General features: G+C 41.4%; 1 protein-coding gene and 1 non-coding gene across 5 annotated transcripts; both read left to right on the top strand.

Annotated features, from left to right (window-relative positions):
- Positions 1 to 19,246: 19,246 nt before the first annotated feature.
- SEMA6A (semaphorin 6A) lies at positions 19,247 to 200,884 on the top strand. Of its 4 annotated transcripts, none has more exons than XM_063129502.1 (20): positions 19,247 to 19,811; positions 109,971 to 110,106; positions 114,787 to 114,904; positions 125,401 to 125,461; positions 127,875 to 127,937; positions 128,652 to 128,753; positions 133,433 to 133,523; positions 136,571 to 136,690; positions 138,053 to 138,141; positions 138,983 to 139,200; positions 145,606 to 145,737; positions 148,778 to 148,933; positions 150,901 to 151,077; positions 152,939 to 153,079; positions 153,217 to 153,297; positions 154,995 to 155,053; positions 158,960 to 158,980; positions 159,123 to 159,173; positions 168,196 to 168,360; positions 196,657 to 200,884. In XM_063129502.1, the coding sequence occupies exons 2-20, from the start codon at positions 110,007 to 110,009 to the stop codon at positions 197,844 to 197,846; spliced, it is 3,135 nt and encodes a 1,044-aa protein (XP_062985572.1). In that variant the 5' UTR covers positions 19,247 to 19,811; positions 109,971 to 110,006; the 3' UTR covers positions 197,847 to 200,884. The 4 variants fall into 4 exon arrangements, with proteins under 4 accessions (XP_062985572.1, XP_062985574.1, XP_062985575.1 ...); XM_063129503.1 differs by lacking the exon at positions 19,247 to 19,811 and adding an exon at positions 21,198 to 21,415; XM_063129504.1 differs by lacking the exon at positions 159,123 to 159,173.
- On the top strand, positions 117,111 to 117,229 carry LOC134400986 (5S ribosomal RNA). Its single transcript, XR_010025618.1, has one exon. It is a non-coding gene; the product is annotated as a 5S ribosomal RNA (ribosomal RNA).
- Positions 200,885 to 257,973: the final 57,089 nt, after the last annotated feature.

Genomic DNA, 257,973 nt, shown 5'->3' on the forward strand with positions numbered 1-257,973 from the left:
AGAGCATTTCCTTCTTAAAACATTGCCGTAGGTGTGATCATTATCTTTCGTTTTCTTACTGTAAAAGGCTGCAGCATCAAATATAAACTACTCAGTGAAAAGCATCAAAATACAAATATTTCTAATGGGTTGTTTCCGATACGGTCCTTCCATCAGCAGAACAGACACCACTCACAGATTGAATTTCCATTCCCCCCTGCAGCTCTCTGTGTGCTAATATCTGCTTCAAAGGTTTGGTCAGCCCTCCAGATCAGTTTTGGGGGGCCTGCAGAGAGAAGAGGGGGAGGGGAATTCCCACTGTGCAAATGGAAGACTGCTCATGTAACATTGGATTTAACCCAATGAAATAGTTTGGCAATAACAAGCCACTTACTCAACAGCAGTCCCATGGGGAAATTCTAGCGGTTCCAGTTAAATGGCTATTTGGATTTACTGGATGGTGGTGATGATGATGATGATGATGATGATGATGCTTCAAACTTCCACTGTTTTATTATTCCATCTTATTCTCTCCCAATGCATTACTGTTCTCTGATCAGATTTTAGATTTTTGGTGCAGCAATGTCTCATTATACGTGGTTAATGCATGATGGGATCCTAGGACATCCACAAACTTCCAAAAACCAGTGTAGCTGCCATATCACTATTTCTAATTCCGAGACCTAGAAGATATATAAACCAGGAACTAAAATGTCTAGTTTAAACCAAAGTGTGAGAAAAATGATCTTTTATGATTATACAAGCACATTTTAATAAGCATTGCAAAGGTGTGTTGTTTCATATCAGTGAACTATTGTTACAAAATCTGATAAGTTTTGAAGAGAGCATTTAACCCCAGAGGATTAAAAAGAAATGCAAGAGAACAGTCCATCTCGAATGCAGAATGTGTCTGTTTCTTCAGCATGAATGCAGAATGCTGCAAAATGCACATGTTGCACTGAATGTGTATTTGCATGGCCTAAATAAAATCCAGAAATGCAGTACAGTTGATTACATTTCTAGGATTTTTCCAGTTGGGCTTGGCCGTGGAAGACACACATGTTCCTTACCAGAATCTAGTTGTTTGCACACTTATGCAGTCTTCACAGCCAACCTGGATAGAAAGAGGTTGTGAACCCAGGAGTTTAGCTCCATACTAGGACATATGGCTCTTCCCACCAATACAGGAGCAGAACCATAATTTCTGCAGTGGGGAGACTTTTCTATCTGTGAAGGCTCAACACATGATATAGAACAATGGGAGACAAGAGACATTGAATAAATTCATTAAGACTCTATTACACCCTGCCATTCTCCTGATCTTTACGAAAATCAGACATGACCTGAAATAGGACTTCAATATTCTACTTTCTTCCAAAGCAGACTTTACTTTCTTCCCAAGCAATAATACTAGAAATAGGGTGAAAAGCCTAATAAACTCCTATAATGAAAAACAATATCTCCCTAGGTTAGATCCTCAACAAAGTGACTTCTCAGCATCTATGAAGGAGAAAGAGATAGAAGAGGTTATTAATGCCATGAAGAACAGTAAGAACGTAAGAAGAGCCATGCAGGATCAGACCAAGGGTCCATCTAGTCCAGCACTCTGTTCACACAGCAGCCAACCAGCCATCGGCCAGGGACCAACAAGCAAGACATGGTGCCACAGCACCCTCCCACCCATGTTCCCCAGCAACTGGTGCACACAGGTTTACTGCCTCAGATACTGGAGAAAGCACATAATCATCAGCGCTAGTAGCCATTGATAGCCTTCTCCTCCAGGAATTTATCCAACCCCCTTTTAAAGCCATCCAAATTGATGGCCATCACTACATCTTGTGGTAGTGAATTCCATTATTTAAGTATGCACTGTGTGAAGAAGTACTTCCTTTTGTTTGTCCTGAATCTCAGCTGACAAACCAAAACCCTGAGCCTTCCATTTTTATTTTATTAGACATTTTTAAAAGTGTTCGGTAAAGTTCTTTGGTTTTGTTACCCTTACACATTTTGGATTCCCCTAAAGGGTTTTTAAGCTGGGTTAAACATACTTTATCTCCACATGGCACAAGGGTGGGTTTAACCCTTAAAAACAGCCCCAAAAGAATTTTAAATAAAATAAAATTAAAAAGTCAAATAAGATTCCCTCCTCCCCTTTTATGGCAGGAGGTGGTGCCAGGCAGGGATGCCAACTTTCCCCTCTGATCTCTGCTTAGAATAATTCACCTCTGTAATTCAACAAAATTGTTATATTCAGGGACTGAATGCAAAATTGGGAGAACTGAATACAAAAACGTTATTCTATGAAGATGACATGTTATGATTTCTTACCAAACGTGAAACATCCATCCTGAAGCTGATCTAGGATCCCCTTAATCTAAATTAAGGCTAATGCAGCAAAAATTGTTGTTTCATACTTATTGGATTCCCTTATCCCTCCTTTAAGCAAAGCATATCTCCTACGCCAAGATGTTGGAGGTATGGCACTGACTTTGCATCTCTGGCCTACATAATGTTGTTCTGGATTGTGGGAGCCCCTTTTTGAGCAGAGGTCATGGTATGTATCAGTCTTGCCCTGGAAATTAGCTTGAACTGTGCTAAATTACATTCTTAAATTTGGAATTTGCCCAAACACCGACGCAAGTGGATTATGTGAACACTTATGGTTGCTCCCATTTGTGCTGCAACACTGAAAGGACATGGTCACACTATCTGTTATACAATGGACTGAAGACTTTACTTCCCTCTCTGTATGTGACATGCAGGTGGATAGAGACCTATCTGGACTTCCCACACAGGTGTGTTTGCTTGATTTCTTAACTATACATATTGTCTACGGTAATATTTTACAGGAGCTTCCTTCCATATTTGATCTGCCTTCAAATCTCAAACCTTTTACTTCTTTCCTTCCTTCCTTTTCGCTGCCCCTTTTTCTTTATGGTTGCACTATATGTTGTTCAATTATAACTGAAAAAAATCCCCAATTAAAAACAATAAATAATAATTTAAAACCTTTTATTAGAACTTGTAGGGTTGTCTCCAGTGGTGGCTTTCTGCAATCCTTTTTCCCTTCTCCACCCAGCCGCCTGTGTGTCCTCAACATTGGCTCTGGATTGCTGGGAAAGGTTTTCGTGTTTCATGGAAAAGAGAGGGGAAAAGAGGGGAGGGAAAAAGAGAGGGTCAAAGTCCCATGATTGTACTAGGAGACTTCTGGTAGCACAATGTTGGATTTTACCCCTAGAGATTATATACTTGTTTATATTTGTATTCCGTCCTTCTTCTTGCTCAGTGCAACATTTTAATCTCACAGGAACCCTGAGAGGTAGACTAGGTAGAGAGATCATGACTTCCCATGGTATCCTGTGAACTTCCCAACTGAGTCAGACTTTTAAGTTGAGTTTCCCGTCTACATTCCAGCCCAGCACTCTATCCAGAGAACCATATTAGGTCTAAGTGATTTGGGAATTATGGCCTGAGTGACCTACAATATTTTTCCTTTGAAAGGGATACAATATTATTTATGTTAATGTTCTGACTATACGTACTGGGGTTTTCAGCCTGCTTTGCAAATGACATTTCCCCCCTACTGGTAATAATCTAATTGTAAGGTAGGAAACCGCTAACTTCTTTTTTCTCCTACAGAGCGATTGAAATGTAAAGTGCTAAAAAAAAAAGCTCCTAGAGAAGCGCAACGTTCAGCCCCAAAAAACTTCGTTCAGTTCTCTTAATAAGGTGTTTCTTTTTTGTAGGGTTTTTTAAAATACTGTCCTTTAGAATTCTATCCGTGGAAGATTCTTTCAGCTAGGTCAAAGAGTCTTGAAGAACACTTCCCATTGGGAAATCGCTAGCTGCTGTAAATTGATGTTATCTACACTTATATCAACAGAACTCCATGACTTATTCCAGATGAAGAACTGAGGAGGATTACTTCTAACAACTTAGCCTCTACATGAAACTACTGGGTGAGGTCATCCAGGTGCTTGGAGTGAGAAGTCATCAGTATGCTGATGACACTCAGCTATGCTTTTCCTTTGCTTCTAATCCAGGTGAGGCAATGAATACTTGAACAGTGGCCTGATTCAGTAATGATATGCATGAGGGCTAAGAATCCAAACCTCAGTCCAGATAAGAGGTTTTGCTGTTGTTTGGTGACACAGTTCAGGCCTTGGAAATATGGCATGGCCTGTTATTATCCCTACTATCTACACTATGACCCTAATCCAAATCTCCCCACCCCCGCATTGCTATTATTATAGAGAAGAAAGCATATGGCCAAAATTCCTGTATGTTTTCACCTCTTCAGCTAATAGGAGCTTTAGGGGGAAGGTTAGAGCAGGATTTTGGCATAGGGGGGGAATTAGACCCCTTATTCCCCATGCTACAAGCCCTCCTTTTAGAAGAAGTAAATAATATCAGTATATCCAATTATGGATCACCCATGTAGGGGTACCATGTGTCCAAGTTTATAGAAAGCAATTTTCTATTGGAAGAGCTGTCCAGTCCAAGTTCGGTCTAAAGATTAAAAAAAACAAACACACACATAAGAAGGGTGAGCAAGAGGAGCCTTAAAGTTGCTCATCCACTGGTAGCACCTGAACAGCAGACTGAGCAGGCCCACAGGACACCTGGCCACACTCTTTCCACTGTGGTGAGATCTCTTGAACTCCTACTTAATTTACAATAATCATATTGTAAATTGCATCTATACATACAAATTAGCATATGCGGATTTCATAGAAACACGTGCCTACTTTCTCCCTCTTTCTGCAGGATGCATTTCCTCTTTTTTGGTGATGCATTGGCTGGCTGCTTCAATCCAATGTAACATCTAATGACGTCCTTAATATGTGCTATTACTGTGTGTTGTTTTAGTAATATTGTTTTCGGTATTGATGGTTTATTGGAGTGTTCTATTTGATTTGAATTTGCAATCCCCCTTGGGAACCTTGTGCAGAAAGGTGTGGTGAAATTCCAAGGATCACAGTGATCATATAACACCAATGTCTTTCAGTCACAATTCTCTGTCTCTTGGGGTGCTTCCAGACACAGCTCTTTTGTGGAGTCCCCCTGCCTCATTCATGGAATTCTATGGTTGGGGATCTGAAAGTTAGCATCTTCTAACCCTCCCATGTGACCCCATCATTCCTTCCCTCTTTTTTTCTTTCCAAAAAATAATCCACTTTTGTGGAAAGGAAAAGCTGGAATGCCTGCACAATATCTTTTGATTAGTAGCACCAGGACCCTTCAGTCTGAAAGTTCCCTCTCTCCCTTTCTCTCTCCCTTCTTTTCCCTCCTTCTCTGGTAATAAGCTGTTGCTCAACTAGGAGTTAAAGCTTTCACAAGAGATCAGATGATGGGATCATAATGGTATGTGATGGACACCTAAAAACGTTTGAACCTCCAGAGAAACCTTATCAGCTTCAACCCTTTGTGCTGTGAATGTTTCTCCACTGATTTCTTCCATTAAATTGCACTTTTAAAATTAGACATTGAGCTCCATCATGTGCTTCAGGCTTTCTTATAAGCACGTCTGACAAGCTTGTGTGCTAGTAAACACTCATGAACATCTGTTAATTTTTCTCTGGCAAACATGCCTCCTGGTAGGCAGCAGTGCGTTCTGCGTGAAGCGTTCGGCTTTGGCCCCTCTCCCTTCCCATTACTTGCTTCAGCCAAAGTAAACAGAGCTGGCACAACAAAGCCATGCTGTGGAACCAGTTCAGTCTGGTGTGGATTTTGTATATCTTCTTAGCTTTTCTGAATAACTCGCTGTACCCTCATCCATGAGCCTGCATGTTCTCAAGATTTTTAGTTCACGACATATCCAAAAGATATAATAAATAATATAATAATTCTTTTATTATCTGTAATAATAAAAGAAACTGTGTTGTTTATTTATTTGTTTTGATATATATCTCCCTTTATTAACAAATAACGGGAAGGGGTGTATACGGATGTATTAAAACAGCAATTAAAGGAACCATGATCAGTTCTCTGCATTTACAAGTCCTCTTAGGCTAGCTGAATCTTAGAAATGAATATGCAGGCTAGATGTAAGACCTCCTCTCACCTTGAACTGCTGGATGTTTTGAGAAAAAGTGAAGGAATGGGATACTGCCTTGGTGCTCTATGCTTTTATACACAGTGATAATTATTAGTTATCTATTACCAGCCAGTTTAGTTTCTACTTTTTTCTGCCAGAGCTCCTGCACTTCAAACCACTGCATGATAGGCAGAAATCTTAAGAAGTGAAGCATCACCTCTGCTATTGCCCGTCTGTGTCAGGGGCACGCAACGTCACCTGTTGAATTTCTACCCATCATGCAATTGTCAAAGAAACAGCAGGAGCATTGCTGGGGGGGGGGGAGTTGGCAAACACAGGCCATGGGTCTGACTTTTTTTGTGCAGACATTGCTTGCTATGACAGCACCCATCCGCATGATTTGGCACGATCTTTTGTGCATGTTGAGGCATCGTAGGCTTGGTTTATGTTCCATCCATCCTGCCTCACAGCCAAGAATGGACAAATATGTCCATTTTAGTTTCTCTTAGTTTCACTAGTCTTAAATTTATCTCAATTTTGACAATTTCTCCAGTCTTAAGTTCAGTTCATCCCAAATGTTGAGATGAAAATTTGCATGAAAACTTGTAAGCATTTTTGGGCATACTTCTCCTAATGCATGCATTTTGCCTAATATGTGCATTTTTGCAAGCAATCTCCCTAATATAATACATTTTAACATTACTTCCCCAAATATCTGCTTTTTTAAAAAAAAAATTGAAGAACTCCTGTGCAAAATTTGGAAAAGTGCTAATTTTGAAGGATAATTAAGTTTTGATGTGACATTAGGCAAGTTCACATTAAAATGCTAACGGAAAAATTGTCTTCCCCATCCAGCCTCTCAGTCCAGTTCCAGGACTTGTTGGCTTCAGAGAGCAGATCTCAAGTTCACCCTAACTGTGCCCCCGCTGCCAGTGTGAATCCCCTGGAACATGCAATGGAAAGGTCTATCCGTGTGATTGCCTTTGAGGCTCTTGGCAATGCTGCCGCCCAGAGCAGCTGCTCATGTTAACCAGGTGCTGGATAAAGCCCAGCTAGTACCCAGAAGCCAGGCAGCGTCGGACATAACCTGCATGAGCCATGTAAATATCAGCAATAGGGCCATGTTCTTGAGTCTGGGGATGGAAATGGTCTGGGGACTATAAATATCTTGGCAGGAGGCAATCTATCCAGAAGCAAATCATCCCCAAATAATGAACTTGCACATGCATTTTTATTCTGTCACATCTCTCGCTGCCGTCTTAGTCAAGCAAGAATCTTTGTATTGACTTGCAATGTTAAATGTTTGCCCAGTTATTTCTGCTAGAAATGGTAATTATCAGGACTCATTATCTGTTGATCGAATAGTGAGCTGCTGTCTTATCATGCATTCTAAAAGAATGGCTGATTTCTGAAAATTCCTCTGGAAGGTTCTTATCTTTGAAAGAGCATGATTATTTCCTGGACATTAAAAATGACTCCTTGAGGAAGATCATCAAATTCTATTTGATGAGCTTTACTTATTATAAACTTCAAATCCCAGAACAAATATTTATATGAAGACCATTTTATCGCCTCCATCTATTCCCCTTTTTTTAAAAAAACCATGCATACATCTCAAAATTTGAAACCACTTTTGATCTGGCTTCTAAATGGATAGAAAGAGAAGATGCACCTTCTGCACTGATTTTATTTTTCTAGCTTCTTGACTTACAACAGAAAACGTTATCCTGTAATCCAACTTTCCCAATCTGGTGCCCTCCATATGGGTGGCTGGAATGATGGGCATTGTAGCCCAACACATCAATAGGGCATCAGGTCGAAGAAGACTGTTCTAAACTAATTAAAATGCCCCTAACAACTGGTAATAATATGTCTGTCATACAGAAATTGAAAGGATTTTTAGCCATGCCTTGCTTCTGTCTCATGTGGCGTTGGTTTGTATTTCCCCCCTTTACAGCATATTTCCATTGGTCTGGTCTTTACACTGCTTGCCAATTGTGGCCTCCTGTGAACCGGTGCAAAGTGCTGGGTGAGAAGGAAATTTGCATGGTACAATTTTCAGGCATGAGACTGCGCTAAATTCACAAATGGGAAACCTCTAGCCTGTGGCCACATCCGGCTGAAAGACATACTCTATGAAGACTGTCAGCTTCTGAAGGATCAACACTACAGAAAGATAGTCTTTCTCTAGTGCTAAGCAGGGAAGGCCTGCCCCTTTCTTTGTGCACAGAGAGATGTGGTGCAACCACTCCGTGCTTTTCTGTGCATGGAGGAAGCAGTCAGATGGCATCAGAGGGCAGGGCTTTGAGTGGAAGGAGGCCCTAGGACTTAGTTCTGTGTAGACATGCATAGAATTGCACTTTGAAGCCCGTTAAAATCAGGGAGCATAACCATGCTACATTGGGATTGTAGATTCTTGTTCCTTCTTCTTTATATCCCAGGTTCTATACTCCTCTATTCTTCTTCTGAACTCCCACTCATCCTTTGCAATTCACCATCCCACACCCTCTGGGCTCTATATCTGCTCCAATCATAGGCATGCATAAAGGTGTGCTGGGTGTGCCCAGGCACATCCTAATGTCTCAAGCAATAAACACTGAACTGAGGGGGTCACTGAGTAGGGAACCAGAGGAGGATCCAGATGCAGCAGAAACGGTCCTCCGGCTGCCCTCCAGCTCCTTCAGTGTCACTACCACTAGGGTGACCATATTTGGGAAACCAAAAAAGAGGACACCTAGTGTGTGGGGGGGGAAGCAGCTTTCTGAGTCCTGCAGAAAGTACGTTATTCCCCCGCCACCTTAAAGAACCCGATTGGAGTGGAGGAGGGGAAAGGATTTCATTCTGCACCACCACCATCCACTCCAATTGGGGCCTTTTCTATAATGTCCACGAATGACCCACTTTCCCCTTTAAGACCTCAATTGGAGCTCGGGGTGGGGGAATGATGTGCCTCAAGAAAGCATGTCATTCCCTCCTGCCATGCTAATGGCAGCCTTAAAGAGGAAGGTGTGTCATTCCAGGACATTATTGAAAATTATAGAAAATCCCCCCTGACACCATGGAAAGAACAAAAACCAGGACAAATCCAGGGAAATCCTGACAGTTGGTCACCCTAACTACCACCAGCAGTGCGCCATTGCTCCCAGCAGCAGGAGTGAAAAGGAATCCCTCTGCCGGAAACTTCTCTGCCAGAAGCCACGCTTCAAAGAGGCGAGAAGGAGGCCCCTGGAAGCTAATATCACATCATAAGCCCCTCCTCCAGCCAGTGTCGCCACAAAGCCCCACCTGCAATGGCCCTCCCACGGTCAGGCAAGCTGAACATGGAGTAAGCCTCATTGTCTACAGTACTTAATAAATAAATGAATACAAATAATGTCATTTTAGATTAAGTATGCAATAAATGTTCACTTTTTAAAAAAATATCCCAGGGTGCACACCCTAATATAATGTGCTGTACACGCCTATGCCTCCAATTGTACAAACTTGTTACAGTATAAACTTTTTGGTAAACCCATGCCCAGTCAATGTACGTGCTTTAAGACTCATAGCTGCAGCTTCCCAACCTAAGGGAAGCTCTGCCTCTGTAAACGCAACACAGTCTTTTTCTGTCACACACCGCTCACACAAATTACCACCACTACATTTAGCAGCACATGCAGACTTGTGGACAGGTTGAGAAAGGAAAACCAAAAAAGCGGGAGGTGGATTTAAAAAGATGAGAAAAGAGCTGAAATGTAAAGGAAAAGAAATGCCAAAAACATAAGACTGTAGATTGGATCTCAGGAGCTGAAAATGCGAGGGCGTTATGACTGGAGATCAGGAAGGTGAGCAGAGTTTAGTTTCAATTCTAGGTCGGAGCAGAATGGGAGGTTTTAATGGGAAAGTTGGAGAGGGAAAATGACTCAGTACAAGTTTGGAGAGACAGAGATAAAATGAAAGGCTAGAAAATAGATGGGAGGCGGATTATAAAGAGCTTTAACAATATAGCCTCACGACTAATAATGTTTTTCAGGAAATAATGAAACATTTCAAGGGAGTTTTGTGTGTTTACTCCACACACACAAAAACCTGGTCTTTCACAAACAAAGCAAGTGCTCTACCACTAGATGTCCAAGAAATCCACAGTGGTTTCAAATGACTTTGGATTTCTATGACTTCAACCTGTGGATTCTGCAGCATATTGACTTTTTCCAAATCGCGCAGATTCCGTAGACTTGCAGGCCGGTTTGGGTGGGTGGGGGTACACAAATTTGCACATGCATTAATTTGCACACTTGCACTAATATCCATTTGTAATAATTCATACTTGCACTAATGGACATTGGTACAAGTGGAACAAACTTCTTATATATCTCTAACAATAATAATAATCTGATTCTGTCCATGAGAGGCCTGCCTGATGATCTGCCAAACACAGATAGAACAAATTTAATAAAATCCATACATTTACTACCACTGAGCTACAACCTTTCCCCAAGTCACTTCCTCAACACTGGCACCAAACAAATTAAAAAAACAAAACAAAAACACTAACCTACCATCTATTAGATTGTCTATCTGCCTGAACTGGTCACTGGTCCATCTAATCCAGGGGTGCAGAATCTCTTTCAGCCAAATTCCAATTTGGATGGGTGACCATATGAAAAGGAGGACAGGACTCCTGTATCTTTAACAGTTGCAGGTGTCATTTTTATGCATGCAGCACCTCCTGAAATTCCCTCTTCATTACAACAGCTAAAGCTGCAGAAGCCCTACCCTCTTTTGTATCTGGTCATTCTAGTATAGCTCCTGCAGCTTTAACTGTTGTGATGAAGAGGGAATTTCACCAGGTGCTGCATGGATACAAATGACACCGGCTGAAATTCCCTTTTCTATTTGATTGTGAAAGATACAGAAGCCCTGCCCTCCTTTCCATATGGTCACTCTACATTTTGGAGAAGTTCTCGGGGGCCATATTCCAGTAGTCGGCAGGCCACAGGCAAAAGAGGCAGAGCCCCGAAACAAAAGTACCCAGGTATTGTAGCTTAAAGCTCTTACTGCCAGTAATTAAGTCTTCAGAGAGGCATTTCAGTCTTTTAGACTGGGGAACAAACTGTACAAAAGCTGGGAAGCCACCCAACAATCACTGGTTGGAGTAAGGGGAGGAGCCAGGGAAAAGGGGGTGTGGCCTTCTGGGGAAACCTGGAGGGCTGGATTGAGACTCCTAGACAGCCAGATTGGGCTACGAAGCCTGAGGTTCTACACCCCTGAATAATCCAACATTGTCTGCTTGACTGGCACAAGCTGTCTCTAAGAATTCAGACAGTCGTCTTTCCAGCCCGGCCACAAGAAACCCTTTCTGGGTAGAGAGACAGGAATTGAACCAGCAGCCTTCAGCTATGGTCTACCTGTCTGTTGCACCTGCTGACTGGTCGGTAGACAGTGTCACATGCCCATGTCCCTCTCTTCCCCCACCAGCAATTTTCAGAGGTTGAGTGCCCTTTGCTGTGTTTGGCTACATATACATAGCTGATGAGGAGCTGCACCAGTGGTCCTCCGACTGTTGCATTGCCCTTACTAAGGGCAGGTGCACATGTTGCATTTTGGACACGTTACATTAACTTTGTGTTTGCCACCCAAATCACATGACCCATAATGCTTTGAACTGCTTATTACATGTTGAGTGTCTTCATGGCTCTTAAAGGAGCTGCCAAGAAAGTCCAGCTGAAGCTTGGAGACTCTCAATGTAATGGCGGCAATCCACCTGGCAAGTAATTACAAAGGTCATGTTGGGGTAGGGATCACTGCCCGTGGAATTCAGAGTATTTATTTGGGCTACTGATGAGGCTGATAAGGGAACAAAAAGACCAACCTTTTGGAGGGGGACAAAAAAAGCAAGACCTCGGGCACCCACCCACCCCATAGAAACTAGAAGGTAGGAGACAAGTGATTAGAGGACATGACAGGTGACAGAATATACTCAAACTCACTACAGTTAAATTCAATATCTTGTACTGTCATTTATGCTGTCTTTATGATGATGCTTTGCTCCTTGTTCCCACAAAACCCCTGCAGCATCACAGCTGTGGGGTGAGGACGATAAATCCCAACAGCAGCAGGCTATCCAGCCAGAAAAACTGCAGCACCAGCAGCCATTCGGCTCATCTAACCCTCCCTCTGTGCTGCCTTCCCGCACTTCCTGCACCCTACCCTGGACTACCTTGGGCTTCGATCCACCCCCAGGCCACGACCCAAAGCAAGGTCACCACCAAAAGATGGAGGAAAGAAGGTGGTGACCTTGGAGCAAAGGAAACGGTCGTGGCAAGTCAGCAACTTTTAAAGCGTGCAGTTTTGGGGGTAAAGTCCATGGTGGCTGCAACTTGGCAGCTGAGTAATATAAACAATGCAGCACCAAATCACAGCCAGAACAGGCTAAACAGGGCATATAGACCAGCCCGTTGTTGACGCAACTAAAGAGAAAATGGATATAAAATTAGAACACACCAAATTTTTGGTATTGAGTCCTTCCAAAAACTGGAATATGAAAAACTGCACAAACTAAAACTATTCCATTCCCCTACATGTTTTTCTTCTTTTTTCAAGTAAGTATTCCTGCTAACAAAATCCTCAATAATTATCCCTTTTTGGTAACTTCTGTTTAAAATTTTCAATCAAAAGTAATATAAACAGTGTATGAATTCTCAGTTCCTTTGGTTGGAAAATTACACTGTGTACATATTGAGTTTAAAGTGTCTGGAGTAAAAAAAAAATTGCTTGATCCAAGAAGAAAGCTTTCCCTTGTAATCTAACATAGTAGGAAGTGAATGAATTCATGTGTAGTTTAGATTGGGAAATCAAAGCAGCTCCAAATTCTAGCAGTCCTTTCATTATCTAAAAGTAAAAGGCAGACAAACAGCACCATGTAATTATTTTAATTTTAATGCCATGCTTCCCGTAGCCACACAGCAAATCGCCTGAATGTGTTCAATCTGTTCACTTATCTGGATCTGAAAATATAAATCATTTTAAGGCAATTGCACTTGTGAATGAATCCACTGGAAAATAGGTACCTTCTAAGATGAAATGAGTTATGCTTGCCATTCTAACATAGGTCAGCTGAGAATGGCAAGATGAAAAATACTGTTTAAGACATAGGGGGATCCTTTGCCCATAATACATGTCTGAAGGTTTCAAGAAAATGAAGAACATTTTTCTTTTTTTACAAGTCACAAATCTTTAAAACAAAACAAAACACCACTACTCGGATTTATATCATCTCATTCTATTCCGGTATCATTTTGAATTCCCCTAATGATAATTTCATATCAAATGTGAATAGAGCCAGAAGGAATAAGGCTAAGGATTTAAGCAAGTACAGTAGAAGGATTGTTGAATATAAAGGATAACACAGTGCTGAGTTGCTATTCATGGGACAGTGATACAGTGAGTGCACTGTTTGGAAACACTTGCACGTTAGTGCAAGCAAAACAGGAGGGAGATGCTCCTCCTTTGTCCCACATGAATTCAGGTTATAGTTGAGCTCCTTCCCAGGACTTTAGAGGTTATGTTTTCTATCCCAATTTAAAATCACTGAGAAGTCTCCATGAGTTGCTCTGAAATGAGGTCCTTTCACTCTGGCTTGAATTGCTCCATCATTGCCAGCAATACTTTTGTTTCAAGCTGGAGAAGCAAAGTGTCAAAGGGAATTCAACACAGCCTCACGCCTCAGTTTCTGCTCCCAAATCCCTGCAGCTTAAAAGTCTTGGACTCCAAACCTATTCAGGTTTATTCAAAAGTAAGCCCCACGATGTGCAGTGAGGCTGACTCCCAGGTAAGCCTGGGTACGATTAGATTCAAAAGGGCTGATTGTGTCCATAGAGGCATTTAAAGATTTGGAGCTACTTTTAGCAATGGGAAAAGCTGGGAAACCACCCAATGAACTGGAGGTGGGAGAAAGGAAGTGAGGGAAACCCAGAACCATCTGGTGATGTGGGGAAGTGGGTTTGGCCATCTGGGAAACCCTAGTGGGCCAGACTGAGACCCTGCAGGGCAGGAGTTCCTGATCCCTGGATTAGAGGGTAAGGCTCTACAGAAAGACACACTGAACTTAGTAGGAATTATTTCTTACTGCACAGTTGCAATCCTCTCAGACTTATTGCCTCATTGCAGAAAGTGGGAGTTACCTCCAAGTAAACAGACTAAAACATTGCTTGCTCCCTTGCTTTTAATCAACAGCTGAATAACTATTAAAAACAGGGTATGTTTTGATACAGCTTAATGCAGCAGAACTGGGAAAGTTATCAAACACACCCCTCCCATGGTAAACATTGAAGTGAGTGACACTAAAATAACATGTTTGCCACACCATCTTTCCTATGTTCTGAAACAGGGAGTATGTTGTGATGTTTTGCCATCCTTTTTTAAAAAACACGGTACTTGTGACGTCTTTGACATGGCCCATCCTAACCATTAACATTGGTGATGCAAGTGAGCTATAACATACGTAGATTTAGTGAAGTTGGAGAACGACAAGTTAAACCCACAGTTAGGATCCAGAGAAAAATTGATTAGCCTCAGAAATCAGAGAAGCAGACCCAAATCAGAAAAAGAGAGTGAGGAAAACAACATATAATTCTCTCTTGATTGCTTCAGCAACTCGCACAAATGCCCAGCAAAGAGCTGGCCAATTGCAGACATGCAAGGCCTCGGATTTCCCTGTGACCTCTAATACAATTTCATGTAATTATTAGACGCAACTCAGAACAGCTCAAAAGGATAACTGCTTGAATGGGGGTGCAGCGGCATTTGGGAAATCCCAAGCATGTTACTTAACAAGGAGGAGCAGAGAGGGAAGATGAGGGGAAATGTGGGGGAGGGGGAGACTTGTATTTGCAACTTTAAAAATCACATATACATGGTGCAGCAAAAGGTTGCACTGTGGAGTGGTCCTGTCCAGGGTACCAGACAGCCATGCTCTCTTCCAGGATTACTCTACTCCATCCCTCTCCCCCAGTTTTCTGGGTTCCCCCCTCCCCCGCCTTCCAACAGTCAGTCAGCATTGTGGGCAGTATCTAACAGTGTCATTCCACAATCGCAAATTAGAAGTGCTCCACAGAATCTTTGTTGTACAAGCGGTTTCACAAGCGTGTTTGTGCAAACGTAATTTTAGGCCTTAGCTAGACCTAAGGTATATCCTAGGATTGTCCCTGCCTGCTCCCGGGATATCCTGTGTGTCATTTACATGAACAGGGATGACCCCAGGACAATCCTGGGATAAACCTTAGGTCTAGCTAAGGCCTTAGTTGGATTTTCCTCTTGTGTATAGTTTGGAACCTAATTATCGCTAGTGCAATGTTATTTGCACTAGCAAAATGGCACAGTTGGATGCTACTCTATATGCCCGTGGGGGCATGCTCAGTTCCCATTAGGTTTTTTGGGGGGGTTCCCCCTCCCTTAGTGGTTCCCCCCCTAGTGGTTCCCCCCTTAGACATTTTGTACTTCTGCAAACCTTGAGTTACGCCAACTCTGCTGGTACCTCCTTCTTGTGCGTGGAAGGAGCCATTTTGGGTGCAGAAGAATACACACATGGAGAATGCTATTGGTATATCTGGCTTATTTATAGAAGGGTCTCTTAAAGGAAGGGCACAGTCATCAGCTTCTCCTCGGCTGCCTTACAGAGCTCAGTGTGTGATGAAGTAGTCCTGTGATTGCCTCATCTCACGCTCAGCTCTCAGCTCTCACATTGATTACAGCAAGGCACAGCTGCCAAAATGGGATTGGCCAATTGTACTGCTACAGTGCCTTGGATATTGTTTGAAAATCAAAATGGCAGCCTCACTGCTCTTGCTCCCTCATTAAAAAAAGAAAAAGAAATGACACACAGAGATGGAGATTGGAGAGGCAGGACAATGGCATCTCCCTGGAATTGTGTTGCTCAGCAGGACGGTTTCATGCTGCTTCGTGTTGAAGCTTGCAAATGTGCATTGGGCTGTAGTCTGGGGATATGACAAAGCAATCATACTAATGCTTCAACATGAAGCCAGTGCACTGCAGTAGTGCCAGATTCTGATCAGGGAGGCTCGGGTTCAAATCCTCGCTCAGCCCTGAAGCTCACTGGATGATCTTGAGCCTGTCACTCTCTTTCAGCCTAACCTACCTCATAGGGATGTTGCAAGAAGAAATGGAGGGTGGGAGGGAAGCCATGTGTGCCACCTTGAGCTCCTTGCAGGAATGGTGGGAAATAACTGAAAATAAATAAATGTGCTGCTCAATAGTGCTCTGGTTGTGTGAATGGGTACTTGTTCAGATGTCTTGGAATCCTTCCTAGAAACTCTGATGTTAATACTGCATCTAAACATCCTTCTTAGGGTTTGGTGAATAAAACTGCTAAAAACGATTGCTGGCGTTGTGCTGATGATAGGTGGGTGTGTTTAAATTAAAACCTGTTGCAAAGCTCCTCTCTTCAACTCCAGGCCTCTTGGGAAACAACGGGGTGGAGTGGGGTAGTAGGATTCAAATTAAAACAAGAAGAAGGAAGGGGAGGAAGAATGCCGTCTAACTTTTTAAAAAGTCAATGTGTCTTAACAATCAAATATAGCCGTAGAGAGAGCAAACAAGACAGCTTAATTGTTTGTTTCTCTAAGGGAAGGAGCTAAACCCGGAATTAATTTGGCTCAGCTCGTGAAGCAATCCGTTTGCTCTGCTTAATTCTGGCAATTAAAGAAGTTTTCTCAGACACAATTAACATGTAAATCAGCCGCGGAGTTTAGGGGCGCGCGCTTGGAGGATGCAAGTGGGGAAGGACGGAAGGAAGACGGGCAAGGTGGGTCTCTCATCTTGTGCCGCGTCGCCTTGGCCGCTGGGGGCGCTGGCGATCCTCGCTGCCGAAGTTAGCGGCATTATTAAGATTAGCGGCAGCCAGTAAGGTTTCCCAAGCGGGAGAGGGCTGGGAAGCAGGAGGATTAATTTATTAGCGCTGCTGCTGCTACTACTGTTCACCGGGCTGATTGGCTCCCAGACAGGAACGGATTAACCCAGCCAGCTCTCAGACTGGGATTTGGGGGAAAGGGTGGGGAAAGAAAGCGGATGGATGTGCCAAAGATGCCCAAAGAAACATTGCAACGTGATGTCCATTCCGGAGGAGGGGGGGTAGATTAGCATTCTCCATGCACGTAGCAGCTAGAACAATTTATTCTTTCATTTTTATTTGCATTAGAAGCTCTGGAAAATCGACCCAAGCGGCTGGCTCTACCTTGCCTGCGAGTGAACGCGTCCAGTCTCCACAACGCTGCTCTCCGCACACTAAATCGATGCGCCTCGCAGGAGGCTTGTCAGAGGCGGAGAACTCTGCCAAAGGACAGCCTTGCTCCGGCAGTTGTCCTAGCGGTGTGTGTCCGCAGGCTGTCGCAGCCGGAGCTGCCTTACCGAATGGGCCCGATTCGGCTGTTAAACAAACACGGCCTGGTAGCATGTTGTTCTTTTTGCAGTCGCCAAGAGCTGGACCGCAGTGGGGCATGAAACTTTTGCAAGTATTTTTCTTTTCTTTTCAAAGCATCACTAGCGTAGCGTCCCCTTCTGGCAAAAGTGGGGAACAGCAGTGGGCCGATCCCCCCAAAACGACGCCTCCGTCTCTCCCTTGGTGACGGAGCCTTCGTCGGTGCGTAGAATAAACATACTGCGCACGCCCTTTCCGGTAGCCGCTCAGTGGCGCGTGAGCGCCAGAGGTTCGCCGCACGGCTCGGTTACCTTGCGCCAGAAGCAAGCTGGCATCGACTTTTCGCCTTCTGTTATTATTAGGGAAGCCTGAACGACTCGGTTGTGTTTCTGTCGCCTGGCGGCGGTCGGTCAGCCAGCCCCGCTTGCCTTTCACGCGCAGGCACATGGCCCTCTCCGTTTGGCTCCTCCTGTTTGATTAAGGTCTTCTCCGCCTTTCTTCAGCGCTACAAAAGCGTGCGCCCTATACCTTCCCTCTTCGTTTGCCTCAGCCAACTCTTGTACAGGTACTCATCCCGCCTCGCCACCCCAAATTCTGTTTTGCTGCTGCCATAATTTCAGATGGAAATCCCGAAATACAAACTTGAGAAACTACGGCGCAGTTTGAGAAGGAGAGAGAGATTGGGGCAAGCGAGGTTTTAGTGACTTTGGACATGTTTTCCCACGGGTTTTTTTTGACACAGGCAATGCTGTTTCCTTGCCAACAAAGTTTGTGGAGGGGCCATGGGTCCCAAACACACCCACTTTTCATGTATTAATATAGTGCCCTATCAAAAAATTAAAAAACAAAAACATGCATTTGCACTCCGTTGGGGTTCTACGATAATGCCCTTATTGTGGGTAAGTCCAAAATGCAGTCAAAATATCCCGACAATCATGCAGGGGTGAGGTCCCGTTTAGCGCGAAGTCTTGCACACCCTTCTTGCAGTGGAGGCTGGTGGCTCCAATTTCGGTGGGGTTGTAAATTCATTCTGGGTTTCAGTCCAAACCAGCCAGAACTCTAAAGAGCTATCTAAGGTGCTGAATCCATTTTGAAGATAGGGTCCAGCATTGCAGTCAATGGAATACAGTCCAGTATGTGTGTCTAGGATTCTTGAAGTATTTTTCAATGGGTTACATTAAAAAACCTAAGTTGTGAGCTGTTCTTTTGCATATATCCCTTTCCACTTGTTCTTTCGTTCATATGTTGTTGCAGTGAAAATTTCAGTCTCGTTATCGTTGTTTGAATAGAAACGACTTAGTGCACTTCGTTAAACTTCTCCATTTTAAAAATAAATAAATAAATCGATAAACAAACCTTTTCTTGCAGTTCATCTGGTCCGAGTATCCCCCACCCCACCCCGTAGCCTTCTTTCTTTTTTCAAGCAAATCTTTCTCTTTAATTAGGCAGAAACTTATTGCATGCCCCTGCGTTTCACCCCCATAATCCACCTCAGTAACATCCACTGTAGTGTGTATACAGAGTGAAGAATAAGGAAAGGTTACCAATTTATCACTCTCTTATTTATGTATCTGTGTGTGCTGGTGGTGTGCCAGTCCCGTTGGAGATTTGCCAGCGCCCACACCTTACACATACCCTTCCAACCCACCCTCAGTATCCCTCCGCCCCACTCTTTCATGCGCAGAAGTGGGTATAGGTGGAAATAATTATCGGGCCAGTCCGTTTCCCCGGAATCCAGCCCAGGATTTGACTCCACCTCCAAGCCAAGCTGCTTCCAGTGACAGAAGAGTTGGGACGGAGGCTAGCAGTGGGAAGAGAGGCAGGGCACGGGGGAGATCGAGAGAGAGGCTGCTCCGAAGTCCTCCCCAAACACACTTCAATGACCAGGAGAGCTCGGACGAAGCGCGCTTTTCTGTCGGGGCACCAGCCGCGCCGCTTGCCTTGGAGTTTTCCTGGAGCAACCACGCCAGCCAAGAGCACTTTTTTTGGAGGGGCAGAACAAGACCCTGAAAGGACTTCTTATCTCCAAAGATCCGTCGAAAGGGGAGTTACTGGAGTGGAAATCCGAGTGGCATTTGGAAGAGGAGTAATCGAAGCGTTTTATTTCCCCCTCCCCACACCCACCCTTTCCCCTTCCCCCCCTTCCGTGGAGATGAACACATTGTGCTTGTGTTTCCGAAAGAAGTCGAAATATTAAATCGCTCTGCTTCCCCCCCCCCCCCATCGTACTCTAGAAGCACACATGTAATAATGACAAAGGATTGCAAAGGCGAGAGTGGATCGAGTTTCGCTGAGCGATCCCCTTAACTGGATTACTAAATGGGACACTCCATCAGCTAGTGCTGTGTCCTCTTCAGCTTGCCAGATACATGCACCGACGAGGTACGTGAACTCTCTTTTCTGCGCTGCGCTTCGGGATCCGCGCGGGGCATTGTTTGGGGGCGGCGTTCGGGAGCGGGGAACGGTGGTTGCGACGACGCGAGCTTTGCAAGGTCCTGCAAGACAGCAGGACGGGGCGTGTGGTGGCGATGATGAAGAGGCGGCGGCGCACGGAGGAAGAAGAGGGCTTGTGCACGCTTTATGTCGGCGCCACTTTCTCCCCGGGTGCCGTGCGGAGGAGGGGGAAGAGAATCGATTTCTTGCCATGCTCTTTTATTTGCACAAACTGACACCGAGGCGAGCATCAGATGCGTTTGTTTTGTTGGAAGCGCGCCGGGATCTTTCTCGCTCCGACTCGTTCTTGCTTTAATTTCCCCCCACCCCCCTGCTCGGGGCGACTTTGCCCCGCTGCCCTCCAGGACGCTGCGGGAGGGGCGGTTGCTTAGCTGAATCTGCTGCCACCACACACACGCGCGCGCGCACACACACACACACACACACAAAGCGCCGCGGTGGGGAGCGCAGCCACCCCGCTCCTCACCCGGCTTTTCCAGTCCCTCAACACGAGGCTTCCTTGGGGGGCGAGGATGGGCGTGGAGCCTTTGTTTCAGAGACAATGTGATGGCAGAGGAGGAGAAGCGGGGAGATTAGGGCAGGTTGGCGGGGTCCCTGACCGAAGAGGGACGGCGACCGCTTTTCTTTGAAGGAGGGGGAACTTGGGGCTGAGGGCGAGACGCCCCCGTACGCCCTCCTCCCCTACTCGGGCCAACGCCTCTCCGCCGCCTTCAGCGCTCTGCCTGGTTCCCACCCTGGTCCCTGGGGGGCGGGGGATAGTAATGAATGTATTGGCGCTACCGCCGCCGCCCGTCTCTGGCTTTGTTTGCAAGATTGGGGACGGGGGTTGACGTGAGCTCGGGGGTGCTCGTCCCCGTTGTACCCCCTACGGAAGAGAGGGCGTGTGTGGTGGCGGCGGCAGGGGGCTGTCAATCTGCTTCTCCCAGGAGAGCTGACGGGCTAAGCTGAAGGAAAGGGGGATTTGGTTTTCGTTGCATGTAAGATGGGAAAGGGAGTGACTGGTTCTTCTGAGCTTCCTCAGAGCCTGTCAGCTCGCGCTCAGGGCAAGGCTCTTACTGCTGCTTTTCTTGCCTGCCGCTGAGGGGGGAATGGAGCAGGAGGGGCGCGCACGGACTACTTACTCTCTCCTTCCCCTTTAAGTCCCTCCTGCAGCCTCCGCTGAAAGGAGGAGTTAATTGGGTTGTTGTCCCCTTGCTTCCTCCCCCCCCCCGCTTCTTTGGTTTCTTCTCTTTCTTATGGAGTGTTTGTGGTGGGGAAGGGATCTCAGTTAGCATCTCTACACCCTTACTGGTAACTTCGATTGACCAAAAGCCTGGCGCTCTGCAGGCAGTGGAGATAAGTGGGCGGGGGAAGGGGAAATAACGTGGTTCAAGGGGCTAAATAACCCCCTTTGAATGGTGGTAAGGGCAACTTAGGAGGAGGAGGGTGGGGGAGGATAACACTGAAAGGAGGTGTGGTTGAAGGTTATTAGCTGTTTCCATTGGACAAAGCATGGAAACACAGGCACAGGAGAGGCAACACTCGATGTTCAGGTAATACTGTATGGAGGGGAAAGAACACTGGAAAAAAAGAGAGAGAAATGCTAGAGAAATGGGCAATTGTAAAGTGGTCTTTTGAAGAAGAAAACTCCTTATTCTCTTCACTTAGTTATATTATGATATAATATGTGATTGGTAACCCAGTCATTTGCAAAGACACTGGAATAGCACATTAAACATGGGGGTGGGGGAGAAAATATGCATGTGTATATGGGTGTGTGGAATGCCCTGATCCCATCCTAGGTGTGGTAACTTAAAACTTGGCTACCAGGAGTTAGGGCTCTCCAGGGATAAGGTAATGGACCCCTTTCCAATGCTAGGACTAATCTCTGGAATACTATGTGAAGCAAATAATAAAGGATGTGTCTTTGAGCATGTGCAGAGTAACATTTCCCCTCAGCTAGTAGAGTAATCACAGCCAGCTCTCATGTTTCATATTTGGGTTTAGGGAACAGGATCCCAAAGCAGAAAGCATGGTTTCTGAACCCCTGCTGAAATATTCAGACACATCCAATTGCTCTCCCATAAAATCATCTTTGAGTCCCATGGGGAGAACAGCCAACAGTAGGAAAATAGGGTCAGATTGCACGACTGAACTTCTGTTCCGCCAAGCTGCCTTAGAACTGCTGACTGGATGCAGGAAATGCTCAAAGTCTGATGAAGAAATGGGTTAATGGAAGTTCCCCATTCACTTGAAAAGATGGAGCAATTCCTGGGACGTTCCTCCCAGTACTACCCAGACTCCTTTAGAATAAAAAAGAGGTCAGAGTCATGTCATACCTGTCAGTCATACCACCATCTTAAGCTGGCCCAGCTAAGGGAGGCAGAGGCCATAGATGCTGGTGGCGGAAGATGATGTTGTGGGGGAGGATTTTGACTGTGTGTGTGCTGGGTGGTACATGGGCATGAAAAGCTCTCAGTTGAGAGTAATGTGTATTAAGTGCTCTGACTGAATTTGCATGAGTAAAAGTGGGAGCCTGTAAATCCCCATGCATTGCTTTCTCTGCTTGCTGGTCTATTGGAGAAGTGGAGCAGAACTGAGGCAGCTCACGAGTGGAGTGGGGGGTGGGGGTGGGGGTGGGGGAGAGCCTGAGAACTGGTGACTGACAGATGGCTTTCTTGGAGCATCCACATCAAAACTAACAGCTATGACATAAATGCAATCTAAGCAGAGGGGTTTGGCTTCGGACTTAGGGAATCCAGTTGGGGGTATTGCAAAGGTTCCATAAGGGTTTTCTGAAAAGTGTAGGGGGGTTTGCACCAGGAAAAAGTATCAGTAGAGATCATTGGTTCACACCAGTGATTTGTTTTGCAAAAGTTTACGGAAAGTGAAGTGAAAATCTTACTTGGTCATGGTGACAGAAACCAAGGTAAAGACTGAATGTAAAAAAATCACAGCCTCTTTTGGCTTTCAGGCATTTTTAACAAAGAGGAAAGTGGAGTGTTTGTGCTTTATTGATATAGTTGTCTGGGACCAAAGAATTTCTATCCCTGGGTTTATTATGCAGTGTCTATTGTATCTTAGCAATTGTGCTTTGTTTTTTTTTCACTCTGTATGCCTGTTTTTGTAAATCTGTAACTATTTTTTTTCTGGAGAAAATTAGTCTTTTTCTTTCCTAAGAAGTGAGTGGGTGCTTGTAAATATGCTTGAAAGCCTACAGATTTATGCTTATTTAAGCACACTAACTGCTAAAAAGGCAAATAGCCAAAGTTTAGTTTGTTTGCGAGGGGGCAATATTTGGTCATCCACACAGGAAAAGAACATAATGGAATTTAGATCATTATAAACACATATTAAAGCTAATATGCAGGCACCAAGCAGCCGTCTCTATACCGAAGTTACAAGCACAAATCATATTTCAGAATCAATGTTAATTATTAACCTAACATTAAATAAAAGTGGCAGAATCCTGTCTCCAGCTATTATCCTTTTGTGTTCTGTTATTATTTGTCTTTGTAAAATACAATGTTGTCTTTGTATGGTGACCTTTAAAAAAGATTAAATCACTGGTTATTAGAATGTGTTTGGATTTTTTTTTGTCTTGATCCTGCCATACATGCTCCTGGGGTAACTGGAATTTCTCAGGAATAAGAATTCTATAGTGATAGTTCAGTGGAGATGTTTAAGGGAAACTTGCAGGATAACTTTAAAAATCCCAGAGTTTGAAGTTTTCAGAACACCAAAAAAAACCCTGTTGTTTTAGCTAACTGTTTAAAACTGCAATCCTATACACACTTACCATGGAGTAAGTCCCACTGAACTCAGTCAGCCAGGGGAAATCTAGCCTCTTTAAACTTTTAAAAAGGATGTTAAAGTATTAACCACATGCTGTCTAGTGCATGAGATGACAAGAGTACAGTCCTCTTTAAGAGCTTCATCCCATGTACCTGCTTCCCTCGGATTATCTCCGTAGCGCTATGCTTTCGCAGTTGTTGTTGTTTTTGCTACTGGGCGACACCGATCCTTTGCATACCAGGAAGTGAGTTTAAGGGGGGAAATGTAAAAAAAATCATAAAAAATCAATGGATGACCCAATTCAATTCAAATTTGGTATGCTTAGAGCTCTCCATAATATCTATTACTGTGCCAATTTTGGTGTCTTTATCTTTAAAGCTTATGCAGATGTAAGCATTTCTTTAAAATCCTGCTCCTGCGCCCCAACGGAGGCTCAGAAGATACGCTCAAAAAGTAGGGGCTAAATACGGCGAATCTTTTGGCTTTATAGCACAATTAAGGCAGAATGCATGGGAGTACTTCAGAATCAAAGCAGATTATAAGGTGGAAAACTTCTGAGTCCTTTGCATGCAATTCGCAGTGATTGCACAGTATAACACTGGTGTGATAAAGCTCTAAGTGAAAGTACATTGCCAGGATATTTCTCTACATGGGATCATTTCCCTTGGATTGGAATGATCCCATTTAAGAATTTGGAAGCTACTTATAAAGCTTAAAGGCAAAAATGACCAAGCCATTAAAAAAAAGCTATATAAAGGACATCCATCCCTGATTCCTTCTTACTTAGGAAAATCTACTGATGTTAATAATGATTTAACATATGGAGGAACTCAAGGAGTAAATATTAAAACATGGTGGGGGCAGGTAGGCGGGGCAGGGAATACAATAGAACATGATTGGTTCACATGCTTTATACAAAAATTCAAAGAAAATCTGAACCATAAGTAAAAAGAATCCAATGTCTACATATGTTCTCCATACTTTCCATTAGTTAGCATCCTACTGCTTATTTTTTCCTGATGATTAAAAATATCTACTTCATGTGCTGAACCAATGTTCTTGAAAGGTAAAGTATCTGGGCACTCAAACGGATAAAGAACATGTGTACTTAACATCCCCAGCTACTCAATGGTAACAAAAGTAGATGCTAGTTATAGTCCCTTTTCACAGGTTGTAATTTGAGCAGTGGAGCTATTGCTGCTGAAGTCTGGAGAAAGGGGGAAGGCCAGGAGCCGCCTTCCTTGATAAAGAGAGACAGCAAATTAATGACCTGTGATAATTCAAAATAGAACTGTGCTCATTAAAAGGAAGCAGGCAGTTATAAACTTGTTTGTTTGCTTGTTTGGTTAAGGAAAAGGGGAAACTGTCATCTCAACAAGAGTAGGAAGAATAATACAAAAATACATATGAAAGGAGTTCACATGGTTTACAGCAACAGAGGACATAAAGGGATTAAATTGACTTCCCCTAACACATGCATTGTGTCCTGCCTATTTGCAGGAATACGTTGCTGTGCTATCTGGATGAATTGTACTGTGGAGGTCTATCTCTCATTATCCTGAAAGGTTAAAGACCGACCTTAGTAGTACATTGAAATTTTGAGTGGCTTATAACATTTTAAATTCTTGAGGCAAATTATATGTGGGCAGGGGCAGGAGCAAAAGATGTAATAGGAACAAAAGTGAAGCCTTTACTATTGCTTTTCTGCATGGCATAATTAGAGATGACCTGATCTTTCAAAACCCAAGACAGATGGAATTATTCAGATGAGTAGTTTCATTGAAGTCAGTGGGACCATTTCAATCAAATAAACAAGACTTGCAGAAAAGGGGGGCTTAGAACAAAGCATTAATGTTTACTGAAATGTGAGTCAGGGCCTTTTATCTTTAAGGGATCATATTATGGAGAAAATACTTGACAAGTCATTGTGGATTCTGAGTATGTCAACCCTGATGTAATGTTGGAAAAAAAGTAACATCACAATCAATTGAAACCAATAAGGGATGGATTAAACATTATGTTGAGTAAGCTACAGAATATGTCTCAGCCAAATAAAGGCTTTTAATGTAATAGTCTAGGAGTTTGCCAGTGTGCAAAGTGCACCTATACTCTGTGGAGTGGACTAGTTTAGCTCTGTACGCAATGGCTGTGGTCTCATTACCAGGCTAGTGAAAAGAAGACATGGTTAATGTAATTAAGGATATTGATAGCCTTTTAAGAATATGGAGCATAGTACTCACTACAGTTGCAAAACATCCCAAGGAATAAGAATGGATAGGGGATCACAATGGCTCTGTTTGTGGATTACAAGTGTATTTATGTAGGCCAGGCCAGTCTCTGAGTAAAAATGGTTTTACTCAGAAAACATGATTTATTGGTAATCTGGTTCTTTTTCCAAACTCTGCATCTTTCCCAATTCCTTCCTAACATTTCCTCCACAACAGCAAAACAAGACAGAAGCTAGTATTTCTTCTGTAATGTATTTAATTGGTGGGTCATGAAGTACTTCCAGTAATTAACTAATTACATTTCAAAGCTCCACGGTAAGATAGGTAAGAGATATACAGTGATCAGGTCACCTGACAAAGAGATGCCGCTGCCTGTGGGTTGGCAGCTGCTGTTTCAGCCCACAGCCCCAATAGGACAGTAACAGGAATCAAGTTTGTAAGGCTAGAACTAGTAGCCATCTAGATTCGAGCCCTAATAAAAAAAAAATTTCACTGCCCTAACAACACTTTGCTTTTAGCAAGTATCATTTTTCACACTCAGCCCAGAAACCTCAATTCAGAAAGTCCTTGGCTAATGATCCGTGTGACTTGCCATATTTTTTTGCCGCTAACCTTTACTCAGAAGGTGCATGTGATGTTTCAAGTTTGAGCCTTTTCCCTAAGCCACTGGGGTTGCACATGAGCACATTTGCAAATGAGCACATTTGTTAGCCCTAAGTTCTAATGAGTTCAGTGAGATTTCTGAGCAGACAATACCGATGGTTGACGTGTTACGTGACAATGTTATTAGCTTCCTTCCCTTTCTTCCTCTATGCAGTTTGGGGCTAGAGAGTTGCAATAGCTGGATCACCCATTTTGGCATTGACTAACCTCAAAAGTGTGGCATTTGTGGACTTGCAATTGCTTACATTGCCTGGTAAGCCCCTGGCTGTGCTGCACTTGTCACTGCCAGCTATGTAGATGACGTATGGTACTAAAAATGGACATAGTTAGTAGTTAAGGAAGATCATGTGTTGTGGGGGGCTTCCAGACTGGGATGGTGGTGGTGGTGTCTTCTAGTGCTAACACTCAAAAGGCATTGTGCAGCTATTTTGGATGGTTTTTTTTTTCCTTAATGAAATTTTGTGATAAGAAAAAAGATGGAAGAAGCTGTGGGAAAACATGAGAGGGCCAGAAATGCAAGTTCCAGGCATTGGAGAGGATTCTAGCCAAGTGGCTTGTACTTTGGAATAGATTTGGGCCAATATTTCAAGGCCTGATTATTTGATGTCAGTGATACTGTTCATCTAACAAAATTTACTCAGCTTACTCTCTATAAAGTAAGCTAAAATAACTGGATTTAAGCTGAATTAGTACAGTCAATTTCAGTGAGACTAACTTGGCTTAAATCCAAGAACTTTGGCGGATTGTGCTGAAATATAGGTCAGCAGTACTTAATTATCTTATCAGGAATTTGGCCTGGAACCATGAATTAACATCCCTGCTTTTATTATGGTTTTCTAAGACACTACTAGTCGTATTTTTGATCTAAAAAATATAGACAGATTGATGGAATCCTGAATTGAAATTGCCAGTAGAATTATCTGTATCTGTTTCTGTAAAGACATGTGTAGTTTTCCAGTGGGATAGTGACCTACTTCTGTAAGTTATTAGTCCCTTTAGCTACTTAGAGACCAAGGTTCCCCCTTCTGAATTACCTATAGTGTACTAGAAAAGTCATAGTGTGCTCTTTGTTGATTATATTTACCTTTGTTCCAAAAACTAGCTTCTAGCAATTACAACCTTTCACAAAGTTATAGCATAGGCCTAAATCTTACTAAAGTGTCTGGGCTGTACTGCTAAACTGCATGGATGCAACCTTACATGTCTGCTTGTTTTGCATGGAGAAGCATTCAGGTGCTCCCATGACAGAAGTAGTAACAGCCCAGATACAACTAAGCCAGTAGATGTTGTCGTCCTGAGGTTCGGAAACTTGTTGTAGAAATGAAAATAATATTGGAAAGATGAAACATTTGAAATATTCAGACTGCCAGAGAACTGTAAAAGCTAAATATATTTATATGAAAGCTGACTACTCCGGCTATTGGGCGGTATAGAAATGTAATAAATCAATAAATAAATACCAATCTTGACAGTTGGCTGCTAATGTTAAATAAAGGATAACAGGAACTGGAGGAAAATGGTACAGTAAATATGTATATATACTCCCATCAAATCATCCAATGCATGTAACAGATAACCAAAACAGAAGTCTCTGAGTGATCTGTTTTCATATATAAAATTTGATTCAAGATAAGGCTTAATCAACAGTTACTTTCTATTGACAGCCCTGCCATAGAGAAGCATGCTACGCTAATTTGTTGGGAAACAGCATGAACAGTTTAATTTTCCTAAAATCATGAACATGTGTGTTTTTTTTTACATGGAATGTTACCAGCCCAAAAGAATTTTTCTTCTTCTTTTAGGTGTATGAAAGATTAGGATTTCTCTTTTGTTTAAATGGGCTGCTTAAAACAAAAACCCACAGTGTATTGGTACAGATTGAAGCGGGGATGGAAAATGATAAGCCAGCTATTAACAGGACTGCCAGTTGCTGCATCTCAAGAGGGAAGACATATGGTAACTCACAGCATTCAGTACTGACCTTTCCTTTTAAAAGTATTTTTTAATAATAGCTATTGCTATATACAGTATTTCAGTGCAGAGACTTGGAATCCGTATTAAATATATTGGCCCTCTCACCAAGAAAGGAATTGGGCTTACCATGCTGAAATCTGTGGTATTTTTATTTTTGCCTGCATGCCAGACTGTGTAGGATGAGTCTGTTAGCACAATGTTTTTTTGTTTTTTTAATATACTCTTTTTCTCCTGTGGATTCTATATCCAGTTGGGAATGGATGTCTTCATTACAGAGATTTAGCCATAGTCTGGATGCAGTGTATTCTGGCTAGATATTTTCCTAGTGTTGTATTGTGATTGTCATATTGATTATGCACTTTAAAAAAGTATTTATGCCATGTGCCTTCCATCAATATTGCCTGGCTACAGCATCCTCATAAAAACCTTCCAGCAATTAAAACAAGAGTATTCTTATGCAGCAACTGAAAGAAGAAGGTCTTGCTTCCGAAACTCCAGTAAAATAGTGAAAGCTACCGCCTAATTCCAGAGAGCATCAACCCCACCTTGTGCTCCGAGACTAGAAGCTTCTAAAATGCCAGATAATCTTTTTGCTAGCCAACAGTGCTCTATTCTAGAGAATGACTTTCTAGCCACTTGCATGGGAGACATCTTTTTCAGGAAGTGAGAAATTAGGAAGCAGATAATTTGCTGCAATTTTGATGAGTTTCCCCCCGCCCAAAGGGAAATGATTTTTTTTTATTGATACCTACTGTTTATTGCCAGCTTGACATAGATCTGTGCTAATTCCTCTTCCATCCTTGAGTTATGGCCTAGTTTGACACTGTCCTTGGCCTCTTCATCTATTAATCATGGAAGCTGCTTTCTTATTCGGTTGCCATAGTTTCAGTGCCTCAGTATAGTGTTGGGGTGCCTTGGGAAAGGCTTGAGATATACTAGGACTTGCAAGCCTTGCAGTTATTCTGGCAGTTGCAAAGCTCTGAAAGAACAGAAAACAACTTCCAACATCATTCAGGGTTGGATTAAAAGAGGCAACTTCTGGATGTGTCTCTCTGGATCTTGTTATGTGCACACCCAGGTGATATTTACTCCAGGATTTGCTTCTTGTTGGTTAAAAAATAAATAAATAATCTTACAGTTCAGAGACTAACGGCTGCTTTTATCTATTGCCTAGAAATGAAGGCTTTTCATTAGGGGTGTTGATGAATGGTTGAGTAAATTATGGCAGTTAGGTCTTACTAAACAATCCAGGTAATTTGTTGTAAAATGTCTTTGACAGCTGCACATGATCTGACGTGTGTGTGGCAAAGTAAACATTTCTTTGCCGTTTTGCTTGATTTTCACCTTAGTTTAACTATTCTCTGAGACTAAAGAACTTTTGGCTCAAATTCTAGTCCAGGGATGGAAGGGGGCCCTCCAGATGTTGTTGGAGTGCAACTCTCCTCACCTTTGGCTATGTGGGCTAATGCTGGTGGAAGTTTCAGTCCAGCGATGTCTGGAGGGCCACCACTTTCCCTACTGTGAGCCATTCCATGAGTTTAGCTTGAAATAAACCCAGTGGCGGCAGCTTTGGTGTCAGTGGGGCAGTGAATCTGCTCTGGATTTCAGTCAGACCCAGTCAGAACTCTAAAGGAGCTATCCAAGGTGCAAAACACCAATAATGCAGAAGGGAAGTATGAAGGGTGGTGATGGTTCTGACTGAAAACTGGAGCGGATTCACTGCTCCACTGGATGTTGGGATCCCATTTTGGCAGCCAAGGGATTGCATGGGTGGAGAGTACCATCCCCTCATCCATGGCCTACTTCTCCACAGATTCTACCTCTGGGTGTTTTTCTCCTCAACCAGCTCCAGAAGTGGAAGTGATCTTGGGTGTTTGAAAAATTCTTGGGGAGGCACAGGAAGGGTTCATTCACATGCCTCTTTTTCTGTTAATAGTTTGACACCCACCCCAATACCATCCTTCTACACAATTGGGACAGTTTTGTGTTTAAATACATGGACCTGCTCCATCATCTCCGGTTTGGCGTGGCTTTTATAGGCATGCCTAACTTTGTCTGGATTGCATCATAATGCATGTAAACAGTGCAATCCTATATATGCCTAGTCTGAAGTAAGCTGCATCAGTGGAAGCTGGTGGCTCTGATGTCTGTGGGATGGTGAATACACTCCAGGTTTCCATCACCTGGATTGCTCCTTTAGAGTTTTGATTGGTTCTAATACAAACCTGAAGCAGATTCACCATCCCACTGACATCAGAGCCACCAACTGAGTTGCACTGAGTTTATATTACTCCCAGGTAAGTCTGTATAGGATTGCAGCCTAAATCATAAAACTATCTGAATTGAATATATACTGCATTCTTCTGCATGTGACGATTGTTATAATATTGGGTTGTTTCCAATCTTAGCCCTACTTACCATTGGGTTAAATCCAACAGTGGACATTCACTAGTGTGTCTGGACATTTTCGCTCTCTCCACCCCATCTGCAGCCCTCCGTATCACTCAGAAATCTGCTCCAGAGGTTTCCCAGTCTTATGGAGGAGCAAATTTTGAGTCCCATTAGAGGGCTGCAAGGGCGATCACACATTTTCTGGTTCTGGCTTCTATCAGAGGAATGATAGTCTTTGAATCAACCCATTGTATAGCTTTATCACTAGATAAATTATGGATCTGCACCATAAAATGTTGAAGACAAAATTTCCAGCATGAACAGGTTTAGCTTTCATGTTTGGCTTCACAAAATACCCTAACCCATGATGGTCTATTTTCTGGAACAACCATGATGGATTAGTGTGTTGTCTGTGGGATGTCCCCCCTCCCCTACAGTGGGTTATTTCCTCCATATAAGCCACCCTGAGAACCCACGGTCTGCAGTAAGGGTTATTTTACCTATGGTGAGTTAGCATGTTGTCTGTTGTGTGGCATGAGTTATGGAGATCACCTACAAAGTGGCTTAGCAAGAGCAGGCAAAAATGCTGCTACAGCTCTGCTCAAGCAATCTCTATTCCCACCACAGATGAAGCTGGGATACCGGCCTGGCTGGGTGGGAGGACTACAGGAGAAAGAGTGAAATAAACTATCCTAGCTTGTTTGTCAGATTGTCTGATGTTTGCATAACCACCTACCCAGTATAGCTTGCCACCCACCATGGATTAGCGTTCTGTGTGAGCCCAGCCAATCTGTAATATCCAAGAGACAAATGTAATCATTTGTTTATTAAAACCATTTGCTTACCCACCTTGTTAGCTGTTTTGTAACAACAAAACAAATCCAACAAATCAGAAAAAAACTAGCATCATTAAAAAACAAACCAGGCAATTGAATCACATGCTAAATGGAATAGCTACTTTTGAGACAGGGAGTTTATTTTACAGGCTTGAGGCAATTGATGTAAAAATTTGCGTTCACCAGTTGACATGGCGTATTGAAAATTGAAGCAAGGTCTAAGAAGCTTGCATAGGGGACAATATAAGAGAGACGCTCTCCCTGAAATATGTGTACTTAGACCGTGAAAATTCCCACCAGCTTCAATAAGGCACTTCCATAAATTTGAGTATTTTCAGTTCAAGAAAAAACACCTGAAAAAAATTCAGATTGAGCAAGCTGTGACAGCAAAAGCTATGCAGGAGGACTGTGGACAATTTGAGTTCTTAAGATGTGGAACCAATCTGAAGAAATTACGACTTTTAAAATAGTAAATTGGCTACTTCAGAGCTTCACTTTGGCTTTTCAGCAGCCGAAGTAACACAATTTTGCAGACCAACTCTCATTTTAAGGATATCTGTCTTCTTTCACAAGTAATACTTTCCGGTAGGACTGCACACCAATCACCAGATTTGGTTCTGACTTTATTTTGGTGGTTCAGAAAACAGTCGGATTCAGCTAAGTCCCAGTTGGAAGCCTCCCAATTTGACCCTGATCTGAATCTTGATTCAGAAATCCAAATAGTCATCCCAATAGCTTCCACTTGACTGCTGTTGGAAAGCAAACAAACAATGATATCTGTTTTCTGATTGTCAGAGTTGTTTGCAGGCATAGTAGTCCCTTATGAGGAAATTACATCTGCCAAATTTAGTCAAATAGATGCAGGGGTGGTAAGTGTGTGAGCTAATGCTTTTGAAGTTTGATTTAAAAAAAAAAACACCACTCAATAACATTTTTTATTTTTTGGCAGAATTGGATGAAATTTGCAGGGATAGTTGCCGTTTCTGAGGGGATCAAGCCTGCCAAGTTTCAGATGGGGTTCAGGTAGCTTTGTGCAAGAGCTGCCATTAGTGTTTGAGAGTTTTTTAAAAAGATGGTTTTTTGTGGGCAATTGTTGTGAAATTACATACAGTATGCCCTAGTTAAGAAACCTGCAAAGTCTCAGAAGGATAGGTACAGTACTTTTTCTGGAAGGGGAAGGGGAAACTGATTCACTTCCCCGTATCCCACCCATTTTTTCCATTTCATTGGGGGGGGGGGCAATTTGTATGAAATCAGCATATGTTATAGGTCCTCCCAGGAGATAGAACTAGCAAAATGCTTTGAACACTGGATCAGTACTGTGGTATATTACTTCAACATCCCTCCTCCAAAGCACTGGGATTGGAAAGCCCTTGTGAAACCATTCACTGTGATGAGTCCCTAATGCTGCAGTCACAAAACTAAACTCTCCTCCTTCTCCCCTTCCCCATCCTGGTATATTTCATATGTGGGTAGCTTGGGGAGGAATTATCAATTTTTAGAAATACATTTTCTGAGTCTCTTGTGTCCTTCTGGATCCTAAATCATCGCAAGCATTCAGATTCAGTCCAGTTTGGAAGAGCCCCACTTTGATTCAGACATTTCCTGAATCTGTTCAAATCAGCCTGATTTGGTTTGGAATTCATCTGACTCTGGAGCACCCCTACCTTTTGATTGATATCTTATAAAGTAGACGAAAAAGATAATAAAGATATTTTTGTTGCTAGTTGCAACAAACTTTTGGGGATCAATAACTCTTAAGACTTCTACTATCAAGATGGCACAATGCATCTAGAGACGGCTCAGTTGTTCAGCAGTGAAAAGTAAATGTCTTCATAATACTTACATGGGTGTAAGCTGACTTGCTTCAAAGGAAAAGTGATCTTAAAGGAAACATACCTTAGATCAAACGCTATAAACGTAGTTTACTAATCCATTTGTGTTCTCAGAAATTGTTATTCTGGACTAGTCAGAGATTAGATATGGATGGTCTTATGCTCTTTTAAAGAAGGCAAGCATCTCTTGTGTGGAAGCTAGTAATACCCTCCCTTGGGCCTTATCCATTAATGAACCATTTCTAACTTGGTGTTTTCCTTCTTGCAGTTATGACATTTCTGCAAAAAGAAAAGACAAAATTGCTGTGATATATTGGGCAATGTGTAGTCTGTGATCCGTTTCCAATAATCTAAGATGCCATTTAACCTAGCCCTCCATGCCTGCAAAGCAGTCAGAGCTTATCCAAAACTTGGTTCAGTATGAAATTATTGTCTCTAGTCACAACTCATTTGCATATTTTAATTTATTTAGATTTGCACAGTCTAGATTGCCCACGGACTAGATTTTAGGCTAGCCTAAGACTAAATTATTCAGAAGGCTCAAACTTGATTGAATCAGGCCTTAGCTAGACCTAAGGTTTATCCCGGGATCATCCCGGGGTCATCCCTGTTCATGTAAATGACACACAGGATATCCCAGGAACAGGCAGGGACAACCCCGGGATAAACCTTAGGTCTAGCTAAGGCAGCGGTTCTCAACCTGTGGGTCGGGACCCCTTTGGGGGTCGAATGACCCTTTCAAAGGGGTCGCCTAAGACCATCGGAAAACACATATTTCCGATGGTCTTAGGAAACTGTATTGACTGAACTATGTCATGTATCATCTTTTGTATTATTAAAACTATTGTTATGTATTATTTTCATTAGCAAACCATCCCATGACAATGGATCGTGTAGAGAAGAACGAAAATAATTTTATGGTTGGGGGTCACCACAACATGAGGAACTGTATTAAAGGGTCGCGGCATTAGGAAGGTTGAGAACCACTGAGCTAAGGCCTCAGTGGGAAATCATCCAGTTAAAATATTTTTGAGGGTTCTAAACTGAGGGGAGACACTCACCACTGCAGAAATTATGAACACTTGCCAGCCCAGGAGGAGTTGTTCAACATTGGGGACAGACTAAACACACACCGCTGCAGGCCCTATGCATCAGTGTTGCTCTTCAGGCATGGGCTATGTTCAGATATGGAACTATTCTACAAGTTGAATTGAAGGACTTAAAATTGTTTTTTTGTTTTTTGTTTTCTGCTGTTCCCATGGTAAGCAGAATTGAGGAAGTAACTAATTTCAGGATGTTCATTTTCTACAATGCTTGTCACTATTCCTCTTTGTCTGTTAATGTTGTTCCTCTGTGCCTCTTTTGAGATTGTGTTGACTGACTCATGACCTGATTTCATTCATATTTAAATTGGTCCTGTACCTCTTGTAAATGTGAACAGAACTGAATGACTCCGACATCTAAAATTTAAGTAATTTTGCATTAATATAGACCTATCCTTGTTTAGTCAGCAAACCTATCCATGTTTACTCAATAGCAAGTTCCATTGGGCAGTAATTCCACAAACTCAGATAGTACTGAGGCTCGTGTGGCGCAGAGTGGTAAGCGGCAGTTACTGCAGCCGAAACTCTCCCCACGGCCTGAGTTCGATCCCAGCGGAAGCTGGTTCTCAGGCAGCCGACTCAGGTCGACTCAGCCTTCCATCCTTCCGAGGTCGGTAAAATGAGTACCCAGCTAACTGGGGGAAAGGTAACTGCGACTGGGGAAGGCAATGGCAAACCACCCCACTACAAAGTCTGCCAAGAAAACGTCAGCGGAAGCAGGCGTCCCTCTAGGAGTCAGCAATGACGTAAGTGCTTGCACGAGAGGTTCCTTTCCTTTCCTTTCCTTCCAGATAGTACTAGCGGAGCTCTGCCAAATCTCTCCATTGTGCAACCACTTGCACACATGTGCTTGTGCAAACGTAACTTAGGTGGATTCTCGTCTTGCGCATAGTTTGGAGCCTACTTTCATTTCATATATTATATTTCTACACTGCCCCATAGCCAAAGCTCTCAGGGCAGTTCACAAAACGTTTCCACTAGTGCATATCATTGCATTAGTGGAATGACATAATTGGGTACAGCCCATGTTGTTCGCTAGCGCATAGGGTGCTCTGATATATCGAGCGCAATACTTGATTCAGTATGCTTTCCACATCATGTCCTTCATGACAGAACTTTATTTGTTGGATGGAAGTCTTGAAGCCCATTCCTATCATTTGAAGAACAGCTTTCCTAGAAAGTGATGTATCATTTTAAAACCATTTTTATATTAGGATTTTTTAAATAGATGATAGTGTATCTTAAAGAACTAGTTGTATTCAGTCCACTAGTAGTAGCGCAGAATAATTTGTACTTATTAATTATAAATGGTGAGCTTTTGCAATTCAGACTTATTGATCTTTAACCATCTTAAAGAGAAATTACCTAAATTAAATTGATTTAATATTCCTTGTAATGAGTTCTAGGAAAGTGATTATGTAACGCAACTCCAGAATTATATCCCATCCAGCAAGAGATGGCTATTAATAGAAATATATTCATTTTTCTTCAGGCAGAGATTTGAATGAAGCAGAGGTGGGTGGAAATGATTTTACTTTTTAACACAGCAATAATAAAAGTTACAACATTTTTAGTGTCTCTCTTTGGGGCTGCTTATAGAGGGCACATGTGGCCACCATTTTGAATATGCAATCCCCACTTGGGGTTGTTATGTCAAAGGTGAGTTATGCCAGGGTTAAGAACATCATAAGTGCCATGCTGGATCAGGATGAGGGTCCATGTAGTCCAGCATTCTGTTCACACGGTGGCCAACCAGCTTGCATAACCCATTGTCTGTTCAACCCTTGCATAATCCACAGTTGCCAGGTTCACATGTCAAACCCCAGGTGGGGGTTGGGTATGCAACCTGGTGCCTGCGGCCACAACTCATCTAGTACTGCAGGTGTTAATGGGAGACTAATATGTTTCCAAGCCCAAATTTGCCAGGGTAATATGTGTTCAGGGGTATTTCTAGAATATAATTGTGGAGGGGGAGGGGGAATGCCTAACCTTTCCTATACCTTGCAAATGCTCTCCCATTCAGGCTAATTTATGGTCTCATAGCCTGGATGGGGGAAAAGAACTTGGGGACCCATAACAGAAAATTAGGATACGGGGATATGCAGCCCTCTCTGTCCACCAAATCTTTCCTGCAAATGTATTACTTTTGCCTCTACATTCATGTTACCAGGTAAACTCAAAGCTGAGAATGCCTTTTCCCCCCTCATCTTTTTTCCAAATCTAGCATTAAAATTCTATCTTTTTTTTTTTTCCAGAGCAGGACTGCACCATGTGTCCTTTAAAAGCCATTCTGGCAACGAGAAAAGTGGTTGCATAAGCTTTTGCTATTATTTTATTATCTTCAAGGTGTTTCCTTTTTATTTTGATGAAGGGAAGTCCAGCACGTTTGAGTGTACTGTGATACGGGGTGTTGTCTTCTTGGCCTTTCACCTTGCTCCGAACATAAAATCTAGAATATTGGCAGAACATTTCCTTTCCCAAAGAGAAAAAGCTCAGGTTTTTTTTTGTTTAATAACAAGTTTGCAGTTCCAAAATCCATCATTGGAAGCTGTTCTGAAGGATGGATGAGAGTTGTTACGAAATGTCACTGATGCTTTGGAGAGCTGTTTTGGGTGTGACAGTGTTTTGGAAGAAACAAGAAGTGCAAGTATCATGCACTTCCCGTACTCTATAATTTTAATTTCTCCCCTACACAGGAGATGTATAAACTCCCAATGTAAGAGATGTTTGTACACCTCCTAGGACCTGGGAGCTGTAAAAAAAAAAAAAAACCCAACTTGAAAACTCAGAAATGCAGAGGAGCAGAAAGCAACATAATCATACCTGAAACTAATGTTGCAGGAGTTTTCTTTTTTACTGGCCCTGTATATATTTTAACAGCACTAGATACCAAAACTTCAACAAGTAGAGTTTTTCCCCCCTTCCCCTGTCAATTTATGTCCATGCCCAGAAAAGCTTTATTACTAAATATCTGTGTGCCAATGTTATTAAAAGCACAGGAGCAATGAGGCAGTAAAACATTGGCAGTCCTACTAAAACCACCTTGCTACGTTTTGTCTAGAGAAGTGGATGGATCTGTTTAGATTAAAACTTCAACCATACAGTAGAGACAAGTTTCAAGTACAGTTTTTTCTTCTTTAATAACAAGACAACATTCTCAGACTCAAACAGTATTACTTCATCTTTAGCAAGTGCTTTAAATTTGTAGCTGCCATATATTTTTACAAAATATATTTTTAACCATTCTTGTGTGAGTGAAGTGCTGAAGGTGACATCATTTGCGAAAATATAAATAGCACCTAACTCGAGTGTTGTTATTGCTAGAGAAATAGCATTACCTCAAGCTTGCTCCTTTTTTTCTGTGATATGGTGCTGAGAATTATTGTGGCTTTTATACTTAGAGCAGCAGACAGTGTAGAACTTGAAATGAGTCTTGATGTAAGTTATATGGAATTAGGACATATTACGTAAGGGATATGAAGCTTACTTGGTCTGTGACTTGCAGAACGCCGACGTCTTACGAGCTGCCATACCGGCTCAGCAAAACATGGCACTGGTCACAATCACCCCTCCAGTGGTGCAAGCTTAGCCTTGTGCTTGTGTCTGGAATCAGATGTTCTAAACAGGGCTTTTGGGAATCCTGACCCTCAAATTTGACTTTGTCAGCATTTTGCCTTTTTGAGTATTATTCTATTACCAGACTCAAATGCCTTATGAATAAAGAATAGTCATCCACCACTTTAGATAATAGTAAGAAAAGGGGTGGAGGAAAAATCTATAGGCAGAGTGAGGTGTGTGCCTCAGGCAGCAGATATTTTGTTTCATGGAAGGGCAGCAAATAATTATCTATTTCATTTATTGTTGTATTTTTGCACTCAGGGAAAGGCATCTGATGGATTTTCTGACTGAGGTGCCAGAATAGTTTGGCTAGTCTTGATTCCTATTCACCTTGACTTGGGATGGGGGGGGTACCAAAATGTCTTGGGCTGGCATAGACAACCGATGTGAACATTGTGGTACAAATGACTACTTGTGTTGTGCACCACAGCAACACTGATCTATAGATTTATGTTGTAAAAACTGCCCTATAAAGAACACAGTATCCCTTCTTCTTTTCTCACTTTCAGAAGTGAAGGAATCTCATTAACTCCATGGGAACTCGACTGTAGTCCAAAACCTTTGAGATTTCGTAATGTGATGGGGAAATTCTTTGGCATGCACACATGCATGTTGCAAATTGATCTACATAATATAAAAACATTTCCTAAAACCTGAGATACTAACATTAACACCTCCATGCCTCTGAAATCTTCTAATGATAAGGCTGAGGCTGAGAGAGACCGGCTTGTCTAAAGCCATCAAATGAGTTCATGGCAGAAGCAAGATCCAAGCTGGATACTTCCTCATGTGTTGCTTAGTTTCTTTAGCTACTAGTCTATTAAGTCCTAAGAAAAGGGCATTAATAAAATTAAAGATGACATACCTGTGATATATGAAAAGTGTGTCTTCCTCCTCTTAACAGAAGGCAAGGGACTGAATGGTATCTATATAAGCAGATGCCTTGAGGTAGCAATCAGAGACAGGGTCTTTGCTTCATTCTGAAAGAATAGTTTTCACCTTCACTTCCATGAATGTGCGGAAACAAAATGTGGGTCATCCTATGCTCACTTGTTTGGGAGTAAGCCCCACTGAATTCAGTAGGACTCGCTTCTGTGTAAACATGCATAGGTTTACACTGTCAATCAAGTTATTTCCTCAGAAGTTGTGCTTCTGAGTGTGAATTGAAGTAGTACCAAAAATAACCTTTTTGTTTAGCATGTATGAACGTGAGTGGCTACTGCTGTATCTTTGATCTTAAGTTTAAACAGGGGGAGTTCTCGTTATTGTTGTTGTTATTTCTGGAATTAAATAGCATCAAATTGCTCGATACAGTAAGAATTTAGAATATACTCTTGGATCTCTGCTTTGCCTTACAATCCTAGATCCACCTGCCTGGGGATAAGCCCCATTGAACTTAGTAGGTCTTACTTCTAAGTAGATGTGTATAGGACTGCACTGTTAGATTATGAAATATATTTGTCCAATTTAATTGCAGACTTTTTTCTGCTATAATTTTATATAGAGAACTTTTGTTGTAATTTAATTAATTGGTGCCATATAAAATGTCATGGAAATAAGCAGTGTGTTAATATATTTGCATAAATCCCTCAGATCCTAATTGTTTAAGATTCAGTCTGCTATAAAACTTACTTTTTTCCTGCATTTTTTCCTTTCTTTCTCTAGTCTGCCCTCTTGTGATAATCAATCTCATTGCAGCAAGATGTTTAGCAAAGCAGTCAAAATAAGTAAAATGTGCTTTTAAATTCTCAGTATTTTTATAATTTGTAGTTTTGATGTTTATATGTCATGTCGGAAGCATTTTACAGCTTTTTGAGTAGAATGTTGGGTATACATATGTTCTGTAATGCAAAATAATAGTATTTCTCATCTGTTAACTTTCACAATATTGCTTTTGTAATAACACTAATTTTTAATAAAGAATGTTTTAAAATTCTATTTCTTGTTCTTTGAGTCTCATGAAAGGCTGAAAATTAAATTCAATCAAACTCAAAAGGCTTTTAAGAATGACAGCAAAAGAAAGCATGCACAGCCTTTAAATAACAATACTTTTCTTGGCAGACTTGAGGGTAAAAGTTACTCTAAGATATTAAACAGTTCCTGGAAAAATTCCCAACTCTCCCTCTCCCTCAAATGAATTATAGCTTTTGTGGCTTGAAAAAAAGCATGTGTTCCCTTTTTCCATGTTTGAAAGGGGTAGAAACATTTTTCTGTGTAGAAAGATTTTCAGTCCAATACTCTAGCTGCCTATCACCTAGCAGAGCACAGAAAGAAATTTTAGATCATTTGTTAGATTACAATAGTGTGAGTGTGATGTTTTCAGAAATGGCCAATGAATAGAACAACCATTGTATTATTCAAGGGAAGGCCCACCACCACTGGTAACTGCTGAGAGGTGGCAATGAATCATAGAGTCAGGGCATAATAGAATAGTTGAGTTGGAAGGGGTCTATAAGGCCATCAAGTCCAACCCCATGTTTAATGCAGGAGCACCTGTGTAATTGCTGACCGGTTAGCAGTCTCCAGTACAGTCACAGGCACTACAGTCACAAGAGTTACCAAGCAATCAACAACCACATGCATTCACCGATACCCCCTGTCTACTCTATTTCCTCCCAACAGTTACCAATAAGAACATATTGGATAATGTTTCTGAGCACCAATTCTTTGAGAAATTTCAGCTGTATGCTTGTCAAATGAAGTGCAAAACCCGTCAATCCTCATTTACTTGATTCAATCGAAACAGTTGCACATTCTAATAGAATTTTAATTTGTACCGGGACCTACTTGTTGGGCTCATCTCCAGCTAGAAGTAATCTCTGCATGTTAAGTCATATTGTTCCCAGTACGTAATGCTGGTAGATAATGAGCCATCATTTGGCAACTGCTAACTTAAATATTAGATCAGGAAAAGCTGACTTCAGCCAGTGTGGATCAGTACATAGAGCTGGGTTTGAAGTTGGACAAGAAAGACATCCCTAGTCGGCCTTGAAGCTCACTGAGTGGCCTTGGGCTAGTCAATCTTTCAGCTGTCTCATAGGGTTTGTTGTGAAAATCAATGAGAGGAAATTGTAAAACATTTTGTACATTGAAATATCAATGGAAATTAAAAGAATAAAACAGCATTTTAATAATTTGAAATTAACGTTCTTATTCTTACGAGAGGGGAACCTTACTAATATAAAAGACTGTTTGTAGGTTTTTCTTTAAGCTATTCTCCTTGGCTTTGGTGCTAGCTTTGCATTAACTGAATAAAGGGTGGTTGTCAAAGTTATGTCGACCTCACTAACTCACTTATAATACCCCATAACAAGTATATACATTTTGATCTATTTCTGAGAATCAGGATCATTTCTTTATTCAGTCCTTCTACCTGCTTGGAAACCAGCCTTTCCAGTCAAGCAGTTCATTTGTTTACAGTTGAAAGATGTGTTAATTAATAATCTCGGCACATGAGAAAGCTTAAGAACAGTAATTATACAGTCTGCAACATGTCCCAGTGCCAACAAAAGCCTTTCTAACCATCGACTCTGTAGCCCTAGGCAACACCACTGTGTCCTGTTGGAACAGTCTGGTAACGTCACTAGACCTAGAAATAGGATGTGAACAGATCTAGATACAGGTTGGGATCCATGAAATAGAAGGTCCAAACATGCCCACTGTGAACGACTATCTCTCTTATCATAAGCCAGGGGTCTCTCTCTTAGCCCTTGTGATTCTTTGGACCTGCTGTAACAAATGGGATAGAATATCATGGCCCAGTAGTAGTACATGTGCTTTGCATGCAGAAATTCCCAGGTTCAATCTATGGCATCTCCCATTAAAAGGATCAGGTAGCAGGTAATTGGAGCTACTTCTACCTGAGACACTACTTTTCCAAGGAGGGCTACTTCTCTATTAATGACCTTCCAGAAACTGATAAGGACCTTCCTTTTTATGGTTGAAACTCACTGGGGGAGCCTCAGAGCATTCCCAGGAAATGAACAGCGTGGGGTTGGGCTGGCAGGAATGCAGTAGCCTGATACAACCAGTGTGTGTGCCCAGCCCTGCTGGTTACAGGGAGAGGAAAACGTTGGAATAGGACTTAAGAGTTCTAGATTCATCACCAAATTATTATCTTTTCAATTCACTTCATTTGGATTTCTGTTTTTTAGATAGGTCCTGAAAGTATCATGTCTGAACTAGGGCCACAAGCCAGCCATTTTGGTTTGAATAGCTGGACTAAGTCTGATGGACTGAAAACATTTCTACCCTACCCTTCAAGTCAGCTTATAAGCATCATGTCTAGTACAGTCAACCCTCTAATGCAAAATGGATATTTTTTTCAGTTTTGATGTGGAGAAGGGACATATTCTATATATTGGTCAAAAATTGGAAAGTAATAGATAATTCACAGATTTCCTAATTTGCATAAGCCTATAAACCAACAGCTGGTGAAAGTTTCACTTAATGTGCAAGACCTTTGGTTATGTAACAGTGTGTGAAACTTGAATCCACTTTTAAAATATCTTCACTGATGGAGTAAGGAATCACAGGAATTGATGTACTGAATCCTTCTTATCTGATTTTTCACTTCTCTCTTGCCACTGCTACCACCATATTTTAAGATTATGAGGCTTTTAGGGAGACCTAGTTTTCTAAAAGACTAGGCCCGGATGGCTCTGAGTATCTTAACAGTCTGAGTACTTCACAAAACAAACATCAAGCCATGCCTACTTGTGAAGAGATATTAACAGAGTCCTTTGATACGACTTGCAGAGTGTAGTTTAGAATAGATGTCATGCCTGGAAGCTGAACTCAGAAACAGTGTCGTATACTAGTTAAAGTGTTGGATTAGGACTGGAGAGACTTAGTTCAGATCTCCACTTAGCCGTGAAGATCACTGATGGCCTTGGGCCAACCTCACAGGCTTCTTGTGGGGATAAAATGGGTGGAGGAAACCATAGACACTGCCTTCAGTTCCTTAGAGGAGAACATGGGATATAAATGCAATTAAACGGATAAAGTAATACAATACAACGAAATATACATAACTAGAAGAACGCAGAATCTTAAACCAATGAGGACACAGACTCTGTAAAGAATGTTTAGAAATATTGACGACTGAGACCCAACCTAAATGTTAACCACTGACCCACTGGGGTAACATCTAGTAAAAGGATAATAGTGAGATGACTTCATTGCATACAGTTTCCTTGGCCCCTCTCCACTGTAGAATTGCTGCTTGTTGGAGAGGGACACTATAAGACTCTATGACCTTGTTCAGATGACACGTTAAGCCATGGTGGTTAAACATTTGCTCTCTTAATTGCCAGGACAATGGTGTGGCACATTCAAAGTGAATATTACCAGAGAGGCTGATGGAAAGCTAGATTTCCACAAAGAATCTGATTTTAGATAGTACTAATTGTGTACAAAAAAGCCAGACTTGCTTGAATCCATATCTTTAACTGGTCTGTGGGAAGCAGATGTAGAATTGTACACGATTTCAAAATAATTTCTTTCCAGGAACAGAAAAAGAAGAAATAAATTTTGATCTCTGCTTTGTTGTTTATTGCAGTGAATATATTGCTACTGCCAGTCTAGACAAGTTAGCATTTTATGCTGACCATGCTGTTTGCATTCTGAGATGAACAGAGAACTATAAATCTAGCATGTTTCATGAGATTTAAAAAAAAATTAAAGGGAAATATTGCATTCACTACAAGATTTAATGACGGTTTCCAGAACAAAACTACAATGGAATTATGATCTTCCATATTTAGCTTCTGTACTGAGCTTTCCAAGTGAATGGTTTGTAGAAAATTAATCTCTGCCTTGATTATTAGCCTGCAAAAGAATAACTCATTCATGTTATTCCTGTGAATGTAATTGACTGGTAAAAGGTTGTGGATTTGTTTTTTCAGGTTTTTTTTTTTATAAATAAAGACATATTTTCTGTTTATAAATATATATCCACTGTATTTTTAAATGCTGAATGTCTTTTGATGGTATCCCAATAATAAATGGATGGATTTGCTCCTACTTGGAAAAGCTGCAATTAACTCCCTTTGGTTCAAACAAACTCGCTTTTCATTTCCTGGAGTTCTTTGTGAATGTTTTTTAGGATTGGTCAACTGTGCCTGTTGAGTGCAAGTGCTAAAACCTGGTTTGGCTATGAAATGTCCTCTGAGTGCCAGGCTTTGATCTGATTGCACGCTGTTTTTGCTGCACTGGAAATTACAAATGCATATCAGCTATATGCATACATAAGAGTCCATACATATTTTCTAAAGGGATGTGGGGTGTTTGTGACCTATGTCTGAATTGGTGCATTCATGCTGCGGTGCTCCATGGGACGTGATGGCATTCAGAATGTGAGGACCCTGGCTTTCCCCTCTCTGGACCATCCCCCCCCTCCATCTCTCTCCCTACCCTGCAGAAAGCTGCCCTAATTAAAGGAGCCAGGGCAGACTCAATCGCTGGCATTGTGTGCTATTAAATCCATTGTTTTTTTCGCTCACTAAGAAGCCAAATCTCGCTTTATAGCACAATGTGTGTATGAATTTTCAATTGATTTGGGTAACAGATTTCCTCGCTTACCCATTTATTGCTACTGCTGCCATTACTGTATAGTTTGCCTGTTTGAAGATTTTAATGTTTTTAAAAATATTTTAATGGTTAGCACAAGCTACAGGCAATCATATATATCAATACAAAATGTACTCTAACACACAACTGCATATGCTTAAGTTTTATTGAAATAAGTAGAAATTAAATGTGTTCAAGCAAAACCAGGATTGGCACCATACACTGACAGAATCTCTCTCTCTCTCTCCTCTCTCTCGCTCTCTCTTCCATTCCTAGAATGGCTTTCTGGACTTGTTTGGAGTTCCAGGGTGGTCTTCTTTGAAGACTGCTGACAAGTCATTGTTGTATGTGTGTGGCAGCGGGGAAGAGAGGCGTTATTAATTTGTTAAAGCAACAATAAACCTCTTTGTAAGCATCGTTATAGGTGCAACAATACATTAAGATCTCGGCTGTGATGCAGCCAAAACATATGTCACCCAGAAGCAATTGCATGCAGTTGGGAATGTGGTAATTTTTAACCACAGCACAAACCTTGCAAAGATGTTTGCGTGATAAATAGTGGTTATTACGCACTTTTGCTCAACTTACCTGCACTTTGCCCGCTAATCCATCTCCCTGGGATTACTTCCACAATTCTAACCATCTTCACAGATGTAAATAGCAACCTAAAAAAATTGAAAAATCTGAGCAATCTGGGTAATGTATTATTACTCTCCCTCTCAAATTAGCTAAACCAGAAATTTTAATCCTACCCAGCAACAAGCATAATAACTCTTGATAGGTTATGTCCCAGTGGGAGCTGGAATGGTGTTAGTTTATCTCCATTTCTTTAAAAACTTACACTGGTGTGTGTGTGGGGGGGGGTCAGTATCTCATTTTGCTGATGGGTTATTTAGAGAGAATAGGGAGCGGGGAGGGAGTTGTCTCCTTTATGCTGCCTACAACACAGTGGAGTGGGGCACAGGAGAGAGGGATGCGGAAGTGAGAGGACTAGTGGATTCATACCCATACAAAACCCATCTCTGTTTTTCTAGTACCCCTCCCCTCAAGGATTCAGGGAAAGGCACACCTAGGTGGATGAAGGTTTCCCTACCTTTTCAGTGTACACCATCTGATTTCTTCCAGTAGCTCCCAGGCGCGGGCAAAGAGCTATTGCAGGGAGATTACGGAGGTGGATGGAGAGGCAGAGGCTTGGCAATGGGAGTTTATATGTGGGCCAGGCAGTGAGCCAGATCTGGCTTGGGGAATGTCAGTTGGCAACTTTCATAAACAGGTAGCTACTTGTGTGGAGCACATAGAGATCTTGCTTTTTTCACAGGCCACAATAGAAAATGGCACACTTCCTCTTCTTAGGGTCACAATATCTTAATCCCCCTCACTTGGAAGTAAAAGAGCAGGTTTAAACATTGTGGCAAGCACGTGCAGGCCACCAAAATGAATTACTGGTACAGGCACATAATGTGTCCAGTGTAACTTTACAATGCCTTTAATCCACATGCAGTATCATATGCAGGTAGTGTTTGCATAGCAGTGTCGCATGACCCTGGTGTTGGCCACACTAGCATATGTGCTGCACATGTATGGGCCAGAACATGGGCTAGGGTCCTTTTACATGTTATACATGCAGTGTGGAACAGCGACACTAGTATGTATCTTTTGGTGGCTTTCATGCTTTTCAGCAATTGCCATCACTTTTATATTGACCCTAAGATTGCATTAGCTATAGTGACAAACCATGGTTTGCAGTTATAAGGACAAGGAGCTTCAAACCTCAAGTGTGTGCCTTGTTCTTTTCCTCCTTTCTTTGTGCACAAGTTAAGGATATTAGGAGCTTTTGATGCTTGTTTGAGGCTGTTTCATTTGAACCTGGAAAACTGTGGTTTGTTTAAATAATAGCGTGCCGGCAATACAGGACCCCAAACACTGTTTTGATCTGGCTGTGGATAAAGTATGGTTTGTGCAAACCATAGTTTGCTGGAGTTGATAAAAGAGGAAATCATGGTTTGCTGCAAAGTCGCATCAGAACCTTTTAATCTCCACTCCTTGTAGAGGAAGGAGGAAGGAGAGGACAGAGCTGGCCATGGGCTTATCTACACTTAGGGGGGTAGAGGGAGGGAGGGGAGAGGATCGCGGACTTACATGCTTCTTCAATCCTCTCCCCATCATCTTGATGGCCACCCAACATCCCAGAAGGAAAGAGGGATATTGCGGTCACCATTTTTTCCCCCTTCAATGGAGAGTAAAAAAATTTTTTTAAAAAAAACCAAACCCGCTCCCCCCACCCCCATGGGCATGGAGCCTGCCCATACAGCTCCATGCCCATTTTCAGAGCCCCGCTATTCGCGGGGAGCAAAGGAAGAAGTGGGAGCAGTGGCCACACCACCTACAGTCCGCAGGATGTTCCAGGGACTGCAAGAAGCGTTGGGTTTTCCGCAGTTCCTGGAAAGCCCGTGGCCCTCCTCATATGACGCACAGGGACCCACACGAGACCAGCCTGAAACTATAAGTTTCATTGATTGTAATGAAATATCAAAATGTGTATGCTTGTAATTACATCCTTATAATTGTAATTTAGCTATATTCAAGTGAATTTCCATTGAAATCAGTAGGTGCTGGAATGTACTCTTGATATAACTGGAAATACTCCTGATATAGTGTTTTGTTTTCTTTGACTATATTGCAAAACGGATGCTTTTTAAAATAAACAACAAACAACTGGCAAACTGATTGAATGAAAAAGCACAGGAAAAACAGGACCTACAAATCCCAGTATGCCCCAGCCAGCCAGCCAGCATGACTGTCTGGCAAATGCTAGTAACTGTAGAACTTTTTTTCTGTCTAAACATGCATAGGATTGCGCCCTTAGGCTCTCTGTAGGTTGACAAATCTGATAGGGAGAAGATTGAGAGAACTCAGGAGCCACATGGGTAACAAAATCCTGCCAGTCCTGCTTTCCTGTATACAGTAAAATACTCTTAGCAAAAGCAATTTTGCTCGACTATTTTAGCCGAGTGCTGATTTTAGTTCCCAGCACAGGAACAATAGTGCTCTAATAGTATCAAGTAACATTTCAAATGAAAATTATTTCTGTGACCTTTCTGCAATCCATATGAAGATTACTGACATTGTAAAAATTTATAGCCATTTCTATACTAGCTCATTTCTGTTTAACTTGTCATGTGATGCTGATTGTAGCAACAGCCATATATGAAATGGGCATTTGAGCTCCACTGTGGGGAGCGGATATGAAAATATATCCAGCAAAGGTGTTAAACAAAAGATGGATGTGTGTTACCCCGTAGCATCTGATTACTTTTTCGCATCTCATTAACATTCAGTGAGTGTCAAAACTGATATAGACCTTGTGAAACAAAATGGTAATGTGGATAATCTCTCTTTGTATGGATTAGATAGAAGTATGTGACTTAATTATATGCAAGCAATTTATATGCAGTGTGTGACATAAGAAAGAGATGGACTTGTATGTAAAGCTATAGTGTTGTAGTTAAAATATTCACTTGAAACCCCACCAATAATACAAAATTGTACAACCTTCTGAAGGTCTCTGACTGCTTTGTTTTTTCTTAGCTACCTATCTGATGAAAGAAGCAATTTAGAATAGGTAGAATTATACCTTTTATTACACTAAGTAGTTATTTAAAACATTGCAAGCTTTCAGACCTCATGTTCATCACTGGGCATAAATGTTTAAGGTGATAGAAAACATAAACAACATTCTTCAGAGAAAAGTAAGAAGAATATTGAAGGTCATTGTTATTTCCAGCCAAAGTAATGGGTTTGAATGGTGAACTTCTGTATATCCATACCTCCTGTATTTCTAGATATTACTGTGAAACTGATTTTGTAGATTAAATTTACTGAATTGTGGTCATTAGGTGAAATAGCATGATTTCAAATGTAGGACAGATATACCTTCAAGTATAATAGAACTGACTCAATCACACATTCTATGCCCTAGTGAAAGCAAATGCTTCAAAACAGGGCCAGCACCAGACTTCAGGAGGACCTCAGCCATGGTGCTGCAGATGCCCTCACTGTCTCTTCCATCTGTTGGCCAACACTACCACTTTCTTCTTTTCACCTGCAGAAACCACCTCTTCCATTCTTCTCACCCGCCACTGCCTCCACCATTTCACTTGCTCATCCACTACCGATTCATTCTCTCCACCTCTGCCTCCTCTCCATTCTCCAGAACATTTCCTGGTGGGCACCAGTGCTCACCATTTTACGATTATCCGAAATGCGTGGCAGTGGCAAGGAGGCAAGGCAAAGCATGCAAAATGTTGGAGATGACAGGGCGGACAGCACGGTGGAGAGAGGTAAAGGGGTGAGGGCCAGGAACCAAGTGGAGCCAATTGTCTCAGCTCCCATTCAGGAGTGCCACTGTCTACTTCTCTGGGAAACATTTCATGGGGGTGAGGGGTAAGTGACTGCTGCTTTGTGCCCTACCATCTTAGGAGTTGGTATGGTGAGGGATTTGTCCCTCTAAGCCCATGGGCTCTTGGCAGCTGCCTCACCATGACGAAACTGCGTATTGAAATAATTTCCAATTTAGAATGTCTCAAGAGTCCCTTTCAGACCATCTATATTAAACGCGTGGAAAGGTCTGTGGGGAGAGGAACCTTCTGCTGGCCCAGGACAGACTTCCATGTACAACTGTCAGTCTACATAGACAGTTATGCATGGGCAGTATGTGTTTAGGTGCTACATTTGAATGGGAACCCTGCATGGTCAGAGTTCCTCTTGATGTGGAATACCTGTGCATATTCCTCTGTATGCATGTAGTGCTCACGTGCAGCCACACGGCCTCACTCTTCATTCCAACCCCTCCACACATTTTGTATTCACGTGGAGAAAGTCCGAAAAGGTCTATAAAAGATGCTATCACCTTACCTGTGTTACAGCAGCATTATGGACGTTTTTAAGGGACTCAGAACTTTTTGCTGGGATGAATAAAGAGGCAGCTGATTCTCAGCTCCATATAGGTAAAGCCTTACATTAAAAGTTTATCATGGACTTGCCAAAGCCTGCATGATTTAAGTCCCATCAAACTCAACTCACCAAATGTACCTTGTGGGCTGTCAGGGGCTTGACAACTACTCATGCATAGCTAGGCTGCGTTTGAACTGGTAGATGATAAATTATACAGGTCTGGTTTTACTGTTTACTGCTCCTCTCACTCTGTCCCTTCTCCTTTAACTTTGTTTCTCATCCCCTTCTTTTAATCATAGATATCCCATTTTGGAAGTGCATTTGCTGATTCATTTTTCTCTTTGCAGCACCTCCATCTGGAAACCCTCCCAGAACACATTTGTAGTAGTGTGCTTCTGTTTTTGCTTTTAAGTCTTGACTCCAAACATATCTAGCTTTCTCCAGCTCGTTCACATTTTTTAAATTGTTACCTAGTAGTACCTGTCCTTCAAGAAACCCCACTAGAACTCTCCATATAACTATGGTGATTGAGCAATTTTAAAATATATATTCCTTTGTTCTCTCTCTAATTTCTCTATTTGTTTTAAAATATTGGGAACCTTTAGGAACAGGGAGAACTCATCTTTGTGTTCACTTGCTTTTCTAATACATCAATACAAAATTCAACAACATCCCTGTTCCAAAGGGTTTAGAAGTGCCAAATGATGATGATCAGCGGTGATAGTAGTTGTAGTACAAGTAGAAGCTTAGATCATATCACAGCTTTACCTGCTGCCTCTTAAATCTGTTTTAACATGTCAGCAGTATTCAAATACTACTTAATTATGTCAGTAGAGCAGGCTCAATTAGGGTGTTGGATAAAAAGAAAGGGCAAGGATTGAAATTCTATCAAAATGATGTTGCTTGCCAGTAGTTCCAATAAACATTGCGTTGCAGCTCCTTTTGTAAAAGGTTTGCTAACATTTATCTAGAAAAAACATTTTTTTTGTTTGCCTGCTGTTAAGCATGACTTGAGTAATCAATGTTTGCCAGGAGATTACACCTTTGTTTCATCACTCATTGGTTGTCAGATACCATAACAAGATCAGAGGCTGTAGTGAATAACTCCTTTATAAATTTAAGAAATCTTTTCTCAGGTTAATGTTTGTGGGTTGGTTGGTTGATATGCAATAGGGAAAAGACTAATCTGTTTTAAAAAACAAATAGGTATTTCATTCACAGCAAACAAAACTGAAAACGAACGTAAATCTTAACACCAAACAAAACTGAAAATGATCCTAAACTGGATTATATATTTTGTCTCTCTTTGTATTGTGCACTAAATTATTACAGCTTGGATCCAGACTAACAATGCAGTCCTATACGTGTCTACTTAAAATTTAATGGAGCTTACTTCTAAGTAGACAAGTATAGAATTTTACTGTTAGTTAGCCTAAATTCCTGTTGAAAAAAATGAGACATATGTCTGGATCTAACCCTATGACTACAGCTACTGCTTCTTAAACTATCATTTCTACAAGCTTATTTAGTGCTAATAATACACTACATATTGTACAGAAAATGTAAATAACTTCCTTTCTGGAAGGTACAATTCATGTACGTTTACTTGGGAGTACTATGCATTCTAACTCTTGTGTAAATTCTACTGAGTTCAGTGGGGCTTAATCCCTCATAAAGCTGTAATCTCTAAATTCAATTTCTAGGGAATGAACCCAATTGAAATCAGTGGGATTTACTCCTCAGTAAATATACATAGGATTGTGGTCTCAGTTTAGTAAACTAGAGATAACACATTGAGAATAAGGATAGGATTGATGACTTGCTTTATGAACAGGCTACTAACTCTAACAGCTAAATGATAGACAGGAGTTCAACTGCTGAATAGGGTGTCTATGAGATGGTTCATACATCACACTAAGCCACCGTGGGTTGATTAACCTGTGGGCTTTGCAATGTATGCAGTTGGCATTTTGAATATACAAGCCATAATGGGTGCTCATCATAGCTTGTTGTGTCATGCGAACCTGGGTGGTGTAGGTTATGCAAGTATATTCAAAATGGTGGACAGCATGCACCGCATCCCACTGTGCCATAAATAAGCCATGGTGGGCTGATTTGATCATGTGAACCGTGATCTATGTGTTCTATTTTAAAGAGGGCAGTCCTTTACTTGAAGATCCAGTTTAAGTTTGGTTTAAAGGTAAGGAAGAGCAAGGGTCTTGAAGTTGTTCATCAGCAGTTAGCAACTGGACAGCAGACTGAATACTCACTGAGGTCCACAGGTCCCTAATCTTTTCCACTATGGGGAGATGTGCTGTATTTCTTCTTAAATTATAACCATTACTTCTAAATCTTTATAATTTAGCAGTTCATATTTTAGGCAAATCTGTGTCCACTTTTGTCCTCTTTTGGTGATGTGTAAATGGTCACCCTACTGTTGAACCGTTTCCTCACATGTAGATGCAGTGATGTGAAAATTTGCCTGCTCAAATACTGCCATCATGGAGGTGTTAAAGGCACAGAAACAAAAGAAAAGTTGGCAATTCTAGAATGATAATTCTATTTCTAATGCTATTGCTAATGAAGTAGCAAGAAAGGAATGTTAACTCTCAGAATGTTCAGAAAAGCTGTGATCATCTTGGTTCATGAAAAGCACCATAGAAGTGGGGTTTCAGGTGCAGTTTGAAGGAAAAGGTTACGGCTGCAGTCTTGTGTTTGCTTACTCGGAAGTGAGTATAATATAATAAAACATATTTCCAACTAATCATCTGGAATTGGATTGGGCTGCATGGTAGCTGCAGGGATAGAAAGGTGAGGCTGCATCCTAGAACAGCACGTGGTACAAAACATGAACATGAGTTTTTAAACTACCCTTATTATATGGACACAGAAAGCAGAAGTATGTTACATTATTTCATGAGTCAGACAGATCAGATATTTTGTAGGTTCCACACGAGCGAATGTGGAAATCATAGCTGCTTCCCGAATAGATCCCAGCAACTGGAGAAGTGCTAGTCCATACAACCAGGGCCTATACACAGTCCCAGCTCTGTCACATACACCAGCTGTCTAGGGGGCATAGGATTGCTCCCCTTGCTGAATAGAAGTTCATTTTTTAAAAAAAGTAAAATTAAGGCAAATACAGTGCTGAATAGTAAGAACGGTGATGGGCTGGACTGAAGCTCATTGCAGACAGAATGGATATGTTACTGAATATGAGCAGTGTTTGAGATTGCCAAGATTCTCAGTGCACATTTTGGTATGCATTTTTTTGAAAGTTTGCACCAATATATGCACTTCCCACCCCAGCTAAAGCATGAACATTTATACTTCAAAATGTTTTAAAGTGCACTTTTAAAAAACAGTAATGTAGGTTCAGGAATGTGCAAGTTTTTCTTGAAAAATGTGTGCATGTTAGGAGATACAAACAGGGCAAATTGAAGTCAAAAATAAAACAAAATGAAACTTTCATACGTCCCTTCTGATAGATGGTCAAATTGATTTGGGAATTTGTGTTTCCGCTGTTCTGGATAGGGTCACACTCCCCCTGAAGGAGCAGCAGTGTAGCTGTCATGGAAAGCTTAGGAGGGTACTCCTGGAATTGGAGTTCAACATGGTGGCCATGGCTCAGAGTGCTTTTTATCAGCTTAAGTTGGTTCACCATCTGCAGCCACTCCTTGAGAGTGGAGACCTGGCTACTGTGTTACACGCCTTGGTTACCTCCAGGCCAGACTGCTGCAACATGCTCTATGTGCGTCTCCCTTTGAAAATAGACTGGAAACTGCAGTTAGTTGAAGGGTGTGAGCAAACAGGAACAAATCAACTTGTGTTGATTTAATTTCAGTGATTCCCATTTTTTTTCTGGTCATTATTCGAAGTGCTGGTTTTGGATGTTAAAACCTTAAACGGTCTGGGGACAGATTAGTGGGCAGAGCAAACCTGCTATGTGGATAGATAGATGTAGACCCCAATGGCAGAAGTTTGTCAGTTCAACTTTGTTGCAGCTTTTAAGAAAATTATACAGACTTTAAAAAAATAAATAAATCAGCAAGTGTTTGGAGACTAGTGACAAGGTCTTAAAACTGCTGTACTGGCTGCTGCTCAGTTGTTTTATGGTGGTTTTTTGTGTTTAAGATTGTGTTTGCTTGTGTTTTTGGATGATGTATTTTAATGTGTTTTATTGATTGTTGTTTTTATTATGCCATAAGCCACACTGAAGCCTCCTTGGAGGCATATGATAGGGTACAAATCCTAAAATAAATAAGCTGGAAACAGGTGCCATAAATTTGTTGGAAAATGTATTCTGTGTTAGTGTAGATAAAGGGCGGGGGAGGAATAAACGAATTATAGTTCTAACACCTATGGCTGTTCAAAAGACAGAGAAGAAACTGAGTGATGATTTACTTTGGCAGTGGTAGCTTTCAGAACTATACGTGTTTCTTGAACTGTTTCTTTTGCAGGGAGAAATAATCTTTCCAACATTCACTTAAAATTCACTGATCATGCTGAACACACAAGTCAGTGAACTGATTTATGAGAATATTCAGAAGGAAAGCCAAAAAAGAAAAAGAAAAGAAAGGAAAGAATATGATGATAGTCAATTGGAATTTGTGCAGTATCTCAAAAGAATGAAAACTGATGCAAGGAAAAGGCTGAAAAGATGAAGATGACTCAGTAGACCAGAAAACACATCTGGGGGAAAAGCCTGTATTAAAATTATTGGACACCTGCTCTTGTCTGGAAAACTAGGGGAATATTTAGCAAAAATATAATGGTAAAAATCCGTCCATATTTAGTTTACATATTAATCAACTGTAAAAAAACAAAAACAAAACGCGACCCTGAAACTTCACAATCGGCTGTTAATGAGGAAGGAAGTGTGGGGTAGACTTATGATCTGGTTCTCCCTTCCAAATAGATGATTAGTGGAATTTCATCCTTGTTTAAAGTGTTGCGTGTTTTGGAGCCTCACCAGATGAGTAGTGGTGAAGAATCACACATTCAGCACATGTCCATGTATGTGATTCCCAACCATCCTGGGATAGTTTTGTAGAGCCTGTTCCTGCACACATATAACCCCAACTGTGCAGGGACAAAAATGTTTAATAAACTAACATTACTATGCAAAGATAAAACTGTGTGATAGACATAGGTCAAACTCACAATTACCTAGCTGTGTCCAGGGGCACTCTCAATCAACCAAGCTAGAGTAGAGTAAGTAGCCAGGCCAATCAAGTTTCAATGTTATGCATTTCTGGAGTAAACAGATACAGAGTGTTCTAAAATAAAATTGCTAGAATACTAGATGTAGCTTGAAACCAAAGGTTTCTTGCTAAAACCAAAAGCATTTCTGCATTCACAAAATAGGATCCCCACATTTTGCCAAACCCCCCTACTCATTGCAGTTTTGTATGCTACTCTACAAGAGCCTTCCCCAATCTCCCACCTTCCAGTTGTGTTGGACTATAACTTCCATCATCCTCTAACCAGCACGACCAACCCATGCTGTCTGGAGGAAGATGAGAATTGTAGTTCAAGACATTTGTAGGATGCCTGGTTGAAGAAGCCTGTCCTAGAATACTGGTCTTCAACTGGTGGATTGTGACCCAAAAATTTGTCGCAAGGTCAGTACAGATGGGTCGCAGCAAAGCTGTTGCCACCATATTGGGTAATTGTGAAAGTGGGTCCCATGTTGCAGGTTGGGAGTCCAAGGTGAGTCTTGGGTCTGGACCAGTTGAAGACTACTGTTCTAGAAGATTTCCCACCTTAAGGAGCAGCTTTTTAGGGGATTAGGTGGATTTGTTGGAAATTGGTGCCCATGCCTTGCATTAACGGAAGTGGTTTCCTCTTACATAGCAACACCTTTAGATCAAAGCCCAAAAATAAATAAATGAAGCCAGACCACGGGTTAGTTATTACAACCATATCTTGGACTCAGATGTTCTTCCTTCCCCTTCGTCCTCTCATCATATTTTCTGACTCCCGTCCTCATTTCTTTATTTACAAGTACAGATAGGGCAAGCTATAATTTGTCTATGAACCAGAACTGGAAACCTAGTTCAAGCTGAGATTAGGCCAGCAAGCACCACAAGCAGAGGCTCCTGGTTGTAACATCTCTCAGAGGTGCAGCCTAGTCACTTTGCCTCTCAGAAATCACTTGGAACCTTGCAGGGCGGTTTTAAAAATGGTGCTTCATGTTTCAATTGGTGGGGGTTTTGTTTTGTTTTCTAATGTTGTATTGTTTTACAGTTTGATTTGCGTTTTGTTTTTTTACTAGAGTTTTATAAGGACTCGCAGGAGGGCCCTTATGAGAGAAAGGCAGGTTAAAATTGGAATGAATAAATATAAGACTTAAAAATAAAAGGGGGGAATAGGGGTATATATCATCTAAAGAACATCATCAACCAATCACCAAGAATACCTGTGGAAAAAAGCACAGTAGCAACATTCTTTTAACAAGGAGAGCCTGCAAAGTGTTCCCCTCACCACCATTTAGCTTTTTACTTCCTTTAATTTGTTTTTCAGAATCTTATTTTCGTTGTTATGCTTCAAATATTTAATGCTGTTACTCCTTGGCTAGGAAGGTGATTGAGCTATAATTCAACCGTTGGCATGCCTTATGAAACATCACCGGCACAATAGAGAGCAGAACTCTGAGATGATATGACTGGGGCCATAGTCAAAAAGATAAAACAGAGATTGTAGACTCTACTGACTGGATGTGATAAGAGGAATTACCTTAGATTAAACTGCTGTTTGGATTAATTTTTCTTTATCACAGTGTTCAACAGCAGGTACTCTGGAAAAGGATCTTGATTTTGTTTATCAGTAAGTGCATTCATGCAATGTTGAAAACAAGTTCAGAATGAAAAGAACAAAGGGAACAAAATAGCTTTCAGGAGCCGACCTGTCATTCAGCTGAATGATAGTAAAAACGCTTAAAAACAGTGCTATAAATCACTACAAGTGGCTAGGAGATGAACAGAAACAGCAAGTGCAAGCGGCTACTTAATGACAAGAGTTTGCCATCCTATTTGCTATCAAGTTCATCATACATTGGTGGCCTTTGCAATCGAGTGTATACCCTTGATGGAACATGTGTAGCTTTTGTCAGTATTTTCTTCAGAGGGTAGCCAGATGGAAAGAGGACAGAGTAATTTAAGCCACGCCTGTTGAAATTCCCTCTTCTACACAACTATTAATGGTGCAGGAGCTAAAAAAAGGAGCACTTTTTAATTTAGCTACGCTATTTCTGCAGCAGTATCTTCTGAAACAACAGTTAGTAAAATAACTGCAGCCCTGTGCACATCTACTCAGAAGTAAGTCACAGTGAGATCAATGTGAGTTACTCCCAGGAAAGTGTGTATTGGATTGCAGCCTAAGTATTTCCCATCAGTGATTTAATTTTTATAAGGTTGGTGTATGTGTGTCTCCTTTTCTCAGCTTTCTATTGATGCTAATGAAGAGGGGTTTTTTTAAAAAAAAAAATCCCCCACATGGAGGAAGGAATGAGGGGGATGGGAGAAGGTTCACTTCTCCCCTGCCTGTATGCTGTGATCCTTATCCAAATTGGGGCAATGCACACTTACTCTAGAGTTAAAAATAAATAAATCCTCATCTACACACTATGCAATTAATGTAACGTGTAGTTTGACTCTCAGACCATCCAAGGCAAGAATGAGGAACCTCTTTCAGGTTCCCCCAAGAACAAAATTCTATTTGGAGAACCTTTTGGGTCCTTCTTCCAGTGGTGGGTGGGGCCAAAGGCAAAAGAGGAGGGGCAAGAATACCCCACATGCCAACATATGTTAGCTTAAAGCTATTACTACCAGTAACTAAGCCTTAGATGATTCATGTCAACCTTTTAAAATGGGGGAAAACATGCTGAAGATGGAATACCACCAAATATTGGTGATCAGGTGAAAAGGGCTATGGTCATCAGGAAAACCCTGGAGGGAGGGATTTGCTCCATGGACCAGAAGTTCCCCACCACGACCTAGGGACTTTATAGTAAAGATGAGCTTTGAACTGGGGACTTCCTGATTTGTAGCTCAGTCTCTTTGCCAGTATATTACACTAGCTTTTAGCAAGACCCCGTGCAACCATCTTTCTGTAACACACCTGTAACACCTACACTGCTTTTAAATGCCAGATCGGTGCATAACAAGACCTCCCTCATCCATGACCTAATTGTGGATGAGGCAGCTGATTTGGCATGTATAACCGAGACCTGGGTGGGTGAGCAGGGAGGAGTTAGTCTCTCCCAGCTATGCCCACCGGGGTACTTGGTTCAGCATCAGGGTAAACCTGAGGACTGGGGAGGGGGGATTGCTGTGGTCTATAGGAACTCCATCTCCCTCTGCAGGTTCCCTGTCCATGTAACTACTGGTCTGGAGTGTTTGCACCTTGTGTTGGGCCAACGGAACAGATTAGGGATCCTGTTGGTGTACCGCCCACCCTGCTGCTCAACAGGCTCCCTGGCTGAGCTGACGGAGATGGTCTCAGATGTGCTGTTGAGAACCCCCAGACTGTTGGTTCTGGGGGATGTCAACATTCACGCCGAGGGCACCTTATCCGGGGCGGCTCAAGAGTTCATGGTCTCCATGACAACCATGGGACTGTCCCAATATTCCATCGGACCAACTCATGTAGCAGGGCATACTCTAGACTTGGTTTTTGCAACTGGACAGGGAGATGATGATCTGAAAGTGGGGGACTTCATATCAGTCCCCGTGTCATGGTCAGATCACTGCTTGCTGAGGTTTAGACTTACAGCGGCTTTTCCCCTCTGCAAGGGTGGGGGACCAATTAAGATGGTCCGCCCCTGGAAGCTAATGGATCCGATTGGTTTCCAGAGGGCTCTGGGGAGTTTTCCGGCTGATAGGGCTGGCTCTCCTGTTGAAACCCTGGTTGACCTGTGGAATGCAGAAATGACCCGGGCGGTTGACATGATTGCTCCCGAGCGCCCTCTCCTGAGTAGAGCTCGTACGGCTCCATGGTATACCCCAGAGCTGGGAGCGATGAAACAAAATAGGAGATGGCTTGAGGACAGATGGAGGCGAGCTCCGAATGGATGTAATCAACTCCTGGTAAATGCATATAATACAGCATATTCAAAGGCAGCAAGTGCAGCAAAAAAACAATATATTGCGGCCACTATAACATCAATCTGCCGCCCAGCGGAACTTTTCAGAGTTGTTCAGGGGCTATTAGATGCTGGCCCCAAGGACATTGTAGAACTCTCTGAAGACCGCTGTAATGAACTCACTGTAATGAATTTGCCAGGCACTTCCAGGGCAAAATCTTTGACATCCGTCAGGACTTAGACTCCAGTGTTATAGCAGTTGAATTTAGTGAGGTATCCAGAGCGCAGGCTTGTCCTGTTTTCTTGGATGAGTTTCAGTTGGTACAGCTCGAGGATGTTGACAAGTTGCTTGGACAGGTCCACACAACCACATCTGTATTGGATCCTTGCCCCACTTGGCTAATAAAAGCTAGTAGGGATGGAACAGCTGGCTGGGCCAAGGAAGTGATTAATGCCTCTCTGCGAGAGGGAGTGGTCCCAGAACGTCTGAAAGAGGTGGTAGTGAGACCACTCCTGAAGAAAACTTCCTTGGACCTGTTAAATCTTAGTAGTTACAGCAAATGTTAGTAGTTACAGCAAATGTTCCATTCCAGGGCAAGGTCCTTGAGTGGGTGGATGCGGGCCAGCTCCAGACACTCTTGGATGAGACTGATTATCTGGATCCATTTCAGTCGGGCTTCAGGCCTGGTTTTGGCATGGAAACAGCCTTGGTCGCCCTGTATGATGACCTATGTTGGGAGAAAGACAGGAGAGGGAGTGTGACTCTGTTGATTCTCCTCGACCTCTCAGCGGCTTTCGATACCATTGACCATGGTATCCTTCTGGGATGACTCGCTGAGCTGGGAGTGGGAGGTACTGCTTTGCAGTGGTTCCGCTCCTTTTTGGCTGGTTGGATACAGAAGATGGTGCTTGGGGAACATTACTCGGCCCTGTGGACTCTCAAGTATGGGGTCCTGCAGGGGTCGGTTTTGTCCCCCATGTTGTTTAACATTTACATGAAGCCACTGGGTGTGGTCATCCAGAGCTTTGGAGTATGCTGATGACACGCAGCTCTATTTCTCCTTTTCATCTTCAACAGGAGAGGCTGTGGATGTGTTGAACCAGTGCCTGGCTGTGACAATGGATTGGATGAGGGCTAATAAACTGAAACTCAATCCAGACAAGACTGAGATGCTGTTAGTAGGTGATTCCACTGACTGAATGGGGGGGGTGTTCTACTGGTTCTGGATGGAATTGCACTCACCCTGAAAGAGCAGGTTCATAGCTTGGGGGTTCTTTTAGATCCATCATTGTCACTTGAGGCTCAGGTGACCTCAGTGGCACGGAGTGCCTTTTACAAACTCCGGTTGGTGGCCCAGCTACGCCCCTATCTGGACAGGGATAACCTGGCTTCTGTTTTCCATGCTCTGGTAACCTCCAAGTTAGATTACTGCAATGCACTCTACGTAGGGCTGCCTTTGAAGACAGTTCGGAAGCTGCAGCTCGTGCAAAATACAGCAGCCAGATTGATTTCGGGAACCAGAAGGTTCGACCATATAACACCTGCTCTGGTCCGCTTGCACTGGCTGTCTGTATGTTTCCAAGTCCAATTCAAGGTGCTGATTTTGACCTATAAAACCTTACATGGCTTGGGACCACAATACCTGACGGAACGCCTCTCCTGACGTGAATATACCCAGTCACTACATTCAACATCTAAGGTCCTCCTCTGGGTGCCTACTCCAAGAGAGGCTCGGAGTGTGGCAACGAGGGACAGGGCCTTTTCGGTGGTGGCCCCCAGACAACACTGCTATCTTTCTGGCACCAGGTTAAGACTTTTCTCTTTGCCCAGGCATATAGCGGCTCATCTTAATTGCCCACATGTTTCATTTTTAACAGCTTTTAATGCTTTATGTGTGTATGTTCTGTGTTTTGGAATTTTAAATTTTGTATACTCGTTTTTATCTTAATTTTTTAGAATTTCTGTAAACCGCCCAGAGAGCCCTGGCTATGGGGACGGTCTATAAGTGTAATAAATAAATTAAATAAATAAATAATACACCTGAGATGAAAGTTAGTTTATGATGTTTCTGACAGGTTTTTGGTATAAGTTATCTATACATTAGGATGAGACCTCTCAAGCTCTATTCTCTGCTCATACTATGTGACGAGCCCATGCTACTGACTCTGTGAATTTTCCCTGAGAGTAAACCACACTGAATAAAGTGGGACTTATTTCCGAGTAAGCATGCATGAGGTTGTAAATCATACATCCTGAAAGGTGACATTGGCCCTTTGGGGAAAAAAACAGGTATACATATCTTTTACCTAGTGATCTTACTAGCAACTTTGGTGGGCAGTTGGTAAAATGTCATGGGAGAAAAGTTGAACCCTCTTCATCTAGCGCCACTACTCTGATCCAATTTGGAGCCCGCCCGCCCTCGCCGTGGCTTTTTCTAAGTAAAAAAAACAAAAAAACATGAGGTGATTTGCACACAGACTTCCCACCTAGGCTATAGTTTGTTCCTGAGACATGGCTTTTGCAGTTATGTATGGAGCTATAAAGATAACTCGAGAAGTGAGAAAATTGCAAGCTAGCTAGAGGAGCATACAAGGAAAGAGTATTTGGTGGCTGAGATATTATCCTAAAATTTGGTCAGCTAGCTGTATAAACTTGGGTGGATCGCCTTGGCTACAGTCCAACCAGTGCTTAACACAAGGTGTTATCTGGGTGCCTTATTTGACTCTCTCCTGTTCTTCTATGCCCAGCAGTAAAGTTATATACTTTTTTGAGTGAATACACAAATACTCCTTTATTCACAAGCTATACAAAAGAGATATGCAGTATTTACAAACAGCAAGCAGTGAACATAATACTTAAAAAATGAGGTGTGGAAACAAATGCTAACCAATAATGACCATATAACAAGATAGATATATGAATGCATTTATGTGATAGTGTCATACATACACACACGTACACACACACACAAATTGTAGATGATCTGGAAGCATCTTCAGAATGAGGGACCAATGGGACTCCCATAGAAGCTGCTCTGTACTTTCTGAACGAGGACAAAAGTAAAAAAAATCATCTATTTATTAGAATGTATTTTTGTAGTGGCATCACATAGAGCAATCTGTTTATAAAAGATTTTGCCCATGCAGTAGTGGAAAATAAAAGCGTTGGAAACTATGTCACATTATCCTCATTGCATGCAGGTTAAATAAAAATACCTGTTTTTTACTAGCAAAGGATTTCAGCAGTGCTGTTCTGAATCTTCAGAAGGATTAAGCAAACCTGGTATATCAAATATTAACCTTGGTTGTTTACTGCAGTGAAGGTGGATATATTTAGTAAAAAAAACTATACATGAGATACGACCTTGCCCAATTTGTGATACCATCTAAACTTATCAGGCCTGTATGTCTCTTCCTTCCACACCCCAACCACAATTTTTCCTGATGTATTCCCTTTTCCCATAGTCCACAAACGTTCCTTTCTTTTGGATGTCATTAGTTTTAATATTCCTCCAACGCCATACCTTCATTCTAATGGTTCCGGTGACTCCCTATTGCCTAACAATTTGTAAGCCTAGGGGCCCATCCAAAGAAAGAAAGAAATCATATACTCAACCAATAGAAGAATGTAGTTCTGGAGTAGTCTCTACAGAGCACTTCATTGGTTTCTATTTCTAACATGGTCTGGATAAATTTATGAAAGTTGTTGTAGGAAGATGCTGCGTCTGTTCACAAGGGAGTGAGGATGTCTCACCTCTGATGCAGCCAAAGGATATCCAGATGCTAAATTCAGACCTTTAATTCTAGCATTCCAATTAACATGAAACCCCACCTCTGCCAAAGGATACAGTTCTCAAGAATCCTTGTGGGCACATTGGGAAATTTAAGGAATTGCTGTGGTCACCACTGCAAAATGGTCCCACAGTGTTAAGTATATGAAAGAAATACTTGCTTAGTCATTAAAATTGTGTGTGTATGGCTATCTCAGGGTTAAACAGAGAAAGTCTATCTGTGGGCAATTACCTTGAGATAGAGGCTGTTCTGGGAACCTTGCCAAGATTCTAAGTTAGCCTCATCACAGCTGTATGTAATGTAGATAAGAATTGTGTAAGATGTGTATATAGTTTCTCACTTGTGTAAAATGGAACTGATCACTGATCACTGATCACTGCTCTATGATCACTGCTCTCTGTGCATGCCTCAGTGTGCTGATCTGAACTGATCTGATTTGAACTGCACAGAAGCCTGAAGGAAATAAACCAGCTCTGCTGTGTAAGACCTGTGTGATGTGTGTTTGTTTCTGAGCACAAACAGAGTTCCAGAGAGAGAAAAGTTCTGGCACAATAACCCAACAAAGGTTATGGGCCCAGTCCAGTCCAGGCAAGTCTACGCCAGCCTAACCCAGGCAGAAGAACCAGAACTTGATGGGAACGGTGCAGTATCAGAACCAGGAGTCTGCTAAAACAGAAAACTGTTGATGAAGGAAGACATCAAGCTAAAGCCAGTGCTGCAAAGTGAGGAAAAATCTCAGTCGGCTGACTCTGAGGAGGACTCTGAGCAGGAGGACGGTGAGATACCAATTCCTAAAGCAGAGGAAATGGCAGGAGCTAATATGTCTGGTTTGCATCAATTGTTAGAAAAGCTGAATGACTCTAACTATGCATTATGGTCTTACAAAATGCAAATGTATCTGATTCAGGCTGAACTGTGGTATGTAGTCACAGAGGATCCACCAAATAGAGCAGATCCACAGAATGCTAAATGGTTTAAGGACGATGCAAAAGCAATGGCAGTTATTGCATTAGCTGTGGAAGACTCTCAAATTTCCTTCATTCAGTTTTTGAATACATCAAAAGAGTGCTGGAATGCGCTACAAGCTGTATATCAAAGAGAAACAGCGGGCAGTAAAATAATTCTGACCCGGAAACTGTATGGAATGAAGCTGAAACCAGGGGAGTCTATGTCAAACCATTTGAAAAGCATGAGAGAAATCTTCAATCAACTCAGGGCACGAGGGATGGAGTTTACAACTATACACCAAGTCTATGTGATTTTGTCAAGTCTTGATTCATCGTACGACGCGGTTGTCACCATGATGGAAAGTCAAGAGGAGAAAAATTTAACCCTCGAGTATGTAGCGGGAAAACTACTGGAAACCTATGAAAGAAGACAAGCTTCAAAACAACAGAGCTTTAAACATCCTGTGGCTGAATTTCAACAAAGCCATAAATCTTCTGACGTGGTGGCTGCATTAAAGGCAAGGAAATGCTTTAACTGTGGTTCCACAGGACACTTAAGGCGGGATTGCAACAAGAAGAAGAAAAAGCAGTCAACAGCAAAGTGGAGAGAAGAGAACAACATGAATGAAGCTGAATCAACAAAGAAGTGTCTTCTAGCAAGAGTCAAAGAGACAATGAATCCTTGGTTTTTGGACTCTGGGGCTTCAATAAGTATGGCAAAAGACAAACTTTCATTTGTAACCTTGGAAACTTCTACTTCAGAGCAAAAGTGTGTTACCCTTGCAAATGGAACAAAAATCCAGATTTGTGGTGTGGGTAATGTATATTTTGATAGTCTGGGAGTTGAACTACAAAGTGTTTTATATGTACCAGAATTAGAAACAAACCTTCTAAGTGTGTTTCAGTTAACAGAAATGGGGTATGAGGTTTGTTTTACTGAAGAAAATTGTACTATAAAACAGGGAAACAAGGTGTGTGTGCAGGGAATAATGAAAGAATCTTTGTATGTGATTAATACTTGTACAGAAAATGAAGTTGTAGCCAGCAAAGTCACAACAAAAACAATAGCCAATTGCAAACCACACCAAGAGTGTATCCATTTAACTCATAAAAGGTTTGGTCATGCTAACTATAAAATAATTTCTAAGATTCCAGAATTGTGTGAAGGGGTGAAAATCAAACCATGTTCTAACTATGTAGAATGCAATGTATGCAGTGAAACCAAGTGTCATAAGTCAAACATTCCAAAACATAGTGAGAGAACAACAAAAAGAATTTTTGAATTAATTCATGCAGATCTTGCAGGTCCTTTTGAGACAAGTCAAGGAGGAAACAGATTTTTCTTGTCTATTGTTGATGATTACAGTAGATTTGGATTTGTGTATGTGTTAAAACAGAAGAGTGAAACTTTTGGAAAGTTTAAAGCCTTTGTTAAGTGGAGTAAAAATAGATTTAAAGAACCTATAGCTAATCTAAGAACGGACCGGGGAGGTGAATTTCTTAGCAACCAATTTAAAAAATTCCTCAGTGATGAGGGTATACAACATAACCTTACTGCTCCATATTCACCATTTCAAAATGGAGTTGCAGAAAGGAAAAACAGAACCTTGCAGAACATGTTAAGAGCTCTATTGAAAGAGTCAGGATTGTCTAATCTGTTCTGGGCAGAAGCTTTGTCCACCTCAAATTATTTGTTAAACAGGCTTTACCACTCTGTACATGAAAAAACCCCATATGAAATGTTTTACAAAAGAAAACCTAGAGTGTCACATATAAGGGTTTTTGGGAGTAAATGTTTTGCTCATATTCAGAAAGAAAACAGACCAGGAAAACTAGCTCAGAGAGGTTTGGAATGTAAACTGTTGGGATATGATACACAAACAAAAGGCTATCGTTTGTGGTCTCCATATCACAAAAGTGTAATTGTGAGCAGAGATGTAGTTTTTCATGAACAAATGCAGGAAACAAAACAGTATGTAAGTTTGCCTATAGAACAGAAAGCTGTAGAAACAGAAGAAATTCCTGAACAATCTCAGCAAGAGAGGGAGGGGGAAGAAACTGTAAAGGAGGAAACTATGCCTGTAACTATGCCAAGACGACCAGAAAGGGAACGCAAAGCTCCAATTCGTTATTCAGATGAATACCAAAGCAAACAGGTTTCTCATAGAGCTTTACTAATAGCCTATGAACCTACTTCATTTGAGGAAATTCAGGAAATGGAACCTACAGAAGCTCAGGGCTGGCATGAAGCAATGTCAGAGGAAATCAGAGCAATGGAAAAAAATGAAACGTGGGAGCTAGTACCTTTACCTGAAGGTCGTAAAGCCATTACCTGTAAATGGGTATTCAAAGTAAAACAAAATGAGAAAGGACAGGTGGAACGTTCAATGGTAAAACACAAAGAGATGTTTTAAAGCTGGGTCTCAGATTGTAACACAATTTAAACAACATGCGCAAGAGGAGGACTGTTAAGTATATGAAAGAAATACTTGCTTAGTCATTAAAATTGTGTGTGTATGGCTATCTCAGGGTTAAACAGAGAAAGTCTATCTGTGGGCAATTACCTTGAGATAGAGGCTGTTCTGGGAACCTTGCCAAGATTCTAAGTTAGCCTCATCACAGCTGTATGTAATGTAGATAAGAATTGTGTAAGATGTGTATATAGTTTCTCACTTGTGTAAAATGGAACTGATCACTGATCACTGATCACTGCTCTATGATCACTGCTCTCTGTGCATGCCTCAGTGTGCTGATCTGAACTGATCTGATTTGAACTGCACAGAAGCCTGAAGGAAATAAACCAGCTCTGCTGTGTAAGACCTGTGTGATGTGTGTTTGTTTCTGAGCACAAACAGAGTTCCAGAGAGAGAAAAGTTCTGGCACAATAACCCAACTAGAAGATTGTCTAGTCACATAATAAGCTGTCCTGGGGGCCTGGCTAATCAAAAGACAAATAATTCACCCATGAAACTGAGTACAAGCAGAGGAAGGGTCTGAACTCCAAAGCCAATCCACATATTTGACACCACCACCCACCCCAGAAATACAACAAAATATCCATTTAACGTTGCCATCTTATGCATGATTACATTAAACTCAATGGAAATTGCTTCTGAGTTGACCAACATGGGATGCTGTGCTCATCCTGTCTGCATACATACAGGAAAGGAAAATGCCCCAAGCCATAAAAGGGAAGGAAAAGTTTTCCCTTCCTTGCCCCAGGCTCAGCTGTTTCATTCATCACTTAGCACTCCTAGGCCCTCCTCTACCAACAGAGCTCCCACCCAGGAAAGATGTGTGTGTGTGTGTGTGTGTGTGTGTGTGTGTGTGTGTGTGTGTGTGTATGAGAAAAACAACAAGGGGCTGAGAAGGGAAAGAAAAAGAGTAAGGCAATGAATGGAAAGCTTCATGAGCACCACTGGAAGTATCCATGGGCTTCATGCTAGGGACTCCTGTCTTACATTATTAAATATATTTTAAATAGCCATCTGCTTTTCCAGCCCATTTTTGATGATCTACAATGCAGGGGCCAGTTTTAAAGAAAACATGGCACTTTTTGCTGCCATGCTGCCAAAGTTGACCCCATCCATGATCTACATCCTGCCTAATACATTGCAGCCTTAGCTTTGCTCGGTGCATTTTTAAAAAAGCTTCCATGGTACCTCTGACTGCAATGGTACTATGAAATATTGCCGTTATCTGCTTCATGCCTTTCTGTTTTTGCTTATTCTGTTCTTGCCAACATAGCCAACAATAAACAATGTCATGTAATAGGACAGTTGAAACTTTCTGACCTAGGAGGAATTATTACTCTGACTTGAGAAAAATGGCTTGGCAAAACTCCCATTGCCATGAATGAAACCATGTTTTCTCCCTGAACAAGGATTTCCAGAGATTTATTCAAAACCATTGCTTTGTAAAGTGATTCATCTTACGGCCAGTATGAGTTGCTATAAGACTCTCAGTCTTTTACATCTAGCAATTGACTTTAGTAACAGCACAGCTGGAAATGTCCTATTGATTTTAGCAGAAACCAAAAAATTGAATCAAAACATAAAGCTGGAGGTAATTTCTTGATTGGAAATAATCCCACAAAAAATGAGAGCAAAACCATGCAGGAAAATGAAGGGACAAATGGATGAAAATAATCTTCCTTACTCTGGTGGATAGATTACAGGGGAGTTGCATTGAATGTTGCTGAAGGAGGTTAGCTTTTCACTACATGAAGTATAAATCTGAAAATGAGCTCTGAAGGAGAAAAAAAGTTTAACTCCATAAAGGTGTTCCAGTTACAGCCAGCACTTCATCAAACCTGTCATCGCTTCCATTGCCTTTGAAAGGGAGCAATTTATAGCCCATTTGCTAAAAGATGGAGATGCATGCCACTCTTTTGTGCCTTTCTTTTGTTTTGTCTACACAATCTTTTTTGATCTTCAGCCACATGAAATGCTTTCTATCTTAAACTTATCTCCTTTGACTGTGTCTTAAAATATGAAAGTTCACCTTGCTAGCTTGTTTTAACATGCCAAGCATTCATTACAAGCAGAGGGAACAAACATATAAATATAACTTAGCAGAGGTTCTCATATTTGTGGTTACCTTCGAACTAGCAAGGTTAAAGATTAAAAACACAGGAATAAGCTGAACATATCTTTTAAGTGGTTTTGTTGTGGTGGTGGATGGCTTTAAGTGGGGAAGGAATGTCCCCATTTTGGCTTTGCAGTTCTCAGAAAAACTATTTAACTTGTGTATCCTTCTTGTTGATGAGGTTTTGTTTTTGTTTGTTTACTTCTGATTCTGAAGAAAAGACAGGTGAGATGAGCACCAGGAATGTGAAGATCAGGAAAATGCATGTGGATTATTTTTAGGAGTCATATACGTTTGCAGAAACTAATTAGATTTTTTATTTATTTATTTATTTATTTATTACATTTTTATACCGCCCAATAGCCGAAGCTCTCTGGGCGGTTCACAAAAATTAAAACCACAGTAAAACACCCAACAGGTTAAAACACAATTATGAAATACAATAGATTTTGTTGTAATTGTCTTAATTATGTGCTTCCTTCTTACTAGGACTGTGTCAGATCAAATGTTTTGAAAACAATTGTATAGAAGGGTTGGGATGTTAGTTCTGAAGAGTCCTTTTGAGTATGAGGGACACCATTTGAGTTTATGCAGGACTAATGGTAGGAAAGAGAGAGCAGTGGCAGCCAATGATAAGGCAACTCTGTGCAAGGTGCTCAAGATGTTTGATAGAGTGGTCATGTGCCTTACTTTACAGAGGCCATTCCTCTATTGGAAGGGATATCAGACAGAGGACACCAGGAATGTGAAAATATGGAAAATGCCTCAAAAACGCCCTCTATTTCAAGGCATCCTCTGTTTGAAAGGCTGCCCTGTCCAAGTCCTGTTTAAAAACAGTGCATCATAAGAAAGGAAGCCAGCAGGGCCTTAAGCATTGCCCATCAAGAGTTAGCACCTGGGCAGCAGATTGAGTAGGCCACACAAGTTACCTGGTCACGGGCCTTCCCACTGTCGCAAGATGTACTGAACTTCTAATTAAATTATAGTAATTCTCTACATTTATACATGTAAATTAGTATATGCAAAGTTCATACAAATTTGTGTCCAGGTTGTTGTCCTTTTTGCAGGGGGAGTGATTTCTTTCCCTCTTTTTCCTTTTTTAGTCTGGAAGCATAGTCTAGGCTGATTCTGGGGCTTTTAAGGGTGAATGGTTTGGGTAGCAGAAACTGAACCATGACCTTTGTCGCATCTGTGTACAATATGGAAGTGCAACAAAATAAACATCGGAAGAATAAACAATTGCCTTCATTCTTTCTGCAGCATTAGATATTTCGCCCATGAATCGTTGCCCATCTTCAGCTGGATTAACCCATTCTACTAGACATTCACTTCCTGAGTTCAGGTTGAATTACCATAATTTAGAAAAAGTTTAGACTGATTTTAAAGTGATATTAATGCTAAGTGACAAATGGGTAAATTCATTAATGCTGTTAATTTGCATAGCGTTGGTGACACAAACAGTTGCCTGTCCTGCAATTGCTGCTGCAACATTCTACTGATAGCAAGTGATGTAAAACCATCCATCATATTCCTTTGCAAAAGCGATCTCAGTTCTCTTCGTGCTGGTCCTATTGTAGCAAAAGTAGCACCATACAAGTACAAGTGGATGGAAACAACCTAAGGAAGGCTGAGCATGCTCAGTAGCTACAGAACACTGACTGTCTATTGGGCAGGAGTGGCGGAGAGAACATGGGATGGAGTATTCCAGACAGGAGCACTCCACATTGCAATATTTTGTTGTATGCACACAAGGCAGTGCTCAGTTGTTTTCTTGTAGGATCAGAAATGATAAGTCTTTACTGAGTAAGATATCAAGTCATAGTTCCTCTAGTAAAGTTAATACGTAGTTCAAACATTTGTGCTAGTTCCTGTGATGTTGGCATTCCTCCTATTCTCTGCATCAATGTTGCCCTAACTCCAGGTGTATTGGACTACAGTCCCCAGGGGAATAATGGGGGTTGTAATCCAACACCTGAAGGGCACCAGGTAGGGCAATGTTGCTTTGCATCGATATTCATAAGGCTATTCACAATAATGTGGGGTAGAATGCTTTATTTTTCTACAGATTTTTTTCTGTATATAAATTCATTTGTAAAAATGGATGTATGTCAATTGCAAAAATAATATTAGGCAAGTTTGCAGTTTCAAAGTTGTAATGAATGTTTTTCAGGTGATTATCCCTAGCAAGTATGCGAGAGAATATATGTCATTGAAATACATGGAACTGTGAAACTGAAGGTGCCACAACGCCTGTAGTGGAAGAGAGTAGAACTCTTGTTGAAACAGATGAGTGGTTGTCAGCATTTTATCCACAGTTCTTTGGGTTGCTAAAAATTATTAAGTGTTTCAACATTTTTCAGTAGCTTTGTTTTTTTCTTAAATTTAAACAATGTAAGGGAAGTACATGCAATTCTCTATAACTTTCTACAAGTATTGTAATAAAGAACTCTACATATTATAACTTTTCAATCACATCAGTCATATATTTCTCATGTTCCACTTAGTATCGGTACCAGCTTGACACCCAAAGCTCAGGCTGACTCATCTATTTTTTTCTGAAGTGGTAAAGTCCGCACCTGAGGATGTTAGATTTCATTTCCATGTGTGGGAGTCTTTTCTGTGACACAGAATACACTGCTGCTACTATTGCTTCCGCTACTAGTGCTACACATCCTCCATGCAGAAAACTGCAAACTTCACATGACAGATGGCATGCTGTCCCCCACACAATTTATTTATTTATTTAATTTATTTAATTTATACCTCACCTTTCTGCCCAAAATGGCACTCATTTTTTAATTAGAATTAAATGAAAATCTTAATTCAAAGATAGCATAAAACAAATAAAATAAAAATACAATTAAAAACACAACTGGCTCCTTGGTGAAAATGAGGCAATAAACTCATCATGGTTCAGGAATAAATTGCCCCTTAATCTGTCATGTTTATTTCCTTTGGTATCCAATGCAGGGGACTGCTGGAGGGGACAAGTTGCAAGAAGGACGTGTTTCCTGTTGGTTGATGGAAGCCATCCAGGAAAACCAGGGGACATCTGTTTTCTGGGTTAATCAGTGCCTCCTTTTGATATGTGGGGTGAAGCTGTCTTTTTCTTCATCTTCAGTTGCTGCTGGAAAAAATAATCAAACCTTGATATGGCTTCTTCAGCCAGATACCACAATGTCTCAAACTATATTTTTGATTGCTGTGCAGGCTGTTGAACAGATTTTTAGGCACATGAGGACAATACTAGTTTTCTGCAATTTTAGACAATCTGGGATTTACCTAAGCATGGCACTATGCCTGCATTGTGGCTTTGGCAGATGATCCCTGCCTGGAGTAGTAGTGTAAATTATACCTTGTTTATCCTGCTAGTCCTTTCAGCTGTCTTTGTACTGCTGATTGTGAAGTGTTGGCTTTGTAACTGTGTGATTTGACTGACATTCCTGGGAGCACTCTCAAGTGGTTTTACTTGGTATCAGCAGGAAGGAATAAAACTGGTGATAGGAAACTGCTCATCCTTTCCCAAAATGGTACCCTGTGAAATTCTGGTGTCTTCTGTTGCATCCCCCACTCTCATTTGCAGTGCAGTGTTCTACTCCCTCATAAGTACATTTATCTTTCTAGCTTCAGGACCAAAATAGGTGTTTTTTAAATGTGTGTCTGTTAGCTATGTCTTCCCCCATTTCTACTCTACAGTAGGTACATGGCCCTTGATTTGAACTGGTACGCTAGCATGGGGCAAGGGAGCTTTTAAGATCTAGATTTGGCCCCATATACCTACTATAGAATAAAAATGAAACTAAGATATAGCTACTAGACACACATTTAAAGTAACATCTGTTTGGTCTTTACTGTGGTGAAACCAAGCAGGGTTCAGCATTGCTTAGCTTCAGAACCAGGTTTAGAATTAAGATAGTTGAAATGACAAAAAAAGTGTTTTTCCTACAGAGTGAAAATCAACCTCCATTTTGTGGGAAAGTGCTTCCTGTTTAGAGAGAAAACCTCCAGGTGGCTTAGATCTGTAGAATCTCTTATGTTAGAACCTAAACTTTGAATCCAAGTCTGTCTCTAATCTCATCCATGTCGGGTAGACTTTGTGCCAATACTTGGGGTCTACCAATGGTCAGGGCTTGGTTTTCAATGAAAACATAAAAGTTGAGTCCAGAAAAATCTGAAGTAACAATGGTCAGCAGGCTCAAGGGCTTTTGGCTGGCAAGAACGTCTGTCCCTCTTGGGGATTAACTTCTGCTGTTTAATCAGGTTGACAGCTTTTGTGTGCTCTTCCTAGACCCATCATCAGCTCACTTGTAACTTCAAGGGATAATAGTGGCTCAGCTTTCATCACTTTCTCCTCGAAGGAAAGCTGTCTTCCGTTCCGATGCAAACCCGGCTGGCAACCATAATTCATGCCTTCATAATGATGAGACTAGAGTAGGTATGAAATGCTAGGGCTAACTGCTATGAGACTGACTGCATCTAATCTTGAATGCAGTGACCCACTTGGTAATTCAAACACTGTTTCATGGACAGAAATGACTTGAAAGTGCTTTCTGGACATTTCAAAGAACTTTGTCCCTCTCATCCCCATAACGAACATCTCAGCCTGTGACATTTGCCAGGAATACTCCCTTGATTGGTTTGGATGAAAAAGGCAACTAGACCATTCTTGGCTATGCCACACTACTTAAATGTATTAGCCCCAAAGGTACCCCCAATCTGAGCATCTTGACACCTGATGTCCAAAATTAAACAGGTTTTTTTTGTGTGTGTTTTTGGTCACTTGCCATGATCTCCTGTCATAAGGAAATATATTGTATAGCTTTGGGCTTTGAAAACTTTAACACACAATCAGGAACCTCTGCCTTTTGCTATTTCACAGCTTTTGTAACTTAACAAAAGTTTTGGAGCCACAATAAGCAATGGCCTACAATTCCCCCCATCACACATTTTTATTGTTTTTTTCAGGGCAAAATTTATCTCAGTATGCACACTCTCTCATTTTGTGCAGCCAAAAATATATACAGGTATCTAAAAGGGCTTCTCTGATGTGTCTTGCCAGATCTGTTATTTATTGGTGGGGAGGAAAGGGAGGGAGGAAAGGGCAAAAAAAAGGGCTTTCTCCTTTTACTTCAACATGTACAACACTAAGAGGTTACATACTGTCTATGTCTATTTGCTGAAATACTTCCATTACAATTCATATAAAAGCTGCTCCTGGCTTTGAGCCAAGGCTATAATACTGTTCCAAACCCACATTTGGCTTCCAGAATGTTGCACAGTCCTTTCTTGTCATGTATGCTAATGGACTGTTCTTCCTTCCTCTAATAGCCCGTGAGATTTGAAGTTGGAGTCTACAGCAATGTGTAGGCTTTGTGATGAAACCCCCCCCCAAAAAAGCGCCCCACCAGGTTTTTATAACACTGTGCTTGTGTGTATATATTTAAAAAACCTCTTCAACCATTCAGTAGCTGCATGTATTGTGCAGTTGGTATTTTACTGCTGGGAACATCTTGCTGTTGACATTGTAGTACCTGAAAGAAACACGACTACTCTAAGCTTTTTAGGAAGAACTGGCTTTGGAACCTTGCCAAAAGTTGTCACTCTGTGCGTGTATGGTTTTATTCTCCTGCTCCATCCAAAAATCCTTTTAAATCACCCACAATTGTTTTAGTATATCAACATTTCTTCCAGGTATTTATTAATCTATTTATTTATTTATTTATTTATTTATTTATTTATTTATTTATTTATTTATTTAAATACTCTCACACCGTGTTTGACAGTCCCTTGTGGGTGGGTGGGTGTTTTTAGTGTGACCAGACGGAAAGGAGGACAAGGCTCCTGCATCTTTAATAGAAAAGGGAATTTCAGCAGGTGTCATATGTATACATGCAACACCTGGTGAGATTCCCTCTTCAACACAACAGTTAAAAGTTGCAGGAGCCTTGCCCAGAGTGACCAGATACAAAAGAGAGATTCTTCACTAGAATAATTCCATTTAACCCTCCTCCTCTTGCTGGTAGTCAATAACTGGTCAGCCATATCCATTTAGAACAATCAGCATAGGAAACACAGAGCTGGGGTTTACATATTCTACAGTACAGAAGACCGCCTCTCTTTGAAGGGCTTTGAGAGATACAAATGGACAGCCCTATCCATCTCACTTTCTATATTGTTCCCATTTTTTCCAAGCACCAGTTAATTCCATCCCGTTTCCATCGCACATTTAAAATCTGCACAAAAATGTGTAGGGATTTTTGTGCTCATTTTCATGCAAATTTATACTAAGTTTTGTACCCAATTTTCCCTAATGTACAGGTCTTTAAGTGCAATTTTTGATTGGAGAACAATACTGGAAAATTTGGAGAAATGTGAAAGTGGAAAGATAATTGCATTCCGATTCATGTTTTAGTCCAGGAAGTGCAAATTAGTTCATATAAAAATTATACAAATCTAGGTCATATTTTGAAGATGCATAAGTGGTCTCACTGAACATAGCTCCTGCAGAGGATTCTTTATTTCTTCAGGAATTAGCAAGAGATTCAGTCGTTCAAAATTACAGTGAAATTACAAATTAGAATTTTTGTTTTGGGGGATTTAACATGTAACTTTAGCCTAGTAGAATAAATTTTGCTCTCATTAGTAAGCAAATGCATCTCCTATGGCAGACTGAACTTTTCACAGATGGCCACATTTTTAATCAGTGCCATCATGTAGATCAATGTTTCTCAACTTTTTTTTTACTTGAACCATTTAAAAATATGGGAAAGGGGGCATTTAATAAACTTCCTCTCTACAAATCAAACATCATACATAACTCAACATTTTTTTCTTCACCACTGGCATCGTCATCAAAACCATATTATGAAAATCTCAGACACCAGGTCTTGTTAACCAGCCCTTAAAACGACTTCAATTTCAGTCATCAGGGGGGGGAAACAAATCAAGTGCAGGGGAAGTATAGATATTCTTGACTGTTCTTCAAGCTTTACAAGGACCATCTGAATGGAACTTGTGGATCATACCACTGGTCCATGGTGGGCCACAGTTTGAGAATCTCAGATAATAAAGCTAGAAGACTGTAGGTCTGATTTTAAATGCCAGGTGGCTTTAACATAAGAATAGAGCACATACTTCTTCATGCTGTTGTGCTCCCATAAACTCAGTGATAATATTCTGTTCTGAAATCTTCAGAATTGGGAAAAAGGCTAGATCTGGAACACTGTACACCTATTTTCTAGAACTTCAATTACTGTTTCGGCCTAAACTTCTGACATTTGCAATGCAGCTTGTTAACATTTGCAAAGAAAAAAGTCATCCCAGTGAAATAAAATGGTTTTGTTGAAACCTCGTAAAAATTAATTGATGCTGGTAAGCAAACAATAATGTGAGAATTAACAAATAACTGCAGGCAATAAATAATCATTTTATATTTTTTATGAGTGTTTTTCAGTGATATATCCATTTCACTTTTTTTCTGTCAGAAATCCCCCAAGCATTTCGTGCATATTGCTGATTAATCTCTCATTTCTGATTCTGTAATAGCAATTGGACTAGTTTGTTTGTTTTTAAAGGTATGAGCTATTTTATTTCTGAAATATAAATGCTTCTTCATGGTTTTTTTTTAAAGCTGTGTACAAAGGAACTAAAAATGTTACAGTGCAATTTTTTTAAAAGCTTTAAGAAAAGCTTAACACATTCCGTTAATTTATTTTTTATTTTTTTTATTTTTTGGAACAGGGTTGAGTTTGCAGGCTGCCAGACATTTTTAGTCCAATTTGGAACAGCTCAGATGCAATTTTAAAACTTCCTAAAAACCATGATTAATGATAGAAGCATGGAGAAGAACATTAATCTATGCAGCTGTGTAAAAAATAAAAGTACTTTGAGGTCCCGCACCACATGGGACATGTATGTATTCATAATTTATCTGTTTCCTTCTGTTGCTATTGTAACTCTCAAGCGCGCAACGTCTCCCTGATGTGTACACTGTCTAGGCAAAGACATTTTAAGCTAGTACATTCGTTGAAGAGGGCTGTACCATTTTTACGTACACATTTGACTTTTCTGGAAAGGTTGTTTGGTAGACAGAGCTACAGAAAGTGAGAAAAGAACCTTTTTTGTATTTACTGGGGCAAGTAGACCTTTCAATATGGCCACCATCTGTATCCACAAAATGCAAGCGCTTCTGCAGTACAGAGCCTCATCTAGGAGTATGCAGGATGTGAATCCGGCAAACTCTATTATTGTGCCAGAATCTTGGAGCCTAAAGTCTCAGTAGCCATCTTAATTGCACACACACTCCAATTCAAAATCAATGTGCACTATGTATGTAGTGTAAATAGAAGTGGTTAGCCAAGTGCATTGTGGTTATACATTTTTGGTTGCGGGTGAATGGTTGTGAGAGTTCCTATAGCATGGAGCAAAAGACATGCTTGTTTACCATCATGAGAACCTTTATGGACTGACACGTAGGCCGTGTCTACACCAGCCATTTATTCAGGGATTATATCGAAGTCATCCCTACTGGGCCAGATGACATTCACCTACTCCCGTGGTGATCTTGAGTCAGCCACTCAGTTATTCAGGAATATTGCTGACTCGATTTGTAGTGGCTTTTCTGGCTGTCTCACTACAATCCCGAAGTCCGCAGCTGGTGTACCTCCCCCTTCACAAAGCTGTTGCTGTTCAGCACAAGCTCCTGGCACAGTGAACAGCCAATCCACTGTCAGGGGCGTGTGCATGGTCATTGATGTGTTACATCACTGAGCGTTCCTTTTTGTTTTCTTTTTTTTACACAAACATATCGATGTGCAGGAGCGCATTTTCAACACAGTACCTATTCCCCCTGCACATTGCTGTGTCTGCACTGGTGCGCATCTCAGAGGAAAAAGAAAATTCCGTGCCCTGTACCCATCTGTCCAGTCCCGCCCACTTCTCCTGATACACATTTGGAAACGCTGTCATGGGGCACACGTCCTCCCACAACGGCTCTCCTTTACTTGCAGGAAACTTCCCTCACATGTGCTCCTTGAACAACAATTGCTGAAGCTGGAAACCTTGCAATCATCCCTCCTCTGTTGCGAAGGGCTGTAGGTGTAGATTAGGCCCTAGAGTCTTTATTGGCTGATGACTGACAGCACTGGATAAATAAATGGGACATGGTTATAAGGGACAAAGTAAGGATTAACTTTAGGGGAAATAAAAGTATGGTCCAAAGACAACCTGTTAGGCCTGTTGTCATATTTGGAAATTTGTGAAACTGTCCTGGGCACAACCATCAAATTCCCGCCATAGGACAAGTAACCTTCCCAGAGGCATTTGTAACAGCAGCTAGAGGCTCCCTCTCCACTTTGAAGCAATCCTAGCTGTCAGTAAGAAAATATAAACATTTCTAAATAACAATTTGGAGAATTAGGTTGTTTCATTGGGCATCAAAATAGGTGTTTGGGGGCACATTGAGAGCGCAGGCACCATGTTACCTACCCCTAGCATGTCTATACACAATGCTTTGATGGCCCAGTCCTGGGATAGCCAAACTTTTGGGGAAGTGGCACATTTGGCAACTGTCCTGGGCATCACCACAAAATGGCTGCCATGGGAAGTATGGCATATGACAAGTAATCTGTCCAGAAGACCGAGTACAAGGCAGAGGTGAGGTCTGAGTCCCAACACACAAAATAATTCATTTGAACCTACAGTTTTCAGCACCAACAGAAACCTATTTCACAGCAAACCCAGCTGCTGTCAAAAAAAATGTGGGTTTTTTGGGGGGGAGTGGTGGTGGTGATAGGGCACCTGGGCAGGTGCCAAGAAAGGTGTTTAGTGCTCATGGGCCTACCCCTGTTCTAGTCACTTGAACCTTGAAGTACACCACTGACCTACTTTCAAGATGGTGTATGGTCATACAAGGAGCCATTCTGACCTGATGCAAGTGCTAGCGAATAAGCCACAAGAAACATACGTGATGTAACATGAGAAGCTGGTCGCTGTTGCTGTGTGCAAGTGTGTGTGTGTGTATGTACAGACAGCAGTGTGCACATTGTAGAACAAGGGAGCATGGGGAAAGTGAAAAGAGACATTAGCACTAGTTTGACATAGCACTACCCTGATTGTGTGCTCCAGTGCTAAAAACAAGATAACCCACCTGCCCCTTCGTACCCCTGTTCTATGCAATACTACTGGTATTCTGAAATAAACATCTCATCCTTCAAATAAGAGACACTCACATCTGATTCACATATCAGTCCTCATCTGAAGCAAATGCAGACAGAGAGCCAGCAGAGAGATCCAATAATCAAGATGGGAATAGGCCACTTTTCCAGCTCTTCTTTATATGTAACTCTCAGTTGAAGTCAGTAGGGATTACATATGGGGAACAGCTGCCAAACGAGTTATTTTAGGTGGTACAATCTTCTGTTGAGCTGGGTCTGTGTAGCTTTCTTACCATACATGTGCAGTGTCAAGCACACAGCTGACACTCCATAAATAATAAAGAAAGTATAGTAACCAACAGTGGTTTGTACAACGTAGTAGAGGCAGATATCCCTTAGTATAATCTGGGTGCATATGCTCTTATATTTTCAGAAATTGCCTTCAAATATCTTCGGGGCAACTACATAGTAACTTAACTAACATGCAATTCCATGTTTTATTCAGTAGAGCGTAAGTGTAAGAAGGATGAATCCTGATTCTGACTGCAATGCATGGGAGGGGTGTTGTTGTTTAATCCTTTGTTCCCCAGCTGTGAGACCCCAGAATTGCATGGCAATTATAAATGGTTTGTGGTTGGTTTTGTTTGTTTGTTTACTATATTTAACTACCATGACAGAGATTTTTTTAATATAATGTCAATCATGTCTTAGGCTATTAACAGCTGCTGCTTTGAGTTGGGAACTTGCCTATTTTTATTATTGTGACTAGGGGGATAGAAGATATAAAGGCAGTAAGAGCTGTTATTAGTAAAAAGTAACTATGACACTTCCACAAGATCCTTCAAGTTATTTCTTTCGTCACTAGCTGTGTGGATACTTGAATGTGATTGCTATCACACTGTACTCTCTTTTATTAAGTTAATTTACATTAACAGGCAATTCTTTATTTTTTATTTACAAGAATAAAAATCATGCAATGGCAGTTTCTGTGATATCAAAGAAACTTTGAGTATTGGAAGATAATATAGGAAAAAGAAATGTCCTGGAAGTGAATGAACACCTCACTTCACCAGTATTTCAACTTAGGTTAAGACAGTGGCCTTGTTCAGACACAATGGTTTAGTGTTACATGAATGGGTTCCCTTCCCTTCTTCTGTTTTTAATTAACTGCATTTCAGCAATATATCCAAACCCTAAACTGTGGTTAATCTTAACTATGGTTTATTGAAACAAGCCAGCTTTATAAACCACATTTTAAATTTGACTTGTTTCAGTAAACCACAGTTAAGATTTACTGCAGTTTGTCCAGGTTTAGAATAATGCTAAATTGTAGTTAATTAAAAATGGAAGCAAAAAACATCTCATTGCAGTCACTCTAAAGAGGGGGTGGGGGAGCACAAGCTCAAGGCTCATGATGTTAGAATGGCACCAAATCTGCTTGAGTTTCTCTCTCATCAAAGCCACATAATTTCTCCTCTATTTAAAAGCAAAACTTCATAGTCCAGCCATGGGGAAGTTGTGATCAATCATTCCTTTAACTCAGGCTTCCCCAACCTGATGCCCTCTAGTATCCATGCTGGCTAGAAATAATGGGAGTTGCAGTCCAACACATCTGATAGGGAAACTTACCTTAACCCACAGTGTCTCACAGGTCACATTGCTGATAGAAAGAGGATTTGTGTTAATGTCCACTTTAAACCATACTTTTACTGATACTTTCAATAACCAAAATTGGAACTGCATGGTGGCTGTTTTTCTTGCCATATGAATTCACTAACCACATGGCAAATGGGTGGTCAAGATGAATGGAATGGGCAATTACACAATCTGGGATTATCATAAAGCACACAGAGCTGTTTACTGTTCAAATGTTATTTTGCCATTTGCTTGACAGGCGGCTAAGGAACATCCAGGGCACAAAATCAAGTTTGTCTGTTTAGGCCAACTTTGGCCATATGGAAGTATTCCTATATGGAGCGTATTACTTGCAGATACATCTCATTGGTTTGAGTAGAACATACTTCATCATATATGTGTTTATCTTCATGACCTTAGTCCTTCTCCATTGCAGAATATTACAAAGAAAAATGAACTGCATTGCTAAAGCAAGATTTTAAGCTTGGTCTAAACCTTGATGCTCTAAGATAATGGTATTATAATGAAAGGATTAGAACAGTTTGTTAAAGAAATCCTTGAGTTCCCAAGGGATTTTTCAGAGACAGCAGCAAAGTTTTGAATATAGACTCACACAGCAATATGGTCCTAAGAGAATCACTGCTGCTATATATACACACATATCACAAAAGACTCTGCTCTTACTGTAACAGAACAAGTTTTTCCTCTTTCCCTACTGGCAAGAAACAAAATAATGAAAACATTAATTATGTTAATCCTACACCCACCAACTATATCTATGTGTATTAGTTGTTGGTGTCTCCTGAATATATACAACATACTGAAGATTTTTTGACAACTGTTTCTATTTACCTGACTGGAAACCGGTTGGATCTCACAACTTTGCTAGCATATGCCAAATTCAGATAATGCTAATTTTTTGAAGGTGCGATGCTGTATTGCAAAGTGACTTTACACATTTATAACATTTAAATTAAACATTTTTTTAACTTGCGTTAGCCATCACCATTGGGAATTGCTGTATTTCCATCCTCACAGCTCTTATTCTACTGCAACTGCTATTAAAGACCTGACTGTTGACTAGCCCTGCCAGTGAACTCAGATCACAGCCTTAACTCAAATCCTAAAATATTACTAAGCAACAAGTCTCTTTGAAATTGGTAGGAGTTACTTCCACAAAATAATTTTGGATCAAGTATTAGCTGGTAAATGAGCCTTATATAGGGTGTTTAGTCTGGAAAATACTTTAAACCATGTCTATAGTATTATTACTCATTCTTACTTTCAGGCATTAATAATGGTCAACTAAGCCTAACATAAGTGCTTGCACAGAGGAAACATACAGCTCAAGTTCTGAAAAGAACATGGAAATGGCATTCTATGATTCTTTGTTGTGAAAAGGCAAAGTTGGAGTTTACAAAGCTGGACTTTACACTGGCTTGGCCTGCATATGGTGTGATTTTTTATTATTAAAAACTGTGGCTTGTTGACCTGGTTCACAGAGCATAGCAGCAATTCCTGGGTTGTTTAATACAGGAATTGTGGAGATGAGCAGTGTGTGATCCATGTGCTCATCATTTCCACTTTTAAATAACAACCCAGGAACTGGGTTGTTTTACGATGTGTAAACATAGAAACTCTATGGCCACATTCACACGATCACAGGAGGAGTGGGGGTAAAGTATCCATGGAGCAGAGATGTATAGGAAAATCACGATGCATGGGCCTCTCATTCAACTGTTATGCCCACGGAGCGCTGTGGTTTACTTATCCCTTCCTGCTCCACGGATAACTTCCCAGCGTCCTGTCGGTGTGCCTGCGCATCCCAGTCAGCGCTGGAGCACAAATCAGGCCACAGAAGCAGCTCCTGGCATCTAATGGGCCCTGTGACTATAGAAAAATTCTATGCCAGCAAGAGCATAGCTGGAAGTGGCAGTCGCTCTTGCCAGCAGACTCTATGATCAATGCCATTTTTCGTTCTTGCTACTGAAAGCCACCATTATATCCAAACATGGTCATTGTATTTGAACTTAAATACTGAAAAACCCTACCATCAAGCCAGGTTCATGCTGGAACATTAAAAAATAACAACCTGTAAGTAGTAATTCAAAGGGTTGAGCTCAGGATTAAATTCATTCCATATTTTATTAGATAATGAGATCATTCATCAGTTCTTGGCAGTGAAAGTCAGTTGTTTTGGAAATTATTGTACAGAAGCAGTGGGCACAATCCACCAGGAATGTCTTCATCATGTACTTCACTGAAATGAATGAGAGTTTTGTTACATGGCCTTATTGCTAAGATCCAGTGTGATTTATAGCATAGTAACCTGTCCAGAAACTGTGGGTCAAAACTAGCTAACACTCTAAATAAATTTCAATTTTGGATGCATATGAAGCCAGGTGTATAATAGAGAAGATATCTCAATGGGTTGGGTTCATACTTAGTAGTCATGCTTAAAGTAGACACATTGAAATCAATGAGGCTTAAATGAGTCACAACTAACTTAAGCCCCATTGATTGCCTGGGGTCTACTCTAAGCATGATTAAGTCTGGATCCAATCTAACCTATTTCTAGAAACACTGCAATTAGAAACATATGCAGTATTTGTGACTTTCAGTATAAAACAGATAATTCAGAGCAATATATAGCTGTTTTGGGAAATATACTGAGTGTTTTGGTATCTCTAACAAAAATGGTTTTGGAATGTTTTCTTTCCCCTCTACAAATTCCGATCTTACTCTTTCTAAGATGATGGTTGTTTGGTTTTATCTCGTTAGACTGTGATGTAGGGATTCATGGAGGTCCGCAGGGAGGGATGGAGTCTGACCCCACTCGCCTAGCTGCCACCATTTATGTAACATTAGATTTCTGGAAAACACAAGCTGCCATTTTTATGCAAAATGGTGACTCACAAAGGGGATGGGTGGCCCCACAACACTCCCTGGGTGCTCACCAGGCTGTCCCAACAGCTTACGTGGGCAGTGAGGGGGCACGTGTAGTACTAGCAGTTTGGCAAGCGCTTAGCGAAACCAGACAGAGATGAATTTATTCATCCCTACTGTGATGCTCCATGTATGTCTTTAAAAACTAATTTTCACACGCTTGGAGCATAGCAATAATGGGAAAATGTGCCTTGAAAGGCAGGCCTTAAATTTCATTTATATTCATTGTTTTGTTATCTTTTCTACTCATTCATCCATTCATATGTAACAGCCAGGTATCGACACAGTTGGCATCCTTCCTTGGGTGATGCAGTGGATGACACTTCTTTTGACACCTGCCAAACACTTGAATTGTTCCTAAAAAATATTTTAAAAGACACTTTTGGGGCGGGGGAATAGCCACAGATATTGCTTCACTGCATTCCTAAGTTTAATAGCTGTTATTGGCAAACTATAATTCCTTCTGCATGTTGTATGATAGATCACTCTTTATAATTGTTTATCAATGCAATATCATGTTGGGGGGGAACCCTGAACCCTGTATACCGGGGATCTACAACATCAGGGCTTCAGGAGCAAATCTGGATAAGCCTCCTGTTTTTGCTTTCTACCCAGGACAGCACAAATACGGCTATCAAAGCACCTTGCACACCACAATATGAGGCTGGTGGTCTTTGTTTGGCTTAGCAGATACACAACTGCAACAAAGGAAATTGCTGATTCTGTTGTCTGCTTCTTTGGCATTACCTTGGGAGCCATACTAGGCTGCGCTAAAACTTCCATTTCAATATTTGTTATGAAGATTATAACGAATCCTGCAAAATAATAGAGGTAGAATTATTCAAGTGTTTTCTTTTAAGAAGGATGGTTGGCATCTCACAATAGGCAGCTTCCCCTGCCCCCCAGTATTGTTTTCTGTACTTTCCTAAGAACACACTGCAATCAAGAAAAGGCTGTGACTTGGGGAAGGTGAAGAGGCGTTACAAATGAGAGTTTGTTTGTTTGTTTGTTTGTTTGTTTGTTTGTCACTGCATTCATTTCTAGTCAGGCAGAAAACTGTGGCACCATACCTAGTCCCTGTGAGATGAGGCCTGCATATTCAGCTCCTGCAGTGAAGTGCTGTGTTCAGAGCGGTATAGAGAGAAAGGGAATGAAGAAAGGGAGGCATGGAGCTTAAAAATTTGGGAAGGAGGGAAGCAGTATTATGGTGACCATATGACAGGAAAAAACTGGATTTGTTAGGATTTTTGGTAACAAATCTAGGAAGGGGTAATTATGAAATTTGAAGAAAAACCCAGGTATTCCCCATCCTCCCCACCCAAAAGGCAGCTCAACTTTAATAGGAATTAACAAAAATGCTTACAGCTCCGTCATTTTTAAATCTAAAGAGATGAAACTTGGCACCATGATAGTTCTTAGGGAGGGCTTTAGCCATGCCAAATTTGAAACCAATCCATTCATCTGTTGATTTTTAGGATTTTTTTTAAAGTTTGAGGTTTTAAAATTATTATTTTAAAAAACTTGGGGCTGGACATGCCCCTTGGGAGCCGACCATGTTGTCCTCCTTTTTGGTTTCCAAAATATGGTCACCTTAAGTATGCTCAGTTCTTTGAGGAGAATGAGTCTTGTAGCCATTACCTCACGTTTGCAGCCTTTATTGATCCTGGAGCTGTGGAAGATATGCACACTAGATAGGCAAGGACACCCTTTAGCTTTCTGGCCTAAAATAACTTTTTACAAGGAAATGCTTCACTCCAGGATAAAACTAGTTAGTAGAAAGAAAGGGAACCCTGGTTGGTGGAAACCACTGAAGGGCATGCTTCACAGCACAACTGAGTATGGTTTGGGTGGGAACATGGCCAAACGAGAGAGAGAGAAAATGTCAGAAATGGATGAACTGATTTTGCCACAGCCCATAAGATGCCACTTCCACTTCCCAGCCCTGTTCAGAATACATTGAATTGAGAGAGGAAAGTAGTTATGGATATGCTGCCAAAATTATTTACCGTCTGGGTGTATACTAGGCATAATTTGTTATAATGAAAGATAATCTGTGTTTGAAGATCTAGTTGTGGTTCTGAAAAGCTATTTCATAAACCCATTCCTTTCCATTCTAAATTGCCAAATTTTGACCTTCAGCGTGATTTCTGTGATGGTACCGTCTGAATATGTATTGTCTGGAGAAAATCTCATGAGGCTTTTTAAAAATTCGTATGAATATTTCATACAGACATGCTTGAACAAAATGAATTTTCTATGTAGAACAGGGGAAGAAACACTGCAGCTCTTGTTTCTGACTCTGCACTTTTACAGGGTATAATATTATATTGAGGGCTTGCAAGATAGTTCTCTTTATTTCCGATCTTACATATATAACAAGGGCCCCTGCTATGGGTTCTGGAATGTGTTATTAAACCTACCCAATTCAATCAGGTAATCAAATAGGTTTTAAATATGGGTGCTAGCCAGATGTATTGAATATAGTGCTAAGCTCACCAAAAGCACATTTTCGTTCCCAATGCCTGCAGGGTGTTAAAGAAAATGAATGGGTAGAGGAGCTAATACTTGAAAGAAGTTCCAAATTACCTAGCTATCAGATGATAATTGGATTCCCCATATGAAAAGAAAGTGCAAATGGGTGCCAGTTAGCTGACTGGTACTTGCTCCATTGTCTCAAGGCACTGTTGCCCTGATATGACAGTCATTTAAACATCCACGTTTTAAAAGCAACACAAGTCCAAAAAGTTATAATGTAGTTAAGTAAGCAAGCTCCCACAATAAGCATGTAATTCCTAAGATTTACTTTCTGGCATGAAGCTGTCACATCCTCAATATGAAATAAACCTGGGCCAAATATCACACACACACACACACACACACACACACACACACACACACACACACACACGGATCTATTTGACCCCTGGAAAATTAGGATACTCTGTGACTTTGGGGTAGGGGAGGTAAGCAAATTCTAATTTTAAAAAGGTGGTCTTATCTTTATGAGGTGTCTGACAGGTGTGTGTGTGTGTGTGTGTTTCTTTCTACAACAGCAGCAAAAACCTCCAGGGTTTTTTGAGAGAAAAAGATGGCTGCCCCCCACCCTAGCCTCTTAAGGGCAAGGCCACAACAAACACACCCAAATTTGCAGAACTTTCCTACCCCTCAAGATGAATTCAGTCTTCTTTGGGCATTTTTGTCCCACCCCAAAACTCATACAAATCACTGAATCTAGCACCAATATAAAATAGCCAATCAGAATTTTCTCACAGAAAGAGAATGCACAGAGAGAATAGTTAAGACTGGTTCCTTAATTTGAACCAGTCTTAACCACTGCTTAATAATAAAGCAGTGTAGATTGCCCACCTCCATTTTAAATCTTTCTAGAGAATTCATATTCGTAAAGTGTGGATTTCCTGAAATTGTATAACAAGTTCAGAGTAATCAAGCACCAATATTTTCCATATACTTTAGCTGAAGATAAAAGAAAGTATTGAGGGGTAACCAGGGGTTCTGCCATTGTGAGGACAGGCAAAGTCAGTATTGCAAAAAGCCAAGTGATTGGAACAGGTGTGTAATGAATATGCAGCCACAAGGCTGAAACACAAGATTTGCTGTAGTTGGAGGAGAGAAAAGCCCAGTTCAGCCATGATTGGAAAACCATAGTTCCCTGAGTTCAGATGTCACAGAGAATTGTGGTTAGTTCCAGATTGAAAAGGGGGAAGCACACAAGCATAAGGTTCAAACAGGAAACCATGTTTGAACCAGGCCAGAGTAATTTCACCCCATCTCAGGTACAAACATGGACATTTATTCATATGATTGCCAAAAGTGGGGCAGACATGAAACTCAAATGGATATAGCCGAACAGCTGCATACCGTAGGGAAATTTTTCCATTCCTACCGCCAACAAGGATTGAGAAAGTTAACATGAGGAAGAGCCAACATTTCATGCTTCAGATTTTCACAGTGGACACAGCCAAACAGCTGAAAATCTCGGGTTAGAAAATCATGGGAAAGCAAGGTTAGAAAGCTGATCTGTTGGATGAGAAACAGAGCTAGAATCATAAAATCAGCTAAGATCATACGACTTGGTATATTGGTGCATCTCTATGGGAAATGGTTTTTTTTATCATTTTTGTGAACAGTTTTTTTTTTTTAATGGCAATATCTTTAAGACAAATCAGGATAACTCAGTTAGTTCACTTTTCTATCCAGGGCATTCATTCAGAATATTTTGAGCTATATTTGAGTCACATTAAGACTTTAAAAAGAAAAAGGCACGTTTCCTTAGGTTTGCGGAAGTCTTTTCTTAACAATTTGGAACTACAGTAGTCTCAAGGACCTGCGCACTTGCTTCTCCTATTGTCCAAATTATCGTATTTTCTTGTTTGAAAAATGTTTAGTGTCTTTATTCTGGATGCTCTGTGGCTAACTCTTATTCCATATCAATATTTTGTGCCGACATCTCATTTGCAAGGGCGTCCCTTTTCTCTAATCAAGAAGGATTAGCTAGCTTTTCATAAAGTACTTAGACTAGTTAACAAAGTACTTTTGGAGAACAAATTGCTAGGCTGCTTCAGCAAAGATTTCCACCCTGAAAACTAGCATGGGAGTAATCAGGACACCAGACAATAGCTAGCTAGCCTAATTTGAACATCCAGTCACAGCTATTAATTTTGAAAAGTATGCCACAGGAAATCCAAAGGATTGCACAGCAAGAAGCAAAATTAGGACCAGAACATGCTGCTGGTCCCGTAGCACCATCTTCTAGGACTAATTTTGCAGGAAGGACATAGCACTGTGCCTCCCAAACCCAACCTGAATAGCTGGTTCAGAAGGGTACTTTGGTTGATGGCACTGAAAACTACTAAGCCCTACAATAAGAGGTTTAGGGGAAAAAATGAGATTGCAGGGCCAGCCCAATCATAAGGCAGAGTGAGGCAGCTGCCTCAGGCAGCAAATTCTGAGGGGCAGGGAGCAGACAAAATTGTGTTGCCCATTCCTGACCTGGGTAGTTATCCCCAGGCCCTAGCCTGACCCCATCCACTCTGTCTGGGTAATTGCATCCTCCTGGACAGGAAGGATTATAAAAGTGATTTCTGGCCTGGTTAAGTCTTACTCTGTCAATAAGTCTTTTATTGGCTCTGGCATGTTCCTGTATCCTTTGGTGCTTATGTCAATCCCACCTCCTGGTTTGTACTTTGGTCCTAATTTGCTCTTCATTTCTGAGTCCTAGCTTCATAGAATCATAGAATAGCAGAGTTGGAAGGGGCCTACAAGGCCATCGAGTCCAAGCCCCTGCTCAATGCAGGAATCCACCCTAAAGCATCCCTGACAGTTGTCCAGCTTCCTCTTGAAGACCTCTAGTGTGGGAGAGCCCACAACCTCCCTAGGTAACTGATTCCATTGTCGTACTGCTCTAACAGTCAGGAAGTTTTTCCTGATGTCCAGCTGGAATCTGGCTTCCTTTAACTTGAGCCCGTTATTCCGTGTCCTGCACTCTGGGAGGATCGAGAAGAGATCCTGGCCCTCCTCTGTGTGACAACCTTTTAAGTATTTGAAAAGTGCTATCATGTCTCCCCTCAATCTTCTCTTCTCCAGGCTAAACATGCCCAGTTCTTTCAGTCTCTCTTCATAGGGCTTTTTTTCCAGACACCTGATCATCCTAGTTGCCCTCCTCTGAACACGCTCCAGCTTGTCTGCATCCTTCTTGAATTGTGGAGCCCAGAACTGAACGCAATACTCTAGATGAGGCCTAACCAGGGCTGAATAGAGAGGAACCCCATCTTGTAACTGTTCATTTGGTTTCTATTTCCTAAATAAATAAATAAATAAATAAATAAATAATAATAATAAATGTAGAACTTGGCATTTATCCCTATTAAATTTCATTCTGTTGTTTTCAGCCTAGCACTCCAGCCTATCAAGATCACTTTGAATTTTGTTTCTGTCTTCCAGGGTATTAGCTATCCCACCCAATTTTGTGTCATCTGCAAATTTGATAAACGTTCCCTGCATCTCCTCGTCCAAATCATTAATAAAAATGTCGAAGAGCACTGGGCCCAGGACTGAGCCCTGCGGTACCCCACTCGTTGCCTCTCCCCAGTTTGAGAAGTTTCCATTGATAAGTACTCTTTGAGTCCGATTCTGTAGCCATCTGTGAATCCACCTAATAGTTGGTCTGTAGTTCCCAGGTTCTTCCTTTTTGCCCTTTTTGAAGATAGGGACAACGTTAGCCCTCTTCCAGTCGTCCGGCATCTCACCCGTCTTCCATGATTTTGCAAAGATAATAGACAAAGGTTCTGAGAGTTCTTCCGCTAGCTCCTTCATTACTCTAGGATGCAGTTCATCGGGCCCTGTTGATTTGAACTCATTCAAGGAAATTAGGTGTTCTTTGACCATTTGTTTATCAATCTCAAACTGCAATCCTGCCTCCTCAACTTCTGCTTCACTTTTTCCAGGGGGGTCATAGACCCACTTTTGGGAGAAGACTGAGGCAAAGTAGGAATTGAGCACTTCAGCCTTTTCTTTGTCATCTGTTATCAATTTGCCATCCTCATTAAGCAGTTGAACCACCATTTCTTTCCTCTGTCTTTTACTACTCATGTATCTGAAGAAAGCCTTTTTATTGCCTTTAGCATCCCTCGCTAATCTCAGCTCATTCTCAGCTTTAGCCTTCCTGACGCCATTTCGGCACTTCTGTGCCACCTGTCTGTACTCTTCTTTTGTAGCCTGGCCTTCCTTCCACTTCCTATATGTATCCTTTTTTTGTTTTCAGGTCATCTCTAAGCTTTTTGTGGAGCCACGTTGGTTTGTAACTTTGCCTTTAAAATTTCCTTTTTTAAATACTCCCACCCATCCTGCACTCCTTTTCTCATTAGGCTCACTTGCCATGGGACCTTACTTATTATAGTTCTGAATTTATTAAAATCAGCTTTCCTAAAATCCAGAGTATGTGTATGGCTACACTCAACTTTTGTCTCCTTCATAATCAAGAATTCAAGTATGACATGGTCACTTTCCCCCAGAGTTGCTGTAACTGCCACTTTGTCCACTAAGTCATCCCTATTGGTCATTATCAAGTCAAGGATTGCCGATCTTCTCTATTTTCTGTAGGAGAAAGTTATCGCCCATACATGTCAGGAATTTCTTGGAAGGGAAATCTCATGGCTCCTGGTATCTGAAGTCTGGCTCACTGCTGCCCACAATCCAGCTCTGTCAAGAAGAAAGTAGTTGCCAAGCTGCATTATTACCATTGTCTGTCACTTTTCTCTTAGTCAGACCATTTTAATGTATAGTAAACCTTTATTATTTTCTTTTGGGGGGGGACCCTTTGATCCTGAATTGTTCCATTGAAATAAGCTGTACACTTTTTACAGTATCTAGAGTTCCCAGTAAAAAGCAAAACTGCCGTGCTTTTGTGTGTACTCCTTTTCTATGCATTTTTTTCTGGGTATTGAGACAAGAGCGTATTCTGTTTCAGAAGTCTGTAGTAGCTGCAGATGACAGAAAATTCTGTTGTTTAAACTGCTGTGGACTAAATAGTCACGTTTGTCTATATGTATGTTACCTTGGAACGTTTTGCCAATTCACTCAAATGACATCCTGTGATGTTCTTTGCAAAACCCTGTGCCTGTTGTTGAAAGGGCAGGAAATATTTCCTGCAGGGGAAAAGAATGACTTTGACTTGTTCTTCCAATTATTCAGCGTTTGGATTAGAAGCTTCTCCTCTCCAAAAGGTAGCTCATCCGTCATTGCCAATTCATGTATTCATGTGCTGCAACTTCTCAGTCTCTCACTGCAGCACACTTCTCCCAGCTGAGCCTTTCCAAAGAAGTGAAACATGTAGTTAACAACACAGCTATGGTCTTTTTTATTTCTTGCTTCACTTAAGGCACCTTGATACACACATGCACACACTTAATAATATAAAAAAGATGAATGAGTCCAAAATGTTTAGCCCAAACAAAGGCTCTTATTTATTTTTTACATTTACATTTCTATATCGCCCAATAGCCGGAGCTCTCTGGGCGGTTCACAAAAATTAAAACCATTCAAAGTATAAAACAACAGTATAAAACCATAATATAAAATACAATATAAAAGCTCAACCAGATAAAAACAGTAGCAATGCAAAATTACAAATTTAAAACACCAAGTTAAAATGTATTTATAGATTGTTAAAATGCTGGGAGAATAAAAAGGTTTTCACCTGGCGTCTAAAAGCATATAATGTAGGTGCCAAGCGAACCTCCTTAGGGAGCTCATTCCACAGCCGGGGTGCCACAGCAGAGAAGGCCCTCCTCTTGGTAGCCTCCTGCCTCACTCTTTGCAAAGATGTGGTCTGAGGATAAATGTGTAGCTGCTGTGGAATTCTTTATTTGGGGATAATATTCTGGGGTAGAGTTGTAAACATGAAAAAAATAATAAAAAGTAGCATACTGTCAGATCTCTGAGTGGATGAGCCTTACATTAGGTTCTGAAACAGAGATATGCCAATCACTGAGGTGGCATGCAAGATCAGTAATATATGAAAGGTTTCCAGCCTGATAACAATTGCCACTATTATTTTTTTGGGGGGGGGGATTGACTCCCTTGATACATATGTGTTACCTATAGGACTGATCAAAAATTTTAAATGTATTCGATTATAAAACCTCTTTCAAGGCTTACTGATTTCAAGAAAAGTTCTAGAACAGCCTGGCCCTGTGCGATATTTACTAATACGTATATTCAACTGTGAGGCTTACTTCCACATCTAGGATTACTGTCTAGGTTTGTTTAGGATTACAATCTCAGTTCTTGGTGGAATATACTGGAGACAAGGAACTGTATGAATTCTTTTAACACCTTATATCCTGGACCCCTCAGTATTTGAGAACATGGTATGAAAAACTTTTAGGAACGTGATAGCCTTGAAGGACTCATTCATTACTCCTGTTCTAACTTTTGCTATTTAAGTCAACTTATACTTACGTACAAATTGCTTTATGATGACTTGAACAAAAGCAAACTGTAATCCTCTTTAGAGTGGCCAGGTCTCCTACTTTACAAAGGACAGCCTTCTATTTGAAGGTACGTCAGAACACTTCTTTGTTCAAAGGCATCCTCTATTCGAAGGGTTCTTCAGACCAAGTCTGGTTTAAAGATAAAGAACTATAAGAAGTGAAAGCAGGGGAGGCCTTGAAGTTACTCATCCACAGTTAGCAATCTTTCTAAATGTGTGGCTGTTTTATTTATTTATTATATTTTTAATCTTCCCAATAACCAATGTTCTCTGGGCGGATACAGCTACGCACATAAATTAGCACCTGCCATTTTTGCGCACCCATGTCCCCTCTTTTGTCTTCTTTTTTGTCAATGCATGTCCTGGTTTTTAGTGATGTGTAACTAACCATCCTACTACTCTTTTTTTAAAAAACATCTTTTTGTTCTTGCCATTCTTTGGCAAGGAACCTAATAAACATGAATTTCACAAGCATCTAAGGGAATAAGTTTATAAAAACAATTCTTCCAAGAGCAGTTTGCTTACCTGGAATTTTAGCCTCTCAGGAGTTACATAAATTACTGTGACCAACTTTCTTGCTTTCCAGTGGAAAGCCATATATATCCATTCTTCTATACAAGTCCTGACAAATGTTTTATAAAATCCTGCTTGCTTGCCTTTGCATCTTACTCTGCTGAGCAACTTTCCATAGAATCTGAACTTGAGGTATGCTCTTGTCATTGGCAAGATTACTCTGCTTGAGTAGATTTTGGATGCTGTGCTCTCAAAATGTTGCCATCATTACTATGGAAGAAATGCAAGACCAGGCCAGGTTGTATTGCATGAGTGATTGGTTTAATCAAGCTGTGATTTACATTTCAAAATGATGAACATTTTTGGATGGTTAGCATAGCTTTGATCAGCACTTTTTTGGCGGGTGGGGGACTGTGCTGTGGTAGTAATACATGGAAAGTTTCAATCACTTGTAAGCTAACACTGATTGTTTTTGAAACGCGTGCTACAGAAAGTTATTTTTCTCAAGCTAAATCAAGCAAAGTTGATGAGCTAGTTTTCTGAATAAACTGCACTAACATAAGCCAACATTAGGTATCCATAATTACAGCAAGATGGGCCGTATGGGCCATGCACTGTAATTACTCAACAATTGACTTAAATGGGAAGATTTGCATTTCTTTGTTTTTTATTACATTATATTCATTTTTAATAGAATTCTACAGAGCTTTTCTAAAAACAAAACAAATGCCCGAAATCAAGGGATATCACATTTCTGGAATTTGGCTTTGAAATGTTTAGCTGTAAAATGGCCAGTGCATGTTAATGTTTTGGCTGCAATCCAAAGGAGTGCATGTGCCAGACCTGTGGGCAAACCCTTCATTTCGCATAGATTTTGTTTCTAGAAAATTCCCCGATGGAACCTCAAAACTACTTCTTACATTTCCTTTATTTAAGAAAGTGGCTAGCAGGTGCATGCACAAAATAGCGTTCATGCACATAACTCATGCACTTGTGTTCCACAGCCTTTGAGAATACGTTCGATCTCAGCAATTCTGAACATGCAGTGGTCAGCAATGCTTGAAACTGGGTACAGCTATATAGTTTCTTTGGGCAATGGCTTATGAAACAAAAACAGCAACTTTTTAATTTACTGGAAAGTTCTGAAGACCTTAATTTATAAAAGGAGAGGTACTGAGACAAAAACGAGTATGGAATTCGAGGCCTTTGGGTTGAAAGCTGTTTTTCCTAACCTCAAATATGTTGAAGGCTGGTTGTGTTACACAGTAGATAAAAGTAACTCTGGCCATGTACAGAGACACTAGCTTGATCACTGAAAAAGGTTCTAGGTTAAACCTGACTTAATTTCTGAGATTATAGACAGCTATGCAAAACTATGGATATTGAAAGGAAGCTTATGCTGAACATTTGGGAGATCCTGAAGTCCTTTATATACTCTAAAGTAGGGGTGGGCAATTGGGTGCCCTCTAGATGTATTGGACTGCATCTCCCATTTAGCCATGTACTCCAAAACATCTGAAGTGTGCCAGGTTGCCTAATTCTGCCCTAAAGAGATTATAATCTGAATACTGCCTGCCCCTATCTGTGGTATATTTTCTTCAAATGTGGAGCAGCGTTGTTTTGCCTTCTGAAACATAGTCAGTGGGTTGACAAAGGCCTAATCTACACCAAGCAGGATATAGCACTATGAAAGCGGTATATGGTACGTGTCAGTGGGCCCCAACAATTGTCAGTGCGCTTCAATACCACTATAAAGCAATAGTGTGGCTCCTGCCTTTTATATATCGCTTTCATACTGCAATATCCTGCTTGGTGTAGATTCGGCCAAAGTGTGGTTCTGAAAGACATAACAAGTTTCTGTGATCCTGGTTTCCTCATATTTGTTTCAGATATAATAGCCAGATTTTCTACATTCTGTATGTCTTCCAGAGCACATAGGCAACATTTTTGTTTTGATGTGCTAAAGGAGAGCACACAGAGAGTCAGTTGGCTGGCACAGGTATTTCCCAGGCCAATATAGAACAGGGAAGATTAATGTTGTTGCTAATGGTGGGCCTGTTTTTATAGTAAGGATATTGAGATGAAACAGACAAGTGTGTATTTGAGATGGCATTCTTTCCTTTGGCAAAAGGTGGTGATTACTGCTGCCTTTGGTTCTTAATCTTGCCAAAGTTTTATTGAAGCCCACAAATAATCAATAGAGCTTTTTTATCTCTTAAGTGACTGTGTGTGTTTTCCCCCTGAAATAAAGAAGGTATCATTGTAATAGCTCAACAAGCTGTTCTAAAGTTTTGTCTTGTTGCTATATGTGTTTTTTCTGCTGTTAAGTGAGAGGAATTATTGTCAGTGTGGCTTTTGTACTAGTTTCAGACATTACAGCACCCTCTCCAGGGGAAAAAAATGCTACATTTTCTGGCAACACTCCTTTTCGCACAGATAGCTTGTTTCCTGGCGTTTGGGGGCAAAAGAGATGTTGCAATAAGCACACTCAATGGAATTTAAAGTTTGTTTACTGCATCCATTTGCAAATAATAGTTTCAATGCCATACCGATTACAGCTGGCCAGGGCTTCAGAACGTGAATCACACTGGCCAAGAGCGATAGCCTCTCTTGGATGCTATTCTTGACTCACGTAGTTTGCGTGTCAAGTATACCTCTTCAAGGAATATAAAGACTTAACACAATTCCTTAAACATTTATACCCTTTGATTATAAAGACTGATTGATTAATCCTTCCCAGCAGCAGTTGTAATCCACCAAGTAATAGAATCATTTCACCGTTTTCTCCAATGTTTTCAGTGGGGTGGTACATGATACAGCATTCTGACTCTCTTCTTATCTTAGCTCATAGATACAAAACATGCAAGGTACAAGGTAACCCTAATGTTACCTTCAATAGACCAAAGACTGTTGCAGGATCTAACGGCCTGAGGGTAACATGTCTGACACCTTTTCGAGCTTTGCGTATAATGATGCAAGGTGTAAATGCATCAGAGTATCCTTTTGACTCAAGAGAGGTTATTGTGGTAACCTAGTAACCTGTGCTTACTTCTGGATCGTATGGCAGCCAAATGTGAAACCCTGCTTTTGCATTCACTGCATTGAAAGTAAAATGAAAGAGCCCATTTAACGTATATTTAAGCAAATATTAATATGGGGTGTTTTTAAGGGAAAATGTGCAGATTTTCTAGTACAATATTAGAGATTAACTATGAGCATCTGACAGATGCTTAAGGATTCAAATGGTCTTGTGCTTTAACTGTGATTATTTTTAACTATGGTTTAAGAAAAGAAGCCAACTTCATACTATGGTTTATGATCCTGCCTTGTTTCCTTAAACCATAAGATTAAGCACAGTTTAAATTAACAATAAACTGTTGTTAGCTGAAAATTGAAGCAAAAGCTTCTCTGCTCTGGAGAAGAGAGAAGGTGAAGCACAAAAGCACAAAGCTCACACAGAGAATTCTAAACCATAGTTTAGTGCTGCGTCCAGTCCACATCACCATGTTACATAGTGGAATTATGAGAGGTCTGGGAGACTATCCTGTCTGGTGCATCTAAATTAGATTATCCTTTTGACTTCTCCCAGACCTTGAAGTAATTGACTTAATGAGTTAATTCTGATCACTGCTTCTGCAGAAGCAGCAAATTTTTCCAGTAGCAAATAATCAGCAGCAAATTTCATGTGGTTCTTCAGCATAAGGAAGTTGGGAAATGATCTAAGTAATCCGGATTCAAAGTTATATCATCATGACAATAGAAGGAAACAAGTCTTAGAACTTCATGAGTGGCAGAATAAAGTATGTGCTGCAGATGATACGAGTTAGAAATCAAAAGCTTTCAAGTCACATCTTTGCCTTAAGGTAGAAACTTCAGTCACTGTTTGAAAAGAGAGGCACAGACATTAAAACAAATGCGGTCCACAAATCTACAGCCGATGGCAGAGCTTAGAAGTAGCTGGCATATGGCTGCTGTATTTTATTCAGCACTTCTTGTTCCATATATTGTTAAAATAAGGCTTAAAACAGCAGGATAAAGAAATTCAAGCATTTGCTGATTTCCAGTCTTTTATTGCCAGATAATTTGCAAAGACCAAGACCTTCCCCGCCCTGTAGTTAATGTGAACTTTGGGCTGTGAGAGGAGATATGTCAGTTAGGCAAATTCAGACCATAACTTTATAGTTAAAATTTGATCCACTTACATTTATCTTGAGAATTGTAATTTATTATGGTAAAAGACAATTCATACAGATTACACCCAGCAATCCGTTCATCTTCTGCAAGAGGGGAGACACAGTTAGCGATCTTACATTCGTGTAAACAACCTGGTAGAATTACTAGGAGAAGGAGCCAAAGCTCAATAGCAAAGCACGTGGTTACATCACAACTTTGTAACCTGGTGCCCTCCAGATGTTTTGTACTAAACTCCCATAATCCCTGACCAAAGGCTGTGATTGCTGTGGCTAATGGGAGTTGTAGTCCAGAACATCTATACAGCACTAGGTTGCCTACCCTTGCCCTGCATATAATCTCGCATGACACCAGTTAGGATATTCAAGACAACAGGGATGACTGAGTCCTATTTCTGCATTATCAAGATTGGTATAATCTATAAGAACTAATTGGTTGGTAGGTGGACCAGAGCATCAGATACATATGGACCTATGTGGAATTATGAGAGTACTGTACTGACTAGGTCCCTGCAGAGTTGTTTGCCTCTTTTGTGAGTCTATTTGTTCCTACCTCCACTGTGCCTTTTTACAGTTACATACAAGACTTAGGCCATAGCTAGACCTAAGGTTTATCCCTGGATCGTCCAGAGGTCAAACCTGTTCATCTAGGTGACACACAGGGGATCCACTGCTCAGGCAGGGGTGAACCCTGGATGATCCCAGGATAAACCTTAGGTCTAGCTGTGGCCTAAGTTACCATATTCATATGCATTAAACTGCCTATTATACACAAAATGTGAACTGGGGTTGATTTAGGTTAAGAATCTTATGCTATTGCTTTAATGGGTCCAACATTGTTTACACATTTCATGGTTGCCATGCCTTGCTCACTAAAGATGCCAACTGATCCTGAGGGACATAATATGCTAGGATAGATTTTGCTTTATTTAGAAAATGTACTGAATAAGTATGCAAATGTCATAAGGGACAGATTAAAGATTCTATTTTCCAGCAAAAATAATGCAAGTTGAGTATGGGATTTGCTGGCAAATCAACATGTTTATATCTGCATAATGTGAGTTCAGTCCCTATAACAAACTTTCAAACTCTCATACTTAAATTTCTTTAACTCAGAAATCATATAGAGTAGTGCCTGCTGCAATGGGCACATACATGGCTGATACATGATAAGATGAAAAGATCAAAAGTCCTAAGACAGGATTCGTGAGCCTTCAGAGATAGGTACAGAGGTACAGAGATAGCCTGTGTCTTTTGTCAGCAAACTTCAGGAACCAACCCGTTTTGTAGAGATCAATACTTCGGATAATCTCTATAGGAGTGTGACCTTAGTAGCTACACTATGGCCTTAGCTAGACCTAAGGTTTATCCCGGGGTCGTCCATGCCTGCTCCTGGGATCCCCTGTGTGTCATTTACATGAACAGGGATGACCCCGGGATGATCCCGGGATAAACCTTAGGTCTAGCTAAGGCCCATGTTAAAGAATTGGTGCTGTCAGATAGAAGATGAACACCTCCCAAATGGAACAAAGGTAGCTGGGAACTTTGGAGTATTGATTCTGGCTGCAACGTTTTAGTGTAGGGTCCTTCTTAGCTTCAGTTATATTCATAGAAATATAGGGGCAATCATGCTAATTGGGGAAATGACATCAGTGACTTGATAAAATAGCTAGTTGTTTTTTCAGCTGTATCAGAATCTTTCTTTTTGTCATGATATTGCTGGAAAAATTATATCCTGTAATATTTTATTATTATTTTGAAATCATCAGTCAAAAGCCACAGGAAGGCCTGATAGCCTTTACATTTCCTGCCAGGTCTGCAACTATCTCTGTTCTAAGAAGCCATTAGGCATACTACATATCGTGCATATTTCATGCCTGGAACAGAGAATTGAAATAAGAATAGGATCAGTAGGCACCACCCAAAAAACCTTAAAACCATAATCCTATGCTTGTTGAGACCAATTTTTTTTTCTAAAACTCCCATCATTCCCCAGCCAGCATGGGCAGCTGGAGAATGCTGGAAGTTGTAGAACTTTTTCCAATCTAAACATGCATAGGATTGTGCCTTAAATCTTCCTTTTGGTTTACATTTGGTTACAACTGCTGCTGGGGAAGAATTAATCAACAGCCTATATATTTAGGGGATAAAAGTAATATTAGAATAATTGTGTTAGGGCTTTGAGTGCAACTAGACAAGATGGTGAGGATTGGATCTTCTATATGTATTTTTTGTTAAGTTAAAAATATGGGAGCACCCTGAATCATTTTGAAGCCACAACACTGTTTAGTCTTTTAGCTGTGCCATTTTAAATCTCTATTTTAAATCTCTGCATTGCTGCTAGGTTTTATTCTGGTTGTACTTTTATTTTGTGGTTTTAAGCTTCCATATTTTATATTTATGCTGTACCTTGTGGTTTTTAAGTTTTTGAACCATCCGAAGAGTTTCAGCTATTGGACAACATGGAAATGAAATCAAATAAATACCCTTCTGTTGTATTGTAATAGCCGTATGCACTTCCTTGTTTTGAGTTGTGAAGAGATTTGTCCCTAGAGGGCCCCAGGAGGAGAGAATAAAAGGGAGAAAAGGGGAAGAAAGGAGGACAGGTGGGAAATGAAACAGACAGCAAATAAGGGTTTAGAAATAAAGTAGAAGTTCTGTTTATATCCAAACCTTGTTTCTGGGTCCTTCTTACGGAGAAGAAAATACAAAACCTTTCCCTCCACACCATTTTACCCATATGGGACCGCTATGTTTTTTCCTTTTCAGCAGATAGCTTTTGGTGTTGGGAGATGACATGAGGAGAAAGAGCTAATTCCCCTCCCACAGAACCACAATCCTGATTTAAACACCCCTTATCATGCAGCGGCTTTTATCTTTTTTAGAAACTGAAATTTTAGGCACAGATCTCCCACTGTCTCATCTAATTTGACCAACTGTTTTCGCTGGAAGGTGAATATTTATGACAGTAACAACCCTCTGCCCCCTGAGGACATCTACCACTTGGGCAGATATAAATTCCATAAATAAAATAAATATTCAACACAAGCTACATGAGACTAGAATATCATCCAAGAGCAGTTATTGATCCTGGCCAGGGTGATTTGCTCTTTGTAAGCTTCTGTTAGCTGTAATTGGTATAGTATTGTAACTGCTATTTGTGAATTCGTTCAGCAAACAAGCTTCAGTAAACAAGCTTGTAAGCACATCAGTGCCTACCGTGTCCATGTCTGCTTACTCCAACTTCTTCACCTCAAAATCCTAAGTATCAGTCAGCAAAAGCTTGGGGTAACTAATGGCTTTCTTCTTGCCGAGACAACTATGGTTTTGAGAAGTCAAATATCATTTTAGTTTGAAACACCGACATCCCTTTCCTTCATTCTTCCTGCCATACTAATGGAGAATAAACATAATCTGTTTCAAAGCTCTGTGATGACATGATTATAGTTTGATTCACTTTCCACAGTATGACTTGTGGCATTGTGTATATCAGAGACTTATCTTAAAGATTCTCCAAATAATGTAGTTATTTGCTACTGTTACTATTGCTGGAGCAGCCTTCCCTAACCTGCTGCTCCCCAGATGTTTCAGACTACAACTCACAGTATTTCAGAACATTTGCCATGCTGGCTGGGAGTTAAAATCCAAAAGAATTTGAGGGCACAAGGTTAGCAATGTCTGATTTAGAATCATTTGACAAAATTGTTGTTTAAAGTCCCGAACAGACATAATGGCCTTTCGCCTCAAGGTTTCAAATCTAATACAATGGCTGCATTCAAACATTACGATAAACCATTGTTTATCATGAGAGGAGCTTGGAACAGTAAGTGTCAGGTTTGTGTAGTTCTCCCTTCCCCTCTCCTCCTCAAGCAATGCTGTGAGGAAGAGATCAGAAGCTTTCACTTGTGTTTTTGTGTAACTGCAGTTTAGGGCTAAGCCTAAACCCCCAAACTGTGGTTACTATTAACTATGGTTTGTTGAAACAAGGCAGCTTCATAGTCCATGGTTTGAAATTGGCATGTTTCAGACAACTCGTAGTTGATTAACACAGTTTATTGGAGAATATTTGTTTTAAAGGACATCTTTTCATGTTCAGATTCAAGAAATGTATAGACAAATTCTGTTAAGTCTACTTACTGGTTCTAGGATTTATACAAAGCTACAATGCTTGCCATCAGAATGTAGAAAGGATAGAAGAAATAGGACTGTGTAAAATACCATTGGACACACTCACTGGGAAGTGTTTAGACAAATTTAGGGAATTGTCTCCCAAGTGTGCTTACCTAAGAAGCCCTTACATTTTGTGGTTCTTGTAGTGCTTTTGGAACCCTGTGTATAACATTCCATAGCATCATGCGTGGAAGTGTTCTGGCAGATATAAGTATCCAGCTGTCCCTGCACCTGTCTTAGTGGTCCCTTTTGCAAAGATGAGTACTGAATCACCATTTCATCCAGATGGACGTGTTGGCCCCTGATCCATCTTCGACAGCTGGATATGATTTATTTATTTTTACAATCCCCACCCCAACCATCCTACCCTACTGGAAAATATATTTGTAAAGGGAAAGACTTTTATTAATTTTTAACAGCAATGCTATTAAATTAGGAATGGTTTAGAGCAAAAAATATTCTTTCTCAAAGCACTAGAATTTGAGGCTATCCAATGAAATTGTTCTGCAACAGGTTGAACAAACAAAAAGATGCATTTCTACATGCAACACAATGAATTTACACAGTTCAGTGCTATAAGATGTGGCAGTGTCCACTTGCATTGAGAGCTTAAAAAAAAGAATTAGGCTAATATATGGATAGTGGCTCTAGCAGATAAATTATATGTGCATTTCTTTTTCTCCCTAAAGCCAAAACTCTTCACACGCATTAAGCCATAAAATGCTATTTACCCATATTTGGTAAAACGGAATCTCACTGATATTCAGGACAGCATGCCTCTGATACAGATTCTAAGGGCCAATAATAGGAAACAACCATCTCTGTCATGCTTTTTTTTTGGTAACCTTGTCATCCATAGTGGTCATCATTAAAGAATGGACCTTTGTCGGGATAAGCAAGCCAATTCTGCGTTCTTGCTTAAATTCTGTTTACATAAAGAAAAGATAAACTTTCATGATGTTTTATTGGTACTGTTTCTAGAAAATGGATTATCCTTTTTGCTTCTTTAAATACTCAAAATAAATAAACCATTACATGTACAGTTGTAGAGCTGGAAAGACATTGCAGAGCTGGAAAAAGTGCAGAAAATGGCAACTAAAATCATCAAGGGGCTGGAGCATCTCCCCTATTAGGGAAGGTTACAACAGCTGGGATTGTTTAGCTTGAAAAAAGGAGGCTAAGGGGAGACAGAGGAATACAAAATTATGCATGTTGTGGAGAGTGTGGATAGGGAGGCATTTTTCTCCTTCTCCCATAATACTAGAACCAGGGATCATCCCATGAAGCGGATTGGTGGGAGATTCAGGACAAATAAAAGGACGTACTTCTTCACACAGCACAGAATTAAATTAAACAACAGTAAGGATACTGTTGTTTTTATGCTTTTTATGTTTTTAAACTTCGAATATTTGTTTTTAATGTTTACTGTTTTTAACTTTTGTAAACTGCCTAGAGAGCTTCGGCTATGGGGTGGTATATAAATGCAATAAATAAATAAAGGAATAAATAAAGGAATTCGCTGTCACAAGATATAGTGATGGCTACCAGTTTGGATGGCTTTAAAAGGGGGCTGGAGAAATTCCTGGAGGAGAAGGCTATCAATGGCTACTAATACCGATGGTTATGTGCTGCCTCCAATGTTAGAGGCAATAAGCCTAGATACACCAGTTGCTGGGGAACATGGGTAGGAGGGTGCAGTTGCACAGTTTCCTGCTTGTGGGTCCCTGGTCTGGCCACTATGTAAATAGAGTGCTGGACTAGATGGATCCTTGGTCTGATCCAGCATGGCACACTCCTTATGTTCTTATGTAAGAGTAGAAATGCATACAGGAGAGCTGTCTGGCCCAGTTCATAAGGCTGCAGGCCTAAACACAACAGAGTATTAACTGAACAGTAGATTCCAAGAGTTAAATAAAATTTTCTTCCTAATAAGCCTGCTTAGGATTGCAGTCTTACAGTACAACACTATGCACATCTGCTCAGAAGTAACTACTATTAAACACATTGGGACTTTTTTTCTGTATAAACATGCATAGAATTGTGTTGCATATCCATTAAAGGCGCTTTCCTTCATTGCCGAAAGCAACTTGCAGGACTTTTTTCTTTTTACATTGTATTCGTGCATTTACAGGTAAAGAAATGACTTGGGTGTTGTTTTTTTCCAAATCAAAGTTTTTTCAGGTTTTACAGAATTCTGTGCAGTTGTAGTAAAGGAATAACTAGCTGGTAAAAAATGATAGGGCCATGATTTCCCAATAATTTATTTAATGACAACATTTGAAAAAAAGCCTTTAATCTTTAATAGAGTTTACTTCTTTTGACTAGATATCTACCTATCTGGCTTTTCTAACAGATGCTGCATTTGGGAGGATGTTTCAATGGGAACAACTTTAGTCATACTTTTAAGACTCATATTCCGACAGAATTACTTAGAGTCTAGCTAAGGTGATCTCTTTAAATTTTTCTGCTGAAGTTTCTCCAAAGCTGAGCATTTATTTATTTATTGCATGTTACAATAAATATTGTTTTCTGTCAAAGGCTGAATTGTATGATGTGTCTAGTTCTCTCTGGCCTTGCATTATTTCTGCCACTGGTTTCTTCCTGTTTTGTACCAGTAAAGAAAGTCATTTTTAAAAATTGCAAGGTCATAGTGAGTAACTTCAGATCTAGATTAGAAGCATTACATTTTCTTGACTTTACAGAACTTAATATGTTTCAAACATGTATTGAAAAACCCAAGGGGATGTCCCAAAAGCCATCTCCTACACTTTCCCATTGGATTTTGTAGTGCTTACCCAGAGGCATAGGAAAGGCCCTGGTTCTTTTTCTAAAAAGCACCTGTGCTACTGATAATGCTGAAATATCAATTCCAAGCTTCAAACTAAAGCCATCTGGAAGTACCCCAGGCTATTTTCAGATATGGCCCATAGGAATTTGCTGCAACCTGGCGAAGAAGGAATATATAGGGGAGCTGTTTATATAGAGCTCCATTAGCAAATCACTTTGTGATTCTGACAGATGTAGGCTGGACTCTTACCTATCTTCACCACACACACAGAGAGAGAACAAACGTGGACACAGACTTGCAAGGCATTTATATATGCTAAATCTATGAGTAAAATCCAACATAAGTCCTACTTAGAGTAGGCCTATTGAAATAAATGGGATTTAAAAGAGTCATGGCTAACAGAACTCCCATTCATTTCAATGGGTCTGCTCTAAGTAGGACTTAAGTTGGATTTTACTTATATGCATAGATGCAAATTTAGAAATAAATTATAGTAATTAAGAGAAAGACAAAGCATCTTACCATAGTAAGGAAGATTGTGACCTCCTGTGTGCCTCCTCAGTCTGCTGTCCAGGTGCTAACTGTGGGTGAGAAACTTTAACACACACACACGCACACACACACCATGTGATCTCTTTTTATGGTTCTTTATCTCTAAACAGGGCTTGGTTTTGGCAATCTTTCTAATAGAAAACATCTTCAAATAGAGGACTGTCCTCTGTAAATGAAGACAAATGGGGCACAAGTCAGCAGTGGCTTTAATGATAGCAGAATAGTAGCTTATAGAGAATAAGTAGAGTAATTGTAGAGGGGTGGTCCCCCCCATATAAACAGCTTTCCTGCCTTCATTGTACAAGAGACCAGCCACAACCACTTCAGTAGGCCCAGGTGTGTCTGAAAGTACTCTAAGCTGGAGGCAGCTATTAAACTCTAAAGAGCTGCTTCACGTTTTACACCCAGCCTTGAATTTAACAATTTTTCTGCTAGTAGCCATAGGTGACAAGGAATTTCATGCAGGCAAGTGACTGAGATGGTGAAGGACAGATTCCCTGTTAGCTGCAGAGGAAGGGGCTTTCCTTCTGTGGCCAGCATGGAATGCAGCAGGCTGTTGAAGGAGGGATGGATTGACCTGCTCTTCCTCAGCTAGCCAGCTTGGTTTGCATGCTAGCTGCAGTGGAAGAAAGGAAAACACCTTCTTCCATGGTCAGTACAAAAGCTAAGTGAGGAACAGCAGATTGTGCTATCCCTCCTCTTCCAGTCCACTTGGTAGAAGCAATTCATTTGTTCATTTATTTATTTTTACTAGCTTGGTGAGGCTAGCAGCCTGCATTCCCATGCTGGCCATAGGGGAGGGAGATTTCTTCCCTCCGCATCCAGCACAGAAACCCAGGTTGTTAGCTTCCTGACAGCTTTTCTCTCTCTTTCTCTCTCTCTCTCTCTCTCTTAAAAAAGCACAGTCAAAACACTTTTGTGGGATTATTTACAAAACTGGTTTTAGGTGTACCCTTAAATGGTCATAGGTGTGTAGCTAAAAAAAAAAAGTAAAATATTAATGGAGCAAACGTTTCAAACACTAATCGATTTGCGATTGGCTAGGACTCCTGGAATAAAGTATATTTGGCAGCAAATCTGGGTTTGCCACTAACGTAATAACATAAGGAGAGCCATGCTGAATACAACCAACGGTGGATTCTTTTCACAGAATGGTCAACTAGCTACCTTTGGGAAAACTACAAATAGGGCACAAGTGCAAAAACACCCTCCCACTTCTGCTCCCAGAACTGGTATACAGAATCATACTGCCTGTGATACTGGAGGTAATATATAGCCATCATGACTAGTAGCCATTGATAGCTTTATCATTACACACCTTAAATGGTATAATGTGTGAAATAGCTCTTCATTAAACATTACCAGAGAAAGGACGAGCTAAGCACCCTGTGTAAAAATACAATTACTTCAGTTGGAAGCTGTCTTTTCAACATGTTTACATAGAACACGGCAGAAAGTTGAGCAAGAAGAAAGGAGTGGTGTATATCACCCATAACTGGGCATATACTTAAGCCTCATAGAGTGAAGAGGCCAAGATTTATCAGTTTTCTTGATGCTTCTCTTCATATAATGCACACAGTTAGGCAGATGATGATGTGATGACAGAGAACAACATAAAGTACCTATTCTTCTGCAGTGGAGACTTGCCCTGAGCCATACAAAAGTTTGAATGATCAGCCTGACACTGTGGGTGAAAAAGGTTTATAATGAAATGAAAGTCTCAATGGCCTGATACGTTCCTTCTGGATAAACTGTCATTCTTCTGTTGTATTTTCAGAATTGCTTGACATCTGTCAAAAGTGCTTTGCAGTGTGGGGGAGAAAAGTAATGGAATTTTTGGATACACAAAAAGAGCATATTTAATTTTGTTGCCTTGCAGTGTTGTTGAGGGCGGGAGAGGTGGAACGATGACACCAAGTGTGAAATATAAATCTGTAAAAAAAGAAAAAGAAAAGCTATGTTCCATCCCACATATTGGAGAACCCCTCCTTTTATTTTTATTTTGCTTTTTGAATGAAACATTTTCATAAATAAGATGTGTTTGAGGTATTCCTTGTAACTCTTTGCATGTTTAGTATGGTACAATTACTTTTTTATCGCAATCAAATAAGAAAGGCCCCTACTGTGCATAGGTAAACATTTCAAAGTCCAGCTTTATAAGTTACATTTGTTGCTGTGATCTTTAGTGGAGCACTTAACATACCAATAGATCCAGGTGCCCCAATTGAATTCCTATCAGGCTGACCATTCTTATTAGGATCCTTTTATTTTAAAATGCTATAGTTTGTAAAATTTAGGGGAAATGTTTGACAGAGCAGAGAGCAAAGTTATAAAGGTACTGCATTAAGGAGGCAAGTAAAAGTAGGGCTGTGCACAGGGGCCCCAAACCGCTTCGGATCCCAACCTTCCGGATCAGGCCCAAACCGGTTCAGGTCGATCCGGACCTCCCCCAATCCGCTCCAGAACCGGATCCGGAGCGAGATCCTGAGGTCCAGATTGATATTCAGCCCCCATTTTCTCCCCTTCCCCATTTATTTGCCTCCGCGGCGGGCGGCGGAGGCAGGTAAGTGGGGAAAGGGGGACAAAATGGGGTCCGAATAAGCCCCCTCCCCCTGACGGCCCCAGAGGAGGTTTCATGCCAGGGGTTAAAAGATGGCTTCTCTGCCAAAGGGTGGCTACAAGTGGCTATATGGCAGATTTGCATTCCTTAATGGTGGACATCATGTCCTAGCAGACAAAGGGGAAAGCTTTCAACCAACAGAACATCGAATGAAACCTATGACTCATTGAGATTGTGCACCTTAACTTGAAAATTGAATGTAACTTAACTTGCCAAATCCAGAACTGACCAATAGAAGGGTTAGAAAGAGACCAACACCCTCTTGTAGTCAAGGCCTATATATACTGTGAGATTCGTTTGTTCTGGGTGCCTCCATCTTGTGGAACCGGAGAGCACCCCCATACTGCAGTATCGGAAGTAAATGGATTAAGTGTATTCTCCAGCCTCATGTGTTTGATTGGCTATTAACGCAATGGGGAAGCAGGCCTTTAAATCCCTGGTTATGGGACAACACCCCCTTACCTGGCTCCGCCGTCCCCCGCCACATGGATCGTGGTGGTGGAGCCAGGTAAGCCCCCCTCGTCCACTTACCTGGCTCTGCCGCCATCATCGCATGGACCATGGTGGCAGAGGCAGGTAAGCCCCCCTCCTCCACTTAACTAGCTCCGTCGCAGTTTGGGTGGTGGCTTCAACCAATGCCCAGGCTTAAGACTGGAAACAGGCCGCAGCGTGTTTCCGGCCTTAGGCCTGGGATTCAGTTGAAGCCACCACCCGGACTACGACAGAGGCAGGTAAGCCCCCCTCCCCGTTACCTGGATCTGACGCCGTCGCCACAGGGACCACGGCGGCAGAGCCAGGTGAGCCCCCCTCCCCCACTTACCCGGCTCGGTGTCTGTTGCGGTCCGGGCGGAGGCTTCAACTGACGCCCAGGCCTACGACCAGAAGCAGACCACAGCCTGTTTCTGGCCTTAGGCCTGGGCGTCAGTTGAAGCTCTGCCTGGACCGCAACAGAGGCAGGTAAGGGATGGGCATTTTCTCCTCTGCATTTTCCTACCTGATGCTGCTATATTGCTGCTATTGTGAGAGTCATTAATCCTGAGGTAGTTTCCATCACTATTTATTTTATCAAAAGTTCAGTATTTAATTTTCTAGCAGTGGGGGATACAAAAGTCAGACAAATTTTAGAATTGTCTGTATTAATAAAAATAAGAAATTGTGGAGTAAAAAATTTTTTCTGCTTTATTCTGAGGCTCTGCAATGACATATTATGGAGCATTCATACCACATCCCTGATTATTGTAGGATGACTGTATTGTTATATTTTAAAAACATATATCTGAACCACAAAATTAATTACTACAGTATCTCCAACTGGATAAATGATTGAGAACCAATAGGGTCTGTGAAATTACACTCTGAAATAAAACAGGGCTTGTTAATGCTTTTCTTGGCATGAGAAAAGGACACATAGGTATCTAATATTAAATGGTGTTTCAAATGTGCAAGCTAGCACTTCATTTGCCAAATGGACTTTCAAAAACTATCTAGGTTTCAAACTCTATCTTTCCTTGCATAAATCTGGAATGATTGACGGGCTATAATAAAATAGCCTTCTTCAAAAAGCTAATCTTTCGAAGCCTGCATCAAAGGGTTGAAATTTTGGAATGGATGAAAAGAAATCCCTACTCTTTACACTGATTTATTCTGTAGGTCAACAACTCCATGAAATTTGCCAAGGAATTATGTGATTTTTTGCTATATTCTGCAAAAAGTATATATTAAAAAATACTGAATCAAACATTGCCTGCTTCCGTTCTATTATTATTATTATTATTATTATTATTATTATTATTATTAAGATTTAGCTTTTTTTAAAAAAATAATGAATAAGAGAATACATGCCTGGAATGTGGCAGGTGGGAAGTAAGAGTGAAGTTTCTGCTTTCAAGCAGTTTTGTTCACCCTTATTTTACTGCAACTTGGAATATTTGTTTTTATAGTACTTAAATTTATGAGTCATATTTTTCTGGTAAGATCTCATGACACATTCACTGTGCTGAATTAGTTTCCACACACACACACACACACACACACACACACACACACAGTATTGCTGTACTTGATTTATATCTCTTCTGAATATGAATCAGTCTCCTAGAAGGTCCCTTAATCTCTTTATAAATATAAATAGTGTTTTAAATTTATTAAGAGCCATCAACTTAAACCTTGACATATTCCCAAACATAATAGAGGGAGTATTTCCCTAAAGCAGGAGTAAGCAACTTGTGACCTTCCAAATGTTTTGGCCTACAACTGCCATCATTTCTTCACCATTGACTGTGCTAAATAGGGCCAGATCTACACCAAGCAGGATATGATACTTTGAAAATGATTTGAAAGTTGTATATAGAGTGGCATCATCCTTAAGTTGATGCCATCAGCTAGACATCTTCTCCCTCACATTTAATTTTCTTTATGGAAGGATTTTCCTGTTTGTATCATGGAACATTTGTATGAACCCCATCAAAAGTGAGAAGTAAATTAGCCTGCCCCGCCCCCCACCGGACACAGTTCTAGATACTTTATTTTATTTATTTACTTAGAATATATATATCCCACTCTCACTCACAACCAATTAATTAATTAATAAACAACTAAGGGTATAATCCTGTGCATGTTTAAACAGAAAAAAAATCCTATAACTCACATGCTGCCTGGGGCATGCTGGGAAATGCACAACTTTTTCCTATCTAAACATGCATAGGATTGCACCCTAATAAAGTAAATAATTAATTAAGAAATTAAAACCAACTCAATTTTTTAAAACCTAACCCAGCTAGCTCTCAATGAGAACTAAGCCTCAGAGGACGGGGTTTCTTGGTCAGAGTAAAAAGCAACGGTACAGGAAAGGGGGTATTATATTTTGATGTATGTATGTATGTATATGTTTTTTCCAGTCGGGCCTTAACTAAAGAGGCACTACTGTGACTCTTAAAACATATATAGGTGTCACTATATGTTAGAGACTATCGAGGCTTGCTCTCAGGATGTTTTTCTTCTTTTAAAATGAACCTATTTATTATTTTATAGTGAATGCTTAAAAGGCAGGGGAGTCCCCTTTGTTACTTCTTGGCTCTTCGAGGCCTATTTTTGTTTGTAGTGGCTAAGTATGAGTTGATAGAAAGTTCTTATGCCCTCATTTGTCTTTCACAGGGTGAAGTGAAGAAATAGCCTCCCAGCTGAACTACTATGAGGTCAGAAGCCTTGCTGCTATATTTCACACTGCTACACTTTGCTGGGGCTGATTTCCCAGAAGATCCTGAGCCAATCAGTATTTCGCATGGCAACTGTGAGTATGAAAGACAGGGAAATTTCTCCCCCCCCCCCCACCCCCGGTTTCAGATCGTGGCTTAATGGTGAGATTTAGAGTTGAATATTTTAGCAGACCAAAAAAATTGCTCATTTTCTGATATAGCTCCTCGAGAAAAGAAATTCTTCATCCCGTTTATTGCTCCTATCCTTATTCCAAAGCAGTAAACAAAAACTATGTTTTGTCATAGTCCATGAAAGCAAGAGAATTAGTTAGCTTCTTCCTTTCATCTGTGTCATGTCCCACTTCCACCTAAATTGTCACTTTTTCACAAAATAGTGTAATTACCTGTGAAATGAACTCTCCCCCTCCCATAACTTAGAAGATCTTGGCAAGTGTGCCAAAACAAGAACTACCCATCCCCTTGAAAGAAGCATTAGCTTGTACCATCACAGAAATCCATAATAAGGACAGATGACACAATTCTGTGGAAAATGTGCCATTCAGTACCGAAACAATTACTCATTTAACCATTTCTTGATTTGTGTGTTTGTATATAAAAGTAAATATACACATGCTCAGCCTGTGCAATTGTAATGTAAAACAGAACTATATAAAACAAATACTTTCCATTCTAGACCAGCTCTAAGTGGCAATCTGCCTGGAAGAAGATTAGCCCAACGTTCTGTTGCCCATCAGGTCTCAGATATGTCGATGAGGAAAGCTTTCACAATATCTGGCTGTAGAATGATAGTCATAAAGTGCTTTATGTAAAACTTCCTTGTCACAGTTGCTGCAATGAACTCAAGTGCTTTGAGGGGCCTCTAAGTACTCAGAAATTTGTAGTACTTAACCAGAATTTACTCCATCCAAATGCAATAACAAATGCAGGGTCAAAAGTCTTGATTGTTTTGATAAGCATAAGCTAATATAGAAAAACATGCAAGCATCAGAAGCCTCCATGTATTTCTTCATGGTATATACAGTATAAGCTCCATGTGCTCAATCAGTTCTGAAGAAATAGTTACACTCTTAAAGCTGACAAGGGCTATAATTATCACTCACACACACACACACACACCAGTTCTAGGCGAATATTTGCCAGATACAAGGAAACTCGACATAATCTGCACATGAAGTAATTCTGCCCTCTAGAGTTATACCTGTTTATCATCCATTTTTCATCTCTATGTATTTCTTTGCGTAGCTGTTTTGAGATGTATTGTTGGATGTGCTGAAGAGGCCAAACCCACCAAACAGTCCATACCTTTGACACCTTTTTGGGATGTTTCATGTTGAGAGTTTGAGGCTGTTCATGTATAGATTCCATTTGTTGCCATCCATATAAGTTTATGTTGAATTTGGTTAGGATATAGTGAGTTTATCCTTTCACTGTTTGTCAGGATTAGGCATAAGTGGATTAGCTGCATACTCTAGCTCATCCTTGCTCAGCCTTTTGCCCTCCTGGCTCATTTCACTCTGCCCTCGGAGAGGCACTCACCAGATCAAAAAATACAGTCGTTAGCGGCAACCTGGCAAGTGCGCTTGCGAAACCCTGGCCACTTGCAGGTGGCAGCTTCCTGTACTGCCAAATCTGTAGTTCATCACTTCAGTGGAAGGGCAAGAAACAAACTCATTAAAGAAAGACCTACCGACCTGCAAGGGAGTTTAAATTGCATCATTTGTGCCAACCCCATTTGTCCTTCCATTCACAACGTAGTCACCATTTGGATTAATGACAGTCATATCACTCTATGGCTTGCAGCATCAGGCAGTTACTTCTTCCTCTCCCCCTGTCCCACCAAAAATTATTGCATTTTTCTGTAGTGTACTTCATCTACAATGCACTTCAATGCCCCTTTCCAGCATGTAACTCCTCTGCTGAGGGAACTGCACTGGCTGCCTATTCGCTACCGGGCCAGGTTTAAGGTTCTTGTACTTGTGTACAAAGCCCTAAACAACTTGGGACCAGGATACCTGAGAGAGCGCCTTCTCCCTTACCAACCTGCCCGGTCACTGAGGTCATCCGAGGGCCTGTTCCTGGTGGTTCCACCTAGCTCCATCCTCCGATTGGAATCCACCAGGGAAAGAGCCTTCAGCGTGGTGGCGCCCCTCCTGTGGAATTCCCTGCCTCTGGAGGTCAGACAGGCTCCGACCTTGTACTCCTTTCGGCGCCTCCTGAAAACATCTTTATTCCAAGAAGCCTTTCTTTAACATGCAGCCTTGGATTTCTGTGTTGTTGTTGTTTTGCTTCTTTTTAAATTTTGTTTTAACTGTTTTATTCTGTTTTTATTTTCATTTTACCTTGTACACTGCTCCGAAATTTTTTCAATGAGGAGCGGTATATAAATATTCTAAATAAATAAATAAATAAATCTATGAAGAATATATGAACACGTTACCCCAGTGCTACTGTGGCTTACAGTCGTCCGTGTCACATGGCATTGTTGCTATTCTGCAGGAAACCCGACCTTTTCAGCCAAAGCCCCACATTTTTTGCAAAGACATTTTGTTGGGTGGGCTGCCCCTCTTCTTTTGTTTCTTTTTATGTCTCATCCATTCACAGCAAGGAAGATCAGAGCGAGTAGCAAGCCATTAATCAACTAAACGCTGAGAAAGAGGTGTTGGCTAACCATGTCTACTCAGATGTAAGGAGCAGAAAGAAGGGGTGGGAAGTCATTCTCTCAGGCTTACAGATGAAAAGATTAGAGGGGAGGAAGGAAAGTTGCACTCATAAGTGCTTTTCTAGACGTGTGCAGGAGTGAATGACCAGGGCTTTGGAAACATGACTTCTCAGATGTAAGGAGCAGAGGAGAGCAGAGTGCAGGAGCAAGAAAGGGGTGAGGTGCAAACCTGTTGTTCCAAATCTCTGCTCTTACGGGGTCGGTTCTCTCCTTCCTCTCTTTTAATTTCTTTTGTGTGAAGGAACAATGAGCTGGAATGGATAACCCTGTCTAATCAGAAGTCAATCACATTAATTTTTACTCCTAAGAAAGTCAGCATATTGCTTTTGGCTTCTCTTGGTAAACAAAAAAAAATCTCCATGCAGCAGCAGCAGAATTGTACTATTACTCCTCCGAAGGCTTACTGAATGGCAAAATAATAATAATAATAATAATAATAATAATAATAATAATAATAATAATAATAGAAACATTGTTCCTCCACCTTGCACAGAGAGTAGTTTTTTACTCATTCTTGCAATGCCCTCTCCCTTCCCCCCCCCCATTCCCAATTCTCTCCTTTCTCTGCCTCAAGGAACAACTGCTGAAACTGGGCCAAAAACTATGTCTGCCCAGAAGTAAATCACATTCTGTTCAATGTGCTTTAGCTTATCCCTACACTGACTATCAGGGGTTTGGAAATGTGTATCTCAGTACCTCGTTCCCATCCATTCCTCTTCACTGAGCATGGAAAGGAAGACAGAGGCAGGGAGCAAGCCTGCTGTTATGACTGCTGTGCATACAGAAGACCGAACATCTGCAGAACTTTTGTTTTAAACCCAATATCCTCAATTAACCCTTACTCCCACGAAGAGAAGGTGGAGGTGAAGGGAGATGTTTGCTAAACGTGCCTACTCAGAAGTAACTCATCCTTATCCATTGTACTCCACTGACTCCAAGAGTAAGGAGAGTGTCGAGGAGCAAGCCTCCACTCATTGCCTGCCAGGCAACTATGCAGTTCATGACATTCGTTCTACTGATGGGACTCCACCCACCCAACTCTGAACTAATGTAGTTTTAGGTGCCATTTGGCCCATGCAAGCATTTTTGTTTTAATGTATACATTGGTTTACTGGCTACCATCTGCCGTCACAGAAACAAACCCAAATGGATGAAAATCTGAATTTAAACAGAAACTCATCATAAAGCGTCCCCATGTGGATAGGCGTTAGAGTTATTGTTTTCAAGTTCCTTCTTCCCTAAATTTCTAGCAGCCCAGTCTTCCTTTCTGAAATGTCAAAAATGATAATAAGAGATTACAATATACTTTCCTATAAACAGCTTCATAGAACAATCTGCTAAGAAAATAAAAAGCAGTTACTTTTGTTAACACAAAATTAAATTAATAGCTCCCCTCTGATCCTAAAAATAAGCACAATTAGAAAGTTAGGTGAGCAGCCTTTGGATCTGCCAGTTTGGTACTTTTCCATTCTTCGTTCTAATCACTAGACAACGTGGCTACTGCAGTAATTGCTGGCCTCCTATAAAACATTTTTGTGCTGACAGATCATCTTTGGCAGGCATAATACAACTCCTTAGTGCAAAGACTGAAAAGAAAGCCAGGTGTAAATGTCAAATATCATGAATGCCTAGAGCAGCCTTCCCCCAAAGTGGGATACAATAGGATATAACAGCCACTTTCATGACAACTGAGAAGGCCACCCTGATGAGCTATGTCAGGAGTGGGCAACTTGTGGCCCTCCAAATATTTTGACCTACGACTTCCATCAGCCCTCACTATTGGCTAGCTATGCTAAGTAGAGCTGATATGAACTGTAGGCTATAACAACTGGAGGGACACAAGTTGCCCACCTGAGCTATATATTCTCCTTGGTTATTATTGTGGAGGGCAGGGATAACTGTTCTAGAAAAAGCAGACATTCTAGACACCACCGTTGGTGATAGAGATAATCTGAATAATGTTAACATGCTTTAATTGACTGGCTGTGTGTGTATCTATTTCCTTTCCTTTCAAACTCCACTTTGCTTTTTACAGATACAAAACAGTATCCGGTGTTTGTGGGTCACAAGCCAGGACACAACACCCCACAAAGGCACAGACTGGACATCCAGCTGCTCATGATCATGGACAGAACCCTCTACATTGCTGCTAGGTTAGTCCTAGTTCCTTAGTCTTCTCAACAACACAGACAAAACTCTTTCAACTAGCTTCACCCAATGTTTTCTTTTCCATTATGTTTCTTCCATAATTCAAAGCAAGAGTGGCACATGGGAGGGAATATAAGGGCTTCGAGAATTGTGTGAAATTGCGAATTACCCTTGTGAATGAATCATTGCAGATATCTGTTTCATACCCAGGATTTGCAAGCTTATCTCCAGTTCAAGGCTGATCTAAACTTTATATTCACATTGTACCCATTTGCCCCTGTGATTTTGGGCAGTATAGAAATGCAATAAATTAATAACGTACTGCAGCTTCTCTCATGGTTACTCCCCGATAACAGGAAGGGTTTTATACTAGCACCAGATGGTCATGGAGGCAACCACTGTTGGATTGGAACCCCCATATCATTGGGAGGTTCCATGTGAGACACACTCTGCATGTTACAGTGGGAAAATGAGAAACCTACACAGGGATGCAGCTAGCATGGGGGTCAGATAATGCATAGACATCTTCCTTCATGTCCTTTCAGTAAAGAGATAAGACAAAGCCATTGACCTTGACAGAAGTCACTTGCTGGGCCCACTCTTCAGGAGTGAACCAATGTTATTGGTGCATGTTTCCCGACATGCACCAGATGGGAAAGGGAAAACAAAGCAAAAGACTCTTTCAGAATTATTATTATTATTGAAACGGTATCTGAAGTGAACTTTCTGCCCTTAGAGTAAGGAATACTTGAGCAATAGTCTCACTAGAGACAGTGAAGTTCTCTCAGAATTAAAAAAATGCAATTGTAATGTGAAACTTGATGAATTAGGCTGCCCCCTCACGCTTGTTTAGTTTGAGCTTTTCTAATTATCTGCCTGTCTGCTGGGTGTATCCCCTTTTTAAACATATTTATATGCAAAGAGTTGTGATGTATGTCCAGATAGAGCTTAATGTTGCACAGCTCTGATGACCGGATTTGTGCTGGACGATGCCTTCAGCTGTTGTTACCAACCAGCTCACCATATACAGTAGCTTTGGAATATTGGAATCATTATATTTGCTCAATCCTTTTTTATTTTGCCTACACAACTAATTGCCTGTTCTGGAGAATAAACAAGAATAATCCACATTGCATGAGTACATATTTGAAGTAGAATTAAAATTTAATGGCTTCAGGATACTAAGCATATTTTATAGTAAAACAAGGAGAGAAAGAGAGAGAGAAACGGAAAAAAGAAAAAGGAAAAAAAGAAATGTGTACACTTCATTTATTTCAACGAATTTGGCAAGTTTGAAGTTAATTAGTACTATAGAGCCTGTTTCTTGAACAAACTTTGTGGTTTCTTTGCAGTCCCATATATGAGACTGCATCTGGGCAGGCCACAGTAAACAGCTTTCTGGAGCTCTTAGTAGAAAAGTCACAATTATGGGTGAACCTTATTCAGTAATATGATGTCAACTGTGGTTGTGGTGCAAGTTGGATGTCTGCTAAAGCAACCACTACAATTGCTTCACTAGGAGCCAGTTCCTGAACAGACCAACTTATTAGCACTCTTTTTCCATGTACCAGTTTACTTGTGTGAGTTGGCCTAAAGTGTTTTGTCAAATTGCTTAAAAAATATCTCAAAAGTGCCTGCAGAAGGACCAGTTTAAGTGTCCATCTGGCCAAGTGGCAGCCACTTGAAATAACTGTGTTCATTGGCTTTCAGCCTATGGGGAACTGATTGTGCATAGACTTTGCACCACATGTGCAGCATTTCATTTGAGTTCGCAAGCAAACGCTCTGTGTAAAGTGGTGCTCCCTGCCCCCGTGGTCAGTTTACTATGGAAAAAGAGGCAAATTATTTCATTAAGATTTCCAGGAGCCAAAACTTCCCCCCAGATCATGTAAATTATACTAATAGGTTCTGCAATAAAAGCTGCTAATTCCTCCAGAGCTAAATATTTAGCCATTGGTCATCGGCATATATTAATTTGCATCCAATTGCACTTGATTGTACTTGAAAATTCCAAATGGCTCTTTCAGTTAAAAAAAATAGTTGGACCAACTTAAAATTAATCAAGTGCCAACTTAAAATGCAATTAACAAAATCTATACTTCATAACAGTCTCATTAAAATCTATGGACATATCCTGGGACTGGAGTAACTAGACTGGAGGTTGCTGCAAGAATATTTCCATGATCTGGCTCTGTGAAGAGACTAACTATGGCCTACGGCCATACTACCTTGAACTCGCCTGATCTCGTCTGATCTCGGAAGCTAAGCAGGGTCAGGCCTGGTTAGTACCTGGATGGGAGACCGCCTGGGAATACCGGGTGCTGTAGGCTAAAAAAAAAAAGAGAGAGAGACTAACTTTGGTTGACAGTTATCACATTAACTTATCATACACTGTTTAGATCTTTACATATGTTATTGCACTATGGTTCACTAGGAAATAAGTCAATAAATTCATTCTAAACAAGTCAAGGTAATATTTTTAAGCAATAATAATCCAAAGATGTATCAAATACTTAGCGATTTGAAAATGCAGATATTGAAAAATCATGGCCTGTTGTCTAGTGAAAATTAAAGATTAATTGCAATTTAAGTTTTCTAAGCAGTGTCAACATCAGGAGTGGTATTGTTGGGTACCCGTCAAAGTCCACGACCTTCCATTGGTTGGCCCACTGCTGATCCCTGAAGCCTCCTGATCCTGCTCTTCTTTGATGTCACTAACCCTTTCTACGCATGTAAGCAGTGACAAGACTGAGGAGATGGAGCAACTTCCTTCATTTGTTTTGGAGTAGTATCCTCCAGTTGCCTTCCTCTCCCAATCTGCAGTTGCCTTCCTCTGGGCCCAATCTGCAGTTGTGCAGATTGGGCCAAGAGGAAGAGAACTAGCAAATAGGCATCCGCGATGACAGAAATGAGGAGGTGGGCCCAATCAGAAAGGGGGACCTTTCAAAATCTGGAGCCTGTACTGCTTACCAATACAAAATTAGTATGAGTTGTATCCAGATTTAGTTATACTTAGGGCATGTCTACACCTCCCGGCAGAGGGGGGAGGATCTCGCAATATGCTGATCTTGAGATCCTCCCCCTCAGTCCACACATGGTGCACAAAGTCCCGGGAGGAAGGAGGACGTCACGCCCGACATTTTTAAATTTATTTATTGAAGATGAGCGCACGAGCGCTCCATCAAAAAGGTTAGGGTTTGTTTGTTTTTTTAAAATAAAGCTGATCCCACCCCAGATGGGCATGGAGCACCTGAGGAGCACCATGCCCGGTTCCTGGCTCCTCGCTTTTACTCGCGAGGAGCCGGGACGAAACTGGGATGGCTGTCCACACTTCCTGCGGTCTCAGGACGATCCTGAGACCGTGGGAAAAATCAGTAATCCCTCCCCTCCCTCGGGATCTCCTGTGCATCATGTGGATGAACAGGGATGATCCCGGGGTGATCCCCGGGATAAGCCATTGTGTAGACATGCCCTTAGACTAAATCCATTGAAAGCAATGACTTACTAAGTCTATTGAAATCAACTAAGTTAAGTCATGTTGATTTCAATGGATCTACTCTAAGACCTAATCTACACCAAGCAGAATATAGCATTATGAAAGCAATATGAAAGCAGTACATAAAAGTATAAAAGGCAGGAGCCACACCAAGCAGGGTATAGCACTGTGAAAGCGGTATGAAAGCGGTATATGGTATGTGTCAGTACACTTCAATTATCAGTGCACTTCAATACTGCTATGAAGCAGTAATACGGCTCCTGCCTTTTATATATCGCTTTCATAGCACTTTAATAGTCCAATATCCTGCTTGGTGTAGATTAGGCCTAAGTTTGACAAAATATAGATACAATCTCTCTCCCCCCCTCCCCACTGCACATACATCATAAAAAAACTGTTCTATTCCAAATGTCACTTGAAATTCCTCACTGGGCTAAAAATCTGTGGCAAGCGAAAATTCAGAACAGAGGTCACGTTTGTCTTTAGGTGATAAACAAGAAAGTGAGTCATCTTCTCATAATTAGTGTGAATGAAAATTTATACCTACACCTCTGCTTCTCCTGTGGTGGTTGTAGAATAAACCCAGGCACAGTGGCAAATATGAATCCAATCAGAGGTGTTTATCAAACAGCTTTGTAAAGGCATTAATTGAAACTGTTCTTGGCATAAATCCCTGAGCTACGATATCAGATGTTCCTTTCCACTGTGTTGGGTATTTTTTTAGTTGTCTAAATATAGTGATGTTAAGTATACATTTGTACCCAATTACCTAAAACAATAAAAACAAATGACTAACATTTGTTGAAGCAACTCAGAAAACCCAGCACTCAATGTTTGCTTGGGAGCTAATGCTCCAGAATTTTCATGGATTCTAGAGAAAAGGTTGGGTCCATACAAATGGATGTTTTACTTGAAAAATTATAAATTATATTTGGTTCTAGAAAGGACCCCCTACAAATTTGGAACCACGGGCAGAATCCACTCCATTATTATCAGTGGCAACCCACCCCAGTGGGGCATAGATTGCATTTCAGATCTTGAAAGAGCAAACCAATATGTTTTCATGAGTTTCTGTTAGCAGCCACTCAGAACTGGCTCCAGGTTGTTCAGGCCCCACACCACACCACACCACACCACACCATACACCCCATTATAATGGATGGCAGGCAGGCGGGTGCCCTACTTTATAGGGGAAATTCTTCTGTTTGAAGGACTATCCAGTCAAAGTCCAATTTAAAGATCACCATAAGAAGGGAGACCAGAGAAAGGGAGACCAGTTACCCATCAACAGTTAGCAAGAATTCACAGGTAGACAGATCATCTCTTCACCATCTATGGTGATACATATTGTATTTCTGCTTAAATTATATTGTTTCTCAATGTCCATCTATACATACCCATTAGCATCATCAAATTTTATGGAAATTTGTGTCCTCTTTGTCCTCCTCTTTGGTCATGCATAAGTGGCTACCCTGCATTCTGGCTCCTTTCTCTCATCTTATTATCCCACCTTCTTGGAAAAGTCTGCTTTGGACAGATGGGTAGGAGGCACAGGCTGGTTCATTTACAGCTGCCCAGCTATGCCAAGAGGCGTGGATAGGCCTGCAGCCACTGCACAAACACTGACTAAGGGCCACATACTGTCGTCCACTTTATCTACTGGATAGTGCTCCTGAAAATTGCATCCTTTCTCTGAAAGCAGCTTGTGAAAGCAAAAGGGGGCCTTTCAGATGATATTTTAAAATGTAATATGTATACACTTATGTCTTTCCTCTTTTGCATTACTTCTGTTGCAAGAAGATCACATTCTCCCATTCCTCAAACCTCAATATTGTGTCACCATGAAAATTCAATGTCTCTTGCCCCCGCTAGGGTGTTTGATTCCTGTGTAGAATGTGGTTGTGTGAGTGTCACAGACACCTATTGGACAGTGCCTGTGATGGTAGTGATAAGCAACACAGCGCCTGGTTGAAGTTCTGATTCCTTCGTTTTTGCTTTTGTAGTTGAGAAAAAGAGCATTCTATGCCATGCCACCAATCCATGGAGGGGGGAGTCGTCTAGCCAAGTAGTAATGGTGTTCTGACAGACCCCAAGCTTTCTTATGGACTAAGCAGGGATTGCTCAATGATCTTTAGCTGGAGGCGCCAGAGGTAGAAAGTGGGACCTTCTGTATGCAAATGCATGTGCTCTAATACTGAATTATGTTCTTTCCCATAAAAAAAAGTACTAAGTTTCAGTTTTCCCTGTGTCAGTGCCTGGCTATTTCATACAGAACTTTAAAAACAACACATATGTCTTTTATTTCGTTCTTTCTTTCTTTACATCCCCTCACACACACACACACCAGCTTTGGAACGCACTCTTCCCCTAGAAGCAAAACAAAGCAACAGGACTCTGACTCTATGTCCACAGCAAACCTACCTCCAAAATCCATGATATGGGAATGTGATACTGTGTTACCGTTGCTGGACAGGGATTAGCACCAATAGAGTACTAAGAATAAATACTAGAAAAGCTCTTACATTCATAACTAGCTTGCAGAAACCTCGATAAGTGTATCTTTTTTTGAGCGGGTAACATGTACTAATAGTTCCCCGTGGAATCTTCTAAAGTAGCAGTGATTCCTTGGAGCACTTCATGTCATTAAATTGTAAGCTGCAAAGGGGCCTGGATGGTTAGCCTTACACAGCTATTAAGAGCTGAACTCTCGAGGGTTGAGCCTAAATCTTTATATATTCTATATGCTCTGTATTCCTTTAAACACCAAAGCAGGGGAGTTTGATCAGCTTGATTATGTGAGACAAGCGTTGAATAGAGAAGGACAAGCAAAGTCTGAATAATTAAATAACATTTCCTTTTATAGCTCTATGGGAAGTGTCATTTTCTCTCTGGTCCTCTCCTCCTGCCAGCTTCACACAAATCCTTTTCAGATGTTTCCCTGTGTCTACCGCTCTCCTGTTGCACTTTTTGGTAACCTGTCATTCCTTGCAGGTATTTAGGATTTGGGAGGGGTGTTTCTTTTTGTTATCACCTGAACCCAATGGAGGCTGGTGGCTTTGATGTCAGTGGGGCGGTGAATCCATTCTGTGTTTGAGTCAGAAGTCTAAAGGCATTATCCAAGGTATAAAGCTCCTTTAGAGTTCTGACTGGTTCTGACTGAAACCCGGAGCAGATTCGCCATCCCACTGACATCGGAGCCACCAGCCTCCTCTCCCTGAACCCCTCGCAGTTATGAACATCTAATGGCTGCGGTGGGTGGCCAAGGGTCAACCAGAGCCAACTTTATCTGAATTTCCTTCCCTTACACAATTGTGCCATGGCAACAATCTGCCGTTCTGCTGACTAGAGGTGGGAAAAACGGAAGTGTTAGGATTGTCAATTTGTGTAAAGAATAACTTAATTAGTAAGAGCTACACAGATTCTCTGAGCAGGAGGGGCGGAAGAGTGGCTGGGCAGCACCAGGGAAACAGAACAGCACAGTGGCTTATTGTTAGCAGTTTAGCAACGCCTAACTAGTCCTTGACAGTTCTTTCAATATTGGCCATTGTGTGAGCAGCTGTGATTTCAATAACATATAGGGGAAGTGGTTTCTAGTTATCTGGAAATCAGATTTCATTCAGATAGCTCCAGAACAAGAAATTGGCCTTTCCTTTTCTGAGGGTTGATTGGCAAACCAGTCACTAAGTCATTATAAGGAGCCACAGTTAGCATGGGGTTAGAATGGAGCTTAGCAACCCAAGCCTGTTTTGAAATCTTACTGCTTTCATTTTTACTGGCAATTAACATACACAGAACTGTGCTAAAAGAGGGCAACTGGAAAGTTTTTTAGATGTTGCCAGTGCATAATAATCATTTGTTCATTTACAATTCAGATTTATTTCTTATTTATTTATTTATTGCTCTCCTTTTCCATAGCAGCATAATAGTGGAAAATATATCTGTGTGAGAGAGAAGGGGGGAGGGGCAGGAGATACCACACCACAGTTTTCTATAAAGCTGAAATCAAACTAATGGGTAATTCTGTTCTGGTATTGACCTCTGATCACCGTTCTGCCATTGAAGTCAAGCAAATAATAAGCCAGCCCATTAAACCAGTTTTGGAAGTAAATGGCTGTTTCTACAGAAGAACGGGGAACATATGAAACACACCTCTTTCTCAGCCTTACAAAGCACTGTGCCTCCAATGCAGTGGCAGGCAGTAAAATTGTGAAAGCCTGTTTCTATTAACAGTGCTGCCCCTTTTCTCCATATGGGGAAAGCGTTGCTTGTTATTCGTCTTGCAGCAAGGAATGTTTTGTGTCTGCTTTCGTTAGAAGCTAACCTTCCTTCCCCCAAAGCTTGATAAAATGAAGCTAATCTTGACAGCAGAGATTTCAAAAATTGAAACAGTGTGTATACGTATACTACTTCCAACAAATTTCTGCAGACCCCTTTAAAGCAGCAGTTCATTCAATTTCAGCAGCAAGGCTACTTGCACTGGAGGGGGGTGGGAGTGGAGGGGAGAAATCCATGTTGTTTAAAATGTGGCAGATGAGATGATGGGACACATTTTTTAAATCAGTCCCACATCCCTGTTTTTTGCTCCCAATGCAGAGCGATCCTTCAAGGTTTGATTAGACTGGTATTTTGTTTTCCTGTCTCCAAGATGAAAATGTCCTTGTATTCTGCTCAGCACAGAAGGGGGTTGTGTAAAAATATCACACCGCTTACTGCTTGGTCCTGTCCTCAGTTTCCAAGGAGAAACTGGCAGATAATTTTTAACAGAACCCCATTCTCAGCAAAACATGAAGGTGAAAAATTCAGTTGTTGTCAACCTTTCCCCTTATTCATACTGTCAGTCAAAACACTTTTCCATTGCGACAGACTTTATTTATTTGTTTGTTTGTTTTAAAAAGAGTGAATAAAATGTAGTCTCTTTATAGCCTTTGATATCTATGGCACACTGAATGTCATAGCTTCGGCTATTGGGCGGTATAAAAATGCAATAAATAATAAAATAATAATAATAATAATCCCAGGAATCTAACAAATGACCCTCAAGCAACTGAATAATAAACACATTTGCACAATGCATATTTTGGGAGATAGACATGGTGCACAGTTAAAAGCCCTTCATGCACAAGGATTCACTTCTGTGCATGAAGAGAAAAGGGGTGGTCTTTCACATGCAGAAATATGCTGTGGTGCCATTAAGTAACAGCCATCACCCAGGATTAACATGGAGACTTCTTCATATATTTCTAAGCCAGGGAAGGGCAGCTTTTGACCTGCCAGATGCTTTGGCCTACAATACCCACTGTCCCACACCATTGGCTATGTGGCTAGGGCTGCTGGGATTTGTAGGCCAAAACCTCTGTAGGGCCACACATTAACTACCTCTGTTCCAAGCAGTGGTACAAATCTGTGTCCCTAAACCATGATAAATTACAAACCTTTACAAGAATCACTACAATTTTGGAAAGGAGAATAAGGGTCCCGGGGGTGGGGTGCACTTATTATTATTCATTAGTATTTTGTTATTAATATTATGTATTGTTATTATTAATTGTGTTTATGTTAGTTTAATTGATGTTTGTGTATAATGTTAAAAATCCATTTTTTTAAAAAAAAATGACAACGACAATGAAATAAGAATATTATTTACACGGTTGTTTCATTCTTATATTCAGATTTGCCTCTATTTGTTGCAATGTATACATTTTGCACACTTTATTTTAAATGTCTTTAAAATATTCCCATGGTCTTTTTCATGACCAGTAGCCATGTCAATGTGCGAAATTAAGCATAAGAACATAGTATCCTGCCCACTGGGCTAATTTATCTAGTCTTCCTCTTTCCATTATTGTTCCTTCCTCCTTCACTGTGCCTTGGCCCATCCACACCCTCACAAAACAAAGCAGGAAACAAAAATGGATTTCCCATGACTGATAGGTTGAAGCAAGGTCTGATAGTTATTGTGAAAACTAGAGCAGATTAATTATGTGAGGTAAAAATGAAAGACCCAGGTTTGGGAGGTAAAGTGTAAATATTTATATTAGTGATAAAATTGTTTCTCCTTTTAAATAGAAAGAGACTAGTTAGAATGAAGGAACAGGATGGCTCCAAGCAAATGCTCAGCCCAGGAACTTGTTGTTTCAGAAGCCTAATTACAGAGTGGGGAAGGTGGGGGAGATTTTTGTTGACACTAATGTAGCCCTTGCTATCGAACGGAAATCACACAGAAATCTACCAGGAAATCAGTGGTGGTAATGTACAGGAGTTGTGGGCTGAGGGCTCTCATTGCCCTCCACGGGGGCTTCACCCTTGCTTCCCCCCCCCCCACACATACCGAATTTGTTGTTGAAGTTCATTGTGATAGCAACAAAAATAAACAGCAATTTTGCTTGGAAATAAGGTTCATGCGCCCCACATGCCTTGTTTTAAAGTAAAATTGTTGCTTTGTTTGTGGCAAATTTAGCTGTGAAGGGGCAAGTGGAGGCCACATAAAGGGCCAGGGGAGGCTGCATGGGGGCCACAGGCTGCATGTTACCCAGCCCTGCAGTAGATCCTTTGGGCTGATAAGCGCCACACTTCCACAGATTATAGAGAGAACATTTTCTATATATAGGAGACTTTAGAAACCTGTGTCTTCTCAAGTCGTCAGGATTTGTCTGTCTGTCTGTTGATTGATTGGTTTGATTTATATCCCCACCTGTCCCCCACACCAATGATATTTAAGGATAGTGGGTCAGGTAAGCCCTTTTTCACCGCTCTTGTTAATTCACGGCATGGATAATTGAAACAAACTGTTCATATTGAGTTTATGGCTTTTAGGTTTGTTCCTCTTTCGTAAAGCAAAGGTAGCAGAAGGTGTGTCTCCTAGCTTTCTTTCATATTATTATACTTACCTCCTTCCCCCATGGACAATGATTTATCTGATCACAAAGCACTTTTTCTGTAAAATAAAAGTTAAAAAATGAACTATCTGAGTTTATCTTAGCATTCTTTTCCCCCTTTTATTTACAGGGACCATATTTATACAGTTGATATGGATGCATACCATACAGAAGAAATTTATTTTAGCAAAGTAAGTAGCATTCTGTCACTTTCACACAGACAAAATCAGGAGATCCGTCGGAAAAAAAGTGTTTGCTCTGCACAGCTTTCCATCATAGCACTTAAAATTGCCATAATCAAGAGGAATGGTGCATAGGATAGCCCTCCCCAACCTTGTGCCCTCCAGATATGTTGGACTACAACCCCCAGGATCCCCCAGACAGCCACCTCAGCCATCTGTAGGGTACCAGATTTGGAATGGCTGATAAAGGGAAGGTGTCAAAACTGCCATGTCCACTGAGAACCGCCCAGAGAGCTTCGGCTATTGGGCGGTATAAAAATGTAATAAATAAATAACATCTGATAGGTTTCTCAGCTGAAATGATAAAGCAAGCAATTTTGAATGAAATAAGGTCAAGCAATCCAACAGATATCTTTTTATTTATATCCTGCAGCTCTGTATAACTTCTGTACAATAGTAATTGATTATAATAAGGCCCTTTTCAAAGGCAAACTCTATTTAGGCATTTCATTGAGCACTAATTTATGTCCAATCAAGTAAATATATATTAAATGAAACATTTTTGCAGTTTCTGTAATGGCACTAGAAGAATATCCATCGCATATTCAACTTAAATTAAGATAGAAATGGGAATAAGTTTCTTGTTGGCTGCTCTCCCTTGAAATAGCCCATATGTGACAGGTGATGTTTTGAAAAGCAGTACATACCAGTTGGGAGAAAAGGCTCATTCTGTACTAGGAGCCAGAGAATTATCAGTGACATATTTAAGAGTGACACTACTGTGTACAGTTCTGGTCACCACACCTAAAAAAAGATATAGAGCTGGAAAAAGTGCAGAAAAGGACAACAAAAGTAATTAAGGGGCTGGAGCATCTCCCCTATGAAGGAAGGTTACAACAGCTGGGATTGTTTAGCTTGGAAAAAGGAGGCTAAGGGGAGACCTGATAGAGGTGTACAAAATTATGCATGGTGTGGAGAATGTGGCTAGGGAGACATTTTGCCCTGATGGTTATGTGCTACCTCTGGTATCCAAGGCAGTAAGCCTGTGTATACCCATTGCTGGGGAAGATGGGTGGGAGGGTGCTGTTGCACCTATGTCCTGCTTTGTGGGTCCCTGGTCAACAGCTGGTTGGCCGCTGTGTGAACAGAGTGCTGGACTAGTAGGATCCTCAGTCTGATCCAGTTTGGCACTTCTTATGTGAACCGCCCAAAGAGCTTCGGCTATTGGGCGGTATAAAAATGTAATAAATAAAATAAAATAAAAAATAATAAAAATGTTCTAAATTTTGGGGGTAAAGCAGCAGACCTAAGAAGCAGTGAAAAAGTTGATGTGACATTTTATTGCAAAAGATGCAGAAGAATTAAATAATACAGCTCTTTGTTGGGTGGAAATGTTGTCCACATTTTTAATATAACTATTAGTATTTTAAGCAATGGATAACGTGGCTTAATGAGGTTTAGCTTTACTTCCTCAGTGCTATTACACCAAGCTCCTCAGACAGTGTAGCTATAAATGGCTCCAGTTCTCAACATTTCCCCTCCACGCAAGTGCAAGTAATTTAAAACTGGTCTGCTTATGAGCTAAAATCCAGTTAATAAAGCAACAAATATGCCAGTCTAGCATTTATTTTCAGCCATAAGAGTATATTTTTTGCAGGTTAAACCTGCTGAACCTTGATAGGAACATGAGCTGCCTTATACTGAGCCAGACTATGGATCCATGTAGCCCAGGATTGTCGCCACTGGCTGGCCAGCGGCTCTCTCAAGTTTCAGGCAAGAGTCTTTCCTAGCCCTACCTGGAGATGCCAGGAATTCAGCCATTAATCTGTGAAGCATGTGCTCTGTCACTGACATAGAAGGCTTTCCAGTGTTTGAGCCACCTATGAGTAAGGCAGCTAACTTGGGTTAGATGCATTGGCTCTTCTGTAATAAGTTCAAAGGTCCAGCCGCACCTTTGATTTAATAAATGGTGAGTCCATAGCTCATTACAAACATGATTTTGATAAAACGGCAGTAAATTAGAAGATATGGAAACACTTTTGTATCTGTTTACCAATATTACTAATTTTTTTTGTTAAAGAAAACTACCTCTTTCCATATAGATATACATGAATGAATACACAGGGCATTAAAACAAAGAAAAATAACAAATGTATATCTAGGAAGGTTTGCCACTTAGCAAATGTGCTTCTTTTGTTAATAAAGTGAGATATGATTTAAGTTTACTGGGCACCAGTCAAAACTAAGCAAGGGTTCTGAGTCCATGGACTTCCATTGTTATGGTAAATTAATCATAGCCAGAGTGCAGAAAGCTTTCAATAAGTTTGTATTCAGCAGCTAGTTCTCCCTAGGGGACTCTTACTTTTGAAATCAAACACAACCACCTCTGGGCTCTAATTGATTTCTTTCTTGATCCTTGCAGAAATTGACGTGGAAATCCAGACAGCTCGATGTAGACACATGCAGAATGAAGGGAAAACATAAGGTAGGCAATTTTCATTTCTCCGGCAGCTGCCACTTTTGTTTAGTTTCTTGACGGTTATCTCAGACCGCTCTCTGTGATTGGGAATGGATCATGCCATTCACTTCTTAGCTAGTAATTGCTTTTTTCCATCAGCTTATTGAAGGTTTTAATTTGCAAAAAAAATTAGCTTGCTTCTAATGTGACGAAACGTTATGACAACAGACACAGCAACATCATGAAATACTTAGGAGCAGAGGGGAATTCGGGATTTTGCAAGGTGTACTGACATTGTTCAATGGGTAGCTAAACACCACTGTCCATTTTTCCATTGGGAACTGACAGAATATTGTGTCTCTGTGCATAGGCTTCTTTTTCGAGGCACAAAGGAGGCAGAAATGATCTTAGACAAATGTTATAATAATGCAAATCATTATTTTACTGTGAATAAACTAGGTTAAATGTAGTTTCTGGCATTTCACTAGCATTTTACTGCAGTGTTGGCAATTGGAGTACTGACGAATACTTGAGTCAAGGAATACTATTAAAATGTATTTCATTTTAATAGTATTCCTTGATGCATTTCATCAACAAAGGACCAATATAATGCCCTCAGGTCCTAAGGAGTTAATGTAAAATCCTAGCAATGAAATTGACAAGTGTAAACAAGTACATTTGTGATGTATTTTCTGAAATAATATTTTAGTTCTTCTTTTCTTTTTCTTTTCTTTTTTGCAGGATGAATGTCATAACTTTATTAAGGTTCTTCTAAAAAGAAGTGATGATACATTATTTATTTGTGGGACAAATGCCTTCAGTCCTTCCTGCAGGAATTATAAGGTATGCCTGACATTTGTAAGAAAACATAGATTGCCTGAGAGATTTTGCCATCTTATAATGGTCCAAAGTTCAAAAAGTGCTGCTAACAATAGAACTGCATCCAAATAAACCCCATACCCAGCACTATTGCTTAAACTACCGTGTAGGGAAAGCAACACAAGACTGCTTTGAAAGATGAACCAGTTTATCGGCTTTAGTTTAACTTCCCTCATTCTGAAGCCGAGTTTCACACACTGCAGTGCTAAAATGTTTTAGAGTCACACCATCCCGTTGTGCATGCAGAACATTCCTCAACATTGAAGTGAATGGGAAAATGTTTGCTCACGTGGAGCTCCAAGTGTGCCTCAGAACGCTGCAGAGCTTTGGATTACAGCACAGAAGTTTAATCTTGATCTGAAATGAAGGTGTGCCTGAAGCAATTGAGGTGTCTTTCACAATCCTTTTGAAATCGGTATTTATTGCTGTGTAAGCCTGGTAATACTTTGTAGTCACTTGGAACAATATCTTACATCTTGGTAAACTCAAGATATTCCCCCGGTTGTTACTAATTAAAGTGTTCAGACCTGAAAGGAGATGCCTGAAGCTAAGGATTTGCAGCTAGCTCAAACATATGGAAGTAGGAGGCTGGCTGGTGTGTTATGCACAGCCCAGCATCCACAAAAATAGGCCGTGAAAAGGTTAGTGCAGCAGGAAACAGCCTCATTGAAAGAGAAGTAGTCAGTTGTGATCAGCAGTTGCTCATCAGCTACCCAAATCCCCTTAGAATAAAGTCTATTTTGGCACCTAAGATCACTTCAGAGACATAGTGACTATTCTGAACACAAATAAGAGTCATTTCTTTTGCTGTGGCTCATTATTTTAGTCTTAGGTGTTCAAATCTTGGGAAGTTTTTAGCTATTTCCATAGGAGTTAAATCAGTCGCTTAGAACCTGAGGCAGAATGAAGAGTGCACTTTGCCTTACAATCTCTCTGATTCCCAAGGAACCTCTCTAGCCCATCTCCTGAGAACAGGGAAGATTTAATGACATATACTAATAGTGAATTCAGCTAGTGAGTGCTGACAGAATTATAGCCAAAACAGGACTACTGAGAAAAACAAGGGAGGGCGCTCCCCAAGGTTTGTAAAAGAAAAAAATGAAGGGTACAAAAATCTCCAAAATAGTCCATTGAAGAATAGTCCATTGAAGAGTATATATGAGCATATGCAAAACAAATGATTGAGTACACACATGTACCTAGCTTTGCCCTATCCTTTGAAATATGCATCCTTTGTAGGATATGTCTGTTGTTGTTGGTTTTGAATACAGACCCAATGCATCACATGCTACGATTTATATTCAGTACTCTGGCATAATTTACATTTCTCCTCTTCTTTGCTAACCTCATATTTACCATTCCAGCATATAGTTTTTTTTCAAGTACCACATAACACAGCTCATATATCTTGACATTACTTCAAGCCTCATGTTCTCTCAAGTGTGAAGCAAATGATTCAAATAAGGTGCAGAGAATTCCCATGAAAGACGCCCTTACATCTTCACACCTTGGTTGGGCCAGGAATTGGAATATCAGCCTTTGCACTGGTCATCAATACCGTTGAACATTGCAGCAACCATGTATTCTGCCCCCACCCATTCACCCACAAATCTGTTTGCTCTGGCATCTTGAAGCACCTTGTTGGCCTGTATAAGCTTATTCCTTTTATTTCCTTTTAGCAAACCCACCAGTGCAGCTACTTTAGATGGTCTTGTGGACCATCTAACATTTTTCTTTGCCACACCCACCTACAAATTCCCACATTCATTACATGCTTTACAACTGCTTCAGCATTCCTGATACGTTCAAGCAGAAAACAAACAAGCAAAAAAAGGTTGTCAAATCTGATAAAAACAAGAAATACTCTGAGCATGTACAGTTTTGCATTTTAAATTTAAACCATAGCATCACCATGACTAAAGGAATACAATGTAGTTTGCTTCTGCTGCCCTGATGCAAAACACGTTTACTTGGAAATAAGCACCATTTTGTTGTTGAAAAGGATAATCTGTTTTTAAAAATACAAATAATGAAATGATCATCTGTAACCATGAACATGCCCAGCCAGCTACCCGTGACTTTGAACTTTTTTTTAGAAAATTAGGACAGTGAGCAGCATCAGGGTCACTGGGCCCCATCTTGCCTGTGTTGGCCCAGGTGCTGACACCGGGCCTGTTTGTGGTGGCTACCCCCCTCTCCTGCCACTATCTGGGTAGGCATTTGGGGGCCTGGATTTCAGGAGGGCAGCTGAAGTGTAAGGAGGCTCAGATAGTTCTTTGTCTTGTCTTGAGGAGATTCACAGGCTTGCTTTGCATGTAATGACAACCCATCAATTAAACAACCAATAGTTGTCAAACACAAGTGTGAGAAAGTGAATATGTTCCCTCCCTGGTGCATGCTACTTCTGCTTTTATCCCACAACCCATATTAGGTTCCTTCATAGGTTGTGATATTCAAACCTGGATTGCAGCATTGTTTAGGCCCTAAACAACCCAGAAGTTAATGCATGGTTTGTTGTTGGATTAACCACTGGATTGTTTAGGCCCTAAACAACCCAGAAGTCCAGGTTCAGACGTCATGCTCCACAATCTACGAAGGAGCCGATCATGGGTTGTGAAGTAGAAGTAGAAGAGACAGATGTGATACAGGCAGCGTGCCCACTCTCTCTCACTCATCCTTGGCAGTCCATGGTTTATTTAACTTATTCACTGTCCTTACGTGCAAACAGACCCACTGTGATATAGTATGAGAAATGGTGCTTTTGTGCTCAATGCAATAAACTTGACAGATAAATCTCAAAAAGTCTCCCAGCTGGGGAGCTATATTTTCTATGCAAATTATGTCTTTTTTCCTCCATGGAATTGTCATGTAAGGAATACAAATGGCCTTCTTTACTACTTCTGCAGATGTTTCATTCCTCATGATATATGGGCCCGTGTTAGTTTCCTCACCTGCTGCCATGCTGTCAGGGAGCCTGCACAATAACATCTCAGGGGCCTTTAGAAGGTCAATGGAACACCTGGGCTAACTGGTGTGAGAGCACTTGATGTGCTCATCTGATGCTACCGTCATCTCTCGAGGCTCCAAAGTAAAACTGCAGATGAGCTTGGAATGCTGTGCTCCAAGCACACCTCCTTCCCTTTCAGCCTCGTTTTGAATACTTCTCCATCCTAGAATAAACACAAGTGATTCCCTTCAGAAGGTCTGGAGAGAGAAGATACATGACAGGAAACAAATGATGACAAATCACCCATTGCTTGAAATAGGTCTCTCAGCACATGGGACTGAGAGTGATTGGATGAGACTGATGGTACTTAGATGGCTTATTATCCACACTAGGTTTTTGAGTGTTTTCTTCAAATTCTGTATCTTATGCTTTCCTCTGTTGAAGTAAATTGAATTTGCTAGGTGGATCGGAACCCAAATAAAACAAAAGTCACTGCTGAGTAATAGATGGCTCTTAGGCCTATAGGCGCTGCACTTTCCCCTGTGGCTTCAACCGTAAACCTGCTGAACCTCTGCTTTGTGTCGAGCTGCTTATTTGTATAATTACTGCTACCCTGTGGAGAATTAGTTTCCCAGGGGTTACACTTAAGGCTGAGATTTACAAGTACTTCACAGATTAATTCTTGACAGAAAGAAAGAGGATTTATGTATGACACTGGCTGAAAGTAACATAGCAAATGCACTCCTGAAAGGAAAATTGCAAAAAGAAAGCATAATTCCAATTATAACTAGTATGGGGGAAAGAGGCTTTTAGTAGGAAAAAGTTCACGCAGCATTTCCCTCGATTGGGAACTGTGAAAAAGCAGGGCTCCTAGTCATGTGCATGTACACTTGTATGCATGTTGCAGACATGGGGTTGGATCGAGGATCTGCCTTCCACAAGAGAAAGGGCTCTGCTAACGGAAGGTTCCCTTTGGCTAATTATTGTGAATCCCCCTCCCCTTCACTCACATCACCGCTTATCCCATTCTGCAGGATCTCCTGACTCTCTGTGTAGCATTTTCAGGGGTCTGTATGAGTTGCTGTGGAAAGGAGGAGGCAAGAATCACAGGCCGCTTAGCCTCAGTTACAGTTCAGCAACAGTGACAAAAATGTACATATAAAATATCCGCCAAGGCTGCAAATGAAGCGTATGGGATAGCTCAAAGAAGATACTACAGGATGTCTTCTCTGTATTTTCCTGGCGTCTAGACAGATGCAGTTGAATACTGTAATTGAGACATAAATCCTGTTGAACTCAGTATGGTGGCTTACGTCTGACTACTCATACGTTGGATTGCACTAGAAGAGAAGGCTATCAGTAGCTACTAACGCTATCTCCAGTATCAGAGGCAGTAAGCCTATATACATCGGTTGCTGGGGAACATGGGTGGGAAAGTGCTGTTACACCATATCCTGCTTTGTTGGTCCCTGGTTGACAGCTGTTTGGCCACTGTGTGAACAGAGTGCTGGACTAGATGGACCCTTGGTCTGATCCAGCATGGCTCTTCTTATGTTTTTACTTTGCAATAAAACACAGTAAAAACAGCTGAAAAGCGATGGGGGCAGGGGAAGAATTCTGAAAATGCCATGAGAGATCATATAGGGACAGTCAGTTCTATTTGTCTCTAAAGAGATACTGCTGTTTTGTTTTTCAGATGGATACTCTGGAGTTTCTGGGAGATGAATTCAGTGGAATGGCCAGGTGTCCTTATGATGCAAAGCACGCCAATGTTGCATTGTTCGCAGGTAATAAAGAAGAGGAAAAATAATATATTCCATTTCAGTCTTTCACTTACTTTATAACAGTTGTTGTCACATGCACAAGGTGGCAAGTACATGAAGTATACCTATACTATACCTATATACTTCAGAATAAACCTACAGTAGACATCAGAAAGAAATTATTAGTTGATGTATCACTTGAGTTGGAACTAATAATTGGGTGGTAAAAAATGAAAAATGTAGACCTTTCACTTTTGCAAGTCAATTTCAACCAGTGTTTCTATTTACAATGGTAAAAAGTATACTGATATAACAATGGGCCAGTGTGAGGCAGAGCACATCCTGCTTCAGTTTAAACAACAACAACTTAAGGAACAAAGACTTCGTTTTTTATTGTTTGTATTTTTTTGAGAATTGTTGTGAAACGCCCAGAGAGCTTCAGCTATTGGGCAGTATAGAAATGAAAGAAGTGAAAGGAATAATAATAATAATAATAATAATAATAATAATAATAATAATAATAATAATTCTCAACAGAGCTAAAATATAACGGAGGGGAAAAAGGACAAACCTGATGTGATTAAGCTTCTTGATGTTTTGTTACCAGCTGTGGCAAGAGAGGGGACTGAAGTGGAGTCTGTGGATTTAATCATGATTTATTATGTATGCAATGAAATGCAATTAACTCTTAATTCTTTTTGCAGTAGTTTAAAAAATTGAGTGCATATTAGTGGGGTTAATTTGGGCCATTGATTATAGAATGGCATTTTGGAATTTTGCTCTTTATAGATTTTAGATTAAATTGTCTCATTACTGAAATTGTGTTAGCATGAACCTCCAATGATCCCATTTCAAATGTAGCTGTAAAATATTCAGTAGCATTGTGGAAACCACCTGGGATAACCTTTTGGGCTATTTTTTTCAGCAGGTGCCTAGCTATGGAATAGCCAATCCTGACTACCTGCTATCCCACCCACCTCCCAGCCTGTATATAGGAAAACTGTGCTCCATCACATAAGACACTAAGGGAGCACTCCTGTACATGTTTAAGCAGATAAAAGTCCTACAACTCCTCGCATGCCCCAGCCAGCCCACCAGCTCAATGTACTAATCCACAAAACAATAAAGCTAGGGCATTTGATTCCATCCAATTTATACCTCAATCCTAAGTTTTTAATTTGCTTATCTGCTAATAACATTGGTGCAGCCGGTGTAATGTCATTTTTGGTGGCATTGTTTTGGCACATCTCTTGATAAGGTTCAGTCTTCTGCTTACTCAGGCTGTCATAGACTACCACAATTGTCATATGTGCAGTGCAAATTCCATGCATATTTACTCTAAGTAAGTGCCACTGTGTCCAGTGGGACTTACTCTCTAGCAAGTGTGTTTAGAATGGAAGCCTTCCTTTTCATTTCCATTTTGACCTTCTCTGTACCAAAACAAATTTGCAAGTGTTTTCTGTACAGATGTACTCTCTCTTTTCAGAATTGTGGCACTGAGTGATCCCCCCCTTAATAAAAGCTGGATTTGTCTAATTGTACTCCTGTTCCAGGATGCACACATAGAGACATTAATTTGTCACGAATATCTATATAGTAAAATCAAAGTGTTTTCTTCTAAAAAAGTATGTGGAAGTGCAATTTTAGTTGCCTGAAATAGACTATCAAATACCACGTTCTTTTATGTAATGACTTCTCTAAATAGCATTGCTGGAACTTGAAATACTAAACTAATCTCACAGAGTTGCTTAAAACCATCAAAAAGCCAATTATTATTGAATTGGAAAAAATGAATCGTTTCCACACAACTAGAAATGAACATGACCTGCTTATTGAAATTTTGCATAGATAAGTAAAACATGTCAGGTTTATTCTAAATAATTTATAAAAACCAATCAATATTTTAAAGTGAAGAGTGTGTAGTGCATGGTAAAGTCTTATTACATTGAGTAGCAACTGTAGGAATCAGTTCAATGGCCCTCAACTTAAAAGAATCGTGTGTGTGTGTGTGTTGGGGGATGGGGGGTCTATTAGCCTTCATGCAGTTGTGTGGATGATGTTTGGTCTGTTAGGATTTGCCAGGGGTAAAATGACCGATGGTCTGGGATGGTATAAGGCATCTTCCTATATTCTATGGAGCAAGCAGGCAATATTCTACCACTTCCCTGTTGAAATCTCTCTGCCATCAAGAAAGAGAACAAGGCAGGACCTATGAGTTCCCTTGGGATTCGAAAACCACATTCCATCAAGAGCATCAGGACCAGCGGTTGCAGAAAAATGCATTGACTGCCAAGGTAGGCAGTGTGCGGCCCTCCAGGTGCTTTCTCCTACAGCGTCCATCAGTCCTAGCCAGCAGGCCAATGGTGAGGGATAATGGGAGTTGTAAGCCAAAACATCTGGAGAGCCAAAAGTTGCCAACCCCTGATTTGCTGTGTTGATGGTTACTCTGATGACATTTGTAGCCTGCACCCACTCTGGGCCAATCATTCACTCAGCATGGTACTGGTTGTGTCTTCCCACACCTCCACCACCACCACTCAGAATCTACAAGTAATGGTGGGAAGGCCCTTCTCACGTTATCACCTTACTGAGGCAAATGAATCTTCCACTTAACAAATGGCCTAACTAGTCACCGCTGTTGTAAAAATGGGTAGACAAGAGCCCTTCCATTCCTCAGAATTGCCAAAAAGTCAAAGGGGGACACCCACCCACACCTTCCCTGAGTGTGCAAACAAAGCCATAGTGATATTTTTTCAGGTGAATGCATGCATGGATAAATTTTGCTCTTACTTTAACTGATCATTATGTAATCTGTGCATTACTGTACTTGTTAGTAGGTCATGGTATCTTGTGCAAGAGGATAGTGCTGAACATGTTGTTCAAAATGGAGCAGGGTTAAGACATTTTAATTCCAGTATATCCAATCAACTAAGCACAGCCTTTTTCTTTCGGATTAACTCATTTTGTATCCCAGCATCATTTGAAAATGAGGAAATATAATTGCACTCTTTATTTATTCATTCATTTATTTCTCTCTCCCTCTTTCCATCTCTCCCTCTCCACCCTCCAAGAGGGAAAGCTGTATTCTGCTACTGTGACAGACTTCCTTGCAATAGATGCAGTCATCTATCGGAGCCTTGGAGACAGCCCAACTCTGCGGACAGTCAAACATGATTCAAAATGGTTGAAAGGTAAGTAAACAAAAGCAGGGGGTGGGGAAGGGCAGCACTTTTGATTATAGTCTTGGATTCTTGACAGACCTTGCTGTGCTATTTTACTTATCTTTACTGTGCTGCTTTACAGTCCGGTCTTTTAGTGATTGCTAAAAAGAAAAGATGTTTCAAGCACATGGCAGCTGAACTTCATTCCAGCAATGCCTTTTGTCAGGCAGAGGGCACTAAATTGCCTTTTCTTTTTTTACTGGTACATTTATTTTACAGGTGTTTTTTTTTCTCCCCGAAGTAGCTAGACAGTGATACAAAACTTTAAGAGCCCCCACAATAGGTGCATCCAATTTTATTTTATTTTTAAAAGCCTGGATAGATTAAGGATTGGGAACAGATAAGGAGTGGTTTGGAGTCGTGATGGCAACATCAACTCTTCTCTCTGATTGGGCTATGTAACTATCCACGCTTTATGAGGTGTAGAGAATTTGTTCTGCAGTGTTAAGATCCATCAATAAAAATAAAATAACAGAGCCTCCGTTTTATTGTCACGAAGTACTGAATGGGTGCTGCGGAATTAGGCAATTTGTATGTTCTAAATAACCTCATTGTTAAGAATGTTGCCATTCATTCTTTTCCAGAGGCATTATGAATGGGTGCCACATAGCATTCTGTGATTGTGAAAAGGGAGCTTTTGCTTGCAGACAAAAATGCAAGAGAGAGAGAGAGAGAAAGAGCAGCTTGGAGATAATGATCTTCGTGCCAATTTTTCCTTTCAAACTATTGTATTTTTATAATGAAGCAAGCATTTACTACTTCTGCGTGTGACTATGGGCAATATTTTTAATTTTCTTTGGAAGAAATAATCCTGATTCTGTAAATAAAAAAAAATGACCCACATTTTTTATTCAGCGTAAATAATGCAACTCAAATACTTTTTATCTGTAATTTATTATACTGCCTAATTTATACTGCCTTCAGGCTTCAGGCTTCTTTCCCTCAAGGACAGAGGACAAAGCAGAGTGGAAGAATGTGCAGTTTTGGGGACAGGCCATTTGGGACAAAAGATAGGGGGAAAGGAGCCATGGGAAATACAAGGAGACTGAATCCCAGATATCTAGGTGGGGTGTGGGGAGGGTTCTCACTTCAACACTGTCACATGTTTCAGTTATATTCTTCACATGTATAAGAACTAGAGAAGGCAGTATCTATAAACTTGTGAGTCTATAATTCCAAATTCCCAGAAAATTCCAAATTCCCTTTCTACCACACTCTTACATTGTCATCCCACAAAAATATCTGCATAAACAGAAGTTAAAAATTCAGCTCAAATCAATGTGTTTTGCTCAGATTTTCATATTTATAGGTGCATTTTTGTCTTTCTTGCAGAACCTTATTTTGTCCATGCAGTGGATTATGGCAACTATATCTATTTTTTCTTTCGGGAAATAGCAGTGGAATACCACAGCATGGGAAAGGTAAGGGGCAAAAACACGTTGTAGACCAGCACAAGTTAGGGTTGACCTTGAAATGAGAGCCATAAATCACAATGACAAGGTCATTGTTTTGAGAGGATTCTGCTGCTCATGCCAAAGGTTGGTTGGAATGCGGCATTTCACTGCCTTGATATAAAACATTCTGGCTTGTGATGGCGACAAGATGCATTTTTAAAAAAATCTCCCCATTAAGCTGGAAAACATATGGCAAATTGATTTAATTCAGAGCTCCAAATAATCATTACAAGTCTGACTTTAAAGCAAGGAAGCCGCTGTATTTGGAAGGCCTTCATGAGAGGAACAGAAGTAAATGGGAAGAAATTTCAGTTTTGCCATGTCATAAAGAGCAATGAAAGCCTTATTGAAAAGATGTATTAAAAAGCTTCCAAGGTTAAAAAGAAGAAAGACGTAAATGAAAGCCTGACAAGGCTTGCATACTTTTAAAAAATGCTTAGGATACAAGACTCAGAGGCTGGCAGTGTAGGCCGCATGGATTGCAAATATAAAATGCGCTTTTGTTTGTAGAAATAGAAAGCTGAGTGGTCTGCATAGAAATGAGTTTTACATGGGCGGAGAACAGATATCCTGAAGGATTTATGGCTGTGTATGAAATGTCACAGGCTTATCTTTCATAGCACACAGTTCCAAAGCTGATTTTTCTTCTGTTTGTTATTTGTCACAGATTATAGGAAACATGGAATCAAATTTAAGTACACAGCATTGTCATTTCTGTCTTTTTAAAGGAGGAGAAAAAAAGAACAAAACTCCGGTCACTACATATTTCATTTTCTGTACTCTTCCTTCCCACTTTCATTCACTATAGGTAGTGTTCCCCAGGGTAGCTCGAGTTTGCAAGAATGACATGGGTGGATCTCAACGAGTCCTAGAAAAACAATGGACTTCCTTCCTGAAGGCACGGCTGAACTGTTCAGTACCAGGGGATTCACACTTCTACTTCAACATACTGCAGGCAGTTACAGATGTCATCCACATTAATGGTCGGAATATTGTGTTAGCAACCTTCTCCACCCCTTATAACAGGTAACCATTTTAATATAGGGTTGCTGGTTTTGCTGCCAGTTTCATAACATTGCAATAAATAGAAGAGAACAGGCATTGTGAGATGTTCATGAGCAAAACAGCATAATTAATGTTCCGCGCAATGTGGAACTACAGTTATAGTTCTACGCCCAATTGATTGTGGAGCAGCATTGACTGGGTAGTGCTAAAGACTTTTAGTGTGGAAACATCCATTCTTCACTAAACTACATTGCCATTAAGCTCCCACACATGGTAGTTTAGTTGATAATATACATAGAAGTGGCAGGACTGGAAGTCTATGTTACTCGCATATTTTCATGATTCCTGAAGTGTGAAAGGGAACCTTGTGGATCTCTGCTCCAGTATGTCATGTGAGCTGCATCTGCATTTAGAGCCCTCAAATCTCACCAAGGGAGATGTGCCAGTTTGCCATTTAAGAATGGAGTGAGGATTCCTAAGTCACTAAAAGTTCTGCTCATGCCATTTTTATCTAATGTGTGAAGCATCCCTCAAAGATGCTAGGCACAAATCACTGGGGACAGCTTCTGCTCAAGGTGGAACAGAACAGTGCCCTGTGGACCAAGTCCCATGCATTTCAGCAGGATATATTCCTAGCAGATTGTATTCCCTGTAATTCACAAGGAAATAGAGTGCGTGCCAAGTTGGAATACTTCCCCTTACCATAGACTTGAGTTTCCTTTCTTTGACTGGATGTGTCTTCCTCTTTCTTGTACAGCGTCCAGCATGACAGATGGCCTGAGCATATCAGTGTCCTTTGCTTACTCCTGTAATACCAGCAATAAATAAAAAGTAACAGGGGCCATTATTCTGACACCCATAGATTTTAGGTCAGCTAATAAAAAACTTTCACAGCATCACCTCATCTGTTAAGAATTTGAAAGCACGGGTATATTGCCACACACTTCTTAGTAATTTATGGAAACGTGCTAAGGTCCAGCATTTCTAAGGTCTCTGGGAAACTTTAGCAAACATGCTAATTAAAGTGAAATTGCTTCTGTGACCACAGGGGCCTGTTTCCTTTCCCATGCTTTCGATTAGAAGGGACGTTTGAGGGAAGAGAGGGAGCGCTTCCGTTCATGTACTCATGTTATGGAATGGCTACCAGAAGTCAAAGGGTAACCTCAGCAAGGTCAAAGGCAGACCTCCTGCCACTTTGAAATGGGAAGAAAGTGTCGGCAACATGGCTTAATAGCTACTATTGGCAACTCCAATTAGAGCAGCTGTTTGGGGAATGATTAAGCCATGAACTGAAAAATACAGCCGAACCCAAGAACACATTTTATTTGCAAGAAGACCATTGTTGAAAAACAATATGGATTTAGCCAAAAGGGGAGAGAGGGAAAGAGGAAAACACTAAAAAGACTCAGTAGGATTGAGTTTAATGTTTTTCAGCATTTTGCTTAATAACTTACTGATTTAACATATTCACAGATTTAGATTTCATTAACAATATTATTCCCACAGGGCAAACGCATCACCTATGTATCTTTTCAATCCAGCCATCTTGCTATTTAAGAATTTGTTTTCCTTCTCCAGCTGCCACAAACTAAGCTATTGTTGAAACAAGCTCCTGACCAGCAAATATACATGTAAAAGCCAGCTTGTGGGTTCATTCACTTTGTCACACTCTGTCATCCCACAAAACGGAATCCAGGTCAGGTCTATGCAGATAAAGTCGGATACCCACCCCTCCTAGTCTGAGCTGAGCCTCTTTAATAGGATCACACAAGGATGAGAGAATAGAATATCAATGCAGACAAGGGTAGACACAATCCAGATAATAACTCTTAACAAAAGATAGTTTATGCCTTATATCACCTTCCCCAACGTGGTGCCCTCCATATCTTTTAAATTACAACTCCTATCCCCTATCTGACCATTGGCCGAGCTTGTTCATGCACTGGTTATTTCACGGTTGGACTACTGCAACCTTCTTCTCTCTGGCCTTCCTTCTTCTCACATCAGTCCATTGGTTTCTGTTCACCACTCTGCCGCAAAGAACATCTTCTTGGCTCGCCGCTCTGACCATGTTATTCCGCTTCTGAAATCTCTTCATTGGCTTCCAATTCACTTCAGAATCCAATATAAACTTCTCCTGTTAACCTTCAAAGCTTTTCACGGTCTAGCTCCTTCCTATCTCTCCTCTCTCATCTCACACTATTGCCCCGCTCGTGCTCTTCGCTCCTCTGATGCCATGTTTCTCGCCTGCCCAAGGGCCTCTACTTCCCTTGCTCGGCTCCGTCCATTTTCTTCTGCTGCCCCTTACGCCTGGAACGCTCTTCCAGAACATTTGAGAACTACAAGTTCAATCGCAGCTTTTAAAGCTCAACTAAAAACTTTTCTTTTTCCTAAAGCTTTTAAAACTTGATGTTGTGCAGACTTCTACTGTTACTTTCTACTGTTAGTTTTACCCTACCCTGTGCCTGCTTACCCTACCCTGTGCCTGTTTGCATTCTCTTCCCCTCCTTATTGTTTCATTATGATTTTATTAGAATGTAAGCGTATGCGGCAGAGTCTTGCTATTTACTGTTTTACTCTGTACAGCATCATGTACATTGATGGTGCTATATAAATAAATAAATAAATAAATAAATAAATAATAATAATAATAATAATAATGGTTGAGGCTGATGAGAGCTGTAGCCTAAAACATCTGGAGGGCATCAAGTTGGGGAAGTCTGCCTTATAGAGTTGAGTCCTTAAGCCCTACATAGCTTGGGAGCTGGGTACCTCGAGAAATGAGTACTTGCTCCCAAATCAACCTCCCTGTACGTGTCATTTATGGAGACTCCTCTCGGCACCTCAGCCATCTGTGGGAAGGTGGCTGATGACCAGGGACAGGGCCTTCTTGGTTGTGACACTCCATCTTTGCAATTGTTTCCAAATGAGAATTGCCTGGTGCCTAAACTATTGTTTTTTCTATGCCAGACAAAGATCTTTTTATTATTTCTAACTTATACTGTTTTTACTATTGCTTATGAACTGCTATTTTATCTGGTTTTTAAGAATGAATTCCTGTTCAGAACTTCACATCCCATGGAAAATGAATCACACAAAGGGGAGAGCAAGGATTAGCCCAGTTGCCCCTTCTCTGTCATGTCTTCATCACCTGTCTCTGCAGCCCTCCACACATTGGGAGTTGGATTCCTGCAGTAGAGAACCTGCTCTACTTGAGTAAGCTCCCTGTGCAATTTAGACATCTGGAAAATTGTACAGGAATCTAACTGTGCAGAAGTTACCTGTCAGGATTAGGCCAGGTCTCCGTGGTGTGGATTCCAAATTAGATTCAGAGGCTGAAGAAGACCAGCTGAGACAGGAAGTGGGGGAGGAAATTCACCAAGGGCCTTGCTAGACCTACCTGATAATCCGGCCGGGAGTCGGGGCGATGGCGCGCTACAACTAGCGCGCGCCATCGCCCTTTTCCACACGTCAACACGCAACGGGGCAAGGGGAAGCCCCGTCGTGTCCGCCATTTTTTCCCCCCTTAAAGGGCCATGTGCGCAGGAGCGCACCGCCGGGAACATAAGTGCTTTTTTAAAAAATAAAGGGCCCCCTGCTCCCCCTGCCCCTGATTCCCCCCCAATGCCTGATGCCCCCCTGCCCGCCCGCTCGCCTGTCCTCTCCCCGCTTGCCAGGCCCGTGCCCGCTCTTCTCCACCCGCCCCCGCTTGCCAGGCCCGTGCCCGCTCTTCTCCCCCCCTCTCTTCTGCCGGGTCGGTCTTTCCCCCGGCCCCCATCTCCCCCCCATTATTCCCCCCCCCAGCCCAATGGGCACAGCGGTCCTATGGAGCGCTGTGCCCAGTCCGTGGCTTCTCCCGGCTACTCGCGGGTAAGCAAGCAGCCGGGAAAAGCCACGGAAGTTGCTAGGCCGGGGCTGCGGAGAAACCGGGCCATAAGCGAATCCGCTTATGCCGGTTCAAGCAAGGTCTTAGCCTGGCCTGACCCCGGAATCCCCTGTGCGTCATCTGGATGCACAGGAGGGAGACCGGGCCTCACATCTAGCAACAGCCCAAGACTCCGCAGGAGTCAAGGAAGAATCTTCCCAGAAGCTTATCAAACAAGAGGCACAGAATCAGAGATCATCTTCCCCCTACTCCACCCCCTTCCCCTGGGAACTCAATCTTTGTCAGAAGGGGAGGGAGCATCGGAATTGACAGATCCCAGAGTCCACTGCAGGGTCAAGTGGGCAGAGTTGAGAGGAGGTCGTCCACCAGACTAGCTGCACAGCAGAGGTTGCAGCTTGAAGACTCTCCCTGAAGGAGAGATGCCACTGCCTTGCTTTGTTAGGCTAATTAAGCTTAGAGGATAGTTCCTAGCATTCACACTCCCTTCAGGTGTGAAGAGGTGTCTTTTTACTGAATAAAACTTTTGTGGATTGCAGAGCAGACCTCTTTATTGTCTCACATCTTGGTGGGAGTGCTTGGAATCATGACATTACCCCTCCAACGTATGGAGAGCTGGGGCCAGGCACTGAGGATGAGACGAAAGGGCTGGGGCCAGAAGCTTGTTCCTGTTCTCCCCCTCACTCACTTCTAATCACTTCTGAATAGTATTTCTGTTTTTATCAGTATTGTGTTTCATTGTTATACATTTCTGGTAGACTGTCCTAGAATTGAAGTATGATACTGGTTATGGTCTAAGAACCATTTGCTTGAGCAGCATTCTCTAACTGGAGAGCAGGGCAGATGCCATCGATTCTGATCCTTATCTGTACGAACTCTCTTCCTGCAATTGAACCAAGCTCCCTGATGCATGGACCAGTACATTAAGCAGAGTGAAGTGTATAGCTACATCACCAATTGTGGGGCCACGCTCAAAAGTTTCTGTCGTAAAACATGAAGCAGCAAGCGAGTGGCACCCTTTTTGCTCCCTGCTCTTAACAGAGTCGTGCAAGTCCCCTTCTGCAGTACCATACACAATGCAACAAGAGACAAGGCACAAGCATTAGCTCCACAGTTTTGCTGATGTGGGGTCTAGAACTGTCTCCTTGAATTGGAACAAAGCCACATGTTCTGGGACTGTTCCACTGCCAATAAGTCTTGCGTCAGACTCTGAGACTGGAGCACCAAATAGTAGTATAGGGCTGTAACACATCATTATACAGGGTGAGTCTAAGGGATTGGTTTCATCTTATGGGTTCCTTTGAATGCGTACAAATAAACAAACACGTTGGAATGCAAATTGCTATCTTTATGAGTACAGTTTCACTAATTTTCATTCCACTGATTGACATTTTTTGATAATTAAGGGCATAATCCTATGCATGTTAGACAGAAAAAAGTCCTAAATCTCCCAGAATTAGGATTTTTTTGGTCTGCCAAAAGATGCATGGGATTGCACCCTAAACCATCTTTTGAACTTTCTGTTTTAGTTTTGTTCTCTAATAGTGTGTTTTCAGTATTATCCCTAGTATTAGTGTCTTGATATATCACCTTTTCAGTATTATTTTAAAACCAAATTCCAATGGCTGTATATATGATAATAATCACCACCTTAAATCAGGATTATAATTCTGAGCCAGATGGTGCTCACTATCTGATCAGAATCATGTTGCTGAAGTCAGACACAAATGTGCAACAGTACAGCACATGTAAACAACAAAGGCAGATTAATGAATAATTCATACCTGAAAGCCATTGAGTAAAAGAAACATTTAAGCCCTTCCAAAAGTGTTTGTGTAAGACTGTAATTATATTTAGTGATTGCTACTATTAGGTTACATGCAAATAATCAGAAAGCCCAAATTTAAATTTTAGTGGGAAGCAAGGCAAAGCTGCATTTGCGTCTGCAAACTCTTTACAGCTGACTGAGTTAAGCAAATTCCTGCTCACAGGAACTCAGCCAGAAACATACAGGAAAATCAAGTGACGCTCAGAACCTCAACGGACGGATACTGGTATTTTGCTGAACTTTCAGGCTGAGCGATGTGCATCAGTATGCAAAATGTATCGGCTCCAACATCTGAATGATTCCTAGGATGCAACCGGAGACACAGTAGGGCCCACAAAATTTCACATCAAGGCTGTGTGAAGTTTACAGCATGAGGTTCCATCCAGAAAATGGGTTGTGCTTTGGGTAATCCATTAATTTCTTGGTGCCACCAGTTGTCATAAGTATATCTCTGAGTCTTTTGAGTCTTCAAAATACACGACTGCTTTTATCTTTTAGAGGAAAACTATACTGACAGGAACTGGCTGCCCACTGAAGCATCTCAAATGCCTGCATGGAGGCAGCCTTTTACTGTCAATACCCAGAGGTTGGAAGGTTCAAGCATTGAAATGGCCTGTGACAGGAAGGCTTCTATGCAGCATGTTTTCAGACACACACACACAAATTACGCATAACTTTAGAATGAGTAACTATTTCTGGAAATGTCACATTGCAGCATCCCTGGCTCTGCTGTCTGCGCTTACGATATTCTTGACATTGCCAATGTATTTACTGGGAGATTCAAAGAACAGAAGTCTCCAGATTCAATATGGACACCAGTTCCTGACGAACGAGTGCCCAAGCCCAGGTACTTTCCTCTGCTATGTTTGCTGCCGTGCCGGGACTGAGAGCTGAATGTTTTTCATAGCGATGGCTGGTTTAGTATACAGCATAAATGCAAGAGAGGCAGATGCAGAAGAGATGGAAGTGTCATTCAAGCCAAACCAAGGGGGTTCATACCCTCCACCCTCCATAACTGGTTTGGTCAGGCAAGAGGGAACAAATTATGCTAGGTGGACAACTAATCTGAATCATTGTTTCCAAGAGAAGACATGGGACTTAGGGGGATTCCACACGTCGTACTGAGGCCGCTTCCATGCGGCCCCAGTGCGACGTGAAAGCGATCGTGTAACTTGCCTGGCGAAGAGACGAGGAAGAGGCATCCTTGCCGCCGCCGCCACCCACCGACCTCCTCGCTGGCCGGGACGGAGAGCTCGGCGGAAGAAGGCGGGGTGGAGACAAGGCAAGTTACACGATCGCTTTCACGTCGCACTGGGGCCGCATGGAAGCGGCCTCAGTACGACGTGTGGAATCCCTCTTAGACTGTTTCCTCAGGAAAAAAAAGTCTGCTTAAGAACATGGCTTGATGTTGGATTTTAAAAAAAAGATAATGTTGCATAATGGGACTTATTACTCAAGCTCAAGTTATCCTTGTTTAGCAGGAGAGCCAACAGCAATAGGCTGATTCCCCCACTGATAGGTAGAAGGCAGCGGCTGCAAAGCTGCTGTCCTATCTGGAGAAAAGCACTCTTCCAGTTTCTGGATCTGCCTTCTGCAGGAGCACCAGGGTTCCTTTGCTGCTTCTGAACTCTTGGCTGACCACAGAGAGCAGCCTCTTTATTCTGTTTTACTGCTCCCTCGCCCTACTATGCAGGCAAAGGAAAGAAGCTCAGAGCAGGCACAGATTACTGCCCCTTTGGCCACAGTGAAGCTTCCTCTGTTACCTCACCTAAGAATCCTCACTCCCCTGCAATATGGCAGAAAAAGAATAAAGCAAGCAATCTTCGCACTCAGCTCAAGGCTCAAGAAAAGAACAACTGTCCAATCTTACGGCGAGCCAAAACGGTTTGTTCAGCAATGGCAGGGGTCCATGCAAGGACTTTTTCTTGCATCAGTTCTGTCCCAGTGACTCTCTCGAAGTTGGGCCCAGGGAGGTAGCAGGGGAGGTGAATGGGGATCTTTATAAGATCCATGATTTCTCTCCCATCATAAGGAGAGTCCACCTAGGAGAGTCCACCTAGAATCTCTCCAATGAATCAATAGGATCATCATCACTTACAATACTGCTGTTTTAGCCAGGGCACAGCAGTGCAAGCCCCATGGAAGGAGAAAGGAGCGGTGATTCCTCCAGTTTGTTTAATTTCCCATTCCCGCTCCTCATATGGGCACCACACCAACTCCTGGCAATCTTCTGGGCTTCCATCCACTAGCACAGGCATCCCTCAACCTGCACCCTCGGCTCCCATCTGAAGGCACTTGGTTCTAGCATCTCCTGATCAGTCCTAATCAGAATCAGGGAAGAAGGGGCCACTTCCTTTGCCACCACCCCCTCAAGCACAGCCTGTGCTTGCTCTAAACTACCCTTTCCATGGATGCTTTGGAGTGGTGGGGTGGGGAGGGGAAGAAAAAATGGAAGTGGTTGTTGCTTGAACGCTCACTGTGCCCCCGAGAGCAGCAAAAACACCCTCTGCTCTTGTACAGAAGAGCCAGAAACTGAAAGAGTTCTTCTCTCTGGACCTTTCTTTTATCGGAGGAGGAGGTTAACCCATTGCTGCCTGCTCTCTTGCTGTAAGGATTTACTACGGGGTAAATCATATACATTTCCCATTCATATAACAAAACAGGAAAATGGGATGTGAAAATAACGTTTAAAAGAAGCATACATTTTTACCATCCCTGACCTCCTGAGAAGCTGTTCTTTCAGCGCCTCCACCCCCACCCCTTTAGCTTCTTAGGATATTTGCATTTAATTTCATTCTAGTTTTGTCCCTCACTGTCCTGGCATTAATCTTCATACATTTTTCATGCATATACACTTCCTCTGTCCCAAATTACAATTCTTCGAATAATACTCCCTTTGCACAAATGCAGTTGGGAACCCACACAAATTTATAATTCCCTCATAGCTTTTTTTTTTTTTGTAATTAAACTTCATCTGTAGTTGCTTAGTCTGCGCATGTCAATGGCTGCACTGTGTGAACTTGCAGTGTCTCGTTCTGCAGTTCAAAGTCCGGACAAGCATAGCTAGCATGGACAAGAAGGAATTGTAGAGAAGGGGACCCATGGGGAAGGGCACTGTCAGCAAAAAGAAGTGGATTTTTCTGCTGCCAGTATATGACTGTTTTGGCCCAGCTTCCATAAAACTACTGGGGAGATTCCAGGAATAAACTGAACACATTTGTATTCCAGTTATCCAAGACAGATAACACTGTGTCTTATTAAAGTACTCTGCAGGCTCATGCTTAAAAGGCTTGGGTTTTCATACTTGTCAAAAATAAAGTGTTCTTGGGAGCCAGAGCAAAGAGGATGTTTATTCTGATGCTGGCTAGATTCACCCTCCAAGCTGTGTTTTTAAGCAGCTTTATTTCACACCTTCAGGGGAGGGGGGAAATATAGCACTCCCCTTGTAAATTAAATAAAGGGATCATAACTCCAAGACTGAGAGACTTGCAGAAGTGCATATGGAGCATGCCTAAGGAGTGAGCAGAACCTTGCCAAACTATGTATGTGTTTATTGGGTTCCATGTAGATGGATGAACTGTGAACTTGCATTTTACAAACTTCATAATCTGCTTAGGAAATTTATGTGCACTAATGGTCATAAATCGGGTATTCCCATGATAAAGTATAACTGAGTGCTGAATGCTAAACTTGCACGGTGGAATGACTAGACCCAGAGGAAATCTAAGAGTGCTTCAGTTGAGGGCATTATGCATTGTTCAGTTTCTTTTACAAAGCCTCTGGCACACTCTCACCTAATAACAGATGCTTAGAAAAACAGCTTATGTAGGATATTTGCACACAAGCAGTAAATAATCACATTTCCTCCCACCCTGTTCTTAATTTAGGCCAGGTTCTTGTGCTGGATCTACATCACTTGAAAAGTATACATCCTCCAATGAATTTCCAGATGACACTCTAAACTTTATCAAAACACATTCTCTCATGGATGAAGCAGTACCATCAATTGTCAACAAGCCATGGTTTCTGAGAACAATGGTCAGGTAAATAACTTTTCTTCAGATTCCTTTAATTTCTTGCCCCCGTCCATCCATCCGTACAGACACACACATTTGCTAATGTACTACAATTTAATTCTTTCGAAGTTCTTTAGTCATGGTTCCCAGCCAAGGCATACTGGGAGTTCCACCCAAGGCATACTGGGAATTGTAGGCATAAACCTAGGAGTTTTTTTTTAATTAATTTCTTTAAAAATACTTAAAACCCCAAAATTCATGTTTTTAGATTATTTCTGATCCATGTACACGAAGACCTGTCTGGGTGAACAGCATTAAGGCAGCACCATATGTGGAAGTGGGTAAACATTTCCGGACATATGTGACACACACATACTTTACGCTTTATAGGTAGAGATGCTGAAATCCCAAGCAAACTGGGAAGAGCTCTGATGGGATCTTTCAGAATTGGTCTGCCCATGTTTAGAAATAGAATGCTAAACTAAATGGACCTTTGATATGGTCCTTTAAGGCAATTGTTATGTTCTTATGAGTTAGGACAAGGAGGAGGAGGTTACCGCCCAGAGAGCTCCGGCTATTGGGCGGTATAGAAATGTAATAAATAAATAAATAAATAAATAAATAAATACTGCAGTACTATGAGAAGGCCTTTGGTGGATCGAAAGGTGTTACTAATTCCATTCAGGTTACACTCAGCTCATATCGCAGAGGATACACCAACTTGTGTATTTATCTTTGGGTCAGCATTTTCACTTCCTCAGAATTAACAGGTAGCTGAAGGGCACATCCAGCGGATATGAAATCTGTCTGCTAGGATGTTTTCAGGATATGCTGATGTCTGTCAGGATATGTTAACGGCAGCTCCAGTGTTTACATAAGTTTCTAAAGAGAGCTACCCACATCTAAATAATCCTCTGTCAGCATAAGAAGAAATAATAATAAAAATATCTTCCCTCCCTCAAGGATACATAAGTTAGCAGCTTTCAAAATCTGTAATTTCTAGTTTCTAAAAATACATAAAATGATCTCTGAGATTCCTATTACAAGCAAATTTGCGCATTACTTTATTCACACACTTGCCCACACTCATGTATGACAGTGTTCATATATTGTAACTATATTGATTTGTGTCCAAACACATATGTCAGGAAGCTGATTTCCTCATCAGTGCCTGAAAATATGTATGAGGATATATTTTAAAAAAAACGTGTTCACATTCTGTTAAACCAAGGGTGTTGAACCTCCGGTCTGCGAACAAAATCCAGCCTGCCTTGGATCCCAATCCAGTCCTCTGGGGTTCCCCAGATAGCCCACCTCTTCTTTCCCAACTTCCAATCATTCGTTAGTTTCTAGCTTTTGCACAGTTTCCCCCTATTCTAAAAGGTGAAATGCCTCTTCTAAGGCTTAGTTCCTGTCAGTAAGACCTTTAAGCTAAACTGTGCCAGTATTTTTGGCCACGCCCATTTTGCCTTCCACTCCACCCACCACTGGAATGCAACTCCAAAGAGCATCTCCGAAATGGAATTCAACTCTTGGGCTAAAAGAAGTTCAACATCGCTGATGGAATGCATTATAAAACACAAAACTTTGTTCACATGTTTGTACCCCATGTGTATAAAAGTCTAATGTGGAATTCAGTTCTCAGAATCCATGCAGAAAACTCTCATTAAACTGGAAAACAGACAGTGAAAACCTACTGCTTCTCAGCAACTAAAGTTTGGCTCTCTTCATGTGTCTCCCTTCAAAGTTACGGAACAGATCTTACATACGAATCAGCCTCCTGGTGTTTACTTTTTGGCCCAGCCTAAGCCTAATTTTGTAGTGTGAAAATAATTTGGGTCTTCTCCACACATTTAAGTGGAAAATTGTGTTTATGCATGAATAGATAAACTTTGCTTTAAAATTTACTCAATATTTATCTATAAAGCAGGAAAGGTTGATCAAAGAAACGACAGGCTAATGTGGTGATTAAAGCAGTAATGTTGTCATTCCAGATACCGCCTGACCAAAATTGCTGTAGATAATGCCGCTGGGCCAAATCAGAATCACACTGTGGTTTTCCTTGGATCAGAGAAGGGAATCATTCTGAAGTTCTTGGTCAGGACAGGAAACAGTGGTTTTCTAAATGACAGCCTTTTCCTGGAGGAGATGAGCATTTACAATTCTGAAAAGTGCGTATCATTAGTACTTTCTCCACTTTACTTTTAACTAAAAACAATGTTTGTTCTCAGTTCTTACGTATTGCGCTTTCCACATAGGGGGAAATTATAAGAAACTGCTGTTATTATTGAATTCTAAATATATGTTTCTGTTTTCTTGTTTTTATGGATTTTTATTTCATCATGAAAAAAGGAGTTAAGGTCAACACTTCCAACAATTAATTACACACACACACACACACACACACAAATAGAACCTATATGCGACTGCAAGTTTTAACAACATTCCCCCTATCCCACCCCACCCCAATTTTAGATAAAATCTGAGAAGATGGCTAAGAAATGTGTTTATGAGAGAATTTAAAACCATGCCATTAACTCAGCTTTCTATGATAATAATAGTAAATATTCCTTATAGATGTGAAATTCAGAATTTCGTGGGGAGGGACTGAAATAGTTTAGCCAGGCCTAGAAGCCAGATCCACTCCCACTCCTTCCTGACCCATGCCAAAGGGAGTCATCAAGATGACCACCACACAAAGAAGACTAAAAGACAAAGTCTTACTCAGCTCAGGATAGGAGTCAGGCTGACTTGGAGAAGAGTGCCATTTAGAGTGACTCTGAACAGCACAAGTGTGCACTAGTGCCCTATACTATACATGGCAGCACTAGTGGCTTGTATGATGGGCTGTTAGTCAGAGGAGTTGGGATGGGTTCTTACACACACACTACACAGCCCTTCTTCCATTGCATGTGCCAGACCCTTACAGGAGGGGGAAGGCAAAACATCTCTGTGGCTCTCTGCTGAATCACAGTGTCTCCTAGGCCTTAGCTAGACCTACCAGATAATCATGGATGGAGGAGGGGTGATCTCGCATTGTGATTAACGCGAGATCTCACCCTCGTTTACATGTAAGGCACGGCGACCCCCAGAAGAGAGGTGTCGCGCCCGCCATTTTTATTTTTAAAGAAGATGGACTGCACGAATCCTCATGCGTAAAGGTAAGGCTTATTTTTAAAAATTAACTTATTTCCCCACTCCCCCACCCTCCCCCCGATGGGTGCAGCTCTCCTGAGGAGCGCTGCGCCCCATGCAAGTAATCGCACGGAGCCGGCTCAAGCTGTGGCAACGGGCTACACCTTCCGCAGCCCACGGAAAAAATGGACCCAAAGTGTAGGGCTGTATCCCAGGGCCAAGGAGGGTTGATCCCTGCCTGATCCCGGGATCCCCTGTGAATCATCTGGATGCACAGGTACGATCCCAGGGTTCGCCCCGGGATAAACGCTGGTCTAGCTAAGGCCCTAGTCTCTTAGGCATGCTCCAGCAAACCAGGATATAGGCTTACCTAATAAGATTATTTAAGGCACACTCATAGACAGGGGAAAACGTTCTAGAATTCTCAGCATTCTGCAACCTTATAACCATTTACCTGGGATGGATGATGCTGTGGTCTTCTTGGCACCAGGTGTCACCTTCTTATTTTCTTACATTTTAGTTACTGTTACTGTATTTTTAAATCTTTACACTGCTACTGGTTTTTACTTTGATTTTATGGTTAGTTTTAAGCTTTTAAAAGTTTTATATGTTTTTTTTTGCTGTGTTGTTGTTGTGAATTGCCCAGAGAGCTACTGCTAATGGGCAATACAGAAAGGTAAAAAATAACTAAATAAAACTCAGTGGGGCTTATTTCTGATTAGACATGTATATGACTGCACTGTTAGTGTGTCATCTAAAGAAATAATAAAGTTGTATATCCATTTCTCTAAATTGAATATGTCTACAGCCCTGATTTTAATCTGACTAAGAAATGTTTCTGTTGCGTATCAAATTGTCCAAGAATGATGGAACTGTCTTCTCCTTACTTCAAATCAGGTGCAGCTATGACGGGGTAGAAGACAAAAGGATTGTGGGCATGCAACTGGACAAGCGAAGCAGTGCCCTTTATGTAGCATTTTCAAACTGTTTAATAAGAGTTCCCCTGGGAAGGTGTGAGCGTCATGGCAAGTGCAAAAAGTAGGTATTTCTTGACACCTCTTCCCCTGACTGTTAATTCCATTGTCAAAAACACCAATTATTGACAGATTAATATTGACCTTGAGTACTGACACCACAGAATTCTAGAATGATCTATATATGTCTCCTCTATTAAGGGCCTGCATAGCTTCTAGGGACCCATATTGTGGATGGATGAAGGAAAGTGGGGCATGTATGCAGCTATTACCTGGAGCAACGTAAGTCATAATTAGCAATTGGTATATATTTTAATAACAGTATTGCTCAAATACACTTTTGAATAGCACTTTTTTCAACAGACTATAATGAGCTTCTTGATACAGAAAAGTAATAAATGTTTGTTTGCTTGCTTTTCTCTCTGTTTCCATAGTGCTAGTTAATACTATTTTATTTCTGATTATGGCTGGAGCTGTACATTCATACCGCATGGGGGAAGCCGCCATGTACATGTTGTTTTTGTGTGCCTTCTTCCCCTCCATTCTTTAGCATTTAGAATCTCTTGCCTGTGTTGTTTTCATGCCATTGCCTGCTTTTCCAAACCTCGGTATAACACATGTGTCCCACCCCCACACCTTCACTGGTTGTGACAGGGGCAGGGACATCGCAATACAAGGAGAGTGATCCAAAATATTATGGGGATGCTATAGATTCCAGTAAGTTGAACCATGGAAGTAAGATGATTCTAGTAAGGAAAGTATTCATTTGGCAGTTGTTTGTAAGCAAAATCTAGGTCTGCTTAGGGTTTTTTAGAATGGACCTAGATGATTCTGTTCATCTCCCATCTCTAAGATCAGTCGGGCTTAGACATAGTGATTTAGTCAAGATTACAATATTGTGACTGAGCAGGAATTTGAATACAAGACCAGCCTCTCCACAACATCCACTATGCCACTCATACACATAAATAAATAAGAAAAAGAAAAGAAAAACTTTAAAAGTTCATATTCAACTCTGACCATCTGCCAGCAGAATGGAAACCACTGTCAAAACAATTTTCTACATACCCCCTAGATCTGTTCCAGAGGATTGGAGGATGGTCCAGGGCAGCTTTAGAAGGTGTACTCCCCTGTAGATGTCCTCCCCTGTAGAGGGGAGGACATCAAGGGAAAGTCCTGTCCCATGACCCAATCTCCACTTGCACAATATGTGTACACTAGGATTGGATGAGAGCACTGAACCACTTTATTCCAGTATCCTCTTGGCTGATCATATTTACTGTGCACTGCTAAGAATGACCATAGGACTCTAGGACTAAAGTGAACCCAAAAGTGCTTGTTCTCTAATCACCAATCATTATGTTGTAGCACTATTGTAAGGCTCCAAAAACTTGTGCAAATAATTGATAACACCGCCATGCAACTTATAACCTTGATAAATAAGCACATACCTGGCCACATTCTAAGTTAAGTCCATTGTAAAAAAAGAAGACGCACTCACAGCTGTAGGCTTTCTATTACATGTTCCTCACTGTTCTTAGACTGAAGCTAGTGGTATATCAACTCAGAGTAGGGCTGCTCAAGCTCAGTATGGTGATTAATGTAGCCCAGAAGATCATTGTATGGACATGAGAGGCTTGCTCCTTATTTTGTAGCCACTGTGCTTAACAATGTTTCTTGCCTCATATTTTTTTTGTATTTATATATCCCAGATATCCTCTCTCTTTGGAGGATAAAGACTGTACTTTTCATGCCAAACCTGTATTTTTAAAGAAACAATTATCACAAGTATTGCTCATCAAATGAAGAAATCAGAGAATAAAGCAACATGAATCCCATTGTGGTTGCATTGTGCAAGTATTAGAAAAAAAACTATTTTTTCTCTGTTCCTTCCTTTTACTTCTAGGTTCTATGACCTGTATGTGGTGGAGCCTGTGAGTGCAGTAATTCACACCATTTTGTTTCTTTCTGTTGTTTAGACTGGCATTTGAGCAGGACATAGAGCATGGCAATACTGATGGCCTGGGTGACTGCCAAAGTAAGCAAAAGTGTTTTTTACTCTTTCATTTTAGCTGGCATTAAAGAAACTCTCTATATGCCTGAGTGCCGCCAACTCAGAATCAGCAAAGGTATAGATAGAAAATCATAACGGTGGAAACAGCAGGTATGGGTTCCATAAAAATACCTCCTGTTTAAATGGCAATTATGTTGGAATTAAAATCTAGTTCTGAAAGAAATGTAATTATAGATCTCACCTAGGTTGTGTATCAGAACTGAGTTAATAATGGTGAGTGTTTCTGAACTCTGAATTAGGGAGTACTGCTGTGCTGGAGCCATGAAGGTGTAGGGGGGCATGTACATTTCACGGATATTTTCTCCTACGCAAAACATGTGTGCGCCTTCCATGAATTTTTGCTGTAGGGACATAAAGTGTTCACACAGGAGAAACATTCGTTCTTCACTGATACACAGGTGGTGATGCTCCAGAGAGTGAGTTGTTTGAAACCAAGCTCAGCTCCTGCTTCAGTACCATATTTTGTTTGTTTGTTCGTTTGTTTCAAAATAGTCTTCCTAGCAACAGTAATGTCATCACAAAGCCAATTAGATTTGGCTACAGGCCCAGTACCACCACAAAGTATACAAGGGCAGCTGCTCGGACCCAAACTGCCTGGGATGCTGACACCTGCCCTGGGACCAATTTCTGCACAACTGCAATTAATGTATAAGCTAATGATGTAAATCCTACCACGTCAACCACATGTTGTACAGTAACATATGCAACATTGCCCTGGCGCCTTTTTAAATAAACAGCAGCACAGTATGCTGGGGAGAAGGAAATTTAGGCAAGTGAAGAAGCAGTGTTGTGAGTGGGGTGGAGAAGGAAGGTACTTCTTCTGCCTGCCTTTTCCCTCTGTAGGGACCAAAAGGTATGTTTGCCACTTATTCTGATATCTTTAACCAGCCTTGAGAGTTCCCTGCTCCTCAAGAAGCCACAAAAAGATCAGCAGCATTCTTGTTGAGTAAGAAGCAAATCAAGATAATATAAAGCTATCAGATCAAAATCTGCCCCTTGGGATTAAAAACACACGCATGGCCAATTATTTAATGTTCAAAACTCATGAACTGCATTGAAGAAGTAACCTTCTTCTCTAACTCTTAAGATCAGCCTATCTGAGTTAACCTCAAGAGAAACATTTAGTGGCTCATATGCCAGAAGTCTTTCAAATTACTGCCTCTGTGCCATGGCTTTACACAAAGCAGCCATATCCTAATTCCTTCAGCAGCTCTTAAGGATAATTCAAGGTGCATCTTCAGCTCATCTTAAATAACCTTACCTCATAACTTTAATTGCTTTTAATGGGTTAAGAGAAAGAGAGAGAGACGGTGATGTATGATTTGACGAAGACACAAAGAAGGTGGCTATACATTTTAAACACTTCTAGGTTTATCCTACATTCTTGGAGGTGAATTCTACTGAGTTTTGGGAAACTTAGTTATGGATGTAAACCTTTGACTCAAAATTACTTACGGAAACTTAGTTACAGATGTAATCTTGAACTTATCTGAAAAAATGCCACTGGTATCAATGGGTTTAAGGGTGCTAAGCTGTAATCATAAAGTAGTTAAACTTACACCTTTATGAGGTCCATGGGATTACTTCAGAAGTGTCTTGAGCTTACCACCCTTCAGGGCTGAAGTCTACATTCTTGAGTTGCTGAGTACAAAATGCCATCGTTCATTGGGGTACATTAGATATACCTCCCTTGATTTAACGCATTCAAGAGAAGAAGCTATCACATTGTAAGGTGTGCTATATGGATTGGATTAAAACGTAGTATACAAAGTTGAGTGCCAAGCAGCCATCATATTTGTGTAGACCTCTTCCCATTGATGGCAATGGATGAAATAGAACTAGCTCATCCCACTATGTATAATGCTAGCAATCATACAGTATAAAACACCGTTGAAATAACTTTTGCAGTTTGTTTTCCACAAGTGACTTTATTCTTTCTTCCACATCAGCCTGTTCGAAGATAAGGAATCTGGGGCCCTTTTAACCTTTGGGGGAAAGTTTATCCATGCCCCTTAAACAGATTTCTATGTCCCAGGATGATTGCGACCTGTAGCTGAATATGCCACTAAGCTTGATCCTGCCTGTCTCTGCTCCATAATTTAGAGTGGAAACCTGATAATTCCCTGGTATTCACAGTTGTTGGCATTGGAATTAAAGACCATGACATCCTTCATTGCATTCTTCACCCTCATTGGCACATACATTCGAATGAATATCTCACTCCAGACTTATTCTTCCTTATGAATTCCACCAAAACTGAATGTGAAAATTTCATTTGAAATTTAACTATTTAAACATGCAACAGCTAGGGATCTTGAAGATGAATCTTTCCCAGAGCACTGCAGGGTCCCAATTTGTTATGCTGACTCAAAGGAGTTAACATATGGTATATATCAGAATAAGTGAGATAGACTTACAGTATAAAGGAAATTTTAAAGTCATCCATCTTGCACGCTGAGTGAAATTAACTCATATGCATAGAGCTACTTATGAGACTTAAGCACAAGCAGAAACCCATTTGTTCTGAAGTAGCCCACTAACCTTCCTCCTGCCCAGCCACAGTTCCTGCTAGGAGGCACAGGCTAGGCACTCATGAACTTGAGGCCTGAGCTTGGCTTGAAAGCAGCCATTGAGCCAGCTGGAGACAAGTGGTGTTATCTTATACAAGACTATCATCCATTTTATTATTAGCCTTGTCATTCCCTCTGTTCTTCTGATGATTCACTCATATAGTTTGTTGCATCCCTTGTTGCCTTAAACTAAGCTTTGACCATGGAAAGAGATCTTCAGTATTCCAGGCATCAAAGTTAATGGCCAAAACCACAGATTATAAATAAGATCTGTTCAAATGCCCAATCAGATTTATTTATTTTAGACTTTTTTTACCTCACTCTTCAGGTCAAAACCTCTCAAAGAAGCTAACAGTTTTAAAATCAAAACTCCAATATATGAAATAACTGGGATAGTTCCGAAGGGAGTGTTGAGTTATTGATCCAAGAAGAATAAGCTATACACTGTGCCTTGGATCCAAATGTTACAATATGCTAGTAGAAGGCACTTCTAATTCAGGGGAAAGGAGTGATTTTTCCACTAACTGCAATCCTCACACCTACTGAAATGCCACTCTAGAAGGTTGGAGTAATCTCCAGAATTTGGCATTGGTTGGAAGACCCTTCCCAATCCATGCATGCATGTTGGAGGACCCTCTTTCCTCCATGCTTGAATAGAGTTAACATCTGCTCAAACACATGATACTTTGGATTCAAGAACTCTGTATTTATCTTTATTTACAACAAAGTCACGAAGAGTCGGAAACGACTGAACGAATAAACAACAACACAACAAAACCCAAGCTTTTATTTAAGGCAAGATGCAACAAGTATAGAACCATATGAGATAATACCCTAGTTCACATGACAGGCTACCATGGCTTCATTTATCCATGAGGGCTGTTGCGTCATGCCAGGTGCCCACAGGTGCCCGGCTTGCTGTGGGTTGCCATGTTGTGTGTACCCAGTTGGCAAGGGTTATTTGAGGGTTGTCTAACCTAAAACAACCGACCTTGCCTGGCTTTGTACAACACAGCAAGCTACTGTAATTTTGAGTGCCTATGGGCACCATGCAAAAATAGCACCCACAGGGACATGGCAAGATAGAATAGCCTCCACAAGTAAATTAAGCCACAGTGGGCTGTTGTGTCATGCAAACCTTCTCATTCAGCACAGATAGCCTGATTTCAAGACTAGCTAATGCAACAATATGAAAGAATATTAGTAAGGATGTTGATGAGGTTTTGTGGATAGAGAACATAGAAAGATATTAGAAATAATTCTTTCCCCTCCCCCTCCCTCCCCTTTCTCTTTTTTTCAGATTCGTTCGTAGCACTGAATGGTAAGGAAGTTCCCTAGTCACGTCATTTTAATAACTGTCTGTACAGGTCAATTTTGGAGGAATCATATGTTTTACAATCTTGTCAAATATTTCCATGTTTTTTATTGTTTTAATATTGTGCCCTAATTTATTTTTTTCATAGACATTTCAACTACTTCATCAGATTATGAAATGTCTTACACGACAGTGTATGGTCAGTTTTCTTGATTTAAAAAAAATCTTCCTCAGATCCTTGTGTTGTTAGCTGGTAGTTTCAGTCCCAAAATAGACAGTGTCATTTTCATTTTGGGGCCTAGTTCACTAAACTGATACAAGATTTCATTGACTTCCTTGTAGTACAATTATTTCAGTCATTATTATTATTATTATTATTATTCTCAAGAAAACATTTTTATTGGACATAATGCAAGCTAAAGCCCAAATAGCTTGTAAATTCACATACTTGAACTACAAAACTTTAGAAAAGGAAACTCTTAGGCCACAGCTAGACCTAAGGTTTATCCTGAGATCATCCCCTGTGTGTCACCTAGATGAACAGGTTTGACCCCTGGACGATCCAGGGATAAACCTTAGGTCTAGCTATGGCCTAAGACAGTGACCACTTTATTCCTCAGACAAAAATCTGGGAACTGGAAGTATACTTTGCTGCACAAACCAACCACTTATAAATAGTTAGGGTCCATAATAATGTTGACACCATCAAGCATCAAGGGCATCACAGTTATGGAGTTGTGGCATAGCATTGCATACAACTAGGTCAATTTACACCTTGTATATGAAATATAAAGAAGAGGTATAGAATTGAATTGTGGAATAACTCTCTCTCCCTTACAACTTGAAATCCTTTTTATTTTCCAAACAAATAAAATTGTAGACCAGCTTAAAAAATATCATATCTTGATTCAAATTTGGCGGGACTTCATGGACTGGGTGGCGGGGAGCAGATTAAATTGTTTACAGGCTGGATCCAGGGTTTGAGCTGCCAATTGACCATCTCTACAAGGATGTATTCCTAAATACATTTACTTGTAACCACTCAATTCAATGGAGGTTATGTTTAATTAACAGTGCAATGCTATGCAGAAATAAGTTCTGTTGAATTGGGTCTCACTCAGGTAAGTGAGTATAGGATTACAGCCTAAGTGAGTTTTAAAATGGAAGAGAAACTTTGTTTTTACTATGTAGCAAATATTTAGGCTCCTGAGAATTGCATGGAACCCATTTCTGTGTATATGTCTCTCCACCTCAACTGCCTATGCCCAAGAAAAATTAAAAGATAGATTCCATTTGGAACTAAAAGGAGCCCCCTTATACTAGAAAAAAATGTCAATTTCTTTTCCAGTTCTGAGACTTAAGACTGAATTTTCTAGTTCCTCCTAAAAGCAACAATATAGTCTTGATTATTCTATTCTAGTAGCCAGGATTGAGATAGTTGCCAAGTAGAAGTATATAAACAAAGTGTACCAAAATTCTAACGAAATGGGGCATATGGCGAGCTAGAATATAGAGATAGCTTAGAATGGAGATGGCTTAGAATGGAACTAGATGTTATAGTGATCCCAACCATGCATTTGCTGAGCTAACAACAATGTGCTACTAGAAGACGCTAGCAGAATAGGATCAGTGGGTAGGAAGAAGAGGTGCTTAATCCTTTCCCTACTCACTCTTTCTCCTGTCCAAGTGTTCCCCAGGTCATTCCACACCCTTCAACCAAACCCTGAGAAAGGGTGTCCATGTGTCCTACTTTACAGAGTTGCCCTCTATTTGAGGGGGTGTTAGAGAACAGAACTCTATTTGGAGGTGTCCCCTGTTTGAACAGCTGTCCAGTCCAAGGCCTGTTTAAAGACACAGAACTATAAGAAAGGAGAGTGAGGGAAGCCTTGAAGTTGCCCATCTACACTTAGCACTTGGATAGCAGACTGAGCAGGCACATAGGTCACCCAGTCCCATCTTTCCCCACTAGGGTGGAATATATTTGCATTTCTATTTAAATTATAGTAATACATTTCTAAGTTCAAAGCAAATGCAAATTTTATGCAAATCTATGCCTTCTTCTGTCCTCTTTTCTGGTCATGCATAAGTGGACATCCTAGAGGAAAAAAACTCAGGGGATAGATTGGCTGGTGAGGCAAGAGTGGAGCACACCACCTGCATTAATCTGACAAGGGAAACGTTATGTTTCCCTCTTCAAATCTAGTTCCACCCTTACGGTGCAGCTGATGAAGGGTAGATAGAGAGAACTTAACCTTAAAAATACACACAAATCTAAAAGAGTCAAAGAGCTTTCACACAGAAAGAAGTCATTTTCAGGCAGTTGTATGCATGTCTACTAGAAATAAATCCTGTGGAGTTCAGTGGCTTATAAAGTATGTATAGGATTGCCACCTTTATTAGTAAACAAACTTTCCCCCCCAAAACTTGTTTTCCATCTGGGGCTTTAACATTTGCAAATGACATTTGTTTGCAACTATAATAATGAAAACATAGGAAGGCTAATGGGAAGATTACTGACCTTTGCTTTGCATAGGGGACAGTGTTTCATTTTAATATAGAACTTCTGCTGTGAAAATTTTGAAAGAGAGGGTTTCCATATTATATCTCCAAACATATAGCAGAAATTGAAGCATTATCGGAACATTAGGTCTTGAAAAGGGGTAGGGGAGAAGATCATGTTCCTTTCATAGCTTTTACAAGCAGTACGATTATAATTTCAGCAGTATCTCTTGGTTTTATGTCTTTGTACTCAAAAGTATACACAATAAACATTGTCTCAGTTCAGACAACACATTTCTCAACGGTGGTTTTAGAACTCCATGGTGGAGTTTTTACACCACTGTTGAGAAATGTGTTGTCTGGTGGGAAAACACCCCACATTAGAGGATGTTTAAAAAAAAACAAACGCTCCACACTGAATATCCATGCTGTGCAGAGGAGAGTTCCTTCACAACTGTTGTGTTGCATGTTGTGTAGAGGGCTCCATGGAGTTTTTCGTGGAGTTGACGTTTCCCACTGGCTACAGAGTTCCCTGGCAAGAGCGGTGAAAGGAGCGAGTGCTGATCTAGGATTGCTGCCAGGATTTTATTTTTTTCCAGCAATGGCTGATGGGATACCATTGGGAGGACCAGAGGAGGAGAGAGGGCAGATGTCGCAATGGATTTTACTCAACTCCACAGTAGCCCACACTCACACAACGGTGGAGTTAGAACATGTTGTGTGGGGAGTACCTCCTGAAAACTCAACCGTTGAGTGGAGTTTTCACACTGTTAGCTAACGTGTTGTCTGAATTGAGCCATTGGCTCTTGTGATCTGGCAAATGTTCCTCTAGCTGATATAAGGAATAGGATCAGCTTTGGTGAAGGTTGCTTTCCTTCATGACCATGTGACTAGCACCCCAGTCCTAAGCAGGTTTAGTTGGATGGAAAACCTTGTCTAACTTAAACAGAGCTCCATTAAAAAGACCACAGTTTTCAGGAGTAATTGGGGGACATAGACAACATAATTTCCCATTGTGCAACATCTACAAGTTTTCCTCTCAAAGGTACTCATTTGCTTCCGGGAAATGATATCATTGCACTCACAGGGCAATAAATTGTACTTGGGAAGATGCAACATTTCCTCCCAGATAACATGTTCATTACTATTGTGGTTGATGCCTACAATATGAGTTCCACAGCACTCAGTGGGTGGTATCCAGCATTTCCTTGCACTAGTGGTAGCATCCCCTGAGCAGAGTTCCACTCCTGTCGGTGGGAGGGGGCTAGGCAATTTCCCCTCTCCTCTGCAGTCCCCAGCACCATCACCTGCCCTCTATTCTGGAGGCTCCAACAACAGTCCAGAACAGAACTTCAGGGGATGTTGGGGGCTGCTGTGGGGAGTGGTATCGAGGGAAATCGCTGCCTCCTCAATTTCGCCAGCAGAAATGCCCCGCTGGATCAGTAACCTTTTGTGGCTAGAACGAGCCCTTCCGTACACAGGAGGTAAAGGCAAATTTCTTTTTTGTCTTGTTTTTTGTGGGTGGGAACACAATTCATGACAGGTAACACAACTCTTCCACTTTATTCCAGGCACCTACACTTTTTATTTGCAAACCCTTTTAAAACTATCCTTGGATACTTCATAGCACTTGTGCTATAAAGAGCTAGCTCAGGAAAGCTAGTAGCTAGTATACTCCAGTAGCAGCACTATCTCCTGCCATGTTTGTAAATTTTTGCTTTAGTTTTATTTATTCATTTGGAAGAGGTTCACTCATTAAAGCACATCTGTGGAGTGATTTTTTTCAAAGGGGTTGGTGGACAATTTAGCTATTCCCCCAGGAATTTCTGAGTGGGTGGGATATTGGCCTGTTAGCAGTACTATCACACAAAAAGACCAATGTGGCACAAAGGCCCAAAAGAAAATGCCTCAGTCAAGGTAGCTTATACATTTAGGTCCTTCATCATATTTGATGACTTTCAAATATTTTTAATATTTCAAAACATTTTTAACACTTTCAAGTGTTAAAAAATATAAAAGAAAAGATGTCTCATTCCTCTTTTCACATCATGCCAATATTACTACAAAGTCAGATTTTATATTATTATTATTATTATTAATATTCTTGCTCTCCATTATAACCATGTAAAAGGCGTCATTTTTACATGAGAAGGAAATAGTTTCAACTAAAATTTAAATAGTTTATTTGGCTTACTTACTTGAACCAAATAAAATACATAATTAAGTGATGCAGGAAAATGCCGCAGTTTCTCCCCAGATGCCAAGCAAATAAGTGGTTTTCTCTCCTTAGATATTTTTGCCTATTGTATTTACTTCCTTGCACATTCCTTGCCTTTTCCCTTGCTCGTTTGGTCTCTGTTTTTTGGGCACCTGCACTCTGGCAGATAAACGCCTGTAATCATTTACAAAAACAGGTGACAAAAATGAAAAGGCTGACCTTTGGTGCACAATGGTTTCCCATATGCAAAATAAGCATGCCAACCATTCAAAACACCTGTTCTGTCAAAAAGTCAAATGTGCAGGCACAGGGACTGAAACAAAACAGTAAAATGTTACTCTTTTACATGGATCAGTTTCAGTGAACCAGGCCCTCATTTTGCCACCAGTGTATCCTGTCTCCCTCTGTAGTGTTGATTTAACTTTCCCAATTCATAACAGAAGGCTTAACAGCATAATATGTAGAGCATTTCTCAGAACAATAGCAACTATGTATTGATAACAACATTTTCAAAACCCTTGTCATTCAATGCTCTCGCTACATCCAGCTTCCTCTTCATATATTGCTTTTTTAACTATGGAGTTTTATAAATCATATTGTCATAAATCTGATTTCATATGATGCAGGCTTCTAAATCAGACTCAATTTAACAACCTGACAATCTTGCATTTTTAATTTGAAGTTGAAAAAGTCAATGTTTGAAAAGTAATACTACATTGAATCAAAATTTTCAAAATATACTAAATTTTAATTGTTTGGGGAGAAGGTTTAATTCCTTTTGAGGAATTAAACTGTAGGCAACTTCAGAGCTTGATTATATTAATATAGATTGTGTATGCTTGATTTCCATTTCCAATTACTTAGGCGTTCCACAGGTGCATAATAAACAATACCAAGGATTCCTTACTATAATGGCCATAATCCTCTTATTTGAAGTTGGAATTATAGATTGTATCCCATGTTTGTCCTACATAGAGTAGGCCCATTGAAATAAAAGGGGGCTTAAGCTAGACTAACATTGGCTTCAACCCTATATTACATTCTGCAAATTCCTTTAATATACTTGAATCCTAAAGGATGGTGGGAAAATAGCTCAGTAGCTGAGCATAGTCTTTGCATCTATGAACCTGAGGCCAACTAGAAGAACTCATGTAGCAGTCCCAGAAATAAACTTTGTGTGCATTCCTGGAACATTGCCTGTCTTGTCAACATCGAGTTCAGTGGATCATACATCTTATTTAGCATTAGACAATTTCTTATATGTTGCATAAGAATACATATCGACAGTGACTGGAACACAGCTCTGTACTAAACCAATATTCTAAAGGTAAGTATTGCCAAAGAAGTTGATTGGTGGTGGTGCTCCCTGTCAAGAGTGGTCAGTTAGTATTTGCAAGATGAGATCCAGATTGGAAAAGATTAGTATAATCCAGTTTCATTGCACACCCTCCTCTCTCTCTCCCCCTCTTGTTCTGAGATAGAGAAGAGTTTATCTTGATTACATGTAGAAAATCATTTCTCAATGTGCAGTAGACTAACACATTAGTAACGGCGTGGATAGACTGATTTTTCACATTTGTGTGAAACACTTCCTTGCCCTACAACCATCTGGTCCTCATTAATTACTTTACATAGCTATAGCTTTCCATTATCAATGAGTTCTCCACATAGTTGAAGCATATGGTTCGGGAACACTTACTGAAGTGAATGTGTCCCCTGGGCAAATATTTCCCCTAGATTACCGTATTAAGAAAAGGTTTTCCTTAACCATATGTACAATTTAACCATAAAATGCCCCCTTGAACACAGCTAAACTGAAAGTATCTGTACTGGGATATGAGAGCAAAATACATATCAAATCCAGGTTTAAAATGAGACTGTTATTTGGCAATGGTTTCATCCACTTCTAATTCCTTTAGATACGACTAATTGCTTTCTAGTGGTGAGAGCTACATCCATGTCCAAGATTTTGTGATGTACCAAAGCAAACAAATGGTTCAGGCAGGAAATGGACGATACCTACCAATATGGCTAGGCATATGAATAGGGTTGGGGGGGGGGTTTACTCCTTCAGAATGATCATGAGGTTGGTAGGAATATAATTCATAGAAATGGGGGGGGTGCAGCAGCACCCCCAGTTACAGATGCCATGGGTTTTCTCTTACTTTTTGCTATAGCAACCCTTTTGCCAAGGTAGAAAATGTTTTCCTGTGTAAGGCAACAAGTATATCAGAATGAGTTATTTATTTATTTATTTATTTTATTACATTTATATACCGCCCCACAGCTGAAGCTCTCTGGGCGGTTTACAAGAGTTGAAAGACTGAAACCAAGATCTACAGCCATTTGTTTCCTGTTTTGGGCATCGTAGTATTTTCCCAAATGCCAAGCAATTTTTTTCCCTTTCTGTGTTCCTACCCACGCCCAATTTAAGGAATTATAATTTTTAAAGAATTATTTTGGAAACCCCAAATGGCAGCTCTTAAGTTTCATTATTAATGGGGACTGGTGGAATTGCACTCCCTGTCATGAGAGATAAAGAATAATACAGTCCCCTTGTCCATGCAATGCTCCAGCCTGGGGTACAGTCCTATAAATTAATCATGTTAATGATTAGCTGTTGCATGCAATGGCTCCAGCCATGGTAAAACACTATGAATCTGACCTGCTTTCCTGCAAACTAGTTACATACATGGAGGAGGTAATATATCAGGGCTGGCAAGACTTCCCAAGCCAAACTGAATACTTCAAGTGGATGAGAAGAACAGCTTTCACCTCTGCACATGAATCTTCCAAATCCTGCTGGCTCGGCTCTTCTCTCCATTGTTGCCCCTTTCACCCCACACAGGACTAAACCTGCCCACTGAATGTTATGATGTTCTTGAATGTACTGCCATTGCCTCATCATCCCAAGCACCCCTTAGAGACAAGCTCTATTGTTCCATGTAAGATGAGGGATATGGGGGTCTGCCTATTCTGTACAAGGGCAAATCCTGGAAGAACTACGAGTTTCACAGCCCACGTGTGCTGCTGGACCCATGTGTGCTCTTGGAATTCCAGCATTTATATCTAGCATCACCTTTTATTAGTTACCTGGCCATCTAGTTTCACTGCTTCGGTCTTTCCTGGAAAAGGATCTTGCTTGGGGGTGCGGGGAGTTTACATGCCATTGTTGCCTCTCAGATTGGTTGTTTCAGTGTGCTATATGTAGGATGCCACCCTTGAATACTTCTGGGAACACGTATAAAATATAGTCATTTGCTTTCTAACAGAAGTGGCTAAGAGGAGGTACTTAATCCCAAAACTCCAGAAGTTGTACTAGTTTCCGGTTATCTTCTGGGCTCTATTCATTATTTATTTAATTTCAAAAACCTAAACAAATCGACCCCATTAGCCTGGGTCTTCTGAATCTTCAGGAGCACCTTTATTCATGTGAAATTTATTCATCCCATATTTTTGGAGACCGTTTGGGGTTTCATTTGTTTCTCAAGTGAGGCTGCTTGGGACCAAGAAGCCTTTCAGTCTTTTCCTTAGACCCTGAAGGAGCTATTGCCAATCACGAGTACACAATACTGGGTTAGATGGTCAAATAGTCTAACTCACTTCCTAGAAAGTCCCATATAAGCTTATCTCTTGTCACTTTCAAGAGGCAATTGAAACCATTTTTATTTAAATCAGTTTAATATTTATATTGCTGTCATGTGTAACAATCCCAAAAGAATGGGTTGTAAAAGTTACACTGGGTTGTAGCAAACATTACACCTATTTAGAGTACACCCATTCTTTTTAACATATCTTTGTCATTGTCATAGTCTTGCTTCTTTTTTCTCTGCTCATCCCCGTTATTTCAGAGTACTCAACCACCTTCATCAGTGGTTTGCTTTCAAAGATATAGTTCCATCATAAAAATAACCAGAGGGATAAATCCATGTTTAAGCTGGACCAATTGCACTGGTAGAAGTGGACTTCCCTGCCCTATCCTTCCCAAATCAACCCATCCAGCCCCCTGAAAATGCTAGACAGAGATTTAAGAGACCCTGTTGAGCTGTGGGGAGACAGGGAGATCCCCAAAAATCAGATTGAGGAGCTTCCGTGAGCAGAACCCTTCCTGTTTCATATAGTCCCTTGCTCTTGTGGAAGGCAGATCCTGGATCCAGCCAAGGAGCTAGACAGACAGACACACACACCACAATAAATTAAAAAGCAAATTTGCTTGAAGAAATTAAACAAAGCAACTCAAGAATGGCCATGACAAAGTAGCTGCTGCCATTTTGGTTGAGGACTTCCTTCTTTATTATAATCATAATCCTGTCACTCTTTCAGGTACTGTGTCTGATCTTGCTGTAAGCATGTGTGCAGATCCTTGCCTTTTAAGAACATACATTCCTTCATTAATCCTGAATGTTTAAACCTTATACTTCCTACAGGAAATGCCTTTGGAACTGTTGCTTGTTACAACGCTGTTTGTTCTCACTTTCCCTAACTGTATTTATGATGCAAACAGGGCACTCCGGTTCCCTACTTCCCAGCACCACTACTTCAGACTCTCCAGCCCAACAGGGCTACGATGCTAGGGAGCGCATGCTAGATTGGAAGGATCCAATGGGCTCATCCGAGAACACAAATCCATATGTGGCTGTCTCATCCCACAATCACCAAGACAAGAAGGGTAAGGCCTTGGAAATCATTCTTCCTGTGGTGGCAAGGGAGGGGGAGTGACTGCAGTATAACTGCTTCCAGCTGAAGCACGGTAACATGTCTTCTTTCCCTATCATTAAGAGCTTTATCACCCCCAAAAGAACAAACAAAACAAAAAAGGCAGAAGCAAAATAACGAATTTTAAAATTTTGTTCTGGCTGTTCAGTGACTAGGAAAACCATGCAGAACAAATGTTGAGTGTGTTTGAGAACAAGATTGGGAAGTTTAAGCTAGAGGAGATGGTGATGATGATGATGATGATGATGATGATGATGATGATGGAAAATGAGTCTCAGCTTTACATTATTTACCATTTTGCACTTCCAGAGGAGTGCATGAAAGTACTTTGATGCTTATTTCATTTAAGCTCCAAGCCGAGCCACTTAGTGTTATGGAAAACTGATTGAAACAAAGGGCACAGTCCACCAGGATGTGCAAGCCCAACTGAAATGAGTAATAACGTGAGCTGCTCCCATTCATTTCCAAAGGGGTTACACTGGAGGCTTTCCTGGCAGATTGTGCTTGAAGAAATTAAACAAAGCAACTCATGAATGGCCGTGGCAAAGTGGCTGCTGCCATTTTAGTTGAGGACTTTCTTCTTTATTGTCATGATAAAGCTAGTTATATCTTCAACGTTTTTTTTATAGTCACTTAAATGCTGCTTTAAAAAACAGCATCAGTATTGCAACTTTACAGCTGTGGGCAATTCTTCTTCACTGAAAGGCCCGCCACTTGTCATATCCATATACCCACACTCTCTCAGGCAGGTAGTTGTAAGGCAGTGACTTTTATTTATGAATTAATATTTTAATTAATCTTGAGAGCAGAAGGGAGGAGTCATGATTCCAGTTTGTAGCCTCCTTAAAAGGGCACATCCCCAAAACTAGAGAGAATGGACGCTTCCTGTGATACACATGTATTTCTGCTAGCAGCTGCTTTACTCTTATTTGAGGAAATATTAGCTATTTTTAGAAGGTGTTTGGCTGCAATCATAAATGCTCAAAATTTTAAAGTAATTTCATCCAGCTCCTCTAATGCTTCTCAACAGGGAGCTTCAGCTTAATCTTTTCCGTCTGTACTTTGCTACAGTCAATGCTCTTAATTTCAGTGAGAGTTCCATACCTTACTTTGGTTGAAATGGCTTGAGCATGCAGGTTTAATGAATTAAACAACTATGTTCTTTCATCTGCTGAACAAGGGCGGGGGGTGAAATATCTCTCTTTAGGTTATCCTCATCATATTTATTTGTATGCTGCTTTTCCAAATCATACTCAAAACAGCTTACAGGAAAAGCAAATGAACTTATATGTACACAAAGTACAGATAGAATCATAAATTTATCCAGTACAACTCATATGGTATCCACATTACCAAGCTAGCAAACACAGTGCAGTTAAACTGTCCCTAAATATACGAAAACACTTTTTATTTTATTTATTTATTTTACAAGATTTAGAGCACAATCCTATGCATGTTTAATCCTGCAACTCCCAGGAGTCCCCAGCCAGTATGGTTAGCTGGGAAATTCTGGAAGTTGTAGGACTTTTTTCTCTTTAAGCATGCATAGGATCACACCCTTACATACTGCTCTCAATCCAGTAAAATTCCTAAATAGTGAACAATAAAAGAAAAAAGTAAAAGAATCATTATACAGAATTAAAATCTTTAAAAACAAATTATACCAATAAAATGTAGCTGGTCAGTCAGGGAAGGCTTGTTTAAATAAAAATGTATTCAGCAGATGCTGAAAACCAAACAATGTTGGTGCCTGCCTGATGTTGACAGGCAGGGAGTTCCATAGCGAGGGATCCAAGTAGAAACAACTATCATAACTAGGGATGTGTATGAGATTTACCCAAAGTCTGAGCCAAATAATTTCTGGTGCTTCCTGAGGTGAAACGGGCTTCCCTCCTAAGCAACCAGAACTGACCTTTGACCCGTACAAGGCTTTGTTCATGATTCAGCTTCAGAATGACAGCCAGTGACCTGGTTGATATGTTCACCAAGGGTTAAACGAGCCCATGGCCTGTTGTTGGGTTGTTTGAAGGTTGTTTTCCCCTCCAACAAGCTATGCCACTCAGATTTGGGTAACACAAGGAGTGCCCCACCCCCAGGATTAAACAAGTCACAGTGGCTTGTTTAACCCGTGGGGACTGTGCAAACTAGCACAATCTGTCTCTAAAAATAGTGTCTTTTCTTTCATTCTCTAAACATTGATGAGAAGGGAGGTGATTGAGTAACTGACAGGTCCACTTTCTAATCATAGGGCATGTTTTATCAGGGGCTCTCCAGTTACTGTACTTTACCAGAGGGCAAGGATAGGATAGTGAATTGGCCATTTTTCCAACTCAATTAGGCTTCACTATGAAAAAGGCATTAAACTGATTTTCAGTCATCATAGCTCCCTAGCACCCACACCTATCCTTCTGAAACTTTCCTTGTATGACATGTGCCGTTTTCCATGACATGTGCCACTTTCATACAAATTACCACCCCCACCCCCCGCAAAAAAAAAAAAAAAAAACCACACAGGGGAAAGGGAAGCAAATTCCCTCAAACAAATACGAAGACTCCCCTTCCAAAGAAACCACTGCACCTGCCTTCTGAAACTTTGCAGCTTTATTACTTATGGCCGTCTGCCATTTTAAAAAGAATAGTCCACAAGGAACAGAGGAGGAAAAGTGCATCCTTTTTCGGTTAACCTCAAAATGTCAAGGCTACTCTTGCACAAAAAGCCCTGCAGTTGTTCATCTAAAACTTGGAAGGTGCAATCCCCTCAGAAGCTGCACCTATCGCTGCAAATTTCATCCCAAAATAAAAAACTTTATTAGCAGTTACCTAATTATTATTATTACTATTATTAGGCATGTAGCACAAAAACTACTGCATCTATTTTTCTGACATTTGACAGCCAGAATCCCCTCCTAAGGAGCTACTATGCTTGCAAATGTCATCCATCTGCACAACAGAAAAAAAGGTTATAACCATTTTTTGACTTCCCATTATAGTCAATAGGAGACATGAAGCCTTGAATTTCCAAATCTTGATTTGAATACCTGAGTTGAAGCCGTTGGCCTTTGGATCAGTAAGAGCAGAATCGGGCCATTTTCCAAACTGATGAATCAGTTCTGTGTCAAATTTTGTGGTTAGTGCACACCTCTAACCACAACAATATCCACATTTTGCTTACAAACCCATCAGTAACAAATCCAAACCAGTGATGGCTTGTTTGTTTATATAGCTGCCATTGAGCATCCATTGATTTCCATAAGAGTTGTGCGGGAACTCTATTCAAGCCCCATGGTAAATAATGGGGTTGTTTCAAAGCACAATGCTCAAAGGATAGCTTTGTAGGAGGAAAGAGGAACTTTGGTCCAAATTTCCCATTGGTTTAAATTAGGTCTGCAAGTTTTACTCAGTTTAGATGGATGAGCATTAAAGTGTTTTTGGTTGATGATAATTTTAAATAGTGAGGGAAATGTAATTGGTTAACGAAGGGCTAGTTTGTTTCTTCTTCAGGCTCTTTTAGCTGTTACTAAATGAGTTCATTACTGGTAATGGGTAATGAAAAAATAATTAAAGGTGGCCTTTCCTTCTGACACTGAATGATAACTTTGTTTTACTGAACTATAAGTTATCACAAAGTCCCTTTACTATCTCAAGAAGCACATGTAGAGGATTTATTTATTCATTTAAAAGATTTATATGCTGCCCTTCAGCAAAGCTGCCAGGGTGGTTTTCCAAAACAAGATAAAATGCCAAAAATATAGTAAATAATAACATGTTCAGCAGCAACATTAAAATAAATCAAAAAGTCTTCTTTACCGGGGAGTAAAAGGATAGCAGTATTAGTGTTAGTCAAGGCTTCCTGGGCAGAGAGTTCCACAAACAATGTGCTACTACGAAAAAGTCCTCTCATCAACACCTGCCTCTGAAGGTTACCTCTGTATACAGGCAAGTTGGTATGAGAGCAGGTGTTCCTTCAGGTACCTCAGTCCTATGCTGTACAGGGCTTTAAAGGTAAGGACTGATAGTTTGAAAAGTGCTTGGAAATGGACACAAAGCTAGTGAAGTTATTTCAGTACCGGCAAGGTATGTTCCTAACATCCAGGCCTAATCAACAGCCTAATCAACAGCCTTAAACTGTTTGCTGTTTTCAAACAGTCTTCAAAGGCAGCCCCATGTACAGTGCACGATAGCAGTCAATACTAGATATTATCAGAGCTTTCTATGTCCAAAAGAGGCTGCATCTGGACACCACCCTAAGCTCATGAAAGACACTCATTGCCTCCACAGTTAAAGTTAGATCTCAAAGTGATACAGATGTTATTCATATGCACATTTATTTCTTAGGCTGGTTAAAAGGCAGGTAATTAATCAATTAACAATTCTTCAAGCAATTGATATAGCTCTAGTCCTTTCAGAATTGGTAGGGACTATTTGTTCTTTATGGTTTTTAGACTTCACTACTACACTGCACAGCAGTTGTCCTAATGGGCAAGCAAGCTTCTTTTCCCCCCAAATCATATTACATTCTCCTTCCAAATTTCAAAAGCCTCTAGTGAAATTACTCATAAGGCTAACACTGATGGGTCTTGATTATTTTCACTTGAATTCTCCTGTTGAGGAGGTTACCAGAGAGACTTTATTAGCACTTGACTTGGTTATTTAAACATCCTGGATTCTTTGGGGCCTAATTAGACTTATTACCAAAGCTGGAAGCAGTCTGTACATGTTAAAGCGAAGAAAACAATGGTGGCAGAGGTGACCGCATGGTTGTTTACCATTATCACATATTTGTGTGCTGTCTCTCCTTCCCTTGCCCAAGCCCAGTCGGCACCAAAAAAATCTGTTGATATTATAAAATATTATCATTCAAGGGCAAAGGAAGGAGTTGTTATGCAAACGTTTTTAAAGAGTGTTATGCTTAATCTGCCTTGTGTTCACTTTGGTTGTGGATTTATTTTCTTTCACAAAAAATATTTTTTCTGCCTTATATTTTTATTTTGCAAAGTGCTTCGTTGGTGTTTATTTTATGGTTCTGTTATTCCTGTGGAAGGTGCTTCCCTTTCCTTTTTTCCCCCCTATCCAATAATGACTTGCCTCTTAATTGTACTAATTCTTCAGCCACTTGCTGCTTTGTTTTCAATGCCACTGATGCCTTGATGATGTCACATCCATATGTTCAGCTTTTAATTCAGTGTAAACATCTTGGGGGAATATCCTGAGAAGAGATGCAAGAAATGGGGGAGAGGGTAATTAACTGGGTTGACTCATGGGAATGTGACATTTGTGCACACCGCAGCTTTAGTAGCTAAATATACTCCGGAATTGCTGTTTGGAGAAACCTCACCATTCTTGCCAAGATTTTTTTAAAAAAGAGTGGAGTGCAATGCATAGCACAGAAGCTGTGTATCGCCTTCCTTCTGGCCATTGCATTTGGCTATTGAAAAACATCTTCCGCCGATGAGAGAGATGTGGGGAGGGGGAAATCTCCCCTACAGCCAACAATTCTTCTCCAGTTTTGCTTGGCAAAATCCTGCAAAATTTCTGTTGCTTGCCTTTCCGGAGTATGTTTTTGTTTTGCTTTTGTTTCTTTGCTGTGTTTGCAGTGTTAATTTAATTCTGTGTGTTTCTCACCTTTATGAAAGCCAGCATTTTCTCACCTTGCAATCTAACCCTCCCATCTGCTGCCATTGTACATAGTCTCTCCCCTGCCCTCTCCCATGATAGAAAACCCTTTCTGTGGAATGTTCCAAGGCTCTATCCTCTTTACTGTAAAGTAGTATTACAATGCTGTGTTTAGATCTCCTACTAACCAAAAGAATATAAAAGAAGAAAGTGGAGTAATGTAGCCCAGCAATAACATGGCCTTTGCCTCTTCATTACCCTCCTGTCCCTTTTCCTCTGCCTCTTTTCTTCTTTAGAAATTCTCAATATATCTCAAGTCTTAGATTCATCCGTCAAAGATTCCACCAACTGCTCTGTTTTCACTCAGTCCTTAGATGTCTAGGACCTCTCAAGCTGTCCCTTTTTAGTCTAAGTGTTGAAAATTAAACACAGATGTGGCTCTAACTTTGTTGGTTTTGCTGAAGTTGTAGTATTGCTCCAGTCGTTCTAAACTGGGGTCAAGCAGTTTATTCCATTTAAGTGTTTAAGTTCATGAGTTATTTTTAGAAGCTATTTTATTTTGCTTTCTGAAATCAGTTGAAGTGGGGGGGAAATATCATTGGTAAACGTGATCCTGACACCCTTGCGTCTCTTAAAACATGATGTTAATTAGTTTTCAGCTAGAGTTCCTAAAGGAAAAAAAAACAGAAAAAAGGATGCTTCACAATAAGCGATACACTCCAAATCAGTTCCCACATTCACTGCTGCCAGCTTAGTTCCACAAATCGCCATTCAGGCGCGTTGCTTACTCTCATGTGCAGCGTAATGTTGGAGCTTCAAACTCACACAAGATCATGAGACTCCAGTTGCATGAAGTGGAAAATGCTCATTTAAAAAAAGAGCCGTTGATCTTGGGTAAGTGATTTATGGAAAGTGAGCCAGCAGCCAAATGTGGGAACCGACTCTCTGTTTATGGTCACCATTACACTGTGAGCTGCGTTGAAGGTCCTGGAGGGCTGAGAAGTGGTTATAAATATACAAGTAACCATGAATAAATATTATACAGCCTGCATCAGGTTTAGAAAGCTACAAATTGTACTTCTTTGACTAGTTTTTTTCCATTTGTTTTAATAATATTGACAAAGCTGGCATCAAAGGCAACTTTAAAACCACATTTCTTTCAACAAGCATAAACAGTTGTGCTGTTTATTATAAAGACCTGTCTCACTGGTATCTCAAAAAAAGTGGGGGGATGTTATGACTTAACATCTAGCCTCTGGATTTCAGTAGAGCTGTAATGTTCTGATTTTTTTTAAGTGCCCATGAAGGGCTGATTCAGATGTTACACTGCACACATGGAAAACATCAGAAATGCTTCTTTTTAGTGGCAGTCCAAGCAGGAGGCCTAATATTTGTAATAGGCTTGCTGTGTGGATTGCCCTGAGCATTTGGAAAATGTCTACACTAGCATTAACAGCCACTGGTAATCTGAAACATCATATTAGAAACCCACCACGTACAGAAACTTGTTCAGTGGCCTCCACCATGCATCTATGTAATGTTTGAATCAGTCCTAAGCTCCATGTAAGTACAGGTAAGGGATACCTGCAATATGACTTGTCCTGATCCAATTGCTCGGAATATTTACCGTTTAATCAACATCAACAGAGTGTTAGACTGCAGTCTGAAGATGGTAAGTTTATACGAGACCAAGAGTCTGGCCACTGGCTTTTTGAATCAGAAAAAATATTTGGGGGATTGTGACTTGTTCCCTTAAAAAGCCTTTTTTTATGTGTAGTTTGAAGATGCAAAAACTAAGAATAGAAAGTAAGGGCCTTGCTAGACGAGGTGTTAGCGCGCTTTGAGGCCCGGTTTCCCTGCTGTGCGTCCACATGACGCACAAGGGAATCCAGCCCCAGGCCACACTAAAGCCTCCCTTAACGCGCCATAAGCGAAGTCACTTATGGCGCGCCTTTTCCGCAGCCCCGGCCTGAGGCCAGGGCTGCGGAACGTCTAGCGACTTCTGTGGCTTTTAACAGTTGTTACACCACCATTGAGAAACGTGTTGTGTGAACTGTCTCTCATCAACTGAATGCACTTGGGTTCCCAATCAATTCTAAGTGCATTGAACCAAATGAGCTTAGAATCTCCTTCATGCTCAATGCACAAAGGTTGGGAGGGGATAGGACTGGCACACATGGGACCATTGGGGACTGGTGTGTGGGGAGGTCACACATGTTCCTGTGGCCCCTACACAGTTTGTGCCCTCACGCAATCTTGTGAATGACTGAATACGGTTCGAGCCTTATAATTTCAATTTAATCACTTTGGGGGCTGGGGTTGTCTGTTACCAAAACATAAGGACCAACCAAGATTTTGTAGAGATCAGATTGAAGGGAGGGAGAATAGCAGTGGGAGGAGGGATCACATTCTTGTTGGTGCATTCTGGTTTGTCCTCAATTGTCAGCTCCCTGTCTTTCTAGTTAGCTCACTTCTACCCTAGCTAGAGTGCACTCTAAGAGTTCCATCACACCAGTGATTTATCTCACACTCGCCATGCCTGGTATGCGGTTTTGCAGCCCAGTACTCACATGACATCATCCACATCCTGCACTAATTTCCCCTCTTCCCCTCCATGTTTCCTTTCTTTTTGGAGCGGGGAAAGTCTAAATTATTTTCCCTCCCTGCAAAATAAATGCACTCCTCCCTCCGGTGTATTGCTGTCGTTGTGTTAAATCCATCCATCCCATTCTTTGTTGGGGCCATGTGTGTCTAAAGGGTGGTCTCACTAACAAAAGAGGAAGGTGGGGAGGTTCTCTGCTCAACCATGAAGGGGGAGCAAGAAAGGCCCCATTTAACTCTGTTTTTACTCCTGAGTAGGCATTTTCACCTTAAAAGAAATGTGGAAAATGCACTCTTCATGCCCGCAGCTCCCTCATTTTTAAAGATAAAGAGATCAAAACCGGCACAGTGATAGCTCTTAAGGAGAGCTTTAGCCACTTCAAGTTTGAATCAGATCGGTTCATCCCTTGATTTTTAAGAAATTTTTTAATGGAAATTTTAAAAATGCTTACAACTACTTAACTTTAAAGATAAAGAAATCAAAATTGGCACAGTGATAGCTCTCAAGGAGGGCTTTCAGCATGCCAAGTTTGAATCAGATTTGTTCATCCCTTGATTTTTTAAGGAACTTTTTAAGACTTCAGAAGTAAGCATAGGGTTGCAGAGCAGTTTTTTTCCAGTTTGCTGTTTTAGACTTTAAAAAATGCTTCTGAGTGACCACACTATTAAAAGTCAGTTCTATATGTGTTTACTCAGAAGTAAGTCTCTCTCTGTTCAGTTGGGTTCAATCAAAGGTAAGCATGCATCTGATTTTAGTATGACTTGAATGTAAATGCATTTGAAATCAATGGGATTTACTCTTGAGTAAGGGAACCAGCAGATATGTAGTTTATGAACTTGGAGATGCACAGCCTTGCATGATCAAAGGAAAGAAAAAGTGATCCTTCACACTGACGGACTATGAGGAAAAGTGTTTAAGAGGGGGAAATAAAAAATTCGTAAAAAACTCAAGGGACAAACCAATCTGATTCAAACGGCTTGCTGAAAAAGCCCTCGGTAAGAGCTATCACTATGCCAATTTCGATCTCTTTATCTTTAAAACTTACACAGACGTAAGCATTTTGGTTACCTTGGATCAAAGGAGGGGACCTGACCACCTTTACAAAAGAAATTAGTTAAAATGATGGTTCATCCGCCCACCCTTTGAAATGAGCAAAACAAACCTTTACTCCTTCTCCCCTGTAAACCTTTCCCAAGGGGCGGGGCAGGAGATTTCACTGGCATAGTTACGCTCCAGGTGAAAAGATACATGAGCTGAAAAAGTGCAACAACGCACAGACATGAAAGTGCCCAGCACTCTATTTGCTAAGGGAAACGGAGGGGGAAACCCTGGATGAAAACTGGATTTAAAAAGTAGGTGTGATGGAGTCCTAAGCCAAGGGTAGGCTAGATGGCCTGATATTTTAGACTTCAGGTCCTATAACACCCTGCCAGCATAGCTAATGGTCAGGAATGCTGGGAGTTGAAGTCCAAAACATCTGGAGATCTCCCTTCTGCCTACTCTTACTCTAAACCAAGCTGCACAGAAAGAACGGTAGTGTAGATGGAGCTAAATGAGCTGGGAGAGGAATGAAGCAGAGACTAAGGATTAAGAAGAGATGGTCCTCCAAAGTCTTCTACCCTTGGAGGGAGGGAAAATGTAGTTCTTTCACTTTTCAGCAACCCATGTGCCATTTACCAAGCCTTAATTATTTTGTGCTCATTTGGATTTTTGCACCCTCGACTTTTATATTACTTAATATATTCAAAAACAATGAGGAAAAGTCTGTATAACATCTGTTAAAGAAAGCTCGCTATAGGATTTCCTTCACTTTACACAATTTGGAACATTACTGCACATTTCTGCCGAACTGATTTTGGAAGTATCTTCTCTAAGGACAGCTGAATGCCCTACGGCACACCTAGACTATAGGGAACTGATAAAGAACCAAATGAGGTTGAAAAGCTATGTCAGTCCAAGTAGCAACTGCATAATCAGTTCCATCTTTGGGTGCCAGGAAGGAGATCTGTTCCTAAGACGCATATGGCTGGAGTCACTCTCATTTTAGTAAACCATTTTGACAACCAACATCAAAAGCAAACCCTTGAATATGCGACATAAAAGAAAATGGCAGATTCTCTCCTTTGTTGTGCAGCTTTTAGAGCAGTATATTTCTCACGCTTGGGGTGCTGGAGTTTCCAAATAGCATAACAGGGCAGAATTAGCCCTGTCTGTCTCCATTTCCGCTGTTTTTCCAACATCTGGCAAAGGTCTGTGACCAGAAGTAAGAAATGTTGTAATCATAATCCAAGTCATATTTCAGATGTACAGGAATTTTGGTTGAGTTGCTTGAGCAACCTTAATATTTGAATACGTTTAAACTCCTGTTTGCTCATACAGATCAAGATAAAAAAAAATACTCTCCCCAATTGAATCAAAGTAAAGTTTGTTTAAATTGCTCTGATCTATATAAAGCCCTATCATTTTTTTCCTTAAGTTATTCTTTGATGAATGACAATCAAACTATTGTAAACATCCTTGTTTATAAAGCACATATTATTCATGCATGTCACAAAAGGTTTATTTTTAATTGGAGGTTTAAGCGGAGGTAGAAAGATAGATTTGAAATGAAGCGTTTATATGAGATAATAGGAAAGGGATTAACGTGAGATCATGGGGAATGGATATAAAATGAGATTAAAGCAGGGTTCTTCCAGAGTATACATACCATGACTGTGGATATGGATTTGTTAAGAGACAGAAAGAAACAGCATAGAGATACCAGAGCAAGTTGAGTAGTTGTGATGAAGATTACTGATCAAAGGCCCCAATGTACTGTCACTTAGCCATAGATCGTTCTATCATAATCAGTAATCATTGGTTCAAAATGTTGAGAACGTGTAGGGCAATTTATGGCCAGGGGAAAAGTTGTCAATTTAGCTATTCAACCACCATCAAATCTCCATATTACTCTAGGTTTAGTCAATGATCCCCAGAAGAAGATTTACTGCACTAATCTATGGCTGGTTTCACAATATATAAATGCATGCTCTCTTTTTTTTTCTAAAGAGAAATATGCTTTTGTGATATATCAAAACAATATCTGCACCTAGGTATAGAGAACACAGCAAGGTAAAACAGGCATGCTTCTCAAACATACAGACCAGTTTCACATATCCTCCCCCCCCTTCACACATTGTCAAAAGGCATACTATAGAAAATCCAGAAAAGAAGTCAAATAGTCGCATGAGCCTGACATTTTGTAGTTTTCATTCATGTAGCAGCAGGTGGGCAGTGCTTGGCATTGGCTAGTTGCAGAAGAGGCCTGTTTAATGCCCTTTAAGACATCTCAGAATGGTGAGGAAACATAACACAGGCAAATATGCATGGGAGATATTGAGCCTAACTGCAATCATACAGTGTAGGGTGACCATATGAAAAGGAGGACAGGGCTCCAGTGTCTTTAACAGTTTTATAGAAAAGAGAATTCCAGCAGGTGTCATTTGTGTGCATGCAGCAGCTGGTGAAATTCCATTTTCTATACAACTGTTAAAGATACAGAAGCCCTGTCCTCCTTTTCATATGGTCACTCTAGAATACAGAGTATCTGTTAGTATTTGAGATAAAGGGAGCTGTAAACTTTCCTAAGCCACCATTTGTCCTGAGGGCAGTCTATACATTTTAAAAGCCCACACTGTGGCTGCCCCATTTATATGACGCAGTTGCCAATTCGCAGCCACTGCAGGACTTTTCTGCCAAGCTGCGCTTTTAAAAAGTCAGGGACTTACCCTCACTTTTTACGCTGGAGTTAGGTCACCACAGCTTTTCTGCCACCTGACCTTGCTCCAGAGTCGAGGAAGAGGCGATCCCAGGCAGAAGGCGACCCCTGATTGTTCACCAGAAGCCCAGGCAGGGGGCAGGCCCTGCAAGCCGAATGACTGCCTAAAAGCCAGTGCTGCCTTCGGCATCAGGATTACCCTACAGCAGCAAAAGTGCTGGGGTTTCTCAAAAGCAGCAGCATCCTGGCACCAGCCAGGGTCTTCTAAAGCCTGTTGGTTCAAATTACAGTGGAGAGCGCCTATTTCCCTAAGCATATGCTCAGTCTCTGTCCATAAATACAGAAATGTGCTTGATGCCCTGACCTTAAATATACGGGCCCTATTTTAGCACCACAGTGGGAGGTGGTTCCCAACATTGAAAATCTTCATCTATACCACACATAGGGCGTTACTAGACGAGGCTCTAGCGCGCGTTACCTTCCGCAGTCACGTCGAGGCTTCCAGATGACGTTCACGAGGATCCGCCGTTATCCCGCGGTGAAGCCTCTTTCTCCCGACTTTAAAAAAGTGAGTTTTAGGACGCCTTTTCCTGCTGTCCCGCGGTAATTCGGAGTACGTGTGGGAGGATGTGAGGTCACTGCGGTCCGCACTGGGCAGGAAAAGGCGTGCTAAGGGGGAGTGGTCAGCGGCTTCGGTCAAGCCGCCTCCGCCATTTGCGCGCAGTCCGGCAGCTGGGGCAGCGCGGCGGAGCGGCTTTTTTTTATTATTTCCCCAGTGACAGTTTGCGCAGGAACGGAGGAACGGAAAAGTGGCTGGTGACTCCTTGCGGTGGGCAGCTACCGTGGCCGCATAATGGCGGTGCTGTACGCTGCCTGTTAGTGTGGGTACCAGGCTGGCAGAGGGCAGAGCTGTTTGTGGGCTGCTGCCATGGCTACGGCCAGATGTGGGTTGGCTCCTTGGGATGGGGCACAGGGCACAGAGGCGGTCATCGCCGCCGACACCTCAGAGGCATGATGGGAGATGTAGGCACAGAGTGGCCATGCAGACGATTGACCTCGGGTCATATGACACCCGCCACGACCCCCATCAGGAAGTGAGCGCATCAATGTTGACCCTCAACAGCACCAGCAGCACTTCGGCTGGCACTGGCACTGCCGCCGCTGCCGCCGCCAGGGCCGGCGGCGGCATCACTGACGGCTGCGCAAGTTTGCGGTCTTTCGGACGTGCGCAAACCGTGCAGCGAGCGAAAAAAAAAGCCGCGGCAATCAGGCCGGTGTGGCTGCGCAACCGTTCTCGCGGCGGCAGCAGCACAACCGGCGCAAACTTCCGCCACAAATCGAAGGCAGGTGTGGATGATGAGGCGTCACGGCTGAACGGGAAAAGCCGCTTTCACCGCTCCTCAACGACGGAACACCCGGTACGTCTAGCAACGCCCATAGTATCAATCAGATGATCAGCAATGTTGCCAGTCAGATGATCTTTCAGTGGCAGGAAAGGGTAGGGGGCAGGATTCAGTTTAATCCACTACTCCCCACTCAAAGCTATCGTTTTCACCTACTTTTCTTTGAGTAGGTAGGGAGTTGCCTTGAGGTCTGCTTCCACACATGCTTGCCTCCAGCTCTGCTGGAAGAATTGTTTTGAACTAAAGGCTAAATTAGAAACCATTTCACATAGTCCTTTAAAAGAATATATTAACAGCAGGCACAAGGGAGTGATTTTTGTTTGGACCATAGAAAACAGGGAGGAGAGGGTCATCCTTTACTCTCTCTTGGTGTGGCTGTGAAGAAAATATTGGCCCCACCCCAGTGCCTGCTACTAGCCCAGATAGGAAAGATCCAATTCAGGATTTTCATGACTAATGGTTGGTTATGTAGAAAGAGCATTCTTTATTTCTGACAAAAATTACCCCTGCTTCTGCTGCTAATTTTTGTTTTAAAAAAAATCTGATGTGGTTTTAATTATATCCTTAGCATCATGTCTGATTTTAAATTTGATTTAAGTTCTATTGATTTCAGTTCAATTTATTTTCATATAAAGTATTTATGGTTGGGTTGTTGAAAGCCAGCAGATCCAACTGCACTAAGAACCTATTGAAGCAGACATGTTCCATGTGGCAATTTCCTCTTTTCTGAGGGCTGCTCTTAGGCCACATAGTATGGGGACACTCAGGTGGTGATATGTGGATGGCCTTGAGCAAGTCACACTCTTTCCACTTAAAACTCCATCCCATGGCACAGAGTTGTGGTGAGGATAAGACACAAAAGTTAACAGCTGTGGATGTGATTCCTGTGAATGATATCTGAAATTTCCCATGTGAACCAACACTAAACCAATTCAGGCATATCAAAGGCCTAAATCAAGAGGAATCTGGATCATACCTAGAACCAATCCAAACATAACGTTGGAGTTCCATCAACAACATCTCAGCTGTTATTGCTTTGCTAATTAGTAGCTCCATGGGGCTGCTTTCTGGAGCAGAAGAATGGTGTTCTGAGAGAGGTTAGCTTAACTCTTCCTTCCATGCCTTTTCCCCTAAAGCTGCTATTAGGTCTGCTGAGAAAGGTAGGAATAGCATCTATACCTGTCTTCCTCACCCTGCAAGCTAGTAGTAGCTTCAGGCTAGCAATTTACATCTGAGAAAGAGCATGTCAAGAAATGGTTGAACTCTTTCTCTCAGAGCAACACTTCCCCAGTCTTCAAAACATCCCTTGTGGCTTCTAATTAGCAAATGAAAGCCCAAAGGAGATCCTAATCACCAGTCTCCCATATCATGTCTAGTTTAGCTCTTAGTCACAGTAGAAACAAATCCAAACCAGAAAATGTAATAATTGGATTCTATGTATTCAGGCCCCATTTAGGAAAGAAAGTTATATGAGTACTTAAATCAAAGAGACTTAAATATGCTTAATGTTGGCTGGCTTGTATCCATACTGTATTAGAACACACATGCTATGGATCCATTTTCCTAGCTGGAATATCATAGGCTCTTTGGACATCCCAGCTCTTGACACAGCTGGGCAATTATGAAGAAAGCAAAGGAATTTGCTTGTTCATATTTAAAACTCTTTAAAGGCTATAATAACAGAAAAATAAATTAGCATAAAAAGAACCTCGAGCATATTTATGTTAAATTACTGCTGGTTTACACTTACATGGCAATATTCTTAAAGACGTGAATAATTCATCTTTCCTTATTAGCTTTGTGTGGTATGAGTTTAGCCTCAATGATTGCATTACTTAATCAGCTCTTGTAGTAATTTTATGACAACCTAAATTTTGATGGCCCCCCAATTAAGAACTGTATTCATTTTCCATAAATTCTCATAGCAGTGTAATAATTTAGAATTGTTTCAGTGTACCTGAAATCCAATGGCTTCACAAGATTCAGATTTTCTTAAAGATAAATGTAGGTTTCTTCTCTGATATAGTTTTATTCTTTTGTACAGCCAAACTAAGCCAAAAAAAAACCCATTAGCAAGTATTAGGTTTTGTTCTGTATTTTTAGCAGTTTGGGGCAACCATGTAATGTAGTGGTCAGGCCATTGCTCTGGAAATAAGAGCAGCAGGTTCCATCCAGTCTTATGTTGGATCCAGGATCTACCTTCTACAAGATAAATTGCTCTGCTCACAGAAGATTCCTCCAACCAATTTTGGGGGATCCCCTTTAATCATCACACTATTCAACTTCTTCCCATTCATTTCTCTTAGAACATCTGTAGAAGAGTAGACAGTTGTGGATACAAGTAGATTGGGGGCAGAGACACAAATCTCAGCCCCCTCGAAAGCATGCTCAGCATACCCGCCAAACTCTAAATCAGATTCCAATATTTTATTTTTCACTTTTGTTCACTTTCTCTTTGGACACACATTCAAAGTGCTTCAAATGAGTGAGAGAGAGAGAATAGAAGCAAATAAATACCTACGTTAAATAGCGTATACATATCAATGTCGTTAGCTAATCCAGTAGCCCTACACCAACAAAAGCCTTGGCAAAGATGTCCCTTTTGCCCTGCTCCAACTCATTTATACCAACCAATCAGGCTTAGTTCCAGGGATGGCCACAGTTCAACGTATTTGCCAGACACAAACATCTCATTAAGCAAGCCAACAGCCGTGTTCTTGACTGACACTAGATGCAGGAAAGGCATTTGAGCAATCTGCTCTCAAAACTGTAGAAATTTAATTTCTGGCTTTCTCTTCTACATTGTTGTTCTGTGCATGCAGACTCTCTGAGGGTGGCACAAAGCAATTGTATCCTTTGCCAGCCTTTTAAAGTCCTCTGAGACTTTAGGACTCACAGCTCAAATTAAACATATACATAAAGGCACACTAATACCAAGACAACGTCCAGCTTTTTCTCCATAAAACATTCAGGTCAATCCAGAGCAATATTGCAAAATTCATGGGGGCCGCCAAGGGCACTCTTTGTTCGCTTAAATATGGGTGTCTGTAGTGATGCCTTAGGCACAGTCTCAGCAGGACTCTGATTAATTTTTCACGCTAGCTGTCCTCTTAGAGTTATACATCCCGGATGCCGCTTTTACCCTGTTTAAAACCTTCAGTGCTGTATCTGAAAACTAAATACTTTATGCTGATATCTTCCAATGAAGGCACACATTTTTCCTACCTGTTACTGTGTTTGCATGGTAAAAAAATGAATTTCCATAGGCTTTCAATAATCAAGGAATCATGGTCTACTTCTTTGTTCCAAGGCAAGTTATTTTACTTTGGGAGGGTGGAACAAGCAGCTCCACAGATATTCTACCATTTGTGTGTCTACAATAGCTTTGGTTTAAGAGATGAATTGCAGCAAGCCGTTAATTTGACATACACGTAAGACAGAGAATAGGCTCACCTACACCTGCAGCCCTTTGGGGAGTGGGGAGGGATGATCAGGGGCCACACGCCAGCGAATTGTCCTGGAAATAAAGAAGGATGTTCTGGGGCGCCATTCTTTTTTTTAAAAAAAAGAGGAGACATTTGCGCAATTGCACAGGTGCGATCCTGCACGAAGGTGAGATTTACTTTATTTTAAAAAAAACACAACAAACTCAACAGTGGAAGACACCGAGCGCCATCCCAAAGATGGCAAAAATGCTTACCCCTGATGCCCACGGACTCCCCTCGCACAGCTCTGTGCCCGTTTCCTGAGCCCTGCTACTCGTGGGGAAGAGGGAGTACCCTGGGAGGGAGAGCCACACTGCCCACGGAGCTTGGGATGGTCCCGAAACAGCGGGGGGGAAATGGAAAAAAAGCAGTCCCAGATATCCTGGGAGAACTGAGTGCCTGTCCCTGCTTCATTCTGGGATCAGATCGGCTTCATTTGGACATGCAGGGACAACCTCGTGACCACCCCAGGCAGGTGTAGATTAGGCCAATATTTCAATACATTAAATACGGTTTATTACTAGTTAAGGAGCTCACAATATGTGCTCATAACATAAATGCCAAAAAAGCAAAACGGAAAGCCCACTTCTCCATTAACTATAGGTTTAAGATTATGCCAGGTTAATACATATTAACTTTGGAAATGCAAAATTGAACAATGTCAGCATTCTGTGAGCCATCGTACGGGACAGAACTCTGAGCTGCAATATGAGAACCAGTAAAGGGAACAGGTGTCTCTACAGCCAGTTGCATAAACTAACTCATTAATGGATTTGAATACTGCATTTAAAATTAATAAATGATTTTAAAAAATCGTGGGTTTGGATCTGGATTTAGGCCTTGGACCCAGATTTTCAGCCTGGTCTGGCTGGACTTCCCCGCCCCCTCTTGCCAAAGGCAAGCCCCTCCAGCCCCATGATATGATACACAGGCAGCCAGGAGACCCTGTTGAATGGGTGAGCCGAGCCCTTCTGCCCATGGAAAGCAGCTCCCGGATCCAACCCATGCTATAAGTAAACATTTCTTTTCAAATCGTGCTCCACAAATAAGGCAGTATTTTTAGCTTACTGAAATTGTATTTTTGCACTGTCATGTAAAAATTGATTAGCCGTGTCCCCCACTCTTACGTGGGAGTGAGCTCCACTGGACTCAGGCAGGACCTATACTACTGCTTTAAAATGGTTTGTAACAGTAGTGACAACTGCTGGGGCCCAAGACACACTCCAGATGCAGTTTTCAAACCGTTTTCAAAGTGTCATGTCTTGCTTGGGGTAGATCTGGCCTTAGTGCCATTTACTTCTGAATAAGCGTGTATAGGATTGCACTGTTGATTTTATAGAGAGCATGAGTGGAAAACTTGTCTTAAATCAACTATTCTTAAATATAGGGGACGAGTCCAGTGCTCCACTGTGTCCAGTGGGGCCTCTAGAATCTAGATGCATAGAACTGTAGCCTAATATTGTTTCAGCAATATTTCCTTGCACATTTTCTCAATTATATACAGGGTACACAGGATAATGAAGGAGTTCTTGTTTATAGAGTTACTCAGGGTAGTATCCAATGGCGTCCCAGCACTAGCACTAATGACGTTGCACCAGTGTAAACCAATGTAAGTAGTGCAATGTGGGGAAAGTGGGGATTTGCTGCCAACATTTGATGACAGAGATGAATTTCGACAGCTAACTGGCACTTTTCCCCATTGTACTAGTTATGTTGCATAAGCGTTGGTTTACACTAGTGCATCGTCATTAGCGGTAGTGCAGGGACACTATTGGATAATACCTTTATTCAGGGATACAGAAAACTGCCTTCCTCTGAGTCAGATCCTTGGTCTACCTAGCTCAGCGTTCTCTCCTCTGACTGGCCGTGGGTCTCCAGGATTTCAGAGGGGACCTTCCCAGGGCTACCTGAAGATGAACAGACTGAACCAACATCCTGGTGTGTGCAAAGCATGCACTCTGTCACTAAACTGGGGTAAAACCAGAGGCAGATTGGTGAACCTAGCTAGATTCAGAAGCTCTTTTCTTTGCATTTGTCTTTGATCCCATAAACAAGGCAGATATTTACAAGGCTTATTATCTCCGGGTAAATGCTTAGGTCAAGAAGACATGGGAGAGAAAAGTAGATTCCATAGTGCAGGTGCACTGCTCCTCCAGTTTAAATTATTTTGGATTCACTGAATGTATTCAAGGTCATGGATTGTTTTAGGAGAGCAAGAAATGGAAAGCATAGTGTCCTTTCAGTGCAAGCTCTATAATCCTTCCCCCTCACACAAACACACACACAGAGTCTCCCTTGGATTTACTTTAGGCTCCTGATTCTCTCTCAAAGATACATTTATGCCTCTTTATCATAATACTGCCTTAGAAGCAAGTCAACCTCTCAGCAACCCTGTTTGCTATCTGTCTCCAAATGCACCATAAATACTCTCAGTAGCACGTTTTGTGTATTTGATTTTCCACCATTAGACTGCATCAATCTTTCATCATTAACTCCGATAAATCACACGTTTTAAAACTGAAAGGACTAATTCCAAGAGACAAGGTTTGCTTTTCAAGCTTTTTTTTTTTTTGGACAGCTTATTAGCACATTTCCAAGAATCTTAAAGGATAGGCTGTATAGGGCACGTGCTTATTAATTAACTACCTGAGATATTTAATCAAGAACTGGGTAATTACTTCAACCTGTTCTCATTTTGCTTGGCTTAGTGTGATGTAGGACGGTAGATAAAGATAGTTTAAAGATGTTTATTTATTGCACTCTCCCTCTCTGTTCTAACACAGTCATGAGCCCATGTGGATTCATACTCCTATGTGTTACCTGGTGAGCAGGGAGTAGAAGCAGACATGAATAGACATTGTCCTTGTGAATCAAGGAGATTTATATTTCTCTGCTATTTCCTGTTCATGTCAACACACAAGACATCCACTCTACAGCAAGTTAACACCTTCCTCCCCTCTTTTTCATGCTGGGGCATGCACTAAGAGGAAACTATCAAATATTTATTCATAATAGTATTTAGTAAAACAAAATAAGTGTGATCCACAACAAAATTTGTAGTGCGAACTGCTCCTGCTTCCCGTTCCAACCTACTAATACCGCCTCCCTTGTATGTAGGTGGTGCCTTTTTGAATTTTTTTGATTTATTACATTTCTATACCGCCCAATAGCCAAAGCTCTCTTAAGCAACTGTACTCACGGCCTGAACACTGGAAGTAGAGGGAATGATTTTTTTTCTTAAAGGGCTTTTGGAATTGCAATGATTTTTTTTCTTAAAGGGCTTTTGGAATTGAATCAACAAATTAACAAACAAAAAAAGAGAAAAAACTCCGTTTCTTCCTATTCAAGTTTGTTGGCTTGAGATGCTTAGAGAGCAAAGCCAAGCAGCTCTTGCTGACATTCAGCTAGTGTGACATTTCTCCCCTGAACCGATGGGTCATAGTCAGGACAGAAGTGGAGCAAAGCAGGACTAAGGAATTTGGGTTTTCTTTTCTTAACTTTGTGCAGAAAACAGAATTCACAATATATTTATTTATTTATTTATTTATTTATTACATTTTTATACCGCCCAATAGCCGAAGCTCTCTGGGCGGTTCACAAGCTCTCTGGGCGGTTCAATAGCATTTATTACATTTACACAGAAGAGCCAGTAAGGGCATCCCATTTGTTTTGTGCCATTGGAGAAATAACATGCATTGAAATGGGACCCATGAAGATGAGAGATGCACTCCAATTAGCCTGGAACCCTGCAATAAGGCATATTCATATATCTAAATCTAATGAATCCCAGCTGCTTTGAGCTCTCCCAAAGTAAACAGCTGGCTGTATTTTAGCTCATCCCAGGCGTAGCAGAAAGGTCCTATAATGTGTATAAAGCTTTAACAGAACTACAGCACAGGATTAAGAGTTGAAAAGGCATTTGCATTTTAAGAAGCAAAGCATCCTCAAGTGTGACTCTGCAAAGAATATGTTAGATATTCTAACATATTCACGTTCCCTGAATATGTGTGGAGGTTCATATAGGCTTTTTTTTTTCATTTAATCATTTCTTGCTTTTAACTTCCATTACAGAGCAATGGAATTTTTTTCAAATGCCCAGCTCCACTTTCCCTCTTCCCATAAGACTCAAATCTGTTTTAAATTAACATCTTTAGAAAGTCCTTGGGTTATGGTCAAGGGCAGGGAATCCAGAATTTATATTTATTGCATGTTATTATTATATTTCTATCCCACTTTTTTCCTCCAAGATTCCCAAGGTGGCTTACACAATCCTCCTCCTCCTCCATTCTATTCTCACAATAACCCTGTATGGTAGCTTAGGCTAAGAGTCAGTGATTAGCCCAAAGTCATGCAGTGAGCTTCATGGCCAAGTGAGGCCTAGAACCTGGATCTCCCAAGTCCCAGCATGACACTCTAACCACTACACCACATATGCCACTTCTCTGACCCCAAATAATTATGAGGACACATGGTGGTAGAGACACAGAGTGTCATCACACAGGGGGAAATCGTGTTTCCTTACTGTCACTTCTCACCCCTCAAGTTTGTCCCTCATTACTTCCTCTTTCAAAAGCGCAAGTAAACAACATGCACGTGGCCCATTCAGTGGGCCATTTTGATTACACTGCTTCTTCTGCAGACAGCAGGAGGTAGCGGCAAGTTCCATCTCAAAAAATAAGCCAGACTTAACGGGGTGCTTTTTTGCGGGAGACACACGTGACGCAGACAGCGTTGTGAGAGGAACCCGGAAAAATCCATGAGTGCCCAGCAATGAGCTTTCAATAAAGCGCTCATCTGATGATGCCCACAGTGCTTATATCTGTGGAAATACTAGTCTGGTTCAGGCATTCATCTGAACTTGTGTAAAGAGACAAAGAGTAAACGCTCGTTCCGCCCTCAGCATCCCCATGTGTGCAGAGCTTCACCCCCTGAAAGAGAATTCCACTCACATCTGCTTGGATGCGAGTAGAAGTCTCTGTAATTAGGGACTCTGACAAAACAAACATGCTCAATCAAACAGAAATAGAACTCGAGGAGATCAGGGGCATGTCTAGACAGGGCGATATCCTGGGGATCATGCTGGGATCGTCCCTGTGCTTCCACATGATGCACAGGGCATCCGGGAGCAGGGAGGGACAATCCCTCCCTTGCCCTGGGATATCACCCTACCCTTTAATTATGTTTTTTTTCCCCCGCAGTCTCGTGATGATCCCAAGACCGTGGGACGTGTGGCCTGCCATCGCGGTTTTGTCCCAGCTCCTCACAAGTAACCGCAAGGAGCCGGGGCACGGAGCTTTTCAGGAGCTCCATACCCATCAGGAGGTGGGGGTGGGATGAGCAGGAGGTGTGTGTGCTTTTTAAGAAAAAATACTTTTGCAATGGAGTGCTCAAGCACTCATCTTGAGTTTAAAAAAATCCAAAATGGTGGGCACGACATCCTCGTCCTTCTGGGGGACGATCTCACGATCATAAAATCTCAAGATCATCCCCCTCCACCCCCCTTGTCTAGCCATGCCCCAGGAATGGTGGGGGCAAGGAGGTCAGATGTTTTGGTCAGACTCAAAGTGTGCAACTACATCCTTCGGCACACTTTTAGCTCTCATGAATTCAGCTAAATCCCTGAAAGAGGCATTCACCGAGTCTCAGAAATGAAGTTACACTTCACTGAAATACAATTTTATTTGTGCAAGGGATGAAAGTTAGCAGTAAGCCTATAACATAGTAGAAGTCCTCTCACCAGTAAAACTCCTTTCACCAGGCCTTAGTGAATATAAACTTGAAGCTTTACCCATTAGAAACAAATAGGAAGGATAAAACTAGATTAAAGCTACCCAAGTGCAAGACCCAGGCATCCTGAGTTACGTTCTGCTGCTTCTGGAGATGGTGGAAGTGGATGTGGGATGCTTCCCACTCAGCCACAGCGGGCATAATTTCAATATGTGAAGCTCAAAATAGCTGCCACGCTCGCTGAGTTTACAGCTCACGGCCTGCCTCCTCACTGCAGCACATTTAGGCATTGAAACTTTATACCCCAATTAGCAGTTTCCTCCTCATCCCTTCCAAAAATCACATCGTATTTCATTTACCAAGCCTTGCTCCCATTTCCATGTATGTATGCCAGCATTTGTGGAGAGAGGGAGGTTATTGCATTGCCATCTGGTCCACATTATATTAGAAAACAAGAAGAAGATGACAGATTCCCACTGTGAAAACCGCATTGCGCTCCCAATTTCCCATTCACTGTGGCCACTGGATTCCTGCAGCTCTCTGAAGACAATTAAAAAGTTCACTTTTAGTGAATGATGCCTTCTCTTTAAAAAAAAAAAAAGTCAACTTTTGGCAGCACCTTTTGTATGAAGGTATGAAACTTTGTACTACATGTAACAAAACATGCATTATTTCTGGACTAGAACATAGAGGACTAATGTTAGTGCTGTCCACAGTGGTCCTAAGAAAGTCAACCGAGTTACTTGCATTTCAACTATTCCTATTACATAGGGACAACCTCTATTTTCTTTTACTCTGGAAAATCACTATCTCTGGTTTGTCTTTTGTGGAGACCAGGGGAAACTATAACAAAACATAGCACAGGATGCTATAAGCCAACCTTCCCCAACCTGGTGCCCTCGGGATATTTTGGACTACAATCCTGCTATGTAGGGCTGGTGGGAGTGAAAACATCTGGGGGGCACCAGGCTTGGGAACACTCCTGTAAGCTCAGCTGTCACCCAATATTCCGTGGCTACTGAGCATTCTCAGTCCTTATTGTGCTGTTTGGATTTGTTTTTTGTCCCATGACATTCTCTGTTGTTGTTGATTAAAAAAAAAAAAAGCTGTTCTCCTGCAAACTTTGATACCGTATTTCTTCGATTGTAAGATGCCATCGATTGTAAGACGCACACTAATTTCAGTACCACCAATAGGAAAAAAAAACCTAAGACACACCCACGATTCTAAGACGCACCCCATTTTTAGAGATGTTTATATGGGGGGGAAAGTGCGTCTTAGAATCGAAGAAATAGGGTATGTCCCTCTTGTTTCTCAGTGGCCCCATTTCTTTCAGTATTCACCTCAGTTTCCTGTTAGAAGGAGTGATATCGGAGGTGTCTTTTTAAAACTTTTGAAAATGAGCCTACATAGATGGCAGTGGTGGAAGGGAAGCTTGTCTATCCAGAAAGAAAATGTGGCTGAATGGGTTTTGAATTGCAGCTATCGCACAACATGTACAACCAGATTCATTGTACATGGATCTGGTTGTACATTGCAAGTAGCCTGTAAAGCATTCGAAATGCTTTAAAGGGGAAAGCTCTTAATGTTAAGTTTACTAACACTCTCATGATTCAGAATGTCTGCTTTGGACAGGCTGTTGTGGAGTAAATTAATACCACGCATAGCAGCGCCATGTAGAGTCTTCAGCTGTATCTCATGGCAGGGAAGGAGAGGACCTCAGGCTGTGATCCTTGATGCAAGATGAGGGGTGATTATAAGGTCTACAAGAATGTCTCTATTTTCATTTGTGAAGTGTTGGAGGGATGTAGTAATGCCACAAAGACAGGCCTTTTTGTTTTCATTCACCAATGAATGAACCGTAGCAAGGATTCCACTGGAGTTCCAGACTCTCCTTCCCCGTCTGACTTACTCCAGAATCTATTTTTATAGAGCTCAGACACTAAGGCTTCCTTTGGTGTTTTGCCATCTCTCTCTCTCTCTCTTTCTCTGCGATTACAGACAAGACAAACTCAGGCTTGTAACATGTTGAGACTATTTTGGTCTCTCAGACTTCGTGTGATAAAAAGAAAAACACAGAGCCCTTTTGTAAGGCCCACAGTCTCTCTTGAGTCTCTTTCCTACAGATGTGTGTTAATAACTTCACCGTGGGAACAGTCACATACATCGTAGTATGTCTTGTGGCATTTTAAAAACTACGAAGCTGGAGAAATTATACTTATCTTAGCAATGAAAAGATCTATCATAGCTTAAAAAACTCTAGTTAGGCCTTCTTGTTGTGCATCGCACCAGTGATTTCCGTGGAACTGATAACACTTATGACTTCTTTAAACAAACTTTTGTAGGGGCAGTTCAGACTTTAGTGAGCCCGCTGATCTCCCATGTGTGATTATGGAACTGTGCATAAATTGCAACTGAGCATGTTCATAGTCCCTCTATTTGCAATGTTCAGCATCTGAGTGTGGTTACTTGCTGCCTCCTATTAGTAAGGCAGTTAGCAGAGAAAAACAAAAAGGTAAACAGAATGAGTGTTTACCAGTCCCACATACATACAAAGGCTAAAAAGGAGACCACATCTTTCTTTAGTGACAATATTCACTCACAATATTCTTGCATATAAATGCAGGTACAGCATAGGGTTTGTTCAGTCCATTTTGTGTTCCATTACACAGGCAGGAAAGAGAGAGAGAGATTAATGTGCTCTCAGCAATGGAGGAAAGCAGAGTGGGGAAAGAAGGGGAGGAGCAAGAAGCTATACTGTAGGCTGTAGAGATTCTGAAGCTAGCTATGCTCAAAATTCCCATGCATTAACTACCCAATTGCAACACTGTCCCCTTCCTGTAACTTCCAGATGAGGTTGCAATATTCCCAACAAATGTCACTCATGAGGTCAGTATCAGCAAGCTAGAGGAGAAAAGGCCCAAGATAGCCCAATGAGGACTGATTAAGTTCAGTAGCAACAGAATACTGGGAGTGGGAAGGAAAACAGAAGAGAATGGAATGGAGTGGCTAGAATTTTGAACAAGAAGCACTTCACCGTTAAGTCAGGGAGGAAAACCTAACTCGGGGTCAGCCCAATAAGAACTGAATCTGCTCAGTGGCCATGGAATGCTGATTGATAGTTGCTGGTGGAAAGGAAAACTGGAAGGGAAGAAGAATATAATGGAGCAGCTGAGATTCTGAACAGGAATCAAAAGCCAATTTCCACATTAGGAATCATTAAGAAAGGGATTGAAAATAAAACTGCCAATCTCATAAGAACATAAGAAGACCCATGCTGGATCAGACCAAGGGCCCATCTAGTCCAGCATTCTGTTCACACAGTGGTCAAGCAGCTGTCAGTGGGAAACCCACAAGCACAACATGAGATGTTCCTCAGCAAGTGGTATACATAGGCGTAGCTTCTCTGATACTGGAGGTAGCACACAGCTATCACGACTAGTAGCAGTTGATAGCCTTCTCCTCCAGAAAGAATATCTTTATATAAGTCTATGGTGTGACCACTCCCTAACTATGTGTATAGTTAGGGAGTAGATAAGGAGAGGTTTTTCTCCCTCTTATAGCACTAGAACACAGTGTCTTCCAATGAAGTTGATTGGCAGGAAATTCAGAAGAGACAAAAGGAAGTGCTTCTTCACACAGTGCATAGTTGAGCCATGGGATTCGTTAGCACGTGATGTGGTGATGTCCACCCACTTAGATGGCTTTAAATGGGGCTTCTTACTGGTGTCTGATTGGCTACTGTGCAAAATAGGACACTGGACTTGATAGGACCTTTAGTGTGATGCTTTTCTTATGTTCTCGTGCGTGAGCTGGGCATCCACACATATAATTATACACTTTGTTCCCCTGATTTTTGTTTTCCCTCCAGTTTCCCTTTTGGGAAAGGGGGATTAATGAAATAATTGCAATCTGAATTGCATTTGTATGTGTGGACTCTTGTTTTACATAAGTTTTTTTAATACAGTGAGAGATACGTGTAATCCTGAAATGTGATTTTGCTCCCCACTATGAGTTGAAGATCCCTATTCCCATTAACAACTGAACTGTCCCTTAGTCATAGAACTATAACCTCTGCCATTACAAGCAGATGCATTAGTTTCTGCAAGAACTTGTTTCTCCCTCGCTCAGAACAGATAATATTGCCATATGGCCTATTCCACTGCACTATGCACATGGAGCCATGCTCGTTTGATTGGGCCCTCATGACAGAATCTCCCTGCATGTGGAAAGCTTACACGTCAAGGAAGAGATACTTTTAGGTCCACCCTTATTCCTGGGCTATAAGCTTTTCTCATGCAAAGAGGTTTTGGTATGGAAGTCCTTGGAAATAAACAATCCCCCATGTGCACTATGAGGTGATACATGCCCATGAGATGACTGAAAACAGTTTGAAAGGGGGGCAAACCTTACATAAGTACAATAGTTTCCATAGAAAACTTATTTCAAATCAAGTTTTTATGATTTCAGAAAGCATTTCAACTTTAAAAAATCATTTAGTTCCAGCTTTTTATGCAAATATACCATGTATGCATACATTTTTTCCATAGAAGAACAGCAATTCTTTCCCATAGAGGTAATGATTCTGCAGGCCTGTTTTTCTAAGATTTTCATAAGCTTTCATAAATCTCTGTTGCTTTATTATTTGGGGATAGTTTGCATGCAAACGACGTTAAAATTCAATTCCCACTCATTCTATAAATGATCTGTATCTTCTTGAAAGCCTTGTCATGCAGTATAACCAATCTCATTGTCTCTCTGCTGCAGTAAGGATATTTTTATATTTAATAATAGCAGCTTTTAATACACTTGTATTCAAGCAATCTCCAAAATGTGGTGGTGATTTAGAACATGTTTAAGCAAAATATTTGTATTCCTTTATGATCTAACAGTTCTGGTTCTTCATTACGTAGCCCTACCCAATATATTTAGCTAGAGCAGCGCTGAAAAAGAATGGTGGGGACTCAGCGTGAATCCCACCACAAGTCTTGACTGATGCAAAGATGCATGCAGCAGCTCTTGCGCAGCTCAATCTTGTGCGTGTGTATTTCTGGATCAAAAGCCAGGAGGTATTGGAAAGACCATTCTACCTCAGTCCCCTCCTCTGCTTAAAGCCTGTGCTTTGTTCAGTAAGTAGGGATTGTGCTGAAATAGTATGGTCAAAGAGTGGATGAGATGTTCCTCTCCATGCGTAGATAGCTCTGTGTGCACAAGTGCTTTTGACTTACTTCTTAAACAGCAACCAAATATGCCATGTGGCAGACCATTGTTAAAACAGGGACCTTTCAAAAATAGTTTGTGATTGTGGTATGTGGGGTGGGGGTGGGGGGGGGAGTGGGGGGAAGAGTGGAGAGTGGGTCTGTTGTTCGAAGACAAAAAGTCCAAAAAAAACACCACCCATTGGGCATGCCTCAGTAACTTTTTGAATCTCTGGGCCAGTTATTGGATAGTAGAGTAGTGCTCCATATTGGGCAGGGCAGGGCCACTGTAGCCACATCAAAGTACCTTTGAAGTGTTTGCAATCAAAAAAGAGTTACTTTAAGTTGGTCACAGAACAGAGGGATCACATTTAGTCAATGTCTTTATATTGATTTGTTCTGATTATGACCCTTCCCCTCCCACCTGTACTTTTCTGCTTACCACTTTGTGATGTTTGTTGCAGGAGTGATTCGTGAAAGTTATCTCAAAGGGCATGATCAGCTGGTGCCTGTCACCCTCCTGGCCATTGCAGTCATTCTTGCCTTTGTCATGGGGGCTGTCTTCTCTGGGATCATTGTCTACTGTGTCTGTGACCACCGGCGCAGAGATGTGGCCATTGTGCAGAGGAAGGAGAAGGAGCTGGCCCAATCCCGCCGGGGCTCCATGAGCAGTGTCACCAAGCTCAGCGGCCTCTTTGGGGACACTCAGTCCAAAGAGCCCAAGCCTGAAGCCATTCTCACACCCCTGATGCACAACGGCAAACTTGCCACCCCCGGCAGCACAGCCAAGATGCTCATCAAAGCTGACCAGCATCACCTGGACTTGGCTGCTCTCCCAACACCAGAGTCCACCCCAACGCTCCAGCAGAAGAGGAAGCCCAGCCGTGGCAGCAGAGACTGGGAGAGGAACCAGAACCTCATCAATGCCTGCACAAAAGATATCCCCCCTATGGCATCCCCTGTGATCCCCACAGACCTGCCTCTCAGGGCTTCTCCCAGTCACATCCCAAGCGTTGTGGTCCTGCCCATCTCTCAGCAAGGCTATCAGCATGAGTATGTTGATCAGCCGAAAATGAGCGACGTGGCACAGATGGCCATGGAGGACCAAAACGCCACCCTCGAGTACAAAACCATCAAAGAGCATCTCAGCGGCAAAAGCCCCAACCATGGGGTGAACCTGGTGGAAAACCTGGATAGCATGCCCCCAAAAGTCCCCCAGAGGGAAGCCTCCCTGGGGCCCCCCGGGTCCTCTCTCGCTCAGAGCGGTCTGGGCAAGCGATTGGAAATGCATTCTTCTGCTTATAATGTGGACTACAAGAGAAACTACCCTACGAACTCGCTTACGAGAAATCACCAGACATCAACTCTCAAAAGAAATAATACGAATTCTTCTAATTCCTCCCACCTTTCGAGAAATCAGAGCTTTGGCAGGGGAGACAACCCCCCTCCTGCCCCACAGAGGGTGGACTCTATACAAGTCCATGCTGCTCAGGGTCAGACCGTGACTGTATCTAGGCAGCCCAGTCTCACCACATACAACTCGCTGACAAGATCAGGGTTGAAACGCACACCCTCGTTAAAGCCAGATGTACCCCCCAAACCGTCCTTTTCCCCACTTTCAGCATCCATGAAGCCTAATGATGCATGTACATAATCACCGTGGGGTGGGGGGGACAGCAGGTGACCCGAGTACGCCCTTAAAGCCAGTGTTCGGCACCCGCAATGCTAGTTTCAAGTGACCAGGAAGCTGCTAAACCTGAGGATGTATTGCTCTCTGGGAAAAGTGGAATATTGTTTAACAATTGGGCCATGCAAGCCATGGTTTGCCACCGTAGGACCCGCCCCCACGATGCAACAGTTCTTTACTCAACAGACTAACCACAAACATTGAGCCAAAAGCACACACATGAATAATGACTGTGATATTTCTCTCTCAACTGCACAGTGAATCCCAGGACTGGGAAATGAGTACTTTGAAAGCAAAAGGAATGGGGAAAAGAAATTCCAACAACAAAAGGATTCATTGATAAAGCTAACTCTAACTAAACTGTGGCAGACATTTACTATGTGCAGGTACTGTGAAATGCCCATCAGTGTTACAGCCATTTGGTTATAGCAGATTGCCATGTTGGGCAACAACTCTGTCATAGGTTTCTGCTACTCTTCTCTTTTAATAACATGTGACTGTTAACGCAAGTAACTCCTATTATTTATTGTTCATCCTTTTTGTCTTTTTTTAAAAAAATTCCTAAGGAAATTACTTCTGCATATCATCATATGAGCAGCTCTCTCCAGAAGGAAAAACAAAACAAAACAAAGTTCATTGAAAATTATGCCTATTTAACATGAAACCCATTAACTGGAGTAATTAAAAACTCTTTTTATTTTTCCAATAAATTCACTGAGTTAAATATGTTGGAGGTGGAATTCTGAACTTTGTGTTTGGACTCTCTGATCTCTTTCTGGAAAACAAAACAAAAAATGGGGTGGGGGGGAGTATTTATTTCAATGTGAGTTAATTTTGCTGGCTGGCCTTCCAGCCTCTGTGTCAGGCAGCAAACAAAGAAGCAAACTCCCACCCATCCCCATCCCAAAGTCCCCTTCCTAAAACAACGTCCTGCAGAGGAAGCTCTTCGAAAGCTGTCCCATTGCTGTGAACATGTTTTGGGTTTGTTTAGGTTTTTGTCAGTAGCTAATACTTCCTGTGAAGGCACCAGCTTGTTCTCTGCCATCTCATTTCACCCTTGCATGTGAGATGGTAAACAAAAATCCACAGTGTGGACTCATTCATATGCTGGCTTTTGCCATGCATAGCTTATGGTCTTACCGCACGGGTTGGGTTGGGGGTTTGGGGGGGTGTTTTTTTGTGGGAATACATCTGTGAATAACCTGTCTTCTTCCACATGTAAATTTGTGCCTTACACCCTCAGTTGTGTATATTTGTGAGCTGTAGTATGTACAACTTTGCCCGCTCTTCGGAATAAATCAGGTATTTATTTATCTCCATCTTCAATTACCGCCCTGGAGAACTGGAAGATGCATGGAGGAATGTTGTGGTTACTGTAATAATACCACTCTGGCCCACAAGAAGACAGGGTGGCAACAATAACACAAGGTTTCAGTTTGATTTCTCAGTTGTACCCATTTTGGTTCTCAAACGACCCTTGGGCTATGCTGGCAGTATAGAAACTGTATTGTGGGCAGCGTTTCCTTCTACCTGCATATTTTCATATAATTTCAGCAGAGCGATCCATTCTTATTCATAACCAGCAAAGAAGTCGTGATGCGTTCACTGGAGATGAGCACTATGTGCAGTTAGCTGTCTGGCTGAAAGACCCCAGGCGCACATGTGTAGCGCATGTACAGCACATGAAATGAAATAGAAATGAGTATAAAGCAGGCTGGCTCCTGCTGTTTCTGAATAACTGCTACAGTAAGGCAAACCCAGGAGGACGCTGTATAACCCTTTTTTAAATGGAGGAAATCTAACTTTGATTTAATTTGTTTCCCATGTGTTGGGGTGGGGGGTACGTGTGGGTGCACGGAGTGCGTGTGGGATGTATGTTTTGACAATGTCTCAGTCATTTGTGCACAAGTATAGATTTGGTTTTTAATCTGTTACTATAACTGTCAACATTCTGTAGCAAAAAAAAGGGGAGATGTGTGTGTTTTATATTGCCTGGACAGAATGTTTCGGAGGGAGGGTGTTGTTGCTTCAGTGTGGATTTCGTGGGGGTGGGGTGGGGAGCATTTTTTAAAGAGAAGAATTTTTATACTTCATTTGGATTTATTTTGCTGGATTTTGGAAGTGGGGCATTTTGTTTTTGCATTATCAAAAAAAAAAAAGGAAAGTCTTCAAGTTGGTTAGCAGCACACAAGTGGTCATTTAGAAGGTCTGGATGATCGAAACCAGTGTGTGTAACAAGGGTGCTTGCATATTCTTTCCTTTTGTCTCCACCTCCTTACCTGAACTGGTTTGTTCACCATTAGTGAACTATGCATACTAAAGTCAAAGCAATGCTTCTGTTAGGGATTTCGTTTTGTATTGTTGTTTTTCCAATTTCTTCCTAAGCTGCAGGTGGCAGGGGAATCATCAGGAAACAAAAAGGAGCGAGGCAGTTTCTTTCCTCCAAGCTCAGCCCCCTGGAGTTCCAAAGGGCACAGTGCCCCCTTGCTACATCTTAGCAAAGCATTCTGTCATAATGTAGAAATGAATAATCACTGCAGCTATGTACAGGGATCTGCCTTTGTAATATACATCACGCCAACGACTGGGTTGACCTTGAGATGCCCATTTTGTACTTGTGTGTGTTTTTTGTGTTCAAATCCTTCCTTTTCTTATCCCCCCTCCCCCAACACACACACACACACACACACATACACACACACACACCACCTTCCACCCCTTTGCGTGAAGAGGTTCTTAGACCTATGTGTGCCTTTGCTTTTCACCCTTGCTATACACTGGTAGACACAACAAAGACTCTCATTTGTTGTAAAGATGTAAAATATTGTGATGTCACCAACTTCCCTTCATCGCCACAACTCCCTAACATCCGATTCACAATTTAATGTATGTTGTAAAAAAAACAAAAGGAAAAGAAAAAAAAAAGATTTTAAAAACAGAAAAAGAAAAAAAATGACAAGGGAAGAAAAAAAGTCTCTTGATGACATAAAGTAATAAAACCAGACTGTTCTACCTTATATTTTGTCTCCTGGTTCTTCTTTCTTGGTTACTACTAAAAGAACATAAATTGGAATACACTGCAGACTTATTAAAAACTTTTTTTTAAAGTAGGTGCAGATAATGCATGTCATTGGTGACTCTCCCTGGTCTACCCAGCATGGGGAAAAGTGGATAGAATTTGGATACATTTGTACTCCTGCAGCTTTACAGGTCAGGATATCTGCACAATGCAAATGCTGCATTAATCAAATACGCAGCACACCAAGAGCAGAGCGGACTAAGCCCAATTCTGCCAGCGTTGACAGGAATCATTGGACAAATGTCCGAAGAACAGCAAAAGGGATTAAAATAGATGTAAAGGCCAAAACAAAGACAAAAAACACAGTTGCACCAATGTTTGTGGTTCCTGACTGACGCATTTCGGAATGACTCTTCATCAAAGGAAATTCTTATTAACGTCCAAACAACTCCTGGCTTCTAACTCAGCTTTGGAAGATCCATTTGTGAATTAGATACCTAGTGTTCTAAGCGTTGTTTGGAAGTTAAAAAGAAATGCCCTTGAGAAAGAGACATTCTTGAAACATGTTGGGAACCATAACAAATATAGGAACCCCAAAACACAGGGAATACATAATGTCGCACACAGACCAGGCAATCACTGATAGAGTTGGAAACTACCACAGCCCTTACCAGTCAATGTCCACTTGCTGCCCATGCAAGTTTTCATACTGAAATTTCATACCGCATGAATTCAGATTGGCTAAATGTTCATTATGCATAAATTAAGTAAATATAAACAAAGTAGCATTCAGATAATAAACAGCTAGTTAAGTTCACCTTGATTTGGATACTTTGATCCTTTACCCACCATTTTGTTCCAAATTCACGTCATATAACACACATTAAGTACTTCTGCATTGGAATAATCTTTGGCCAGATTTGTGACATGTAAAATTGCCTATAGAGGTTTCTACCAAGTCTACTTATTGTTCACCTGAAATGGAATTGAACAGTGATTTCAGACATGCAGGTGCCATAGTATGGTCCATACTTTAATGAGCACCATATACCAAAGCCTGTAAACTTAGTAATGGTTAAGTGTACAGTAGATTACACTGCTAAGAGCCTCTGTTTTCCCAGTGCCTCATAAACAATTATTTTACATTCCCAGCAATCCAAATGATATGCCTAGTTTCATATATTCAGAACTATGTGTGAGGGGGGAATTGTTATGGTTCCAGAATGTGGCCCGTCTCCAGAAGTGATGTTAATGTTGCCTTAACTGTTGCAAACAAAAAGAACTGCACTTTCATAAATATCTCAAATTGACATTGTTTTATTTTCTCTTATGATTAAGTTGAAGAGTTCCAAATTTGTGCAGGACTGGGTTTGTCTTCCTTCAACGCCCTTTGTGTATCATCTTTAGTGGAGGTTGTTCTCTGGCTCTCTCCAGATGTTAGCATTCGAATCTAAAGTTTAGATAGTAAAGGAAAAACAGTAGGCCAGATACAGATGCCTAGGTTGGGAAGGACATCAAAACACAAGCACATTCTTACAGGGTCATGGACAGAAGCCAACAACATCTGCATTGGTGGCGAAAAAGACACTGGGACCCTCATATGGCCCTCCTAAAGGTAAGAATCTCTGGCATAGATGTGTAGCTTAAACACACATTAAACACACATTGTGGTTGCTTTTTATGTGAGTACTTACCATTGTCAACTATGCAGCACTTTTATTTCACAATCCTACTATATGCAAGCATTTCTATCCAAGCAGTATATTTAAGGCCAAATTCACTCTTGGTTCGCTGTCCACAATTAATTAGAAACCTTGGTGTTCATAGTCTCTGTGTCCTTGTTCATCTGGATTTTAGATTACTTTCTCTAGATACTTTAAAAGTAGCATGACTTTGAAATCTTCTGTGTTTACCAAACACACTGTCTCCTTTGGAACAGATAAAGAGGAGAGCCAAATATTTGCTATCACAGAGAGTTCCTGGGCCCTTTCAGAACTGGGATGATGTCTTTTGTTTTGGAAGGAAACGAGAAGGTCATTTGGAGAAGTCTCAGTATTCCAAAAAAAAGTTGATTAAACAAATAGTTTTCAGTCGTTGTGCAGAGTGTAATGCAGAAACAATGTCAGTGAAACTAAGGTCAGTGAAAATGCAAAGTGGGTTAAGGACACTGCTTCGCAATGTGCCAGTTTACATGAACAGAATTCATGTTTGCTTTATTGTACATAGAGGTGATGGGAAGAAATGCAGTTGACCCACACTGTATCATGGGCACATACAGAACACTTATGGGGAAATAAATATGGCTTGCATCTGCCTAACACATAATATCTGCTGTGAAGTAACTGATGATTGGCTAGCCAGCCAGGAACGCTGTTGCTAGGCAATTTTAAACCTTGGACTTTCTGCTCTTATGAGGGCCCCTTCTTAAACGGCCACATAGTATTACTTCAACTGTGAAGCACACAGCTTACCCCCCACTGCCATTCCATGCTTTACACTGGCCTCTAAATTCCAGATCTCTTGGAGCAGGGATGGGAATCTCAGCTATGGGCCAAATGCCATAGTGGAGAAACTCTGAAGGGTCACATTCAAGTGGTGAGCCAAAGGCAAAGGGGTGAGGCAAAAAAACAAAAACCCAGTGTAATTTATTTATTTATTTATTTATTTATTTATTTATTTATTACATTTCTATACCGCCCAATAGCTGGAGCTCTCTGGGCGGTTTAGTGTAAAGCTCTCCCCGCTGGTAACTAAGCTGCAGAAGAGGCATTTCAGGAATGAGGGAGGAGCTGCACAAAATCCAGGAAATCACCAAGTCATCTGTGATTGGGGGAAAGGGGAAGGAGGGAGCCCAAGGGGCATAGTTTGGGACCCCAGGAGGGCTAGATTTGGCCCCTGGGCCTAAGGTTCCCCACCTGAGGTTGGTTAGAAATAAACTGTTTGCCGGACCGGATTAAATGTGCAGCTTCACATTTTAAAGTCACACAAACCATAACATAATGACTACTGAAATAAAACAGAGTTTGCTTCTGCAAACCAGCAACCATTTTGTTACAGAAAAGGATAACACTTCATAAAAGTAAAAATAGTAAAATGAAATCTGAAACTCTGCATGCCCAGCCAGCTGCCCCCTGACTATAATATTTTTAAAAAAGAAAATAAGGGAGAGGATGCTAAGGTGAGCCAAATCCTTTGTGGGGGACTGGGCCCTGGACTTTTGTTCCAAGGTCCAGCCCTAGCTGCACCACTGAGGAGGAAACCAGGACCCACGGAAAGGCTTCACCATTTTTTGATCTGTTGGCAGGAAGCAATTTATTTGTAAAGCTGCTCAATGTGAGGAGGACTCCAGCCAACAGATATGTTGGTGGGGCTGATGAGTGACAGTGATGTGACCTCCGCTCTTTTTTATGGAGGCCATTCTTCTTTCAGCTTGTGAGACAGACTAGTGTGGAGGAAAGCCAATCATTCTCGCATCCACTAACTTCGTATCATGTGAAGCCTCCTGAATAGCATTACCAAGAGAGTTCCCTGGGTGCCAATTTCAAGAACAACATAATGGACAGGACCAACGTCTGTACCTGGCATCCTAGGTCAAACAGTGGGGCTCCAGGAGGGCCCACAACCAGGGCCGGTGCCAGACTACTTTGCGCCCTAGGCAGGTGAGCGACTTCCAGCCGGGCGCGCCATTCTGAAGCCACCCCAGCGTCCTGGCTTTGAAGCCAGCGCCCGGCCAGAAGCCGCTCCTGGCTTCAAAGCCAGGACACTGGGGTTGGGGGGGCGGCTTTGGAACGGCGTGCCTGGAAGTGGCTTCCGGGCGTGCTGTTCCGAAGCTGCCACCCCGCCCCCCAACCCCAGCGTCCTGGCTTCGAAGCCAGGAGTGGCTTCTGGCTGGGTGCTGGCTTCGAAGCCAGGATGCTGGGGTTGGGGGAGCTTCAGAACAGCGCGCCCAGAAGCCGCTCTAGGAGAGCGACTTCCGGGTGCATCATTCAGCGCCCTCCTTTGCTTGGCGCTCTAGGCCGCCACCTGAGCTGCCTCTATGGCAGCGCCGGCCCTGCCCACAACCCTGGACTTTACCCTGCCCTGGACATTGGGCAGCTGGGTCTGCGGGCCTCCATTTTAATTTTCCCAATGCTCCAGAGAACTGTGGGAAATTAAAATGGCATCTTTGGCAGTCACTGACAGATATTACCACCTTTACTTTTTCATGAAGTCTGAGAGACCCATAACATAAGAGGGCCCCCTCTAATGGGCATTTTGTCCAGGGCCGCCTCAATTCTGCAGTCAGACTTGATAGTGGAAATGCAGAGATCCGATCTACCTTGTAGTAAGAAATCCACCTTTAAGCTGCAGCCCTACCTTTTGCGAGAGCCATAGCCATCCTTCCTCTCCAGCTACTGTTCTGAAAACACCCATTGTCAAAAGAGATTTTCATTTATCCTGCAAATGGTCTATAGGCATACTTGGTAAGTGGAGGAATAAATGAGGAAGCAAAAGAACATGCATGATGAAATATGAAGTATTTTCCTCTGTTCAAATCTAGAAGGATGTCACCTCATGGAATCAATTATTCAACAGTACTATGTTGGATTAATTCTTTAGGTTTGGCTAGATGGGGCGAAAGAGCTAGCAGGAAGAAAGCACTGGTGCTTTGAGATTTTTAATCAATGCAATGACATAAGATTCATTGTATTAATGGTCATCATGATACCCTCATTTACAATGTCATTTTGAAATATGAAAGCTCATTGCAAAACAGCATGCATTTGCATAATATACTGTGTTATTAACAGAGCAAAAGTGTTTTGTATAAAGAAATCCTAGCTCAGTGGGTTGTCTCCAATTGTGTCTGTCCACCGGTGATGGAACAGATTCTGCCTTTCCCCCCCTCCCTCCTCTGTGCACCCCATGTGCATGTCTCAAATCTGCTCCAGAGGTTTGGGGGCCCTTTGGAGCAAATCTGCAGGAGGAATGGGGAATTGCAGTAGGGAGGAAAGGAAGGGAAAGTCCCACTGTATGAATCTGTTCCCATGATGTTGGATGGAATCCACTGGGTCCTTTTCTGTAACTCTTGCAATTGTGAATATTTACCCAAGTAATCTTCACAGATGTCAACAAAGAATCATAGAATAGTAGAGTTGGAAGAGGCCTATAACACCATCCAGACCAACCCCCTGCTCAGTGCAGAAATCCATCTTAAAGTGTATCTGACAGATGGCTGTCCAGCTGCATTTGGAATGCCTCTAGTGTGAGAGAGCCCACTACCTCCTTAGGTAATTGGTTCCATTGTCTTACTGCTCTAACAGTCAGGAACCTCTTCCTAATGTCCAGCTGGAATTTAGCTCCCTTGAGCCCATTATTCCATGTCCTGGGATGATCGAGAAGTTCTGTGTGACAACCTTTCATGTCCTTGAAGAGTGCTATCATGTCTCCCCTCAGTCTTCTCTTCTCCAAGCTAAACATGCCCAGTTCTTTCAGTCTCTCTTCATAGGGCTTTGTTTCCAGACCCCTGATCATCCTGGTTGCCCACCTCTGAACATGCTCCAGCTTGTCTGCATTCTTCTTGAAGTGTGATGCCCAGACCTGGACACAATACTCAAAATGAGGCCTAACCAGTGCCAAATAGAGGGGAACAAATACCTTGTGTGATTTGGAAGTTATACTTCTATTAACGATATGGGTTAGTGTTAATCAATTAATTCCTTTCTGGTCAACTGAACAGTAATTTTGGAATTTAGAAAGGTAGCTTGGTCTGCTTTAATCCAGAAGGAGAGCCGTGTTGAAAGTGTATTGTGGCACCTTAAAGACTTACAGATTTATTGTGGCATAACCTTTCATGCTCCACTTTGGCAGATGCATAAAGTGTTTTTCTAAGTAGATGTATATTATTGTGAGAAAAACTACAAAGGGAGACTTCAGCTTTAAAATTATCAACAAATGTGATTCTATGCATTTAGATCTTGATCATTATGGAATCATAGGTTTCTCAATCTTTGCAGGTATTAAATTAGCAGAGCAAAGCAACATTGGTACAATTGTATTAGCACCAATTGCTGCCATCTGAATTATCACTTTTTTCTTGACACATCTGAGCATCATCTCATAGCAGTGTCGGAGAGTTACTAGGTGTTGCGTTTATTGTCATTTGGCCCCACCGTTTACAATTATCTCTAAACCTATATATCTGAGAATAAGAATTAGTTCCATTGGGTTTCCTGAAGCCAACAAAGTGGAATCTGTTCTTCAAATGCTCATGATGGAATACATCCTTTAGTCTTTAAGTGTCAGAAGACTGTTTCTTTGGTTCACCTAAGCACAGATCCTGACACAGCAAACCCAGTAGAAAAATGTCACCGAAACATGGATCAAAAGTTAATACAATTCTTCCTTCTGATGCCTGAAAATGCCGTTAGAATGTGAATCTATATAATGCTGGGAAGGGAAATTGATATAGAGAGCACCAGGGCGGAATGCTCACTGTCTGAGTCATTTCTTCTGCTCTCATAGACAACATTGGCTATTAGGGTCAGAATCTACAGTTGTCTGGATAATGGCAACAGTATGGTTTAGCTGTGCTCTTAATATAGCAAATGTAGGAATTCTAAACATCAATTTAGTCATCTGTCCAGCTCTTTGAGAATGGAGAAAACCTTAGATTCTGTTTTAGTATCTGTCTCACTTTGTTGCACATGACAGTACTATTTATTTTGGGAGACACTTAAATTTGAAGAATGGGGAGACCTAGAAATTCCAACAGTCATATCCAACTAAGCTAGTAGTTCTCACCTCATCCCTTCCCCCAACTACAATTTAAACCACAGTGAGTATAGGAATTTGTCCTGCACAGTTTTAATTGTCTTACAGTGTGTTGTACTTCTTACATAATCCCCAACAATTTTAGTGGATCAAGAGAGGTTCCCAGCAGATTGTACCCACTATGTTTTGTAACCTATTATATGTATTATGCTATTGAGCTTGTTTGCTAAAATGGTTAATCTGTTCCTTTGCTTGAATTTTAGATGGAGTTACCTCTGGTTCCAGACAAATATTAAAGCCATGATCACATGCTTTGCACAGAAAAAGAAAAATGTGTTAGACTTCTCTTTATGAATAGAAGCAGGTGAATAGTCATTCACCCTTCTGACTTCATAATTTATACAGTGTTAGTCTGTAGGGAAGGTCTATAATTGGAGTTGAAGTAAGCTAGGTGAAAATTGGTAGGTAGCACACCCATCTGCATCACTCTTAATTAGGCAACTTCAATGCCAATATTCAAACTTTGCCATATCTTTAGCATACTTTATCCCCCAGTCTAAGAAGATCGTCCTACATGAAGATACCAATATGTAAGAGAGAGAGAGAGAGAGAGATCTCAATAGGCAGCTAAGAGTTAATATCCTGAAAGTAAGTACGATTTACTGTGATCATTGTCGCATCTGCTTAGTGTTTCATGACAAACTCTATTAAGCAGAACAGAGTTGCTGTTAATTTAATTAGATGAGCAGGTTCTTTTGTGGGCCAAGATGCGTTTAGGAGTCCCAACGCTGGTGTGGAGAACGTGGCTGGCAATCTTTCAACCAGAACAATTGAAACATAAATATTAAAGTAGGGATGGGGGTGGGAATCAATAATAATCCTTAGGTAGAGTCCATCACATATCAAGCTGAATCCTGAAATAGAACGAAAGCATAATAAAGATGACCATAATAGAGAAGAATGACAAGTATAAATAATCTGCAATACCTAATGGCCATTTTCCACTGCGGCATTATGTACAATGAATTTTCCCATAGTCTTTGCATTGAAAGGAATGGATGGGGGTTTAACCAGACTGCTGATTTTTGTAGTGAAGTCTGCATCCACAATAAATCTGTGGCCCCTGGACTGGCCTCTGAACATCCTTGGTTACCCTTCTTATGTGGCAACTTTTTGGCGTACATCCATGTAAGACCTGTTTTGGAATTCATCATTAAGCTATCTCGCTCAGCAAAAAAATGGAGGATAGTACATGGTATGGCAAAAGTGAAACAATGTTTGTTAAGGTTAGTAATATTTCTGTTACTCAATGAACCAAGTGAAGCCATTTTAGTACACAACTCCATTTGACTAGTACAAATGCTTGACTAACTGTTAAGCTCTATTAAGGCTTAACAGAGGACAGTTGTAACTTTATGCTTTCGAAGCCTTGTTTGGCAATATCCACCTTCAAGACAAACAGCATCTTGTAGTACTAACATGATTGTGCATTTTTCCCTTCAGGGTGTTACATTTAAGATTGTCTTGGTTTGCTTCTTTTTGAAAATTACAGTTGAATCTCATTTGATTAGGTTGTCCATATTTTGTCCTTGGTGAAGTTGAAGGATACTCTCTAAACTTTCCAACCTGCAGATGTGGGGGTGTGGGGGAATCGGAGGCCTGGATCCAGAATTGTCCATCAACCAGTAAAGGATACCATTGACTTCCCCCCTGCAGTTCCTTCACACAGACACCCTCCAAATCTCCTCTAGTGTTTCTCCCAATCCTCCAGAGCAGATTTAGAGGACACACGGGGGTGGAGGCTTCCAGGGCTAGAAAGGATGAGGAAGTCCCATTCCACCAACAATAATATCCTTCCTCTGGCAGAACACCAACTCTAGATCCAAGCCATACAAGGTGGAAATCCAGAATTCAGACTCACATAGACTCAAATGTCTTACCTTAAGAATGCCTTAAAGAGTTCTTCCCATGCTGTCTCCTAGGGTGGGGCCGATGTGGAATTCTCAAAGACCACCTGACCAAATCCATCTTTCTATAACGGCCTTCCTGAACCCAGTGACCTGGACTGCATGGCCAATCCACACTGGCTAAAAAGGAAATTTTAAAGGCACAGTTACAAATAATTCCAACAAGGAGAAAAGATAGAAGACAACAGAGGAAACCAATGTGGCTCCACAAAAAGCTTAGAGATGATCTGAAAACAAAAAAGGATACATATAGGAAGTGGAAGGAAGGCCAGGCTACAAAAGAAGAGTACAGACAGGTGGCGCAGAAGTGCTGAAATGGCGTCAGGAAGGCTAAAGCTGTGAATGAGCTGAGATTAGCGAGGGATGCTAAAAGCAATTAAAAGGCTTTCTTCAGATATGTGAGTAGTAAAAGGGTAAGAGGAGGGCTAATGTTGTCCCTATCTTCAAAAAGGGCAAAAAGGAGGAACCTGGGAACTACAGACCAGTCAGTCTGACATCCATCCCTGGGAAAACTCTGGAGCAGATTATAAAGAAGTCAATCTGTAAACACCTTGAAATCAATGCAGTGATTACTAGAAGCCAACATAGATTTGTCAGGAACAAATCCTGTCAGACTAATTTGATCTCATTTTTTGATCGGGTAACCTCCCTTGTGGACTGTGGGAATGCTGTGCACGTCATATATCTTGACTTCAGCAAAGCTTTCGACAAAGTGCCCCATGATATTCTGATTAACAAACTAGCCAAAAGTGGGCTAGATGGAACAACTATTAGGTGGATTCACAGTTGGCTACAGAATCGGACTCAAAGAGTACTTATCAATGGAACCTTCTCAACCTGGGGAGAGGCAATGAGTGGGGTACCGCAGGGCTCAGTCCTGGGCCCAGTGCTCTTCAACATTTTTATTAATGATTTGGACGAGGAGGTGCAGGGAACGCTTATCAAATTTGCAGATGACACAAAATTGGGTGGGATAGCTAATACCCTGGAAGACAGAAACAAACATCAAAGTGGTCTTGATAGGCTGGAGTGCTGGGCTGAAAACAACAGAATGAAATTTAATAGGGATAAATGCCAAGTTCTACATTTAGGAAATAGAACCAAATGCACAGTTACAAGATGGGGGATACTTGGCTCAGCAATACTACAAATGAGAAGGATCTTGGAATTGTTGTAGATCACAAACTGAATATGAGCCAACAGTGCGATATGACTGCAAGAAAGGCAAATGCTATTTTGGGCTGCATTAATAGAAGTATAGCTTCCAAATCACATGAGGTACTGGTTCCTCTCTATTTGGCCCTGGTTAGGCCTCATCTAGAGTATTGTGTCCAGTTCTGGGCTCCACAATTCAAGAAGGATGCAGACAAGCTGGAGCGTGTTCAGAGGAGGGCAACCAGGATGATCAGGGGTCTGGAAACAAAGCCCTATGAAGAGAGACTGAAAGAACTGGGCGTGTTTAGCCTGGAGAAGAGAAGATGGAGGGGAGACATGATAGCACTCTTCAAATACTTCAAAGCTTGTCACACAGAGGAGGGCCAGGATCTCTTCTCGATCCTCCCAGAGTGCAGGACACGGAATAACGGGCTCAAGTTAAAGGAAGCCAGATTCCAGCTGGACATCAGGAAAAACCTGACTGTTAGAGCAGTATGACAATGGAATCAGTTACCTAGGGAGGTTGTGGGCTCTCCCACACTAGAGGCCTTCAAGAGGCAGCTGGACAACCATCTGTCAGGGATGCTTTAGGGTGGATTCCTGCACTGAGCAGGGGGTTGGACTCGATGGCCTTGTAGGCCCCTTCCAACTCTGCTATTATTTGATTCTATGAGTCTATGCATGATGGGTATTGGGGGAGTCTGCTACATATCCACATGTTTTGTGTGCAAAACCTCAAAATTACAGCAAAAATCTAAACAGAGAATACAGTAGATCCCAGAAGATGACTGCATGAGACACTTTGCAGCTATCCTTAGGTACTCAACATTAGTAATGGCATTCATTTCACAGCAGAAAGTTTAAGAAAGCCAATATATTCAGATCCAATAGGTACACTGGGCAGGTTTTACATACCAGGCGAAAGTAAAAGCAGGGGGAAAGGTCATGTATGTCTCCAATCAGGAGAGCAGAATCCTTCTTTCTACCTCCTGGCTTTATTGTTGCAGGTGAGAAGTTATGTGTATGACCTCCATACACATAGAACAATGAATAAAGTTCACTGTCTCCATTCCCTTGTTCAATCTGTTTTTGATCAGCAGTAAGAAATAAATGTGTATTTCTTTCTCAACCCATGTCTGAAGTCCAGACAAAATCCTTCTGAAACAATTTAAATGATTTCTGGTCAATCTTTCACTGGTTTATGAACAAAAAGGATACCTCTATTTTTAAAAATGAATACCAGAAAGATAACAGGCTTTATTTCATATATGCCTTAGAAATGGGAACATAATCTTATCATTTTTCAGAAAATATAATCTAAAATGTTCAAACTTCTGATAAATGGAATCATCCTCATTGGTGCGTCAAATTGGAGATTAACCATCTTCTCCCCCCCCCCTCCTTTAATGCTGCTTAGAATCACCTGGGAAGCAATGCTTTATGAGATAGGATGGTTCAAACAATTTTGCAAAGCGCAAGAGACAAAGAATTCATTTTACACTAAACTGGTTTCCTTGGAAACACAGAAAAAAAACCACAACGTGATGTCTTTTAGCGGTAGTTCAAGGACCTCTCTAGCTGTCTTGTGATACAGCATATTTCTGTCTAACTCCCTCTCTAGATCAAACAAGGACAGAACAAGTTTAGTAATACAATGTCACGTCATCTGCTGATATGTCTCTTTGCATACCGTGCTTTTAAAAAGATATATACACACACACACACACACACACACACAATGTTTGAAGCAAATTATTGATCTTTTTTGCAACAATTTATATTCTGAATCAGGTAAAAATAAAACCTGAAAGATTGTTGTGCATTTTGTAGGGGGTGAAAAGTTACTCCAGTGGCCAGCTGAGCCAGTGCTTCCCAAAAATTTCTTTCATGAGACTATGCAGTGGAATTTTGTCTTTACTTGACACCTTCCTTTTAGTTCCAAACTCTGAGCCCCAGAGTGAAATTTAATTTAGCTCTTTGTGTCCTGATGACCTATTCACAAGATACTTACAAACTAACAGTCTGAACCTAGCATTTTTAATCACCAAAATGAGAGCTCCAGCTATTGGGTGGTATAGAAATGTAATAAATAAATAAATAAAATAAATAAATCTAGTTCTTCTTAGACCCAGTTGGCCTTAAATCAACATTTTGAGCAATTGTTGTTCCGATTCCATTTATAAAATCTGTGAAGTAAAACGATGTCATTGCTTCCTAGGGTAACTTGTTCATTGTTTAAGTGTTTTTATAAACTGGCCTGGTCATATACATAAGTAACATGAGGTTTTCCTCTGGTGTCAACTAAGTTGAGTTCCCCAAGCCACAAGGTGAATCAGAACCCCAGAAATATTGTAGCATGATGTGCCCTCTTCCATAAGCCCTGGACTCCTATAGACATATGGAACATATAGACATAGTGAGGGAGGAAGCAGCAGCCAGGCACCTCTCCACCGTGCCTGGGTCCAGCTCCAGCTGAGAGCCCCCTCCCTCCTGCTACCAACTGTCTCTGGAGAGGCCACCAGTGAGGGAGGAAGCAGCAGCCAGGCACCTCTCCACTGTGCCTGGGTCCAGCTCCAGCTGAGAGCCCCCTCCCTCCTGCTACCAACTGTCTCTGCAGAGGCCACCAGTGAGGGAGGAAGCAGCAGCCAGGCACCTCTCCACCGTGCCTGGGTCCAGCTCCAGCTGAGAGCCCCCTCCCTCCTGCTGTCACCTGTAACTGCTGAACTTTCCAACTAAGATTGTAGTGCCTGAATTTGCTTTCCTTTCCCCTCTCCTCCTCCTCCCTCCCAATCCCCTTTCCTTTTGTGTCATGTCTTTTAGATTGTAAGCCTGTGGGCAGGGACTGTCCAGAAATACTTTTGTAAGCCGCCATGAGAGCCTTTTTTGGCTGAATGGCGGCATAAAAATGCTTAAATAAATAAATAAAATAACTGCAATGGCCAACAGACCACATTGCAAAGATATAAGTAGTGGTACATGTGTCCTATAATGTGGCTCCTCTTATCAAAGGTCACTACCAGTCCATAGAAATTGTATGGCATCACACTAGTCATGCTTTGAGTGATGCCTGAACCAAGAATATTTCTTGGTTCAGCAAAACAAAATGTGATATTGGCAGTTCCGTGTCATTTTAATCCATGAGCGCAACACATCTAGGAATCCACATGTCTGTAATCACCCCATGGATCACACAACCTACTCGTAGCAAGCCCAGTGTACCATACATCAGAACGATGGAGAAACAAAGGGCTAAGAGTGAACTGCACTACTTGCAACTGAAAGTGGAGCATCGCTGTTTTTTAATCCTCCTCTAGATGTAAACAAAAGCAAAAACTTGCATGTAGAAAACAAGCACAGTAGAGAGCAGGATGGGATGGAATCTAGCAAGGATTTGTTTTGATTTGTTTTAATGTGTTAAAAATAGCATCCTCCTGCACTCTGAAATGGTACAGTCCACTGCACCACCATAGGATTCTACTATCTCATTTTGTTGAATGTGTATATGAAGCCTCAGGACCAAACCAGACATTATTTTAAATCTATGCCCAGCACCTACCCCTTTTTTTCATTTTTACTCTACAGTAGGTGCTGGAGTGATTTGGATCAGGACCCTAGCATTGGGGATGGAGCTTTTAAGATCAGGACCCTTGCAAGCCGCCTTGAGGCCCAGCATGGGGGGAAAGGAGTGATAGAAACAACAACAACATAATAGAAGAATAAAAACGAACAACAAATGTAGGTGCTAGACACAGTTTTAAAGTAACATCTGTTTGGGCCCTTAGTTATAGAATCTGAAAGCTTTTTTCAGGGTGAGTTGTCTTCCTCCTGACCCCTTAGTTTATATACATTTTTGGCCAATATGGTTCCAGGAAAATCAGTAAGCAGTGTGAATTTTAACCACCTGCCCACCACACTAATATTATTATTATTATTATTATTATTTATTTATTTATATAGCACCATCAATGTACATGGTGCTGTACAGAGTAAAACAGTAAATAGCGAGACCCTGCCGCATAGGCTTACCTTCTAATAAAACCATGATAAAACAATAAGGAGGGGAAGAGAAAGCAAACAGGCACAGGATAGGGTAAACAGGCACTGGGTAGGGTAAAACTAACAGTATAAAGTCAGAACAAAATCAAGTTTTGTTTTGATCTGGAAGTGTAATAAGTCTGTAGTTATGATTATTAGGGGTATGCAGAGTGGGTATTCTCTGCCCCTATTTCCGGAGTGGGTCCCTCTCTCCACCCCATCAAATTACCCATCGAAGAACTGTTCTGTTTTCAGGTAACCACTACATTATCAACAATAGGAATTAACAGAATTAGGAATTAACAAAATAGGAATTAACAGTTCTCTCATTTGGCTACTTGGAGAACAGCCACACTTGAAGTTCTTAAAAAATGGGCTATCAGTCATCACATGTACAGTAATAAAGCATATAGATGTCAGCACTCAGGTATAAGGAATGCATAAAGAAGATAATGTTTCCATTATTAACAGACTTTTCTGGAAGTAACTCCACAACTTTGGTATCAATTTGTTTAAGGGCTGTGTCCTCTTATATCATCAAAGGGGTTGCTAAGTTTTTTATGACCTCAGTGCAAATTAGGGGGGGTGCTGTTATCCTCCTGAAAGACAGAATTCTAGAAAACTTTATTTTGCTATTATCTTACTTCATCATTATTTTACATTAACCTTACATTAACTTTGCTGGTCTCTGACCATAATAAATGAAATGATGATGCATACAGATGTCAAGTGATGAACACATGTGCATGACCAGCCTTGAGTCTTCTACCATGCTGCTCTCTAGAGATGCAGTCTGATTCCAAACAAGTAATTTACATGGAAGAAGAGGAGTCATGTGTGCACCCAGCATTTTCTTTGAAGATTTCCCCAAGAAGTTTCAAAGACAGCTAGTCTCCCTTTCGGAGAAAACACTAAATTACTCCTTTGGATTATGGAGGGGGTTTGGAACATCTTCCTTTTCTATAATTCATCAGGCCACATTTCTCTTTTTCTTCAGGTCTCTTCTCAAAACAGCCCACTGCTCTTCAAAACCTTTCCTTCTTCACTAGAGCCTTCTTCTACTGCCAATGCCAAATGATGGCACACTGCCAGCATCCCCAGTGCTCACTTGTCAGTCTTTCGGGTCTCCCCCACAACTGTCTTGTCCACCTAAATGGAGTATAATCCCTTTGTAGCTTCTCTATTCTGTAAAATGACAGGCCCGTTGTTTAGGGTGACCATATGAAAAGGAGAACAGGGCTTCTGTAACTTAAACATTTGTATAGAAAAGGGAATTTCAGCAGGTGTCATTTGTATGCTTGCAGCACTTGGTGAAATTCCCCCTTCATCACAACAGCTAAAGCTGAAGGAGCCCTGCCCTCTTTTGTATCTGGTCAAGAGGGCAGGGCTCCTGCAGCTTTAACTGTTGTGAAGAGGCAATTTCACCAGGTGCAGCATGCATACAAATGACACCTGCTGAAATCCCCTTTTCTATTCAAATATTAAAGATACAGAAACCCTGTCCTCCTTTGCATATGGTCACCCTACCATGGTTGGAGCTCAAAGAACGATTAAAGAGTCAGGGGGCCATATAAAGATGCTTTGCTTCTTAAAGTGGTAGCGGCTGCACATTATCTGTGCTGCAGCCCTCAGTTCACCATCTTGACCGTCTGTGACATTGAAGAAGTAGTTCTCTCTCCGCTTCATTTCAATGTCCATAGCTGTTAAAGCAACATGTGCTTTGGCCTTAAGAAGGCCACAACACCAAGAAGTTGGGTGGGTCACCATATTTGGCTGTAGAGCTGTATTCTGTTTGGCATGACTCAGCTGTGCAGGTCCACAGTAGCAGGTGTGGAGCAGGGAAAGATCTCTGCACAAAACCCTGGAAAGCTCCTGCCAATCAGAATAGGCAATATTGGGTCAATAAAGAAATAGTTTGACTTGGTATAAGGTAGGTCCCTGTGTTCCTAGACAGCTGGCCCTTAGTTGTAGCACTTGGGGAGCAGGGCTTCAGCTCACTAACATTTACAAGCAAATATATTAATATGTTTCCTGTCTTTACAACGTCGGGGTCATCTACACCAAGAAGGATATTCCAAAATGAAAGCGGTATCTAGAAGGCAGGAGACCCACTACTGCTTTATAGCATTATTGAAGTGCACTGCAGGATCTACACTACTGCTTTATAGTGGTACTGAAGTGCACTGACAATTGTTGGGGCCCATGACACATCTACACTGAGCAGGATATAACACTATGAAAGTGGTACGAAAGCGGTACACAGTATGTGTCAATGGGCCCCAACAGTTCTCAGTGCACTTCAGTACTGCTATAAAGCAGTAGCGTGGCTCCTGCCTTTTATATACCGCTTTCATGCCTCTTTCATAGTGGAATATCCTGCTTGGTGTAGAGCCCCTTGGATGTTCGCACTAGATAATCAACTAATGAAGACTAAGGTGTAGGTGAAAAGTTTACAAATCAGCCTTCCCCAGCCTGATGCCCTCCAAATGTTTTTGGACTTCAACTCTCACCAGTCCCAGCCAAAATGGCCAATGGTCAAGAATGCTGGGAGGTGTAGTCCAAAACATCTGGAGGGCATCAGGTTGAGGAAAGCTGGTTTAAATCATCACATAGCTATGTTAGATTTGAACTTAATTTTTTAAAAGAACTATTTAAAAACAGAAGTCTGACCTAAACATTTCTTTCTAATCAAAATGAGTTGTTAGGTGACTTTGTGGATTAAGGAAGCATCCTTGGATTTCTCCTATAAAGAACTAAAAGGAGATGGGTATCACACAGAAGACAATTTCTTTCCTTTTTCTTTCTTTCAAGCTGGAAACTATATCCATATTTCTTTTTTGCCATCCTCAAAAGCAAATCTTGACCATAACAAAAGTAACATTAGTAGTAGTAGTAGTAGTAGTAGTAGTAGTATCCTGCCTTTTGCCCAATGCCGGGCCTCAAGGCATCCTTACAAAGTTTAAAACATACATTGGGCGGGGGGAAACAAAACCATAAACGTTTAAAATACACAACAAAATTCTAAGACATTAAGATAGATGGAGGGCCAGTTTATTCTCCAAAGGCCTGCTGGAACAAAAAAGTTTTCGCCGCTTCCGAAAGGCCATCAAGGAGGGAGCCAGCCTAGCTTCCCTGGGAAGAGAGTTCCAGAGCACTGGAGCAGCCACTGAAAAGGCCCTCTCCCATGTTCCCACCAAGCACGCCTGTGAAGATGGTGGGACTGAAAGAAGGGCTTCTCCAGAAGATCTCAAAGCACGGGCAGTCTCATAAGGGAGAATACGTTCTTTCAAATAACCTGGACCCAAGCCATATAGGGTTTTATAGGTCATAACCAGCACTTTGAATTGTGCCCGGAAACAGACTGAAAGCCAGTGGAGCTGTTTTAACAGGGGAGTTATGTGCTCCCTGTAACCAGCCCCAGTCAACAATCTGGCTGCAGCTCTTTGAACCAGCTGGAGTTTCCGAACACTCTTCAAAGGCAGCCCCATGTAGAGCGCGTTACAGTAATTATTTATTATTATTATTATTTATTTATATAGCACCATCAGTGTACATGGTGCTGTACAGATAACACAGTAAATAGCAAGACCCTGCCGCGTAGGCTTACAATCTAATAAGTTGTAGTAAACAATAAAGAGGGAAGGAGAATGCAAACAGGCACAGGGAAGTGTAAACAGGCACCGGGTAGGGTGAAGCTAACAGTATAGAGTCAGAACAAACTCAATATTTGAAGGCTATAGGGAAAAGAAAAGTTTTTAGCTGAGTTTTAAAAGCAGTGATTGAGTTTGTAGTTCTCAAGTGTTCTGGAAGAGCGTTCCAGGTGTAAGGGGCAGCAGAAGAAAAAGGACAAAGCCGAGTAAGGGAAGTGGAGGTCCTTGGGCAGGCGAGAAGCATGGCATCAGAGGAGCGGAGAGCATGAGCGGGGCGATAGTTTGAGATGAGAGAGGAGAGATAGGCAGGAGCTAGACCGTGAAGAGCTTTGAAAGTCAGCAGGAGAAGTTTATATTGGATTCTGGAGTGAATTGGAAGCCAATGGAGAGATTTCAGAAGTGGAGTGACATGGTCAGAGCGGCGGGCCAAGAAGATGATCTTAGCGGCAGAGTGGTGGACAGAGACCAGCGGACTGATGTGAGATGAAGGAAGGCCAGAGAGAAGAAGATTGCAGTAGTCCAACCGAGAGATAACCAGTGCGTGAACGAGAGTCTTGGCAGAAGAGACAGACAAAAATGGTCGAATCCTGGCAATATTATACAGGAAGAAACGACAGGATTTAGCTACTGCCTCGATGTGAGGAGTAAAGGAGAGCGAGGAGTCAAATATAAAGCCAAGACTACGAGCTTCCTTGACCGGAGTAAGCGTAACTAAGGCATGTGTCACCGTGGCCAGGTCCGACATCTCTAGGAAAGGGCACAGCTGGCTCATTAGCTTTAACTGTGCAAATGCACTCCTGGCCACCGCCGAAACCTGGGCATCCAGGCTCAGGGCTGAATCCAGAAGTACACCCGAGCTGTGGACCTGTGTCTTCAGGGGGACTGTAACACCATCCAATACAAGCTGAATCCCTATTCCCTGATCTGCCTTTTGACTCATTCACCTCTTGTGTGCAAAATGCATTAAGCTGAGTGACAGTGTCCTAAGTGGTCTCCTGAGTGTTTTTTCTTTATAATAAACGTGCCATTCTACATAACTAATATGATGTGATTGGTTCTTCATTCATCTTTATTTTTTGCCTTTCAATGCAAATCAACAATAAAGCCCCATCCAAGAATTCAAGCACCAGCTACTGGAATTGTGGAAGAGGCCTCCCGTGTCTTAATGCTAATTAGAGATGAGTTGTTTCACATATAAAAATAGGAAAAATACTTCCAATAGAAGTTGGAATGTAAGGTAGCCTTACATTTAAATTAGCATAATGCTTTAGAATTAGAAAACAAGCATGGTTCTTTTTCTCCAAGCCACTGGACAGTTTTAAAATAAATAAATCTATAAATGATCATTGAAAAGAATACATTTACAAGGTTCACCAAACAGAAGCGTTGTCACTATGATAATTAGGCAAGTATGCAGCTTTTCAGAAATATTATTATATACATAAATACATTTGAGCCTTACTAACGAGGATATTGAAATCATTATGTTATTTCTAGTTGTGCTACAGCTCTTGAATTGGATACATGCATAATCCAAAACCCCAATTAAAAAAATCTAAAAACTTTTGTACTCTTCTCCCTCACTATTTACGTCCAAATGATTGACAATACAACTCTACTCAAAAGTGAGTCCAGTTCAGTTCAATGGAACTTACTCCTAGGAAACTGAGTATATGATTGCAGCCTAAAAGTGCAATCCTAAACCTTGCCAAAGGGTGGCTAAGTGGGGTTAGGATGAAGTAGAGGAGGCCCTCCACCAGCAGAAATGGCCACCTGTCTGCCTTGGTTCCCTCCCCACTGGAAAGCCCCATAGGCATAGAAGAACTGGTGGTGGTCTTTCTGCTGATTGATGGAGTCAACTTGGGACATTCTAAGGGTAGATCAGGGTTGAGCAACTCTTCCATCTTTTCTTTCCTAACAGATTTTCAGTGGCAAGAAAAAAGATGGAAAATGCAGGAGGGTTTCTAGTGGAAGTTGACATCATCTGCAGGGGAACTATGGCCATGGCTAGAGCTGGCCTATATCCCGGGATTGTCCCAGGATCATCTCTGTGCATCCAAATGACACACAGGGGATCCTGGGAGCAGGCAGGGACGACCCCTCCATCTGCCTGGGATAATCCTTAGGTCTAGCTAAGGCCTATATGAAAGGAAGGGCAGGGCTCCTGCATCTTTAACAAATGTATAGAAAGGAGTGTTTCAGCAGGTATCATTTGTATTCATGCAGCACCTGGTGAAATTTCCTCTTCATCACAACAGTTAAAGCTGCAGTTAAAGCTTTAACTGTTGTGATGAAGAGGGAATTTCACCAGGTGCTGCATGCATACAAATGACTCCTGCTGAATTTCCTTTTTCTATACAACCGTTAAAGATGCAGGAGCCTTGTCCTCCTTTTCATATGGTCAGCCTAAACATCTGGACCCTTGGTAAAATTCCATGAATGAGGCAGGGTGATGGCACAATAAAAGACCCATCTGGAAGTACCCTGTGACATACCGGACTGGAGCTGGCATAGTTCATTCCTCCTCCAGTTCATTTCAACAAGACGGGCAGGGTTTCAAAGGGATCCACTGGGCATGTAAGTGCGACATTTTTAGGTTTCCTCCAAGAACAGCCTTCCCCAACCTGGTGTCTTCATGAGTTGTACTACAACTCTGAGCTATGCTGGCTTTGGGAGACTGGGAATTGTAGTTCAAGCCATCTGGAAGACACTATGTTGGGGAAGGCTAGCCTAGAAAAAGGGCAAAAACATTCACCGTTGTAAGATACTTTTAGGCCACTCCAAATCCTAAGAACTGAAAATACACAGTCCAAGACAAACTTGGAAAAGGGCACTATGCAATTACCCAGGAGTGAAGCCTTCATGTTCCCCACCCCTGAGCTACTGGACTTGGTTGCAAAGCAGATGTAGAAGCTGAGAAGGGAACTGAGAAGGTGAGCCGTGCATGGCTGGCCTCACATGACCAACCAGCCTGTGGCATAATATATGAGAGATCCCAACCAATGGGAAAAAGCTGTGTGTGGAAGCCTTCTTCCCTTTTGCCCTCAAAATTCTGGTTTCTCTGTAAGTTTGAACCAAGTGCCCTTGGAACCCTTTTTATACCATCCCTGTTCTGGATTCCCAGTTCTCTTGTGTGAAATCGTTCTCTATTAAAATGTGCCTGGGTTTAAAATTAATGTTGGTAAGTGAGAGGCTATGGGCCACAATATTCTGCCCAAGGACATAAAAGAGTTACAGCAATTATCTCCAGTTAAATCGACTTTGGGATACTAACGAATGCAAACTTACTTCCAACAGGAAGGATCTGCATAAGAATAATTATGGGTCATTACTCAATCAAAGAGAACTTGAATAAGTAGGACAATTCAACTATCCTGGATAAGCAGGATAGCTGTAATAAAAATTAATGCCTTGCCCAGACCTCTCTCTCTCTCGCTCTCTCTCTGTCCTTTTCAATCTACCTCTCTTCCTCTAAACTGAAACAATGGTAATCTTTATTGGACAGTTTCAAATGGAATCATAAAAAAATTCAAGGTTAGGTACACTATATTCTACAAGCCAGTTTACAAAGGAGGTCTAGCATGCCATAGTATCTGCTTATGCAGCACCACTGAGAAATGTATTATATTACATAGCAAAACTACAGTAGTAGCATTGGTCAAACAGGATGAGGGTTTGGTTACAGAGGGAAGCTTGTTTAATTTGAGCTAGTCACCACTTAATTATACTGTACTTGGAAGTTAACTAATCCCTTTCCCAAGGCTACATTGAAGATCTGGAAATTTTCCCTGACACCTCTTTGGCATTACTGGCTCTTCAAAGGCGTTGTATGCAACATTCCTCTCCTACTGATGCCTTCAAAACCTGCATGGTCCCAGTGGTTTCCATACACTCCAATATTTGCAAAACCAGCATTCAGAACTACAATAAAAATTGTCCCAATACTTTCAATTAGGGCAATTTCTAATATCTGATACTTCTGCCTAGTGAACAAAATGTCCACTCACAGTATTTGAGGCCTAGATCTCTGCAAAAGTGGCAAAATCCAGGAAGCTGCTGAGAGAAAGAGAAAGAGAGAGAGAGAGAGAGAGAGAGAGAGAGAGAGAGAGAGAGAGAGAGAGAGAGAGAGAGAACGAATTCTGATAGAGATTAAATATAATACCAATATAGCCAATATGCACAAGTGGGAAATGATGTACAAGATCTGCAAATAGAGATGGAGGTGGAAAAGAGGCATAAAATGTGGGAGACCTATCCAACTCTTTCATTATGTGGTTTCCCTTTGAAGTTCCTTTGATCAAGAATGGCCACTTCAAGACACCAAGGCCACGTTTGGTCATTGCAATAGCCCCTGTTGGGTTAATAAGCTATGCACAGTAGCTTATTTTTGAATTAGTATGGCAGGGGATTGTGGGCTAACAGGCTAATAAGCTACTATGAGTAATTTACTAAGCTACTGTGTGTAATTTGACTCAACCCACCCCTCCCTCCGCTGCCTCCTGGCCTGCTGCAGTTCTCCTGCCCAAGCAGCGGTGCTGTTTCACCTCTAAAGCACTGGACATTTACAGTTGGGAAACACCCAATCCAACATCAAAACCCCATGAGGCTACTCTCACCAAGGAGCAAAAATCCTGAGTGCATCAAAAAAGGGGTGGTGGATATAAAACCTTGGGGCTTTGCAGGATCAGAACAATACTTCACACACAACCTCTCCTAATCCAGGGACACCCAATCCAACCACAAAACCCTGCACAATTATACCTGAAGAAAGAAAAATCCCAAGTGCATCAAAGTGGGAGTAGCACTAATAAACTCTTGGGGGTTGCAGAATTGGGACCACACTTCATAGGCAGCCTCCCCTAGTCATGAGGCACCTGATCCACCTTCAAAATCCTGTGCAATTTCACCCGGGGGAGCAAAAATCTCAGGGATGGCATAAATAAACCTTGGGAAAATAAGCAAAAATAAAGAAATCAGCCAAAAATGTGCACTTCCCCATTGCCTAAATTGCACAATTGCACAGGTGCAAATTCTGACTAGGTCCCGATCCTGCAAACCTTCAACGGTTTATAGAATGGCAGCAGGTATATGATCCCATCCTGCCACATGACTCTGAAAGTGAGCAAATTAACCCATGGGGCAGTTAATTTGGATGATATGATAACCCACGGTAGGCTAAATATATATATTGCAGACTGTGGGTTAGCAGAGTGGGTTACTTCAGGCAAGTAGGCTTTAAAAAATCCTGAAAGATGACACGATGACCCACAATGGGTTAGATAATCCATGATTTAACCCATCATGGATTATCATATCATCTGAATCCAGTCCAAGTCTAGGAGAGCAATATAAAACAACCCACAGAAAATCTGAAAGCACTGGGAAAGAAATTAAAAAGTATATGCATGGCACCAAAAGGACATCAAAGTAGGTACTGCACAAGCCTCCTGAAGGAGAGCACTCCACAAATGGGATGCCACTGGGATTATTTTTCTTCCACTCCAAGTTCTTTGGATCAAGCTTCTCAGAATGCAAAATCCTCTTAGGGGAGGGGAATGTTTTCCCTTTTGTAACCCCTTTCCTCCTCATGGGTTTGAACACTATTTACACTCTTCACATCAATCCACTAAAAGTCATCCCCATTCTATACGAACCATCTAATGTCACACACAAGTTAGTGTTCAAGTTGAAGTCAGGACCCAAGGACACAGAGATTCAGTCATCGGCATTAAATAGGTTGATATTATTCAGACTTTTAAAAACAGTGAACAACAGCAAATCCTTAGGCAGCCAAGCAAAAAGGTCAAGGTCTGAGGAGGAAAAGGAATGGGTGAATGTTCTGCAATGAATTCTCAGATATATCAGATAGAAATGTTGACATTAAAAGGAAAAAATGGATTCTGATATTATTGGTGATGCCAATGTTGGCCTTGAACAATGCTATGTGGTCAATACTCATATAATATGGAGCCATTATACAAGTGCAGTGAAACTGCAGCACTGAAATGAAAGAAACTATATTTGCCAAACATTCACTGTTAAAGGAAGACACAATCATCCACAATACATCTCAGAAAAATAAAGGCAACTTTAGGTCAAGAAACTTGTGACAAAATGGTATTTTGTGTTATTGTTTATATTTGTATATTTAAGTGTTTGGTTCAGAGTTAGATTTGATGTGGCTAATTCTTTTCTTTTCAGGAAATGATAAGTAAGTGGGAGGAGGGAGTTAGAAAGGTATGTTAAGGATTAAGAGTGTGTTTAATATTCATCTGGGCCTCGTGTGGCGCAGAGTGGTAAGCGGCAGTTACTGCAGCCGAAACTCCCCCCACGGTCTGAGTTCAATCCCAGTGGAAGCTGGTTCTCAGGCAGCCGGCTCAGGTTGACTCAGCCTACCATCCTTCTGAGGTTGGTAAAATGAGTACCCAGCTAGCTGGGGGAAAGGTAACTATGACTGGGGAAGGCAATGGCAAACCACCCCGCTACAAAGTCTGCCAAGAAAATGTCAGCGAAAGCAGGCGTCCCTCTAGGAGTCAGCAATGACTCAAGTGCTTGCACGAGAGGTTCCTTTCCTTTCCTTTCCTTTAATATTCATCAAAAGCAAGAACTATATGAATGCTGTCTTTCTCAGGACTGGTCCTATGATACTTTATGTACTCACTTGATACAAAAAAGAAAAGAAAAAAGAAATAAATGTGAACTGCACCCAAGTGTATTATCTCAATTCCTCCTGAAAAACATGTGGACAAATGAAGCCCCTGTGTGCATTTGTTTTAAGGAGGAAAAGGAACACCACCACACAGGAATGGGGTCAGATATGACTTGCCCCTCATGCAATTTGTTCTCAGGTATTCATGTGGCCTTTAGACAGACTTGGGGAAAAGTTACTCATGAATTAAGATCTCCTGCATAAAGGCCTTGCTGGCATTGTTAGGCCAATCCAACTGAAACCAGTTGCATTATTTTGTGAGGATTTTCTCCCTGCACTTGAGCTAATTAATCGTCTTTTTCTAAGTCTATATCAGTAACATATAGCACTCAAAATAAATACACTGATAGGCTCCACTTCACCTTGTGCCAAGGAGAGAGGGCCCTGCAGATTTAATTTAAGTTTGTCCCTCTCAGCTTGTAGAGTTGGCAACTTGCAGGGTCAGCCAATAGGGATGGGGGCCAAAAAAAAAAAAAAAATTCCAACAGCTTTCACTCTCTTCACTGCAGCTTGGCATAAGACATTTTATGCTAAATTACAATTGATCTCTCAAGAGCATAGTCTCATACAAACTACTCTCCAGGCTTGATCCATTTAATTTTGCTTCTTTTTGTGTTGTGTTTGTCAGTTATCATCAAGAGTGCAGAGGGATGGGGAGAGGCTAAATATAAAATCGAAGTTCCTTCCTTTTTATTCCCAGTGCACTCTACGTTGTTTGTTTGTCCTCAATTAAACAATTCAAAAAGAGCCCCATCCATGTGGAAACTGCCTAAACAAAACTCAAAGTAATGTAACTAACAGCAAAGATACAAGGTTGCCTAACTTACAATTCCTTGTAAATATTTTTTTTCCCAAGCTGGAAATGGCTTTATATAAATAACAGATTTCAGAATTTGTGTTTCAACATCCTTTTCTGCAACGATTTGACAATACTCTGGATCAGGAATGGGGAACTAAAAGTCTCACCATCCCCAGCGAGCACATCATGCTGGGTGGGTTGTAGCCCAACCCATTTAGAGGGCGCCAGGTTGAGAAAGACTGCTCTAGAGAAAAGTGCCATTAATTTTCTTCACGAACATTACAAGTGAGTAGAAGGCCAACAGTACAGATGACTGGGTAAATTACTGCACAAAGTGATCATCTGAAACCCATATAGATTGCCAGTCTGCCCTGTTGTGAGAGCTTTATTGCCCCAGGATCATTTGATTGCTCTATCGCTCTGCCAAATCGAGAAGAGATCTTTATTACTTCTTAGGTGCAGATGAGTGGTAAAATGGCTACCAGTATCCATCTTGAGCTTCCAGTATATGAGAAGCCATGATGTCATTCCTCCCTTGATAAGGGAAGAGTGTAGTTAGGGTGCATCATTAATGCATTGTCAAATGCTGTCATCATCATTGGTCTGTTGTTGTTGTTGTTGTTGTTGTTGTTGTTGAATCTGCTCCATGGACATATCCTGCATATAACAACCTCTCCAGGCAGGCCTCTGCACACAAAAAAACCTTCTCATATCTTATATAAAGCAACCCCCATAGTAGAACAAGATAAATGCATATCAAATTACACTGGATTGGACATACTTAGACAGACCCACTGAAATCAATGGGGCAATTTAGAAATGACTAACTTAACTCCCAATGGGTCCAATCAAAGCATGACTAAGTCTGGATCCAGCCCACTCTCTTGAAACCATTTCCCCTCACACCCTAGAAAGTAAAGTAGATTAGACACCCTGGAAGGACAGCAAACTATAGTTGCTAGAGCATTCCTTCATGCGGATCTAAACTCAAATCTTACTTAAGCCTGAAATTGCTCTTTGGGTCTCAGTTCTTCATGCATTGAGCATGTGGGAAGTGTTTATAAATTGCTATGTAGACAAATAGGACTGTATAGCAGCATCGCTAGTGACAAATAGAATACGTAAATGTCTAACACCAGCTTTTTCCATTGCAGAGCTACAATTGCATTTCCTCCCTTATCAACCATGCTCATGGACATGGCTGGCCGCTTGTTCCTGCCTGCCCAGTCACTCCTGCCTTACGCCCCAGCTACCCACGGGCTCCTACGAGTTATTGTGACAGGCTGGGCCTGGCTGACCTCTCCGGGAGTTCACCAGACTTCTCACAATAGTTGGTGCATAAAACAGGAGCAGTGGCCATGGTGGCAGGAGCAAGCGACCAGCTGAGTTGTGTAGCCAAGCAAGTGAGGTTTCAGATTTTTATTATGCGGTCACAGACCCAATAAAAGCAATACCAACAATCATTAATTTAAAACCATAAAATCACAGTCTTTTGTTCAACAGGCTAAAAGAGTTATTTAAAACATACACATATTTAAAATATATAGGCATAGTTAGTAAAATTGGGAAAGTGGCCCCCATGCTGCAGGTTGGGAATCCGAGGTGGATCCTGGGTCTGGATCAGTTGAAGACCGCTAGCCTATGAAATATTCTGGCCTCTGACCACTGAGGGCAGGAGCGTCAAATCTCTTTCACCCTGAGCACGGAGTTACATACATTTTATTATGTGGTCACAGACCCAATAGAAACTATACCAACTATACCAACAATCATTAATTTAAAACCATAAAATCACAGTCATTAGTTCATTATACAAACAGGCTAAAAGAGTTATTTAAAACATACACATATTTAAAATATATAGGCATGGTTATCTTGTACAAAAGATAAGCAACAGCAGCATGGGATAGAAGTTACAATTAAGATAAGATCAATTTGCGATTCCTTTGTATGGAGAGGAGGAAGTGAGGAAGAAGTCAGCTGTTAGGGAGGAAGGAATACATGCATGAGCACAGGCGTCGGTGGCAAAATACCTTGGGCCAGGGTCTGACACTGGGTTGTATACCATGTTTATAAAAGATTTATGTGCCACTCATTTCAATAAGTCTACTCTAAGTAGGACTAACGTTTGATAAAAACTTCAATATGAAGCAGTTTCATACATTCGAATGCTGTCTTTATCCTTTTTAACAACATTCTTCCTCACTCCCTTTAACAATAGTGAATAATACCAGTGCAGCAGAGAAAAGAGCTTCTCTTACACTTAGAGATTTTAAGCATCTCACTTGCATCCTGAAGGTCACTGGGATAGCTTTTGGAAATGACATGCATAACAGAGACAGTGTTGCAGTGTACCATGATGAATGGCTGTTGTAGCCACCATCTGTTAAAGAACATTCCTATAGGATATTACCCAGCCAATGAGTGAGTGGGTTTGACAGCTCTTGGATTCTTTACTGCACTTACCAGTGTTTCTCGCCAAACATCAACCTTCAACCTTCCTCCTCTGCTTTGTTTTGTGTTTTATTGAAGCATAAATCCCTGGATTTGTAGTCAGGGGAAAGGTTGGCAACCCTTAATGTTCAAGTTTTCCTCTTCTTTCTTTTATAAGAAAAAAATCTTCTTTTAGAGGAGACAATGAACACAATGAGATTTTTACAGCAGATACTTTCTCTGAAGAGAATCAAGGACATGTAATCCTTACTGCTATCCCTCGTTCTGTATTTGAACAATAAAGAGCACTCAGAAATGACACTGGTTAGATCCACATGGAATGAAAACAATAGACAGTAATCTATTTAAAAGTTCCATGTTTCTGCTTAAAAAGAAAGAAACATGCAAACTAAAGACAGCCATCGACAAAGTAGCAGAATGGATAACAGTTAAGTGGGACATGAAAGAGCAAATGTTCACAATTTCCAGTCAGTTAATAAATCAGCCAATTATTCTACAAGGACTTTCATCCAGCTCTGCAGAATTTTCAGGATTTCTAAAATCTGTGTTGTTCTGATATGGGGTGTTGATAACATCTCAGGTAAAGTTACTTAATTTGTATTTATAATTCTGTATACAAGACCTGTATCCATGAAATAGAACTACATCAAAATGTTCATAAAACTCTTTGATGTCTTTGAATGAAAGAGACTAAAGGAATCCCAAGTAGCATTCTCAATACTGGGTTTAAAAGCTGGCTTTTATCACCTGCACTCTTCTTCTAGTTGCTGCAATATAATGTGATAGTTATAATAAACATTGGGTGCTTCCAGACTAGACTGTTATCATGTCTAAAATAGAACATTGGAACATCATTTTCCTTTTGTAAATCCAGTTTCAAATGTATTTGTACATCTATTATTTGTAAATAATTAGTCGTCATCTTCATCATCATCATCCTGTGTTTTCCCACCAGCAAAAAAAAATACATGAAGGGGGCGAAGACAGAATAGTGCACATTGCTTTTTGATTTTTTTATAGCTAGGAACTGTCCATCTGAAAACACCTATTCCTAATGCTGAGAGGCAGTCAGGATCTCTCTACATTAAGGGTAAAAAACCAAAGACTTACCAGAGTTTCTTCTTCTGGAGTCTTTCCACATTCAGTACTTGCTCCTTTACACGGTGACCACGCAATTTTGAACTAAAACCTTTCCCTCTCAGCAATGCTTTTAAATTCAATGAAACAGTTCCATCTAGTGGCAGAATTGTAGCACTATACCTGGTTTACATGCTGGGGAGAATAATTTAAAAACTACATTATCTCTGTGTTTTTTTAAAAGCAAGATGACAGGGGGAAAGCACAGGAATTGGGCTAAAAATCTAAAGCACGGTTTCCTTTGATCTTCCACCTCACCTGCCAGGGTACCTGCCAGGGTACATCAAAAGACAAGTGGGGAATTACAGTTGTGCAACAACTACTGAACTTTTGGAAAGATTACAGTCTAGAAGAGCGCTTGTGGGAGCCTCCATGCATGAGTCCAGGCACATCAACTCATCTAGAAATTTGCAGATGACACAAAATTGGATGGGATAGCTAATACCCTGGAAGTCAGAAACAAACTTCAAAGTGATCTTGATAGTCTGGAGTGCTGGGCTGAAAACAAGAGAATGAAATTTAATAGGAATAAATGCCAAGTTCTACACCTAGGGAAAAGAAACTAAAGGCACAGTTACAAGATGGGGGATACTTGGGTCAGCAATACTACAAACGAGAAGGATCTTGGAATTGTTGTAGATCACAAGCTGAATATGAGCCAACAGTGTGATGTGGCTGCAAAAAAAGCAGATGCTATTTCGGACTGCATTAATATTATTATTATTATTATTATTATTATTATTATTATTATTATTATTTATATAGCACCATCAATGTACATGGTGCTGTACAGAGTAAAACAGTAAATAATAAATGTATAGCTTCCAAATCATGCAAGTTATTGGTTCCTCTCTATTCGGCACTGGTTAGGCCTCATCTTGAGTACTGCATCCAGTTCTGGGCACTACACTTCAAGAAGGATGCAGACAAACTGGAGCGTGTTCAGAGGAGGGCAGCAAGGGTGAACAGGGGTCTGGAAACAAAGCCCTTTGAGGAGAGACTGAAAGAACTGGGCATGTTTAGCCTTGAGAAGAGAAGATTGAAGGGAGAGGATAACACTCTTCAAATACTTGAAAAATTGTCACACAGAGGAGGGTCAGGATCTCTTCTTGATCATCTCAAAGTGCAGGACATGGAATAATGGGCTCAAGTTACAGCAAGCCAGATTCTGGATGGACATCAGGAAAAACTTCCTGACTGTTAGAGCAGTACGACAATGGAACCGATTACCTAGGCAGATCATAGGCTCTCCCACACTAGAGACATTCAAGAGGCAGCTGGACGGCCATCTGTCAGGGATGATTTAAGGTGGATTCCTTCATTGAGCAGGGGGTTGGTCTCGATGGCCTTATAAGCCCCTTCCAATTCTACTATTCTATGATTCTATAAAACTTCACGAATGACTTCAGTCAAAGCCTGGACCATGTCAGGTGAGATTGGGTGTGCCTAGAGTTGGGGAATGCATCTTGTTCCCTAGATCTGAGGCTCCAGAGGGTGCTGCAAATGACTCAGACACATAATATCGCCTCAATGGGCATTCTTAGCACCCCCTTCTATACCTCCATCTCCCCCTGTTCCTCATCAACCAAGAGCACAAGACTATGGATTCTGACAGCAGCCCTTGAAGAACTCCAGCTAGTAGGCAACATGGGGGGAGCCACTGAAAGACCAGGCACAGCCAGCTCTCTTAAGGCCTATGTGGATGGCAGACCTTCACCTGAATAACAGCTCCTTATGGGAGAAATGTTCTGTCAGCTCTTCATGCACTGTGCTCTCCAAGGTCCTGCCCTGCCTCCAACCTTCCCTGATGTGGATAAGATGTGTACACCGCTTCCCCTGGTTCAGACACCGAGTAAGGAAACCCATCCCTAGAGCTTCAGGGGAGGAAGCATTCACAGCAGGAAAGCAGCAACTGGGATGGCTCAGCCTCTCTTCTTGGAATGGAGGGACGGATATTGTCCAGAAAGGCAGCTGTGGAAGCAAGAGGCAAGCTGAAACTGAAGAGGCTCTGTTAACCATCTCAACACATCAGTTGTCTGCAATCCTTCACCATAAGAACAGCTCCTTCTGGGAGAAATCTCTAGCCACCACTTCATCCACAGTGCTCTCCAAAGGCCTATCCTTGCCTCCAGCCTTACCTCCAGCCTTCTCCAATGTGGATTCTATCGTGCTCAGAGTAATCCAGAACAGACGGTGAACACTGTGTGTGCACCGCTTCCCCTGGGCCTGAAACCATGTGAGGACACCCATTCCTAGAGCTCCAGGGGAGGAAGCATTCGCAGCCAATGCCTGTCCCTTCATCCCGTTCAAGGGAACATCTCCATCCTCCTCCCTTGTCTCTGTCTATATGTGGCACAAGGAAAGTTGCTTGGACTTGGCATTGGGAGAGCCTGCAATGGGAGAGAGAGTGAAAAGGTCAAGGGACTCTTGGAAAGGCTACCTCACATCAAACTGTAAGCCCTCCCCCTTATTCAAAGGGGAGTTTAGCCCTGCACCTGCCAGAAGCCCCACCCCATTCATGGATGTCCCAGATCAAGGCATCACCTGATGGAGGTCATGTGACTCCACTATGAATTTGTCCATTAAGCCCCTGCTATACATGTGGGGCACTGGAAGCAGTTAGACACAGGGGTTAGGGATGTCCGTCGCTGAAAAATCCGGTCCTTTTGGGCTTGCTGGACTTCTGCGGCATGCCTGACTCGGTTTGCTTTTGCAACGCAAGTCGTATGGGTTTACAGATTTTTTTGGTTTTGGCTTAATTTGTGTAAATAGGGATTTGCATGCATTTTGCCTGTAAATTATGCAGATTTGCAGAATTTGTAGTCAAATTTGGACATTTTTTAAAAAATAAATTCCGCCAGCTGGCCTAGCTCACTGCACACTGAGTGAGGCCAGTTGGTGGAAGACACAACAGAGTCTGTGGGGCTGAGCTGACAAAAGCTTGTGAAGCTACACCCCCAACATAGATTCCCTGACATCCCTAACATAGGCAGGAAGGGTTGACATAGCTGTCAGGACAAAGCACAGTCAGGCACTCACACACGTTACACAGTCCAGAAGCAGAGTCAGAAAGGAGTCCAATGGTCAGTAGAACAGGGCAAAGTCCAGGAGGCAAGGTAACAGATGTGGGATCATTTCCAACCCCATCCCAAGAATTCCCAATTTGAAAAATTCTGCCCTGATGGAGGGTTTACTTGATGGGATCATGTGACCCTTCTACGAACTCTTCATGATATGGTGGCTGAAGAAGTCGAGGTGGCAGGATGAGTTTGTAGACAGGTGATCCCTTCCTCCAGGGTAGGACTTCTGGGCATGGGGTTGGAAATGCCCCGTACTAGGTCACTTCCATTCCCCCACATGTACAGCAGGAGCCTCCATCCCTATCCTATTGGTCCATGGAGGTATGATGACTTCATCTAGGAGTCACATGACCCCAATCCAGTGATCCCTCCTTCTGGGGCAGGACTCCAGAAGTGGGACTTCCAGGGATGGGATCAGACTTCCAGCAGGGGCAGAGTTCCCCCTCCACCTCCCTCCCAATCCCCTTTCCTTTTGTGTCATGTCTTTTAGATTGTAAGCCTGTGGGCAGGGACTGTCAAGAAATACTTTTGTAAGCCGCCGTGAGAGCCTTTTTTGGCTGAATGGCGGCATAAAAATCCTTAAATAAATAAATAAATAAACCACCTCTCCCATTAAAATAAGGCGCAGGGCTTCCAGTTTGATGTGATGTAGCCTTTTTCACTCCTCTGGCACATGTTGTGCCCAGGACTTGTGTGGGGTTAAGACCTCTCTCTGTCCCATTGCAGGCTCAATGAGCCACAGACATGGTGTCATTCTGAGGCAGATGAATGGGACACAGTGGAGAAGGAGGAACACCTTCAGAAAATACTGTGGGAAATCAATTACTGGGATGGCTCAGACTGCCTAGGCATCTCTTCTTGGACCGGAAGTGACAGGCAAGCTGAAGCTGAAGAGGACTCAAAAGCTCTGCCAGACATCTAAGTGCTTCAGTTGACTGCAACACTTCACCATAACACAACTACTTCTGGGAGTAACGTCCAGTCAGTGAGTGATCCAGAACAGACAGTGAATGCTGTGTGTGCACCATTTCCACAGGGCGTGAAACTGAGTGAGGACACCCATTCCTAGAACTTCCAGGGAAGAAGCATTCGCAGCCAATGCCCCTCCATTTGTCCAGTTCAAGGGAGCATCTCCATCCTCCTCCCTTGTTTCCATCTCCACATGGCACAAGGAAAGGTGCTTGGACTTGGAATTGGGAGAGCCTGCAATGGGAGAGAGAGTGAAAAGGTCAAGGGACTCTTGGAAAGGCTACCTCACATCAAACTCTAAACCCTCCCCCTTATTCAAAGGGGGGGTTAGCCAGAAGCCCCACCCCATCAATGGACATCCCAGATCAAGGCATCACCAGATGGGGGTCATGTGACTCCTCTATGAATTTGGCCATTAAGCCCCTGCCACACATGTGGGGCACTGGAAGCAGTTAGATACAGGGGTTAGGGATGTCCGTCGCTGAGAACTCCAGTCCTTTTGGGCTTGCTGGACTTCTGCGGCACGCCTGACTCAGTTTGCTTTTGTGACCGGAGTTGCGCGGGTTTACAGATTTTTTTTGGTTTTGTCTTAAGTTGTGCAAATAGGGATTTGCATACATTTCACCTGTGAATTATGCAGATTTGCATAATTTGCAGCCAAATTTGAGCAAAAAATAATAATTAGTGGAGAATTCCGCCAGCTGGCCTGACCCATTGTATATTGAGTGGGGCCAGTTGGTGGAAGACACAACAGAGTCTGGGGGCTGAGCTGACAAAAGCTTGTGAAGCTCCACCCCCAACATGGATTCCCTGACATCCCTAACTTAGGCAGGAGGGGTCGACATATCAGTCAGGGGACAAAACAGGCACTCACATACCTTACACAGTCTGGAATCAGTGTCACAGAGGACTCCAATGGTCAGTAGAACAGAGCATCTATTACAGGGCAAAGTCCAGGAGGCAAGGTAGCAGACGTGGGATCATTTCCAACCCCATCCCAAGAATTCCCAATTTCAAAAGTCCTGGCCTGGACGGAGGGTTTATGTTGTTGGGAGAATTAGTAGTATGGTACAAATTCCTCCTAGCAGTTTGCAAATAAACGAAAGTGTGAGCGTTGAGTCTTAAATGCATTTATTTAGAGAAGTCTTCCAAAAACAAAAGACCAGGCTGGTAGCATCAAATAATAACAGTCTTACTCTAAACCACATAAGTAAGCATAACAGCTTTACAGTTCTCTTTGATAAGTCCTCCCTTCATATCAAAACAGCATACTCCCTCCTCTGGCAGTAGCAGCCTATGCTACACCCCACACACTCCTGTGAAAGAGCAAGCCTTTTACTTACTTCACCCAATCACCAACAGGTGTTCTGAGTTTGCAAGTCTCTGCCAATAATCTGCCAATAATTACTGTTAAAGTTAACACGAAAACCTGACACATGTGACCCCTCTATGAACTCTTCATGCTATGGTGGCTGAAGAGGACGAGGTGGCAGGATGAGTTTGTAGACAGGTCACATGACATCATCTGGTGATCCCTTCCTCCAGGGTAGGACTTCTGGGCATGGGGTTGAAAATGCCCCCCACGGGGTCACTTCCATTCCCCCGCATGTACAGCAGGGGTCTTCATCCCCATCCTATTGGTCCATGGAGGTATGATGACTTCCATCTAAGAGTCACATGACCCCAATCCAGTGATCCCTCCTTCTGGGGCAGGACTCCAGAAGTGGGACTTCCAGGGATGGGATCGGACTTCCAGCAGGGGCAGAGTTAACCACCTCTCCCATTAAAATAAGGCGCAGGGCTTCCAGTTTGATGTGATATAGCCTTTTTCACTCCTCTGGCACATGTTGTGCCCAGGACTTTGCCCCATTGCAGGCTCAATGAGCCACATGGATGGTGTCCTGATGTGGCACCTTATGGGCACTGTAGACCTGCACCAGTACCCAAGGCCCAGTGGAGGGTGGCACCACCGGCATTCACTCCCATCTTGCTCTGAGAGGAGAAGAAACAGAGTCAGGTTCTCCAGGACAAAGAGTTGTTCGTCTTTTTTTGGTTTTGATTGCACAATTTTATTTATTTCATTGCTTTAAAAATGTGATGTAAACTGCTTTGTGAGGTCAGTCTAAAAACCTTTAATAAATCAATATCCAGTTGCTCATTGTGTGAATCAATTCATGGCTTTTTTGGCCCTCAGATGGAGAGTTTTTGGAAGGCCGCTGTATCTGCCATGACTGGTTTTTCTCCCCAATGTAATCCCACATTTCCTAACTGCAACCCTGTGGAGTGGTGGAAATCATGGGATCTTGGTTCATACAGTAGTAAGATGCGTGAGGGAGGAACTTGCTGACCCCAAACCAGACTGAACAGCCCTTGTAGTTGTGGAGATGGCAGTTTTAGTGTGAGATATACTGTTATTTTTCTTTCAGAGATCTGAACATGTGGGATACAGCCGGCCCACCTAGAAATATGCTTTGCCCCTTCTGTGCCCCCCCCAATTTTTTTTCCTGGTGCTGCCACTGCTGGCCAAGGGGAGCAAGCAGTGCTGGCTCCAGATTTTTGAGGCCCCCTGGTCTAGACACCCTAAATGGATTCCCTCCCTCAGCAAGTCTACCTTCTCACTCCCATTGCCACCAGCTGCTATTGCTCCTCATCGTCTTTTGCATCATTGCTACCACTTGCTTGCTTGACAGGCAGAGAGCCAGTGAGCAAATAGGTAGTGTCATTTACTACTACTACTACTACTCCCCATCCACCACCACCACCACCACTATTGTCTGGGCCAGACAAGAGATAGGTCAACAAACAGGTTACAATGGTGACAAGGAGGAGCAGGAACAAGGGACTCTTGTCCGTGGGCCACTCCTAAGCCCTCAGCAGGTGCCCAACCATGCCTACCCTTGAGATTGGCCCTGGGAGCAAGAATTATTCCTATTATCTTTTTTTTTAATGCAGTTTAAAAGCCATGAAGATACACGTAATTTCATATACTTCAGTGAAGTCTGAGTTTTCTATTTCACAAAAACACAGGGCAATAAATTGCACTGCTAGGCAAATACACACCTCTTGTACATCTGTCACTTATACATCCATCCGTAGAACATTATAATTACATGGTTCTGAAATGGGCAAAGTCTTACAACCTCTAAGGCAGCACCAAGATTTACTGTCAAGCCTTTGGCAGAACAACTACTTTAGATGATTAAAAGAAATCTACCAGGGGAATACCTTTCAAATTTAGCAAAGGAAGTTTTATTGACCTCTTAGTTGGTTTGCTGCATGATGAAAAACAAAAGGATAGCAGAGAAGTGGGGTACATAGATTCACAATGAGGGCTGCACTTTTCAAAGTCAGCCTCACAACGTGAAGAATCCAATATATAATAAAGAGCACGTCCAGGTGGTTTCATTTTGGAGTTCACCTTTAGAGCTGATATAATGTTTCAGGTCTCTCTAACTAGGACGAGGAGGGGCAGATTACAATCACTCCAGAGACAAACAAAATATATATTTAACAGAATTTACTTAAGAAGGTTTAGGGAATCATAGCATGAAGAAAACAATTAACACAACTGTGAATCAGATATATTCAACTCCCTTTTTAACCCACAGCTCTCTGTGAAGAGCAGTGTTAGTTTTGCTGGACCGACAAGAGTTGTTTATCCCTGTTCTTTAGTCCTTGGTTGCCAGACTGTCTCTGCAGACTGTCTCCTTCTCACGAGCTGCTGGTTTCTCTTCCCTTTCTTCCCTTTTCTCCTTCCACTCACAGTCCTTCTGCTTCCTCTTCACCCTCCTCTCTTCTCCAGCTCAACTCCCCTCTTCAACCGACGTTTTGCTCTCACCTCACTCTGTTCCATGCTCCTCCCACTTTACTCAGCCAACATTCCAAGACCTTCAGAGACAGACGTTACACCGGTCAAAGACATTTTGCTACCTCTGCACAGCTGCCCATCATGTATATCCAAGGATCCCTTGCAGTTTCTCAGAAAATGCTTGGGCACAATGCTTGGATCCCATGCCTACGTGTAGCCCAAGGGTTGCAACACTGGTCCCCTTGCCATCCCGAATAATCAACAGAGACCAGTTTGGGATGAGCAAATTGCCAATATCCGCTGGATAATGGAGAAAGCCAGGGAGTTCCAGAAAAACATCTATTTCTGTTTTATTGACTATTCTAAAGCCTTTGACAGTGTGGATCATAACAAACTGTGGAAAGTTCTTAGTGGTATGGGGATACCAAGTCATCTTGTCTGCCTCCTGAGGAATCTGTATAACGAACAAGTAGCAACGGTAAGAACAGACCACAGAACAACGGACTGGTTTAAGATTGGGAAAGGAGTACGGCAGGGTTGTATACTCTCACCTTATCTATTTAACTTGTATGCAGAACACATCATGCGACGTGCTGGGCTTGACGAATCCAAGGCTGGAGTTAAAATCGCAGGAAGAAACATTAACAATCTCAGATATGCAGATGACACCACTTTGATGGCTGAAAACGAGGAGGAACTGAGGAGCCTTATGACAAAGGTGAAATAAGAAAGTGCAAAAGCTGGGTTGCAGTTAAACCTCAAAAAAGCCAAGATTATGGCAACCAGCTTGATTGATAACTGGCAAATAGAGGGAGAAAATGTGGAGGCAGTGACAGACTTTGTATTTCTGGGCACAAAGATTACTGCAGATGCTGACTGCAGCCAGGAAATCAGAAGACATTTACTTCTTGGAAGGAGAGCAATGACAAATCTTGATAAAATAGTTAAGAGCAGAGACACCACACTGACAACAAAGGTCCGCATAGTTAAAGCAATGGTATTCCCCGTAGTAACCTATGGCTGCGAGAGCTGGACCATAAGGAAAGCTGAGCGAAGGAAGAGAGATGCTTTTGAACTGTGGTGTTGGAGGAAAATTCTGAGAGTGCCGTGGACTGCAAGAAAATCAAACCAGTCCATACTCCAGGAAATAAAGCCAGACTGCTCACTTGAGGGCATGGTATTAAAGGCAAAACTGAAGTACTTTGGCCACATAATGAGAAGACAGGATACCCTGGAGAAGAGGCTGATGCTAGGGAAAGTGGAAGGCAAAAGGAAGAGGGGCTGACCAAGGGCAAGATGGATGGATGATATTCTGGAGGTGACAGACTTGACCTTGGGGAAGCTGGGGGTGGCGACGGCCGACAGAAAGCTCTGGTGTGGGCTGGTCCATGAAGTCACGAAGAGTCGGAAGCGACTGAACAAATAAACAACAAAATTGATTGATACTAGGGTGCCATGACTGCCCATGCTGCAAGCAGAATCAAGGCAGGCACAATCAAGTGCAGAATTCGGTAATCAGTATCTGACATAGGAGGAAGCAGAGCTTTGCGCGTGAGGAGACTGATCTTGAAGACCCAAACAACCAATAAGCAAGCTTATATCATATTGTTACCAATTATTTGGCACAGAGGGTAGGAGTTAGCATAATCCCTAAAACATAAAAAAAGAAAAGAAAAGAAAAGAAAGAAGTGTGCTTAAGCGTCAGGGTCTGTCCGTGATCGTTGTTACCTGCAGGGTGCGTCATGGCTGCCCTGAGACCTGGGTCAGTGCAGTGCCTCTGTCAACACATATTGCTACTTGCTGCTTCAAAAAGAATCATAAAATTAATTTTCCTTTTCCTCGAGTTTGGAACTGAGTGGGAGTAGTATGCATGCTCAGCTATGAAATTTTGCTTCTTTCAGTTCCCAGATGGGAAAGGAAGGAGACCAATGAAATGAATGATAACTTTAAAACATATCCCAGGCAACTTCTTTACTAGACCAGGCCAGGAGCTGGAGAACTGTGGAGCTACTCTGATAACTCTAAGAGGACCAAATGAGGTGTGGTGGCAGCAAACATGTTTCTTTTAATCTGGGCCTGTCCATTCATGTACACGGGGTGGGAATCAATTTTTAGAGCTAAACATGCGAGAACTGAACCCTCCCTGCACTTATATCTTACTTTTGGAGCCTCTTTCCATAGGAATCAGTCAAGCTCCTGAGGGAACAGACTGTAGTGAGAGGGACTTTTTAGCACTCACTATACATACATCTCTGTTTCACGACCTGTCTGAGGACAGTCCTCTGTTTGAAAGGCTAGACAGTCGAAGTTCATTTTAAAGATAAAGAAGCATAAGGAGGGAGAGCAACTAGTTGCCCATCAACAGTTGAAATTGAGAAGGCATCTTCCTGAGGGTGAAATGTATTATATTTATATTATTTCAAAACTTGCATCAATACATATAAATTGGCATGTGCAAATTATATTCAATGCTGTGTCTTCTTTTGTTCTCTCTTTTGGTGAAGCGTGTCCTCTTTTGGGGTGATGTGTAAGTGGCCAATTACCTGCCCCTTTTGCTGTAAAAATTCTACTCTGCTTTCCATTTCATAAATGATTGGGACATATGTAAAACAAATTGTCCTCTTCTCCCATGTCTAGTTTGATCCTGAGGAAAATTTCCAAAATAGCTTCTTAACTGCCATAGGGGCAGGTTATGAAGAGTCTGCTTAACTGTTCTTCTCAAAAGAAAAAAGAGTTTTAAAAAATTGATTGTGTGAGTGTGAGCCCTCAGGCAAGACCAAAGCAGCTCGTTGGATCCTGGCCAGAATGAGTTGGCACCAATATGCCCAGAATAGGAAACTGTACTGCATTTGGGAACCAACCGAAATATTATGAAAACTCAAAGGGCACTGCTTCCATAAAACTGCAGATATGAAGGGGTTCTGGACCCATTATTTCTGATTTTTATAAAACACATTTAGAATTTCATTAAGAATGTGAGTATAATTGGAATGGGAAGAAAGTTAATTTGAGATTTATTCAGACAAATATACTGTGAGGTCCCATCACAAAAAGAAGTGCCAAAAGGCTAAAACATTTCACCCTCATTTGTTACCCACATGTAATGAATCTATGTGTGTCAAACTGTACAAGGCGGGGGGAGGTATCCTTTCAAAGTAGTGTATGCATTGTACCTCATAGAAATAAATTTATGCAAATCAACATAATTGTGTGCACCTAGTGATAAAATTCTGCCATCAGCATACTTATACCAATAAAACCAAACTGAGCTTTAATTTATACTGCCACTACAGGAGCGTATGTGGAGGGTGGAGGGAGTGCAAGTCTTGGATGATAAATGCCTGCCACCAGACTACATCATTCTTTAAGGATTTCTGATTTGGTACATGTTAGTGAGGTGTGGAAAATGCATAGCAAACTGACAACATGTTTGATTTATTTCTCATGGGCCTCTGGGAGCCATGTCAGTTCATCACAATTAATTCCAAGAGCAAGAGAGTAGCTTAACATTATTTGCATGAGAGAAGAAATGCTGGATTTCTTTCACCGAGTACCCAGAACTTTCAACACAAATGCTTGGGGCATGTTTATTTCTTTATCGGAGGGGGAGAGTGAAAGAATAGATGTTTTAGGGTTATTCTTTGAGTTGGTTTAGTTCTTTGATCCTTATCCCCAATTAAATGGAGCTTAGGTACAGTGCTACAAAAGCTCATAGTCATCTCTTTGCTCTCCCCTTCTTTCTCCCACTCTTCTCCATTTTCCATTGTTTGTTAGCATAGCTGCCAACAAAACAGGAAAAATGGCCTAGACTGATCTTGTACTTTTAACAGCAGCTTGATCAGGGTAAAACAGTTAATATCTCCTGAAAATGTCTGGAGATGAAGCTAAAGGCACAGAACTAGTGGCCACTAAAAAAAGAAAAGAAAAGTTGGAAATGGCTGTATTTTGTTACTTTATCCTCTTGTCTCCCCAATTGTCAAAATTTAGATTGCCAGGAGGGCATCATATATTCTGGTGGTTTTGAATAAATATTGAACTACAACGATAACATCTTTCAGTCCAAAAGAAGGAGTAGAAATCTCTTTTTTCATATTGGAGCATAAAGAATGAGAGTTTTCACTAGTGAAAAGATTTTTGGTCTGTGACTGAGACACTGTCCATCTGAGGAAATTACAAATTCTGAAGTCAGCCATGCTGAACAAAATTCCATCTCTGATTTCTGAATAATGAGGAAATATAGGTACAACCAGCCTATCTTCCTGTAAGTGTTACACGATCAAACTGTACATATTTCATGAACATCTTGATGATTTTGTCAAGGAACATCCGAAACAGAGAACCCAGCAGAAAAGGAGTTGACATTGTTTTAATTTCATAAATCGTAGGCATTTTGAAGGTGGAAAACTGACAAGGCTTGTGAAATGCAGCAGTTGAGAGTTTTAATTTGCCTGACCGCCACTCAAATAGCACAAGTCCATCAACCTTTGTGATCCTACATGAGTCGTTTGTTTTTTACACAGAGAGAGACTGACCTTGGACAGCTCCTACAATATAGTCTGCATAAATAGTCTTGTAAATCAGAACTTTTGCACTTGAAGGCCAAAGCTCAAAGCTACTAAGGAATCAGATCTATCCTTCAACCAGATTCTACTAAGTGCTACTGCCTTGCTGCTAATTACTGCATGCCATGCAAGGCTCCAAGAATGCTCTTCGAAGCCCTGCCCTTATTAACACAATAAGGGGTTCTTTGCCCCTGCAATCCTAGTTCCCCAATAATTGAGACCACTTCTTTCTTGCTGGCTGGATAGACCTCTCCCAGCAAACTGTATGGTGCATGGCCACTTTCAGTTAATTGGCCTTTTTCAAAGGGCAATCAAGTCTAGGTAGATCAGTCAGGATAGGGCTGAAACTACTGTTTTGCCTTCAGTATGTGTGCCAAGAAGTATGGGGTGGGGGTGGATGTGGAGAAGTTTTTAATGCAAACTGTGAAAGGAAACCCAAATCTGAGCTTTTAGAACCAGCTGAGAAAGGAGCAGGCTGGTGGGGGGGGGCAGTATCTAAGGTTGAAAGACTGTTATTGCCTGCCAGAGGGCCAAATTAGCAGGGGTGTGCGCTCCACTCAGCAAATGTGAGGGTCCGCCAGAGGTCCATCAGAGTTCCAATCTTGCAGAGCAGATATTGGATGGTTGTAAACCCATTGGAATCAGAGCGGTGTGGCACGAAGGTTGTTTGGAGCTCCAAAGGTATCCGAAGTATCCAAAGGTATTTTAGGCTTCATGAAGGGTCGTTTTAACTTGATGGACTAACTAAACACTTTTCCATATTAGGAAGACACTGACAGGTGAGGGAGGGGTAGTTTTGAGATTGCCATCTGTGCCACACACCCCTCCAATCACAATGCTTCGGGAGAGAGATTGCAAATGATATAACCCATTTGTCCCCACACTGGAGCTCATTCCTTTGCTAGCTTAAGGAGTGTTAGGAAGGAAGGAGAGAAAGATAATCATTGAGTGAGAGCTCCTGTTTGCTTTGCTGTTTGCAGTCTCTCTCTCTCTCTCTCTCTCTTTCTGCTTTTCTTTGGTTCTTGTATGTAGTAGTTCTTCTTCTCTTCTGTATTCCAAGTTCCACTCCCTCACTGTGTGTTAGTGTGTGTGTGTAGTACTGGTTTCTTCTGTCTAAAATCTAAGTTCCTTCCAAGCACACTCCCCCTTTGTTAGTGTGTGTGTGTGTGTGTGTGTGTGTGTGTGTATGATTTTTACTGTTACCCCTACTAAAAATATATATTAATTTTTTTAAAAAAAAATCTCTTTATTGTTCCAGTCCAATACTTTATCTTACATTTCACCCCACACACCTAGTTCTTGCTAAAAATCTTTTAAAAACAAAAAAATCCTTTGTGAGTTCTGTGTTGTGTTTTCTACAGCCTGTCAAGTATTTTCTAGTTTGTGTGTGTGTGTTTCTTTCTGTGCTGTGTGTGTGTGTTTGTGTTCTAGTTCTGCATGTTGCAGCACACATTTTTCAAAACTTGTGCATAAGTAGCACATATTTTTCTCTATTAAATAATAAAAAAATTCCCCATCTAATCCCTAGACCCCAAAGAGGAGGTTTCATAACCTGAGTTTGAACATTAAAAAAATTCCTAAAAATCAAGGGATGAACAGATCTGTTTTCAACTTGGCATGGCTAAACCCCTACTTAAGAGCTATCAGTATACCAAGTTTCATCTCTTTATCTTTAAAAATGACTGGTTTTTTAAAAAATAATAATAATTTTTAAAACCTCAAACTTTAAAAGATTCCTAAAAATCACAGGTTGAAGGGATCTGCTTCCAACTTGGCATGGCTAAAGCCCTACTTAAGAGCTACCACAGTGCCAAGTTTCATCTTTTTGTCTTTAAAAATGACAGTGATTTTTTTAAAAAAATAATAATTTTAAAACCTTGAACTTTAAAAAATTCCTAAAACTCAAAGCATAAACAAATATGCTTCCAACTTGGAAGGGCTAAAGCCTTAATTAAGAGCTATCAGAGTACAAAGTTTCATCCCTTTATCTTTAAAAAATTATAAGCTCTATGCATTTGGTTAATTTCCATTGACTATAATAGGGTGGATATCTGAAAATGGAGCGGTTCTCTGAAAGATAATCTGATGGGGTAGAGCAAGGGAGCTGCCCCAAAAGTCAGAGGGGAGAACATGATTGTTGGAGCGCCGCTCCAAATTTCAGGGTGGAGCAGACCCGCTCTGCACACTCCTACAAATTAGACATGATGCTAGACGTGTCATTAGCAATCATCTCTGTGCACATACAATTACTAGCAGGTGCAGAAGGGGATTGTACTAGAAATGCAGTAGTAAGAAGGTTTAAGCCTTTGCTTCCTTACTAGGGCATGGTGGTGGGGAAAGGGTGATTTTTTTTTCCTGGATGATAGGGAGGAAACAGCTAAACTGTTTAGTAACATGTTTAGTGTCGTACCTATTTTGGCTCTGAGCTGCTTCTTCCTTCTCTCTCCTGCTCAACCTTTATTTTTATTTTTAATTAAATAAATATCACAGAAACCCCACAAACCACTTTTCTCCTCAGAAGGAAACTGGCTCTATATCTGCTGTCCCTCGAACTTGGAGAGTGGGTAGAATGAAACAAGGTGCCGCTGCTACGCATTACTTATTTTGACAGCCTATAAATCAGCCTTCCTACTTTTAAAAGCACTCAAGATGCTTTACGCATCTGATATTTCCCACACAGCAGATACCTCCCATGTAGGAAAACAATCAGGTGCGAACTAGCTCTAAGAAGCCGCAGCCCAACAGGGGGTTGAGCCAACTGTCATTTAATTACAGCTGCTTAGAAGTGGCACCGGTTTGCGTTATCCCACCACTCAAATGTAGGCCCACATAAAATATGAATGAACCCAAATAAACACAACAGAGTTCCCTACTTCATGCATCTCCCCCACACAAGCGCTCTCTCTCTCTCTCTTTGTGGGAAGATTGGGTACTTAGGTGGGTTTCTGAAGGCTTTTAACAATCAATAAACATTTTGCCACACTTGCTAATGGCATTGCTTTGTGATTAAAAGGCACCTGCCTTTCAGCGGTGAAGCAGCCTAGTTCTGCATGACTAAAGTGTACTGAAACATTTATAGCCCTGACACATCCATGTTTGTTCTCAAGCACTCCCCCCTGGACAGGATATACCTCAGCTTGGTACCAGAAGGCTGTAGAGTGACCAGCCATATTCATAGGGACTCTGAGTCACAAGTAGCATAAGAGGAGGGGGAGAATAGTGGTTGTCGTGCCCACAAGCAATGTGTTGAAGCAAGTATCTTTAGCCCACTTCTCCTAGTCTCTTAGTGTCATAATTGTCACAATGATCAGAATCAAGTCTTCTTGGATTTCTTTTATTGTAATTGCCAAAGGCTCTGTGTTTCAGCCAATTTTTAATTTTTAATTTTTTAAAGCTGACTAGATTTGACAACTAGCACTAAATTCATGTCTCTCAGTTCAGCCCATTGTGAACCTCCCAAGAGAGCTTTGGCTTTTGGGCAGTATCCATGTAAAATGTGAATGAATGGATGAAAAGAAAACCGGGGAGGGGGGGGGGGTTTCTGAAGAATCAACACCAAGCACCAGTTTCAAACGCTCAAGCAGAGCTTATCTGTTCTGCCATATTGACAAAATGACAACTGACCCTATTCAGAGCATGCAACCATGATAAGCAAAGACTGCAGCAACTTATTATGAGATATACTGTGAATGCATGCCAGTTACATGTACACATAGATTATCATCAGCTCATCATAAAGGGGAGCACAGCAGGTTTTCCTATGTAGATGTCAGCCACTATATATTACTATTGTTTCTAATCTATCTATCTCTATTACAATTTCATCCACCTTCCTGGTCGATGGTTTTAACTCAAGATAAGCTTCAACTGTAACTCCTAGCTCAGCAAAAAAAGAAAGCAGGTGGCAGGAAAGATTTGGTGCTGTTTGAGGCTGAGGTGACCAAGTTATGGTTGTCATGACAACTTGCCATTGTCACAAGGACCTGCTGTTGATGACATAGGTGTAAATGAGGACTAATGAATTAGAACACTCTTCAGCATCTGCCTTTTGATCTGCTTTTTGTAATTATTACAATCAGAATAATTGCTCTTAGCTGTACAAATTATATATTATATTTCCAATCTCATGAATAGTCCTAAATAATGGAGTTAGCAGAACTATTGGTTGAGTTTGTTTTAAAAACTAATTAAATTTAGAGCACAGGGCCTGTAAAGCTGCTGGGAAGAAAAACTCTTGAGCATTTCAAGGAGAATATAACATTTCGAACTGAAATGGTTTTCAATCCTCATACACAAGAGGGCCACACAGAGGAGCAAGAGAAGGATTAAAAATTGTCCCCATGACACAAAAATGGGCAGGAACAGACTGGTATAAAGTTCTAGCAAAATATTTCACCCACATTCATTTTAAAAGTTTAGGGTCAGCGTACACATTACACTAATTTGTGCATTCCTGTATACTGAGTGTACATGCACTATAATGTATAACATGAGATTGTAATTCATGAAAGCACTCTATGTCTTTTTTTATGACATGCTGTGTGGCAAGCCATTGCTGGTGCTGACTCAAAGTCATTAATTATACACATGGACAAAAAAGAAGAAGAAGAAAGAAGTGTGTGTCATTCTCAGCTATGTGGAGATGGGATGTGCATGAGTATGCACACCACATACTAGACCCCAGCTACATTACAGAGCCTCACACTACAAATCTTTACACGTTGGGTAAAGTGTAGGAGCTTACAAGCTATCCAATTGAATGTGCTTACAGAGCACTTGCAGCTGGTAACCCTGAAAAGTCCTATCCTGTCTCTACGTCGGCTATAGTGGGTTACAGGGAATGCCTGCATAGGGTTTATTATGGGACACATTGTAGATAAAACTGTATAACCAAGAAAACAGCCCTTAAGAATATCAGTATAATATCACAGGAGTGCTGGCAAAACATGCAATTCACTTTCATTATTGGTCAAAGGTGCTGATGAAACAACAGCTGTAATAAAGTAAAGGGGGAAGTGGAAGGACAGTAGAATAGCAATTTGCAAATAACTATAATCTTTTATTTGCTAAAGATATGCCTGAGAATCTTTTGAAAGTATGATAAGACTTTCCTGCTTGAGCTCAACTTCAGTGGCAGGAATTCAGAATGATAAAAGAGTGGGGACTTAAGAACACAAGAACGTAAGAAGAGCCGTGCTGGATCAGACCAAGGATCCATCTAGACCAGTGTTCTGTTCACACAGTGGCCAACCAGCAACTAGTGTACATGGGCATAGCACCTCTGATACTGTAGCTAGCATATTAGTATTTCTTTTTGAAGCCATCCAAATTGGTGGCCATCACTACACCTTATGGAAGAGAATTCCATAGTTTAACTATGGGCTGTGTGAATAAGTACTTTGTTCTGAATCACCCACCAATCAGCTTCATGAAATAACCTCCGGTTGTAATAGAATGACTTGGCCTATGTTTTGTTTTTGACTTTGCTTGAAGTTCATTACAAGCTAGATGTTCATGTTGGAGTGAATTAGAATAAATAAGTAAATGAAGAAATGACCAGACCTTCTCATCTATGTAAAAATTTGGCAGAGATTTGGAGGGAAGGAGATGGAAAGTAAATTCACACAGAGGAGACTGTGTTCTGTAGGGATGGGGGAGAAACAGGTTCAGAACCTACTTTTGCACTTTCAGAACTATTCACAAACTGAAATTCAGTTCTCCTTCAAAATGCGCATCACTTTGAATTTTATGATGGACTTCTCCAATTAAAAATGCCTACAAAAATTCATCCATTGGGGGGGCAGTATACAAAAATGCTTATATTAAAGAAAATAATGTCAACAATAGTTAAAACAGCTTGCAAAAATATACATAATAGAACAAATTGTGTACAAACATGTATCTATTAGGAGAAAGTACACAAAAACAGGACTTACTATTGGAAAAATAAGAAACTGAGAGTAACCAAAATTGGCAGCTTCATCTATCCCTAATGTTTTCTCCTTTTCCAGTGCATATGTAGAACTTTTGACATATACATTCAGCCACCCACACCCTTTTATAAACTGACATTTGATCTCTTTCCTATAACTTCCCAATAATATTAATATATTTGGGATATGGAGTACAGCCACTAACTTGTATTGTATAAATGGCTAAAAAAATTCTTGTCATTTTAAAAAACTGGGTTAGAATAAAGACACGGACATACGCAAAAGGGAAGATTGATCTCACATTGATCTCGCAAACCATCCAGTCCTATGGGAACACAATCAGTCATCAAAGTTGTGTAATGCTTCAGTAATTGGAGTACTCAGGCAAGCTGTCTTTTGTAACATGGTTGCTCACTGACTTTACAGACACCTATGTCTTGCTTGAAATACTAATACGTAAACATCATCCTGACAATGCCTTCAACATCTTCAACTAATTGTAGACTGGCTTGAATGCAGTTCTCCAGTGCCTTAAATTTGCCATGATCTAATTGGAGTTAGAGAAAACAGAAAACAAATGGTGGACTCGGTTTATATACAAGTGCTGTATGCTGCTTTTCTTTGCACATTTACACACTACATGCACAAATAGGAATTTATTTGTTTGTTGCATTTTTATACTGCCCAATAGCCAAAACTCTCTGGGCAGTTTAAAAAGTTAAAACCATGAAAACCATTCAAAATATAAAACAAACAGTATAAAAGCATAATATAAAATGCAAGTTAAAAACACAACCAGAATAAAACCGAGCAACAATGCAGAAATTAATGCAGATTTAAAATACAAATTTAAAACAGCAAGGTGCCAGGCGAACCTCTCTAGGGAGTTCATTCCACAGCTGGGGTGCCACAGCTGAGAAAGCCCTCCTCCTGGTAGCCACCCGCCTCCTTTCCTTTGGCAGGGGCTCACAGAGAAGGACCACTGAGGATGATCTTAGGGTCCAGGCAGGCACATATCAGAGGAGGCATTCCTTCAGATAGCCTGTCCCCAAGCTGTTTAGGGCTTTGAATGTTAATACCAGCACTTTGAATCGGAATGACAAGTAAATGTTCCACCATGCTGCTGCATCAAGTAATGGGATGAGATTCTTACTTGCAAGGAGATCTGCTGGTAGTGAACACTCCAGCCTCCTTCTTAAATTGGCAGGGCATGCTCCATGTTAGTGGGCTTGCCTGTGGGTAGCTGTGCTACCATGCAATCTCAGGTGGCAAGCTAGAGCAGGGATAAGCAACTTGGCATCTGTGGGCACCAGTGTGCCCTTGGACACCTTTCTAGGCACCTGCCAAAGTGCTCTACCTCTCCTAATTTTCTTTTTTCTTTTAATAGCAATTTTTTTCTGGCTTCTGGGATCACTTCAAGGCAAAGTGAGGACCTAAAGTCTCTCCCATCTTCTTTTCCCTGGGCCACACACCTCTCGGAAATACTTAGGAAATGAAGACAGCTGCAGGGTGATGTTTTCATCTGCACTGTGCCCATTTTGTGGCAATGCTCAGAAGAGTTTCACAAATTGCAAAATGTGCCCATGAGTCCAAAAAAGTTACCCACCTATGGGTTAGAGAGTACACTCAAGATTTGCTTGGGTGTAATTGCATTGGCCATTTCAAGCAAAAAGCTCATAGAGAACTATCTACCATGGACCATTTGTCCTGACATCTTAATGGCAAGCTAGAACATCTCATAAGGTACTGACAGTAGAACCCCGAAGTTCTTAGAGTTCATCCTTAAACAGGACAAAGGGTGTGCCAAATCAGCTGTTTCTGGGACATATCCAGTGAAAACCAGCTATTATGGATAACTACTTGCTTGGATCCAGACTGGGTTAGCTCATACAGTAGATACAGTAGTCAATGCTGACATCCGCATGGTACATTTCTGTAGATTCCTCCTATGAATCAAATCATTAGCTACATAACATTATCCCCCATGGAAAAGAGCTGACTGGGATACGAGTCATTCCTGCCACTGTGCCCTGTCCCCACAAGCAAAATCCATGCTCCTGGTCCCTTAGCACTCTAACTCCCAAACTGTAGTAAAACAGAGAAATGGCTTGTTTGAATAAGAACAATGTTTTTTTTAAAAAAAATCTCCTTCAAGAGCACGTTAGGAGAACCAGGATGTTCTGCCTGGTCATCTAACCATACAACAGTTGTGTGTTATACATTATGGTTCCCAAATAAAGACACCAGATTGTTGAGCCTTAGTTAGATCTTCATAGTGTGACTTCTAGGCTCAGTGACTTTAATGACAGCTGTACCAAATACAGAAATCTATGTTCACACAGCTTGATTGGACTGTGATTCTCACCACTCAAACATTGGTGGTGGTGGGAAGTTGGATGTGAAATCTTGTTTGATCCACATACATAACATTCAAATGTCTCAAAAGTAGCACACCTTATATAAATTTATTTACCATAAATATTCAAATTGCAGATATACAGCAAGATCCATATGGAGTGCATTTTTTTCCAGAACTCCTTCTATATAACAGAGAACATTAAGAATTGACGCAAATGCTTAGTGCTCCTGAGGTTGATAAGTTTTGTAAATGCCTGACATCAAACATGGAATATCACACAGTAGAGCTATCTTTGATAGGGAGAAGTCTATGGCTACACTATTTGTATACATCTGACCCTTTCTTTGCAATAGAGGGATATATGGCACTGCATAGTTAAACTATGGAGTTCACTACCACATGTTGTAGTGTTGGCCACCAACTTGGGAGACTTTAAAATAAATTCATGGAGAATAAAGCTATCAATTTGCTACTACTTATGATGGCTATATGCTGTCTCCAATATCCAAGGCAGTCTGCCTCTGTAGACCAGTTAGTGGGAAATATGAGTGGGAGGGGCCCCTTGCACTCACATTCTACTTGAGGGCTTCCCACATGCAAATACTGGAAGATGGACCCATGATCTGATTCAGCATGGCTCTTATGTTCCTAATTGCCCATGCAGATGCAGCCACATAAATACATCACTCAAAGAGGTAAAAAGAAGAAGAAGGCATGTGCATATATCATACAGCATATCTGAATAAATAGTAAAAAGTTAAAACTCTATCTGGAGACAGTGAACTGTTATGTTGGGGGATTATGTTCAGTTATGTTCAGAAAGTTAAGAGCAGTCTGAAATAGGTCTGCTACTTGAACATTCATCCAACATTTGCCTCTGGTAGACAGGTTATTGCTTCCACCACCTGTGAATAGGAGATGACAATGGAATAATAGCAGTGTGTGTGTGTGTCCACCCCGTGGGAAGCAAAACGTCTTTGAGAGCCATGTGTCAACTGTTAAAAACAATTGTCGCAAGTTATTATTAGTCCAATCTTATTGTACCTGCAGTTAGAGCAGAAAATAGCTTGTACTGTATGTACCTTCACAGATTCCCATCCCTGACGAGGGAAGATTTCTGGCTAAATAAACACCCCAAAGAGCTAGTTGAATTCATTTGAACTGGTTTTGTTTGTCTCAGATGTTCCATGGGACGGTGTGTAAAGAGTGTGGCATTACTTCGCCTCTATGTCAGCTATCCAGTACAAGCAGACATAGAACACTATTTCTGTGACAGCCTAGCACATCACAGCATGAATTGTGACATTTACCTATTCTGCCCAGACCCTTGCAGGCTAAACCTGTGTTTAGGAATAGCTTGATCCTTTGGTGTGCTCAAAGATGTAAAGGCGATGGATCTGCAAGTCCCCAAATTCAGAGATGTAAAAAACAACAAAAAACCCATCTCCTGGCCTAACACTTCCAGAAAGGAATAAGATGGAATTTTCTAGACATGGGTTTGCAACATGAATTTGTACTTTGTGATCAGTCTGATAAATGATTCATGACATCTTCTTTCTGAAGCAGGAAGGTAATTGTAAAGAAGATATGTCTCCTGGGAATTGGTGAAGGGGCACATATGCTACCCGGCAGTAAGAAAGACAGTGGGAACTTTGCATTTGTGTTCTAGTTCAATGTCATGCCTTGATCCAATATAGTTTAAGGAAACATCACACGAGTTGATTTCTAAAGAATGATAAAAATCTCTTAAGTACATTTTTCCTTTCGCTGAATGAATGAATGAACAAGTGATCAAATTAACATGATGGAATTAGGGCAATGCTAACGTGTCAAAACACTAGCTCACAAGAGGCTTTCTGGTCTACTTGTCATTCTTGGTTTAGGATAATGTCTTCTGCTAAAAAAAAATCCCTGTGGCATAAAGCAACAGCTGACTAAGCTAGTCATGTGACCTCTTTTACAGAGGACAGTCCTCTATTTGAAGTGCTGCCAGAGGACTGTCCTCTATTTTGAAGCATCCTCTATTTAAAGGGCTGTCTTATCCAAATCCAGCTTAAAGATAATGAACCATTAGAAGAAAGAACTGGGCCTTGAAGTTGCCCATCAGCAGCACCTGGACAGCAGACTGAGCAAGGCTCACAAGTCACCTAGACACATTCCTCCATGCTCTAGTGAGACAAACTTTATTTCTACTTAAATTATTGTAATTATTTCTAGAGGTGTATCTATACATGTACATTCACATATGAAAATGTGTCTTCTTTTGCTCTCTCTGTTAGTGATACATTTCCTCTTTTTTTGGCAGTCCATAAGTGGCCACCGTACAGCTGGAGGACGAGGCAAGCAGCATCAAAGTGATCTTCCAGGGAGATCTGTGTGCGAAGAAGGCTCCTACTGAAAACTCTGGCTTCCCGTGGAGGCTGAGAGCAGTGAGGGAATAGGAAAGGGGGAGAGAATGGAGCTGAGTGACGTTCCTGCTCTCACTTCCCAGTTCAATTCAATTATCTTGGCACACTGCACAAAAGCTAATGCAATGTCAGAAGCTAACTGTGATCAAGAATGACACATCTTGCAGTTGCGTCACGAAGCCATAAATATGCGTGCGGTGAATTAAGAGAATTCAAGCCCTTATTTCTCTCCGTATGCAGGCACCGTTTAGGAAGCAGCAAGTTCTTAAACTGCAACTGCTAGGACCTCACCTCACCAAAAAAATTGGGGCTTTTGAAGACAGCACAGACTCATGACACATATAACCCTTTCTTTTATATGCAGTGGAACAGCAATAAAGGCCACTGGAGCCTGGAAGTGGGGAAAGAGAGAGAAAGGGCATTAATGAGGGAAAGTATAGTCAGACCCATAACAACTATGAAATACAGCTGCAATGCAATTTTGCTTTAGCTTGCTGGAAAGAATTAACCACCAGCTTTCCAGATGTTTCTGCAGACGGAGGGAATACTACATGTTGAAAGTTCATGTTCAAATTCTTCTGGTTCTCTACACTTGCCCAACTGAGGATAGGAAGTTGACAGGGCGAGGGCAGGCTTAGGCTCCTTCCATAGTCAGTTTGAACCAATGATATGTACAAGAAACAGAAGACCAGAGAGCACACAAAATACGTTCACACTTCAGGTGCATATATCCTTGAGGCCTCATGTTTCCTTACAGGCCTGGTGTCAGCATCTGGCACACTAGGGGAGCTGCTTGGGCCTCAGGGCCCACTAGCACTGACATCTGGCCTGGCTGGCTGCCAGGGCCAGTCCATGACATTTGGTACCTGAGGCAAAAGACAAGAACACCAACCCCTTCCATGTACACCATCTGCCTGGATTGGCAGTTGAATGTTAATTCTTTGGTGATGGGGTAGCATCCTTCACTGCACCTGATGGCAGCAAGCTAATTTAACTGGCACAGACTAGGCCATGTGAGGGTGAGGGTTAGGAAACAATGCATGTTTCCCAGCACCCAGTGGCTGAGGCAGCCACCTCACTCTGCCTAATGGTAGGGCCAGTCCTGGTGACTGGGTCTGCAAACTACTATTTAAATTTATTTATTTTATTTATTACATTTTTATACCGCCCAATAGCCGAATTTCCCAAAATGTCCTTGTGTGACATTATAGTAGGAAGAAAGTAAGGACAGCAAATGTGTATAATACAAAGACTCAATGTACTTTAGCTGTGTAGGTGCTCAGATACAGGCTTTCAATGCTACAAAGTTGCATAGAGGTGTTTTTTAAAAAATTAGTTCAATAATTCCACTGTTACTTTATCTTTGCCAGGCATTATCACCATGTGATATCAGTGCTGCAAATTTTCCAGGCAGGATAGTCTGCGGTCAATCCTGTCCTGTATTGCTGTTGTTGCAACTGCAGTGCTGTGAGGTGTTATTTGGAGGGGAGGGGGAGATCAGCAGTGCAAGTGGTGCTGCATAGACGGCCCCTTGAAGATGGACCAGCCACCATGGCAGAATCATTTTTCAAATAGGCATTAAGCAGGGCAGGGAGGGAGATATGGTAAGACTGTAATCTCAGTAGCCTAGGAAACCTGTGCTGTTCCCAGAGGCGGTACCTTATATATGTGGACTTGGTACCTTATATATGTGGACTTACTTTATTTGATAAACACTGATAAGACGTCACCTTATGGTGACTTTTCCATTTCCAATATGGACATTGAACCTGCTTTACACAGAGCAGCTATTTCCAGAATGAAGTGTAGGAAAAGACATGGCAAGTGCCATAACTCAGTGGCAGATCAAACATTTTGCATGCATAATGTGCCATGTTCAATGCCTGGGATCTTTAAGTTGGACTGGGGAAGAGCCCTGTCTGAAATCCTGGAGAGGCTCTGTCAGTGTGAAAACCTGAACTAGATGGACCAGTGCTCTGACCCAGTGGTGTAAGGCAGATTGCTATCTTTCTTTAAGGCCGCCTTTCCCATCCTTTAACATAGCCTTCAGCCCAGCCAGCATGGTCAAAGGTCAGGAATACTGGGAGCTGCATCCAAAACGCTATGGCACTGTGTTAGGGCAGACGGCTTTAAGGTGATGGAGAGATAAGCCAAGATCTCATGACAAGTAAATTCTTCCTCTCTGGATGTGTTCTACTGGATCCAGAGCCCCTTTATTCGCAGGAGAGGCCCCAGGATTGCCCACCTCACTCTACACTTACTTGGAGCTGATATAACTAATTTGCCTCCCTTGGAACCAAAGGGGCAAATATATATATTTGGGGGGATAGGGCCCAAATCATGCCCAGCCACCCGCCCTCCTCCCCTTGCTGGGGGTTCACTTTTGTGAACTGCCCAGAGAGCTTCGGCTATTGGGCAGTATAGAAATGCAATAAATAAATAAATTAGCAGGTAGGGCTCTGGAAGGCACCAGCCTACTACTTCAGTTAGGATTCCACTGTTAGGTCCTTTGTTATGAAAATAAGTCCCACTTTTAAAACTCTTAACTTTTTAAAAGTTTTTTTCAAGTTACTTTAGATAAGGAAGTCATCAACCAGAATAGCATCCTGAATCCTATTTAAAACATTCCCCAAAAATGAACAGAAAGGTCACCACACCGCTGCAAAAGATTTTTCTATAACTTAGTTTCCAAATAATTATATATTTAATTCAGTAGCACATGGAGGAGTGTGGCAACATGTCAACAGAATCCCTTCTAGTGCTTTTCAAGAACTGAGTCAGTGGAATGAATTTGCTCTTTGTCTAATTATTACTAATTAGGCCTGGGATATTAAGATTGACAATCTCATGCTATACAGGGACACTCTGACATTCATAACAATGCATTTAAAAGCATGTTCTTCTATATTTAGTATGGAAGTCTGTAATAGGAATAAAAGGTTTAGATTTTTTTTAAAAAAATGTTTCTGACATTTTAACCATAGTTAAGTGGAAAGTGTTTTGACATTAACTGAACCTAGAAATGATTTATCAGAAGCATTTGCTAAAATTAACTAGTAACCCAGTGCAAGACCACACTCCATAGCCTCTAGTTACATGCAGCATTTGTCACTGACAGAGATTAATGGATCTTGGAATGGCATCTCTCTTGGCATTAAATATTCCATACAGTTCAGCAAAGTGCTCAATAAAAGGAAGAAAAGCCAAATACAGTCTGCCCCTTCTTTAGCCAACCATGGTTTCTACAAGTTGGCGAAGCCCTCAATTTCAGCAAAAGAGATACAGGAAAAATCTATGGCAGCAATATTAACTATTTTTAAGCAAGAGCTACTTTGGCTCAAGACAACACCACAGTGTCCACTTGGGGGTGGGGTGGGGGCCTTTCCCAGGCCATGTTGGGCCTCTTCTCTTCCACAGTAAAGCGTTGATGCTCTCCACCAGACTTGGCTGGAGGCTTTTTCAGGCCTCTGCTCTCCATCCTCCTTCATGCTGCCCAAGCAAGGCTTCATCGGTCAGTCACCAAGTACCATGCAGACAAATTCCACTTGATCCTTGGATTAAGTTTGTTCTTTCCTCATCACAGAGAATGTGTTCTGCTCTACTCAGCACTGCAAAATCTCTCAGCTCAGGTCAATGTTGCTCTTTCTCTTCCATGCCTGTACATTCAGTTTCCTTCCACCTCCAGTGCTTGCACAGTAGGGCTGTGCAAAATGCAGGCATCAGATTTGAAAATTCGAAGCATGACGCCCATTTCATGACAGATCCGCCATTTTAATGCACAGGTCTAGGCCTCTGTGAAGAAGCAGCAGCCTGCAATTCCCAGCAGGCACTGCCTGGGAGGGCTAAACCTATCGGAGCCCAAGGCACTGTTGTCCTTCCTGCAGCGACCGCCACAATCACTCACTCACAAGCGTGATCATCTGCTCACTGCCACAATCCAGGATACTCCAATCCCTGGAGGGGACTTGATTTTTTCACCTTTGGGAAAATTTGCACAAATTCACTGAAGTGCAGTAGTTACTAAGAATAAGTGTAGTAGTCACTGTGAATTTGCAAAAAATTCCCCAAAGAACCCATTGAATATGTTCAAGTCTCCCCAAAAGTGGAAATCAATTCTATGCAGAATCCTCTTCTTTGCACTCATTAGCAGAGGAGCAGGGTAGGCTGCTGAGGTTGTTCCCCAAAGGCAAAAAAGGGAAATAAGCCATGACAACCCACAGAGTACCTGTTCATCTGTTGGGAGTAATATGGGTTAGTGATCAAACAACCCACCCACCATGGCTTATTATGATGTGTGAACCAGCCCTTTCAAATCGATGGGACTTAAATTAGTCAGGAATTAAGTATGAATAAATCTGGAGCCAACTCATGATGTTGAATGCATAAAATCTGGATTACATACTTGGCTAAATATTTAGCCTAGAGGATTGTGATAAAGTGAGATCAATCACATCTAGACAGATTTTGAAGACACAGATTACTTACCCACTCTTTTTTTTTTAAAGCATTTTGTTGCAGGCAAGTTTATAAATGAAGAATCAAAATTCAAATTGTTGGCATAAAATTTAAGGAGTATTAAAGTGTGAGAGGGAATGGGGGACTTTTTTTTAAAGCCGTTTTACTTTAACATTTCTTCTTTATTCTTTCTGGTCCTTGGATCACTGGATAAAGCAATGGAGCATCATCTGAATAGATATGGGCTGGAGTAAAGAACAAGGAACTACTAAAGGCATTTGCCCCACAGCAAGGTGCTTATTGGGAGAGGTTTGCATGTGGTGGGTGCCATGTGTTACCAAACACCATTAATGCACTACCGCAAAGCCACCTAAATGTGGCTGTGTGATGCCATACTAAGAAATTAGGTTCAACATGTAGCACAAGCTACATAACACTAATCAGAGTTGTTTGCAATCAGACTAACAGTGGCAACACATGTTAGCCCTCTGAATTCTGAGAGGTAGAAGACTTATAAGATGCAAGTTTAAAGTGCCCTCCATCCACTTTCCCACTCACACATATTGGACAACTTTCCAGTTATTTAAAAAATAGCTGTAATAGGATCTCTCCCTCTCTCCAAGCTCCCAGCATTTTGTTAGAAGCATCTCTCTGACTTAGCTATTTTCGTTTGCCTTTTCTCTGTCCACATATTATTTGAATCCTTTGTTGTTATATTATTCATGTATACTGCTTTGGCACCTTCCTTGACAGAATTATAAGTTCTTATATAGAGAAGCTGTTGCACAGATGCTGTCATCCTCACACTCAGTAAGAAGCTTCAAGACAACAAGTTAAGGAAA

The sequence above is a fragment of the Elgaria multicarinata genome, chromosome 6 (assembly GCF_023053635.1).
Source record: "Elgaria multicarinata webbii isolate HBS135686 ecotype San Diego chromosome 6, rElgMul1.1.pri, whole genome shotgun sequence".
In the NCBI taxonomy this organism is placed as follows: Eukaryota; Metazoa; Chordata; class Lepidosauria; order Squamata; family Anguidae; genus Elgaria; species Elgaria multicarinata.

Excerpts from the sequence above, each read along its gene's own strand:
- SEMA6A (XM_063129502.1), top strand. The coding sequence starts at position 110,007 with ATGAGGTCAGAAGCCTTGCTGCTATATTTCACACTGCTACACTTTGCT. Across the intron at positions 138,142-138,982 it reads AATACCACAGCATGGGAAAG|GTAGTGTTCCCCAGGGTAGC; the intron begins GTAAGGGGCAAA and ends CATTCACTATAG. Across the intron at positions 168,361-196,656 it reads CAATCACCAAGACAAGAAGG|GAGTGATTCGTGAAAGTTAT; the intron begins GTAAGGCCTTGG and ends TGTTTGTTGCAG.